General features: G+C 38.8%; 6 protein-coding genes and 1 long non-coding RNA gene across 25 annotated transcripts; 3 read left to right on the top strand and 4 right to left on the bottom strand.

The window, feature by feature from the left end:
- Window positions 1–1,268: 1,268 nt before the first annotated feature.
- Window positions 1,269–44,708, bottom strand: RNF111 (ring finger protein 111). 5 transcript variants are annotated; one of them, XM_048317677.1, is made up of 14 exons: window positions 44,501–44,708; window positions 34,161–35,056; window positions 25,143–25,269; window positions 23,316–23,479; window positions 20,566–20,763; window positions 19,388–19,707; window positions 18,316–18,571; window positions 16,702–17,053; window positions 13,807–13,932; window positions 13,035–13,161; window positions 5,587–5,679; window positions 4,554–4,649; window positions 3,565–3,692; window positions 1,269–3,020 (listed from the first exon to the last, which is right to left on the bottom strand). In XM_048317677.1, the coding sequence occupies exons 2-14, from the start codon at window positions 35,035–35,037 to the stop codon at window positions 2,903–2,905; spliced, it is 2,982 nt and encodes a 993-aa protein (XP_048173634.1). In that variant the 5' UTR covers window positions 35,038–35,056; window positions 44,501–44,708; the 3' UTR covers window positions 1,269–2,902. The 5 variants fall into 5 exon arrangements, with proteins under 5 accessions (XP_048173634.1, XP_048173631.1, XP_048173628.1 ...); XM_048317674.1 differs by lacking the exon at window positions 44,501–44,708 and having other exon boundaries at window positions 3,565–3,668; XM_048317671.1 differs by lacking the exon at window positions 44,501–44,708 and having other exon boundaries at window positions 18,316–18,568.
- LOC125332600 lies at window positions 29,401–44,437 on the top strand. The gene is made up of 3 exons (XR_007206558.1): window positions 29,401–29,649; window positions 40,229–40,368; window positions 40,934–44,437. It is a non-coding gene; the product is annotated as an uncharacterized LOC125332600 (long non-coding RNA).
- An 8,754-nt stretch (window positions 44,709–53,462) lies between the features above and the next one.
- Window positions 53,463–77,057, top strand: SLTM (SAFB like transcription modulator). Of its 8 annotated transcripts, none has more exons than XM_048317922.1 (21): window positions 53,463–53,680; window positions 54,343–54,430; window positions 61,009–61,073; window positions 61,381–61,563; window positions 61,999–62,046; window positions 63,051–63,078; window positions 64,485–64,899; window positions 65,460–65,509; window positions 67,692–67,810; window positions 69,374–69,523; window positions 69,613–69,722; window positions 69,810–69,970; window positions 70,296–70,387; window positions 70,611–70,774; window positions 71,851–72,025; window positions 72,613–72,737; window positions 73,261–73,431; window positions 74,286–74,600; window positions 75,017–75,155; window positions 75,893–76,050; window positions 76,404–77,057. In XM_048317922.1, the coding sequence occupies exons 1-21, from the start codon at window positions 53,489–53,491 to the stop codon at window positions 76,510–76,512; spliced, it is 3,057 nt and encodes a 1,018-aa protein (XP_048173879.1). In that variant the 5' UTR covers window positions 53,463–53,488; the 3' UTR covers window positions 76,513–77,057. The 8 variants fall into 8 exon arrangements, 7 of the variants coding, with proteins under 7 accessions (XP_048173879.1, XP_048173878.1, XP_048173873.1 ...); XM_048317921.1 differs by having other exon boundaries at window positions 64,431–64,899; XM_048317916.1 differs by having other exon boundaries at window positions 64,431–64,899; window positions 75,005–75,155.
- Window positions 77,058–78,582: 1,525 nt separating this feature from the next.
- MINDY2 (MINDY lysine 48 deubiquitinase 2) lies at window positions 78,583–111,395 on the bottom strand. Of its 2 annotated transcripts, XR_007206591.1 has the most exons (10): window positions 110,646–111,395; window positions 103,043–103,100; window positions 100,758–100,822; window positions 98,053–98,211; window positions 97,117–97,219; window positions 96,509–96,651; window positions 88,967–89,140; window positions 87,824–87,997; window positions 85,769–86,429; window positions 78,583–83,843 (listed from the first exon to the last, which is right to left on the bottom strand). XR_007206591.1 is itself a non-coding variant. In XM_048317923.1 (9 exons), the coding sequence occupies exons 1-9, from the start codon at window positions 111,303–111,305 to the stop codon at window positions 86,310–86,312; spliced, it is 1,656 nt and encodes a 551-aa protein (XP_048173880.1). In that variant the 5' UTR covers window positions 111,306–111,395; the 3' UTR covers window positions 78,583–86,309. The 2 variants fall into 2 exon arrangements, 1 of the variants encoding a protein (XP_048173880.1); XM_048317923.1 differs by having other exon boundaries at window positions 78,583–86,429.
- Window positions 111,396–112,845: 1,450 nt separating this feature from the next.
- Window positions 112,846–156,074, top strand: ADAM10 (ADAM metallopeptidase domain 10). Its single transcript, XM_048318123.1, has 16 exons — window positions 112,846–113,152; window positions 121,313–121,463; window positions 133,266–133,384; window positions 134,756–134,914; window positions 142,357–142,460; window positions 143,866–144,015; window positions 145,160–145,252; window positions 145,868–146,051; window positions 147,721–147,884; window positions 148,952–149,135; window positions 150,024–150,174; window positions 150,480–150,663; window positions 151,870–151,978; window positions 152,263–152,483; window positions 153,188–153,314; window positions 153,796–156,074. Exons 1-16 carry the CDS (start codon window positions 113,098–113,100, stop codon window positions 153,888–153,890), a joined length of 2,250 nt encoding a protein of 749 aa, XP_048174080.1. The 5' UTR covers window positions 112,846–113,097; the 3' UTR covers window positions 153,891–156,074.
- Window positions 156,075–159,308: 3,234 nt separating this feature from the next.
- LIPC (lipase C, hepatic type) lies at window positions 159,309–212,135 on the bottom strand. Of its 4 annotated transcripts, XM_048318128.1 has the most exons (10): window positions 211,916–212,003; window positions 198,144–198,275; window positions 174,943–175,130; window positions 173,234–173,413; window positions 169,897–170,014; window positions 168,406–168,639; window positions 166,781–167,023; window positions 163,467–163,587; window positions 162,547–162,765; window positions 159,309–160,457 (listed from the first exon to the last, which is right to left on the bottom strand). In XM_048318128.1, exons 2-10 carry the CDS (start codon window positions 198,175–198,177, stop codon window positions 160,352–160,354), a joined length of 1,443 nt encoding a protein of 480 aa, XP_048174085.1. In that variant the 5' UTR covers window positions 198,178–198,275; window positions 211,916–212,003; the 3' UTR covers window positions 159,309–160,351. The 4 variants fall into 4 exon arrangements, with proteins under 4 accessions (XP_048174085.1, XP_048174084.1, XP_048174083.1 ...); XM_048318127.1 differs by lacking the exon at window positions 198,144–198,275 and having other exon boundaries at window positions 211,916–212,135; XM_048318126.1 differs by lacking the exons at window positions 198,144–198,275; window positions 211,916–212,003 and adding an exon at window positions 189,810–189,951.
- A 46,589-nt stretch (window positions 212,136–258,724) lies between these two features.
- AQP9 (aquaporin 9) lies at window positions 258,725–286,928 on the bottom strand. 4 transcript variants are annotated; one of them, XM_048318141.1, is made up of 7 exons: window positions 286,910–286,928; window positions 285,487–285,615; window positions 274,522–274,648; window positions 270,834–270,971; window positions 269,122–269,240; window positions 267,268–267,485; window positions 258,725–262,273 (listed from the first exon to the last, which is right to left on the bottom strand). In XM_048318141.1, the coding sequence occupies exons 2-7, from the start codon at window positions 285,586–285,588 to the stop codon at window positions 262,111–262,113; spliced, it is 867 nt and encodes a 288-aa protein (XP_048174098.1). In that variant the 5' UTR covers window positions 285,589–285,615; window positions 286,910–286,928; the 3' UTR covers window positions 258,725–262,110. The 4 variants fall into 4 exon arrangements, with proteins under 4 accessions (XP_048174098.1, XP_048174095.1, XP_048174096.1 ...); XM_048318138.1 differs by lacking the exon at window positions 286,910–286,928 and adding an exon at window positions 286,197–286,276; XM_048318139.1 differs by lacking the exon at window positions 286,910–286,928 and adding an exon at window positions 286,040–286,110.
- Between the last annotated feature and the right edge of the window lie 232 nt (window positions 286,929–287,160).

The following is a 287,160-nucleotide window of genomic DNA, read 5'->3' as shown; positions in this document are numbered from 1 at the left end:
TTCAAGAGCAAAACAAGGGAAGGGGAAAAAAATTGCAACGAAAGCAAATTTTGAATGATACCAGTCTAACATTTTATTTATTGCATACAAAAGGATTTCTTTTGACAATGGAATTTTATATGAAAAGTAATTTGATGCATACTATTGAGAATCTTATCTTCAAAGATGCTGCAGAAAACTTAAGGCAATGCATCTAAGCATATAAAGCACAGTAAGAGGTGGAAATGTTCAAAATGAAAAGCCTATTCCTTCTCCTTCCCTTAAACTATGGTTAAGTCACAACCTTCTGGAACAGAAGTTGCAGCTTTTTAGCCCCTGCAATAGCATTAAGATCAGAACACTGTGATTCCTGACAAATACCTACGTGTTCAGCATCACATTACAATGTTATGCATACATTTAAAAACAAGACAGTATCAGTAGCTATTATATAACAAATCAATTCATGGATCACTAAGATACCTCTAGTACCAGGCACTCAAATCAGACCCATAAAATATTTCCTAAAACAAACAAACAAACAAACAAAAAAAAAAACCAAAAAAACCCAAACCAACAAATCAACACAACCCAAACCTGTGCTTCTTTGTCCTGTAAGAAAGCCAAAATAGATTATATCGCATACCCAGGGTCTCAGTTACTTCAGAGACCCTGGATTTTTTGTCCCGTATCTCTCAAGTACCTTCTTGGAAACTTTTAGAAGTGAGTATCATCAGTCTTCAAGCATTAGTGGTCAATTAACTTCCCTTTAACAGTCACTGGAAAACACAAAGTGTTTGTTCAGTCCTTCCAGTTACTTTTATTGATTTCTAGCAATGCAGCTTGAACTTTGCAGCCACTTTCAGTTTCCTACAGCCAAACTGTTCAAGAAGCTTTAGCATAAACCCAAGTCAGATTTTGAAGCAGTCCAATCTCTGCCTCTCTCCCATATCCCCCATTGTACAAGCACAAAGTGAAGTTCAGTTTCAGCAATGCAATTAAGCTCGAAAAGGTCCATTTATCACACATGCTGGAATAAAATTTCTCCCTGTTTAAAGCCTCAGTGCCAGAGGTGTTAAGTTTGTTGCCAGCAATAGACTGTACTCACAAATGCTACTACTAACAGGTAAAAAAATAAAATAAAAGGTAAGCAGCTTTAACCAGAAACAGGCAACAAGTTAGGTAAGGTAATATTTATAAATGGATTTTTTTTTAGTGTAAACATAACAGTTTATCTTTTAGGTTTACTGTAAACCGTTTTACACATAATCTGATCATGAAAGACAAAGACAAGAGAAACTGAAGGTATTTATTATTCAATCCACTTACAAAGCAGGTGGCTTAATGCAAGCTAATAGACATGTTCATATATGATCCCCAAGGAACATCTTTTCCAAAGTGACAGTAATACTGTCTCAATGTTTTTGCACATTTGCATTTTGCAATGTTGAGCACATTTAAATAAACTATAATCTATCATACGTGAAAGAATGTTGATGAGCAACTTGAATCCTGATATAGATTAAAACCTCCTTCAAAGGCAAAATGTTAGTATGTTATAACTTAATTCTATATACTATACTATGCAGCAAATCTTAACTATAGAAAATATTTCAATCAGTGATGGACTGTTGGTAATTTATAAAGAGGGAATCTATGATCAAGGCAAAAACTAGGTAACCACATAATTTGTATCTCAATTTCTACAGGAATTTACAGGCTTTCAACTTACTAATGAAAAATAAAAACAAGAGACAAGTGGATTTAGCTAACTTTATTAACTTTAAATCTAATAAAAGTCCCAAGACAAGCCTGGAATCCTTAAAAAAATCTATGAATTCACGTATATAAACCCAAACAAAAACCCTGCAGCTTTAATTCCTTATTGAATGGTTTTATATTAAGAAAACCACAAACCAACAAAACCCAAACAAACAAACAAAAAAACACAACAAAAAAAAAAACAAACCAACCCTCAATGTGCGCAGATACTTCAACTTAAGTTAGCAGAAGACCAAACAGATTCTAAGCTCTTTTTCCATGTCCCTAATAATTCTTTCAATCTGCAAGTATCTACAATCCAGCTAACTGAAACCAACATTTAGTGTTCACTAAGAGCTGTTTCACAGCAGCATATATTTAAGTTAGGGATTCAAATTTCTAGACATAGAAGAAAATGATAAATACAATCTGAACAGCAGTCTAAATGTTTAATATTGACATTCAAATATATCCGCATTGTGCTGAAATTTTAAAAACAAACACAAGAATCTGATCAGACAAAAACTCTGGTGGTGAGTATGCTATATGTATCAGTCAAACTGAATATAGTTCATATTCTGTTCCCAGTATTAAGGATGTTATTTGACTCATAACTGATCTTGTAAATATACAGCAGCCATTTTTTCCTAATTAAGGAATGTCTCAATACATAATATTATCCTTTTCTAGATGATCTTTATACATTTAAACTAAAATATATATGATCGATTAAATTAAGGAATTTGAGGTTAGTAATGAGTGAAATCATACTTTCAAAGCTTGATACTACGTAAAACAAACCAAAAAAGAGACCACACAATTCTACTTACTAAAGCAGCTAATCTCGCCTGCAAGTTTGGGGTCACAAAGCCCATAATATGTGCAAACAAATGCAATACAAGGAACCATGCAAAAAATACAGTAATGAATTTAAAGAAAAAAATGTAAAACCTAAAAAAAAAAAAATTATAAATACACTGAAACTCAACTGTCTTCTACATACACTGTAGGTCTAGCATTAGTTGTACCATATAGCAGAGCCAGCACTCTGGGTTCAATGCTTCCAAATCTGCGCAGGTAAGTCATGCCATCTTTGGTTGACTGCAGTACCAGGAAGGATGAGAGGGAGCGAGAGGGAGGACAAGAGTTCTGGAAAGCAGTGTCAACTTTCACTAGGCAGCTGAGCCTCAATGTCCACTCTGCAAATGGGGCACTTCTTGTTAGTAATCAACCACTGATCTACACATACTTGGTGGAAAAGGTGCATACATGGAAGGCGCCTGTCATCAGAACAGAAAAACATTAGTGTTAGTAATTTCCATATCAACAAACTCATTGGAAAAAATGGGTGTGGGCTTTGCTACTGAGGTCTGTTTTTTCTGTTTTCCCACAGGTTTATCATAGCCTTTTCCAGTTGAACCTACATTCTGTCTAGTTCCAAAAAGAAATGGATATGGGCAATGAAGTCAAGCACCAACTGGCTTCTGCTGTATTAGACTGATTTAAACCTGCTGGAATTTAAGTAGCATTACTCCAGAAAAACTGGACTAACAGTCCTGATTAATTCAGGGCATCAGCTTGGGCTCATATTGTAACACAAGCAGTCAAACTATGGGAGATTGTAATAAAATAACCTACATTCTACCTACAGACAATACAGACTGAAAAACGTGTATTTTCAACCGCAACTTGTTTTATTGTATTAGTTCAATGACAGTAGTTAATTTCAACTGTTAACCTGGGCAGTGCTGTAAAGCAGTGCACCAGATTCTAGTATCAAAGCCAGAACATTACCATTATATTCTGATATTCAGTGTTGTATACCTGACATCTTCACCTTCCTCCAATATAGACAAACAGATGGTGCACTTTTCCTCTGTGTCTTCTTCTGTTCCTTCCTCCCCATCTTGTTTGCAGTGCAGTTTCCTCTGTGAGAACCAATCAGTTGTTACCTTATTAGTAGAGATGACATTATTGACAAACTGAGTAAAGTCTGGTTTTGATACATATTCATCACATATTTCTTTGAAAACATTTTCTAATATTTATTCAAATGAATTTGAATCAAAATGAATCAAAAACCAGCACTTAGAGCAAAACCCAGGACATTTCAGATTTAACTGTTGTTAATTACAGAAGTCCACTGGGCTATTAATTTCAGAGTGCTGTAACCAGTCCTTTTACTTATTGTCTATGTCTAAATATCTTAATTCCATTCATTAAAAAAAAAAAAAAAAAAAAAAAAAATCAACCTAGTGTCTTGTCACTATTTATCAAGTACGAAATAACAATGTCATGTTGATGGGATTGTGTATGATCATAGACTGAACTCCAACTGAGAGACGACCTCAGTTGTCAAAACTGTGTACCAGATTCAAAACCTCCTAGTATTCCAGCCGTCCCCATGTGTTCAAAGTAAAGGTTAAATTGATATATACCACGCAGGTAAACACTGTGAACTATTTACTGCCAATGTAAAGCCTTAGTTTATGAGTTATCACTGAAGTCTGTTGACAATTTTGCTATTACCAGCAGTTATTTCACTACTCACAAGGCTACTTGTAACTACTGAACAAGTTAATCATATCACACCACTTTTGTTCATCACACAGCTCTTTATCTAAGGAACTAATTTTAAATTTTCCTTGTGAAACAAGTGGCATTGTAAGCTTTGTTTACAATCCTTGAAATTTCAAGATAGAGAAAACATGCCCTCTTTGACACTGACATTTCTGCAGATTTAAGCTAACCATAAACATTATTCTATGTTCAAAGAAATATTACAGGCAGGCCACAATTTGACAAATCCTCACCTTTTTGTATTTATGGGGATATGTGCATCTTTCTATAGTTCCCTGTGTTGCTCCACGATTAACATTGCCTAGTCGTTCCTCCAAGTGAATCAGCTCCTAAAAATCATGAAGGAATAAACAGTGTAAAAGCTATTATTTCAACTACCTTGAGGAAGTATTTATTTTATTCTAACCCATTTTCATTTTTAGAATGACAAACTTATTTCCTGACTTACTCAAATATAGGCAAAGCCAAAAAGAGTATGTTGTGTGGGAAAAGTGATGGGCTTCTGTAGAAAAACCCACACAACACTGTCTGGTATTTTTAGTTCTAGGGAAATACTATTATACTACAATAAAATGAGTGTTTGTCAGCTAGGAATGGCTATCAGTATGTTCACACATACTTCTGTATCTTCTGTGTCTAATGAGGAAAAGACAATTAAAATATGCTATGTAAATATTTGCTTTCTAACAGTCATTAAGGCTTTGAAGAAAAAAAAGAGTTGCTTAAGTTGAAATACAATGACTGATTTATTTTTCTCCAGCAATGAGTTTATTACAACCATGAGATGTCACTGAAGAGGTTTTCAGTGGATAGGGTCATTAACTCTCTGCATCTGATACCTTTTATGTTCTCCTGGTTTTTTTTCCTTCACTCCATTTCAATTCCTGCACTATACAACAGGACAGCACCGTTCACATGGCCAAGTTTCAGCCTCACTTGGAGGATCCTGGCACAGTTACTCAGAGACACCACTACCTTCTGCAAGAATGTTGTATGACTACTCTGTCCTACTGATGGGTGGTATGCACAGCAAGAGGTACTGTCAGTTAATTGCCACCTAACCTGCATTGTCCAGGGCACCTTTTCCTGACCAACTTTTCAATATGCTTTTGTCCCACTCCACAATGGTGAGGGCATTCTGTAAGTAAAGGGTATTTTCTTTATGATTCTTTTCTATCTATACACAGAACTAGCTCTATCATACACCCTCCCCATATTCCCTCATGACACATTTTGACATATATCTAGTTTTATTCTATTACAAACCTCAAAATTGCCCCTGAAAGGGCCTCTGAATGATGTTCCATCCAATCCCGATGAAATGTAACGGATGTGAGGGTAGCCCGCCATGTCTGGTACCTATTCAAACAGCAGATGTTAAGTTAAACCTATTCAGAACAGTTTCAGTATTTTACTGTTCACTTTGAAAAATTTAAGTTCCTTTTGCTTTCATTGAATCACTTATTATTTATACTCCTCAGCCTGAGCATACGATTCCAACTGACAGCACAAGACAAACACCACTCTGACACATCTAAACATAACCAGAAGCAAAACAGAAGTGAGACTAGATCTCTCCTGTAATCTCTCCACATCTGCATTACAATTCCCAAGTCCCAAAATCTCAACCTACATTATATAAACCACCATAAATATCTACCTATTTTTGTAAACAGAACACCTAACAGCTACATACGAAGTTACAAAGAGGACTCGCTATAGATTCTCAAATGTAAGCTTTTGGTACCACAGGAGAAACAAGCCTAAAAAACTCAGTCTGGAAGAAGCAGCCAATATTCTTATCTCACTCAAACAACTGAACATCTTCAGACACACTTCAACTTCAGAGGCAGATAAAAATTAGCACTCAAAACTCGCATCTAAAGTCACAGTTAAACTACATTCAAGCATCCACTAACCTTCTTGCACAGTAAGAGATATAAGCAGTGAACAAAAGACCAGTGTTCAGTGCTATATCCCACAGGCCCTTCATGCACCAGCACTTTCCATAAAGCAAAGCTGAAGGATAGTTAATATAGCAGGGACCACCTCCACAGCAGGGCTGCTGCATTCCTTTTTTACCCCAGCAAGATGAGTGAATAATGATATTGATTTTTTTGTCAGAAATATACCAGTAGCAATTTTTAATGAACAGGTGAAATAAACCCAAAATGATCAGCAGATTCAGTTCACTCAATCCCACAGCACACCGAGAGAAAACTGTAAGCAGCAATCCATTTGGAAATACTTGAATGCTATCAGCTGATAATGCCTCTGCTGCTGTATATGACAGCTCAAAATTCATCTCATGAGGCTGTCCACAGATCAGATATCCCAGATACTATTCATGATGTCAAGTATTCACATGCCACTTTTCTTCTTTCCATCCAACACTTCCAAGTTTAACACATATAAAGGTGTAAAACTCAATGAATGCACTGTGGAAAAGCAGACCTAGACAAAGCTCCCCACATCAAATAAAAGAGCAATAAGCTAGCTACCTTTCTACAGTTTTCAAATCCAGTCTTGTAACTAAAAGCTGACAGGGATAGAAAAGATTTCTCTGCCCTAAATATTTTTTTTCCAGAAAGGCAGAATCTGATTATTTTAAAGCAGTTTACATGGTGCTTGTCAAACGATGATGTAGTGCCAACATCCTCCACAAACACAGCCAGAACACTGGTCTTGAATTTTAACAAACCAGAGTAACAGAAACCAAAGATGCATATTCATGTCCATATCAAAACACTTCATCTAAGTAATATTTGCTGGTATCATAGGTCTTACTGTCTGATAACATAAACCGTGGCTGTAACTAAGGAATTTTGGGGGAGGAGACTAAAAATATGCTGATTTGTAAGAAATCTGTCTCAGATAATCACTGATTTATGATTCATTCTGCATTTAAATGTGTAATTCTACTTCAGCTTTCAATTACCGAAAATGCATTTAAGGAACTAGGTCACTCACTCACATTATGAACATACTTACTGTGACAGGTTTTTACTAGGCATAGACCTGTCTGGCATAATTTGGAAAATTTTATTGTCTATTACAACATTGTGAATTGATGGCCACCACTCAGAGGAAGGAAACTCCTGACAAAAACTAGCCTAAGTCTCAGAAGTGATATTCAGTGCCTGGTCCTTTATTGACCAGAATTTGAAATCAGTCTTCTGGAAAACAATGCATCTGATAGTGCAGATATTACATCATTACAAGAGCTGCAAAGTCACAGATGTATTGCTGTAATTCCATAATTACAGTTCCAATTGCCCCAACAGTCAGTTTATCAACTGCAGTGACACGCACCTGGACAGGTCTTCTATTTGGAAGAAATTCTGCTATTGGAGACTAAGAAACCTACTAAATTTAATTTTAACAGTACAAAACCAAAATTGTTCAGAGTACCTATCACAATTAACTACTGAACTCAAGACAACAAATGTTGTGTGGGAGAATGTGTTTTCATGCTAATAAATGGGCCTTCATATTATCTTGATGGGGATGGCATAACACCTCTGCTAAATTACCTGAACATACATTATATACAGGCTCTTTTATAAAATACCCTCAGAGCACAGCTTACATTTCTGGCTAGGTAAAATGGTACTCTGAAAAAATGTCTCTAAGAAAAAAATCAAAACATTTCTTTTACACCTGCAGAATAAGCAGTCTGCTAACACAGCAAGATTTTAACTAAGTACATTTGCAACTACAAGATGGAGAAAATATTTGCAAGAGAGAACTACCAATAATACCCAACTAAGAACAGTCTTACTAAAATCCCTTTGACAGTTTCAAAGTTTCAAATGCAAAAAGATATCAGCTCTCTTGAAAGAGCTTCACACAAATGAAAGTTTGTTTTCACTAAGCTTTCATGTAAGAAAAAAGGAAAAGGTTAAAGCTAATGAAGAATGTAAGCAGTTAAAGGTAATGCCAGTCTGCACTAAGTGTTTGTATATATTCTTTTGGATACAGACAAATTAAAATATATACTTTAAAGCAATATATTCTGGACATGCAAATTCCAGCACAAGTCTGCCAAGAATTGTAGAAGTATAATTTGTTTCTTGTTTTGCACTTTCTATTGACACTTCCCATAACCACAAAAATCTGCAGCAACTAAAACAATTCAAGGCTAAGTCTGAACCATTTACAACACAAACATTCTCAACAGTTTGAAACACCTAACCTGCAGAGACGACTTTCTTCCTTGCTACTTCTCTCCTTTAAATACCCTCTGTCTTTGCAGGATCTTTCAACTTTTCAGTTGCCAGAGTCAGTGGAGAAATTCCTAAGATACTACTTATCTTGTCCACTCAGCCTTCATGGCTCACATTAAGTATGATCATCATATGTATTAGAACAAATCCCCAGTGTAAGCCTTTTCAGACAACTAACTGCTCAGCTACCATCAATATACAAAAAGTAGTAAAGCTCATCAATTAATGTCTTAATAAGCCAAATTCAAACAAGGAAAAGCTGCAGTCTTCATACAAAAGCAGTGGGTGAAGTAACAAGTACTATCTGCTGCATAGATAAAACCCAGTGGTACCTGTGTCTGAGGGGAACATGAAATGAGCGCTCTTCAACAGCCTGTATTCTACAAAAAAATAACAGTAATTCATGTTTATATTAAGAAAAAAAGAAGAAGCTGCAGGACAAAATTCCATTTTCTTAAAAATGCAATTCTCTTTGATGCAGCTAATCAAGGCTATTTCAAACCTGAAGTTCATCTTGAACTACTATCACTATATCAAATTACAGCCTTAACTGTTCAGGTATTTTACAGAAACTTGTTGGCTTTTGGGGTACAGAACAGTTGCATCTCTTAGAGCTGCAATACCTGCATGACTACACTCTGAGCAATATTATTCTGACCAGCACACAACCACCATAATGTGCTGGGACCTACTGGCCTACACCTCCAAATCCCTACTGATTTTCACAACTAAGTGTAAAGACAGCCTCAAACACACTGAATCAATCCACACGTAAAGGAACAAAACAGTAAGGCTCTGCAACAGAAGAAAAAGGGGGCATAGCATATTGAAAGCTGGATGTGAAACACCTGAGAGAGATTAAGGTACCATAAGAAACTTTAGGTTTGCTTGGGGTTTGTGTGGGGCTTTTGTTGTTTTGTTTGTTGCTTCAGGGGGGTTGTTTGTTTGGGGTTTTGGTTCTTTTAAATATGATCCAAAGATCTCCCTCAGACTGAGAAGCTGCAGGTTCACAGATAAATTAAGGAATCTTCTCAAAGCTTGCATCAACTCTAGAGATATTCATTACACCATACCTAGCAAACTACAAAGTCCAAATAATTCCCCCACCACTACCCTGAAATTCACATTCAACAGGACACTACTCAAAAGGGCAGAAGCAGAGTCAAGAGTCTGAACACCGTACGCCATAATGAATTACAGAAATTGCCATCCTGCCCACCCTGATGTGGTAAACAGTGCCAGAACCCCAAGTCAAAAAGCCTTTCATTAACAGCGGCAAAAGAGCAGCCAAAGGAAGCCAGAGTAAACAGAAATAGAAGTGGCATCTAACAACAAACACTGGTATCAGAGAAGAACAGAGGAACAGATAAAAAGCCTTTGTGTCCTGCATCCTTCTTGTCTAATGTTTCATTAGTTATGCCATGCACTGATCTTCACTTGAGTCTTCCTTAAAATGATCAGTTAGCAGAATGGGTATTTGTCCAGAATGGATTTCATTCAACAGCTCTTTCCTCAGCACACACATGGCCTTAAAACAGTAGCGAACACAAAGTCTAAGCTATGGTCACAAAGTAATTATATTAAATCAAGGAGGGAAGCAGCCTGACCCTTGGATACATAGATATCAAGAAAGCTCTCCCTAACCGCTTTTAATCTAGGACTTCTCCTAAAACACCACTTAAACAGGTAAAAATCTCTTCCAAACTAGTAGAAAAGGAGATTTTTTTTCCCCCAACCCTCTATTTAGACTGTCAAAGCTGCTGAATACCTTCCCCCACATATTTTTATCATTTTGTCTCCCTGATGATTAAAACTGCAGTCTGCATTCCAGCACTGAGTAGATGAAGATTTGGTCATCTACATCTAATTAAAATCAGAAACTGATAGAGTACTAATGTCATTGAAGCCCAAATAATCCATTACGTCCTTTACAGTCTGGTGGTAGTTTGAAGAGGTTTCAGTACTCCACATAAAAAAGGCACACTGCCAATTGTGCTGCAAGCCATTTCAGAAAGCAGATTCAATATTAATGAAATTCTTAGCAGAGTGACTGCATCAGTTACTTTAAAAGACAGCCCCTCTCAAAAAAAAGAGAATAGTTTATGATATCTGCATCAAAGAATATGACTCATGAAACTTCTATTTAGTACCCTCTGTACGTAAAGAAGGAAGCATTTCTTAGGACATTAACGACTTCGCAGAGGGACTCTAATCACAGTTCAGCCCCTCCTCTCCCACCCCTACTCCTAAAGTTACAAAGAAAAAAACAGGTGGCAGATACAAATAATCTGTTGCCTAAAACAGCACTTATGTTTAAAATCCAGTCAAGTTTGTTAGATGAAAAACTTCACTGACTACTTGCTCTCTGTTCAAAATAAGTTTTGCTGACAGATCTGCTGTACTCTCACACACAAGCGAACAAAACCTGTGACTTTCATTATTGCCATAGCAGGGGTAAAGTCATCAAAAGGCATTTGTAATGCTTTGAACTCATTGTATATATAACTTCTAGCAGTGCTCTAACCTGCCTTCATGTTCTTCTAGTGTGTGAATACACTCAAAATTAGTCAAAGACTCTACACAACTTCAAAGCCATAACGCTCAATCTGATCACAGCGGGGTTCAAACCACATCCCAAACACTTGAGGAAGTGCTGCTTAGAGCAGTCTGTTCATGATAAAAAATGCTGTCAGTGCAGTGTGTGCGAAGCCTCAAAACACAAACAACTTCAGTTTCACTCAGCAACTCATTAATTACTGTTATAAGGATCAAATATCCCTACATAAACACTTGCACAAATTTCTGTAGACTTAAAGACCCTTATATCATCTGCCACTTTTACCAATTAGAAACTGTAGTTACCAAGCAGAAGAGCAGAAATCCCTAAAATATTTTATCACACATTCAGGAAATACTTCTGAACGTTCTCTATCATAGTTTTCTTCTCTTCTACTGCTAAAAAGATGAAAAAGAGTGGGGTGCCAACTATCTGCTTATGTATTTTACATTTTAGCTGCAGGAATACCCCAATTAAAATACAATTAGAAGTTTCTCATCACACTGTAATATGAGGATCATCACAACTCCTAAGTTTCTAGAAACTTCATGGTGACAATTGAAGTAAATCCCACAGATGACTTACTAGCCCTGACAGAAAACGAGCTAAAAGAGGCACAGGTTTAACTTGTTGCCTCCTAACACAACTACAGTTCCCTGAACTATTAGGAGGGAAGCTAAAGCAGCTGATGTTATCTGTCACAGTACAACACATGAAATCAATGTGAGAGAGTAAAGCCATCTTTCATCCACTTGAAAAAGCAGACACCTAACTGAAGAATGCAGAAAAACTTAATTTGAAGAGATGACACACAGGAGACAGTTATGCAAGAAGAATCTCATTAGCTACACTAAAATATCAAATTCTACAGACTGCTTTAGAAAGTCTGTGCTAAATATGAAAGCAGCATCCAAGAACAACCAACTCTCATGTATCAGGGAGGTACTTAAGGATTATCATATCTGGTAGTTAAAGAGTGAGGAACACGCAATGCAAGACCAGACTGGAGACAGTTACTAGAGTTTGGTTGTAAATTTACAGTTCAAGCCCCAGATGTCAATTCAGGCTACTAACAGAGAAATTTTGAAAGGATGAGACTTGCAGGGTTTTTTTAAATTATAATTTTAGCATTCATTTATAGATGATCTCACAATTTTGATTAGATTAACTAGCTTTAAGAGGATTAAACATTATTGCTTGACCACACAGAAACACTAAATATACTCAGCTAAACTAAATTTGTTTCTCCGTGAATTTTCATTAAACAAAATTTTAAAAAATTTTAACTAAACCTGTAAGCATTCTTTCAAAAACAATACTTTGTAACAAGAGTAAAGATATGCTGGTTTGTTTTGGTTTTTTCTACTGCATACTACAAAAATGATGTTTAACAGGGGACTATCTTACCCTCACACTTCCTGCAGGTTGTAACACTTCATGCTACAAAATCATATACTTTATCACATAGAATTAGGTTGATGAATAACATATTATTTGAAGACAATTAAATCTCTATCTGGAATTCTAACTGTGTGTATACACACCTTAAAAAGAAAGAATCAGTGCTAATACTCATGCACTGGGTGGAAAGTTAGTACCTTTAATTATCCAAAACTCAATAAAGAATAATCTGAACTTTAAAAATCAGATGCAGAGGGTCAATGCATTGCAATGCAAGTGACAATTTAATTCAAGTATGTTTCATTTTACAAGAGCTGAAGTTAGAAATGTAGACGTCCCTATACTGTTCTCTCACTACACAATGGGCCTGCTCAAGCTCCCTCGCTGGGAGTAACACACAGACAAGACACAGAGAAATATTTTCTTATTCAGTTGAAGCACTTTTGCAGCAATATAGACACATCCCATTTTCCTGACAAACAAAATCATAGTGACCAATGATCATAATTTTCCATAAGCGATCTCCTTACCATTAGAGGAAGAGCCCCTATTTGCAAGTGATGCAGTCGAGGAGGTGCATGGTAGTGGGCCAAGTGAGGATGCAAGGGCCCTGGAGGGTAAGTGGCTGCAGTCACACCAGCTTCAATTCCTAGTTCCCTGTCACATGAATGAAAGTGGCATTACAGTAAAGGAACAGCTTGCCTCCTATGTACAATCCCACTGCTTTGGAGAGCCTACAACACAATACAGCTACAACAGTTTTACGCAAGAATTTTTTTTAACCATATTTAAACTTTGCTAAAGAATCCTCCTGTAAGTAAAAGTTCTTTTTAAAAAAGCTGTGAAGATTTAGTATGAAAAAAATAGAGACAACTCCACATTTATTGTGCCCAGTAATATTATCCACGTGGAGTCTTCTCTGCAGCACATGCTGTGGGAGCCGCAGTTGACATTCATGCACCTCTTCACTAATGGCCAAGAGTATTTTTTTAAATAATAAATATATTGTTGAACTTAAGTGCATGCTTCATAAGTGGGCCTGATGCAATTGTAAATAAGTTCGGACAAAGAGGGGAGAGAACATACTAGCCTGTAACTCCAAACCTTAAAAAACACTAGAAATATATTTAAGATATTGAGTACTCAAAGCAGTATTTCCAAGTCATATCAACATCTACAAACTTTAAACTACAGGTACATACAGCACCTTTTAAAACCACAGCCAGCATTATCAGCACTGATCAGCACATTATGGTCTCCTGTCCTGAGCCCCAAGAGCTCAAACAGTGTCTGATTACTCACCAGGCAGATCTCTCTGGAGCCTGTCGAGGATGGGAAGACATAGTCTGAGGCACATGGATGTGATGCCCATGACCATAATTGGGATGCATTCTGTGAGGATGTGGAGGAGGCCGCTCATGAGCGCGTCTAAACAACAAAGAACAGCCACCATTAATTTCACATACTTTTTAGTATGAAGAAACCAACACCCATAACGAAAATGTTGCAGACTGAGCTACTACAGTGCCTTTAAAATAAGAAGCTCCCCATGCAGTATTTTAATTTCCACTTTAGATATAAGTTACAAACTAATTTTAACACAGATTTTGTATTCAAAGCCAGCTTCAGCTACAGTGATCTGCCCTTCACTTGGCAGACACGACTACAGAGCCTGACAAAGTGTTTAATCCCAACCTCAGCGAGCAGGTAGGAAAGTGAGGGCCACATGACAATCATGTTCAGATTTGGTGCCATTCACAGCTCTGCAATAGATTATTTCTAGTAAAACGATACCAGCAAAAGTAATTAGGGGAAACTTAATACACTAATCAGAGGACATTTTCCTTGAAACATGTTTGCATCACAGCTCAGGTAATAAGAGCACACAGTTTTTCTCCATGCCAGCTGCTGCAGAACAACTATGGATTTGAAAAAAAAACCTTGCTGGCTGATTTCTGTTACTTTACCACAGAAAGAAATTGATTAGGATTTTTCTTTCCATTGCTTTCAATGCAGAAAGGATGGTTTATTATTCAACCTAAAAACTTGGATTTTACCAAAAGCAGGATACATTCTCCAGGTTCAGTACCACCTTAAACTACTTGATGAAGTAGACCAGACATTTTGTAAATTTCCATGTCTAGAGAGGCAAAAATGTACTTAAGAGCAAACTATTCTAATCAAGTAACTATGGGGAAAAAATCTGGAAGAACACATTGAAAAAAAAAAAAAGAAAAAGGAGAGAAAGCGCGGGGAAAGCGCGGGGAAAGCGCGGGGAAAGCGCGGGGAAAGCGCGGGGAAAGCGCGGGGAAAGCGCGGGGAAAGCGCGGGGAAAGCGCGGGGAAAGCGCGGGGAAAGCGCGGGGAAAGCGCGGGGAAAGCGCGGGGAAAGCGCGGGGAAAGCGCGGGGAAAGCGCGGGGAAAGCGCGGGGAAAGCGCCTCATTTTCCCTAAACTGAGTCTTAATCTAAAAGAAACATCTTTAAATTACAGAAATAATTTATAAATGTGAAACTCCTAGGCTGTCCATCCCACAATCTTTATGGGTGGGTAATTAGATAAAAATTAAACAGAAAGCCCATATGCAAATGCAGTTATACAAATGCAGTGCACCTTGATACACTGTGCCTTCTGCACATTTTAGGGACAATTCCACAATCCTAAGGAAGTTACAGCTATTGCACTCACATTTGAGACACAACAGTGAGAAGAGGAGACTAACCAATCTCGACTTGCAATCCTGAAAAGGTCCTATATTGTTGGACAGGAAGTATACAAGGTATTATCCCTTAGGTTATGTGTAGAAATGAAGGATGAAACAACATGTTAAGAACACTTCAAGATTCCAGGACACAGAACTGAAGGAACTGCAAGCCTGCTGGCAGCCTCAAGTCTGTATTCGGTAACAGAGCAATATACACCACTTTCTGGCTGTCAGTATAATCTGATTTACAGGAGGCTGGGCCAAGATAATTTCAAGATTGATTTTGCACATAATTTGAATGAGAATTAGAGAGGGGAAAAAAAAGACCAAGAGCAGAACAATTCTATACAGTTACAAGCCAAACTATAAGAGGAGAAATGTCACTGAGCAAACTGGCACTGTCTGACCCGAGACTGGTGACTTCAGAGAGAATGTCAAGGAAGAACCTATCAACATTTGCCTACAATTTCTATACATAGAAAGGAAATTCACTAAGCTAAGAAATGCCAATATTCACAACTCCAGTCCCCAAACTACTGGAAAACTTCCAGATCTGATAAGATAGCTAGCACTATTATTTTTCCTTAAAATGCTATCTTGCTGTCTCACAGCCACTGGCTTCTCTTATGTGCCATTTGTGGCAGTTACTGCCTATAGATATTTATATAAATAACCTGGAAACTGCCTCAAAAGTTGCAGTTAAAGCAGAATTCTCTTTAAGCATTAACTTCTAAACGAGTTTTAAGTTAGTTATGAGTCAAATTTGTATAACAAAGTTAGGAGCAACAACTAGAGAGCTCATTCTTGGAATTCTCTTAGATATTTAAACACATTACCTCCAGAATTCAAACAAGTTCAGCCACTCTGTGAATACAAAGCTACTACTGACCTGCTATCCATTGATACTAGTATCAACAATCTAGTTAAGCAACAACAGTAGCATGTCTTAGTATCACCAAAGCTACATTTCAACATTGATCACATTCTCAGTCTCCTCTTCGAAAGCAAAAGGCGCAGTAAATACATGTCTCTAATAGGAATTAAACCCGGTAAATGGTCCCTTATGATAATTTATTCATTTCATTTGAAAGTATTAGTTACATAAAAAGAATCTTAACTGCATCAACAAGGCAAAACATGCTGTCAAGGAACATTTGACCAGAGTTTATGATGTACCCTCCAGGCTGTCCAGCTTGAAAAGAATTCCTGCTTAGTATGCAGAGGATGAGTAAAGGGCAAGAGAAACAAGCTCCCCTTATCTTCCATGCTCCATTCACGCCTTACCTGGAGACACTACTGAGAGATATAACAGAGCAGGATCAGTCCTAATGCTCACGTGACTGTGATGATTTGTAAAGACACTTCTTACCATGGTTTAACACTAACAGGTCCTAACCATGCAATTAACAGCTTGAGATTCACATGCAACATTTTACAAACCTGAGAGAAATTAATTATATGTTTAGATATTGTTCTGAGTACATTTGTGACATACGTTGGATGTTGCATCATTCTTCTTCTCTGGACCTCCATCCTCTGGATCACTTCATGAGGATGTAGCCTCTGTGCTGGAGGTGCTGTTGCAGGGATGTGATGGGATATAGGCTGGTGTGTTGCAGGGAGATGCTGTGGTATTGGAGCAGCTGCATTGGCTAAGGGATGAGTTGGTGGTGGAGGTGGAACAGGATGAGAAGACGCATGAGAGGAGATTGAAGGATGAAAGGGATGCACTGGATGAGGGATAACATAATCCACTTGAGGTGGAGGCTGTGGCTGTGGAGGAGGATTTCCATGAGAGTGAGGACATGCAGAAGCTTGATGGTGAAGAGGTCTGGTCAAGGAAGCATCTGCAATGAAAACATCAGGTGCTTTTAATTTGGTCAATTGAAGGTTTTGACTTAAATTTATTTTAAGTATCTTCACACAGGTGTTTCAGTATTATTCCGCCCATTTAAACTGTGGCAACATGGCAATATGTGTTTATGCAATTTTTAAATAAAGTGATTCTAGCAATATATCCTCCAAGAAACCTGTATTTTCTGCAGCCAAAAGCATTCTGTTTTCCAATACTGGCAAAAAACAAAACAAAACAAAAAATCTGTGTGATACACACTGGAAAAGGTGCATGGAAAGGTCTGGGTTGGAAGGGACCTTAAAAATTACCTTGTTCCAACCCCCTGCCATGGACAGGAACACCTTCAACTAGACAAGGCTGCTCCAAGCCATGCCCAGCCTGGCCCTGAACACTTCCAAGGATGGGGCAAACACAGCTTCTCTGGGCAAGCTGTGCCACAGTGTCACCACCCTCACAGGGAGGAATTTCTTCCTTAAACCCAATCTAAACCTACTCTCTTCCAGTTTAAAGCCATTCCCCCTTTTCCTATCACTGCATGCCCTTGTCAAAAGTCCCTCTTCAGCTCTCCCAGAGCCCCTTTAGACCCTGGAAGGTGCTATAAGGTCTCCCCAGAGCCTTCTCTTTGCCAGGCTGAACAACTCCAACTCTTTCAGCCTGTCCCTGCAGCAGAGGTGTTCCAACCCTCTGAGCACTTTCATGGTCCTCCCTACAGACTCACTCCAACAGGCTTGTCCTTCTTGTGCTGAGGAGCCCAAACCTGAAGCAGTATTCCAGGTGGGGTCTCATGAGAGAGGAGTAGAAGGGGAGAATCCCCTTCCAATTTTACTTTATATTTGTTGTTTAATTTTTAAAGTTCAATCCCCTCCCCCCTTTCCGGGTTCACTATTCTATAGAGACAATAAAATCCAAAATAAGAAATCACAATCAAAGAAATTATTCTTCTAAAGCAGATCTCACTCTGAGTATGGGACAAGGGACCACAACCAAGGAAAAGTAAATAAAAAGCCAGTGCTAGAATACAATGGACACAAAAAATATTTTCATAGTAAATACAGTTTTGAACTCTCAATGCTATTATGGTCACTCAGAAGAAAATATTTTAACTTTACCTTGATCCTGTTCAAACCCCCTGCGTAAGATGAGCTGTTTATATTATTTCTTAATCCATGTTTTGCTAGGCCAGTTCTAGGATCAATGCAAACAGGCAGGAGATGTTTCCCACGCTGCCAGGGCAGCTGTGCCAGCAGTACTTACAAGGAGAATGCATGTAATGGCGGCAGGAGGAGAGCGATGCCTGGGGCGGCGGCTGCGGCTGAGGCTGTGCCACGATGCCCGATCCGTACCCGTCTATCGCCAGCGACTGGCTGGGCCCAGCGCCCGCCTGGTGCCCGTAGAGCGTCGTGCGTGACGAAGAGCCAGGGCAGCACGGATCGAAAGCAGATGTTCCATGGAAAGCACCGCTTCCATGACTTCTGATACCACTGCTGCTTAAGTCTACTGGCAATGCCTGCTGCAGAAACAAACCATCTTTTTTCAAGCAACTCTTCAGACACTGAAAGCAAAGTTACGCTCAAATATCACTTTTAAAATAAATAAAAATAAATACTATCACAAGCAACTGGGATCCAAATTTTGAAGTTTTAAGGCTTGACTAAACCATTTTTTAAATATTGTTAACATTGCTTATTCCTAAATTCTTGAATCTGGTGAGAGACTAACGTCATTACAATAGATTCTGTGAAAAATAAACACCCCCCCCCACAACCAAACTAAAAACCCCAACAAAAACCCCTACAACAATAGATAAATAAGATTGAGAGTTCTGCATATTGTAATTTAAGTTACCACAGTACTGTTCTTTCTTATGACTGTATTGTTTTAAATCCGTGATTTAATTACTGAAAAGGTCTTAAAAACCAATGCTTTTAGAGGAGCAACTCTTTTATACTTCTTATATACAGAACATTAGACTTGATATTTTTCTTCCCTCAAAGCAGCTCAACAATTTGCATTGCAAAACTGCTATGATGGGCAGAATATTTCAAGGTAACTATGTTTGGTTTGCTGTGCAGATACTCATCTTGCAGCCATCAAGAGGTCAGCTGTCAATGGTTACTTGTAGGATTGTCTTCCCATAAAATTTCAGGGTTTTGTGTTCATACATATATTATAGTTCAATTTTTCCTTCTAGTTCCCTTCTATAATGTCTGATGCAGAGCAAGAGAGTAATTTATAATTCAGCATCCTATCCTATTCTCTCTTATCTGGAACAACTTGAAATCCCAAGTCACAAGGTGTGATGGTGAGTCACAAGGATTAAACATGCCTGCTCGTGGTAACTGGTGCCAGAACTGCTGCCTGCTCCACATGGGGCAGGCACGGGGGGAGGCCTTTCCACAGGGCAGCTGGAATCACTGAACGAAGGAGATAGCGGGACAGCTGGGTGAGGATTGTGGTGGTGGTGGTGGTGGTGCTGGAAGTGGTGGCCATGCTGCTGAAAGCAGCTTGTATGTGGGTGCCCCAATGCATGATGAGTCTGTGAAGGTCCTCCACAAGGAGAATGCTGGGGGCAGCACGATGGTAGCCTTGGCATGGCCGGAGGGCCAGTTTCCAGTGTCGAATTAGATGCAGCTCTTCTCATTTCATCTTGAAGAGAAAGAAAGTTAATATTGAAGTGAAAGAAACTAGTAAAGGTGTAAAGCAGCATCTTAAATAGAAAGAAACACCCTGTACCTCATGATTAAATATTTAACCAGTTGAAAACCAGATCTAGACTATAACAAAACAAACTAGATACAAAAACTAAGATTTAGCTATACCTGCCAAATGAACCACAACTGAATGGTTCAGGTGGAAGTACTCGTGGCAACCAGTGGAGGACATGAACTGACACTTGCCTTATTCCACAAATTTAACGCATGTCATCAGCAGGGAAAGGAGGGAAGATTGTTCCTGTGGTTAGTGTGCAGGGACCTCAAATTTCTGTGCAACTGTCATCCACTCAGGTTTATTGTCCCTCAACTCATTTGCAGACAGGGCAGCTTTGTTTCAGTGAGGTCATGAGTGCTCCCTGTATATACAGCTCTATACAGGTCTGTATAAATGTGCTCCCAGCAGGTGATCCAGAGCAGGAGATACACTCAAGGAATCTAGATACATCCTTCACTTCCTTACAACACACATTAAAAAAACATCTCTGTAACATACTGCAATGGGAGGCTTAATTACCAGTGAACTACATTCCACCGCCTCAAAAAGCAAGGATGTGGTTTGTTATATATAACCAAATCATTCCAACAGGCAAAAGCAGAGGGCTCCAGCAAATTTCCTGTATCTTTATGGAGAAATCAATTATTTTTTTCACATTCCTGTCCTTTCAGCTTATTACTGTTAGGTTCAGTACTAAAAGTTCACATGGCATTTGATTTAGAGAATGCTGATTAACTTCCTCTACCTCCTTTGTACTCAGAGGCAACACAACAGCTCAAAGTTCTTATTCTGTACCTCCAGCTGAAGTACCAGCAGTGCTGCCACTGGGGAGACTGGGAGTGGTCTCTGGTGCTGCAGAGGGCTGGCTGGTGGAGACGTTTGGAGCTGCATCAGAGGCCTGCTCTGAGGTAGACGTACTGGAGCTGGTAGTGGAAGCAGAACTCACAACCTGCGGCTCCACTCGAGCTGATGTGGTTGGCACAACTGTCGGCTCTAGTGAAATAGAAGAGCTTTCATGTTCTTAAAGCTTTAAAATCTGCTGAGTTTTTTTTTATTGTTGTTGCTGCTTTTGAACTATTTTACAAGACATTCTCAATTCTGGCCTTGCCAGAAGCTAAGAAAGAACACAAAAACCTGACAAGGCTTGTGTGTGGAAAGAAAATTTAAATTATTTTCTCTTTTTTTTTTTCCACATCTACTCAAATTTTAATAATTAACATAAAATCAATTCTCAATCAAATCTGACATTTAAGTTTTATTTACTGGATAATTATCCATATATATATTATCCTTAGAACTTTTTACTGCCTACAAAGAACAGAAAAACTTCTAGATCACTCACCAAGAACAGCATAACATCTGAACTAGCAGTACTACTTTACAAACTTCAATCATTCCAGACGCATAGTACTAAAGGCTTTAGCAAGATAAGCTTGGTTTCTAGTCTCAACACATGTTAAAAGCAGATTACCTTCTCTTAAAGGTAGATACCTGTTCATATTACACAGTGCAAAGCTAACAGTGAGCAATATATCCTGGAAATCCAAAATACTTGATGTGTCTTGTCCTTTACCAAATAATCATAAACAAGTTAAAATTTAAAACTATATTTGGTGGCATAATTAAAATTTAGTTTTGAAAAAGACTTTAAGTTCGAAATGTCTCTTAAGTAATGACCAAGAATATGAGATACCATCAAGGGAAAATTATCAGAAACCACTCAGGTTTTTTTAGTAAAAACGTCTGCATGGAAATCAGGGGGGAAAAAAGGCATCAAAAAACTTCAAATACTTCCCTTACACAAAGTCTCAAAATAAAATATGAGTAGCTTTCAAGATTTCTCTCTATATCTAGTAGGAGTATCAGCAACTCAGCGAGCAAAAGAATAAATATATCTTCTCTTGCAAGTCTTCCAACTCATCATATTAAAAAAACATGACCTGATACCTACATTTAAATTCCTCTCACTTTTAATGTGGCATTCCAATATACTAATTTTATTTATTTTAAGGACATTTTGGGAGACACATATTAATGTTTAAATTCAGAAAACAAGAGCAACTTTGTATAGCCTACAATGAGAAGTGATCAGCCAGTCCCCAGGTCAGTGGCCACACTGAGTTCCCTCAGGCCAAGGTACCCCACCAGCCTGAGACTTTCACCACCAGCCCTACAGACACTTCTGATTCTCCCCTGCCCAAACCAGTGAAAAACAGAGGGCTTGGTCCATCTCAAATTACTAGCTAAGAGAAACTGCATTTCTTAACACACTGCACAGACATGAACCCAGGAAGACAGATGGAGATAGGATCCTTATGCTCAGGGAAGTAGCCAGCCAAGTTTTAAGACCAGTATCTTTGATGAAGTAAGTGAAGTTGGGATAAACTGCACAGCTGCCTTATAACAGTATTAATTCAGAAGTCTGATCATTTTACACTAATTCACGCGTGAAATTTGATGCTTAAACCCCAAAATAATATTCCCTAAATCCTGGAAGATTCATCTTAGACATTTCCTCTAGGAGGCGGGAGAAACAGCTAGTCTTTAACACACACATTACAGAAGTGAATTTTAAAAATAACTTGGTTTCTGAATATAAGACTAAATTCTATAATATGAATTTTAAGACTAAATTAAAGCAATAGAAACCTACACCCCACCCCTTCAACAGTAGAGCTGTTGGGTAAGAGCAGTTCACAGTAAATACATAAAGAAAATAATCTGTACATCAACTCATCCTCTTCCTTAAAAGCCATTAACCAACCAAAACTATTCTCAAGCCTTTACAACTCTCCAACCCACCCCAAAAATCAAGACAACTTGAAGAATAAGATACTGCAACATACTAAGCTTGCAATGCACTCAGGGACAGAACCATAACAGGACAAAACTTCTGCTCACATTACAAATAACATGCACCAAAGAAATCCCCCAAACCACCACCATCTACAAATATAAATGTGCAAAATGTACATGAGCTTCAGTTTTTCCTTCTCTCAATTTTTTGATAATACCTGGAAGTTGCTCTTATGATTTTCAGCAGGAATAGACTTACTAAGTGTCAGTAGTTTTAATGTTAGGAACCAATGAAAGGTTACAGCTTCAGAAACGTAACACATTTTACTAGTTTAGGGTTGGGCTTTTTTCTTTTTTTGAAAGTTATTTTTACTTCAAGGCCTGAAAGAACAGTCACTATTCCAAAGCATAGGCAATGATAGACTTTCCTTTTATAGTGCTGTATTGAAGTAAGGGCATATTTTTCAAGAAGTAGTTCCAACCTGTTCTGTAATTTCTGCCTGGTGAGTCAGCCCTCAGACACACACCCAAGGCAGCTTTGGAAGAAAAACTGTATCTTTAGATCTAAAAAACCCACTGAAAATAGCTAAACTTTTAATTTTGAAAGGAAAGGCACAAGAGGATTTTCTGACAGGCTTGGAAATCAGACATCTTCATAGAAGGGTACCTTATATCTGATGCAATTAACTCCAGTGCCCTTACACTGCCCATCCTGCTCCTGAAGAGATTTCTCTGACAATGCAACTTACCATCTTCATCCACGGTGAGGTCCACGACTTCAGCTGCGTTCTGCCTCAGGGGCTGAATGACTGTGGAGATCCTGCTTCGGGATCGCTGCTCCGGAGGCCGGGCAGCGTGGGAACTGGAGCTCTGGCCCCAGTGTGATCTCGAGTGTCCAAGAGCAGAACGAGACCTTAACAGAAGGTAACACACCTTAGCTACTGGCCCACATCTTGCCATTATTAATTTCCTCTCTGCATGTTTGACAAGCTACTGGGAGTTTTTTTATTATTAGAAAAGCATTTTGTTACATTGAGATACCCTGTGACTCCACTTTCACTAAATGCACTTATGAACACTTTTGCAGCCTTTAGCAGAGAACGTAACAGCAAATGCCCAGCACCGAAAGTTTAAAGATCTTTAAACCATGTCCCATGTGCAAACAGCTACCTTAAAAAAAAAAAATTCACTGTGAAATCCCACAACCAAGCCAAGCAGCAACTATAGCTGAAGTTGTTCTAGCTTTGTAAACAGTAAATGAAGAGTCTCCAAATCCTATACTACTCCTATGCAGTCTGGAACAGCAGGTCTATAAATGATGACAGGACTACAAAGACAAAATCTGTAAACATTATGTACTTTTGCACATTAACTTGCGACAGAGTACTTTCAGAGGATAATTTCTATACTTCAAATTCCTAAAATGTCTTGACAGTACAAAATCTCTTGACTTCTCACTAATATTTTGCTTCCCCTCTTTGGAGAACAAACATAGCTTTTTGTGATACTCTAACTAAAATGAAATGTGGCTTGAGGAGATCCTAAGCCTGTAACCACACCTAAGGAAGGGATGGTTTTATCTCTATATTATAACACTTAGCACCCATTCTGTTCAATTTAGCCATACAAACCCAAACATTCAAGACAATGATCTCTGGAGTGTATATCCTCTTTGGAGGATACAGTCTTTAATTAAGGGAACAATATTTTTACAGTATTGTATTTATCATTTCACTCTCAAAAAACTTTGACTTTCCAGTATTTACATAAATCAAGTGGCTCTTATTTTCCAATTTGGAAAAACAATGTACTCAGACTTCAGAAATTTAGAAGGGGAAAATGTGAAGAAAAAGGAATGACTTCACTAAAAACAAACAAAACCCACTGCACAAATCACCATGGAGCTACTGCTGTTTTGGCTGTAGCATTGCAGAAGGTGAGGGAAGAAAGAATTAATTTTTTCAAGTCTTAAGGCTATTACAGAAAACATGTCTTATTGATGCTAGGAATATACAAAGCTATTTATTTTTTAAAAGCATTTGGCTTTAGATAACTTCAAATTCAAACCTTTCTTCAAGGAACTCCACTTGGATTCTGTAAAATCTGAAAACATGGAACAAAACCTCCAGATATTCATGGAAGAACAGGAAAGCACATACAGCAGCAGCTTCAAAAAAGTAGGCTGCTTTCCTGAGAAATGCTCAGCTAATCCCTAGATAGTCAACTCAGCCTACACATGCTCTCTCTAGGATCTCACTGCATAGCTTTGCTTCCCCCAAATTCTGCACATCAATCACACTAATAGAGCCACCTCAACAACTCCAGATTAGCCGAATTCTCTAGCTTTGGCAAAGCTGTGCTTTGGGGTTTTTGTCCTTACTTTGTTTGGGGGTTTAGGATTGGGGGTTTTTGTTACTGTTCGGGTTTTGTTTTGGTTTTTTTAATCAAAAATGCATACTGTGCATTCTGGTTAGAACTCCAGTGACTTTACCTTATGGGCTTTTAATGGCACAAAGCATTGGAACAAACCTGGAGACAAGCAACACTTTATTATTACAAAGAAATGCAAATCTCACCTGTAGTTTTCACCAACAGTGACAATCTCCACTTCACTATCTGTTGAGGTAACATTTATTTCTTCGTTAGCAGTGACTTGGGGAGTGGAGGACGCTTCAATCACCACAACATCTTCATCGATACTTCCTGATGAGGAAAAAGGAAGAAGAAAGTTTATATACTCCCTTTATCTCAGGAACTGTCACTAAAAGAGACTGTTTTTCATAGACTTAAAATATATGTAGGCAGAGGATTCCATGGTGTGTGTCAAAACCTTAGGTGCAACTGTCAAATACATGACCTAATTATTAAAAGAAGCAATTCTGCTGTAAATACTGAAGCAAAATGAAGTAAGGAGACAGAAGACTGAGTGTGGGGTAGGTATGCAAGCTTGCATTGCAAGCATTGAAAGCAATTACAGTGAATTTTATTATCTGTAACACCAAGAAAATCCAGTCATTTAATATAAAAATACAAAACATTTCCAAGCTAGCAAAGCAGTAGTGGTGTGTTATCACTAATAGCTTTTTTTAAAGTGTTTTTATAGGTATCAATCTCAAGCTAAGCATTGACAACAGAAGAAAAATTAGGCACCAACTAGTTTATACCAACAACAAAATTAATCCCCTGGTGTTTATAAACGTCTTTGTATCTAGATATCTTGTGGCATTCACAATCTGTACTAGACAGAGAAAGATAAAATTAAACTAAGAATGATAAAAAACCTCAACAAAAACCCTACAGAAGAGACAAGTTTTCATAGGAAACAACTTCCACTTCAGGAAGAATGGTTAGAGTTCCAGCCTAACAAGCAGACACATGAAATACTGCTCTAGAGCTGCAACATTGGCAGTGACAAGTCTGAGCTACCTACAATTCTTAAACTGAGCTATGGATTAGTCACTGAGCACAAAAGAACTTCCTAAAAAAAATGAGCTGTATAGCTTAGAAATTGCAAACTACCATTTTGGGTTTTGCAAATTGCTTCAAGGAGTGCTTCAAGAATTTGGTCTCATTCAAGTCAATACTTCCATCCTGTATGGACCGACTATTCTCATCTGCTTTACCCAATTACATGGTGGGAGAAATTATCCTTTTTTATTTTTATCAGTTTTTATGCTCTGAAAAAAACCCCAAACTGCATTACCTATTTTCCAATGGCCTTTGTTTCTGACCATATTTATCCCAGAAAGATTGCTGACTGAAGATGTAAAGAGTGATGCTTCCAAATAGTGGTATGCAAAAAAACTCCAGCAACTGGAAGTAGTGTGGAACAAAATTAATTCTCAGAACTTGCATGGAAATTTTGGGGAAAACTGAAAATACTGCAATGTCTAAAAAACATCATCACATTCCAAAATTGAAAATATTGAAAGGCCAATTACTCAGAGTGAAAAGCAGCAGCTAAATCCATCATCACATCCAGAAGAATGTAAACATTGTGCCTATCATGGGCAAACAAGCAACAGCTTCCTTACACAAAACTATCTTAGCTACTCTCAGACAAAACCACCCAGCCAAGCAGCTGGGGAAAGGTCACTAAGAAAAATCCACAACTTGTCCTTCTATCTTCCAAACCTGCACTTCTCTGAAATATAGTCCACACGTCCTCAGGCTCAGTATTTACTGAAATTTATGACATATGCGAAAGTAGAAAGATTTAGGCTTAAATATGATTTTGTTACTTGAGAAAACAAACAAGTTCTCCTTGAGAACAGAATCATCTGCCATGTGGATCTATACTGAAATTCACAGTGTGCATCTCCTCGGAAATTCTGACACAAACTTAGCTCATGAAAACCAGAGGGAATTCTTAACTGAATATCTACACAATTCAGATACCTTTCTCAAGGTTTGAAAGCTCATTTTACTCAATCCCTTTTTTTTTTAAGCACACCTTTAGTTCAGATGTGATTTTACTGACTATGCAAATCAGACTGTAGAAAACATCAGGACTGGTACTGAATGAACAGGTCTTACAACTTCCAAAATAACAAAGAAAATCTTTAGGAAAACAGTAGAAGTTGCTCCAAGTAGAATATAGCATAGACATGGTTCAGACATATCCAATTTCCTACTGTTCATGCTTCTAAAAACACCTTCCCAAGTCAAAAGCACAAACTGATGAGGTTTTCACCCCATGAAGTACTTTCCTATACAAAGAACCAATGCTTTCTTCAAAATAAAGCATAAAAACAACAACTCTAAACTACATAAGTATTTCTTCAATTGTTTTATATAGTCCAACATGATAAGGTATAATTTACTTTTCTCTTTTAGCACATACCAGTCACTGACCAGTCATCTTCTGTTTGTAAAGAACTTTAAGCAAAATTTAAAGCATTAATACCTTCCTGATCAATGTATCATTCAAATGACTGAAGCTGTAAGAAGCCACCTAAATCTGTATAATGACAGTGTTAACTATACTAACCCTGCAGTTCTTGAAGGGTTACCTCCCATCAAGAAGAGGAGTCTGGACTGTTGACGGCAAAAGAGTTACGCAGATGTAAGAGACGTATTTTGTACTACTTTCAGAATAATACCTATGGCTACAAAACAAACAGAAAATCATCCTCCTGCAGGCATACGTTATTTCTCTCTGTCATCTTCTGAATCACAGAACACAGTAAGCAAATTATAATCTAGCTATTTGTGAGTAAATTAGCCTTTGGGCCACCACTGACTCAGTCTGCATTTTAAGTGAGCTACTTAAAAACAAAACTTCTCCTGAAAATAACAGCAAGAACTTCATTAATTTCCACAGAATTTGGGGTGTTTTTTCCCTTCTCAGAGCCACAAATAATATTTTGTAGTGCATGCAAGACACCAAATTTCAGCTTGCAAGTTTTGCATCTCCCATTCAGAGCTTTCAATAACCATTAGTAATTAAGTTTTGTATGTGACTAATAATCAAAAATGATCAGTAACTTCTTTATGTAAGTTCTCTCCCCTCTTTTAAAAGCCTGTTTTATGATGGAAACTGAATGCTCAGCTGCCCTAGGGGAAGGGATAAACTGCACATGCTTGAATCCAAATCTGAACATGTCTGAAACTATAATCCTCCCTTAAAAATATAAACATACTCTCCTCCAGGCCTTACCTCACAAATACAGTAAATCTGTCATAATAAAGTACTTTATTAAGCAGAATATAACTTTTATAATGAAATAAATACAATACTGGACTCTTAAGTCCAATATTTAGATCAGTAAATGACAGATTTTTCCCTAGAAAGTTGTAAGATTACTTCACAACAGCAATTGCTACGTGCCACTGACGGACCAACTTGCTGAGAAGCAAGCTTTAGAATCAAATACTTTAATAATCAAGAAGTTGTAAGCAAGAGACTAAGCTTTGCACAGTATAGCATGTATAATATATATAATTATACTACTATTTAACTCTAAAAGACCATGGCATAACTCCATGATTAATCAATCATCACCACAAGTACTCCTCCAAGGGCATAAATAACACTGGTATAATAGCCAAACTTATGTTTGGCTGACTGTTGTCATTCCCACAGGGTATTTTCACATCTGTTTTTGCAATTAACATGGAGTTTAACTAGTCTGAATATTACATGGAAGATATTAAAAGCATTTTACTATACACAATTTCAAATGAGACAGTCTGATCAAGTCTTAAGCGAAACCAGAAGAGATTTAAAATAAGTAGTCAAGTTCCAGTGACAGAGATGACTTATTTTGAGTTCCACGCTTTCACTGGATCAGACCAAGAGCCCACCCAGGCACATGTTCTCTCTACCAACTGCAGCAGGTAAAACTATGTAGTCAGAGCAGAAAATTCAGGCTACAAATTTTAACTAAAAGCTCTCACACCACCCAGCACCCACAACAATGTCACAGACGTCAGAGCACACTTTCTTGTCCAGTCATTGCTCATGGACAGCTGTGAATAACTGTGTTGAATCCCTTTTTGAACTTGGGACTATGCACCTCTACAGCCACTTACACTCATGAATTAAAGATAATGACTTGGATAGTAATTCAGCTTGAAACAAATAAAATAATATCCTGCTGGTATTACTGAGTACTGTCTTCTTTACTTCTCAAATGTCTTGAACTAGGTATGGCTGGAGCCCCTGCTCTGACTCCGTTAACACTGTTAGCATAACACCACTGTATGAGGAGCCATCCTCTGTGACTGAGCAGGTCACGTATTTGTTGGCTTTGCCCTCATTCTCAAGCTCTGAAGGTCCTGTGAACCAAGCAGACAGAACAAACACATTTGCCCTTTCCCTCCCTAGATGTCTCAAGATTCCTGGGTGCCAGGACGATCACTCCCTTCCCCTGATGGCCTTGAACGTTCCAGGCAGGCAGCCAAGCAGGTGTTGTTGACAACCCTGCCACAGCACAGGGGAGCCGGACAGCACCCAGAGCACTGGCCAGAAAATCCAGCAGTTACAAGCCCGAAGTGGGAACCTGGACCAGAAATGTGACCTCAACCCCTCACTGGTGGCAAGGGACACCTCTGTCATCATCTGCTTCCTCTGAGGACTGAGTGAGTAACTCATGTTCTTTTATATGGTTTTTGAGTCTAGATTATGATTCTTATATTGAAAAATCAAACCACACATGAAGATTTGACCTGATCTGCAGAACGTCCAGGTAATTAGAAATTTTAACTTAAGTGGTAGTATAAATTTTGTATTATGGTACTTACAGATTGTATTACATTGATTCTGCTTATAGAAATCCTGTGCCATTCTACTCAAAATTATAATATTCTGCTAAGAAAAGAAAGACTTAATTGTAACTATGATTCAGTGCTGTCAACATTCTGGCAAAAATCTGCCTGTTCCCTTAGGGTTGGGTGATGACAGTTTTTCTGTACCTGAGACCACTTGGAATATATGTTCCAATAGCTGGGCATGATGGGAAAAAATTTTCCAAAGCACACAAACTGCTTAGGAGTCTGCATCCTGGTGGAAAAGACAGTCAACCACAGTTTAGGGGATTTTGTCCAACTATGAGCCATGATAATTCAAACCTGTACCAACTGTTCTTAACCTTGCACTAAAATCAGTCCTATGGGCAATGCCACAACAAGCCACTACTACAAGTACCATCTTTTCAGCAAAGAAAGCTGCAGCAGGGAAGTGCCAAAGTGAATTCCACACTAACTTCTATTACTGTAGCTATTTAAAGCCCCAATTCACAGCAGATGAATACAGCAACACTGATTAATGGCCACTGCTCACAAAGCCAGGTGCTTCTTTCCTCACCACTTCTCAGTTCTTCTCCAGTAAGCAGCACGGTAAACAGGATACTTATACGCTTCCTTATCCACTAATGCTGTTGAGATAAAAGCTTGAAATGAGCTGTATCAGTTCCTGTGAGAAAAGGACTGCATGCTGTAGTTTGTATGAGGGATTAAATAGCTGAAAAATAATCAACTCTTAACAACAGGCAGCTCATTTCCACTTAATACCCGTTAATCTTAAACCTGTTAAAATAATCTGAGCATAAAGCGGTATATGCTTAAACATTTTCACCAGCCTCTGGCTTGTAAAATATTCAATGTCTACATTCAATATTTTTTTGGGAGACAGACAACAAATGTTAGAGAATCAAGAGGACAGTAGTGAATAAACACTGTCTTATCATTCTAAGCAGCTTTGAACAAAATTTGGAGCAGTTTCTCATCAGCATTACAGTCTAAGACAAGAAAAACCTGTCTAGTATTAGTTGTTCAAAAATATAAAATAACATGTCAGACCCTGAAGGAATCTTAAGTTATTGGGTGAACAATTTGAACAATTTATGACAATGCAAAACTCTACACAGCTTTTTTTTTCTAACAACACTCTGCCATTTTCCAGAATTCTGCTTTATTGCCAAATCAGAGTATGTAAGGTCAAAAACTTGTGCCAGTTCTAGCTTTTGCTAGATTTCCCTCCCCAGACTGCCTCCAAAAGGCAGCCCCAACCCTTTAGATCCAAGATGAAAATCAAATACCTGTAGAAGCAGAACATTTGCATCACAACATAAGAGATCCAACAACAGTAAAAGCTGAATTTTGCCATGTTTCATAAGCAAAGTCAAAGGAGGATTATTTCTGTTGGTGTGTACACAGGGTTAGAGAAAAGCTTCTGCACTACCTAAACAAAACACAGAATCAAAATTCATGTCTCCCAGCAAAAATGTGGATGCTTGCTGTCATTTTAACTGCAAGCCCAGTATTGCTATTGAAACCAACTGATCAGCATTGCAAATAGAATCTACACCCCCATAAGCACCTGCACCTTCAGCTGTAAGGATCAGCTACACACAGCTGTTTTTACACTTATGCCTCCAACTCCTGTCTCCCCTGAATGAGCTTCAGCTGCCCATCCCAGAAGTAATGAGAACAATGCCTTCTATGGCACACAGTTATTAAAACAAGTGTCATCCAGTCCCCGGTGTCAGGACGTACTTGTTCACGCACTCGCTCTAGAAGTACAGAGTTTCACCAGAAGAATAGCTAAAGCCCTAACAGAAAAGGAGGAAAAGCCCCATATAGTGCTATTCAGTTTTTTGGTAAAGGTTTTGTTAAACAAACAACCACCCCTTTCACATCTCCATTCATAAGATTTTTCCAATTAGCCAAGTTAATTTTATTAATTATAAGAACATACTTACTAAATACTTCTTTGGGTAAAATGGTCTGTTACTTTAATTTCTTGCAACAATCAAAAAGAAATGTTTTCCAGAATAGTCTACACTAATTAGATTTACTGTTTCTTTAAATGCACTGTATCTTTAGATAAACATCAACATTCAAAGCAAAGAAATATTTTCTGCCATATCCTTAATACAAATTGCTATTCGCTAGGCTACAAAACTAATCACATCACTTTGAAGCTTGCTTATTAAAAAATCAGTTATTACCACATCTTTTTTAACTGTGTTTTCTTTTCCAATTACTATTATTCTTCTCCTCCTTTCCTAAGTCTGTTCTCTAGTACTTTTACATGTATGCCCCAGGCTTCATGTTCTTAGCAGAAGATATTGTCCTTCAGCACACTCTAATTTCAACAGACATGTGCCAATGTAGAGCAAAGAAATTTTCCCTAACATGAACAAGCTCCTACGGCGTGACTATCAATACAAGCCTTTCGTCATATAGAAACCCAGTCGTGCTTGCTCACTATACAGACAAGTAGCATTGCTGTTTTTCCAGCTGGCCCCATTTCTGTCCTAATTAACTCAATAACCAGAAATGTCTTATATAACAGCACAAAGCTACAGAAAATGTTAATCACATTTTTATCTTGCTAAAAATAGGACACTTTCACAGAGGATGTCTGCTCAACTTCCCATTATATCTGCAATGTAAACAAAATGCTTAAAAAACTTTACATCAATACATATTTCCACTGGAAAAACCCCCACAGTATTCACACACATTAAGCCAGAATCGCTTTTCAGCTCCCTGCAAGCACTGGTCCTGAAGTACAGGCATGACAGGACACAATCTTTAAAGCGAACCTTCTTTCAGTTACAACTCATGTCAGTATTTTAATCTAAAATTAACTGGTGCAGAACTAATTGATTTTTTTCATTCATGACAAGAAAACAAACAATTTCATTAATTGTGCTTTTTAAGCAGTATAAAAATTAAGCCATTGGGCTTTTCCACATTTGTGTGGAAGGAGAGTTGTTAATGATCCTACATCATTTTACAGTTACACGAAACTCCACCCTGCCTGAAAATTGTAAGAAACCATCAACTTGGAAACAAAGGTGTTAAGACAGTAGTTTCTCAAATTGGTGTTTCATGTAAATGTATGCATATCCCCACACATCTATTATTTACAAATCATATTCTTCAATATGCTTAAACATGCATGTCAAATGTAATTTTTTTAGGCCTAATTAATTTCTATTCCCACAAATATGCATCAAGATAATTAACACTGTGAAATAATTCCTGTTTCAGAGTTATATATGCCCAGCCCTAGCATTGCATAAGTAAGACTTCTGCATTACAGATTTTACTTCTTGGATTTAAACATCACACAAATTATTTCCTGCTACAACAAATAACAAGCAATAATCTAGACTTTAGTAGTACTCTGGTTCTGTTCAAGCATAAATCTTGCCCTAACATGAACATTCACACTTTTTTTTTTTAACCTGTCCTTGTATTTTCAGTCACATTTTCTTAGAGGAATGATCAACAGCCTGAGATATGGTTTTGCTTATTAAAACATATTTGTCACTAGATAAAACACATGGTTGCACAGATTAACACCATGCTGTGTTCTATGTACTTTCCCATGCTCTCTAAAAAGCTGAACTAGAACAGAATGCACAACTACTTTCACTTGGCAAATTTAACATGAAAGGAAATCCAAAAAAATTCATCAATTAACAAAAACCCACAACAAACAAACCAGGAAAAAACACACAAAACAAACCAAACCAAACTAATACATCCTCCAAAGTCTTCCTCCAAACATTCAAGCATTCAGATACCGTGACAAGACATATTAGAGAAATAACTGTGTAGACCAACTGCATTGCACTGAGTTTATCTAGGTAAAACATTCGGCATACATATTTTCTCTTATTATCTCAGTACTAAAGCTACCTTCAACTGACTTATATTTCAGGCTCTTAATAACAATGGACTTTTTTTTCTTTATATTTTTTCTAAATTGTGAAGTGCAGTTAAATATTAGCAGATATTTCTACATTCTGAAATTAGAATTATTACCACAATCAGTTCAAAGCTAAAATTTTTAATACAATTCTACAGCTAAAAAAATAAAAATGGATCAACTCAGCATGCGACTAATCAGACTGAGCAATCTTCCACTATGTTCTTTAGAAACCATTAACTTTTACATTCAAGATTTTAGATTTGCTATAATTCTGCTGTAAGATGTGAATGTACTTTTCCCAAGAATTTATGTTGTACTATTTGTAGTATTAATTTCAACAAACTGCTCCAAAGAACTTATAAAAAAGCCTATTGTATACGATGAAAGACAACTAATACAAAATACCTCAGGAATTCAGTTTTACCTGAAGGAACAGCTGTGCTATTCTGGTGGTTTTCACCAGGGGACACAAACAAGTCTTCCTCCCCTTCAGTAGATGAACTGGAAGAAGATTCAGTACTGAGATCATTCTCACTGGAGCTGCTAGAACTGGGGAGTAAAGCATACTTTCTTCGAGCTAACACTTCCCGCTTTTTCCTCTGCATTAAAATTCGTTCTTTTTGGTTCTGTGTCCGCTGTGATGAACCTGTTTTCACAACTCTCTTCCTATATGGAAGTCTTCTTAAAGAACTATTGTGAAAACAGGGCCTTTTCATCAATAACCCGGGTACAGAGTCTGCCTCAGTCCGAGGCCACTTGTGTGACCTTGCACTGTGAGTTCTACTTGGAGTATTCAACACTGCCTGAGAGTGTCTCACAGGAGCATCTTTTTCTTCATCAGATGTTACTGTGTCAGAGTCTCCAAAATGCAAGCTAGAGGAAGGTGAAGAGATACAGTCACTAAAAGAAGAATCATTGTCTTCACTCTGTGTTTCTAGATGCTGTCTCAATCCCAAGACTCCTTTATTTTCTTTATCAGGACAGTTTTGAGTGTATGAAGGACCAGCCTGCTGGCTCTTGCGTTTTTTTCGCACCACAATACCTTTTTCTTGGTCTGTATGGTTGCCATTCATGTCCTTTTGTTTTTGAGAATCACCACACAAGTGAGAGAACTCATTCCCTACTTTACTGGCAATCATCTCAACTTCTGCAGTGAAGCTTTTGGCTGCCCCAATAGGCTCAGGGTTCAAGAGGATCCCCTTCAGACTCTCCTGTCTCTTTGGTGCATCAGAAGGAACTTCACTCTTCATATCCGCTTTTAGAGTATAAACTATATTACATTCAGGAGTCCATTTAGACATGGAAAGATTTAAGAAAGGCCTAGAAAACAAAACAGATAAGCATCAAGAAAAGAAGCATTAGATTTTTCAAAAGCAAAGCTGAAATAAGAGAAAACCCATTTACTGCTAGGACTAATCCCCCAGTGGAAATAGCAAAACGACAGTAACTGAAATACTATTTCAAAATACTAAGAATACTGCTTGGCAATGTAATTTTTTATGAAGACAGAACTCCTATAATTTGCACTGAAGGGAAGTTCTTATGGTCAGTGAAAACAGTATCACTTTCACAAAGCAAATATTGGTGTATGTCACCCGCAAAACAGATGATGTCTGCTTTACTGATACTTAAGTACGGCAGTTACAGGCTACTGCTTATAGAAGTTAGCTGAATTTTGGCTAAATAGCTCTCATAGCCATCAACGAAAATGCATGCTTAAATAAGACCTGTATCTTCCCCTGCAGCAGAACACCTACAGTAAATACTTCAACACAATACATGGTGTTGTATGGTGTCAATTGAACTATAAAAAAGTCAGTTGCTTAGAACGCATGGTTCTTTTCTGACATGAAGAGGAATGAAACATGAGAGATTCTGAAGGGTTATTATTTTGGGGCAAAGTAATAAAAATCCATTTATTACCTTGAGTCTCTTAAAAGCCACCACACATTAGCAGTACAGTGTACCAAGCTATTTTCAGTCCATGTACTTTTGACTCTTACCCTATGACAGAAACTGAGTATATAATACTCAGTAATATGTTCCCTTACCAGTCAGTACCAGCCAGGTTCCCCTCCCTGACAAAATACACAGCTTCCAATGTACAACATTACCCTCAAAAAAAAAACCTTTGTACTGGAAAACACAGAAAACAGTAACCTCAGTAATAGATCCATGTTCAATCTGCTTCATCTGACATCTCTGCCTTTGGTTTAAATTCCCAAAAGGGAGTGATGAAACAATTTGGTTACAATTGTGAAAACAATTGAAATACTCATTACTGTAACTAATATCAGGGGGTTTTATGCCTCAGCTGAATAAGCTATAGCAGATACTTGACAGCTTACAGCAAGTTGTGCTGAACTACCAAAAGGCTGTTTAAGAAAACATGTGCAACAATGCCCTAAGTGGAACAAGGCAGCCTAAGCAGCACAGCTGGAATATGCATGAAGTCACAAAAATCATCTGAGCTATCTAGAAACAGCACCAACAGCCACTCAGAGGCATCCTGACAGACCTGGGAGATTGGTCTGCATGAACCTCCTGAAGTTCTACAAGGCCAAGTGCAAAGTCCTGCACCTGGGCTGGGGCAATCCCAAGCACAAATATAGGCTGGGCAGAGAGATGAGTGAGAGCAGCTCTCAGGAGAAGGACTTAAGAGGGCGTTAATGGATGAAAAGCATTACATGACCTGACACTGTGTTTGCAGCCCAGAAAATCAATCATATCCTGGATTGGCTCAAAAGAAGCATGGCCAGCAGGTCAAGGGATGGGATTGTCCCTCTATTCCACCTGAACTAACGTGTCCAGTTCTGGGGCTCCCAGCCTAAGAAGAATGTGGAGCTGCTGAAGCAAAACCACAGGAGGGCCATGAAGATGCTCCGAGAGGTGGAGCATCTGTCCTATGAAGACAGACAGAGAGCTGGGGTTGTTCAGCCTGGAGAAGAAAAGGCTCCAAGGAGACATTACAGCATCTTCCAGTACCTAAAGGGGCTTCAAGAGAGCTGGAGAGGGACTTTGACAACGGCATGTAATGACAAGACAAGGGAGAATGGCTTCAAATCAAAAGAGGGCAGGTTTAGATTAGGTATGAGGAAGGAATTCTTCCCTGTGAGAGTGGTGAAACACTGGAACAGGTTGCCCAGAGAAGCTGTGGATGCCCATCCCTGGAGGAGTTCAAGGATAAGGTGGATGGATTCACGGGAAAGTTGGGCTTTAAGCAACGTGGCCTAGTGGAAGGCATCCTTGTCCATGGCAGGGAAGCTGGCAATAGATGACTTATAAGTTTCCTTCCAACCCACACTATTGTGTGATGATTCTATGATCTGTGGCAGGTTAAGCAGCCCTATCTATTCAGGTCCAGAAGCCTCTGTCTGAATGTCAAAACTCTCCAAAATGCTAATGCATTCTTACATGCAGTGCTAATACTTAACGCTCGCATTTATTTTGTCATAGAACATATAAATACAAGATCAAGACTACAGAACAGATTTAATTAAGAATTTTTTAGACTGTTTCACAAACTGATGCTTTCAGGAGCAGTTGTGAGCTAGCTGTTCCTAACAGACCCTAAATAATTATGTATTTCAGTCTGAAGTGGGTATAAACCGTTGCATCCTCCCAGGCAGCCTGTGTTCTCTTCATAGCCATAAGCAACTAACAAGTACTACACTTCATGTGATGCAATTTGGAATAAAAAGTTTGAAAAAGGCATATATGCTGCAGAACTAACATCTAAAGAAGCCATAAGGTCACAGGATCTGTCTGGAGATTAAGAATCTTTTGGATCCTAGAACCCCAGCTGAAAAGCCCTATTTGAATGTTCTCACTGGAAATCCTAGAAACATTTATAACAATTACTGTTAAATACGAGGCCTGTGATAAGAAAGTGTTGCTGTTCTCTATTGGAATTACAGCAGACAGGCATGTCTCACACCAAAGTCAAAAGCTGTATTCATGCAAGTTGGAATAAACCTCCTCTTGCCAGTACAGACAATTGGTTCTTACTTCATCAAAGTACAACTTTTCTTTATAGCAGTAAGTTTTAGTGGAATGCACTATATAAGTGCATAAACAGAAGGCTACCCTTTTCTTTAGGGCTGAAAAAAAGAAGTTGCAAAACTGGAAAAAAACTTAGAACAAACATTAGGAGCGCAAAGAGTCTACATAGCAAAAAAAGACTACTAAAGCTGTGGAGTTCTGCTGTCTACCCTTCTCAGCTCCAGCTCCTACACAGCCCTCACTGGGCTCATCCACACCCTCACACACATGCACCATCTTTCTCTGAAAACATTAAGACCAAGACTTCCATTTTATCAAATTTCCAGTAAGGACAGGAATACAGCATTCAAACCTTCTACAAGCACACAGAGAACAAGCAGTACATAGTCCTTTTTCTGATCCTCTCAAGGTCACTTTTTAGCTCTGTTATTTATGCACCACTGTTTTACAGAAATGTAACACAGTCTTGTCAATCTTCACCCCACTCGAAAAGCAACCTAGACCCTCCACAGTAACCCTTTATTTCATCACAAGTTTTTTTTGAAAATCCATAAAATATTTCAATTTGGGGGGAAAAATATTATTTTATTCAGAAAGCTTAATGTCTTTGAACACAGTCATAACTTGCCAGCATATACTACATATCCAGCCTACACAAAACTGTTTCCCATCCTTTTAATATGATAACTTCAGAATCAAAGAGAATTGGCCCCTTAATTTTTTTAAGAAACAAAAATCTGAACATTTTCTTATTCTTTTGCACAGAAGGCAAAATTTAAGAGGAACTACAAAAATATTATGCAAATAATTAAGACATTAGAATGAGATCATCTGCTGTTAAAACACTTAGAAGATCCTACAATATCTACTTCTAATTAAACGTAGTCCTCAGAACCTTTTTCAAAAAGCAGCAAGATGAAGTAAGCTCAATCAGCATTAGTGTTCCTTTTTCCTAATCGAAGCATTTGCCTATTGACTTAGTTCCCCATGTTTCCTTCCAAAGTTTTGATTTACTATCTTCTTTTAACCCATTAGGACTCAATGAAAAGCTGTTAAGACAGCTACCTGAAAACTGTAAATAGTTATTCTAAGTTCCCCTCTCAGGTGTATGACTATTTAGAATCCTGAAGTACACGTGACTTGCATCCATTCTTCTCACCACTTAAAACCATTGATATTAATCATTCCGAGACATACAACAGGGCAAGAAAATTCATGCAAACTGGGAAGTCCCTGGAAATAGGTAAGTAAAAACAACCTTATAGAGACCTTTACAGCACATTTATGATCGCATATCAAAGCAGAACACATTTGAGTTAGGAGATGGAGCAAAGGATTTTGTCTTTAATAATTAATTTCTTTATAAGCAATCAAACAGTATGTAGCATTAAAGCACTATAAAGCAGTTAAATGCTTCATTATACAACATATAACTCAGTTTTTTGGTATAAACTTGGCTGACGAATACATGTGACCCAATATATCATTACCTTGAAAGTGTATTTTCAGCTGCATTCTGAAATATAGTCAACTCCCTTCGCCACCTAGAAAAAACCTCCTTGCATTTGTCGTCCCCTTGTTCAGTCCTAATTCTTGTTTTCTTTGCATATGGTCACTGAACTCCCAACAAACTTCTAAAACGAATTCCCTTCCCTGATATGCAGCTTGTATCACATATCACTTTTAACATTACTTTTACTCTGACAAGCTAATACTGGTACTGTTAGATTCATGAGAAAACCTTTCTTTCATCTCATTAAAAAGATGTATTCTTATTCTTTCAGCAAGGCTTTTCCATTAGATGTATCAAGAAACAGGAAAATGAAAAAGGTTATAAAATTCATACAATGCCTTCAGCGAAGTGAAAAAACCTAAGTACTGCTACTGTCCAATCTCAAGGGCAGGCAGCCAAGCAAGATCGATTCCTGCATGGCCCTGGCACACTGGAGGCTTACAGAAGACTTAGGAGCCACTTCAGAAGTTGCACCCCCAACTCAATCCCATGGAGATCAAATCTCAGTGCTATCATGCCCTGCTGCTTCAACAAAATAAGGAACTCACTGAGCAGTTTGCAAAAAAAACCCCCAATCATTTTCCTAAAAGAGGCAGTCCTGCCTTATTAATTTCATTTCTATCAAGCAGGACAACCTGTATGCCTGTACAATGCAGAATAAGTGACAAGAAGAAAAACATCTAATACTCAGTTCCACTATCAGGAGAACAAGTGCAATCAGGTTTCAAAACTTTATTGTGTTCTTCTTCACTTTTGCTTGTTCTTCACTTTTTATCCTTCATTACAAAAAGTGGGCTCTTTTAAAGCTTGTTTTAATGACTAAATTTTAGCATCCTATATATTGGTCTTCTAATCTTTGACAGAAAATAAAGCAACTGATAAGTTAAAGATCTACACATTTTATAAAACAGCAACAATCAGAAGGTAATCTGAAATTCTATAGTGTTTGCACTGACATTACGTATCTTTATTCACAGGACAATATGAAATACCACTGCAAAGAACTCTCAATTTCCCTTCTGTGCTTTAATGCAGCCATGGTGATGACTCCATTTTCAATGACAAAATTACTCGAGAATTCTCCAAGCAGAATACTTATCTTCTGCCCTACAGACAGGTACAGTATTTCAGAATAACAGGCATAGTATGAGTTACTAACTGCATGATAATGTTCTAGAAACAGGTTCTTGCTTACAGGCTCCCAAAGCCAGACCACTATGTCCACTCCAGACAGAAGGGTTTGTCTGTGCTTTGCAGAGGTGCTACTGCTACATGAGCCACAGCAATGCAGGGAGGCTTACCCATCCCTTGCAGGGAATTCTAGGAACCATCATTGGCTTGGAAAGTCTACTCTTGAAGTGAGACGACGTTATTTCAAATACAGTACTACCCTTACTAAACTTTGCAAAGCCATCTCAAAATCAGATGACAGTAACTGTACTGTCAAGTACTGTAATGAACAGTATCCAACCTCTGGACCAGCAAAGTCTCCTTAATTTTATCCCCAAAAATAATTCTTCTGGGACCTTCAAGGTTTGCTTCCAGATGCCTAAGTCAAGTCAGTGCCTTACAGCAATTATCTTGTAACAGAAATGTCAGGCCCCCTATAGGACAGCTACAGAATGCCTCTGTTGTGCCACGTTGCCATTCACCTCTGAGACTCAACAGCACTGTACTCCTAGGGAGAGACTACTGAAGTGTCTGTCTGACCTCTTCCAAGAGAATCCAGCACACGACAGCTACAAACAGAAGAGCTCTTCTGCAGGACAGGATCTATGGCCTGGCTCCAGTTGGAACGGACAAAATGCATGGAGCACGTGCAGCTGGAGGCACCTCATGTTAGATGGTGAGCTAAGAGCCATTTTGAAGAGCCCTCTGAGCACAGGTGAGCTGTCCTGCACAGAGCCCTCCCAGCACAGGTGAGCTGTCCCACTGAGTCAGTCCAAGGCCACAAGGCTCCCAAGGAAATCCCAGCCTCAATCAAGCATTACCATGCACACACCCACCTAAACCTGCCTGCCTTTGCATGATGGATGCAAGCAGGTGTATCTGACAAACATGGTGCTCACAAACACATTCTTCAGTCTAGACACTTCTTTGCTCTGTCCTAGGCTCAAATCAGTTAGCCACATTAACACTATGTAAATCATGGGTTTAAGATACTAAGCATTATGATTTGGCAATCAGGAATGTTTTTGCTTCAGTGAACTCCAAGAGAAACATAACAGCAACGAACTTGGGAATAAAAAGCTGTAGCTTTATAAAAGAATGACAAAATGCAATTTTTTATTGGAACTTAAGATCTTAACTAGGAATTTTGCTTCCTGAGACAGCTAGGGAAGTTCTGAGTTACACGGCCACCAAAAATTATTTTAAAAATTGTTTCTTAGTCCGCCTGGCATTTTTGACTTTTGAGGTATGTGTAACTCTTCTTGATGTAGTGTCATTTTGCAAACACTTCTTGATAAGCTTTGAGGAGCAAAGTGAAATATGATCTTTGCCACAACTGCTAGTAACAATCTTTCAAGTGAGAATTGTAAAATTGACCATTAGGACAGTTTTATGCTGTTCTTCAGAACACCTATGAGAAAGTAGGGGATTTTATTGATACTAAGTTGAGTAGATCTGCCAGCTTCAGAGGAAAGGACACTGCAGCAGACTTCTTCACTCTGCACCCAGTAGAGCCAAAGGTAAACATTTTACTTAACAGCAGTCAAATATTAGGACTAAAGTGTATTGGGAAAAAAAAAGACAGAAGCTAATAGCCCTTACTGGCCTCTTGCTAGTAAAGCCATGAACCAGCCTTCTCAGATTTCACTTGGTAAACACTTAATAAGGAAGACATCATTTTAATTTAGAGCAATTCCTTTTCCAAATAGCATAAACTATATAAAACAGCAAAATAATCCTGTTTTATCACCAGATCTGTAGTGATTTGGCTGTTTGCATGTCAATATGGTTGAAAAGAGAGTTATAAATGTGCATATTGAGCATGGGATACATGTACAATGTAAGGATAGGATAATTACTCTAAGTTGTAGTCTCCTAAGTTTTGTCAGTGTAGCAGCTTCCAAAGTTTACAGTGCTCTTATAAGAAACACAAAATGGTATCCACAGCTGAAGTCTTTAACTAGTGAACTTCCTTCGAGGTTAAGTACAGATTAGTGTTTTTCTTGGGGGGGCTCAGGTCAGGCCTAGCAGAGAACCCTAATGGGGCAGAAGGAAAAAAAAAGAAAATGTTTCTTTCACCAACCCAAAATTTTGCTCACAACTCACTTAAAGGAGTTGCACATAGGAAGGTTTGAGGAACTCTTTATACAACATCTGCCTACTGCAAATCCATACCCCTGTACTATCCCCATTGTTTACACATTAATGATATCATCCTATTCCCCATCCCATCATCACTCCCCCCTCAATTTCTCTCTTTATTCAACTGCTTGACATCTAAGCCTCTATAATTCATCTGTTATGGAAGAGGGCACTATCACCTCTATCTTCTCAAAACAATGTCCTCACCATTAGAAGAAATATAAACAACTGAATGAAAGATTGTACATCTTGGGAAAAAAAGCCAGCAACTGCTGTCAGCTAAATGTTACTGCAACACAGCCACCTCCAGCGAAAATCAACTGCTATAACTGATCTGGTTATGTAGGTCAACAAAGTTACTAATTCAAAGATAAAGTGAGTCACAGTCATGTTAACATACACTCTTAATACACTTTACAAAAGCCAATGCTTCACAAAAGACATATTTCTGAAAGGTCAGAATGTTCTCATCCATATTTTGAAAGAACGTGCAAAATATGCATGAATACTATGAGCTGTTGTTCACCCTCAAGCTCCCAATACCAGATACAAACACAGCTGTAGCTGTCAGGGCTTCAACCATCAATAAAAACCACCAGATTTTTAAATATGTGAGACCTCAAGAATTTTAAAAGAGGAAGCTTGGTGGCTTATACACTATTATGTAATTAAAGTGAAACACAAAATGTTCTTACAGCCTTTCCCACCTAATGAATTCCATAGGTGATTCTATACTGTGGATGAGTGCACAAGACAGGTGACCAGATGTTCACTCTATCAAATGAGCCAAGATCACTTCTTTGCCTATCAATCCTTGCACGTCAGAAATAATCATCCTGTCTAACAAGGTTTGTTTCTGTTCCCTCCCTGCCCCAAGACAGTCCTTTTATCCAAAAAAAGTAAGTGCAAAAACACTTAAATTGCTCTGACAACAAGAACTATGGATTTGTGAACAAGAAAAAGTAATTTCTGGTTTTAAGAGGGCAAAGCATTCTAACTACTTAAATATTAGTTTTCCTGAAAAAGGTTTTTACTAAGTATACAGCATTAATATACCTTTGGAATTTTCTAAAAGTTACAACAAAGACAATGTAAGACTTTATTCTGCACCTGAAAACCTAGGTTTCCTTTAATAGTTTATAATACAAATACCATGACAAACCCAGATCTACACAATGAGCAGTCAATTCTTATCTTTTTGGTCAAATCTTTGTTTCTGAAATAACTGCACTAGAATCAAATGATTCTAATTATAGCAAACTCTTACCTCCAGCATTATGTCCTCTCCTGGAGAAGTACTTGGGTATCAGGAATTAAGGGTCTTGTTTAATCAGCTAAAACAACCAGGCCTTGCTTATGATTTAATAAAGTCAGTTCAAGCCATGGAAGAGCTTACTCAAACAACATGAAAATTCCATGAATGCATGCTCAGCCCTAATCACAGAAACACAGACACTTAAAAAAGTACAGACCCTTGACACCTGCCCATTGCAACAGTGACAAGCCTCTGAAGATCCTGGCCTACATTTCTGAAAGAACGCTACTTCCTTGTTTATCAGGCAAAAAACACCTAAAAATGGTGATTTTTTTTTTTTTTTTTAACATGGGTTAAGAGAACACTAACTTCGCAAACAAAACAAATGACGTCATAACAAACCCTATTACGCACAGAAATAGAAACTCATTTCCCTAAGGGGAAAATTTGTGACAAATTTGTGACAAAACCCCAGAGAGTGCTGCGGCTGCCCGCAGTGAAGACACTGCTTTGTGCGTCAATGAGGCGCTGAATAAAAAAGGAAAAATACATTCTGCGTGAAGTTCCCACCCGCCGCACAGCCCCGCCGGTCACCGCTGCCGTCAGGGCGCAGGGCGGGGGAAGAGGGGGAGCCCCCGCCCGCCCCCGGGCCCACCCGCGGGGTCCCCGCCGCCCCCCGTACCTGAGACAGCGAGGCCGCGGGGGAAGGGGCGGGTGCCGCCGGCGCCCTGCGCAGGGCCGAGGGGTAGAGGCGGCCCCGGTGAGCGCCGCAATGACCCCGCGGCGCTGCCCGGCGCGGCTCGAGAGGCCGCAGGGTCCTCGCTGTGCCGGTGCGGCCGCTGCCCCCGGTCCGGTCCCGGTGCGGCCGCTGCGCCGGGCGGGCCCCGCTCTGTTGTGGCGCAGCCCCCGCCGCTCCCTGCCCAGCGCAGCGCGACAGTCGGCGCTGCTTTACAGCCGCCCGCAAAGCGCAGCCGCGCCAGCGCGCGCCCCGCCTCCCGCCGCGCCCCCTGCCGGGCGGCGGCGCAGCCACAGCGCGGACTCATGGCGGGGCTGGTCGGGGTCGGGGCGGGCTCCTGAGGGAACCGGACGGGGTCGGGGCGGGATGGGCTCGCAGGCGGCAAGGTTCTGCCTGCGTTCGCTGCTGCTGTATTTATGCGGTCGTGTGTAAATATCTAAAGCGGGGGTGCCAGCGGATGGACCAGGCTCTGCTCGGTGGTGCCGAGCAATAGGACACAAGGCAGAAACTGATGCACAGAAAGTTCCCCCCGAACTGAGAAACAGCTTCTTCACTGTGCAGTGGGCGAGCACTGGAACAGGCTGCCCAGGTATCCGAGAAATGGATGCAGTCTTGTGCCGTGTCCTCTGAGATGACCCGGCTTGGGCAGGGAGGTCGGAGCAGAGGGGGACCCTCTGTGGTCCCCTCCAACCTGACCCTGTGATGTCCCCTGCTAGGAGCTGGCTGAAAGCATGCGGGTTTTGCCCAGCGCTGTCTCTTCCCTTCATACTGCAGTGTCTCACGGCTGCCTGTCCTGGAGCCAGTGACAGGTGCGGCTGCGAAGAAAGGCCGACAAATCCCAACTCCCCGTCCAGCTCTTTAGAAACAGGAATTTATTTGCCTTTACTGCACGATGCAGTCGCTGACTCGGGATGAGGTGAGCCTTCCCCCTCTACATTACTGATGTCCACACACACTGGGGACCTGTCCCGTACAGTGGCTGTGTGTCACACGGACAGCACAGCAAACTCCTCAGCTTTGGGGAGGCTCTCATATAGCAGCAAGCCTGAGTGTTTGCTAACTTTGCAGCTGCAAAAGGCCAGTGTGTCTCTCTGCCAGAGATGACCTTCCATCAATGTCAGGGCACACATTCCAGTTCCAGATTGAAACACTGGATAGACAAGGGTCGTATACTCTCAGTGACCAACAGCTACACAAACCCAAGGCTTTGGAGCAGAACGGTACAGTCTGGTCTACCAAGAGTTAAAGATCTTACTCAGAACACACTGGCACCACAGTCATCAGTACCCAGCAGTTCCTACGTGTTTCAGAGGAGCTAACCAACCTGCATGCATCATTACAAAAGAAATGGTCGCTGGGAAAAAATGCTTTTTGACACTATTAATTGCATGAGTTTCTGAATGGAATTTCCTTAAAGCAAAAGTGGATAGAACAACATGGAAATTAGACTCTACTTCAATATATGTCCAAAAGTGTACAAAATGCAAAAAGCACTATACAACACAAATTATATGAAAATAAAGATTTTTTCAGCTTTATGTGTGAAGCGAGAACACAGGAAGAACCGAGACCCACATATAGCAAAGGTGGAAAAAAGGATCACAGGTTATCTCATGTGGTTCCCTAAGCAAAGCAGTAATTCATTTCAGTTTGCAATAAAGACAAAAACACAGGTTATCCAGCATTAATTTGCTACCTTTCTCTGTATATTTCTTGTGGTTTGGGGTAGTTTTCATTTTTTCAGTCATGTCACATCCAGCCAATTTCACTAAACAAAGACACTGAGCCACAGATTAAATAACCAGTGAGACTGAGGAGAACATGAAGATAGCAACAGACAGTGCAAAGAAGGTCATATCATTCGATGGAGGTCACTAGTGGCTTGACTGTATAAGCAATTTTAGTATTTTCCATTAAGCACTAGATCCAAAGTTGAAATACTTTACTAAAAATCAGCTGGGGAAAAAATAATCAAGACAATATATGGGAAGACGTGAATGACCCTGAGGACTAATAGAAGCAAAGTGAAAAAACATCAAATATAAAGAATGTGCACTTGAATGTTAATGACCAAAAGTTTGGGGTATTTGTCAGGTAAAAGGCAGTTGGATGAGAACTTCAATTACCAATGTAATTAAGTAAATGACCACCAGTCAACAACATGATGTAGGCATGAAAAAAGCAAACATGTCTGTATAATAATTTACTCTAAATAATTTTGGGAGAGAGAGAGGTTTCAATGCTATTGTAAAAATTATTCCTGATGTAGTCTTACAACTACCTTATGCAGCTTTTTTTTTAATATGTATCCAAGGAAGATGAACTCTAATCTTAGTGGGACACTCAAGAAAACACAGTATAGACAATATGAGAGGAAGCTAATAAAATTTGGCTGGATTACTTTAAGAAATGAGACAGAGGAGCATTGCGAATAAGCTGATCCGAGAATAATACCAACAAAAAACCACACCAACTAGTTATGTATTTACCTATTTATGTAATAATTGGTTTGAACACTCGTGCCAAAGGTGACAGAAAGGTAGCTCTTGGGAGAGAAAATGTACAGTCACTCTATGCTCACCAACTGACATACAAAAGATCATTTTGAAAACAAAAACAAGGGCTTATGGAGTGGCTAAATTTTTCAGTTCATGAATTAAAAAGCAAATGCAGTCCGTTTTGATTTTCTCCCAGTGCAAAGTCACAGTGGCCAAATGATCTGTAAATGTTCTGTGTATGATTCTGCAGACCTTTCTGTAACATAAAGGCAGAATTTCTAGGATCTTTATTGGCTAAGATTTCCTAATACCTATTTCAATATGGACCACCAGCTGACAAGAATCTTGTAATTTGTGGGCCAGCTCGCCCTTAAACAAACTCTCGATAAAAATTATTTTGTCCATTATTGACTGGTTATTAACTTAATTTTTAAAGAAAGGTGATGTAGAAAACACTTCAGTGACCAGAACTATGCACTATTTTAAAAAACCCAACCTTCTATCTATGCTCTTTCATGATTTATTAAAGTTATTTCTGCCATTAGCTTAGTATCTTGCAGAGACAGACAGTTGTCTTGAAAATAGATTATTGATTCCTTGGAACAAACCAAAAGATTCTCCTTCTCACGCTTCTTAGGTACAGAAAACCAAAAGGTTAAATGGAATAATTCTAAATCACTAATGCAAGTTTCAGAATGGCTTTCAGGTAGGTTATGGTGTCATCAAATCATACTGAACTCTTCAACTTCTTTTAACTAGAGCTGAACAAAACCATTTATATGCACACCCCAGGGCCTGGCAGAACTAAAGACATGGAGAAGAAACGATCTTATCCAAGATCAAAACATGCCAGCCAGCAGGAGATTGCACTTTACATTTTTGGCAAAAAGACAAAAAAGCAAACCCCTTATCCTGAGGTTCCTTCAGCAGCTTGGCTTCCTGGCTGGATACAGCTCTATGCAGGGCTGCTGTAGCAGTTTGCTCGCTCACAAATGAAAGCAAGGCACAGCTTTTTCCAGATGCGAGCACCAGCTTCTGGAACACGGTGCCACAGCCCCACTGGGCATGGGGCCAAGGGGCGAGCTGCACACTCTCACAAAGGGCTGTCTTTGCTCTGAGCCCTGCTAGCTGAAGCCTGGTAGCGTCCAGGACAGTATGGAAAGTACCCTCCTCTTAAACTCCTGCCCATAGACAGAAGTGTGGATCTGTCCCAACCACACTGCTGCAGGGGGAGCTGTCCCTTGCAGCCAGGGTATTCATCAGGCCATCCTTGACATTTACATCGGATGTACTTGTGTAGACCTAATGTGGACCATACTTAAGCATATATTTAAATGTTTGCACGTGCTAAGTCAATTTACAATTACTAGTAATAGTAATAAACTGTAAAGCTTCTTGTGGTAGTATGTTGTGAGGATGATACAGAAAACCAGACAACAGAAATATTTCTGTGTTAGATCACAAAAACTGTGGGATTGATATTTGGATGATAAACAGTCACAGCTCCAGTCAGCCCAGATGAAGATCTTACCAGTGAAAATGGGAGACATAGGGAAGAGATAAAAAACCCGGAATGATTTATATATGCTACTAGGAAACAAGAAAAGACTGATCATTTGCAGAATCAAAAATAAAACTTGATGGTTGTCTGTGCTATACATTTTCTGATGGAAATTTTTGAATGTGATTGATCAAAGAGTTTTCAAAAGCTCTGGAAAATAACATGCACCATTCAGGCAATGTATATTTTTAAGATATATGGAAGAACAAAATACCCTGCATTACAGTATAATGTTGATATGGAAATGACCCACCAGTCACTCATTTGATTTCATGTTGTACAGCCTGATAAGGCTCTGTAAGGTTAGAAACAGCACTTTCACAACACATGACTTCAGAAATTATGCAAATCCCTACTAAAGTCTCACAGTATCTTTCTGAGATTATCTGACTGCTTAAGTATTTAAGTTGCCGTATAATTAAGTAGGTGTGGTATATATAATTACTTGGAAATAGCCAGTTTGTTGACAGTGTTTTTAATAGTTCTTTTTCTTATTCAAAAACAAATATGCCACCAAGCTCTTAATAGAAAGATCACGAGATATTCCTATTTATTCTTTTAGTGCTTGTACAATAATGGGGCCAAATATATTTTTGTGTTTTAATGATGAATCAGCAGCTATTTTTAGAGCAATTAGGTTTGAAACAAACAAAAGCATCCTGCATTTAATGATCTGACTCTACACTAAGAAATTCAACAGCCATTTCCTAGCATGTACATATAGTTTCAGTGGTAAAATAAAGAAAAATATTTTCGTTTGATTTACTGTTGGCTTTGTGTTCTTTTCCTTGCTGTTCGGTAGAAGAATTATTACAAGAGCAATTGAGAGATCAGAAATTCATTTCTACAACCTTCCTCTGACTGTGCATCATGCAGTATATCAATAATACATCAAAAAGAAAACTATACATTCAGAGTGGAAAAAGCTATTTTTTATAGCAGTGATACATATTAAATTATCAGTGATTTTTATCCCAAAGTGTATCTATTGTCAGGCATTCACTGAAATGTCTCAAATGGTTACTCTTGCTTTGTCTACAGAGGAGAGAAATAGTGCAGTTTAAAATTGTAGCAACCAGGCAATGTAACATGAGAACTGGGACAAGACCCAGTGTCTTTCAAAGTAAAAAGGATTCTTCCCACTATTTCAGTTAATCCAGCATCAGCCCTCACACTTTTAAAATGGGTTAGATTGAAAAAGGAACTGAGTCACTGCATCATATATTCCTGTAAAAACTAGCTTTTGTGTAGTCAGCCCCCAAAGCAGATCCAAAAATCTGTATTAGAAACTTGGATTTCTGAAGCAAACAAACAAAAGTTTGTTACAGTTGTTGTTAACTAGAGTTAAGAGTGAAAACACAGACTGCAAAAGTCAGTTTTTAAAGAAGCAGCATGTTAAGCAGAGAAGTACATAGAACTTTGCTGATAAAAAACAGAAATGTGTTTCATATGAGACAGGATTCTGTTTAACTGTAGGGATTGTATTGGGAGGTGATCTTCCAGCACCCCAGACCCTTCCCCTTTTCCTAAACCAACATCTCTTTTTTTTAAGAAGGGGATATGGACAAATGGGTGGCTGGGTGAAGAAGAGGACACTGGGACAGCCTGTTGATTCTAGTTGAATGTTCTCGCCAGGCTTCCTTACAAAAGAGAGGCAAGAGCTACTTCTCTATGTTTAATAACACTGAATATCCCTTTAGTTTTACAGAGCTCAAATGCATTAAAACTGCAGTTTCAATGAATTTAAAAATGCATTTACCAACTGCATTAAGCCATTAAAAAGATGAGAAAGCTGGTGTTTGGTCCTGCATTGTGCTTCAGTGTGAGGTTGGGAACAGACTGGTCAGCGAAGTTGGAACTGGGATAATCTACACAGGAAAAAACCACAAAGGTATAGAGCCCGGGGGAAAACGTGACAAATCTAAGGACACTCACAGCTTCCAGCTGTCTCACATACAAAGTAGATGAAAAAAAATTCAGAGGAGCACAGGTCTGTACTTGTTTAAATAGTAATATCTGGACCAAACATTTCTCCTCTTTGGAAGTCTATTATCATTTCCTAACCCAACCTCTCTACAAATTTCAGAACTTAATGGTATAAAACAAGCTTTATTTTGAAAACTAGCGGATGTTCAAGAGACTAGTAAAGGACTGAGTGTTTTTCTTTAAAAAAAAAACCAACCAACCAACCAACAACAAAAAACCAACACAACAATCAAACAAACAGGAAATAAGAATCCAGTCAACTTGATTAAAATTCCTGGATGAATTCAAAAATTAAATTGACATCAAACAAAATTCCTCATATACTTCTATATTGTAATATCTTTGCATAAAGGCTTAGAGACCATGCTTATAAACCTGGAGCTAACACCTGGCTGGGAGATACTTCAAAGAGGAGAAATAAGACCAGAGTTTGAAATCATTGCAACAGGGGGATGATGATTCTACAAACATGAGTGCAAAGTTCTGCCCTTAGCAAGAAATCAGCTGCACAGAGAAGAGTAATTGTTGCAATAAACTTGCAGAAAAGAAACCAGTAGGCAGAGTGGATCACAAGCAGAACAAGTTCATGAGGTCGGAAAAGGCTGAGATCCACTCTGCTGAGATACATAATCAGAAGAGTTGCCACCAAGGTAACTTTGGGAAGCTGTGAAAAGATTGGATGGGAGCTGGAGGGGTACAACAACAAAAGGTCATGTGTTTCAGAACTGATTAAAAGAAAAGAAATAATCCATGCTTTTAATCAAAAACCAAGCCAAAAGAGAAAGACTGAACAAAAATATGGTAACAGTCTTAATTTATGTAAAAGGGTGCTGCAAAAAGAAAGGGAACACTGCCCATATTCACTTGGAATAAATCAGCTAAACTGCAGGAAAAGGTATTTAATCCAGACATTTGAAAAAGGAGAGTTAAGGAGTAGACTAGACTGCCTGAGGAATGAGTGGAATCTGTGTTTAAGGCTTTAAGAACAGGTTATGCAAACATCCTTTGAGGTTGTTTTCATACTAGTTTATTGTGCCTTGAGGCAGGAGGATGACCGAGAATCCAGGTAATGTCACTTTTGGCTCTCTTGGTTGCCTTTTATTTGGGGAGGGGAGGTGTTAAGTGTAAAGCTTTAACATCTATATGACATCAACCAACAACCACTGAAGTTTAGGTATGTCAAGAAATCCCTAAAAACCAGTGCAAGTGCTGTATTTGTTATCCCTCTCATCTTCTTTCCAGAAATTACACACACTAAACTTGCCTTCACTAATACTGGAACCCACACCGTGGGTTTTGTGTGTATTTGTACAACAGTTAACCACAGTAAACCTGACAGCCCTGATTAAAATTTTGCTGCATTGCTGAATTCAAGGTTATAGGAAAATAAAAGAAGTCTTTTTCATACACTCACAAAAATGTTTCTGTAGTCTAAAGTTAAGCTAGAGTTCATCTATTAACTACAAAGTCAATCCTATTATATTTGATGTTAATACAAATGTTGTCACAAAAGACAGCATAATCAAAAATATATATTCTTATTTAAGATTGTTCTTTTTATAAAAATCCTTGTATCTACTGCAACAGCAGCATTACATAGCTAAGACATACATGAAATTATTAGTCCAAAGTGTGCTTTAAGGCTTCTGTGCATGTTTAGCTTTTAAATACATAGATTTTACCTTTTGCTAACTGATAACTCCTTATCAAAGCATTACTTCAGGTAATTTTGAAATGCACTTCCAAGCTCACTTTGAAAAGAAAAAAAGAGAATGGTGTAACAAATCTTTCAGGATTCAGAACTTAATTTGCATGAAAGGTTGTTTAACGAAGACTTGTTAAAAAAAATTAATTTTTTCATTTTTATCTATATGTAATTTCTGAGTGAAGAAACAGAACAAGAGGACTGTTGTGACTTCAATTAATTTACAGGCACTTAAATTTACAGATTCTGCCTCATTTGAAGATTTAGTACAAGCTGTAATATCTACTATTGACAAAATAACTTCAAGCGTTCCTTATAGAAAATGAATGAAATGGAACTAAAAAGTAACGTCTTCCATTACCTGGTACAAATACAGCCTAATAAATCATCAGAAGAGGTACTTTGGTAACAATTTAAAACATTAATATTGTACTTCTGGAATACTTCAAATTAAAAACTGTTACAGAAACAGATCAACTGTTCATTTCCTAAACTCTGACAAGCCAGTGACCAGAGCACGCAAGAATCACAGTAGTAGTTAGGTCGGAAAAGGCGTCTGAGATCATCGAGTCCAACCTATGGCCGAAAACCATGATGCCAACTAGACCACGGCACCAAGTGCCACCTCCAGTCTTTCCTTAAAAACCTTCAGGGACGGTGACTTCACCACCTCCCTGGGCAGTCTGTTCCAGTGTCTAATCACGGTTCCTGTGAAAAAATTCTTCTTAATGTCAAACCTAAACCTCCCCTACTGCAGCTTGAGGCCACGTCCTCTCGTCCTGGCACTGTTCCCTGGGAGAAGAGACCGACCCCCACCTGGCTACACCCTCCTGTCAGAGAGTTGTGGAGAGTGATAAGGTCACCCCTGAGCCTCTTCTCCAGGCTGACCCCTCCCAGCTTCCTCAGCTGCTCTGCACAGGACAGCCGCCCCAGACCCCTCCCCAGCTCCGCTGCCTTTCCCAGCACTCGGGATCTCCCGCGCACGCCAGCGGCGCCGGAACACGGCGGGGCCCGGTCCCCTGACGCGCAAGGCGGGCCCCAGGCAGGGCGGGCCCCAGGCGGGGCGGGCGCTCCAGGCCAGGTGCGCCACTCCGCGCCTGCGCACAGCCGCGCGCCGGCCGCGCTCCATCCGGGCATCGCGCTCATTGTGCGCGCGGCCGCCGCGCTCGCCCGCCCGCTCTAAAATGGCCGCCGCCGCCTCCACTCCCGCTGCCGCTGCTGCGGGGGCTCCCGCGGCTCCCGCCGTGCCCGCGGCGCCGCCCACCGAGAGCAAGAGGATCAGCGACCTGCGCGTCATCGACCTCAAGTCGGAGCTGAAGCGGCGCAACCTGGACATCACCGGCGTGAAGACGGTACTCATCGCCCGGCTCAAGCAGGTGAGCGGCGGGCGCAGGCCCGGCCCACCCTGGTGGCCGCCGCTGCCGCCCGGCTCCGGAGGCAGGGCGCTGGCGGCCCTGCCGCTGTCCCGGTGTGGGGGGCGGGGTCTGTCCCCGCCGTGCCTCCAGTGCCCGGGCGAGGGTCCGCCCCATCGAGTCCCCGGCGCTGTATGGCCCCTCTGGGCCGGGCTGGGCGCGGTGCCCCGGCTGGCGGAGCTCCCCGCCCCGGCTGGCGGAGCTCGCCCCGCGGCCTTGAGGCCCGCCCGCGGCCCCGGGCGCCGGAGCTCGTCGGGCGAGCCCCGGGGCAGGTTGTTGCTGAGGGCTGTCTGTGCTTCCCGTGTCCTGTTTTTGAGCTGCCCTTAATGCCATTATGGACGTCGTTGTGGCCTTCTAGTGTTACGTTTCCAAAGAGAAATGTGCGGATCCTTGATAAGCTGTACTTCCAAAGTGTCATTTTAACAGCTGAAACTCTCAGCCATTGTTATTAGTGTCCCCTTGCTCTTCTCCCGCTTTAAGTGAAAGGTTTAACCCAAAGCGTTTTATAAAATATTTTTGAGATGTTGAAAGAACTGTTTGGCTTACAGACTTCTACTGAAGTCAAACTGCCCAACTTTCCACTGAAAGCCATTAAAAATTGGGATTTTTTTTTTTGTCTCATTTAGGCTATTGAAGAGGAAGGAGGTGATCCAGATAATATTGAAATAAATGTTTCAGCTGACACACCCACCAAGAAACCAACTAAAGGCAAAGGTTAGGATCTGTTGATATATTTTTATTCTTTTGCAGGTTTTTTTTGCATATATCACCTTAAAGAAGGACTGTAGGACTGGGGTCTGTAGTTTGGGTGCAGTTGTGACTTTACTTTTCATAACGTCTGTCATATAAGACATCCTTTGCCTTGCATGTCTGTTTTCAGTCTCTGTATATAGACAATATATGGGAGTGCTGGAGCAATACATGTAGAGAGAGCTACAGATGGATGGAAAATGACTGGCTTAAGAGATGTGCGTTGTGAGGTAGGGGCTGTACTGCTCACAGCTCCTGGAGACCTGTGCTGTGTGTGCTGAGGTGCTGTAGATGAGCTGTGAGGGGTTTGGAGTGTGCTGTGTTCAGAGATGCTGAATGTGGGGTGTTGCAGGTGCAGGGTGGAAGCAGAAGGTACTGTGGGGTGTCTGCCGTGTCCAGAAGGATCTGTGTAACAGCAGAGGTTCTTCAGCTGTGAGCAGGTGCTGGACCCTGCTGGTGATGAGGGCACAGCAATATGTGCTAGGGGGTCACTCTCTGAAGGGGACTGTGTTGTGTGGGCGTATTAGCATGCTCTCTACTGAAGACAGGGTTTAAAAACATGAATTTTCTGAATAGGTGCTGAAGTCTCACCGTGGAATGTCTAATTAAGAGATTTTAGGTTTTCTATTGTGAGACATTAATATTTAGTTTTTGTGCTGATCTGTTTGGCAGTGATTTTTTTTCAGATTTTTCCCCTCCATTTTCTTTTGCCTGAAAATTTAAATACTGTTTTGTGAGTTTGGAGTCTGGGGGATTTTTGTTTGGGATTGTGTTTTCAGTTTTTCTGGGAGCATCCATGATCTATTAGTACTGGGAAAGGACCTGTCTGCTTTATGCACCGTGTTCTTCATTGAACATACACACTAAGAATGCTCACACATGTGCTACAGGGGCATGTTTTGGACATGAACAGTCTTATACCACTGTCACTTGTCATGGGCTAGGATTTGTGGTGAAAGTGATTATTCAGTCAGTCTGGTACTGTGAATGGTGAAATTAGTAAGAAAATCTGTCTGCTTAGAAAGTTTGAATAACTTCTCCGTACTTTTCGCACATTAGAGAAGTGAAAGGAAATAAACTTTCAAATGTGGTTTCATTTTTTTTCTGTCACATTACTTTATTCCCTGCTTCAGAAAGGTAACTGATGATTAAAATAATTACATGGCAGCTAAATAAGGAAACTCTTCCACAATTTTTCATGTAGAGCTCTAAATGGCACTATGTTCTGCTTTGACAAACACTTATCTCCTGTTTTTTATCCTCCTAGTCTCCAAACTAATACCATGCTATGCATAATGTTCTTGAACTGGTTTCTTGGGTAGTTCAGAGGTAGTTTGCCAACCAGTACTGCTGCTGCCTGAGGCAGGGCTTCAGTAGCTCTTCCCTGCCACCTCTCCTGTGCACCAAATCGTCATGCATACACATGACATGTGTGTTCTTGGTAAACCACAAAGGAAAACACAGCATTTGTGAAGTTCTTATCAGCTCACTTTGCAAGCTCAGGAGTTTTTCCTCATTACTTTTTAGATTACAAAAGTCTTATGAGCAAATTTTGTGCCAAAATTGTGGGAAGTTCATTGTGGAATATGAAAAATTCACTGTTTAGTCTAGGGGAAATATTTTTTTATTGTATTGGTTTATTTCTAACTGTATGAAATATATTTTTTGATTTTTAGCTATTCACTGGGAGATGTTTTTCCTCCTTACTGATTTTGCTGAGTGATCCAGGCCTTTGCTAATGCTTGTTTCTACCCCCTCCCCCCCAACTTCAGACTAATAATACTGATGGGTCTTTAATTTTACTGCTGTCCAGCAGTAAAATAATGACATTGCCAGTTTTATAGTATTTTCCCTCTGCTATTATTGCTGTACAAGGGAGGGTAGGAGTATTAGATATTAATTTACAAAGAAAACCCATCTTCAGGAAAGGGCAGGGAGTGGAAGTGATGATTAAACCTCCTCATAGCAGCCAGAGAGAAAGGCCAGTGGGAGGGAAGAAAGGAGGCTGTCCTTGCAAAAAGTCACAAAGTGTGTCAGGTGGCTAGGTCCAGGGTTTAGATCTGAAAGTCTTCTGTAACCAGTTTTACTGGAGCTCTTAGGGTCTGTGGAAAAAGCGTGATGTCTGATTGCCTAGCACTGTCTCTTCCAAAAACCTTGTCTGGAATATTGATACAGGCCAAATTGGAGTGGGAATGGGGTGTGTGTGAGGGGAGGGAATGATACACTTGTCTTTCCTTGCTTTTTTTTTGTGTGTATGCTTACAAAAAGGGAGAAGAATGCGAACAAGATTAAGAGTGGGACTTCATTTCATGCAACTTAAAAAATGCTTTCAGAAGGGTTCTGTAATCCAACAAGAATCCTTGATCAATCCTCATGCAAAGTTAGTAAAAATTTAACACTTTTTCCAGGCGTTACTTTAATTAAATAATTAGGATAAAGAACTGCAGAGTTATACTGGTAAGATCAGTTGGTTTTGCCAATTAAAGTTTGAAAGGAAAAAATGCCAAGTGCTCCTTTAAGTGCCTCAGCTGTGCCTCTCCACTGTAGCCTTTAGTAGCTATGGATGAATTTCTTGTTTTGTAAAAAGATGACAGTTTTTAGAAAAAACTTATCTTTTCAAGCCTAACTGTTCTGCTGCCTAGTCTGGTATCTAGAGGAAGTTACCTTACTGCTAGTATGAAATACTTTTCAAATGTTTGATTTGAATGCTCCTTTGAAGGATCTGCAGTCAAAAATGTTGTTGAATATTAAAATTGGTAATTGAAAGTTACTTTCCTGATGAGTTTTGGATGAAGGAAAAATTTTAGGCTGATAATTTTTAACCTTGCAGAATTCATGTGAGCAAAGATGTTTATTTGCTGCTCTACAAGTTTCTGAGGTCAGTTAGCTACCCCGTTAGTTTATGTCTCAGGTAACAATCTAGTTGGCAACTGAATTTCCAGTTTGACATTACTGTTTCTTGGATCAAAAGCTGACCACTGACGGTGGCTGGCTTGTACTGTTGCCCAGATAATTTTGACTTCTTTATTAAAACCATTCAGTTACTTAAATATAAGAACAAAACAAAGTAAACTAAGTTGTACACTTGGTTTTCACAGACCTTTCTTTCTAAAAACAATGACTAAGAACTGTATCTTGTAGACACAGTAGAAGACTTAAATATTCTTGTACCTCATGATACCATTTCAGAATACAGAAATAGAGAAGGATTATTTACTTTTCTTAATATTGGGGCAAATGAGACATTTCAAATTGCACTAACTCTTAATGCTATAGTTTATTCCATTGTAAAGATTTATCTCCTGTTTATGTCCTATCCCATGTTTTTGATGAATCTTTAGCATTAGGTGTGACAGAACCCTGTTGAGAGTTTCAGCAGAAATACCAGAAGAAATACAAACTCTTAATTCTTCCAAAATTTTCTGATGAGTATGTCACTCTGCTCCTGCCTGACATGCAAATATCTAGTTCAAGAGTTGTCTGGAATACAGTCTTCTATAATTCTGTAAACACTAAGGTAGCCTGAATTTCTCACGTGGAGGACCATGAATAGGTAGGATAACCTTATGCTACTGTAGGGCTTAAATGAAATGAAAGCTAGACTGCATAATGTTAAACCAACATTTTAAAGATGTTCTAATTCTTCTACGTACTTATAAGGAGAATATTTGTTCTCTGTGTAATAGTCTGTTGCAATTTTATGGTGTGTAGCAATTGCTGTTGCCAGCAAAGGGATTGAGCATGGCTTGTAAAGGAGTGCCATCATTCCAAGGTAAACAAGTGTTTGTGTTGTTAGGCACCCAGATCTGTGGTGAATGCTGCATACACACATTTTCAACAGACACTGCTTGGATAAACCTGTACAGAAATTGTATCAGGTGTTGACAACTTGTGTGACTTGAGACCATCTACACCTGTTATCTGCAGAAGGTCCAGCTGTTCTGGCTCTGTTTGTTAACTTACCCTTCAATCACATCAACACTGGTCTTGAATAAGTACAGAGAAACAGTTATTTTTTGCAAGGTATCTGTTGCAATCTGATTTTAGTTATGTGAATTTAAGAGCTAGGTGTGCCTTTCAGTAGCCCATGGTGGATGAGAGTCAGTCAGACAAATGTTGAATTTTTGTGGATGCTGGCTTTTTGGCAAGTTACTGTACCAACATCTGAAAACCATCTGTATCAGAACCTTGAAGTGCCACTTTTGAGCAATGATACTCTAACCAGAGCAAAGCAACCTGAAACACAGAACTTGAGAGGGAGAGCAGACTTATACCACTTTCTGGCTTGAAGCTGAAAAGTGAAGGTCTTGTTATGCCTGGGAATACCTCTGGTACTCAGAGCAAATGGGATTTGCTACAAATACAGCAGACATAGTAAAGAAGGGCTAATGAAATCATTACTCAATATATTAGCAAAGAAAAGATACAACTAGCTTCATTACTGACTGCTGTAACTTGCTCTTGGTGAGGACTGGTCAATAAAATATAGTTCTCTAGCTGCTATTGCGTAATGGTGGGGCTAACTTGAGGTAACTTTGTCATTGGTTTGGTTTTCTTTTCTGTTCCCTATAAGGCCTCGGTTCTAGTTCACCTGCTGTATTTCCTCAGGCAAAATGAATGATTAAATAGCTTTCATGATGGTCTATGCTAGATAGTTGCTAAATGTGTTGAGCATCTACTGTGTGTGCTTGCCTGTCTCTGTGTATGCTTAGCTGGATATAGGATGCAGGAAAAACTTGGTCTTTCAGGTTTAACAAACAAACTGAAATGTGAGGGGGTAAAACAGAAAGCAGTTGATTGTCTGTAGAAATCCTTGTTGTTTCTCACTGCTTTTTATTTATGTTGAAGATACCTGGGGTCTGTAGATTCTATCATAGAATGCTAAAAAGCTAACACAAAATATGAGTTAGTCTTGGTTTCAGGCATCAGCTGTGATGCACATCAGAAACTGTTCTTTCCAATGTAAGTCCTCTTCCTGAGAAGAGCTGGCTTCCCTTAGTATGCCTGTGCAGCTGGCTTTTTGCACCAAAATCTCTCAAACCTATTGCATTACAAGTATAAAATGAGACACTTTGTGTGTTGGTTTGTTTGTTTGTTTTAAGTGAGGTAAAATCAGTGATGCTGACTTTAGATCTAGAAGTTTGAATCTCATGTTTTCAGTCACAGAAATAGCTTCTGCCATGTGCCTTTTCCTGGAGATCAATGTGTGCCTGTACTGAAAACAACAGTGTACTTTTTCTAGGAGTATGGTCAGAGTGCTGCCTTTCAGGGAAATGAGTAAAACCAACTGGAATCCAAGCAAACCCAAAACAAGTGTCTCTTCTTGCCCTGTAGTTGAGTACTTTCCAGCTTTGAAATGCAATTTAAGAACTGTATATGAAAGACCACGGAAATTAATGGCTGAAAAAATTGAGTAGTTCAGCTAGCAGAGATGTCCACACTGTGTCAAACTTTGGCTTATGGTTTTCTTTTCTATTCCTTTGGAATAATTATAGAATTGATTTAGCCATTCATTAGAGGATATGGGGAGGAGGGAAGATTCGATGCCAAAAAATGAAGTATTAAGTGCTAATTATGACTGCCATCTCATTTGCATTTGAATTGGCACAGAGTTTCAGCAGAAGATACAGTAAAGCCGCTTCCTAACAGAACTGCTTTTGTACCTTGTGCTACTGAAAACTGTTGCATAGGCTAATCTTTGATAGACTGAATCAAAGAGAGAGGACGTTCTTCAAAGGGTATGTTTGTGTAGAGATGTTTCTATCTAGTGTTCTTAGGTCTTGTTTTTCAGAAGATTAAGGAAATGCAGTGGGTTCCAAAGGGAACTGTGTCTAGTCGTCATCCCCACAGAGACATCTCTAATAGAGAAGAGTGTGCCTGTGCTGGAAGAACAGAATTCCTCAATGAAACAAGCCCTTAGTACAGTAAAGCATATGTAGAAAGCAGAAGGGCTTCACCTACTCAATTCTTCTGTCTCACTTCATCTTCTAGTGATGAAAAGTACTGAAAAAGGTGGCTTGCAGAGGCTTGTAATTGCCATGCTTGTGGATATTCAAAGCTGCAGCTAAATAAAGCCCTGAGCCCTTCCATCATCTTTGGAACTTGACTGTAGTTTTCAGCAGGAGGTTGGGTGGACTAGGTGATCTTTAGACATTCGTTCTAACCTAATTTCTCAGTGATGTTACTTATTCTATAAAGCAAGACCTTTTCAAAGTCATAATGACTAGGTAATTCTAGAAATGTTTAGTTTATAGTTCAATATTCTCCTGAATTCCATTGTCACTCAAAATAGAAGGATTGGTATTAAAATCTCTAACTTGGATGTAACCACTTGTTTATTCAACAGCACTGATTGTTCATCCTCACTCAGCTGATATTTTATCGCCTTAAAAATTACTCAGTTTTTGGAGGGTTATACTGTAGTGAACAATCCAGCTAAACTGGAACATGTAGAGAGTAATAAACTAAGGCCAAACACATAATCAGTGCTAGAAGTGTGCTCTACATAGCAGGTCTAGTCACAGCATATCCCATGATTTCAGGTAAAAAGCAGGAAGCTGATGAATTGACTGGTGATGCTTCAGTAGAAGAGGATTCCTTTGTCAAGGTAATAAAAGTATGTAAAAACTTTTCCCATTTTGTGTTTAAGGTTAATGTTTGACTTCAGTTAATGAAAAAGTTTCCATTTTGTTTGTGGTAATTTATGTGGAAATTTGGAGCATTGTTTTTACTGTATTCACAGTGTGATGCCTAAGGGTTGTGAAGCAGAGGGATTTTTAAAACATACTATGAGTTTTATTATGTGCGTGAGACACATAATAAATCCAGCAGTGAAACACTGATTCTAGCGGTGATTTTTTCAGAATAAAGCTAGTACTTTCAGTTATACCAAGTATTTGTGTTCACACCAAAAGGAAGGTGAACTGGAGACTCAAGATGCAAGTGATCAAGATGGAAATGATGAATTGAAGGACTTCAAAGAATCTGTTGACGATGAGAACTTGAATTCTAAAGAACTACCATCTGCAGAAAGGAAAAGATACCGTGACCTGGAGCCAGCAGAGACAACAGATGTGGAGAAGGATTCCGAAAGTCAGGTACTTGGCTATATTTTACATGAATTTTTATCAGCAAAATGTACATTTTTCCTAGTGTTTGTTACTAGGAAGTCAGAACTAGTTTTTCAGTTTGTCTTGCTTATCTCTAAAATATAGGGTTTTTTTTTTCTTTTACTCTACTCTTTTCTTTCTATTTGCCTTGGTTTATATTTGAATAGTCCTGAAACAAATGTGGCACTGATTGATAAAATTCTACCTGAGTCCATACAGAGTTAGTTCCTAAGTGGTCCTTTTCCCTTGTACTAGTAGTGAACTTACAGTTCCGTGTTCAGATTATTTACATCAGGAGAACTGCTCGTTGATGTTCACATTGTGTATTCACTTACATGTTTTCTGAGTTAACTGAATCTCTTGACTTCTGAATGTTTGAGTGTCTTATAGTTTGCTAATCAAGTCCCTTTTCTATTTCTATAGGAAAATGCACGTCCAGACATAGAAGATTACACTTTTCCAGCTGTCCATGTGAGTTCTAATTCCATTCTGTTAAGCTGATTTTCATGTATGTTTAGTTGGAAAAGATCACTTTAGACTGGTTTTTCTGTTCCAGTGTGCATGTTAGAGTCAGATGATGTAAGACAATAAAGGTAAACAGTATGGGAAGCTTTCATTCAAATATTTAATACTGCAGATAATTGTGATACCAAGTGAGTTGACCTATTTAAAGACACAATTCCTGTCTACAGTTTGGGAGTGTTCAGTGCATAGACTTCACAAAGACTGTTTCACACTCCCTTAAAAACATATCAGAGGGCTATGTCAGATACTGTTGTAGTATACACAGCCTGTACAGAAGTTCAGAACTTCTGTTTAATGTAGAAGTTTGCCCTTAGAGAATGTCCGGAGTGTGGAACAGGGCGTGGCTGTTTAGAGTTGCTTTTCGGTGTTTTGGTGGTGTCTGGTATTTCTAAGTTCAGAAATTCATTCTGAGTTACATGGAACTGATGTCTGAAAAGTGATGAGTCATACAGCATCTCTTTCTCAGTAAAATTAATGAGAAAGAAGTAAATACCTATTGAAATCAGAGTTTAATTTTTAAGTACTTACCGGAGGGAGGCGACCTAGTTTCTGACTTCTCTCTCGAGCTTTTAAAGCTAGTGACGGGCTGCTTGCATTTCTCTGAAAGCAGCAGTCAGCAGTGTGACATCTGTTCTGAAGGCTTTAGCAAGACGTGGAATAGTTTAGAAATGTCCCATTGAGTTAAGGGTAAGACAGTATCTGCATGTCCCAACCAACTACAAACTGCAAGCGTTGCAGTTAAATACCTAGTTGTTTCATAAAGAAGTTTCATAAAATTTTTTAGTGATTTGACAAGGGAGATGCAAAGGTTTGGTTCCTGGATAATCTTTGGAAACAGTTTTCATTTCAGTATTTGCCTTCATACAGTAGAAATTCTGTGAAAAATACGAACTGTTCTGCTTAAAGTTTCAAAATAGGAGACATTTAGTGTTGACTTCCTTTTCTTGCAGGATGGTGAAGATGAAGAAAATGACAAAGGTATGTCTAAAGTTTAATAGAGTTCAGAGGTCTTACTCTGGTAGAGCAGGCAACTTTATCTTGTGACATTCAGTCTCTACTAATACTAGGCTTATCTCCAGCACTAAGTATCAGTTGTCTCCTCATTGAGCTCAGCACCTGGAATCACTGCAGTCAGTTTATTTCACTCCTAAGAGTTACTTTACTCTTAAGAGTTGATTACAGTACTTATCAGTTACTGTGGTGGATGTATGATACAGTTGTAATACTATGATTCTTAATAAAAACCCATAGTATTCAAGGACTCTGATTTTAATATACGGTAAGTCTTGATGCCAAAGCTTCCAACTTGCACTGCAGTAACTGATGTTTAGTTGAGTGGAATGCTACACACTCACACTGAAGTTGAGCACCCCACAAATGTATGGACCATCATATGCCTGGCTTACTGTCACTTAGAAATACCAGTTGTACACAGGATGGTAAAACAAGTGTTTGAAAACCTGTGGAGTGGCTACCATTTTTTAAGCTGTGCTCATTAGTGAAACTGTAGAAGGAATCTAATGCATTTGGGCAAACAGACTTCCTGGACAGAAGTCTTAAGGATTCTACATTTTTGTGGACTCGAAAGGACATGGAACACCATCAATTTACACAAGATGGAATAAACACATTACTGAAGCTACAGGATAAAGCTACAGACTCCGTGTTTACGAGGGACCCTATGGCGGAAATGTCTCATCTACGCAAATCCAAGAATACGGTTGGAGATGTCTCTGTGGGACTGAGATGGAAAATCTTTCCAGTGGATGAAGACTGAGGACCTTTGTCTACGAACTCTGGATTAAGGCTCACCCATCCATGTTCTGCAGCAGCCTTGTACAAGTCACTTGACTGCCAAGCAACTGCTTGGAAAGGAAAGGAACAGAGAACACCCACGTGGAAGACTGGCTGGAATTCTCCAAGACTGTAATTCTTTCGGATTGCGAAATGTTAGAAGTTCTGGAACCAGGAAGATTCAAAGACAGATTAAATCAAACTGTGAACGTCCAAAGCAACTATTTTCTTCTGGAATGCTAAATCCTAAACTGGAAAATGGATACTTCTTATGAAGAACGGGTATCTCCAGGATGGAACCATATTCTCCTTCCTAATGTTTTGGTATTTGTCTCTAGAAAATGTGTTTTGCCATGAAGAATAAGTGATCCTGGGTAAAGGATTTATATTTGTGTTAATACACCTTGTGTTTTTTTCTAACCTTCCATCAGTGCTAATAACTGGCTTTGTATTTTCTAGGTCCTATTCTAGCTTATGCATATGAAATTGTTTAAACTTCTTGTTTTGCCATATTTATTCCTGTTAAATCCTCTTAGATAAAGCAGGTTCTGGTGATGGTACACAAGAAGTATCTAAACCTCTTCCCTCAGAAGAAAGCCTAGCTGAGGCTGCTCACACGGCTCATGAAGAGATGGAAGCTAACACCTCTGTGAAAGAAGCTGAGGATGATAACATATCGGTTACAATCCAGGCCGAAGATGCCATCACTCTGGATTTTGATGGTGATGACCTCCTAGAAACAGGTAAAAATGTGAAAATTACAGATTCTGAAGCAAGTAAGCCAAAGGATGTGCAGGATACCATTTCACAGAGCCTGGAGAAGGAAAGCAAGGACTATGAGATGACTGAGAACCATAAAGATGGTAAGAAGGAAGACTGCGTGAAGGGTGATCCCGTCAAGAAGGAAGCCAGAGAAGGTTCAAAGAAAGCAGAATCTGGAGACAAAGAAAAGGATACTTTGAAGAAAGGTCCCTCGTCTACTGGGGCCTCTGGTCAAGCAAAGAGGTTTGTTTTTCTATGTCAGTTCTTTACGATACTGAGTACCAGCATTCAATAAGATCACTCTACATTAAGGGGGTAGCAGCAAGAATCTTATAATTAGTATCCTATGCTCCTGCCTATAGGTTTTTTGACCGCCATAAGTTACTTTTTAAAATTCAAGATCTTCGTATAGACACTATGTCCTACTGATTGCATTGTCGAATTGTCAGCATTTATTTATTTTTTTCAAATTGACGATTTTTTTAAATGTCCTTGTGATGATGGTAATGAACAGCTATCAGTTCTAAGAACACAAAGTGAAGTCAAGTCCCCGTCCTGAAATCTGGAGAAGATTGCCATATATCCACTGAATAGAGTTGTCAGAAAATCTAGATCTTCAGGCATCTTGGGGAAAATCAGTGCAAGAATCCATAAGGGAATCATTTGTTCAAATATACAGTCTGGCCCTTTTTCATTTTTATTTTTTGAAATGTTAACTTGTCTGTTAGTGTTAGTAGTATAAAATGCAACACCAAATTCTGTAGTTTCAACTTTCTTCTGATTTTTTTAATTTGCTTCTCTAGCTCTACTAAGGAATCTAAAGAAAGCAAGACCACATCAAAGGATGATAAAGGTAACTATTACAAATTAGTTCAAGACAATACAACCCTAAATGCTTTCCTGATGGAGAAATTGCTTGCGATGTGATAAAATGGCTTATATGATTCAACTCAGCCATCTGTAGTAAATTATGCTAGAGGTACAGTAATCATTTGCTATATGTATGTGTCCATATATTTTGTTTCTCCTTATGCCAGGTTTGTCATAAGATCAAAAATACTTACTGTAAAGACTTGATGAAGATACGTTCTCCTGTTTCAAAAATGTTTTTGGGAGCAAATTCCATTTAACATTTCCCAAGTCTTTGTTTTGATGAGAAGCTATAATTTTCTCAGATAAGCCTGCTGTAATTTACAGCAAAACAAGCAAAAAATAATTGCAAGTACTTAAATGTAATGCCAAGGAATTTTTTTGTCTTGTTTGTAATTCTAGCTCATTTTTAAATAAACAGAACTCTCAACCAAGTATTACAGTGCGATGCCAGCTTGCAAAATTGCGCTTGTGGTTGTTCAATGTATTAAATTTGAACCTATTTTTCTGCCTTGGCGTTTCCATCTGGTTCCATAAAACCCTGTATTGCGATTACAAGTTTGAAGAGTGGAGCTCAAGAGCACATTAATGTCACCGGTTATACTGATGCTTCATGGTTGAACAAATGCATTTGTGTGAGCTCATGTGTCTCTTTATTTTACCTACTCCCTTTCTGCCAAAAACCTTTGTCACAAAATCTCTGGCATAACACTAATGGATGAATGAAACTTTACCTGATAACTCAGTTTGAGAGGAAATTTTTGTGGCAGACATAATTGGGTCTTCTGTAGATGTGTCTTTTCATGGCAGTTACAGCAAATCTGCTTTCAGTTTCATTGTAAGCATGTATCTTCATTTATGTAGTATATGTGATAACTGTAATAGTAACTGTTGTAAGGCTTTCTCTAATATGCACAGCCAAAGCCAGGCCAGTGGCTGTTTAATGATATTTACTGATTTTTCTAAGTGTATCACAGAACCATAGAGCGTTATGGGTTGGAATGGACTTTAAAGATCATCTTGTTCCAATGTCCTGCTGTGGGCAGGGACACCTTCCGCTATTCCAGGTCGCTCTGAGCCACATCCAGCCTGGCCTTGGACACTTCCAGGGATGGGGTACCCACAGCTTCTTTGGGCAACCTGTGCCAGGGCCCACAGGGAGGAATTTCTTCATTATATATCTAATCTAATATCAAGATAACCCTAGTATGACCATAACTGAAATTTGTTACCTTTTTCTGTTGGTTAATCTTGATGCATTGAAGAAACAAAACTATCCTTTTTTTTCTCAAGATGGTTAAATTACCTTTTAAAACTGCACATCACCAGATTTTCCGTCTGTCAAGCCAGAGATCCAGTTCTGGTCTTGCCTGTAGGACTGGCTGCATTTTAACATATTCCAAAGCAGTTCATACATTTAGCAGCAAACAACAACAAGCTGAACTACCTAACTGAAGACTAAAAGATACTGGGAGTGAGATTACATGAGTCTCTTGAGTTGTTGTTGCTGTGTTGTTGCAAAAATACCTAATACATGGGGTGGGGGGAGTATTTAAGGCATATAATGTTTTTCCAGCTTTTATTTAGTATTTTCCTTAGTATGTGGGAAATAATTTTGCTAGGTTGTATCCAGTTCTACATCCAGTAGTATTTTTAAAAATCTGCTCTGGATGAAGCCGATACTTCAAGAAGTTGTGAAAATTGACCACGTGATTCTGGAGGCTGGGATTATCTAAGTCTTCTGTATTTGCCTTGCTGCTGTCTCTGGTAACTTGAGCAGTGTACAGACATCATGATAGAGAACAAATGCTGTACGAAAAATATTTCTTGGATGGAAGCTAATGATAAAAGCCAGATATTGAAGCTAAATGTACATACCCAAATGAAGGGTAAAGCATGCCTTTATTAAAGATTTGTATTATTTTTCTGTCTTTGTCCTTTGGGTACAAGTTAGCCAAGCTGTTGGTCTCAATACATGGTTAAATGAATGAAATCTTGTGGCATATATATTTTTTTTCTATAGAAGTCTTTTCAAGAAAGGTAACCAGATAAACAATTACTTAGAGGTAACATGCTACGTTTCTCTTTTCAGCAACACTTCAGTTAAATATTCATGGTACCTTTGTCTCCTTAATTTTTTGGCTCTTTTGTAAAACTTATTTCAGGAAGCGCGAGCAGTGTTAGTGGTAGCAGTGGAAGTTCAACTAGAAACCTGTGGGTTAGCGGACTGTCTTCCAACACAAAAGCTGCTGACTTGAAAAATCTCTTTGGCAAATATGGAAAGGTATTTCATGGGGTGTGATACCATGTGTGTGGTGTGTGTCTATTCCCCCTCCTCTATTCAGTTACACAAATTGAGTAATACTTGATTTAAATAAAGGTTTTAGAGGAAATGTTTGGCCAGTGCAGTCTAAAACCCCATACTTGCAGCAGTAAGAGTGTATGCTTACAGGAAGAACCATATGTTCATTTTATAAGAAGTTTTTCTTCCTGTGGAGGTAAGATAAGTATAAAAGAAATTTCACAAATACTTGAATATTCTGGTCAGGACTGGCTTTTAAAGTAATGATGGCTGTGTTCCTTTGTAGCAACTGCGTTTAACCATGAGTGCGAGATAAAGTACTAAATGATAAAATCGTAATATAAACAGTCTTTATAGAACATCCTGCTTTGGGAGACTGTTTTTAAAATGTGTTCTGAAGGCTTATGAATAGGAAGAATAGGTAAAAAGATGTGACATTTAATGTATGATCCTTTAGGGACTCTTTCAATGACTTAATGATTTTTTTTTTTTACAGGCTGCTTAATTTAAGTCTGTTTTCCCAGTTTTGGTTAATTTAAACATACAAATTCCATAAAACAATGCGGAAATCTTAAAAGCTAAGCAGTCTTCTAAACCCAGGGTTGTTGTCATTTTCCCAAAGGAGTTGCTGATAACCATGTGAATTTGTAGTGTTTGTGTAAGCCTGTGCAGGTAATGGCATTATTGTATCTTGGGAACTAGTTAGAACCTGAGCACTGTGAATATCAAGTATGTGTATTTATTATTGCATATCTAATTTTTCTAATTAATTTATTAGGCGATTTTATTTAATGCATTCACAAGTGTGGACACCTGAGAGTATATTTTGTTGAAACTTTGGCTGTTTTCTCTGTAAAACTGGTTGGTAGTTATATTTACATGGCTTCCCAGTTTTAAAATTGATTGGGAAATACTTAATGACTGTACCATGACAGTCTGCTAGAAAGATAAAATTGTTGCCTTTAAAGCATGACTATGGCAAAAAGACTGGCTTCAGTGGCTATAGAAATTCTAGCAAGGTGGGGGAACACAAAGCTTAACACCTTCTCAAGAAGCAGATGTCAGAGCTGAATGCTAAAATGGCTTAACTGACACACTTGCTAGATGACTTTGAAGAATTGGCTCCCTTTGTAAGTTACTACATAATATTGCTTATATGTTCCTGCCATTAATTGGCAGCTGCTGACTTTTTGTGGGGGTTCATCTGTCAGAGATGAACCATCAAATTCAGGTCGGTGGTGGTTCTGTGAATGAATTTCGACAATAACTGAAGAGAAGCATTTAGATAATGGGCATGAGGAGGTGACTGGTCAAAGCAGGATGCAAGCATTAATATGCCTTGATGTGCAAGTTGGGATAAAGTTCTCAAAGCTTTTGATAGCTTGGGAGTGTCAGTCAGTCTTTCTAATGGGGCAGGAGTTATGTTGCTGTTGGGGTGAATTTGTTTAGTTTTCTTACATACTAGGGTAAAAATCTTACTGGAATACCATAGCTTCCTTAGTAGAAATGTTTCTCTCAGAACCTAAATTCTTCCTGTTTGCATAGGTACTTGGTGCAAAGGTGGTCACAAATGCACGAAGCCCAGGGGCAAAATGCTACGGCATAGTAACAATGTCCTCTAGCACAGAAGTGGCCAGATGTATTGCACACCTGCACAGAACAGAGCTGCACGGACAGCAAATCTCTGTCGAGAAAGTAGGTTTCATAACATGAAGACTTTTCCCAAAATAGACCATCTTTTACAAGAATCTGTATTAACCTATTTGCTTTTGAAAAAAAAATAGGTGAAGGGTGATCCCTCCAAAAAAGAATTGAAGAAGGAAAGTGATGAGAAATCTAGTTCGGGTAGGAGCATAGGAGATAAGAAGACTGCATCAAGTGACAAAGCCAGCAAGTAAGAAATTTCACATCTTCTGAAATTGTGAAAATCCTCTAAGTTGAATTTTCCTCATTGGATTTATGTGTTCTTTTTCCTAATAAGAACTCCATCAACCAAAAAAGAAGAAAAGAAATCAGAGAAATCTGAAAAAAAAGAAAGTAAAGAAGCCAAGAAAACAGAAGGTAAAGATGAGAAGAGTGATAATGGAACAAGTGGCCCTAATCAAGAATCCACTAAAAAAACTGAAGAAAAGAAAAGAATAAGTATGCCATATAGCCATATTTCCTCCTGTTGAATCTGTGTGTCTGACTTGTCTTGGGGGCATGTTCTTGCTCTTACTGGAAACCAGACAATTAAACACCTGTTCTTTTTTAGACTCCAGTAACACATTTACTACTTCCATACTTTATACTAATACTCAGTTACAGGCATGTGCTGGTATGCTTCTCCTACCAGTACCAGTTCACTTCAGAGATTTAGAATTCACTAAGGAAAATTTATAATAGGCAAATAGAGATAGTTGTGTGTGTGTGTGTTTTTAAACCTCCTTTTATTTTTTTTTTTTTTTTTGTTTCCCCCCTTCACTAGGTGGTAAAAGCCCAGGTCAAGTTGTAGTTTTAGACCAAACAAAAGGAGACCAAGGCCACACTAGGACAGTTAGAAGGGGAAGGTTTGATAAAGTAAGTATCTATAGATTTGATGCAATCCTTACCTTATTTGATCCTACCTTGCAGTTGATATTTGCACTGAAGAGTCAATAAACTATCACAAACTGTTAAGCTTAGATAGAAGCTTTGTATGCTTTGGGATTGCTAAGTCATTAATGATACTTGAACGTAACATCCAGAAATCTCCCTAAATGAATGAGACTTCTGAAATAACCATTGTAATCTCTATCTATAGCCACAGATATTGAGGAACAAAGAACGTATTATTCAAGATAAAGTGAAATTCAGGGAATACAGGGGTAGAAAGGATATCTTGCCTTTTGAAAAGATGAAGGAACAGAGATTGCGAGAACACATGGTTCGGTTGGAAAGAATACGACGAGCTGTTGAACTGCGAAGGTAGTAATTCAACTTCTTGCTAAAGGCTATTTTATACATTAATTGATCAGCTACTATATTTAGAAATCTAATCAGAATGCATTCTGTCAAGCCTCCTAACCAGATGTTAAAGTCTGGTACTTTACCTAACAGTATCTTTATGTGAATTAACAAACTCCAAAATTCTTGTGTTACCTTTTAATAGCTATACATGTACACACACAGCTTAGAGTTTGTTTCAGTGGGGGGTGTATCTCATAAGTGTTACTGCATGCCAGTTTTCTTTTTGAAAAGGTGAGAGGTAGACTAGGAGACAGGGCCCAAAGTAGTGTTTAGGGCTGGTTTGTTTGTTTTTAACCATAACATTGTGTATCTAAATGACAACTCAAGCATAATACAATCTTGACCCTTTAAATAGAAGGACCAAATGGCTAGACTGTTCTGTTCTGCTGTTTTCGTATGGCCAAAAGCTTGCAAAGAGCAGTTAAAATGAGCTGTGTTGTCAGCTGGGTTTCCCTAAACAAAGGGAAATAAATCCTAAACAAAGGAATTCCCAGCAAACATAAACCTTAAAGGAGAAAATGCCTTTTGCACCTCCTCTAGGCTGTACTATGGGAGGTAGAAAGATGAAAGAAAATGAAGCTGTTCATGAGTCTACTAACCTGTGCAACTCAGAGTGGTTATGATCGGCTGTCTTACTTTTTGGACAGAAAACCACAAGTAAATTTTTTGTTAGCTTGAAGAGGACAAGACCTAATATAGCATTTATTTTTTAGATCCAATCATATTCTTGGCTACTGAATACTGTTGTTACTGTGTGCCACATGACAAATGAGAAATCCACATTAAGAATAAAATACATCAAGAAATGATTCTTGAAATAACTTTTCCTATCAGTTGTCTGCTGATGGTTCTGTAGATAAGCTAAAACCATTTCGGCTACTTGGGGCTAAAAGGAGTAGACTTCTGGTGCAAGGACTTCTGTGAAAAGCTTACTCTGAAATAGTTTTTTAATGTCTGTGCCTAAGGTGATGTTAGCTTTGGATGACAACATTTTTTAGATGAATTTCTGCTACCTCTTTTTTTTTTTTCTTCAGGCGAAGAGAAATTGCTGAGCGAGAGCGCCGCGAGCGAGAACGGATACGAATAATGCACGAGCGAGAAGAGTGCCTGCAGAGGGAAAGGGAACGACTTGAAATTGAGAGGCAAAAGCTGGAGAGGGAGAGGATGGAACGGGAGCGTTTGGAGAGAGAGCGTGTTCGGATTGAACAGGTGGGCAGTTGGGCTCTGGACTGTGGAGGAGCTTTTTGGGGGATGGCAGAGTTTGCACTTGTGGGGAATTTTGCTCTTCACCCTTCCACCCAGCCCTTTTTCTTTCATAGAAAACCAGCACGCGTTACATAATCCACAATGTACAACAACAGGAATCTTTATCTTGTTTGCTTGGGAGTAATTTGGTGTAAAATGCTTGCTACTGTAGCAGCTATACAAATCAGTCTCTAAACATGAAGCACAATGGATCATTTTGCCTATACCACTCTTCATAATTGTACTAGATTTTTCCTATAGAATACCACTGCAAACTTCAAGAAGTGTTTCTGGGCAATAAATACAGTAGTAATACAAGAAATTACCCGGACACATTTCTATGTAACAGCCAATAGCATCTCCAGATCTGTTGTCTGCTTTTTTAGAGAAGTAATTCCCTGTGCTCTTTAATCTTGGATGCTACCCAAGGATGAATTTTATCAGATACCCAAAGAACAGGTAGCAAGGATACAGACCTATCCCTTGACATTTTTCTGCTAAAGGTTATCTCTAGTAAAGACCTGTTCTGCTTGTGGTTTCTTTCATGGCAGGAACGTCGAAAAGAAGCGGAGCGAATTGCACGGGAGAGGGAGGAACTTCGGCGGCAACAGCAGCAGCTCCGGTATGAACAGGAAAAGAGGAATTCTTTGAAACGTCCACGGGATGTAGATCACAGGTAATTCTCAAACTGGTTTTTTTTTTTTTTGCAGTGCATAATAAAAAGAAACAGCTACAAGCCTTGTATCAGACTTGAAAATGCATTTGTACCTGAAGCAGGTCTTCACAGAAGAACTGGATTTCTGGTATTTGTTTGGTTTAACAGTTTATTACAAACATGAAACGCTCCTTATCTGTAGGAGGGAGCTTTGAAATTAGAGAAGCATGCCATGAATTAATTCATATTGTGTGAAAAAAACACAATTCAGAGCGTTTGCTGAGAAAAGCTGTTCTGCCTTAATGGTTGAAGCTTCTAGCTTCTACTTTAAGAATTCATATTTCTGCTAAATGGATGGTTAGTTTTGTGTGTTTTCTTAAATGGTTTTGTCCACTACTCTTAAGGAGTCTACCTTTGTCAGTGGCTTTCCAAAGGTCAAATGAACATCTTCTGAAATAGACAACTGACTCTCAACAGTTTTCTGTGTATTAGGCCTTGATTTGGCTTCATATGACTGATGAGGGTTCCTTTGTTTTGGCTAAAGGAGAGATGATCCTTACTGGAGTGAGAGTAAGAAGATGGCTCTTGATACAGATGCACGTTTTGGCCATGGCTCAGATTACAGCCGCCAGCAGAACAGGTTCAATGACTTTGATCACAGAGAACGAGGCCGATATCCAGAAGGTTCTTCTGTTCCATCATCTTCTTTTGATAGGTAAGTTTAGATAATGGAGCAGGTATTAGTCTGCCAGTATCTCTGTGGATTTCACTCTTAACTGTTCAAAACTGAACGTGGTGCTAAAGGCTTTATACAGTTCTGATGTAATAGAATTGGAGTACTGTCCTGACATTTCTTCAGGACTGGCCACTTTTATCATGGAATCTAATTGCTTTTCTCTGAGGGCTTTAAATTAGCTACCTGGTGGCCTTTTTTGTGAGACATTTCAAAAGGATTTTTGCAATTATTCCTTCCTCTTTCACATCTAGTCATGAGTTCTCATGGATTTCCTGTGTCCAACTTGGTAACTTGCCTCCTTAAGAAGCAAGGCTAAAAGCAACTGATTGAAGGAGAGTTAAGAGCATTCCTCAGAATCCATTAACTGTGCAGTAAATGCTGGTTCTAGATGCAACTTCATGGTTCCATTAAACATCTCCAGTAACCACTTATAAAGCTAAGATCACATAATTGTAGCTTCTGGACTTCTACTTTTAGGTTTCAGTGAACTAGAATTGTAAATACAATTCTGACTTGAGAAATCTAGCATTCCCTCTGTTTTGCCCATACTGGGCAAAATGGCAGCCCCATAATTGCTTAAATTACACTGGCCAAAATAGGAACAAATAAGTGCATAAAGAAATGTTTAACTGGCTGTTAGAACTCAAGCTCAAAATTACAATTGTAGAAATAAATACAATTTGGGAAGTATCTTTGATTTCTATTCCACGTATATAGTAACAAACAAGTAATACAAAGATGATATTTTATATCCTCATGCTTGTGCTTACACGTGCAGAGAAAGGTGAAAATGGAAAACAAGCAAATGACTCTTTCCTACTTTAACAACTTAGGCGAGATCGTTTTGTAAATCAAGGGGAGGCAAAAAAGACCCGCCCAACAGCAAGAAGAGAAGAGCCAGGGTTTGAGAGATATCCCAAGAGTTTCAGTGAGTCCAGAAGAAATGAACCACCACAGCCAAGAAGTGAACTCCGGGACACAGACAGACGGGAAGTGCGAGGAGACAGAGATGAAAGGAGAACAGTGATAATTCATGACAGACCAGAAATTCCACACGGCCGACATCCCAGAGAAACTGGTTCCAACCCACCTAGGCAAACAAATTGGAAGAGTGAGGGAAGCATAAGCACAGACAAACGGGATGGCAGGTAAATTTGCTGACTAACCAGTGAAAGTACTGATTCTTGTAGAATTTATCCATAGTAGCAATCCCTCAAGAATTAGTGCGTTAAGAGAGAATAGACCCTCCCCTCCTAAAGAATGGCAACATCACTTTTCAAAAGCATGAGAAGAAATCTGTAGGTTAGCAAATACTAAATTGCATCCAGTACCTAGATGGGATTTAACACAGAGTTAAGGAGGCTTTTGTGTAGAATGCAGATGTAAACGAGTAACATGTGAGCTGTAATTATTTAAAGAGCCACACAGATCTAAAAGAATGTTTCTAAGAAGTCAGATGCAGGTTGCTAGGAACCACAGGAATCTCTGCTGTCTACATGTGCTATGACTTGGTACCAATTCAACTATACTGAAACCAAAATTTTGATGAAAGCAATTTTTACAGAGGCGAGAGGCCAGATCGGTCGGGAAGGGAAGTGTCCGGCCACATGAGGGGAGCACCTCCCGGGAGCCGCAGCAGCGCCTCCAGCTATGGAGGCAGGGAAGGAGAACGGGGCGTGATGGGAGAGAGAGGTGGAGGACAAGTGAGTCACCTTCTTGTGTTTGTGAGCATGAAGGAGAGGCTGGAAAATGCAGACTCATGCTGGAAAAATGACCATACAGCATCATCAAAATGATTCACAAGCATTCTGGCTGTTTTCAAGTCAGTTTTCTTTATGTTTAAGGTTCTTTTTTTAATAACCCAAGAAACTGCAGAAAAATTACCCTATTCTCCTTGTCTGGCATCTTTATGATAGATCAGAAAAATACCTGAGAGAGTAGTCAATTAAGCTTTTGAGAATTTGTCATCACCTTTTCAAGGTCTTAACCATACACTGCCTGCTACTTTCAGTGCAGTTTGTAATTGTAATTTGTAATGTGATACTGAGAGAAAATCCTTTTGCAAGACTTTTCTTTAAAAGACTACAGACTAACTTACTCCTGCTAGTAAATCCTGAAGCATTTAAAAAGTATTAATGTTCTTCTTACTGAGTTTTATGCCAGTGATCATGAGATCAGGGCAGAATTGGGAGTAAAGTATGAGTTCATGGAACTTCACTCCCTCCATACCCACACACTTGCCGTTGCAACAAGTTTCTGTTACCTAGAATTAACAGGAATATTGTAAACATGTGTGAGCAGCCTATGGACTGAAATCTTAAAAGGTGCTGGAGTTAGGTTTATTTTATCAGCTTAAGCTTAATTTTCTTGAAAAGTTTGTTTGCTGTAGATAGAACAGCCCTTTCTTTCTGAGAATGACTGACTGTCGCTTTCTCACCAGCACTATAACGAGGACAGACACGTTGTAGAACGCCACAGTCGTGAAACTGGACCAAGGAAAGAATGGCATGGACCTAGTTCTCAAGGAAGTGGCTATCATGACACAAGGAGAATGGGAGATGGCCGTGGAGGAGGGGGCATGATGGCTCCACATACAAGGTACAGAAACCACTCCTTCCTCTCCATTCCCTACTGAGCCCCGGCAAGCTTTGGTGTCCTTAGGAAGTGCAGCAGTGTCAGTAGCAGCAGGGTGATTCCCTGTGGTTGCTACACACACTCAGCCCCACCTGCCCTGCCAGCACAGGGCTCCCCAGGGGTATTGCTGCTGGCAGCGTGGTCCAGCAGCACAGGAGTCAGGGACTTCTTGCAAAGTCTCTTCCTGCATGTTTTAAAGTCTCTTTTGAGACTTACAGTTTAACAGTTGACTGATAAAAGATGTAAGAACATTATTACCTGTGCACCAGGAGTTTAGATATGTATCATAACACTTTTTTTAAAACTTTTGTTTCCAGTAACTCTTCACCCATTAATAGAGTTGTACAGATCACAGGCAATTCCATGCAGAGGGGAAGTGGCTCAGGATTTAAGCCATTTAAAGGTGGACCTCCACGAAGATTCTAAGATCTACAGCTGCTTGGTTTCAAGATAACTTATTGAAATCTCTTGTAAACTTTCTCTGATTAAGAACAGGAAATCTTATCTGGAAATCCTGGTTAAATTTTTTTAATTTAACATGATTATTTTCCTCTCAATTTTGGAGGCATTTTAATAGTTACGTTGTAATTTTGGATAGTTTTTGTGTATCTTTGATAAGCATTTTCCCTGAGGCACTAGAGCTGTGTAAAAAGAAATTGGAACCAAAATATTTGTTAATCCTGTATAAAAGAATAGTTTGCAGCTGTGTGCTAGTAGTTTGATTTACCAACATTAGCTCTGTGGTGTCATGCTTTAAAGTTAGCTACTTCTCACAACATCCACAATAACCTCCATTTTGAAGGTTGTCCAGGCTATTATCTCTGCTTTCTAATCTGTAGAGAAATAAGATTTGTTCTTTCATTACTGGGTATTATGTAACCTATTTTTGCAGAAGGTACTGTTACATTGAGTGCATTTATGTGTATTCTTGCAAATGTATTCTTTTGAAATAAACCTTCATATTCTGTATAGCTTCTAGTAAGTCTTTAAAGCAGTATTTGGGGCAGGAAGGCAGAATTAAACAGGTATGTTGGTATAGCAAATCAAAACATGAGTGCCATTAGGTTCTAACTAAAACTCCTTTGTCTCCTTCACTGTTACTGAAAACTTAAAAGCACATTTGCTCACAGAAGAAAGATTAGAACTAAAAAGCAGAAGAACGCTCAAGGAAGGCCCAAAGAAATAATTTTAGTTTGCTCTTTGTGTTTAGCAAAACTCTGTGGAACTTTGAAACAGCTGGGTTTTTACACCAGACTACCACACACTCTGCTTACAGGGCTTGGGGACTCCTTCAGCTGCTGACTAATGTGGCCTTGAGCAAAAGGGCTGCATCTTGTTAAGCCTTTTGGTTTGGGTCAGTATGTAAGGGTCTGTGTTCAACCTTTCTGCACCTGGCTGGAATAGAAATGCCAGACAGCCAGGCCAGGACTCATTTATCACCCAGCCAGGGTATGGGTATAGTTACAACACTACTATTCAGCAAGGGAGAAGAGCAAGTAAGCCCCATTTGGAAAAGCTGGGTGGTGGATGGTTACCCAAATGAATAGGGGACTCCTACCAGAACAGAAGAGCTTAGGAAGTAGTCCTTGAATAAGAGCTGAAGTGCTTACTGGTAGACTGCCTGTGATAAAAGGATTCAAGTAACATTTTTTTAAGGCATGAAGCAGTAAGAAGATGCTGATTTCTGCTCACTGTGTGGAAGAACTGCTAAGCACCTGCAGTGTTCCAAGGGAATTAAGAGCAGAGCAGAAAATGAGTTAAGCTAAACTGGTTTCGAGTAGTAGCCTTTCAGGAATGATGGAGAAGTAACGTGGTGGTGTAACAGCATTGTCTCTAATTAATCCTATATGGATATTCACATCTGACAAATATTTAGGTTTAAACAAAAGAAATGCACTGTCTCAGCAAGTGTGTCACTTACCTTGATATATTTAATACATCTTGCTCACTTCTTAAAAGAAAAATTGAAGATCAATTTTACTGAGTTTTGCTGCAGGAGTTTCCAAGAGAAAGTACAAGTTCAAGAGTGTATTTTCAAAAGTACTTGTGCATTTGGCTGCAGCCTGTGCTCTTCATCAGGTGTGACAACACACACAAAACAAGTATTTGCTCTAAGATGAATTTATAGTGGCTAATGGATCAAATGGGCAAGTTGGAAGTTTATAAGCTTAAAAGACAAAGCTATAGAGAGGTATTAAAATAAAACTTGAGGTGTGCCTGGTTTCCTGTAAAAGTCTAGATGGGCATATTCCAACAGTTAAAGCTTAATTAAATTAAAAATGTGATTGATTGTGCAGGTGTCTGTATTTCACTTAAAACACTAAAACAAACTAGGACAATGGGGAAAAAAACTGATTGAAAACTGCTAAGACCTTTGAATTTATCAAATATGTAAGAGCACCAGAAGTCTATCCTTTTCCAGAGTGAGTTTTTGTTGGGTTATTGTTTGTTGGGGTTTTTAAGTATATCATCCAACCTTTATTATTAGGAAAGAACTTAAATATCTAAATGAAATATTTATTTAAGCTTGTTCACTTAAATTTATTTACATACAATGAGTTTCAGAAGACTGTTAACCAAAATAAATCTCAGTTGGGTAAGACCTTGAACTAGAGAGAGGCTGTTAACCAGAGACACTATTTAAAAGGTAACAGAATTTAACAGCTTTGTGGTACACAAACAAACAGGGGTATTAAGATACAGAATTGGATTTCTCTGAAAATTATTTGTGTTCAAAATTATTTTAACAATTTACAAGGAAAATGTTATTTCCTTATAGTCTTTAAAAACACATTAATACAATATAAACAATTAAGGCTTTTAAAATGCAGAACATTCAGTAGTTGAACTTGTAGATGCCATTACAATGTTGGATAATGGTGTAACATGATGAAAAGGATTTCATTCACATACATTGGTACAAATGATACTGCATGACTAGATTTAATTGTCACGCACCTCTAAAATACAACTTAAAGAGATTTAACTTCTCCCCTCTCTTGGTAAATCCACAGTCATTTACATCAGCTTTATTTTGCATTTCCTTTAACATTATATTTAGAGATCAGGTAAACATTGGGTGACTAAAAGACTCACAGCTAAACTGCTGATTTAACACAGGACTTGCACAGTTCTGGTGGCAGCTGAAGACAGTAGTAATCTGGAAGACTTTTGGAACTTTCTTAAGATACAACAGGGTTTTGTGTGTGGGGCTTTTTAAAAACATTTTGTTGTAAAAAGACCCAGTCAAGGTAGTTAAGACAACAAATACTTGACTTAACACTGAAGAACTTGGGGCAACTTCATTCATGAAAGGGTTCATTTTTGTATGTTCTATCAGTAATTTCTTCATTAAGCTTTACATGTATGTGTAAAAGGTGATTATCACAAGTTGTACAAATAATGGCTATGCAGCTGGTGAGCAGATAAAAGGATAATTGAAAATTATTTTTAAAAACTTTGATAAGAACTTGTTTTGCTGAAAGCTGTAATACAAACCAAAACTGTGTAATTTAACATTAAAGCTCTATCAGGTTATTGTGGGGAAACTGCTGGCAGTATTTCTCACTCCCTTATAAAGAAATTGCTGTAAGGAATTAACATAATACTGAGCAAGATGTAACAGACTTAGAATGTATTTCTGTGGCACAGGACAAGTACTTGATACTTCTATAGTTCTAAGTACTGCTACCAAAGTCGTGAGGCTCAACCTGTAAACAGCGACTACATACTGCAAAAACACAGGGACAAAACATTCACATGTGCCATGACCTATCCAGTACAATCTGACAGCAACCTGCATTAATTGGGGGTGGTTTTGCAAGTACAAACTGTATCCAAACCAGAATCCTGCTTATTTCATCAGTCTGTACTGTAAGTCCCTGACCCGTCATACTTTCCAGCACAATGTTACAGCACTAGTGATTTCAAGAGTTACCAAAACAGAGGTGAAGAAACCCTTGCTACAATAGGTTTGTCTCTTGAAGTCACTGTACCTATGGTCACTTTTTTAAGGGGTTCTCCAAAGTTATTTTTGCTTGCCAGTGCCTAAGAGAAAGCATGTAAGAAATCCAGAAATAGAAGCACACTGCTGTAACCCGAGTATATGGAATGCAAACATGTAATTATTGCAACTACTCATGATAAAAAAAAAAATGCAAAAGCTGGATTACAAGGAGTTTAAAAGTCTACAAGCAGGTTCCTTGGTTCACTGTATCTATCTGCAGTGTCTTGAAGACACTACTATGCTTTTCCAAGCAAAAGAAGGATTTTATTTCCACAGCAATACTTTTTTCTACAGTTAATACAATCAGTGGTAGTATCTACCTGTGCAATTGGCGAAAATCCCTGTATTATTACTTACTTACCTCACAGAGAACTTGGTTTCAAACTTTCAGTGTGAAGGGCTTCACTAAAACTGAATTGTAAACAAAACAGTAACTAATATAAACCAGTTTCTGGCTCTGGTTAATCTGCAATAAAAAAGCCCTAAAATTAAGAGATCTATTGATGCCCTGATACCAAAATACTAGAGAGAAAATTATCTGTTTTCATAGTTATTTTGGAGTTCCCTGTAATATGAGATGACCAAACCCAAGGGTGTTCCCATTACTCAGCTGATTTAAGTTTTAAAAATAATTTAAGACACACCGGTGTTTCTTCTAATTGCAACTTTGACCTTTTCCTTGGCATGTGCCAGTAAGCAGGAACAAAAGCCCACACAAAGTTTCTGACAAAAATACAATTATCCCAGCTTTTTTGGAAACACATTCAGAAGAAATCTAAAAATGTTTAACTAGGTCAGGTGAAAATTCTCAAAACTGATTAGTATAAGCTTAACTTTGAAAAGTTACAGCTGAAGTTTTAACTCAGGAAGCCCATCCAAATTTTGCTAAAGGCTTCAACAAGGAGAGAACGTGAACTTCAAGACAGACCAAGTGTCCCATTATTTCATCCAGCTCTGTGCTGGAGAACCTCAGTTTGTCTCAGCTAAAGGCTTTGGCTCCTGAGACACTATTAGATCAATCCCCATACGCTTCACAATAGGTATCACGCTGGATGGGACCTAAACTGAAATTGGTTCAGCACTAAAGGAAGTTCAAGAGAGTAATTTAAAAAAACCAAAACAAAACTTAGCTGAGTTTGTGTCCCTGTTCACCCCCAATATCTCTGTACATTTGGCTGAGTGTTTGACTCCATCAAACAAGCCCATTTCATTCACTTTTGGCCCCAGCAACACTGCCCCAGCACCTGCTGCCCTGAGTGCACAGCTCGGCTGGAGGGCAGCACCTCAGCTTGTGTCTACACTGATTACAGTCAGAGCAGCAGCGGCCTTTGTTTTCAGCAGTGTTACACTATTTGTAAGCACTATTTAGACTGAGCTAGCAAACATCTCAGTAACTTTGAGTGCTGAAACTTCATTGAAATTGTTCCCTAGGATTTCCCAAAAATAACACTATTTTCTTTGCACATTTTTCTAAATGTGTCTAATTCTGTAAAGTAAAGGCAAACATGGGATCTTGGACTTCTAATGATAATTAACAAAGTATTTAAAGGTTTTAACCTTGAAAAACAAGGAATTGCCCATTTCAGCACATGAAGCTTCTCTATGAACACAAATAATCCTACAAACCAGAAAAAGAATGGGGAAGGCAGATTTCAGCAAGTTCTCTAGAGAGAACTCTCCAGCAAAGAGAGCTCAGAGTGATAGGAGCTGACATTGACCAAAACTGAACAGTGGGCAACTGACATTTAGTAAGACTATTTGGAGCTATCAGAGGATCAGCACAGCTAGTCCTGACTTTAAAGCACAGTAAGAGTGAAGAGCAGTGTGTCCAGGGAGAGACACTGCCAACCTGCCAGGAAATGAACCTGCTGGGCATTACCTAGGTGAAAAAATCCGGCCACTGCACGCTGTGCCACAGCTACTTGTGTCCAAAATAACAGCAAAATTAAGGACAAAGCCTTTAACAATCTCAAGAGGTAGCATAGGAACTTTTATGTTCCAGCCTCTCTTTCCTCCTTAGCAATCCCCTGTGGCACTTCCTCCCCATCAAAGCAGATCACAGCCGAGCTTCAATCCATTGCTTTTCTACCGGCCAAGCTGTGAATGAGAGGGAGCTGTACAGAAACACTGTGAACATCAGACAGACTCTGTGTAAATGATGTGGTTTGAGAAGGTGTCACTCACCTGTCCCAATTTTCCCACTTGACAGTAACAGTCTATTGCTAGTTATACTTAATAAAAATGGATGTGAGGAGGTGCACTCATCAAGATGAAATGCCATTTTCAGGCCTTGCATGTGACGTTTGCTATGCCTGGACTGAAAGGTATGAATGTTTGTCAGTGTTGGATTTTTCTTGCTACGAAGGTGTTGTTTGTCATAGCACAGACGGAAAAAAATAGGAGCACTCTACTGCAACCAAACTACAGCTTGTTATTTTTGCTTTTCTGTAATATGCTTTCTAATGAGGATTCTGCACCAATTAACATGCATTTTCTGAGGCACCTGTTTAATGCTGCAACCTTTAAAAATCTACTCTTACATAAAATAACCTCTTAATTCATTATGTTGTATTGAAGGATGTAGTTTGTATAGATTCTGTAATAAGCATCCTAATGCAAAGAGCTGATCCAAGCAATGAGCTGACTTTGTTACAGAACCAGTGTAGCAGGAACAAAGAAAGGTTCAGTTAAAAATATATCAGCTTTACCTTTTACTCAAGTATTTCCTGCTGAATGCACAAGAAAATTCCATTTCAAGAACTCAAAATTGCCTTTTATTACATACTGGAAAATTTTCTCAAGAGCTTGCGTATACAAGTTTGAAGAAACATGACAATAATGTGAAATACCAAGTAAGAGCCTGCCTGGCAATCCAAGGTTCCCAGCAGAGCCTGTGCTTGCCTTGGAGCTCGTGTGCCTTGAGCCACAAGAGCAGCTCTGCAAAGACACTCTGAACACATTATTTCTTATATGAATTACATGGACAGCGGCAAAATGTAGTTTTTGTCTTGTGTTTAAGTGAATTTTCAGGAATGCTAATTTCATTCTCTGGTGTTACAACCCTCCCTTGGATCTGCTTTTCTGGGTTGCAGATTCTATGAGTGTCACAAGAAAAGTGGTGGATTTGAGCATTTACAAAGTGCCTTATAGAAAAACATTTATCTCTACGGCAGTGCTCAGATTTTTGCTAATTTTAAGAATACTTGTATGTAGTTTTTTTTATGTCACAACTATAACGCAACAACAAAAATTCTATGATTCTGTTTTCTGTGCTAGCATTTATCTAGTGGAAAACAAGTTCTACTCTACTTTTCTGGACACTTTCATATATATTATGTAGGTATTTGGAGCATGTGCATGCTAAATTGTATAAACAGATTTAAAGTATAAATCTATACCCTTTTGCCAGAACATGAGCTGGAGAAAAAAAAAGAAAAAAAGGCAAATGAAGTAGATACTGTCTTCCTGGTACTCCAAGACTGTATTGTGCAATATCATTTTCCAAGCTCACTTCATAGAGATAAAAGCAATTCTGTTCAGGTTTTTTGATCCTCAGATACTGTCAGAGATACAAGCTGTGACAGGTGCTTTTGGAATGGTTACTCCCAGTAGGGCATAAATTAAGCTTCCAGATGTATTTCATTTTGGGTGTTAGGAAGCTCAACTGCTTATAACTTTTGCCACTAACAAGTTCAACTCATGCAGCCCTAGATTTCAGGAATTCTTTACCTTTTTTCCAAAGCTTCAAGACCTGTAAAGAAAAAAGGATATTAACAGAGGACTGTTTTCATAGCATGCCTTCCATCTCAAATACCCTGAAACCCTTTACTCCTTCATTGAAAGAAACTGAATTATCTGGGAGTTGCAACTTCATGATGAGCATTGCATTTAACTCTTCTTCTTCTGGGACCAAATGACAATAATTCCTTTAACTACAGTATATTAGGTTTCAGGCACATCTGTCTGAAACTGGCAATGTTACATGAATTCTTCTAATATGAGCAAGTATCTTAGGCAAAGAGATATAGTCCATAGCCACAACACCTCTATTCCTTCCAAAAGGAGTTAAAGTGGCAATACTGTCACTGAAAATAATAACAAACACTTAGCTTGACATATTTATTTTTCAAGGTCAATAAATAAATGTAAATACACAAATTTGGAAAAATCTTAGTAACAGAATGTTTTTAAACAACATTCTGGCTTAAAGTCTCTGTTATGACACTATTGGAATAGTTTCTTATCTACTTAAAGTAGCTAAGTCATTATGTTGGTGATCCTCCATCACATGAATTTGTTTGAAGAAGTTAGGCTGCTGCAAAGGAAAAAAAGACATCAACCTTTGCTCTGATGTAGAAAATTATCTGAACTGCACACATTGAGTATTAAAATTACTTCTCTGGGCATGACTTTTCTAGAGAAGGTATTTTTTAATTTACAGTTTACATATTAGAGACCTCCTACTGTTCATTACTTCATCATTATAAAATGGAAATCGTAACAAAAGTGGAAAAAAACAGAAGAGGAAAAGGCATGGAAGAAAAGTGATATAAATTGGCCCTTTAGTTAGTAAGACATTCTTCCTTTATCTAATTTTCATTCTAGGTTGGTACCAGATGTGTGTGATGACTAGTTGCCATCATTGCAGCAAGTCTGCTTGAAATAATTGTAAAGTGGCTTTTTACTGGTGGACATGCATTAGAACCCACTTTACAGACATTCTCCAAACACCTGGAAGCAGGAATTGTCATATTCCACCTGGTTGCCTTAGCTTGCCCAGGTTATTCTGTGTGAACACTAAGGCTTAGAGCATGGATACAGAGCTTGTCCAGGAGAAGCAGCCTTTTTCAAAAGTATCTACAAATCGCTAAATAGAAATTTTTATCAAAAGGTTATGCAAGAAGGTAACTGCTATTGATTTAATGGAAGTGGAGGAAGATTTGTGGTTCCCTCAAAATTCATCAAGTGTTCTATTTCTGCATTCTATAAATACTACAAGATGCAACATGTTTATTTGGTTCCCATAAATTAGAAAAACCTGGTTTCCAAAAATTCTAAATTAGTGATTTAAAAAACAAAATATTACACCTGACCACCTTTCAAACCATCTCAGAGAGCAGCTTCACTCCTCTCTCACCCTTCAGAAGTGTGCTTTTTTAAGAATACATGATTTATAAAACAAACAAAAAAGTGTGTTTTTAACTAGAGTACACTTGCTTAAATATACAAGTGGACACGTTAACGTCATGTTAAAGTTCAAGGTACTTCTGGATAAAAGGCAGATAGTTAGTTATTTTAACTCTGCATTCTTATATAGAATAATGATTATTATAGACTTTAGTTTCCTCTCATCATTCATCTATCATATGGAGAGGTCAATAAATAAAAGCTTATCTGGTCCAGTTTACCTACAAGAGGAAAAAAATAATACAAGAAAAAGAAGTTATCTATAAAATTACTTGTTTAACCCTGATAACATCTGAGTTGCCATACCCAGTTTGTAGTTGCAAGAAAAGCAAACAATATTCATCTTGCCTTTTAATAAATGCCCCATTTTTTTATGACAAATTTTTTATGCTGCCTATCAAGTCACATATTCTTGGGGCAAGAAAGCTGGCCAGGAGATGCAGTGATAGCAGTAACAAGTATAAATCTGGGTTCAAAAAAAGAACATACCAGATTCAGAAGCAAAGAAATCTGGACACACTGAGGAGGCAGTGCCCAGCTGTTATTTGGGCTCTTGTGTCGTGGAGATTACCCAGCCTAAGATACAGTTTCATACTATGGAAGCAACACAGAACTCCGTTGTGCTTGTGTACAGACTTCAGGAAAAAGCCTTACACAAAATGAATTACCTCCTTTGTTTAGAGTAGAAGATAAAATAGCTTACTAACTGATGTAATGAGTAATGGATGTCACTATGACACAGGACTTGCCATGAGTTGTGTGTTCAGCTACAAGGTGCAGTATTTCTTATGACTAACTCAAAGCACAGCCGCATCCAACTGTGATTTGGAATTCCCTCTTGAGCAGCACGCACTATGACTTTGAAGAAGTCTGTCTGATTGTAACAAAGTCATCCATCCTCTCTTGGAACATGAACAAAATCCATGGGGTAATCAGGCACAGGCGGCATGTAACAGGTTTGTCTTCCATTTTACTCCTTGTTTTTGCTTCTGAGGACATGCACTTGGCTCCAGATGGGATCCATTTTCTGTTACAAGAGAACACAGCTATTCTTCTCTTTCTCCCTCTCCTTCTCTCGAGGCTCTTTGCGTTTGCGTTCGTTACTCCCGGATTGTCTTGCGCTGGCTGGAGAGGCAGCACCTTGTACCTGCTGTGTAGAGAAAATAGCATGGGGAATAAACCCAGCACTACTGCAGATATAGTCTGAACTATTACTGTGTGGTCAATTTCACAAACAAAATGTTTAAGTATGATGCAAACCAGCAGAATTTAGGTAGGGGTTTTTGGTATACCTACTCCCGGACCTCCAAAGAACTGCATATTAACTGAAAATTAAGTCAGCTGAAAACATATTTCAAGTCTCATGTGTCCCTTTTGTTGTGTCCACCTATTCAGATCAGTTGTTTCAATAAAATATGGTTTCAAACATTTTCTGTCACTTCTGTGTTATTGTACTAGAATTTTTTCTTAGTTTCTCTTGTAAGTACATAATCCACATTTCATTATTTGCAGAGTCAAAGTGCTGGTGTGGACAGCGAGATAATGGTAAGGCAGCAGCTTTTTGTGACTAGAAACGCTTTAATAACTTGGCAAGGGGGTTATAAAAGAGACCACATAAGTTTTGTTAATTCATCATCTATTACCACTGTTACCCATTCATAGTTGCAAATGAGCAGGCTCTTAATCCTGTTCAGCAGGTTCTTCAGTTCCTTCTACCTTTGGCAGCCAGTAGTAATGAATCTGTGTTTTAGGAGTAGGTACTGCTGGTTCTATCAAAGCAACAAGCAGTGCAAATAACACAGCTTTTAGCTGTCAAAATTCTTGTTTCATGCTTAACAAACTTATCAGTTAATGGTTCTGAATTGCTTCAGGCCAAAGATAAAGGCTTTATATAGATTATTTCTTACGTATTTGTAAATAAAAGCAGTTCTAAAAGTCATCAGTGGTTAAGAACTCTCTAAATCCAGATCAACTTAAATATTGCCTCTTGCATAGAAGATGTAGTTAAATTGCATTTTAGCATAGACATGTGCATGAATCGGATTTTCAGAGCATTTTGAAAGCTGCTTATTGGTATGGGATGGAAAGGTCTACTGGGAGAAACTGTGAATTGCCTAATTTGGAACAACGGAATAGATTCACATGAGATCACACTCTGAATCACCTAAAAACGTACAGCAACAAACTTCTGCAAGACAAAATAAAGACATAGCTTCAACTACTATCAAAAAGTTCTTATTTGAATGCTCTTTTGCAAGTAATATAAAATACCTGCTAGTACCATCTTTGTAACCTGACAGATTAACTCATCCCATCATTCCAAATTAAGCAGTATAAATGAAACCCTAGTTTAGACAGTTAAGCCTTTTTAAAGTATTTAAATGTTTGCAATTGCCACATCTACATGCATACTCCAACAATTGTGGCATATTCCTAAAGATTCCTATATTCACCGCAGGCTGAAATATGTACAAGCACAGATGTGTCTGTGCAATTATGAACACTTTCTAAAATTTATTATAATCTGTAGTGCTGTTTTCTTACCTGGACCTGAGCAGCTGCTTGTTCTTGTTCCTGATAGTACTGAGAAGCTCTTCTGTCTTCCTCTTCCTGGAGCTTCTTTGCTAGCTCTAGATCACTGATTCCTTCTGGGATCTGTTCCCAGTTAATCTCTTGATTCTGCTGCTCTTGTTGTAGAGACAATGCCATCAGATAATCCTAAACAGTACACCTGTTTATTAATGCTCTTTCACACAGAAAAGAGTCAAATAGTATCAAGTGAATCTTTCAGCATGTGCAGCTACACAGTACCATCACTTTTCTCCCAGCCTTATCTTCAAATGGAGAACAGGAATTTGTTTCAGAACCTGTCCATAACCTCAGCTGCAGAAAGGCTGAGAACAGCTACTTTACATGTCTACTTTCACAATGCCTAAGTTGCAGCACAGAAAACACAAAAACTAATTAAAAATTTTTCTTTCAGGTTTAAATTCCGTTACCTGGACAGCAGCAAATTATCTTTGTCAGATTTTTATTCTGAGAGAGAGATGCAGTGCTTCAACTTATTAATAAGAATCTTACTCATTTTTCCCCAGTATTTAAAAAATATTCATGGTGATTATTATAAACTTGTTCAGAATGTAAGATTTCCAAGGAACGTGGTCTTGCTCTGTGCTTATGCATTAACTGGTACAACTCAGCTCCACCTCAGACATGACTTCTGCAAACTGTGTGTCTCATTAAGAATAACAAACACCCACCATGACACACAGTCTGCTGTGGGGCTTGTCCTACTTTCAGCCAAGAGGGCAGCAGAAGGCAAAGTTCAGCTACGACAATCTTAATGAGCTGAAGAGAGTTTGTCATGTAGGAAGAAATTCCACAGTCTGCTTCTGTTTCCTTATACAAGGCAGAGGTGCCATTTCACCTGAGTGAGGACTGTGCAGAAGTGGACTCTGAGAGATTAAAATCCCATTTTCCAAACTACTCAGTTAGTCTTACTTTTCCTTCCTCAAAACCACATTAATACTTTCAAGTGGCACTTTTGGGAACCCCAATCTAATTATCTAAAGGAGTTTTATAGTCCCACATATGCATGAATATACACACATACACGTCTGTGGAATTATACATAAATGTGACTAAAAATCAGTACTAACTTACAATGGAAAGGCAGAAATCCAGTACCTGATCTATTTGATCCTGCTGCCCTCTGTAGACAGTTTCAGGGTCTGATGGAGGCCGCAGGTGGAATTCAGAGTCACAGAAATTCCCGTCACCATCCACATTGTGTAAGCTTTCCCACACAACCTTCTCTTCTGTAAGAAAGCCCTGGTCTGTCACCAGCAGATAAAGCTGACCCTATACAGAAGAACAAGGAAAACTTGTTAAACTAAAAAAATTACTTTTTACAATCTAAGTAGCAAAAATGATACAAACGTTGCATTCCACTACAACATTCATTTAGAGTTTTTAGCAAGTTTAATAATGAAGTAAATTAGCATACAGCATTAAACCACCAGATACTAGCATTCACTGCTAAATTAACAGCCACACAATTTCTGCATTCCATCTTGCAACTCTTTATTCTTAATGAAAGTTCACATTGACTAGAAATTAATATAAAACATGAATATATATATATGAATGACTATATTGATATATATCAAGCTATATACCTTGATAGCTCTTTGGAAACACAACTAAGAAGTAGACTTAAAAATTCCCAACGAACTCTTTAAATCCCAGAAGCAATCGTATTAAATTCCAAAGGCAAGATACAGAGACAAAGATGATCTTTCCAAACAATCCAAGAGGCATTACCTCAAAATGGCCACATCTCAGACTTCATGTTTCATAATGAGTTTTGATGGAATTTGAGATCTGTGTCAATTGAAAGCTCTAAATTTAAGATTCTTTCTATCACTTATCACCAATAACTGCTTTTGTTGGCATTTTAGTGTTTTTACAATTCCTTAAGGCCAAATTTCTTGATTTCAGAGTCTGAAATTATAAAATGGGCTGGCCTGGAGTTAAGGAGACAATGCTAACAAGTGCAAATACCAAGGTACTGGAAGGATGAAATGTAAGCTTAGGCTGAAGGAGTGGGAGAGGAGCTGAAATCAAAGGGAAATTACCGAAGTAGGCCCTAAGTAAAAGGAGATGGTGCTGCGCATCTGAGGGACAGCAAAGCAGCACAAAATACCCCTATTTAAACTTCCATTTAAATCAATCCATTTATCTCATCCTACCCTTTTTATCATGTTTTTAGAATTATACTCCAAATCAAGAATGTTGTTACTGACCACACAGCACATTAAGACTGAAGCTTCCATTAATATTTACTGAATGATCAGACACTCAATACAAAACTTGTAGCAGTGGTTTAGCTGTAAAAATCAAAGCAGTTTATTGTGACAGACACAAAAATTTGCTATTTGTATTCCAGCAGCACACAAAGGGTTCTCAAAGATTGCTGTACTAAAGTTGTACCAAAGCAAGAGACAGATCCTGTTCTAATGATTTCTAAGGCTAAACAGGCAAGAAATGGAAACATTGTCCGCATTCAACACATACAGAACAAGCTCCCTGACTTCTCTGAAGTCATTAAATGACTGTCTAAGGGAGATGCTGAAATTCCAATCAGATCTTGTCAATCCCACTCTGTTTACAGCCAGCCCTCCTGGGGCTGGGAGGTCACTTGATGTAATCAAGATATTATTTGAAGATTCACATGCAGCAATTATTCCAATATTACCTAATACCATAACATGCACTTATACACAAGGCCAAACAGAATGGACAAAAAGCCCAAACCAAAACCGAACAGGTAACACTACTGTACGTTCAAGCTTTGGAATGGGAGATAACCAGCACAGGGGGGCTAACCAGACATAAATACAAGTGTCAGCAACAAGTCTGATCACATACCATGATCTAAGAAATCATCTTTCCCTTGGAAACCTGCCTAAGAACTGAATGATACTCCTGACACCTAAAAATTACCCAAAGAAAATAATATGAAGTAATTTCACAGTATTTCCAGTTTGCGCAGAATACCTATTTCATAATATTTTGTATATAAAAAGTCTTCAAAAAGATGTAAAAAAAAAAACCACCCAGAATTTTTAGGATAACATGTATTTGAACTTTTAAGTTTTATTTTGAACAGTACATTGACTCAAAACCTAAAAAACAGGGTGGTGTGTGTGCCTCTCAGGTGTTCCTCTATTATGCCATACATTTTTTACAGCCCATAAACTGTGTAGCTTAATAATAATACTGAAATAGGAAAACTAATATTTTCATAATCTCCAAACTATTATAAGCTTTATTTTTCCACACACAAATATTAAGGTATATCATTGCCTTTATGGAATTAGAATCTAGTATCTGTCATCTAAGGATGGATTAAAGCTAACACTTGTTTGAAATAGAAACCTGTTTCAAATCTTAAATAAAATTTATATTCTTACATTGTAAGAATTTCTCAGTTGAACACTGTAAAAATGTCACATTAGAGTAAATAATAAAAAATAAATGTAACACAGCTCCCTAATGAAGCAATAAAATGCATTACTTATCACCACATTACCTAAACACCACCACTGCAATTCCAACGCCAATTGCATAGCTTAAAACATTCTGCTTTACTTGAACAAGCTTAGCAAACCAACAAACACAGGCTCCCTAGTACCTGATAAGAGAGAGAGAGTTCCTGTTTACATTACTGGAGTAAAAGAACAATGGGAAATCACAGCTCAGCGATCCAAAGTCACCTTTCCCTTGTTTTTTACCAAGTTCTCTGATCTCTACATCATATTAGTATAATTAAATTGAATTCTGCAAAAAAAACAAACAAACCAAAACAACCAGGACCCTTCACAATATTGCTAATATTCATGGCACTTTTGTCAGTAATTTCATATATAAAGTAAGAGGTGTTGGCTCTCTTGCTATGAGCTGTAATGTAGCCTCTCATCATGGTTTTGTTCCTTCTACTTGCAACAAGAAAATAGAGGCCCTATCTACAGGCTGGCTTTGTAGGCTCAGTTTTAATACCAGGCATGTTCTCTTCCCTACGCTAAAGGCACCTTCACTGGCACACCCGGATTCCAGCAAGGCGACCCTGTGATCCAAGAAAAGCCTTTTATCCTCTGACCTTTATGCTGCCTCTGAGCTGGAGCTGCACCGAGCAAGGCCACGCCTGGTGCCAGGCAGCGGCCGCCCTTCCCAGGCACTCGCCAGCTCCCGGGCTGGGTCCGGCTGTCAGGGACAGGGACACGAGGGACAGCGACACAGCACCGGCCTGTGCAGCTGGGACCAGGGCACAGCTCAAAAGGCTGAGCAGCACACTGGGCTCGGGTAATGAAGGTAACCAGTGCACACAAAAATGCCTTTCAAATGCCCCTTGCCAAGAACAGTATCACACTTTATAAAATGTTTCTACCTACACAAAAATCTTAACTGGCCATTTCTAAGGTATTACCAGCTTAACTTTTAGACTTGTTTTAAATGTGGAGGTTTTTTTAACAAATACCCAGTCTGATGGGTTAACACTGCCCATATACCAGCACATAACAGACAGCAAAAATATCTACTACTAACTATCGTCAATGGGGAGTAAAACAAAAAAATAAAGAAAGTCTCAAGTGCACAACTACTGTAGACACAGTTTACTTTAACAAAGTTATGAATAATTATTTACCTTAAGAATCACTATCTAGATATTGTAGACTAACGCCCAGATTTTACAGTTTCACATATAAAAACCTTGAAATAAAGCTGAGGATAAAGCAAGATTATTCTCCTGAACAGGGATCTTTCAGTCTTCTGGTTTGCACAAAAAAACCAATCTCTGAAATGCACAGATGTAGGCTACAGGTGATATTTCTAGACCTCCTTTCCTTGGATAATTTCATAATCAGATTAAATTATTAAGATTAATGTTTCTAAACTACTTGTTCTAATGCCAATTACCAAGTTCCCAGCAATTTAGAAAACTGGAGAACAAAACCAAACACCTGTCCAGTAAATTCATACAGTAAAGACAAACATTTTAACCCTTATGTTTTAAATAGTATGTAAATATTCTCTTGGACTTCTGGATCAGATCCCTTCGTTTTTGTGAAGATGTTTTAAGTTGATGAATGAGTGCTCTTTAAATTTTCTCTTAACAGTTAAAACATTCAGATATACTAATATAAAAAAGATTTTTTTAAAAGCAGATACTATTGGATTCAGCGTAACCCTCAGCATAAGAACTGTACACTTACTAAGAAATTGAAAAATAAACATGTTTTTATGCAGCTATATTCATTGTCTCTACTGTGCCAATCTTAAATGCCCAAGGAAAAAGTGCAATTACTGTTATGAAATACACTTTGTATTGGAATAAAAGTATCTGTTGAGTTCTGAAGCAGAAACACAACATTTATGAAGTAGAAAACACACGTACTTAAAAATCCAAAGAGGTGTCTTGATACTTTTCAGTAAAGAACACAGGTTCTATTACAAACAAGTCTGTGGGAAAACGTTCCAACTGAACTAAGATCTTACCAAACTGATCCCCTCTTTACAGTCCTGTTTTTCCTTGATCTAGGGAATTATCATTTGATGTATTTATTATCTGCATAATGAAAAGCAAAGGCAAAAAAATAAAATCGCATTTTTAACTGCTGAAAATTATTACTGTATAATCACATGAGCCAAGACTATGAGTATGCAATCAAAGGGACAGGAAGTAAGAAAAATGACTACTTGGGCAAATGGACAAGGTATTGAAATCCAAGTCCTTTCACTAAAATACCAGCCTTAAAAAACCCACACTGAACTTAAAAGATATCCCCAGTGTACAACTCATTGTATCAGCTGTACATTAAAGGTGCCAAATAAAAGTTGAAGCATTAGCTTAATTAGAATAATAATCGCTAATTACTCAAAGTGTGTTTCTAAAAATATACCAATTTTATTACATGGACATAACTTATTAAGTGTGTAATTCCCTTTTAATTAACTCGGCAGCTGCTTTATTTACAGGTTTCCATGTATTGATTTGGAGGGGAAAGAGGGAAAGGCAGTATCAGAGAAAGACAAAATACTTGCATTGTTCTTGCTCTAGAAGATCTACACCTCCATTTTCCCTGGCATATGTTGTGTCTCCAGTTTTCCCAACTGATGGACTTTTCTCCATAGTCCAGCTACTGCTGACTACTGCTCAAACTGTGAGGAAACTGCATCTGCAGAGTGAGCATTAAACCCAGTAGATGGAAAGTGAAGCAGTTGAAAAAAATCTCAGCTCTGTAGTAACAATGCATTTGGCACTCACAGAGTATCCTGGAGGTCCAAAAATTTCTGGATAGCTGATCTTGGCTAAAAGACCACGTTAAGTCTATCTCTGACTTGATATGAAAGACCCCCTAGTCATACAGCTACTGCAAACAGCCGGGTAGGTTAGAAGCAGACAGAAGAGTTACTGCTGGCCATTAAACACCAATTTTAAAATTCTTTTCTGTCTTTATTAAAACAAGTTTCTTGATATCTCAAATTCTGTCATGTACCACTCACCAGAAATCCAAACCAAAAATGAACACTGCTTACAAGCAATAACTTCAGGAACTAAACCATGTAGATAACATGGAAATTAAACACTAACTACATGGGAGGTCCCCATAGTGACTGTGAAAAACAAGAATAATGGCCTCTATTTCAAAACTCAGCATTTCAGAATTCTAAGACTTCTCAAAAAGCACAAGCTGAAAACCACTGTGACTCAGTAGCAGCAAACCTTAAATATACAAACAAATAACACTCTTCTTCAAATATTTTAACTTTGTATTTCTTAGAACCTGGATTTAGTTCTTACAGGTAAAAGTCAAGATACAGATTTTTACTCACTGCCTTAAACTGTTCTGTATTATTACTGTTGGTTAAGGATATTTAACTGATTGAAACATTGCGTTTTATTTCTATAAGGAAAAAGGATCTCAACTGAGAAATACATGTTTACAAGTACGACGCTGATAAAGCACAGACAAACACACACCAGGTTCTGGCCTTCTATCTAAATACTGGGCTGCAAAAGACTACAAACAGTCTATGTTTTATAAAACTAATCTGTATTTATAATCCACAGGTCAAAGTGATACTCAGTGACTATATTTAACATAAATAATATTTTAGATTTTAGAGGCTTTAATAGTAACACAAAAATGCATTATTTCCAGGAAGATTTATGTATGTTATCTGGAACATCCTTTAAACAAAGTAAAAGAGGTATCCTGCACTTCTAGGTACCATTTGTATGCAGAAAGTACAGCTGTGCTTTTACTTAGTATTTTCTTTTTTGAAACCAAACTGTTTTGAGGTTGGGGTTTGTTCTTCCCTCCCCACTCCATAATGAAAGCATAAAACAATGTACAGGCTTGCTTCACGAGCTACTACCAGCTAATCCAAGAACTAAATTTAGAAAAGCAGAGAGGAGAAAAACTATAAAGTTTTGATTTAAATGAGCTGCATCAGGAAGTGTAATATTTGACCACAAACAGATACATTTCATAGCTTTTGGTTATTTAAATGGAGGAAGGGAGGAGAAAGATCCTTTTACTTGCCCTACTGCTGTAAGAGAGTGGCATTATAGACAGATTTAAAACAGATGTCAGATGTACTCTAATCAGAAAACCAAATGTGTTACCTGCTTGTAGAGTTAATTATTATTTATCAGGACTGTTCAGACCTTTAGCTCAGCTTATGAGTAGTTACTCAAAACTCCAAAAATTAGCATTGACAGTTAATATTAACAGGGGGAGGAAAAAAGGACTAGTAGTGACAAATTAAAGTGTCATTCACATGAGGTATAAAACATTATCATATAATGGCAAAACCAGTGGTTTCTTAATCTTTTTGCATGTTACACACCTCTTTTTTTCTTCTTTTATTACCATTATTCATAAGTACAAGTGTACATGAAATTGAAGTCTTATTAAATAACAGATAACCAAAACAGAATTTTAAGTTCTATACAAAGGTAAAAACTCATACACTACCATCCTAGCAAAAGTAAAGTTGTTTTAGCATGAGGATGCTCCATAAGCCAAGCCAGATTCTCCATTCCATGGAGGAAGGAGTCCCAGCAGCACAAACCAAGCTGACACTTGCTTTTTGTATCCTGGAATACTCCTTTCACAATTGCCACTATTTTGCTTCCCCAGATTCAGATTAAAAAAAAATAAAAAAATAAAAAAAACCCCCCTCTCTTCCCTAACAAAGGGAACCAATTACTGTAGCTCATCTCAACTTCTCCCAGCATTTGGGATTTTGAACACGGACCTATTCATCTACTGGTCCAAATGTAATGCAAACTTTTAGATCCTCAGAAATAAGAAATTAATTAAATGAACCATATCATGGCAACCACAAACTCCAAGAAAATTCAAGCCATGTAAGAAGTGTATGTAACTATACATAACCACAAAGAGTTAACACAGGGAGCAAACTGAACATAAAGGGAAAGGCTACAAGAAGATTTAATGTAGTAATGGATCCCAGTGTCTAAACCACTGTAATCAATATTTCCCAAGTAATATTTGCTACAGACCTTACATTCACTGTAAGCAATATTTACATATAACAACCTGGAATTTAATTCTATTTCAAGACAGTGAAAAACCATGATTTGCTTTGAAAAGAGCACACAAAACCCAACAATAAATACAAAAATGTTGAATGTACCTTGTATTTGGTCATGGTGCTAAAATGGTTGTTCCTGAAGAACACACAAAGCTCTCCCTCCTGGACAGCTGAAGTCAACTCACACAATCCATGGTATGTCAATTGTGTAGCTGTGTTATTTAGAAACTGCTCAGCTACAAACCCTACAAAAGCAACACATACTGTTATGTGTGTCTATTACACATTTGCTAATGTAAGACCTGGTAACAATAGTAGTATTTCTCCTATGTCCCCCCTACATAGATGTCCCCAGATTTCCACAAGTCTTAGGGAACACATTCAGAGAGGGCACAACAAGTTTGAAAGTTCTAAAACCACAGCATTGTAGACAACCCTTCTCATGTTCAGAAACGCTATATCCACTTCTAGCACTACTAATGTTTTATCTTGTTTTAATGGAGTATATAATTCATATTCCAATTACAGGAGATAATACATAGCTAAGTTGAAATCTGAATGCTGCCCAGGGAAAGCACCACACAGACATCAGCACACAGAATGCAGCTCTTCCCACTTTTATCTCTACTCAGCATGACCCACATGGAAAATATGTGACTTAGATTTGGTAGGGCACATACTTTGATAAAACACAGTAAAACATCACCCACCTTCACTAACCAGCTCACTGTTGTCTGACTGCTTACAAGAAATTATCTTCTCCACCAGCTGATTGTAACTGCAGTTACCAACTGCTTTTACTATGTCCGCAACCTGCAGCAGGAAGGAACAACACGGAGAATTTACCTTTGGGAAGAACAGAACACAACTGCAAGCCAGTGGCAATCATGAAGAAGACAATAGGAATTCAATAAAGATAGAGTGTTAACCCCTTAAAAAATCGAGGCCAAAAAGTTTTAGCCCAGAGTGCTACACATTTTGCTACCTCAGACCCTGTTTTAAATCCTTGAGTTAACCCTTCGCATCAAAAGCTAAAGCAGAAGGAGAACAGGGCATGAGTTAGATCAGCTGGGCCAGGGTAAGAGAACAGCAACTCTCACCAGCAAGGCATGAAAAGAAAAACTCTTAGGCATTATTATTCCAGCCAAACTCACCAGTTTCCCCCTAAGTTAACAATATCACTGTATTGTTTATTAAATAATATAATTAAAAATAAATTACATGTTTGCTAAAGATGCAGTTCTCTCCAACCAGTTCCATCCTCCTCATTTCTCAATAGCAGTGACTAATAAATCAGAATTAAAAAAAGGAGGAAAGTAACTTCGTTATTCCTTCCAAGTGTTCTCTAACAAGCTTTCAAAAATGACACCATATCTGGGGCAATTTGCTACTTCCCTGAGAAAAACAATTCTCCTTTACAGAGTCATAGAAGGCTTTTAAAGTAGTTTGACTATAGACCCAGGCTCTGCAAAGTTCCTGCACTAAAAAACACACTGTCAGTATTCACTCCTCAATTTTTCTGACTAGATTTAAAAATTTCATTACCATAATCATTACTGACTTGTTAAAATTCTAGAATATCTCCCCTCCCACCAATAACATTCAGAATAACTTTTTAAAAAAATATTTGAAACAGAGTAAATTACCTGAGGGTCCACTAACCATCCATGGTACAAGGGGATATCAAGAAGATCAAACACTATGCATTCAGGTGTGTATTCAAATACTCGAACACCTGTGAACTTCACATTGACATCCAGACCCGTCTGCAACTTATGTAGAATTGCCATTGCATCACTCATATTCTGACAACAGAAAAGAAAAAAGAACAGATGACCAAATAGAGCTTTGTACACTTGGTAGTTACTCTTGTAACCCCTCATCATTTAGTACTCATCAACTCAACACTTCAAAATAAACAAAAATTAAAAGGGTAAATTACATGAATAACTTCTATGCACATTCACGCTACACATTCTCATTGTGCCAGAAGATATTTGAAAAATAAGAATCTCCCTCCAATGACTTCTATCTTACTGCTTCTTCTTTTACACCCAGTTTTGACTTTTAGGCAGCTCTGATTGCTTTTAGGTCTGTTTCCCAAAGCCACAAGGCAGATGTTTGAAAGAAAACTGAATTATAAGGGAATCTTCAAGGGACTTTTCTTGATGTTTCTTCTCCCCTCTTAAGCCTTCCCTTACAAGTCAGGCTGAAGTACTTGTCACTACATAATGAATGAACAAAATGATCGACACAGACCCACTTGACAATTCTAATTTCAGGGTTCAGTACTAAGAATCAGAGTGTTAATTGTTCACCACCTCTTTTCTTTCATAAAAAAACATTTTCTGTCTTATTTTGGGCATACCTTTAAATGGCCTGTAGATTCTACTGTAGAAACAAGGCATGAAAGTAGCACTTATTATAGTAGTGATCCCAATGGAATCCTAAGGAGAATTATCAAGTTATGAAGTTCCAATCACAGAAAGGAAAGATGAACCAAAGAAAACATGCTTTGTGAGACAGTTATCTTGAACCAACAGATAAAAAAAAAAATTTCTGACATGCAGGAAAAATAATCTTCCACTAAGTGAGAAAAGCCCACAAAGAGTACAATTAGAAAGTCTTTGCAAAATATTCGGGGAAACTGAGGGACTTTTTTGTTTGTTTGGAGGTTTTTGGGGTTTGCAACATTCTGTTGCTTAAGAGGAATTCAGGCTCACAACAATGGGAAAATAGCATGACAAAGACCAGAAATACAGATAGGACAGGAGATGGAGACCACAAAGATTCACAGACTAAAACCACTGACAGCTAAAGACAGTTGCTTCTGTTGTCTTCTGATCAGAATCTGCACTTGAGCATGGCTGCTGTAAATGAGAGTTTTAATGCTTGTAGCCTTTTAACTGCACTGTTCTGTCAAGTTTCCATGACCAGGAAAGTAACAGGTCCCACTACCTTACTACACGTTGCTTCATCCTACTGACAACTTTGCTATGTCACAAGGTTTAGAATTTAGCAAGACTTTGAAGTAATTCTTAAAACTGGCTTCAACTTTTAAGTTTTTATCATTTTAAAAGCAAACCAAACCACCTTAACAAGTGCATGTCATTAGTAGGGACCAGATATCAAACATAAAAACCTGTCTGAGATGTTTTGAAAGAAATTTTGCCATAATCTTACTCGGCTAAATGAATAAGAGGTCCGTAGTAAGCCAGCACTAGCCATCCACAAATTCAGATCATACATCTACAGACAATAGTTGCATTTATTTTGTAATGTTTACTTTGTAAACAAAGCAGGATTACATCAAACAGACCAGAAAACCACAGAAGTTTCTCACTACAATTTCAACATCATCACTTCTACTTTAGCTATTTTGGAACCTTCAAAACAACTTAGAAGATTTCTAGAACAGAAGGCTTCTTTGAAATTACACAGTTAAAAACTTAAGGTATGTGACATTTATGTAGTAAACCCATATATTTGAACATAAGAAAGCTATAGAGGTTGTACTTTCACCAGGCATAATAGTTTTCATCACCCTCCTGTAAGTTGATTATAGCTATAACCTTCTACAGCACAGAACTGTGCAGAAAAAAATAGCCAGTTTTGTTATTACAAAAGTAATTCCTATTATCTGATACAAATCAATCTCAAGTTACTTGATTTGGTTTTCAACACTGAATGAGAGCAAGAAAAAATGACCTAAGAATAAACAGAACTACCTCAAAACCTTATACCTATTAAAAAATTCAAAATCACTTTTCCATGAGTAACCAGACAGAGCTTGGAAAATATATACTAAATCAATATTTTTTAAAATAATAGCATTATCTTTAGTATAGAAAGACTTCTGTGATGACATACAAATAGTGGCTAATGCAAATAATATTGCCTTTCATAACATGGCATCAACCTTTTTTTGTCCATCACAATGAAGAACAAAGATCTCTCTCTCTTACTCAGTTTACATCCTCAGAGAAACTCTGGCAGGCACCACAGAACAGAGCACACTGAAGGACATGTAACAGAAGACTTCAAAAAGCAACCACTCTGTTATATACTTTTATTAGTACCTTTGTGTTACAGTTCCTCAATAAAAGCCAATTACTTCATTACGCTCATAACAGGAAAAAAATAAAAAAGTCTTGTGTTAATAGATACTGAGTTTTTCTTCACTAATAGCACATATATAAAAATGATACTCTACATCAAGCCCAGAAAAAAGCAAACTACAAACAATGGTCTGTATGCTTCTCGTTTTTAACAAGGTGACAAACCCTAGGTGAGGAACGCAGTTTTAGTTTCTTCAGACATAAGCAACTGTATCTTAGGAGCAGTTCCTTACCTGCTCATAATTAAGTCGCTGAATTTCAGATATCTCTTTAGGTTTTGCGTCAAGAATGTAGTCTCCTAAAAGAAAGCAAAAATGAAATTAAATTTATTCCACAATCAAAGCTTCAACATTTCTATGAATACTTCTGACTGAAGCTGACTGATAATAAATACCACAACTCCACAACTGAAGTTTTCTACCAAATTAATGATATCACATTGTTTTCTAAACTGAATTATAATTATGGAGTAAAATATGAATATAAAAAACATAGTTAGATAATATTAAGAAATAAAATTCAGATGGCCAACACTGTTACTAAAATAACATTTCATCATCTCTTGGGGTACCATACCAATCTCTTCATTATTCAAAAACTGACTTCCCTCTGTGCTTCAGCTGAGAAGTATAAAAAGGTCAAACTGTTCACAGTAAGGTATGTAATTCTGTACACAATCAAAAAGGCAACCACTTATCCCAACTGATACTGTAAATGTTTTGCCATGTTTTATACACCAGCAATTCTATAAAACTTGTGCTGGTTTTGCGTGGGGTATAGTTAACTTTCTCCTCAGTGGCTGGTATGGGGCTGTGCTTTGGATTTGTGCTGAACACAGTGGTGGTAATAGAGAGATGTTTTTGTTATTGCTCAGCAGGGCTCACACAGACCCAAGGCCTTTCCCGCTTTTCGCAGGGCCACGCTGGTGAGGGCTGAGGATGCACGGGAGGTTATGAGGAGACAGAGCCAGGACAGGTGACCCCCACTGACCATAGGGATGTTCCAGACCACACGACATCCTGCCCAGTATATAAAGCGGAAGGAAGAAGGAGGAAGGGGGAACACTTGGAGTGATGGTGTTTTTCTTCCCAAGTCACCGCATGTGACAGGGCCCTACCCTCCTGGGGATGGCTGAACACCTGCCCGCCTGCAGGAAGCAGTGAATTAATTCCCTGTTTTGCTCTGCTTTTCCGATTAATCTGTCTTTAACTCACCCCACAGGTTTTCTGCCTTTTACCTTTCCCATTCTCTCCCTGATTTCACTGGTAGGGGAGTGAGCAAGAGGCTGCCTAGGCTTAAACCACAACACTTGTATTCCACCTTTGTCTACAACACAAAGGTAATAAATTAGTTAACAGTTAATCAACATGCTGAGGGTCAAGATTTATAACATCTTTAGAGGCTACTATCCACTTTTGAGATTTTATTTCAATGTTTTTGTACTTATTCCCTAGCTCCATTACTAAACTCAGAAAAGTATCATTATAGGGTTCCTAACTTATACTCTTTTAACTTGAAAGTGGTTGAAGGCTGTTTTGTTGGGGTTTTTTTTCAGCTGTGGAAGAACTGTAACTGCTAATCCTGTTGATTGAATAGGAACCTAAATAATTTGAACGCAATTTTATTATTCAATTTAGTAAGACAATTCCAGAAGCTAATATATGCCCTCAAGAAAGAATTATATAGACAACTGGAATTACGTAGTGACTTCAGATAGGATTATGCCATCAATGCAATTATAAGAAATGTTTAGACATGAAGCAAGATTTACTTTTTTTTAAAAATTATGTAGGTAACTTTTTTATTCAACCACAAGATTCAGCAATTTGCTTCTGAAAAGAGCAAGTTACATTCTTTAAAAGGAAAAAGAAAATACAGTAAGGGTTTCTTCTCCTGCTTAAGAAAAATCAAACCTAGCGTATTAAGTTCAAACATTTTATGTATGTCAGGCTACAAGGGAAAGAAAAGTGGTATATACATCTTAAGCACTATCACAACTGCATTTTTAACACCTGGATCATCGGGGGTACTAAAGTTTGAGCCCTGTCAGATAGAAAGAGCTGCAGTTTTGCTGAACGCGTGAGTATGATACCAGAGTAGTGCCTGCAAATGAAACCCTTATCACTGTGAGGACTACATTAACTTTTCTTCTTATTTTAATTGGGTCATACTTTCAAAGATTAGAGTTACTGCAGACAATTAAAGACAGAGTTGACTTACTAGAGTCTGTCAATTGTAGTAACACAACACTGTAAGAGACATGAATAATTTTAAATCCATCAATGCATTGGTGCACTAAGCCACACCAACTGCATCAACTAGACCAATCATTTTGGAAAGCAGTACAGAAAACTTCTAAAAGCAGTTAAGGAAAAGCATGAGTAACTGAATGCTGTAAGTAGTTTTCTTGGATCAAATAAAAAACTGAATAAAATAGTAAATAAACAAAACAGTTCTATATTACTACACACTATGAAGTGTAACATACAAGTTAAAGCGATTTATTGCAATTACCAACCTAAGTATTCCATCAGCTGTTCAGCTGTTATGATTTCCATCATAGGTGGCAGTTTAATCTGTGAAAGTAAAAGTATATTCTCTTTAGAACGCCAAAACACTACAATTTTAAAAGCATCAACATGGTATTTCTAACAGAAGACTTCTGATTACATTTTCCTCACCAGTTTATAAGGCTATTAGCATACTGGACCTCTACTAAACAGCAGCCACAAGAAGAGATTAAAAAGGCATTTTGGTTTTTAGAGAAACCACATGCACACAGCACTTTCTCCCACGTGGAGGTCTCTGCATAGTGCTCCCTTCCCCTATCAAAACACTTCTCCAGCATCCGCCTCCACTTCACAGGAGCTCACACCACTTGCTGCAATGGCTCAACTACAAGCACCCAAAATTAACAGACTGGGAACTGCTAAGAAAACTCCATCTTCCTCAAGTCTTTGACTACTTACCTTCATTAAAATTCTTAACTGAGTATTAGCTCAATAAGTTCCTGCGTACAGACAAAGTTTTTAAAGGATCTAGTGTCAGTAGCTGCTGGGACAGGGAAGCCAAAGACTTGTGCAGGTACAAGGAAACAACCTCCCAGCCTCTAATCCCACAATCACATTCCAAGGGTTTGGTTTAGCTCCACACAGAGCAGACCAGACACGCAGAACTCTGTGGTGAGGTTTCCATTCCCCTCTTCCCTGATCTATTCCCACCATCACCACTGGCTAAAACCAACCACCTTGGCACCAGCCAGAGCTAAAAGTTCCTGCATCCGCATCTCTTCCAGCATCCTGAGTAAATGTTTTGGTTGAACGCTTCCTTTTACTGCAGGGAGAAATGCAACAGCCAAAGGACATGCTTCTGGCAATCTGAAGAAATACCACAGGCAGATATAGACTTCAGTGCACTCAGTTTTTCTCCGCATAAATGTGAATTTTATTTTTCTAGGGTTTGGGGTTGGTTTGTCTGGGGGTTGATTTTTAACCTCTCTCTTCAGTTTTTAATCTTCTCATCCTATCACTCTCCAACATCTTACCACTGAAAGTCAAGAAACTCTGGTATTTATTATAGTGGGAATTTTTAAATTAAGTTCCTCAATACTGATCACTGCTTTCCTTGACGCATATAAAAAGACATGATGTGAGACTGTTAACTCGTGTTTGAGATTTAATAGGTTCCACCTACTTTTCTGGTTGCAGAGAAGAAGGAAGAAGTAGAAAACCAGGTGACAGAAGAATATACATAAAGCCCTTGATGCAGCACCTCAAACTCAAAAATACAGTATAGCAACACACTATTCACACTGTGATGGAGAGGGTTTTCAATATGAAAACTGAGCTATTTTAATAACTTTGCAGAGAAAATGAGGTGTGATTGGGCTACATGTGTCTTATCAATTTTAATTATATTTGACAAAAGGTAAACGTGTTAAATATATGAATTCACAAGAAGTTTCATTAAATTTGGAAGAAGAAAGAGACCCAAGTTAATACAGCTTTGTTATTTGTACTCTAAGAAATATGTCCATACTTTGGTTGGATATGGCATATGCCACATATGCCAGAGATGGTGGGCATATAAAGAAATTGATAGTAATGGGATCTGGGAAAGGAATTAAAGAAGAAGAAAAATCTGTCATGGAAGCATAGGCACATGTTTTTTTGAAAATATTAAATGAGTAACAACTGATTGTAACTCGCAGAAATTCTTAACTCTTCCCAAAACTAATGCTCAATAGGCTAAATGCTTTCACACTCCTTGATCCCATTCATAACATTCATATTGAGTATTCACATAAATATATTGAGCCATGTAAACAATAGGACAAGTTCAAAAAGCTGCTTCTTAAACTCCCAGTTGGGATTGGCAGCATTCAAGTCTTAGCAACACTAGCTGTGCGCACCCCTGAGCCAGGTCTGGCTCATCACAGCTCCTAAGACATCGAACAGCACCGCCTTCACCAGCCCTGCCTGAAGTGCTGCTGGCACTACAAACAGCACAGATGTGCCAGTATAATATGAAGGAAAATGAGCATTGCTCTCTCAACTGTTAACTGGGCTACTGTGATGATTCTTTCAGGACTGAAGCTAGCTCTTTCTGTTATTTATTTAAACCATTTGTATCAGCTCAGCCAGCATTACTTGGGGGTTTCTGCTCTGCACCACATTTGGAACCTCTAGAAGCATGCCTACACGACAAACAGCAACTCTAAAGCACAATTACATGGCTTGCCTATATTTGAGCTCTATGCACAAATAGCACTACATAATATTTATATCACTGGTTAACAACTGGAACTTCTCCCCACAACTGTAATGCTAACCATTTACTTTTTTACTGCAGAAAAAGCAAACTGGTTTTGCTCATACCTACAGTATCTCTCAGAGCTGGATATTTTAACAAGCTACATCTCAAAATTAACTGCTTGATTTAACACTAAATAAAGTTAATTGGTTACCTCTTGGCGTAATTTTAAGGCTGGCATGTGTAGTGGGACCTTGATCACACCTTTAAAGTAGGCTAATGGGGTTCCAACACAGTTCTAAGTACTTCTGAACAGAGCTGACTTAAGGATATAGAGAGAACATGACATTTCCCAGCTGTTCAGAGCTTCATTGCAAGCACTCAAGTGACAGCAAGCGTACAGTGAAGAAGAAATGGGATAGAAAAATACCTTAAAACTTAAGGGAGAGCAAAAAACCATACAGAACCACAGTCATTATCCAGATAAATCAACAGAAGAAAACAATGTAAGCAACAGTAGTAAAAGCTGCGGTTGTCCACAACAATCTATTATTTTGAGGGACACATTTTCTCAACAGGTTTCAATGTTTAGTTCCTAGATTTTACATCAATTCCACACTTTAGGAAAAATGCATTTCCTCAACTCCCACCCATTTCCTGTACCCCTCTACTGCAGTTTCCTGGTCTTTCGTCCTGATGGCTCTTTCTGACTCTAGCTACATTTTATTTCCTACACTCAGGAGTGGGAAACTTAGCCCTTCTCACACAACTACATCACAACATACAGTTGAGACATATATTAATTAAAAGACAAGAATGGTAAACAAATTTTCATATGGAACAGATTGTTTAATAAAACTTACACAGTTTCTATGAATTAGACTACAAACCGCAAAACTACATAATACTAATTTTCCACCATATTCTTCCACACTACAGAAGGGCTTGAAAAAAATTAAGTTATATAGTCATGCACAGAGGATAACACTTCCAAAAATACTGTGAATATAGAAAGGGCCTAAGAAAATTTCTAATGGCTTATATAATAAGTCTTACATAAGACTTATATTATGGTCTCAAAACATGTTTATCTAAAACATCCAACTCCTCTGAACACAGTGTTCTAGAGAGGTAAGGGTAGCTTCAAGCAGCTTTGACAAAAACCAATTAATATTCTTTGCAAGTAAGTGCTCCCAGCCTTGCAGGAACAGCTTCATGAACCTGTCACATGACAGCCCGACAGCGTGTGCTGCCACTCCATGTCCTCAGCGTCTCCCCCTCAGCCAGGTTTCCCTCAGCCCCTCGGAGTGGCCTTGTTGCTGTGACTGGGCACAGCTCCAGGCCCCCTGATCTGCGGGCTCACCTCATCCCACAGGTGCCGGAGGAAGGGAGGCTGCCAAGGGCCCCGCTGAGCGTGCTCCGAGCGCATCCGAGCAATCTGTGCAAACTCCGGCCATACGGCCGGGCAGCTCAGCAACAGGGACAGTACATCACGTGTGAAGGGCCAGTGCCAGACCTCAGACCAGGCACCACCACTGCAGGCTCTCACTAATGAAGTGGATATCAGCAGGAGTACATTGCGCACAGCTCCTCTGAAACAGGCCAATTTTATGAAAACCTAAACCTAAAAATTTCTAACTAGAATTTTTTACTCTGCCTCTTCCCTGCACATCAGTTTGGATACATCTAAGCAAGAAAATGGTTATATAACATTTATTTATTCACACAGTTCTAAAAGTTACCAAAATTTTAGTAGAACCAGGTGTGTTGGGAACACAGCTCCTTCCATTTGTTGAGAGGATTACGACACAAAAAACTTTCAAATGCACTGTCAAATATGCTACCAGCATTGCTCTCCTACATAAGGACAAGATATCCCATATGCACGCACGTCTCAAGACAATATTAATATTATTTATATTCTAATTGTATAATGTTTTCCCTTTGCTTATTTTATGTTTCAAAATCTTCCCTGGACATTTCAGATATGTCATTTCTGCGCAGCATGTTAAGGTTCACAGAGTTCTACAGCTACAAGACATCACATTCTACCTAAGAAGCAGAGAGCAGAATCACATGGAAACCCCATTAAGCTTTTAGCATCTGATGATTGCCACATCCCTCCCCCCCCAATTACATTTAGTGCAGTGCCAGAAGTTATCAGGAAGTGTTGCATGAACTACATCTAACAAAGATCACAAAAGGCACTTGGAAAAGCCAACTCTGCATTGCTAAGTTTAACCACATAGCGAGCCACAGGCCTGAGCAAAAACTGAGCAATCTCCAGATTTAAATAAGCTGAAAAACAGTGTGCTGCACTACTCGACATCAGAGGACACAACTCACATTTAAAAATATTTGTTTCAATCTCTACTTCTGCTTTCATTTTCATCACACAGGTCTAAGTGGTTACCACACTCTTTTGCACAACAGCTACTTTTCCAAGTTGATATTACAGTGCTTTAGTTTTTCTTCTTAGAAGAACATGACTGTAACACTTCTGTAGCAGAACTCCTCAGCTCTCCCTCCTAGGGCTAAACTGCAAGTTACACTTAGACAAGTTGCAAGACTGCAAAAACACTTCAAAAGAAAAGTAATTTCATAATTTTATTATTTAAAATATAGCTTCTGCAATCTGCCACCTCAAAGTTTTATGTATGCTTTGAAAGTAGTGGATAAAAGAGAGGCAGCAGTTTTATTACAAGCTAAGTTTCAAAACCTGGTATTTTCAAAATGGAATTTGAACAGTCACAGTGCGTGCTCGTATTTCAGGATTTACAAAACTCCTACTGCACTTAGGTCGTCTGAGACCACATCTATCCACAGGATGACGAGAACTCTCAACCTTGTCAGGACAAAGTTCTGAGAAGGAAAGATGATGGCTGATATAGGGAATAGAACCAAAAGAGTAACTGTTTAACTTCTTATTCCCTGTTGTGATTCTATTTTCCCTCCTCATCTCCTTCTTACGCCCTTTTTTCCCCATTACACGTAGCTTCTTTTCACCTAGTATGTATTACGATATTCTCACTCTACTTTTGCCTATTTTCATCTTTTGGTCTGCCTTCTTGTTCGCAAATTATAATTACTTGACCCAGTCTAGGGTTCATTTTGTTTCAGGAGGAGTGAGAAGGTGGATGTCCATCCTCAGCCTCCACATGTAGCACGCTACTCTCAGAGATGTACAGATGAGCTGCTACCCCAACCACTGTCAACGTGGTCCTTAACTATGAACTGGGAAAAAGAAAGGCTAATTTGGAGAGGCAGTAATTAGGAAAATCAATTACAAGCAACTAAGATATATGGCCAAATAACAGGAAAACCCTCAAGCCTATAAATAACAACTTGTGATGACAGTTTCACCAGTTTAGCTGCCTGTCTGCAACTCATGTAAATTCTGTTGAGGTTTTACATAAACAGACAGAACTATAGAAAACTTCCTGTAATCTGAGCAATAAGAAACAGCATGGCACTCCCAAAGGGTATTTTGGTTTTTGCCTATTTATAAAACTGGATATTACCTTAATCCTCACCTATGTAATATTTGATCACAGCAGAATGTCAGTTAAAATTCTGGCTGGAGAGCAGCAGCAGAAGGAAAAGGAAGAATGCTAAGAACAAAACCTCCAAAAACTTTAATTCAAACATCAGGACCAGTGCTGTCCCATTTACATCTTTCATTAAATCAAAGATTAACAAGGAAAATCCTGTAACTAGCAGTTTCTTTTAAAATGCCATCACACAAAATGGTAAGGTATGGTTAAGTTTTTCAAGTCACCCCTAGACGTTGAAGAGGGAGCACAGAAAGCAAGTGTTCAATACTGAAGCCCACGACAACCTTCCCACCCTCTTGAAGGTGGCAGAACCCACACAAAGCAATACCTTAAAGTCACTCACAACTTCCCTATATTGCTTTTACTGATGCTTCAATATCAACATCACTGTAGCCAGAGTCTTCCTCCTGATGTCTGAGTTATTCTGCTCAGAAAAATGTGTAGCAATTGTAACTCATCCAAGAGCAATAATCTTCTGGAGTTACCTGCATCTAAACAAATTTCTTCTCATTAACATATTTCCATTTTGACCTTTTCATAAGTGACCTGTTACACTGCAAACAACCTCTTACTCTTCCAATACCAAATTTCTTCCCCTTGCTACTACAACATAAGAGCTATTCCTGTAAAGCTGTCCTGTTTTAGAACTCCTTTCTATCAGCTCTTCAGTTTTCTGGGGCTGAACTGCCAGCATTTCCCAAGATATGCCCCTCATCCTTGTTTTGCAATGCATACAACCTTATAGCTTTTCTCCAACAGATACTCCTTTCACATATACATGTTAATAACTACATTATGCCTTAGATTTTAATTACTTAAAAGATCGGAAAAAAATTATTTTAAGACTGTGGGAAGTCCACATCCACAATGGCTATGGAGCACAAGAACTTCCACGTCTCAAAGTGGGACTTGATCACTACCTGATTTGCTCATTAATTTAGCTGATTTGCTCATTAATTTAAATACAATCTATACTGCATAACTGTATGAATGTGCCCCTATTACTCAGGCAGTTACTTGTACAAATCTGTATTTTGTACAATTCTGGATTTCGTACAACTCTGCATACACTTTATTATATGAAACTAACCTATTTTCCAAAAATATCATCTATGTGTTCAGCGCTATAAATAGTAATCTTTACTTACTAGAAACCTGTACACATCTGCAAACTATATACTGTTGAGGTTAGTAAACATCATCTAGATATTGTATTTAAGACAATAACAAAGCAAATCCATATATGACAGCAGCACCTAAATATATTGGCAACAGACTGCACGGCAATATTTATTTTCCAAGTTCTGTATGTGCGACATGTGCTTAACAGCAGAAATAAACCTGTGTATGTCTTGAAAGAATCACAGAATGGTTTGGGTTGAAAGAGACCTGAAAGATCATCTAGTTCCAACCCCTCTGCCATGGGCAGGGACACCTTTTACTAGACCACGTTACCCAGAGAGCCATCCAACATGACCTAGGACACTATCAGGGATGGGGCATCCACAGGTTCCCTGGGCAACCTATGCCACTGCCTCACCACCCTCATGGGGAAGAATTTCCTCCTTATATCTAAACTTGCCCTCTGCTAATTTAAAGCCATTCCCCCTTGTCCTGTCGCCACATGCCCTTGTCAGAAGTCCCTCTCCAGCGTTCTCGATAATGTCCTTGTCCTAAACAGCACAAACTTCCCGCGGTGCTCTCACGCCGCGTTGGCTCAGGAGCCCCGAACGCTGCCAGCGCCACATGAGCCGCCCGCGCTGCCCGAGCGGCACCGCCCGCCCGGCCCCGCCATGGCGCCCGCTCGCCCGGTACCTTCCAGGCCAGGAGCAGCACGTTCATGATGGCCAGCAATGGGCAGGGGCCATTCTCGTTCTGGGTGATGACGGGCGTATTCTCCTCCTTCCAGCGGACCCACTTGATGTGATAGACCGACTGCCCCGGGAAGCGCTCCTTGGAGGCGGAGAGAAGCTGGGAGCCCGCCGCCGGCCTGTCCCCTTCGGGCTCCGGGGCCGGGCCCCCCGAGGAGGCCCCCGCCACCACCGCCTCGTCGGCGTCGCTGTTGAGCTCGGAGCTGCTCGGGCAGCAGGAGTGCAGGTTGGAGAAGGACTCCAGCGAGTCCAGGCTGCGGGACTCCTCCCCCGGCGGGCTGGGAGCGCCGCTGCTCCCGGAGCCGGCTCCCGCGGGACCGCTCTCTGAGGCGGGCGCCGCTCCGGGACTCTCCGGCACCGCCAGCCCCTCGCCCTCGGCCGCCGCACCACCCTCCGAGGCCTGGGAGGGGGACGCCGTCTGAGGGGCCGTGGCGGGAGCGGGGGCCGGCGGAGGGGAAGGGCTGCGCCGCCCGCCGCCCTCTTCGGCCTCCCTGCAGCCGCCCTCGCCCGCCGCCGCCTCTCCCAGGCGGAGCTGGCTGGCAGCGCCCCCGCCGCCCGTCTGCAGCGAGCCCGGGGGCGGCGGGGGCTGCGCCAGGCTCTCCATGCCCGGCCCGGCCGCTCCGCTCTCTATTGGCACCGCAGCAGCTGCGCCTCCGCCCGCAGCGCCCGCGACGCCATCACAGCAGCGGCGCCGGCTCCGCCCCGCCGGGGACGTGCGGGCGGGGGGGGAGCGGCCGCGGGTCACGGCGGGGCTCGGGGCGGGGGGGCCCCGGGGCGGGGCGGGCAGCGGGAAGGGGAGGGAAACAGGTGAGTCCGGCTCTCCCAAGGGTGCTCGGTGTTTTTCCTTTCGGTTTGTTAGACAGTCGTAGTATAAAAAATACGGCTGTAGTGAATGTAATAGATAACTTGAACAATTTGATCGAATAAACTAATTAAAAGAGAGGAAATTTAGGTTACGTATTAGGAAGAAGTTCTTTACTGTGAGGGTGGTGAGGCACTGGCACAGGTTTGCACAGAGAGGCTGCAGATGCCCCATCCCTGGAAGCGTTCAATGCCGGGTTGGATAAGGCCTTGAGCAACCTGGTTGAGCGTGAGGCGTCCCTGTCCATAGCAGGGGGTTAGGTTGGAACGAAATGTTCCTTAAGGTCCATTCCAACCCCTTGACATTCTATGATTCTCTAAGAACTAATGTGGGTATATTACTCAGACTTTACCCCAATGAACCTCTCCTCTCCGTACAGAAATCTTCAGCTTTTAATCACAAATTTTAAATAGTCTTGGTATGATAAGGATTTATCCTCTCATTTTATTCTCTAATTTGAACTCTGTAAACATTTGCATCAACTTCTGCAGCCTTACCTGACGTACATTCACTGTAATTTTACTTTCTATGTGCATTTCCATAACACCTTTTCTCAGCTGTATCAGTGTTCAGAGGGAAGGTTTTTTTTGTTCTGACATGGTAATAGGAATGGAAAAGCACAAGTATAATGGGCTGACATTATACTGACAGAAACTTGTCACAAACCCTAATATAAAAAATAAATCTTTGAGATGGTACAGTTGATGAAAGAATTAGCATGTGGACAAACGAGAGGAAACATTTTGTTCAGATGTCTCACGTTTGTATTTCTACGGGAGGAATTTGCTGCATCCTTGAACTGTGAAGGTTGTTCAAGACAGTCTCAGAATGACAAGTCCCTGTTCAGTGGGGACACTGCAACACTTCACAACACGTAGAGCATCGGGAGAAGTCGGTGACCTAAAACAGAACTCTAAAAGTAAGTAAGTTAGTTTGTGCAAGGAAAAAATGTGTATCTGGTAAGAGAATGAAGGAAACCAGAGTAATAATTTAAAAGTAAATTAGTTTTCTACAAGGAAAAAACGTGCATCCAGTAAGGGGATAAAGGACAGCAGCCGGTGAGGCGTGTTCGTAGTTCGGTCCGGTGAAGGCTCCGAAACCCCGTTCTCGGGCGCGCCGGAAGCGGCAGGGAGGCCCCGCCCGGGGCGGCCCCGCCCCTGGGCCCGTCCCCCGCGGCCCCGCCCCTTCCGTGCGGCCCCGCCCCTTGCGCGCGGGAGGGGCGGGGCGTTCGCGCGCTCTGGGCGTGTCCCGCGGCCCCGCCCCGCCGGCAGCGTCTGGCGCGCGCGAGGGCGGAGGGAGCGGCGGTGCGCCGAGTGGAGGCAGCGCTGCTGGGAGAGCCGCTGATCCCGGCCGATCCCAGCCGATCCGCGGCCGTTCTGTGGGCGGGAACAGTCCTCCGGAGCGGCGGGGGACAAAGCGGAGGGAGGCGCCCAACTCGCCCCTCCCCATCCCGCCCGGCGCCGGCTGGGGCGGATGTGCCGTGGGTAGGCGGCGGCGGCGGCGGCGGCGGCGGCGGGGCCTGCGCCCGGCGGAGATGGATCTGGCGGGGACGATAATCCTGCTGTGCTCCTGCGCGGCGGGCGCTGGAGGTGAGGAGCCGCCCGGCCTCGCGGGGCCCTGGTTCGGGGCCGTCTCCATTCCTCTCTCCCTCTTTCTTCCCTCTCTTTCTCCTGTCTCCAGCCCTCGGGGCCGGGGGCGGCGGGCCCCGCTCTCTGGGGCGCTCCGGCGCCAGGGCCGCGGCTGGGCCGCCGCCGGGCTCCCCATTCCGCCCGCCGCTTCAGCCCGCCCGGGCCTCTCCCCCGCCGTCCGCGGCTAGCCTGGCGCCCCCGCCCCTTCCCCGGGACTTTCCTCGCCGAGGACCGGGTCAGTTGCCTTCCCCTCCTCTCTCCCTCGGGTCCTTCTTTTCTCCGCGCTCGGCTGTGTTTTCCCCTCCCGGCTCCGCTTCCGTCCCGCGGGACTTCCCGCCCGGTCCTGGTGGCTGCTTCCCGGCTCCCTTCCCTCGCCCCCACGGCCGCTTCCCTGTCCCCGAAACCAGGAAGCACGGGCAGGCGGAAAGTTCAGCTTAAGGAAATAAAAGACGAGCCCGGGTTCTTCCCTAAGCGTGACCGTGACTTCCAGGAGGGTCTCCCCTCTCCCAGGCCGAGGGAAAACTCCCTTGTGTTTATGGGGACGTGTAACTGTATCGGCTCCCGTTAGGAGTTTGTCGGCATTCGGAACCGGCCAGTTTCTCCACTGCGCCTGGTAGTGCTTAATTGGTCAAGTCGTGGCAGGGAAAATAGTTTCGACTTTGTACAGAAAAAGGGTGTACTTGAGAGGGTGTTTCTAGAGAACTGTGGGTGGAACAGCTGATAAAGACTTCCTCTATTTCATTTGGCACCTCACCGATTTATCTGGGCTCTGCCTCTGTGTGCATCAATATGTAGGTTTATTAACAAAGAAGCTAGCGCTAAATGCTGGTCTTTCACGCATTCTCAAAAAGTAACATCAAACTATGGGAAACTTCAGTAGTTGTACTTGTGGCTAAGCTGTGAGATAAGCGGGGTGATATGCACGGTCAGAAGCCATCCCATTATTTATATGATTAGGAGTGGGATACACAAAGGAATTTAGGTTGTTCTTCGTAAATTCTTGTAAGCTATCAAGATATTTCTGACTTAATTGTTGGCATGCTTTCAAGGCCTCTTTGTTTTCTAAACTGAATGGTGCTGGCACAGAACTAACTCAAAATAATTCATTAACCAGTTGTGAGGGTTGTTTTCACTGTTTAATTCCAGGCAGGGGCAGGCAGTTGTGCCTTAAAAATCGTAGTAAACATGTAAAGTACCGTCCTCTGGATATATAGAAGAAAGTTCATGAAATGTATTTCAGAAATTCATATTAAGGTTTTTTTGAGAGAAGAATGGGCACTTTCAACATTTCTGGGCACTAGGAAGCACACCTCACTAGCAGGTGGCACAAGTACATGTCTTTGGTATGTATCAGTGCAGATATATCTTTAAAGAAAGATTAATAATGCTGGATAGAAATCTAGTGATAATGCCAATACACTTCTCTAAAATATTCAGTGGAACTTTATTGATAAAAGTCTGAATGTAATTATGAAAGATTTGCTATAGTTCTATGGTAAATTAAAAACAGCCTTTCAAGTTTAGGAAGGTCTATTTTACCTGCGTTCACATTTCTAGAGTTTCTTATATACTGTGTTTTTATTTATTGAAAAATAGGGTTCTTCATTGGTGTATTTTTCCTTCTAGACAGGCATTAATATCTGTGTGGAAAGGGCAACTTCGTGATTCTTAAAGAAGTTACTGTGAGAGCAGTGCAAACTGAAAAGAACCCAACAAATTACATTTACGGGCAGTGCATCTCGCGCTCATTAATTTTACAAGATCTTGAAGCTAAGTTATATTTATCTGTAAAGTTGTCTGGTTTTAAGCCACACAGGTATTAAACAGTAATACTTTTGGAAATTTCATTAATCTGCACTTTAGAAATAATTAGGGGTTTGTGTGTTGGGTCTAAGATTGGAGTATTTTTACAGGATACCTGAGTTTGAACTCTTTCAGAATTACACAAGGCTTTGTGCCTGTGTACTGTGCAGGCACTCTACATACTCTCTTGTAATAGTCTTTAGATATAAAGGTACAGATTAACAGAACCAATTGTAATGTTAGCTCACAGCTAAGTATGAATCATAAAATCAACTTTGAAAAAATGGTACAGCATAATTTGGATGGTTAGTGAAATATCTTTGTTTTGTTAAAAATATTATTTTCTGTTGTAGTTTATATTACTCTTAAAATTATGTGAGGGGAATGCAATCAAAAGCAATCAGTAGTGCTGCTGCAGTAGTGAAGTGTACTGCAGTGTCTGTCTTGGGCTGCTTTATAGCTTTTGATATGTTTTGTCTGTATGGTTAAAGCAGACAGGTCATCAGAAGTTTGGCCTAACAGGCCCAGAAACATTCTCGATCAGGTTTTGGTATTAGATCACTTTTAGTGCTCTCTTTTTCTTTCTTTGCTTCCACTGCATAAATATTACCTTCATAAAACCAGTGGTCCAGTAGGTCAGTGTGAATACTGTTTAAATAGTATAAGAAGGAATTTTTATTTTGTTTTGTTTCTGTTAGTATTTGGGGAAAGCTAGAATTTCGTTTCTAGTATATCGTGTCTACTTGAGATAAGATATATGTACCCTGACTTTTAAGAATTCTTTTTTTTAAAAGTGAATCTCAGCATTTTACCCAACACCCCTGGAATTGCTTGGCTTAAGGGATCTATTCACTCTCTGGTGCTGTTATGAATTTTGATGTGTGTGAAGTGGTACTTAGTTTGGGCAATATTATTGGCAGCTTTTCGTAGCTTTGTTGCACATGAGGAAGATGCATGCAGATATATTAATCAGTACTTAATTATCCATTCATAATGATGTTCCTAGAGGAATGGAAATAACTAATTTAACCTCTCTTTCTACCTAACGGTCATTAAAAAAGGGAAAGGGCAATAGCAAACACAAAAGAGAGCTATTGAGACCTCCGAAAAGCTTGGATTTAACAAGAGTGACCATGCTTTGACTAGGCTGATCAAATGCTGAATATCATTGCAAATATATGATAAATAGTTTGTTTTCACTGGTACAACATGCTCTTTTTATGTTGCTAGGACTTCCAAGTTGTTTCTTAGTGTCTTGTGCTGCTGGATATTGAACTACCTATTTCCCAGTGAGCATGGGAGAAATTCTGCTTTTTTTCTGGACACATGGGGGAGTTGTGGGAAGGCATTTATGAGCTATCACCATCTGAGTGATTTAGTTTGTGTTCTTAGTATAAATTGAGAAGAACAGTAGCCTTCATAAATATGGCAGTATTCAGCCTCCAGCATTTATTTGGAGTTTAAAATAAAAACATTATTCATTTTATGTGATTGGATGAGACAGTGTCTAGTCACGACAGCTGTCAGATGGTTGTTTCAGAAATGCTGGTGGTAATTAGAAATAAATGAAATCAGGTGCTTAGGTGGTTACTTTGAAATACTGTTGCCCAAGAGCCTCAGACTGCAGTTTCTTTTTGCTTTTAAAAGATCCAGAGGTTCGTTTTTGCAGTATGCCATGGCCACTCTACTGAGTTACTGCTGTCCGGTGGTCCTGCCCCTGCCATGCACTCCCACCTCTCCTCCTGGCATGAGAAGCCAATCAAAAAAAAAAAAAAATTAATCAGTTCCTGCCAGATGTGTTAACTAAAGTTGCTCTGTTGAGCAAACCCAGGCCTGATGGGGAAGAAGAACTGGGACTTTCACAGGGTGGAGAGGAAGAGGGTCAATAAAAAGCAGACATCTGCTTACACTGGTGTTGCCCACACTGTCTGACAGTGCCCTAAATTGAGGCCTCAGTGAAGTGAAATGATCCTGACTTGACTTCTTGATTACATGTTTTTCTTTCACCAAAAACTCACTTTACCACAAGAGAGAGAATATTTTTTCAGCTGAACCTAGTGCCAATGCAAGGGAAGAATAGAAACAGCGTAGATGTAAAAGAGCAGCAGGGCCTGCCCTTCTGCTGGCAGTTATGAAACAACAGCCTGAATAAATTCTTCAGAGAAGTCCAAGTCAGGAGGTATATGGTAGGATTTCTGGCATGCTAAATCTGAATGCAGTGTACATTCTTCAATGCCCCATGTAAAGGGAGCTTTTTAAAGATAAACTCTATATTGAAAACAACTTGAAGCAAAAGTTGCTTTGATTATCTTAATTAAAATTATAATAATAATTCTCTACAAGATGTTTATCACATGCTGGCATTTTAAATCTGCAAATTAGTGATGACGCTTGCAGTAATAGGAGTTGTCTGGTGAGTTAGCTTGGCTTCTGAACAATTTCTGATACTCTATCAAGTCGTATTCTGTGCTTTTTTCCACCCCACTAACAAACTTGAGTTGTGTTTGAACTATTTGCATTTGTCATGCAAGTCTCAATCTGAGTGGTTTAATGTAAACTTCATCTTCTAGAACAGTGCATGCTTGGTTTATCCTCTTACGGGAAGTTAAATGTTCTCTTTTACAATGATGTGTATAAATTAATAGGTATTTGTATTTACTTGGGTAAACTTTCACTACTGTTTATTACTAGTCATCTTTTTGTGCATGGAGCTAGCTTTTATAAAAATTTCCTCCAGAATCTTCACAGACACTGAGATTAGTCTGGCCAGCCTGTAAATCCCCAGGCTGTCCTCCTTGGAGATGTGGATGACATTTGTCAGCAACTCCCCTCTATAACAGTAACTTTTCAAAAAGTTGAGAGAAGCCTTGAAATGGTGTCAGCCAGCCCCCTCAGCACTCCTGGATGCATCCTATCTGATCCTGTGGATTTCTGTATATCCAGGTGGCTGATGTGTTCCCTAGCTCATTTCATCTTATTTCTGTCCTGCAGACTGGGAAGGGTTTGTCTGGGGGGAGAAACTCTTCATGGTTTTCTCTGGGAAAATAACTGACCAGGGAATCATTTAGCACAGACCACCAGGTGACTGTTATATGCAGATGCTCATGTTGTGCCAGGAAGCTTATAGCTAAAATCATGTGGATGATCCATTTTGCCCTTTGCATAGGCCTGGTTAGGTGAGAATACATGCCTTGAACTCCGTACCTGTCCAGTGGGATTTGTTTGTTCACAGCAACAACTGTAGATACTTTACTTCACAGCTCTCTGGGAATCCTGAAGAGTTGTTGTATATCCACATGCACAAAACATCTTTCACTGGGACTGGCACACATTTTTGCCTAAATGCTCTGCTGGATTCTGTTTAAAGTCCTTCCTTGTGTTTAGATATAAGCCCATGAGAGTAAAGCTTCATTCCTGCAGGGAATTTGTCATAGGAAATGCCACATCTAGTTTAGCAAGTCTTTAGAAGACTATACTGTCAGGTTCAAAAGCTATCCCCTTGTCACTCTCCAATGTCTGTATCCTAAAGGGTTTCGTCTTCTAGCTTAGTGTTTAGGTGAAGCGTAATGTTGTCTTACTCCACCAGATTGCCTGGAAAGGCATCATGCTGTCTTTGTTTTGTTGATGGCAACATGACATGTAATTTGTAGAGCAGTTCCCATGATCTACATTTAGGTGTTCATGGTTCAGTGTTTCTTACTGCAGGCTTCCTGATTGTATCCTTAATTGAAAAGATCTTTGTCATGCGATATCTGTCAAAAAAAAGCCAAACCCCTAGTCTTTCATTTACAGAAGGTAATGGCAGTAGTTTGTAACAGAGGTCGGGATCTGGTGTGTGCTATTATAATGATTTCTTGGGGTGTGCCACTTCCAGATTCTGTGATAGACTTCCTCATTTTTGATGCAGTCTTCTAATTACAGAAACTGGAGCTAGCAGCTGTACCTACCTCATGTACCTTGGTGAAGTTTTCTTTCCAGTGTAATGAACTTCTGCCTCAGAATCCTCTATAGATTCTTGTGTTACCAAGGTTGAGCTATTTATTAAGCTACCTTTGTGAAGAAGATAATTCCTTTTGATAGGTAGCTGGTTTGATTAGAAGGAGATTGTGATCAGTTGCAGACGTTGAATGCTGTAGCAATGCTGATGTTATAGAGGCTTCTGGAAGTGTTCATTTTGAAGCCTTAAGTCCCTTTTTGGAGAAGCCATAATGCTCTAGGTGGTATGCAGCTGCTCTGCTTAAGCAAGAAGAGAGCAGCAGGAGTGTTTGTGTTAAGTGTTTCTATGAGAGTACTTAAAACATAAGGAGTTCTTTAAGTTTTGGAGAAAGGGAAAAAGAAAGTGTGTTGTTTCCCTGTGTGATCACAGCAAGTGTATACATTTTTTTAAGAAGAAAGGTTTTTGCTTAAAACCCTCTCTGTTTTTCCTTAGCAGAGAGAACAGTTATAAAACTTTAAATGTCAGTAGTCTTTTGCTGTCTTGTCACAGTAGTTAGCACTTAAAAACTATTCTTTGTGTCTCAGTCAAATGCTGCCTCTCATCTTTTCACGTGGTCATGAGACCTGGATCCAGTGCCAAGTGTTATTGGGTCTTCAGTAAGTTGTCACACTTCAAAACTTTTTTTCTAGGTGCCTGAAGCTGTTCAAAGTGTATCTTGCAACACTGAGAAGAAAAATGGTCTGCAACAATTTAAGGAGTTCCTTATTAAAAGCTTCCTACCACAGAAAGTTAAATTCTGGAGCACAGGAGTTTACACATTCTGCAGTGTACTAACTCTCTAGTTTTGATCAAGTTCTTAAAGCAAGTTATTAATACTGTATTCTAGATTCAGGTTCATTTAACAATTAAAACTTTTAAGTTTAGCTTATATCAGCTAATTTTGAAGCTTGTTTTCTTTAATATTGATATTTCTGGGTCATGTACATGGAATTGGAAAGCATGTATCTGTAGTCAGGCACATGTATATTATGCATAGTCTCAGGCTAATCTGGTTTGATTTATAGAAGTTTTTGGGTTATAGGAGGTGTTTATGGTTCATTTTGGTGGGATTATGTTGGAAGTGATGAGAGAAACGTCAGACACAGACAACATCCTGCATCCTCAGAACTCTTGCTAGTTACTGAAACTATGCAATGGTCCTGTGTCTGTGTCTTATTTGGGTTAGAATTAATGTAGACTTTCTTGAACCACACATTTTAAACGTTTTCAGACACCTAAGACACTTCCCTTTCTGGAAAGCTGAATGAGAATGGACATGTAAGAGTGAGAGGAAAGTAGAATGAAGTTTTGATACTGGGCTGTATTTGCAGTTAACAACGAAGAGTCAACATTTGCAGAAGCCTACAGTACTGTGGGGAAATTTGAATGTGATTTCTCTTCAGTATAGCATTAATTGAATTTTAAACAGATATGGCAGTATCATCCTGTGCACATGGCTGCTAAATGTAAGCAATGCATTTGAACATATTAATTCACTTAGTCATCTTTTTAGATACCTGAAGAAAAATGTAGTCCCTGAGAACTCACATTTAGGTTGAAGTTAAATTGATTGCGATACTAATTTTTCTTCTTGCAGAATTAAGAGTTCTTCTGGTTTTCTCCACAAGTTGTATTTTGGGATTTTTTTTTTGGTGATTAGTGTCTCTTCCTCCATCAGGATAGGGGGGTCAAAATCTTCCCCATTTTCTGCAATGAACTCATGTTAGTATGAGTCATAAATATTACCCTAGAAGGAATTGTGCAAAATAGACTGAACTAAATCTACATCTCTGGAGATATGTTTTAATAAAACTTTTCCATGTGGTGGAACATTCCATGTGATACAATATGTGTTGCTAGGTGGCACGATTTGCTCTTAATTTCCCATGATATTTCACATGTAGAATACAAACATTCTGAGCAGATACTGTGGTGTTATGACTGCAGTGAAGTTGGAAGCACAATTTCAGGGAACCTGAAGAAAGATATTCAGCTGTTGGACTTCTTATTTTGATTCAGAAGTGCTTTTCTGAAACATCTCTGAAGCCTTCCTGTCTACAGTGATGTAGTTTGCATTGTGGGGTAGTTTTGGAGTAAATGAACTGTACTTCCACTACAAGTGGAAGATGCCTTCCAAGGTCCACCTGATGCACTCGTAGCTGCAGATTGTGTGTTCAGTCTGTGGGACCAGAGTACAATGAATGTGAAGTGTACAAAGGAGGAAAAAAAAAAGTTAAAATGGATATAATGTGGAATTTGGGTCCTTGTCACCAACTGCTTTGCCCCACAGATCTGCCATGCCTGGTAGTGTGGTTATAACCTTACTTGTCTCTGTTTTTCAGGCCAATATGGAAATCCTCTAAATAAGTACATTAGACACTATGAAGGATTGTCCTATGATGTGGATTTGTTACACCAAAAACACCAGCGTGCCAAAAGAGCAGTATCACATGAAGATCAGTTCTTGCGCCTAGATTTTCATGCTCATGGAAGGTTAGTGATATCTTAAAAGATGTTTGTTTTAAATATTTTATTCATATGTGTCTTAGTTGTAGAGAAATGTAAAGGAAGAAATACAGCCACCAAAATAACGTTAGCTAGAATACACTAAATTTCACTGTTTACAGCATCTATGAGGTATTTTCTCACATGTCCAGTTTAAATATGAAATTGTTGCTTGTAAGCACTTATTCAAACATCTGATGGTACCTATTACTACACTTTGAAGCTTAAACAATGGAATCATACTGAGAACAGAATGGTAGTTGATTCTGGGTTTATAATGCAGTTTGGGTTTGTTTGGTTTTTTTCAGAAATTGTGCCAAACTGCCTGAGGAGATTTAATTGAGAAAAAGTAACATTTCAAATGGCATTTGAAGCTACGAAATAGACCAAAAAAATGTTCTGTTTTGCGTGTACTGGTGTTACCTGATTTTTTTGTCCTGTTGTGAAATTTAAAAATTATTTGACATGGGGAAAGATGATTACGTGTTACAAGACATGCTTTGCCTTGCATTTAACATGTAAGATCCAATACAAAAGTTAGATATTCAGTGTGACCAACTGAAGTATAATTTGTAGGTTTTCACTTAGGAAGATCTCATTGCAATTTAGAATTGCCTGCGTTTTGTACAACCCAAGAGAAACAGGAAGAAAGTTAAAATATTTGTGTCCGTATCTTAGTTTCTATCACTCCCTCCTTTGCAGCACCACTCTCTTAATTTATTTTAGGAATGTGTAATGCTCTTGTTTTTCTTGTTATTTCAGTTACAATTTAAGTATTTAGAGCTTGAGAAATAATTATTAGCCATATGTAGAAGGGAAAGAAGTTTAACAGAGAAAATGTAAAACCGAGTCTCCTGAATCTGTCTGGGATATTGTTTTATGAGTAAGTGTTTTGTTTTTGTGCCAGCTTGTCATTTCTTCAGGGAGTGAAGGGTTGTTCCTGGAGGTTTATGATGTAATGACTGGATTTCAGTGCATGCTTCCAGAAGGTTAGCATTAGGGTTGTGTTTCTAAGTGCCATAGAAATGCAACCCAAATCACGAATTTGAAGTCCTGTCCTTAAAACCACGTTTTGAAGTGTGCTTTTTAGTCCAGGGAATTTTATTGTTCTAAGCAGAGTCATATTGCTGCTGTCTTTGCTGTAACTTCACTGGCAGTCTCTAGTCTTCCCTGTTAAATTATTCTAATAAACAAGACTGCAGAGTAAAATGCTTCAGAGGCTCCTCACAGTGTAAACCTCTCTACTTTTAAATCTCCAGCAAGGTAGCAAGACAGTGAAGTTAAGTTTAAGTCTAATGCTGCTACTTCTAAGCTGCAGGCTAGTGGATAATTTAGACTCACTGAAGTGTGTACTGCTGCAGAGAGAAACAGGCCTAACCACATTCCCAGCATCGTCCTTGTCCTAACACTGCTGGTGTTAAAGCCATGCAAGGAGTAGCATCTGGGAACTAATCCATCTAAAAATTATTTGGGAAAAAAAATCAGTATGACTTGAAGGGGTTATAGAAGAAGAATGAGACCTTTCTGGGAGCAGGCCACATTTCAGGCCACTTGAGCAGGTTCATCTTGTCATTGGTAAAGATCCCATAATCATCCTCTGTAAGATAGAGCTGCTAGCTTAGCCTCTGAGTTCTCTTTGTGGTGTGAAGGTGGTTTGAAAATCCTTATCCTGTAAAAATGGTAGTTGCACCTAGGATCATGAGATCTAAAAAAAAAATTCCTCTCTTACTTCACAGAGAAAGACCAGACTTTAGTCAATCAGGTTTAAAAATATTTTGATAACAGCTACTGTTACTCAGGAAGGAAAATGTTGGTGTTTATATGTGGAATTGATCCTCAATTCCTATGGTTTGAGACACAAATCCATCATTAACTGCCTAGGCTGATTGGAAACTGACTGTAAGGTCAAACCAGTCCATAATTTAGGATTTTGGTAGTTTCCTGTGGCACATCTAATGCTTCTTGCCAAAGAGAGGGTAGTTGGCAGGATGTAAATTTAGTCCAAAGTTCCTGTTAATCAGTTTGGATGTGCTGTTATGAAATATTTTCATTTTGTTTTAAATATGAGTTAGGAAGGATCAAGTGAATTGGGTTTTACTTCGCAGAGTCTGTTTATTTGCTTTGAAGGTGTGTAGCAGTTTGAGCAGCTGTATAAATAGGATTGGCTTGTTTCAGCTGGCTTATTGTGAATAACTAAGTGATTTATGTCATTACTGAGAAGGACAAAAGTAAAACCTTTCTATCAAGTATTTGAGTTACTTTGTGTGAAGATAGGAAAATAAAGTTTTTGCAAAACACTTAAACCATTTACATAGAGGCCATGGACTTTTAAAGTGCTGTGGCATTTAAATACAGATGGTGAAACTTAAAGGCATTCAGTCAATATGAGATTTGAGATTCTGAAAACTAACACCTGATCTTTTTTGAATGGTCTTTTAGTAAATGGCTCCTTAGGGTTTGTCCAGGTGTAGTGGTTTATTGGCACACAGCTGTCCAACTTGCATCCCCTTAACTTAATAAGTATAGTAAACAGCTTCTACTTATGAGGACTGAAATTACAGTCTCTTGATTTGGATTCTAATGAAATGGCTGCGTTTTGTAGCCAGGAAACAATGGAAAAGCTGTCCTAATATTTACTACCATTCTCTGCTGGCAGCAGCAAGTGAAGCTGGGCCGCAGTGGTTCTCAGGCTGTATCTCTGTGACCAGTTGGAACTTCTAAACTTAATCTTTTGGTGTATGCCAAAGGAAGCACCTGCTGGTCACGTGGCCAGTCAAGATGAGAGAGTGATTTGGCTGCTTATTTTTCAGTGAGGTTAATTAGTTCTTCTGTTCAGTGTAGAGGCAAATTTGCTGTGAGAAGAAAGAGTGCAGAACTAAGTAGCAGTGGTGAGAGGGAGGATGCAGTACCAGCCTTTTCAATGGCAGTGCTGACATATGCCAGATAAGCATTCATCAAACTTACAGTTCCATTGTCCAGAAAACGGCTGGCAGCTACCAGTATTTTAGGATTGTGTAAGTAGCATCTGTTCTTTTCAGTAGGCTGTTTGGATTTAAGAACTGTATCTCATAGTACCCTTCTGTTGGAAAAGGAAAAAATAAAACCACAATTTAAATATGACATATTTATACCAAGTTAAAGGGACCATTTAACTATGGGCTAATAGCTTAATAATGAAATAGAAACTGAAATGGTGGAATTAAACCCCAAACTACCTTTTTTCACACCAGGCTCAGTAATTTAACAAATGGATGTATAATATGCCATCCTTGAGAAACCTTCTCTGTTTAACTTTCGTCTGAAATTTAGATGCCACACAGTATACTGTTCAGAATAGAAATTTTTCAAAATGTTTGTTGTTTGGTTATATAAAATACAACTTGTTATGGTAAATGCAATGAACTAGACTGAGCCAGCCACACTATTCAATGCTGAAATACTAACTTAGTAGGACAGTTAAAATTGCTGAAACTGAGCTACAAATCCTTATTAATTCTTTTGAATAATAAATCATATATTAGATTAATTGGCATTATTGGTTCCCCAGTGGTGCAAAATGTGCTTATTTGTAAATTGCTTCAAGTTGGAAGGAATCTGAAGGTTTGAAACAATCCTGCCAGTTTATATTGAGTGTTTTAGAGTGAGTTAATTTAAGGTGCCCTTTGAGTCCAGGGAAGGCTCACACAAAGTTAATGAATGCGCAGTGTTAATACCAGGAATTTGGTTAATATAAAGTAGTTTGAGAACCCACCCCACAACCCTTCCCCCCAAAAAACAACCCAAAAAAGCAAAACAGCACAGACACACTTCCCAAAATACATGGATTGATTCAAATAAGAACAATGCCTTTGGCACTGGCTTGAGATACAGTGAAGCATTTTAAATAAAGTAACTTCCTTTTGCATGTCAAGGTAATGTCAGTAGTTTCAAAAAGGAAGTCAGGACGTCACTTAACCTGATGTTGGATTTCAGACACACTTTTCACCTGATCACAAAATGTGTACTTGCACTTGTTCACTTACTGGACAAAACTCTTCCCCTGCAGACAGACTGGAAAGTTTTCTTCACTTTTTCAGTATAAACATTTGCAATATATTAATCATAGAATATCTTGAACTGAATTCCTATCAACTGTAGAATGTCAGAAACATGCTGAATACTTCATAGTGTTTTCGAGGACAGAGATTAAAAAACTTGGACGATGTCTAATGCTCTAACTGTATTTCTTTACCTAGTGACAAAACAATGAATTCCTGAGATGCTCATGCATTCAGAAGGGAAAAAGTATCTCTAAGTATTGTTTAACTCTCTTTTTCAGTCAACTTTTTATTTAATACACTACTAGTAACTTATGCTTTCTAATGCTTTGCTTGATCCTGTTAATGGTCCATCCACACCCACTTTCACTCCTCCTAGATTAGTTGTTGAGTCTTGCTTGGGAAAGGTGCTCGCACAACTTGAGTGAACAGTTGAATGTTCAAGTGGTACTTGAACACGTGATAACACTTGCTTACTATTAAATTAAAGATATGTTGAGAACTTCTGAAAGATGTTTTACAATACAGCTACATTTTTCTGTAGATTTTAACCTAAAATTTTATTTTTTGAAAAATACAGTAAGTTGTTCAGACATGTTTGTGGGAATGTATGGTCTGTACACAGTCCTTATAGGAAAATTGTGGACCAAAAATTTTCAGTTCTTAATTAAGTCTGAGGATTTTTTTTTTTCAATTCTTGGTTCTGTAGTAATCTGTAATCCTTCATATTGCCCTCATTGTTCAGAGCTGGTAAATGTTTGTGTTTAAACAAGATAATTGTTGGCCATACTTGAGTAGGTTATGAAAATAAAGGATACCTGCAGAGAAATAATACTTGATAAGCTGAATTTTAAAAGTGGTGTTCTGAGCATGCTGCCATGCTGAGATGGACTGAAGTAACTGAGCTGGTTAATCCTGGATTGAAGAGGACTTTATATTGTCAACTTAAGGTTTTTATTACACTAGATGTTCTTTTTATGGTATTTAATTTAAGTGCTTTTAAAATTGTGAGTATGGCACAGTGCTCAATCAATGAAAGGGCTCTGTCTTCTATGTACTATGAGCCTGTCAGAACAAAAAGCAGATTCAGTATTGCTGGACTAATCTGAAAACACGTGTTGTGTCTCTTTCAGTTCCATGTGCACTTAAACACACTCCTAAACAGCTCAACTTCTTAAGTAGGTTGGTTTAGTGGTCATCAAATAGAACCTACTGGTTGGCTTTGTGAGACTTAGGAGAATTATTTTCATGAGTTTTACTAAGTGAATTTTTTGCAAGGTTCACTTACTGCAACTCATTTTAGGCTGTCCTGAATTTAAAAAGAAAATATCTTTAGTTCTTACTGTAGTCTTTTTAGTATTATTCACTGTTCTGTGGCAATTCTTCAATCATTACCTCTCTGTTGTACCTTTTAAGTTATATACCTTGGCAGATAACTTGCCAGGCAAGAGGCCTTTGAATCAGGAGTCACTTCCTACACCTATTTTGTCGAAAAAACCCAAAACCAAACCCACCTTATGTTGGTGCTTGTAGGTGAAGCAAGTTTATCTTGCAGAAAGTTGGGAAGCAGAGTCCTAAGTTCTTACACGTTTTTTAATTGAAATGAAGTTAAAAAATTCTAGAGGCTGAATCTGTCAGTTAAATGTCTTGCATTTTATGTGTTTAAATACAGTGAGCTGGATTATGTGTAGCCCTCAGGAAAAAAGGCATTTGATGTTTGACTTGGGTTTGTCTGGGAGACACCTGGTACAGTGGTGTTGGACTGCTGGGACAGCCCAGCTGAGATGCAGCATTTCCACTGTACTGCTGAAATTGGTAATAATGGTTTACAGCTCTACTGCTTGGCCAGCAAGCTTTAGTAGACAGAGCCATACTCTGAAAAAGTCATGTTCTTAAAATGGAAAGCAGTATATTTAAATGTATGTATCTAAGCTATGTGCTCATATTATCAGCTAGTGGATTTCTCTTCTGTGTCTTTACTTGTTGAACTAAGAAGGCTTCTTTCCTAATTGCTTTCATAGTTTGAATTCATGTAGTAACTTTGCTTGTGCTTTTATTCTAGTACATCTTTACCTGTTTTCTGATTTTCGATATCTTGTTTTTGTTAGAAAACAGCATTGCATGTAAATAGTCAACTTCACGTAAATACAAAAGGGAAGGTTATTTTCAAGAAAAAGGAAACCAGGCAGTAGAATCTGTACTGAACTTCCCAAAGAGGTTTTACTGAAAGGGGAATAAAAATGCAAATCTTGGGTAAAGGCTATTCTACTTTTAAAATCTGTACACTGTCCTGTTCAGGACAGAGAGATACTTTCTTAGAGTGTAAATTAGCCAACATGTAGATGCTTGTAATCCTACTTGGATGGTTTCTGTTATCTGAGCTACCTTGTGTTTGCAGCTATGTATATCAAGAGTAATCAGTGGTAAATGCTTTGGAATGAAGGCTGCATCCTCATTGTAGTGTTCTAGAATACCAAGTTTAGCAAGTCTGACTTCTGAAGGTCAGGAAAGACATCTGAATAATCACAAGTATCATCCTAGAGATGTTAATGGAAAATAAACATAAGCTGCAAGCATTCTAGCTGGGATGGCTGAGTATTGAAATGCTGTAGAGATTGGGATTTAAATAAATACTTACCAGGGGATGATTCTGTGTGCATCTAGGTGGATCAAAGAAACAGTGATAAACCTGGAGACCCTATCATGTGCTGCTTCAAAGATAAGTTTTCTTTAGTGTAAGTAGCAGGACCATGGGAATTATCAGTTAAGTGACGAAGTATGTTGTGTGGATTTAATAGTAAGTTAAAACAATAAAAAAAAAAAACTTTAAATGTGATCGTTCTGTAGAATTGTGGGTAGTAGAAATCCAGTGTTAGGTTGTTAAGCTGCCTTCTATTTACTATAGTTCAGAGCTGGAATGAGTGTGACGGTCTTGTGGGAACTGAGTTTAGATTGTGGGATGCCGCATGGAAGCAGTTAGAAAGAACAGCTCAAGTTATTATCCCCTTCCATTTATAGACCCCTCTTCCATTTTTCCAAGAAGAGTCTTTGAGTTCTAAGGTAGGAAAAGTAAGGATAAAAGACTTGCACCTCAAGCAGAACAGTATTTTCTAGGTGCTGACTTGTGAGGAGGTTGATGCAGCCACAGCTGTTGGGTTTTTTCTGGTTCCTACTGGGAAGAAAAGACTGTGAACCTAAATGGACTCACCTTGTACTGAAGTCAGATTCCATACTGCTGTCAACCCATCCCCTTCAGTTTCCTTTTGCCAGCCACTTCTTCCAGCTGTGGAGTAACTCCTCCATCTCCTTTTTTCCCTTTCACTTTTCTACACAACCTCCTCTGGTCACTGAGTCATTCTGTGAGCCTGTCACCAGTTACAGCAATTTGACTGAGGAAAGACAGAAAAGTGAAAGCTCCAAGTGCCCTTTTTGTATACCAGATAACAGCTTTTTCTGTCAGTTCTGTGAAAGTGTGCCGACTTGGTACCAGTGACCCAATATATTGGACATTCCATGCTGGTGAAATCACTGATCTTAGAAGGTAACGCATATTAAAAAGAAATGGAATAATAGATTAGGCATTAACTTTCGCATGTAAGCCTTTACGTGCCTTTTACCAAATGTTGCCAGTATATAAACGTGGCGCTTTTTTTTTCTTTTTTTTTTTTTCTTCCAAGTACTTGCTCTGATTAGGCCATAGGATCAACATAACTTGAGCCCATGGGAAAGTACTGGGTTTTAGCTAAGTACTGGGTGCTCTCAACTATAATTTTTCTTTAATTATGACTGAATTGCTGTGTTACTTACAAATTGGACATAGTCTCCCTGAGCTAAGCTAAAGAGAAATAAAAACCTACCTCTTGGTAGCCTTCAGGGTACCGCTGTTAATATGTAAGATGTAGTTTATTATCAAAGCAGATTGTATAAATACATATATGTATATATGTGTCGGTAATTTATACCAAAATTCTGTCTGCAACCAAATGGGCAGCCATATAGATCTAAGGAGTGTCCTCTTACCAGATCAGTTTTGAGATCTGTGGAAGACAGAAGCAGTAACAAATAAGCAAGGTCAAAACTTGGCCTTAATTGATTTAATTCTATTCTAGATATCACTACTGCTGGGAAATCTCTTCTGCGAGGTAGAAAGTGTGTAAATAACAGGCATTATTTTTCTGAAGTTAGTTAATCTGTTGCCTGGTATGTAGCTAGGCTAGGGAATAGCTTAGTTTGCACTGAGAACTCAGTGCATGCTGTAGAAATGGTAATTGCCAAAAGGCTTATTTGAAGCTTCTTACTTCTTCCATTGTGGCTAGCTTAGAGACCATACTCAGTAATAATATAGACAAATTTATTTAACTTCCCTGGAGTCTCCTGTCCTCAGAAGAATCATGAAGTTACTGGATTTAAGCCACAGTAGAATTTATGTTTGAAGTTTGGTGATCTGTTAAAGTTGTTAATTATTGGAAATAGAGATAATTAAAATGCTTGTTTACTCCTCCACCCTCCCTGGCCCCTTTGCCCCCCACAGTCCCAACTTGTTTCCTTCCTCCTTTGGTGGGGGAGAAGTAAGGGAATATTTGTCAATTTTTCATTATTAAGAAGGTGAGCAGTCCAGACAGATAATCCTGTTGTCATCAAGCATGTTTGAATGACTAAGACCTGTTTAAAAATAGCTGAGTGATGATCAGATTATCTAATAGCTTAACTAAGTTAAGAAATCAAATAGAGAATTGTTAGTGTGAAGCACAGCTGAGGTTTTTTGTATTTGAAATAGTTCTCTAATCCTGCAAACAGAGCTAATTTTATTAAAAGATAGATAATTGGCAACATGGGGTAGAATTTGTAGTGTTTGTTATGCAGCAATGTGGAAAGTAAGAAGAGGGTGAAAATTAAAGGAGAATGAATAGAGGCTTCCTCAATTTTAAACTGGTGAAACTTTTTATTTGGTACATAAAACTTCTAACAGTCCATTTTGAAGTGACATACGGGTAATGTTGACGGAAGGGTATCCCACAGAAGGAACAGCCATTCCCAGCTTCATTGAACTCCACTGAACTTCCCCTTGCCCCCCTAAAAGTGAGTCCTGTAGTGTCGGATGTGTAGGCAAAACTCCAGGCTGGCCCTAAAGCGTGGTTAGATGGTTGCCCCTTAGGGTAGTCCATGACTGCACCACGATTGTCTTGCTGGTTTGTAAGGGTGAGAGCAGCAACTCAAGATAATCTGGATGGCTTCACAATTCATGTATAGGGCTCATCCATCTATGGACTTGGGGTTTTACTAAGCTAAGCTTGGTACATTACCAGCTTTCAGGCTCAAGTCCTGAGTTTTTTCCCCCACTCCGCTGTTATAGATGGGAGTTAATACATCAGAAGCCATGCATTCTCTTACACTGTGTACTTCAAAGCCATAGAAAATTGCTGATGCAGTTGAGTGTTACAGACAATTGCTCCTCAGTTTTATTTGAAACAAACATGAATACAACCAGAAAAATGTAATTTTAAAGAAATGGTGTTTACACTTCGGAAAGAAAAGTGCTATATAGATTGAAGTTTTTTTTCCAAGAACTTACTTTTTCATGAGGAAAAAGCAGTTTTAGCCATGATAGGTGCTCTTGCTGAGATTAGTAGATATTTCAGTTCATAACAGAGACAGAATTACAGACTTCTTATGGTTAGAAGTCTTCTATCAAATACTAGAGAAGGAAGGAGAGATTCTAAAAGGTCCAGAACTTCTTGCCATTTAACTTCAGTTCAGATGCACTGAGAGTCTGATCCATCCTCGAGTGGGACAACTCAGTCACAGAAAAAGCTCAAACTAAAATGCCCTGAGCAGTGTATTACATCCAAAGTGAGCATAACTTTTTCAAGTACCCGAGTGAAGTTTGGCATATTCTTATCAGTGTTGGTCTTAATTTCTTTCTATCTCTTCATTTTTAACTTCTGCCTAGGAGAGCCACATAAAGTGGCTTCAGGTCTCCACACTGCCCACCACCCCACCCTCGAAAAATATATTGGGTAATTTGAAGCATTCTGTCCTACCATGTGTCTCTGGGTTGCTTGTTCATGTTATTTCTTCTTCCTCATGAACCTCTGGGTTACCAAAGGACTGTTGTGGCAGAGGTAGTAAAAAGACAAACTTGAAGAACAATAATTCTTATTTCTTGTCTCTCAGTGATGCCAGTATCCTGGTGCACCTGTAGTGAACTGTTCCTTCCTTTGTAACAGGAGGATCTTCCTCATAAAACACATCTATACTGAAACTGTGAGAGGAATACTGCTGGGCTTGGTGCAAAGCCTGACTCACAGGGAATTGCTGAAGTTTAACCTTCCCCATCTACCAGCCACATCTCAGAATTTCATAACCTTGTAGTAGGTATTTGTGACTGACACACTGCCAGAGGAGAGTAGTTGCTTTGAAGCTTTATTAACACTGTGGCAATAATAATAAATATAGTTTGATTGTGAAATGCTGTTTGCATTACAGAATAGTCAACATGAGTCACTACAGCCCTTCCCAGGTTTTAAGTGTGTAGGCATGGCTTTTTTTTGATCTTGAAGTTTGCATCTTAATGTACCTCTTAATGTTTCAAAATACTTATAACTATGGTGTCATATTTAACATGCAAGTGGAGACTGAAGATACATTTTGTGTTTGCTTCAGCTAATTGGTAGAAAGTAACTAGATTTAATCAACTTGACACTATGGCACTTAATTGCCTGGGTTATTTTGTTGGTAGCATACTTGGATAATAACTTTCACTCTGAAGGTCATCTCTGTTGGTCATGGCTTTTAGATGAAGACTCTTAACTCTGATGTACTCGTCTGAGTTACTTTTTGTGTAAGGAATTGGTGATGTAACTATAATATTCTTTCAATTTCATCATTGTGCAGAAAAACAAAAATACAGAAAGAAAATCAAGACTAAAATTGGAATGGCTGAAGTTTCAACAACTTCATGATCTGTATTTGCACAAATATTTATACAAAATTTAGGAGAATACCAAATGAAATTATGAAGCAAGCTAATGGTTGTCACAGGTATGAATTCGTATAGTGTCAGTTATTTTAAAACACTTCAGTTATGTTGCTTGCTTGAATGAAACTCCTGTTGTCATACGAGCAAGGTGTTTCATAGAAAGATTAGTCATAGGATTTGCATTAAAGTATGTAGTGTTGCAATTTGAACCTAATCATTCAATGAGGAGAGCTGTTTACATAGTTGTTCATGTAATTCTACCAGTTTGAGTATTTTTATTAGATGTTGTTGCCCATCTTATTTTTTGAGTTTCAGTTGAAACACTGATTAGCTCACCTACAGTTACATTTTTTAAATCTTAAGTGTCTTCAATGAAAGTAAAATAAGTGATAGCTGTTTTCATCTGTTCTGCTTCACGGTACTGTGAAGTAAAATAGTTGCATTTTTCCTAACCTGCTCGAGTGTCTTCTGAAGGACTGGGAACAAGTGTATAGTCCAAGTCAGCATTTTAGAATTATGTGTTTAAGTCTCACATGCTTTCTGGCTTAAGTCTTGTAAATTTAGCTACTTAGATCAAAAACATCTAAATAATCTTGGCTTAAAATATCCTTCTAGGCTGTGGTCTAATTCTTGTACAGTAAAAACATTTTCTACAAATAAATTTTGCAAGGTCTGCAAATTGTTTGCACAAAAATGTTGTTTTGAAGTACTTTTTTTAGTGCTCTTGTAGCTGAAGCTCAAAGTCAATTTACCATCTTTTTTTATTCACTTTAGACAATTCAACCTTCGAATGAAGAGAGATACATCTCTTTTTAGTGATGACTTCAAAGTAGAAATATCGAACCAAGTAATTGATTATGATACCTCCCATATTTACACTGGACACATTTATGGTAAGTGTAACACTTTGAAGTGGATGAAAGCAGTTTTAAACAGGAATTTTCCAATAGTACATGGAGAAATTTAATATCTGTATGATTAGATTATGGTTAAACTTTAATAATGCATCTAACATATTTAAACTCCTATCTGTATATATGAGTCACACTTAACAAATGAGTATTTTATCTAATAATTTTCATACCCATAAAACTTGAATTTCAACTCTGTTTATAAACATACTCTTAATGGAAGTCTGATGCATTTAAAAAAAAAAAAGGAAAAAGTTGTATGCATTGGATAAAAAAGAAATTAAGTGCCATTCTTAGTTTAAAGGAAAAAAGGGAATATAGAGTTACCATCATTAAGGGTAATATACCTGATTTCACTAAATATGAAAGATAAAATTGATTAAAAATGAAGAAGAATTACAGAATTAAAAGCAGATGGAAAGAAGAAATGGATTAAAATTTACTCTGCCCCTCTTTCTACTGTTCTGTTTTCCAGAAGATCTTTCTTAGTGATCTTCTGTTTGAAGTCTTGAAGTGAGCATTTTCAACTTTGAAAAGTAATAAACACAGTTAGGGCTTCATGTGCATCTTAGCAGACTTATTTACCAGTTATTTTGAGTAGGTCAGAAGGCTTTTTGATAGTGGGATTCTGAACTTTCCTCAATGGAAGCGTATATAAACATTGTTTTAGCAGAATGGTCTTTCATTCTTTGTGGGAAAGGCTGTTGAGATGCTGCATGTTGTAGCAGTCAGTGATTAAACTTTGACAGTTGTACTTTTCCCTGATCGTGACTGCTTCAAATACAAGTTCACTGTCTGCCAGGTTTAAACCTAGCTACAGTTTTAAGAGGATTATGCTTGAAGAGAAAAATGGATGTCTTGAATATAGGAAAGTCTTTCTTTAAAAGCTTTCAAAGTTCCATATATACTCTGATTTTACTATTTATTTTATATTTCTGATTGTATGAACAGATGTATAAGGACAGGATTTCACAATAGAATTACATGTTGTGTACGTAACAGCTTTAAAATACAGAGTTGAATTCCTTATATGCTTTTTAAACATGTCATTTATGTGCCTGATTGGGAAGCTACTGAACTTGGTGACTGTGATTTTGCTGTAACTGTTTCTCTTACTGATGGATAATCTTAGTCTTAAAAAATCAGACATGTCTTTGTTAGCCAGAATCTTATTACCCAGAATTCATGCAGATTTTTATCAGTTGGGAACTGGTACATGATTAGGATAATTATGCAAGTACCTTGTGTTAGCAGTGAACTTAACACCTTGGGTAGTGTGATGTTTGAAGTTTGCTCAGGGCTGAAAGCTTTTTGAAGGGTATAAAAAAACTAATGCACTTCGTCCCTTAACAGGTGAGCAGGGAAGTTTTACTCATGGGTCTGTTATTGATGGAAAATTTGAAGGATTCATCCAAACTCACAGTGGGACCTTTTATATTGAGCCAGCAGAGAGATACATAAAGGACAGAAACCTACCATTCCACTCTGTCATTTATCATGAAGATGATATCAGTGAGTACTTCCATTTTGTGCTACAGATGAAATATTTTTTTTTATTAAATGTCAAGACCTGTAAGCCATTTGTAAGCATCAAATGAGACTTTGGCTTGTGTATGACACCGTGAATCATGCTGTCCTCAAGTGATTCATATGCAGTTATGGTGTGAGAGGGATTTATAGCAAACCCAAGTGAGTCTTCTTTATTCTGCCATTTTAAGAAATACTTAGCAGTCAGGCTTAAGAGTGCAAGCAGTACGTTTCCTACCCAATGGATACTTTGAAAATACATTCTTAAAATGATCTATACTAATTGCTCTTCCATGTGATCTGGAAAATAAAAGATACTAGAAGTTCAAGTCACTAAATGATTACCTGTATCTCACGAGGGTGACATTTGTGTGAAATAAAAGCTTCCCTTGCGTGTGTCTGTCACATGTGCCTTCAGAGAGCTCTTTAGAAGAGGTGGTAGCACCCAGTATGTCCCATTTTACACAATAGCTGATGGAAGTGTACAGAGAATAGTACTCAAATTTGACAACTATAGCCCCAGAAATCTAGCTTTAGTGGCAAATGCTCAGAAGGATGAAAAAGTACCATGAAATACTTCTACATCTTCAGAACTGATGCACCAGAGTTCACCGACACTCTACCTGCCTATTTATGTATGATCAGTCTTCAGATGTAATACAAATCAGTTTTGTTTGATGCTTAAGTTATACTAAACCTCAAAAGTACTGCAAAAAAGTTTGATTCCAAGTCTAAATTCTTCCAAGTAGATGTTGGCAGAGAGTCAGTTTAACTTTTGGTTATTGAAGCTAATAAACTGTCTTTCCAGCTAACTGCAGGACTCCAATCTTGCTTAAAAATCAATTTAAACCATAACTTCATTTAAAAACATGTCCCATCAGGCCATTGTGCAAACCCTAGAAGACTTGAGTTTGAAATCTCATTTGCAGTTGGATGAGGAGGCTTGGATTAGATCATTAGAAATTACTTGAACCACTCTGATAATGATATATGTATAAATCATTTTCAAAGTATGTCATAATGAGACTGCATTGTGAAAAGCAGTGTCGAAGAATAGGAAGTTAGATGAGGAAAATTTCTCACTGTGATTTGGATTTGTATGTTATAATTTTCTCGGTGCTGTAAGCCACTGAAAGGACAGGGTTATTGCATATTGCTTTCCTTGATTACTTCTCTTGTGTGAATGCAGTGAAGAGAAGTGATCTTTCTCTACTAAAAACTCAGCAAATTTGGGTGGGTTTTTGTTTTACTTTCAATGGCAGTGTGCTGTCTGTGAGTATATTAAAATTGCTGTGAGCTAGCAAATATGTTTGTCCTTCCTGTTATCTCATTCTGTAAATATGATTACTAACCCAAAATCAGATAGAATTTCCATAATGTTAAAGAGCTTGTGAATGAAAGCGTTTACTGGATTTGTGAACAGTATCTGTTTTCTGACTTCTGATCCTGTGAACAGTATCTGTGCGTCAGCGTTTTCGGCCAGCAAACAGGATGGGGAGCCTGGACAGGCATTCCAAGAGCCTTTTATTGTTTTATTCCATTATCAATCTCACATAGAGTTGAGACAGAGGTGGTACGAAGCTCACGCTGTCACAGGCATCCCAAAACTTCCTTGTTACAAAGCATTCTTAAAAGCTTTTTAGCCAATAGCATGCTTCTAAAATTTACAGACAACTATTTTAACCAATCTTCAGTAACGCATCTGTTGTACACAATACTTGCTTGTTATGCCTTACATAATAATGCACAATATTCCATTATTAGGCTTAAACTTATCTATCTTGCTAAGCATATTTTTTGCAACTTCAAAACATATCTCAGCCAAACCTAGAAACTCTAACCATTGTTTTAATGTCCTTGCTTGCTATATAATTGTATCCTCTTCTATCTTCAAGTTTTCGCAGCTAGAGCTGATTCCTAAATTCTTTTGCTTCATTTCTAAAATCTGCTTTTTTCTCACACCTAAAAGCTTTTCCACCTTTTTGTGTTTCCCACGAGTGTGTATTTTCCTGGTGCTCACAAGACCCATACTTGAGAATAACTTTACAGGATTGCATTCCATATTTTTGATTATCAGAGAAGCTGCAGCGTGAGCTTCATTTTCATCCCTGCAGAGCATTGCTGGTCAGTTCACCGGGGGGAAGTCAGTTCAAAGGGGAGAAGGCAGTTTTCCCTGTCAGCTGCAGTGGGAGTATTACTGGCTTTGCTCCTGTAGCAGGAGAGTAGTGGGGGAAAAGTAATAAAAAAGTTACAAAAGTCTGGCATGAAACTCTGAGATACATCTTTCATAACATTGCTGTGAATAATTCACACATACTTTCTGAGTTTTGTGTTGGATCTTACAGGTCTCACTGAACAGTGTGCTTCACAGTAGTGGGAATATTGGACTTCCACTTATGTAGGACTTTGTGTAAATAAGTCACTGTCAGCTTCATAAAGGGTTTTATTAACTAACCCTGTTGTTCAAAAAAGGGGGAGGAGGAAAGGAAGAGATGTAAGGTGGTGATGTGCCCAGTTTTCAAAGGTTGAGACAAGGAAGAAGATTGTCTTGTGTCCCAGTTCCTTGTGCTGTAAATAGTGACTAAAAATATTCTTCACTGTTATCGAATACTGACAGAAATAGAACTGTGCCTTAAAGAAGCAGATAAATTGATTTTATGAGAGTTACTACTGCTGTTTTGTAGGAGTGATCTCTGTTGGAAAAGTAAATGGATTGCTTTGGAAACTGGAAAAAGTAATGATGAAATGGTTTCTTACTAATATCTTATTAAGGTGAATGGGAGCAGGATATGTCGGGGTGTTTTTAATTATTCAGGTGATGGTATTTTGGCTTACATTGTTTTTCCTCTTGAGTCTAGTGCATCAAAACCATCAGTTAGAAACAAAATCATATTATCAGAGGGCATGGTCTAAATCTATTCCAGTGAGCCACATTAAAGCAGCAATACAGTATGGCTTCCAAATCACCAAGTGAGTGAGCATTGCTGCTTGCTCAGCAGGGTTGAAAATAGCCCATCCTGGTGCGAAGTCTGAACAGCACTATTTAAAAATCCATCACTCCTGTTGGTTTCTGCCAGTGCAGTCTGATGTGCATGTGTTCTGATTGTATAGTGTCACTTTAGTCATAGGGATCATAGATGCTGCTAGGATTTCTGTTGTCTGAAATATCTGGAGTATAGAACTACTTCTGTCTCTTTCTGAAGAGTGCTTTTGAAGCTAAATTATTTTTGTCTTTCATGAGACCTATTTTTGCATTGCACTACAGCTCTAAAAAACCCCAACAACTCAAAAAAGCTAAGATTTATAGTAGATTTGTTGTTAATTTGTTGTTACTGCTCTAGTCTAAAGCCAGCCCTTGTGAAATAGTCAAACCACTACTATCTTACATAGGACAAAAGCAACAAAAATAATCACATTTCTAACTCGGGAGAGACTGAGGTAAAAAGTCATCTTTGCCTTAATTTGGGTATTTTTTTGGTCACCCATGTTTTCAGCCTTTTGAAACAATATGCTTTTTAGTGCTTTTCAGAAACCACAATGCAACATATGATTAGCATCTCAATGAGTTCTTTTTCAGTAGTTAAACAAAAGTTGTTTTGTAAATGGGGATTATATTGTCAACTTTATAAGGCAGCTTTTGTCTGTTACAGTGGATCTGGTGACCAGTGGAAGGCAGCCTTCTATTCATGACTTGAAACACAAGTTGAATGATTTTAGTTTCTAAACCAGTCTTGATCAAACTGTTTTATAATTTAGGGCTAGAAAGATGCAAATTGCTGTTTAGTTAAGATATTTAGGAAACATTTCTTTAAGGCTGAGGATTTAATTTGAACTATATTTACTTTATTTAAATAATGTTTGCTTCAAGTGTATCCCTGACTTCATACTGTAAAATACAAAATCAGTATTTCATCAGAACAACAGGAAGATCCTGTTCAGACCTTCAGGAAAATTAACATGGTCACTTCATTCTTTATGGTCTTGGAAGAACTATACAACTAAGAACAGAAAGTGGTGTGGTTTGTAATTTTGCAAAGCCCTATCTGCTAAATGGACTGACCATTGCAGACTGTGTTATTAATGAGAACCTGGTTTCTTTTTCATCACATTGCAATGACAGTTGTCATAGGAGCACAGTGTTACAGAGTGCTGCAAATGAAATCTGTAATAAGGATTTTTTTTTTTTTTTGTATCTGCTTGCATTTGAATTTTATTCTGACAGTATTGCTTTTGCTAGTATTGGGAAAATCTCTGTGGCTGTTAAAGAATTGAGTTTTCCTCATTTGTAATGGAAGTTTGATGTCATCCTTGTCCCAGATGCCTAAATCCAGTAATTATTAAGCAGTTCACCTAAATGCGTAACAGATCATACTATTTACTGATAATTAGAAGAAGAAAAACCAAATGTTCAGGAATGTCTTTGTGGAAGGTAGTACACTTTCTTAAAAGGAAAAAATCCTTATTTTGAGCATCTGGAGTTGTATATATCATTAAAAATCATCTGCTATCTAGTTAGAATAAGACATTGTTGTCAGAAAGCATGAAATGACAAGATTTTGTGGGTGGTTTTTAGATTTATTGTTACTATATTCTAGTCTTTATTATTTTTTAACATTCTGCCGGGATGTACAAAAACCAAAAATGGACAGTACTAGGAAAGAAAAAGTTGGGGGCTTTTTGCCTAATGATTTTTTCTAGTTAGAAGATGGAACCTGCTATTAACCTCTTCTGTAGCTCTCTTGGAAAATAGTCTTTTACTTTCTCTTCAACTCTGCATTCACTGTAAGCAATCAATTTGTGGTGAAGGCATGTTTTTTTCCTTTTCACTTCACAGGGTTGTGCTAGGGATAGGCTAAGAAGCTCTTGATCCCAAAGAGCTGGCAGAAGGCTGCACAGAAAGCTGGCACATCTCAGAACATTGGAAAGCTTCACAAGAACATGCATTAGACTTCTGTCTTGTGGGTCAAAACTGTCCAAGTCATCTGGCACCATGTAGTTCTTGCTTAGCTTCAGAAATTTAAAAATGGAACTGCTGCAGGGAATGATGGAATAGGAAGTCTCAAAAGATGAAGAGGGAATGGTACCTTCACAGTTTGGGGGCAGTTCAGCATTTAGCAAATGAAAATTTCATACGCAGCTTTCCCCGTAAGTTAGAAATGGTTCCAAAGTGAACTATCCTGTATTACCTGTCTCCTGTGATTAGCAGGGAGGTTTCAAATCTGTCCGTGGGGGATTTGTCTTTTCCAGCACATACAAAACCTTGGCAATTGCTATTGCAGACTGTTTTGTGTTCAGTTTTTTGTAATTTTAACTGTCACGGCTTTAAAGTGTTTCTTACTAGATTGCTTTTGAGGTGAGAAATATTGGAATCGCAGGCAGTCAGTATAAAAAATTTGTTAAGGGATTTCCTAACATCTTCAGGAAACAAGATAGAGAGAAAAGACAGATTATTTTGTGTTATACACTGAGAGCATTTATTTCCAGTACTGTTCTGTCAGTTGTCATAATGCTTCGGAGTGGGGCTCCTGCAGGAGTTGCTTTCAGGGTACAGTGGTTTTCTGCAGGGGCAGTGTATGGTGGAAAGGCAGGATGGGCCCTGGGTAACCTGCTGTTGTTGCAGAGATAAAGTCAGTGGTGTGAAGCCAGGTCATAGGTAATGAAAATTTGCATTGGACTAAATACAGTAGAATTTTTTCATACTTGTTTGAGGAAAAAAGGGTGGTGGAGATGGAGAAGGGAAGGATCATATCTACAGTCCTTTGCTTGTAACTCCAATCTAGTGGTATTAAACAGGATCCCGGAAAGTACAAGATGACTTCAACAGAGTAGTGCTTTTTGTTTAATGTTGGTTGTGGCCAAGTCAGTGTTCCACTATTGTGCTGGAGCAAATTGGGTGAGGTGACTTGCACTAAGAGCATATTTTTTCTCTTTTTCTCTCCATTCTTCTGGCACTGTGCCAGGGCTAATTGTGCTGGGAGGAATGTGATGAGACAGCAGTTCAAAAATGGTATTTGGGTGGTGGTAGAAATTGAAATGAGGGAAACTAATATGCCGAAAGTCATGAAATAATCTTACCAGGTAAGCTGTATATTGACATAGTTTCGCAGTATCATGCAGTATGACTGCAGGAAACGGGCACAAGAGTCAAAGATAATTAAAGGCAGCTGTCAGATGAAACCATATCAGAGCCCATACTCCAAGGGAGCACATTTGCTGTGCTCCAGCTGCTGCCAAGCCTTGACTCCACAGCCTAGACTAGAGCTAGTCCAGGACAAAATCACCTGAAATGCATATAATGTGGGCATCAGGTCCTTGGTGCCTAGGCTTTACAAGTCTACTCTTACATGTCTGTTCTATTTACTCTGTGAGTTTGGATCCCCTCACCAAACAAAAATAAAAAACAAACAAACCAAACAACAACTCCCAAAAAACAACAAATCTTGGTAAAGTTTGCACGTTTCTGACAAAAGTGGCACTCTGTTGAGATGCTAAAACTGTGGTTTGCCCTACAGAAACTGACTTGTTAAGTTTTCAAATTTGTGGCTACAATAATCTGTATTCCATTATTTCTTACTTGGGCACCACTTTATGATGGAATCCAGTCTGCAAAGAAATTGAAGGGACAAGTATTCAGTACTTCTCATCTTCAGAGGAAGCTTCTGCAAATACAGGTTACAAATCTGCAATAGGTACTGATAGTAAAACCTTAGCGTGTGTGTCTGAAGCACATGCCCTTATGCAACGAAGTCTGCACTGGCAACTATTGCAACTATTATTGTTGTTGAACAGGTGATTGTAGGATATTCTCACTAGTTTGGATCTCCAGCATGTTTAACTAACATGTAGTGGTTAACTAAACCATGGTTCTATCCATTAGCGTATTCTATCCATTCCCTTCTTACGTATTGGTAGTTAAGTAGCATAATGTGAATACTTCCAAAAAATCTGTGGAAGATGAATAAAATAATAAAATCCTCTAAGAACTTTAGCAAGGTTTCTTAGCTCATTTACCAAGTAGCATAAAAAAACCCTTTCTCTTATCCAAGCAGTCTTTAGTATACTTGATCTTTAATAACTTTCCATTGTGATGTCATTTTTTGAAGGCTGCTTTTAGTTAAAGGAAGTGGGTACAGATGTGTAAATAAAAGCTCTCATTTTTATGTTAGACATTGCTCATTGTATTTTCTTGTGCTGCTTGAGAAAATAATGTTAAGAAGCAAATGTCACTTTTGTTCTGTTTGTAAAACTAAGAATGTCTTAGTAGAAACGTTTAATGAATAAAGGCTGCATAAACCTTAAATCTTCTAATGCTTCCCTCAAACCACATGCACAATATTGGACACAAACTGAATAAATTGCAGTGATGCAGCCGTATTTTGGACTTGTACTTGGAATTTGAAAACTCAACCTGGCCTTCCTCTTTTTAGAATATCCACATAAATATGGACCACAAGGAGGTTGTGCAGATCATTCAGTATTTGAAAGAATGCAGAAGTACCAGATGACTGGTATAGAAGAACCGACGACAGAGGTACAACAAAGGCTAATGGATTATGTTGATTAGTAGTTAGTGTGGTAACTTCCTATTTCTTGTATGTTGTCTCTTTTACTTTTGGTGAAACGTCATCCCTCCACATTGTGAGATACTTAAATTACTGCTGGAGGTTTCCTTTTACATAATTTTTCTAAATTCTTTTTCTCGTTGCTTTTGTAGCGTAGATGTTCTACTTAGAGTCTTAATGAATCCTACGTGATCTCAAATTTTTCAACAATTAGAATTTTAGATGGATGTGGAAATCAAGCTTGAAATGAGGAATATACTTAATTGCAGTTGAGAAGGAAGAGTCTCAAGATCCCTTATCTCCAAGTAATACATTGGTTCTAAAGAGTAATAACTTCTAGATTTTTGGGTTATGTTAATGTAACACACTTGGGATATCTGAGTGATTTCAGTGGAAAGTTGAATGATATTGGTGGGAGGGTCTTCCTAACAACCCTGTAAGCTTGAAGGGGTTGCAGCACATTACAGATTGGCTGCTGTAAGAGGTAAGTGGAAGGAACTTGTGTACCTACGTAGAGTCCCACAGTGGGTTTGCCTTCAGGTTTGCACCACATGTAATGAAGTATTTTTTCCAACAGCAAGTTACTGAGTTTCTCTTAGACTGAGTTCTGAGCTGTTCCAAGTCTTGGCATAATTTTGTGGTGTCTGCTAAATATATATCAAGAAAACTATGCAATATGGCTTGTCAAATAGCATTAGCAACTTAGTTTATTTATGTTGTGACTCCAGAAATTGTCAACATTAATGCACTTTTCAGCATTGGTAACAATAACATGCTTTTCCAAAAATTTGCTTGTAAAACTTCATGGAGAGAGAGAGGGCCATCAACCAGTGAGTACTGTAAGGCCAATGTGCTACCAGATACCGCTTTGACTAACCAGTGTTCCTTTAACTTCATGTTCAGTGTCCCATTTGTTCCATGCTGGAGTGCTTAAACATTTCTGTTTGCTGAGGTAGCTGACTAAGGTAATTACAATTTGAAATAACTGGTGTTAGGGAAGGCACAGTTAAGTCCCACCAGTGCTGATTTTTTTTCCTAATCTACCAACTGTTTGTTCATCTTAGAAAAGGATTATAAAAAAGAAAAATTCCAAAGATCACATGAATGAAAAAAATCTATGTAACATTAACTGCCTTTTGTAATATAAAATGAAATGCAGGGAGAGCTTTTGCTAAGATGACATACAAAGTATTTGAAAACTGAATATAATGTACTTAATTCAAGATTCATCAAACTTCGCAAATTAAAGAAAAAGAATGAAAATCTGTTTGTATTAGTGGAGTATGTTTATGAAAATTCATTGTTGTTTTTAGGTAATCTAGTTCAGCACATAGAGCTACAAAATTAATGTATTTCTTTCCTGTGCATGTGTAGAAGCCTGTTGAAGAGCCTAAGAAGGATGATCCACAGCTTTTGAGAAAAAAGCGTGCCACTCAGGCTGAAAAAAACACGTGTCAGCTGTACATCCAGACTGATCATTTGTTCTACAAGCATTATGGAACCAGGGAAGCTGTGATCGCACAGGTATTTCCAATCCTTTTGTTTTAAATCACCTGCTTTTACTTCGTGTAGTCCTGATAAATTTCATGTAACTTATCTGCATGTATTTTTGCTTATTTACTTTATAATCTCTTGTTTCATTTGTTAAAGTGGTCTTGACATAATTAAAACAGCATTTTTTTATTTTGCTAAAAAAATGCTGTTTCTGTGACAATAGTCCTGGGCACTTGTGCCTCCTTTAATGGCAGCTGTGGTGTGTTTAGCACCTGTGAGCAGGACTTGCAGTCTGACTGTTCTCAATTGTTACTCAGAAAAATATTTCCTGAAGAGTTCTGTCCTGTTTGACAGCCTGCCAAGCCTCTGTTTTAGCACTTGCATAGGCTTCCCTTTGAAATTTTAGCTCAAAACACTGAGCTAATGATGCTGAGATCTATTCCTGTAGTATCTGGTGGAGTGGATGGTTAAAAAAGCAGGGGCAGCTAAAGGCAGATGCTTTTCATTTGTCAATATACTATTAACTGGGAAAAGGATCGATTTGATTTAGTGGTTTTGCTCATAATTTGCTAAAAATAAGCATGTTAATGTACTTCACCTGAAGTCTGAATTTTCACTGCCACTTGCAGATCTGAATTTTACTATTTATTCATCACACTATGTAGGCAATTCGAGTAATATTTTTCAAAGCTCTGAAGTCACCTTCAAAATCAGCTTTTTAGTGTTAGCATTTCTGTGTGCTCTTAGAAAAGGTAAATGATTTGTTTTTCCACATTTGTGTTCTGCCAGAAATGAAAGAATAATTCTTACCAAGTAAATTTTTTTCTCCAAAAAAGAAATACAATGCTTTGAATATGATTTGAACTACAGTGTTGTCTTACCAAAGCAGTGAATAAACAGGTATCACAAACAGGTATCTGAAAGTTGATGGAATTATGTCTTTAAATAAAGGCAAATGGCAAAACCCCTTGGTGGTATCTGGCGTGGTGGTGATGCAGGTGCTGGTAGTGATTTATTTCCATCATGGGCCATCATTTAATTAAAAAGGCTTGTTAGAGTTCCTAGAGCACAAGATGATCTATTGGAACTGTAGGCCTTGCAGCTGTTGCTGTTTAAGATGAGCTATAGTGTAGCACACAGATCTTTGAACTGTAGATACTTTTGTTTTTGACAGATTTCCAGCCATGTTAAAGCGATTGACACAATTTACCAGTCAACAGATTTTTCAGGGATCCGTAACATCAGCTTCATGGTGAAACGAATCAGAGTAAGTTGTGTTGGAAATGTTTTCAGCTTCACTGATGCTGTTTGGAGGCTGTATTCTTCAGATGTCCTGGTCCTGTTCACTTATTGTTTTGTAACAGTTCTTTAGCACAAGTGTCTCTGCAGTAAATGATGCCCTAAACCATTTATTTGGTTTGGTTTTAGTGTTTATTGTCAAAAGCCCACTACTTCTGTTACTAAGCTGTGGTCACTTTTTCTATGGGAATCAACTTACTTTGTTTCAGCACTGTTGTTTTGTGGTGAATAGACTATTGCTACTGTCCAAGAACTTTATTACTAAAATAGAGAATGGCTATCCAGGTTGAGGCTTCCTTGTAAAAGTGATAATTTAGGGGGATAAATAGAAATTTTTGGGTACTGATGGAAAAGACATAGAAGGAAATAAGACAATGGTGATGTACTACACAAATGCAATTCTTCGTTTATTGTTGCACTTTTTTTTCTAAATATTGGGATGGTAGCTTGTCAAGGCATGTAAATTTTAGACATCATCTTTAACTACGTAACATAGCAAGGTACTGACAACAGTAAGCCTCTTAACTGGCATGTGCAAGTGGAAATGAATCCTGTCTTACAGTTTGTTTCAATTTACTTTTAGATTAACACAACCGTAGATGAGAAGGACTCTTCCAATCCCTTTAGGTTTCCTAACATTGGTGTGGAAAAGTTTCTGGAACTGAACTCAGAACAGAATCATGATGATTATTGCTTGGCCTATGTGTTTACAGACCGTGATTTTGATGATGGAGTCCTTGGTCTGGCTTGGGTTGGAGCCCCTTCAGGTAATTCTATATGAGCCTTCAGTGCTATGAGATAAAAGTATCGTACGTAGGCACTACGAGAAAGGTAGACTGTGTCTTTTAAACAGACAGTGAACACACAAAAATCTCCTAGCTTTTAACAATTTTGGTTGGAAGGTTTGATTTTTTTTTTTTTTTTTAGTATATTGTGTCATTTCAATTCATCTTTCTGTACTTCTGATGAGCAGGATATGAACAATAAAGAAAAGCGTATTTATTTTGTTACACAAAGGTGATATTATTTGGATTGCTTTTTATTTATGGTAGGTATGAGTGACCAGTAAAGTGACAGATGAAACAAGTATTTCTGCTCTATATAAAGAGAGCTTACAACTATGCAGTTTAAATTTTGTAGTAGAACTACACTGCAGAACCTTTAGGTTTTCTAGGTAGTATTGAAAGAAATTTTTTTTTAAATCAGTGAGATCTTGTTCTGGGAGATAACAGAATAATTATTGTGTGACTCTTCTTGAACTGATTCTCATTAGTTTCAGTCTAGTTGTGTATTTTGGGTCTAAAGTATGTTCTTCAATGTAAAAAAATCTCAATCTATGAGACTTTGCAAGAGGCTGGATACCTTAGTGAGAACATTATTGAGAGCTTTAACAGAATTTGAGTAATGGTGGAAGAAACATGAAACTGTTCATAAACGGTAAGAGATCAATAGACCCATGACTGCAGTATGTTAAAGGGACCTGTGTGGACTAACCTTAGTGACTATGGAAGAACCATAAGAAAAATAATGCCCAGATGGTGAATAGAAATGAGAAATTTGGTCTGTGATGACTTTTCTAGTGTATACACTGAGCAAGTACAGGATGAATTGGAATGTGCAGTCCCTAAACACTGCTTCCAAAGCTAAATTTAATTGAGAAAAACTATGGTCTGTGAGATTCTCATCCTTAACACACATGCTGACATAGATTAAATGGGATATGTCACTAAATCGAAATTTTACTTCAGAAAGGAAAACTTCTTTAGAGTGATTTTTAGATACCATTTGCATTAGCAATAGAATAGCTGAATTTTAGAACCTTAATAATGCTTCAGTAAAAACTCAAGTTATGGAAAAATTTGGTGAAATTAAAGTCAAAATTTTGGGAATTTACCAAACAGGAAATGTGATGCACTTGATTGCCAACCTTCTAAACATGGATCTCATTAACCAACACATCAGAAGCATTTTCAGCTTTAGTTTGTACTTTTCCTGACAATGATAGATGGGTAACGTTAGGCATTTTATATAAATGCTCTTGCTATGAGAGAGGATCTCTGCATTTACCATGGATTTTTTTACTCAGTGAAATCCAAATGGGATGTAGATTGAGGCTACTTCTATTGGACATTGCACCCTGCTAGTCTTGTACTACATGTGTGATGAAATAAGCACTCATCCGTACAGTGAATGCCCAAAATAGTTCTCAAAAGCTATTCTAAACCAGCTAACTTCTTGTGTGAATGTATCCAATCACTGTTGAGAGCATTAGTGTGAATAAATCAAATCTACTTTCAAGGTTGTGTTGATATTGATTATAGAGAACTCTTAGTCTGTAAACCTGCAGAGGCAAACTGTCTGTTGCTCTGGATGTTGGTAGGTAAGTAACACTTCTTTCCCTAAATGTGTGACTGTTGTACTTTTGTCTGAATGCAGGAAGCTCTGGTGGGATATGTGAAAAAAGCAAATTGTATTCGGATGGTAAGAAGAAGTCTCTGAACACTGGAATCATCACTGTCCAGAACTATGGCTCTCATGTGCCCCCCAAGGTTTCTCACATTACTTTTGCACATGAGGTTGGGCATAACTTTGGTTCCCCTGTAAGTATTACTGGTGATCTGTTAACTCATTCTCAGCCATTTCAAAGGGCGTGATTTACAAATGGAAGTTTTACTTCTTATAAACAAGGAAAGTAGAATCCTGACTCCATGAGCATATGTGCATGTACATTGTATACAAACAAAATGGATGGCAACTGAGCCCTTTTATGATTATTTGACAGCACTGGTGCAATAGTGCATTTTGTGAATTGTTTATTTATATTAGTTCAATCCCTTACAAAGGTGCTCTATTATTGTTCCCTAAATACTTCCCTGTCTTTATGAAGAGTAGAGTCACACGCATCTTGTTAAATGTATTGTACTTCATCCTGGAGAGGAGGAAGAAGCACTGCAAAATTGATTAAGATGACACTTTATTCAACAAATGGCTCATGTTTATGTTAGATTATTTATGTTTAGAAGTTTATCTAAGTGGAGGGAATTAAGATAACAAGAAGAATGTTTTTGAACAGAACTTTACAGAACAGTTATTTAGGGATGCAACTTGTTTGTGGCAAGCTTGAAAGCATGAGGCTTTTTGTTTTGCCAGTGTGGAATGCATTTCATTCCTCATGCTGGATATTGTAGATGTAGTCCCTGGCTGACAGACTCCTGCTCTGTTTTGAAGTTCTCTTTGTACCTCCCTCAAAGAAAACAAGAGGAATGGGCTGTGGTTTCTGTTAACTACTCCTGCTTTTATTCCAGAGACTGCTGATTACCCTTTTGTGATCATAAAGCCACTCTTTTTAGGAGATGGCAGCTTTTCCAAGTCAGTATTCATTCTGGGATATGCACTTTGGGGGTACATTACCAAGCATACAAATATGATGAAACTTAAGAAATTAGATACTTGCTACTGTTGTGTTGGGGAAAAAAAAACAAACAACAACAGAACAAAGAGAACCCAAAATCAAACCTTGAGTTTACATGTAGTTTTTGTATTGAAAGAAATCTGAGAGCATAACATGGTGGTTTATTGTTTTTTTAATTCTGCATTCAGGCTACCAAATCCAGGTTACTTTTGCACCTGCCATGATTGAGATAGTTGTAAAATATTTGTTTTGCAGCATGATTCTGGAATGGAGTGCACTCCTGGAGAGTCCAAAAACTTGGGACAGAAGGAAAATGGCAATTATATCATGTATGCAAGAGCTACGTCTGGGGACAAACTTAACAACAATAAGTTCTCAATCTGTAGTATTCGAAATATCAGCCAAGTTCTAGAGAAAAAGAGAAATAATTGTTTTGTTGGTATGTATTAATCCTCCTGAAAGCAGAATGGCTAAGATATTACTGTAGTACTTAATTTAAAATTTCTTTTATTTATTTTTCTTTATCTTATTTTTTTTAATTTACTGAAAGATTCTGCAAGTAAAGAATTGAATTTGAGATCTCCAGTACTATGTAAAGTTCTGGGCTGCCCAGCACAGAAACAGCAGGACATACTGGAGCAAGTCCAGCAAAGGGCCACAAGGATTATTAAGGGATTGGAGCATCTGACATATGAGGAGAGTCCAAGAGAGCCTGTTTAGTCTGCAGCAGAGAAGGCTGGGGGAGGCTCTTCTCTGTCTTTGTAAATGCCTGGTGGGAGGGAGTAAACGAACAGGGTCAGACTGTTTTCAGTCATGTTCATTGGGACTAGAGGTAAGGAGCACATACTAAACTACCGGGAATCCTATTTAGACATTTAAAACAATTTTGCATTAATTTTTCTTCCTGGAGTCTGATGTGTGAGCTCTCACAAATTTAGTGAGTCTGTGCTCACGTAGGTTTGCACATCTACTCAGGTTTGGATTTTGGAGCAGTTCACCCCAGTACCAGTGCCTTTGCCTTAAGGTCCTCTGGCGGTCAAAGGAGTGCAGGAAAGGATGCAGCTCCTTTGGGGACTGAGCAGAAAGCTTGTTCTTACACTCCCACTCTTATCAGCCAAAACCTTTTACTCAGAGGCTTAAAATTGTATGAATTGTGGGAATGACTAAGCTGGGTGGCAAGCAGTAATGCAAGTTGACTTGAGCTGTAGTCTGAAGTCCAGCTTGACCAGGCTCTTTCAGTTGTGATTAGCTGGATGCTTGTTAAGGTTTGTAAGTATTTGCATATTCTTTGTACTGCTTTGTACATAAATATACTGGCATTTTTCAGAGTCTGGGCAGCCCATCTGTGGTAATGGACTGGTTGAGCAAGGAGAACAGTGTGATTGTGGATACAGTGACCAGTGTAAAGATGAATGCTGTTACGATGCAAACCAACCAGAAGATAAAAAATGCAAGTTAAAACCAGGCAAAAACTGCAGGTATGGTGCATGTTTGTTACACTACACTTTAATTTTGGGCATTTAGTGGGAACTCTGATGGGTATTTCAGAATCTGAATCTGCTTACCTGCATTTTTATGAAAATACTGATTTTGTTTAAAATGCTTTAAAATAAGTGAGAAGTTCATAAGCATAATTTTGGCATGGGAAAAATTATTTTCAAGTCACAGTTTAATTAGCACAAATCAGAAATTTTTTGACTGGTGGAGTAGGTTTCAGGGTGAATAGTTCATTTGGAATGGTTCATGCTTTTTCTTGGCATCCACAATTTGTGTTTCTTTCCAGCCCCAGCCAAGGCCCGTGTTGCACTGCCCAGTGTGATTTCAAATCGAGGACAGATAAGTGTCGGAATGATTCCGACTGTGCTAAGGAAGGAATGTGTAATGGTGTCAGTGCTCTCTGTCCTGTATCTGAACCCAAAGAAAACTTCACAGTGTGCAACAGGAACACCCAAGTTTGCATAAAGGGGGTATGGTTTTTACAGTCTTATGTATCTGCTAATGTTGTTTATTGCAGGGCACTGTATTGTGAATTGATGCGGTTTGTATACTTACTGCAGAGGAGTGCAAGCTCAGTCGTTTTTTCAGTACAGATGTTTGATTTATTAGTGTCAGTCAAAATAACAGTGAAAGTACACCAAGGATTAAGAAGTAGGTAACAAGTCCCAAGGTAGCTATACTGTCTGAGAAAGTTACATTTAAAGTTTTTTGTAAAAATCAGGATTATGAAAGTGTTTTCTTTTCTGGTTCCACCTTTTCATTTTTCTTCAGGCTTGGTGAAGTAATTCTGTTGACTTAGAAAACTGGATAGACTGTCAACAGAGGTTGAATTTCGTTTATTGGCAATACACAGTTCCTCCAAACATGTACATACAGCACTGATGTGAAAGCATATGGAATTAAAATTATTCTGAAATGCCATTAGTTTCCGGGGTTAAAGGAAACATGGCAGTTGCTATGAAATATTGATGGGAAGTCTCTTATAAGCTGATCTGTGTTTACTTGAAAGCTGATCTGTGTTTACTTGAAAGCACACACAAGCAAAAATCATCCTCTTAAAGACCTGTAACTTGTGTTGCTCTAGTCTGTTTTCTACAGTCCAGGTTTTTAATCAAATACTGCTTGTAATATTTTTCAGCTAATTTATAGCCATCTTAAAGATAGAGGAATTGTCTTTGTATAGTTACTGATTTTGAAACAAGGTTATAAATACACTGAACTATGAGTTTGAAGGATCCTCACACAGTGAAATTAAATACAGACTCTTTTCTGCCATTAATTTTTATTATTTTCCTAGAGAATTATTTGTGAATACATGTGTTTGATTTATTTTTCTAACCATGGTTTTGAGTAGTCATGTTTCAGTGTGAACTGTAGTGCTGTGTGTGTTTTGCAGGGTACTCTGAGGCTATAAAAGAAGATACTGTGTTAAAAAATAAAATAGGGTAAATCGCCTTCTAAAAAACAAGAAAATATGCCAAAATATTGAAGTTGAAAAACTCTAATAATTTTTCATTTATAAGCTTTAGAAAAAAATTGAAGCAGTTGGTTTTATTGATAAGCATATTTAGACCTATGATTATGCTTTCAGATATTAATTTTTAATATCTTTCCTAATGTTGGTGTGCTTAAAAGTGAAATTGATTTTTGTGGTGTTGTGCTTTTGTCTCCCACAGCAATGTGCCGGCTCTATCTGTGAGAAGCACGGTTTGGAGGAGTGTACATGTGCTAGTTCAGATGGCAAGGATGATAGAGAACTGTGCCATGTCTGCTGCATGAGAAAAAGTAAGATTTGTCTGAATCATAAGTGTAAATAGAGCAGGAGGGGTCTGAGAAATCATTTGCTCATGGTGTTTGGACTTGAGTTTTTGTTAGCTTGAGAGCTTGAGAGAATTTTTTTCATATGTAGTTTCAGACAGACATTGCATTGTATTTTTTAGGAAATAATGTATTTTGCGTTTTTACAGATTATTAGAAAAGCATTTTGAACAATTGAATACTAGGGTGGGTATTTGTACACAGATGTTGTAATACAATAATGGTTTGATTAATTCGTATTCACTTTTCAGTGGACCCAGCTACTTGTGCAAGCACAGGCTCGAGCCGATGGCAGGAATACTTTCATCTTGAAACCATTACTTTGCAACCTGGATCTCCCTGTAATGATTTCAAAGGCTACTGTGATGTGTTTATGAGGTGTCGGCTAGTAGATGCTGATGGCCCTCTAGCTAGATTAAAGAAAGCCATTTTTAATCCAGAACTATATGAAAATATTGCAGAATGGATTGTGGTAAGTCTATTTTTATATAACAAGTCTAATATGAAATGTTCTTGGTAATCAAGATTCATAGTTAAGTGTTGCTCTATATGCAGAGTGCTTCAGCATTCTTCAAAATATAATTAGCCCTTTTACTAGTTTTTCTGTAAGCACCCTGTGTGCAACAAATAAGTTTGCTAGGTTGAAGGGAATGGAAACAAATAACAAACAAATAAATATTTGTATCTGTTATTACCTCTGTTCATTCACATTTTTAGTTTACTGTTCTTTCATGTTTTAACTCTTCATATTTGAATGCTATGACTTCTTTTAAAGAACTAAATATTTTGGTCTTTAGCATTCATCATTTTTATTGTGCTGGATGACACTTTAATAATAATGTACTGGAAGAAGAGCTAGAGTGAAACACTGGAGAGCTGCATAGGCAATTTTGTGTAAGCTATAGATTGTTTTAGGCTTATCCAGCTCTGTTGGAGTGTATCTTCTGTGAAGTACCCTTCTGATACTGGAAGGGAAGTATTGGGGCTTTTCTGTGGAAGAAGTTTGGGGACAGTCTTTAAACTGTTATGGTCGCATATTCTCAGTGATGTTTCAGAAAAGCTTTTTGATGACTTCTAAAACGCAGTGAAAAGCCATATTCAGTGTCCTCTGTCTCTTGTGCATGTGTGCCAGCCCCCACAAAATCTTGTTGTTGTTGTTGTGGTTTTGTTTTTTAGGCTTATTGGTGGGCAGTGTTGCTTATGGGAATTGCATTAATCATGCTAATGGCTGGCTTCATTAAGATATGCAGTGTTCATACTCCAAGCAGTAATCCAAAGTTGCCTCCTCATAAACCACTTCCAGGTGAGTACTCCAGCTAATTATAGGGAAATGTTTTCTCCTCAGGTGTTTTGTTCTAAAGAGAAATTTCAGGTGTCTCTACCTATAGTTCTTAGTCTGGCACTGGCACTGTGAAACTACAAATGGAATTGATGCCAGTGAAACAATTCATGAAAATCTAATTCTTGCTTTATTTTCCTATAACATAATATGTATATCAAAAGAAAGCTTTGAAGACTTCTTCCAGTGTCAGAGTTGCTTTTATTTCCTATTCCATGCTACACTTTGTAAGAATTGACCTGTTCAAGGAACTACTGTTGAGATCCTGAAATGTATTCTGTATGTCCTCCATGCGGTTACTCATCTAGTTAAAACTTTGCAGGTTTAAATCTGAAGCCTTCCAGAAAAACAGTTGTATTTAATTTGCATGGCCAGGGCAATACTTCTGGAAATAACTTGAGTTTTTACAATTAATTTTAATAATGGCTACTTTTCTTTGAAACAGGCACTTTAAAAAGGAGGAGACCACCACAAACCACTCAGCCCCCACAGCGGCAAAGGCCCCGAGAGAGTTATCAGATGGGACATATGAGACGCTGACTGCAGCTTTTTGCCTTGGTTCTTCCTAGTGCCTACAATGGGAAAACTCACTCCAAAGAAAACCTAATAAGTCATTGTCCCCAGCCTAACTCTCAAAAATTGAAGAGGAAACAAAAAGCATGATATGCCCTCAAAACAAGTGGAAGTGGTTAATTTTTAATGAGAGAATCTTCCAGCTCAAAAAGAAGAGAAATGTTCTTCTTGAATATTTTTAATTTAGTGGCACAAAGTCCTAGCATATCATGATTCTTTCCCCCTTCTGTGCTCTTCATTGCTGCATTTTCTTCACTTGCAGGCAAATATGGCTGTAGTAAAACTTTTACTCAAGAATTGAGAAAAATATATATTTTTCAACTGCCAGACAAGGCTAGGAAGCTAGACCACCTCAGCATTGGAGACATTACTTGTCAATGTATATACATTGTTATATGCAGACATGTATTTCTAACGTACACCCGTACTTGTGTGCAATTGTAAACAAGAGAATTGCAATATGGATGTTTCTTTGTATTATAAAACTTTTCCGCTATTAATGAAGAAATTACTGTTTAATTGACATACTCAGGATAACAGAGGATGATGGTGTGTAGTGGTCAAGGGTCCTGTGATGCTTTACACAGCAATTTTGAATCCAATCACACTTTTTTTATCATTATCAAAGTTGTTTCAAGCACTCATTTCATCTTTATCCAACAGCTGCTAAGACACAGCATACAAGACTGGATGGTCTTAGAGAGATTTAACAGGTGTTCTGCAAACTTTGCAAATGTCAGAATGTTTCAAAAATGTTTTATGTAAGTGTCTTCCTTGTAGCTCAGCATAAATATTTTTAATTTGTCTGATTATTCAGTGAAATAATGAATAGTTTGATCAAATATTTCCATGCTTTATTAGAAAGTTCTGCCTTTATTCAACTTGTTTTAAAAATTGCAACCACTTTATTTGGGCTGTTCAGATGTTCTTACAGTTTGGTAATCAAGTTCATGTTCTAAGGGATGTGGAAAGAAAGAAAAGCTGTAGTTTTTTATTTTCTTTTTTAATTTATCAAGTGTTTGGATAACTTTTCAGCATGATACTGTTGATTGATAACCACTAAAGTAGTGATTTGCCCAGCTATTGTGGCAGCGTTAAAACTGTAGTTAGGACTACCAATTTTCCCACATTTATATCAGTAGTGAAGTTCAACAGCACAATGTCCCATTCCAGAGTTTTTATTACGAATGTAAATAATTGGCATTTTTGAAGATGAAATAAAAGATGTCTTAAGGTGCTTACTGCTATGCAGGAGATGAAAGGGGGCATTACAAAATGTTTAAGCTTGTGATGTATTTATTGCTTGTTTCCCAAAAGCACCAAGCTAATTAGAGATGCAAATGGCTATAATTTTCCTGGCTTTGCTTAGGAGAAAATTTACTAAGGGTTGGACAGATGTCCTTTGTTTGGTTTTTTTTTTTTTTTTTGTTTTGTTTTGTTTTGTTTTTTAAGAGTATAAGGTTTACACAATCATTTTCATAATGTGACGCAAGCCAGCAAGGCCAAAAATGTTACAGAATATAATGGGATCTCTTCCTTGTAAACTTGTACAGTATGTGGTAACTTTTTCAAAATACAGCTTTTTGTACATGGTTTAGAGACAAATTTTGTACATGAAACCCCAGGTCCAATAGACGATATAAATAATTCTAAATGATCTTAACTAGTTAGAAATGTATGTAGTTGCTTTTAAGTAATTTTAAATACATTTGTTTTAAGACTGTGCAAAGATTGGAAGTGGGTTTGCATTTCTAAAATGGTGACTTCTATTCAGCAAGAGTTCTTAGTAACTTCTTGAGTGTGGTAGACTTTGGAACATGTAAATTTTTTGCCTGTAATGTTATCCTGTGGTAGGATTTTGGCAGACAAATGCTGCCCTATTTTATTTTGAGTCTAAGTTAAGTGTTTTTTGAAAACAGAAATGTGCACTGAACTCTCCACTGCAAGTCAAGATGTGGTAAAGCCGAAAGAAAGTTCAAGACAATGAAACAAATACTACTGTCGATTTCATGTCCACTGTGTTTTATACAGTCTCTTTTTTGTTCACTTTGGAAATTTTTACTAAAAAATGCAAAAAATAAAGTATTGTGCAAAGATATGTAAGGTTTTTTGAAACTTGAAATGCATTAATAAATAGACTTGATGAAATCATCTTCTGAAGATCCATTTACTTGTTGAACCCTGAGAGCAAAGAGGAATACACAGATTCCACTTTGCTTAATTTTTGGCTTTTACTGTCATGCCAAAATGTAATTGTACTGTCTCTCTCAAAGTGCCCCTCTCAATTTTAACATCATGCGGTTATGTAAGAAAAAATGTGTTTGTGTAACCTGTTTAGGGAAAGCCATGAAATTAATTTTAAATTACTTATATGGTCACAGGAATAAAACTTTTCTTACCTTCAAAATGAAAACTAGGTGCTAGTGGGATGTTCAAGCCTGGCACCGTAGTTACTGATCGATACCTTTGAAAATATATTTGGAGAGGAATATTGGATTTAATATGCAATACTCTGAATGCATGAGACTTACAGAAGGAGCAAACGCGCTTTTTGCAAGGCATTTTAAAACTGCTAAGCTTGATCTCTGGGTTTTTGTGTGTGTTGCATGCTTGATTTAAGTGATAAGACTGCTTTTAAAAGCCAGGTCCTGCCAGTGACTCTTCCATTCTTAGGGCTGTTTGTTGAGAGTGGCCTGCTCAGACATCCGTTTCCTGAAGTGAGCAGGGTGGACTTTGATGTTATCCAAGCATACGCAGAGTTCCTTCCTCACAATGCCTCCCCCACCACCCCCTGTGACTTTTTATAGAAGTGCTTCTCCCTGTAGCTAAATAGCACTGTCTGTGCAAAGGGCATTAAAGGAAAATCACTTGGAGCAGAGCCCTTCTGCTGATCCTCACCAAAGGTGCCAAATAGAGGTGGTGGTGGTTGTGTTTAAATCTCTCTGTAGGAACACAGCCCAGAGGGGTGGAAATAATGCCTAAGCTGCTCAAATACAAGTTTCACCTATATTTTAAAATACAGGTGAAACAAATCAGTACATAATTTTTTTAGCTAATATTTGACATAATAATCCTTATTTGTACCTATTAATGTATTCATCTTGCATTTCTTAATGTTTTGGGTATTAAATGTGTACATTCACCTCTGGTGTAGAAGCATATATAGCGTAGTCAGAATGGTGTGAGTATGACAAGGGCAGCAAAGTCCTCTTAAGCAATGAAACTATACCATACAGACCGTAAGTCATTGATGTAATTTGAGTTTTAATTAGTGTTCCAATATTTCTTTCAAGAAAAACACAAAAAGGAAGGAACAGGTCTTTATTTCTGAATATTGGAGGTTCATTATTACAGATAGGTGATGAAAAGGACAGCAGCCATTCTGTCATTCTGGGCTGTGCATGCTCTGACAGGAGTAGGCACCTGGTGGCTTCCAAGGTCTCAAGTCAGCTGTATGGAGTGAGAATAATTCCAATGAGCACAAAGTAAGGCACCACTACACTATAGGCACTTGAAATTTAGGTGTGACTTCAATTTTATGTTCAGGCATGGTGACACTCAGAATATATTGCAGCTTGGGCTGTATTTCACTTTTATATCAGAAATTACTGTAATGGCTGTCAAAGCAGAGGGACAGAATTTGGATATTGGATTTGTGAAAATGGCATCAGAAGAAGTATCTTCATATCTGCAAGAGTTCAAATATTGAATATTCTTTTAATTTCCTACTTTTTAAAAGCTTTCAAATTGTCTTATCTGAGGATATACCAGCTTCTCTCAGTTGAACAGGAGAATGTTTTTTCACAAAAACCAGAAAAAAACTGCAGTATCCCCATTTCTTGAGTTTCAGCACACTGTAGACACCTCTGACTCTTCTTCCACCTGCTTTTCCTGAAGTAATGCCTGTTTCTCTTGAAGTTTAGATCCCTTTATCAGCCTTCTTACCAAGTAAGTGATAGTAATTTGCAAGAAATGCCAATTCTTGCAATGAAATGCAATGTTGAAATGTTTCTAAGAGTGTTGTATCTGTACTGGAGGAGAAGTACAGCCCAATTCTTTTTAGCCTTTGTCTCTTGCTCTGTCATCCTTCAGTATCTTCTGAAAAAAGCTTTTTTTGAGGAGTAGGGGGTAGGATTTGGTTCAGGAAGCTTACGAAATTCATAGCTTAGAAAGTTGGTGATAACTGATGTAAATGCAATTTCAGTGACAGTATTTAAATTATTCTCTAAATAGACAAGTATTTTATAAAAAAAGAAAACCCTGAAACAGAAGTAAGTGGCAGGTCTTTAGCTTTTTGCCAAAGCAACAACTGAATTCTAGAAACAATCTGAAGAAATGCCTAATTTTGAGTTAGCCATACATGCTTCCACTGTTTACTCTCATTTTTCATTGTGCTTTGGAAAACTAAAATGGCCACATTGTCATTTGTTCCTTACCTGTTATCGTGCAGGACATGATCCACTGTAACTTCGTGCCCCTAAAAATGCTGTCACTGGGTCTCTCTAGCAATTGAGTCTCTCCAGTGGATTATAGCTACTACAAATGTAAAACAACTAAAAAAAGGCCTTGGTGCATACCTAACTCTCAGATACTTTTGGTTGAAATTGCCTTCTGTGTATGCTCCTGATTTGACTCAGCTATTGTATTTAAGCAATTGATTCTTACACAAACACAGAACATACTACAGAGCTCTCATAAAATAATTATGTTGCAAACTTTAAATATTTGGGATAGCAACCTGAAGCAGGAAATTAATCATTTAAATTGTAATTTTTGACACTGAAGGTAGAAATACTTTTGTGTTTAAAAGACCAGTTTCCTTCTTTGAACAAAATCTTTCAGAGCACAAACCTTTGTTTTCAGTGAGTACCTAAGGATTCTTTTGCATGGAATTTGTATTTAAATATATAAATATTTATCTAATCAAGATGCTACTCCTAGGAGCCATTTTAAATATTGGAACAGCTTCTGGAATGTACACCTCAGGAAGTATAACAATTCTCATTTGAGATTTAAGTATGCTTCAGTTCCCATTGTAGTTTGTGAGCCTTTCTGATTCTGTATTGAATATTCCTGTTTGTTTAAAGGGATGGTAGTTGTTGAAAACAGATTGTGAAAGTTAGAAGTTAATATTCTGAATGGTTGGCAGAGATGCCTGCATTCAACATCTGATTACTGTTCACTGCTTGCAGGATCTGCTCAACTTGTTTGTTTGTTGGGCTGTCTAAATAAATCCTATTTTATTCCTGATAACATCCAGATATTTTGATTCAAAATTCCCTGCAATATCTTGCTATGAAAAAATATGCTTTGCTCCAGGTCTTAGTGCTTTCTTGCACATGTTTTTACCATTTAGAGAATATTGAACACAAATTACATTCAAAATTCAGAGTTCAAGACACTTAATTTTTAATGAATCTTGTGCTTAGCATTAAAGTGACAAATGAATACATATATATTGATTTCTGTTTCAGTATGCACAAACCATAGAATAAAAACAATCTGAGACAGTAATGTTTCTTTTTGTTGTATATTTTCTGACATAGGAAACAATGGAATTGTGTATGTTTGACCTTATAAAGTTTGGTTTTATGCTCTGAAGCTGTTTGAAGATTTCACCATTTTCATTTATTCTGGCAGTTTCAAGTCATGCCAAAATCTGGTATACAGAGGTTTAGAATCTAAAAATCTCAGATCTTACTTGAACAGATAAATATGATTTAAATGCAAAAAATTAACTGAACTTAGTTGTGCTAGAATTTTGTGTAATATATGAAGCATCATTCAAATAATTAAATTGCTAGTAATTTAAATCAGTTTTTTAATTAAAGTAGTTAAATAGCAAAACATTTTCAAAGAGAACAAAGCTTATTACAGAATTGTTAGATGATACTATTATTGGGGTTTTCATATGGTTGTTATGGCTCAAGCATTTTTTATTTTTATATCTATTTGGTAGTATTTTCTTTTATGAACTATTTAACTCCCCCTTCATTAGGAAATAATTTAGGAAAGCTTTAACTGATAGTAGCAGCTATTAATATTTCAAAGTATTTACTGGGAAACGGAGTTTATTTTTTTCCCTTAAATCCAACAAAATTAACTTTTTCAAAGGCTTACAGCAATGATTTTGTTAAATAATATTTTTACTTCTGGCAAGCAGATGTTTTTTTCAGACTTTAACAGTTGAAAATTGACAGTTGCCTTGATGAAGCTGCTTGTTGATAATTTTCAGAGTATGCTCCTAGATGAACAAAGTGTGTATTTCAGCTTACTGTCGGATCACAAAACTTGAATACCTCAATGTATTTTTTCACCATCTCTGAAACTGCTAGGATATTTGATGTAGCTGTGAATTTTTAAAACATTTTACTAGATGTATCATATTTTGAATATTTTGGAGAGGAGTTGTCTTTTTGTGTTCTTGCTCATTTTCTGTTTTGCTTCTGGAAGCGATCTTCACAGCTCACAAATGTCTTCTCTTGGGATGGATGAAGGTGAATGTTGTCAATGTTTTGGGGGCAAAATGTTTTTCTGGAAAGAAAAGACAGCATGTGAGTATGATATTGGTTAGAAAGCATAATGTTAGTCAGAATCTCCCGTTCTTTAGCCAGTTCTTTATCCTGTCTTTTACAGGAAGGTATCTTACTGTTTTTATAGGCTTGTGAGGAAAGAGATGTATCTGCCTGCCAGACCATAGGTACAGAGGAGAAGAGGAGCAGGCAGCTCCTGGGTACTGAGTGCATTGTGCCTCTGTCTCCCTGGTGTCAACTGGGCATGATCTCCACAGTACACCCTCACAGTCACCTGGGCTTTATTGCTGTGGGGCACTGACATTGTTTCAACTCTGTTACCACTACAACTGCACTATTTGGGCTCTGGATCACTGGTATTTAGCTGGGAGGTTGCTAAAAATCAGCTATGTAGGATGCTAACATCAGCAACTACATATGCTACAGAAATATTTGAACCCAAATATGTTGGAATCTGGTATTTTATTGCTCATAATGGTCTGTTCGTTAACTGCTTTTTAAGTTTATGCTGCTATATCTCAAGTGTTTGCCATTAGATAATCTAACAAAGGAGTTTTCATCATGTGTACAAAGATCGCAAACATCAAGAGGTAGAGATGCCTGGAGATAAAATATTGTCAGTTGTTCAAAGCACAAGAGAAGTCAAAATATATTTTGTGTTTACTACCTTTTTTAACTACTGAATTTCCAAAATTTCTAATTCTGCAATACACGATGTTTGGTCTTCTCAGGAAGGCAGACAGACCTTTTTTCTTTGAAGAAAATACTTTTCCTTGAGTGTCCTTTGTTTCTCCTTTTAGAACCACCTAATAATCTTTCATTCCCCCCCTAAACATTAAGGCAGTATTTGAGTGGTATCTGAACATCACTGCCCAGATTGCAAAGAACAAAACCCAGCACATAATCGTGTCCACTAAAAGCTTGGCACAGACTGCTTCCACTTGCAGTAAAAAAAAACTTCTAAGGAACATTAAGTACCTGAAGATACCAATATAATTTTTTGTCAGTATAATAAGTACCCCCCTCACTTAATAATTTCCTAGGTAATGTAAGTAGTACATCAGCAGCAATTGGCTTGGTTACTGGCACAGCTGCACTGGACAAGAGCTTCCTGGTTAGGAAAATGACTTCTCACCTTCATACCTTTTTTGTCAAAGTACAGGAACCTGTACCTAAACATAGCTCCCTAGTTTGCAATGTATGCTTTGCTTTAATTTTCTTTGCCAGCTAGGTCAGTATTGATTTTGGATCGTGGCTTTTAAAATAGCAGATGTTATAGAAACTCATTTTATTTTAATGGCAGGAGCACGTGCCAAATGCCAGGTAAGGAAAATACCTCCAAAATGCATTTTCAGGAGGATTAAACCTAAGAGAATATGATCCTTCCTCTGCCCCTCAGCACACACAGATTGTTTTATGAAATGTCTCTTTAAATTGTCTAATTTCGTTTTTGTGTCAATATTAAGGAGATGCAGCTCTGCCAATAAGAGTTGTTCCACAGGAAGTCTGCACTAGTTGTGGTGGTAAGAAAGGGAGTGTACCAAGAGAAAATTGCCTTCTAAGACTAAACCTCAGTTACAAGGTAAGGTGTGCTTTTCTCATTAACTTTAATTAAACTTCTCAGTTAAAATTTCTCAAAGGATTAAAGCAGTGGGAATCTGGCTGAAATTTCTCTGTATGAGTAGGCAGTTTCAAATGTGTTGTTAGCATTGTGGTATGTAGAGAACAAAGCTGCTCAGACTTGGTGATCCAGTTTCAAAGCAATAAACAGGGGAAAAAACACCAAAAAGAATCAGAGGACTGTGTAGTACAGCACATGATCCTTCTAATGAGTATTTTCAAGAATGGTGATGCTGAGTTTCTCTAGAAAGTAGGTATTGATAGTCAAATAATTAAGATTTGGCATATTTTTTGTAAGTAGGAATCTGAATATTTCATGATGTTAATGTTGGAATCAATATTTATCTTGCATAGTATCTTGTTTCATTGAAATTTATTGGTGTGACTGCTGGGACTTGGATGCTTGTATTTGAACTGGAATAACCTGTGTGCCAAACACCTGTGGTGTTGAGTGTTCTCATTACACTTACTTTTGCTGTGTTTCCCCTGCTTTCACTCTTATTGCCTTCACTATAAGTCCTGGTCGACGGGTGCCTTTTGTCCATGGTATTATGGTTTGAAATGTGTCCCAGATATTTTCCCAAACTGGAGTTCCTTCCCACTTGAACTTGATCATTATTAGGTCACCGATATCAGTGTCCAGGGTGATGAGAAAGGAGTAGGTTTTATTGCCAGTAATACCTTCAACTCTACAGAAAGCAAGATAAGAGTAATGCTGTCTTAATTATCATGAATTAAAGTGAAAAAAATAGGATTTTTTCCCCTTAAAACCAGAGAAAGAGCTATGTTTCCTTCTCCAGGACAAAACATTTATGTCTCGAGGATGTCCTTCCTCCAGGTGCAAAAAAGTGGTGAAATATGACAATGTGCTAGGAAAGAAGCAGAAGTGGGAGAAGCTTGAACAGCTGATGAAGCAGTGGTGGTTTCTGACAGCAAAAGAAGAGGCGTCCCATAATAGCATCTATGTTATGACTTTTTCCTGCTAGAGCAAATGCTGACCCACACTGCTGCCTTTGCTTTCATCAATACAGTTAGTATTCATCATGATAAATACCCCAAATTCTTTATCTCAATTACAGCTGATTTTTTCATTTGTGTTTTAATTGATGACACCTCTCTGTCTTAGCAATGGGATGGACCAAAGTAAGCAGACAGAAAAAATTCCAAATTTACTGTTTGTTTTATAATGATTTTTTTCTGCACAAACTGTATGATCATTATAAGAACTTGGGACTTTCAGGGAGTATGACTGAAGAGAGGACAATTCCCAGTTCATGTTCACTTAGCTGTATAGCTAAATCATTTCACTCAAAGCATGATTATCAATGTGATATGATATTAAAGATTGGCATCTTTAGTCACTTGCACAATGACGTGATACAATACTCACAGTGGGATGTGCAGGTTTTTAGCATCCTTCTTAGTCCCTGCCAGAGACATGGTGAAAGTTGGGTCTATTGGCTTGCCTTGGATTTCATTGATGATGTGGATCTTGAACTGATAGTGATACACTGTAGAAAGGAAGAATTTGCAAAAAGTGACAAAATGAATGGTCAATGCATCAACAGATTTCTTAGGCAAAAGAAGTTTGCCTTTCAGAGCAGAAAGTTGATGGTTATTCCATTTTAGCTTTCAAAGTAATTTGTTGAAATTAAAACATTATCATTTTTTCTGGTTCTTGTTGTGCTGTGTAGTCTGTTAGAGTTTGAGGCCCTGTTGCTTTAAAGGATGGAGAGAAAGGTAATCAGTGTTGAGTTTCTTTTTGGGATAAAACATTCTGCCATGGCAAATATTTCAGCTTTTCTGAAGTTTAATTGTCAGAATTTCTGGCAAGCCTTCTGTCTAGTGACCAGACAAATCCTTGTGAGTGGGCATGACTAGAGATGTACGATACAGATCAAAGACCTTATGCAGTGTGGTCAGGCTGTTTCTCTGATCAACTGGAAAATTGCCCTGCAAAACAGATGACTCACAAACTTTCCTTGACTGCATAATGATACGTTGTGCTTAACACACATCTGTTAACAATGTCATTAATGCTTCAAGGTCTGGTGAGTTTCTAGAACAACACTGTTTAGGAAAGCCTGAACCGAGTATTGTCAGCATGAAAAATGCCTAAGAAGTCATCAGTTTGATATTTTGTAAATATGAAAAAAAAACCCCAGCAACACACATTTAAAGTATGTGCATACAGATACTGTCAGCTACATTTGAATGTCCAAAACTCTTCTATTTGGTCATTCTTCCAGCCACCTTCTAGACAAAACTGATAGATTTATGTGTGAAGGAACATTGTTTCACACTAGTTTTTGAGTAGAACCTCTTTACCCACTTCATTCTTCACTACATACTGCTAACAGGATCATGTTTTCATGTATATGCACAGATAGTTTTGGGGGGTTTTTTTGTGCAGCTCAGAGTGTTCACAATGAAAGGTATTTTCTGGAAAAACAGTATCTTTTTGTCGTTTTATAGTCGTTGTATGTTAGTGAACAATGTATTTTCTTTTGAAAACATGTCACTCAGTAGAAAACAAAATGGCTGATTCTATGCTGCAAACCTGATGAGGACAAAGGCAGAGAGGGTCGTTTACAGATCACTTTTATTATGAATCTTTCTCTGGGTTTTCTGTCTATGTAACAACTGTTCAGTATATGATCAGACACAGCCTAAGCTTTTGCTGTGATTATGGTGCTCACTTCAAGGAAAAAACTCAGGGTCCCATCACAGCTTTATTATAAATATTAACTTCTTTGTAAGAACTGGGGGCTTTGTTTGAGCTGGATCAATGTATGCTCCAGAATGTAATGTCATTAAGTTGAAAATGAAACATCAGATTTTGTGAAGACACAGAGAATTGTGAAGTGTAATGTTGGATTTCTCAAATTTCTTCTGTTTGTGCTTCTCACATGATCTTCAAACATTTTTTTAAAAAGCATTACAAGGATGACTTTGTAAGCCACTTTGTTTGGGAACTTTTGTGAAAGGAGATCATTGTCTGGGATACTTCTATCCACATATGTGCCAAGGATGGTTTTTTATGCAAAACCAGTTCTAAGCATAAAAATTAAACATGTTAATTGAAATCAAAGGCAACAGGACACAGATATTTTACCCCAAACTGAAACTAGCTCCGTGTCCAGAGAAGAATGCAACACAGCGATCACATCCGTGTGCCCAGGAGTGGGAGCAGCAGGCAATGCATCCCCAGAACCTGTCAGCCCCTGATTCTGACAAGGACCTGACCCTGACTGTACTGGAGAAAGATAACATCAGGAACTAGACATAGCCTCTGGAGTTTTAAAATCTCCCTCAAGTTTCTTCCTGTGCCATTTTAAACAGTATTAAGAAGAGATTCAGCAGGTTCAGCTGCTCTGAGTATCAGTCAGGGCTATGCAGATCCCTCTGGAGTCATCACTGAATGTTTCACAGCTGTGCTAGTGGAAGACTTCCAAAATTATTTTAAAAGTACCAGAATTTTTGTTGAGTTTTGGTTTGGTTTTTTTAATCTATGATAATGCAGCTGAGTAACTGGGCACTGTGGGGAGACAAGCCGTATAATGCAAGCAGCCTTTTAAAGCGTTTCTCCTCATCCCTTCAGCGTTCATGCCGGGGTGCACTGTCAATATTCGAAGTGCTCCCCAACCCCAGAGCCCAGGGCGAGGGGCAGGCGGGGACAGACCCCTCCAGCAGGACGGAGGCTCCGGCGCGGCACAGCCCCGGCAGCAGGTGCGGGGGTGCGGGACTCCTTTGGCCGGGGCCAGTGCCGGGGCTGTGCCGGGGACGTGCCGGGAACAGGCAGCGCCTGAGTCTGAGGGGAGCCTCCTCCGTGTGTGCGAGCCCTGCCCGGCCGCCCGCGCCGCTGCTCCCCACACGCCTCATGGCAGCCGGGGAAGGAGGTGGTGAGGAGCAGCGCCGGGCGCCAGGAGCCCCTGCAGGAGCCCCTCGGAAGAGAACTGTCCCGTAAAGTCCTGCTTGTTCTCACTGTAAAATGTACGTAAACCTTGCCACTGGCAAGGGAATGTCTGCTCAACAGCAGCAGTGGGCTCTGGCAACTGAGTGCAATGGAGAGTGGCAGGAAGGCCCTGCGCCCCCTGTCAGGCTGTGGCCCCTATGTCTGGTCATACAGCCAAAAAATCCATGCTGACTCGATAAAGTAATGTAGTAGAGCTAAAGCCTGAGTGCCGGTCTTAATTTTAGTGCTACAGTTCAGCCCTGTAAAAGTCCATGCTATTCTGTTGTCTGTCCATTGTTTGAAAAGTAGTAATTTGTATGTCGTCTCATAGTCTAATTGAAGAAAAAATATGGGCAAATTCGGAACAGGATGTTTCGGAACAGGCCTCCCAGAGTAATTGTGCTGCTTTTTTGGGGTTGGCTGTATGCCTGGATATGTTACAACAAACCTGCACAGTCCGGTTGTAGGAAAATCCTGCAGATCAGGACCCCCTGCATCTGCGAGCCCTCAGCTCCACAGCTAGCCTGGGGCAAGCATGCAGTGTGCTTTTTCCCACAGAAATATGAGAGCCAAGATCTTGATGAAAGGGCATCAAGATGGCCTACTGGGATTCTCAGTTGTCTCAGCAAATTGATTATTCTCACAGATTTTAAAAGCTTTAATGAATGAGTAAAATAGAATCATGAAGCTTAGGCTCAGTCTTCCACTTTGTGATCAATCTGGACACTGTAAAAAGTATTCCCACAAACCTTTGAAGGGCATATGTGCTCTTGTTTTCAGAAAGAGTCGTCTGCTTTTGGGCAGCCTTTCCTCCCTGATGTTGTAGCCCAGGGTGTTGCACCGGTTCTTCCTACAGCTGAGGCACAGTCCTTTGTTGAAAGTGTTGATGTCATTGCACCAGTAAGCTGTGCTTTGCTTGTCCACGTGCAGCAGAGAGTCGATGAATAAATGAACTGACCTCTCATGGGCACATTTCACAGTTTGAGTGATGCCTGAAAAAATGCAACAACAAAATTTTACATGCCCTTGTTTCTTTTTACCATTTCAACTGCAGAGGAGTACCGTAGCCAACTATAAACATATGTCATTGTTTCCCCCCCACACCCCTTTACTACCCTTTGCATTGTGGTTTTGCCTCAGAAATCACACATCATAGGATCATTGAAATATAGAATGGCTGAACTCCATGATAATAAACTTGAATAATTTTCTGCTTAAACTTCTCGAGCCTGACTGTATCGGACTGTAAATATGAACCTTGATTTCATTGTTCTGGCTGCCTTGGTCAATAGAAAATAAATCTGAGTTGATAGGCAGTCTTTCAGATCATGCCACATTAAAGACAGCAGTCTCATTCTGAATTGTTGAACGCTGTTGGATTTTGGATGCTTAGGCAGCAATATCATATTTTGTCCCTATTACACTGACAAACTCTTAGGCTGAATTGAATTTTTCTTGCAGTTACTACTTGGAAAAAAGGAGAAAAATTTTATTAAACACAATAAAAATATTGAATAGGCCTGCTATTATGAGAAGTATCTTTTGTTCTTTAGGTGTCATCAAATTACAAAAATTATTCTGTGCAATCAGGATGTATCACGATGGGCTGTTTTATATGTCCACTGATAAGCTTTTGAGCAGATGCTTGGTTTCACATTTGTCACAATTTATTTTCTAACAAGTAAGGCCCAGATTTAGGCATTGTGCGGTGACAGTTGAGAAATACTTCTGCAATGCCGTGTGCTGGGTGAGCAGGGCTCTTTTGGGGGTTTTCAGTGAGCACTTCTGGTTGTCACTGCACATCAGGACCTTTTTCAGTATGTTGCATCAGTTTCTCTATACGTTTATGTTTAGGTACATTGGAAATAAGCTTCTATAAATAAAAGCTAGCCTGGAACACTGGCCATCAGGTCGTAGAGAGAGTGTGATCTGTTCCTCTGAAGGACATGGAGTTGGGGAAAGGTGAACTATGGAGGTGAGTAGTACAGACCTGTGTTTTATTTGATTTGAAATAATTAATGGCACACTAGAAAAATCTGGCTTAATTAGAATAATTGTGCAGAAAAATTTCTCATCTTCCCTACTGCTGAAACAAATACCATTAAATTATTCAGAGGTGCTTGACAGTAGGATGCTCGTGGCCTCATTTTCAGGAGTGCTGGGCAGCTCAATTCCTTACTGGAGTCAATAAAACCAATATGAACTCAAGACACGTAAAAATCAGATAACTGATCTCTAAACAAGAAAATACCTTGCATATAAGGGGTGATAATAATAATACTTAGATGCTGTTTAAGACCACAGTTATGTAGTTTCTCAGAGAGAGTCAGTACAGCTGCCCCGCTGCCTCCCACTCTGTGCCATTGGTTCTTACCAGTGATCCCAAATTCTGCAATGTGGTTGTACACATGTAGGATGTGACAGCCAGGCTGGAAGGTGCCTCCATTGGGATAAAAGTCAAAATGAGCCACAGGCTGCTTGATGCCGACACTGAGGCCCATGTGCTGTTTAGTGAAGGTATGAATTGCATCTACAAAGTTTGCATCATCTGGAGATAAACGGTCTGTTGGTGACATTCCTTCAAACAAGGGACCAGCGGGGTCAAGGCCTGCAATAAATGCAAATAATCCCATTGTCATATACTGCAGAAGGACTGTTCTGCTGCTGTAAATCTGTGATAAATGTCTGAAAATAGGCAGCACTGGTACTTTACAAGGTCTTTCTCTGATGGAAACAATAAGAATGCTTGTCCTGCAGAGGGTGGTTACACCTAAAGCAAACACGGGCACTGTAACAAACAGTAACTGGGACCTGCACAAGGACATAGGCCCAGAGACAGATGTGTTTGTCAAACTGTGCTTGCTGCCAGTGTCACTTGAGGGACCTTTACGTAATTTTGTTCTTTCAAACTCTAGAGGTCATGTGTTTCAGGCCCTTTGGAAGATACCAGACCCACAGCAAGGCTGACTTTTAACCCACATTTGGGACCTGAAACTTTATAAAGCTCCACTTATTGCTTAAAAGGGCTAGATTTTATTTATAATAATTCTTCAACTTGAAAAATCTTCAAGGGAGATTATTACAGTATTCAGAAAAATAATACTCCACTTAGGGAGTCTTGCTGATTTTTGTTTTCTGGACTTTTTTGCATGGTGCTCTTCTTGGTTGGGAATTGATTTAGGAAGAGAACTTTGTGTTTAGTTTAAAGCTGCATTCAGCTTTGAGGACAAGCTTCCAAACTTGATATTCTTCAGTTGGTATTATGGAATCATATAGTTGCATAGATGTAACCAGACAAGACTAGTAACACAGACCATGAGTAGGGAAGTGCCCCTGAAGGCATATATTTCTTTTTAGCTTTAATAACTTTTATCACTATCATTTTTTTGGAGCTTATTGTTACAAGTCTGAATGACTTTTGCTGAAGGATGCATATAGCTGTTACAATAAATAATGTGTTCTGAGGTTTTTTCTTATCCATTATCAAGGTTTTATGTACTAGTAAGGTTTGAACAAGCAGCACCGGGGACCTGAAGTCCTTCAGTGCTTACACTGGTGTAATATCATGACACATTTGTAAAATCAGCTTCTTGGCATGCAGGCACTGCCACAAGAGCTATGTAAGAGGCTGTGGTATGTGGCAATGAATCCAAGATCAGAATTGTGACTTCAAAGCACAGCCATGCATATTTGCCTCACTCCTAAGTTTTCTAAATCTAATTTCTAAACCAATGAGATGAGACTTCTAAACTGTGCTGAATATTGCTATTCGACAGCTAATTGTCGATACAACATTGATATGTCAAATATCTTCATAACTTGATTCAGTTGGCTGGTTTTTTTCTTAAAGGTATAAGTCTTTTACCTGTAATTCTTCCAATCTTTTTTGTACCACTGATAAAACTTCCAGCAAATCCTGAAACATGAGCTCCTAGGCTGTACCCAATTAGATGAGCATTGCTTCTGGAAAATTGAATGGATTCCTGGAAGATAGTGGCAGCTTGATTTAAATGAAGAAATGTGAAAAGTAAACAGTGAAATATTAATTACAAGCTAGGAATAGTCTGAATTATAACACAAGAAATTTGTATGTTGATGGTGGTCAAATGAGGTGCATGAATCACTGAGTACATTTCTATTGGCTGAGTGTTATTCCTTGCTTCTTTTTCATGCAGCTGGAAAATGCCCCACATTTGGCCACTGCTCCTTATCTTCTGTGCACAGGAAAACCATCCACACAGATAATGAGATTTTTGTTGTTGTTTGTTGCAAGTGATGCAGATGTTTCTGCAGCATTTGGATTTCCTGTGATTATAAAATGGATATCTGTTCTTTAACTTCAGGGTAAAACAATCTTCTATAAAAAGTGCCTTGGGGTTTTTTTGCCTGAGATACCAGCATAAGCCAGACTAAAGGGATCAAAATATTGATCAGACGGTAGACATGTTAAACGATACAGCAGTGAATGATACAGCAGTGATATTTCTTGTACAAAGATGCGTATCTGATTTGTAACAAACCTATTGAAGCAGAATTGCCCTTCTTTCTATCTAATCAATGCTAGGTACATGTTAAGCATTTCACCTGAGCTGCAGGGCTCAAAATTTTTCTGACTTGAAAAGAAAAATGTGGCATATTTCGCTTGCAGGAAAGGCAAGCCTCACTTTTAATTTCTTTGTGGATGTTGCCTGTCCCAGTGGAATGGCTGTGCAGTCTCAACATCCATCTCTTCGGAAGATAAGGTGAAACTTGGCAGACTTCTTTTGAGAGAGACAGCTCTTAGAAATCACAAGATCTGACCAATTTTCTTGTCAGGTGATGCTGAAATGGAGGCTATTGAGGCTGTTACTGATCATGCCCTATTAATTCTTGGACCAAGAGCACTAATATTTACTTATTGTTTTTTAAAATGTTGTGCAGCACTGCAGTTTTTGTTACATCCATGGGGAATCTTTGAAATAATCATCTGCCTGTAAGCAGACAGAAGCACAGGAGAAAGATCATTGTGAGAGTTGGAACAAAGGGGGTTTTGCTTCTCAATACTGGTTGGACACACACAATGGTGTTTTATGGTATATTTAAATTCTGGAACACATCACCGTACAAGAGAAACTACCTACAATACTGGAGCAAGGAGTCATTTATTCAAGCCTTGATTTGTTTGTTGACACTAGAGAAATCACAGAATGTCTTTTTTGTTGACAATGTGATATGTCCTCCTGGGAACTGATCACAGTCCACCATTTGATTCATTCAATAATTAAACAGCTTCAAAAAATTACTTTAGGCTCCAGAAACTTAAACTATATTTAACCAAGAGCTAAGGTTTCTTCTAATGTCGCAATGAAAAATGGTGACTCTGACCTTCCTCTAGCCCTGCCATTCCTGCTTAGACCTTCAATGGTATTTGCTACAAACCTTTCAGCCTTGCAGTACATTTCTCTTCCACCTTAGGCCTCACCATATGTTGGGGTTTTAGTTTAGTCTTAGGTTTTCCTGTTAAAGGAATTTTCTCCCATATGCATGTTGCTAGGGGACAAATAGCTGTACTTAAGAAAGACAAAAAGGGGAGTGGGGCGGGCCTGGCTACTCTTTTGTCTACACCTGGGTGTGGGGACAGTTCGCTCTGAGCGTCCGGAGAGAGAAGCTGCAGAGAAAGGAGCTGCTGCTTCTTTCTTTTTGGCCGTTCTTTCTTCCTGCTGGAAGCAACGCCGGGACCCCAAAAGCCGCTTTCCCTGCCCTGCTGGAGACCGGGCTGTGGCTGCCCTGCTCCGCTGCTGCTTCGAGTTTTCGCTACGCTGTAGCCCTGCTCGCCCTGCCTGCCTGGGCCTCCGTGGTTTTTTCCCATCTGGATACATCTCGTCTGCCACCCGGGATTTGCCGTTCGTCCCTGCCATTCCAGCCTGCTGTTCCTGAGAGCCCGGGATCAGCTGCCCAGGGGTTTGTGAAGCCTTTGTTCCATCCCTTCCCGGGATCCCAGGGCACCAGAGCCGCGGGTTTCCCGAGCTCGCCCCGGAGCGCCCCCTGCAGCCGCGGGGGAACCATCGCACCTGCCCTGCTCACCGGGAGCCGCCAGCGCCCCTGCCGGCTGCGAGCGGAACTGCACCCGAGGGGAAAGGGCCTGACAGCCGAGAAGGCCGGGACTGGGTTTGTGATTGCTGTTACTGCCATAGTTGTTGTTGTTTTGTTTGACTGGTTATATACATATATATATAAAGAACTGTTATTCCTATTTCCCACATCTTCGCCTAAAGGCTCTTGATTTCAAAATATAATAACTTGGAGGGAAAAGGGGTTATATCTGCCACTTCAAGGGGGGCCTCTGCCTTCCTTAGCAGACACCTGTCTTTCAAAACCGAGACACCATATTTAAAGTAATGTATTCAAAATTCATTGTCAGGCATAGAAGTATAATTTCAGTTCAAATTAAGTATCTCAGTATTAGAGATTGATACAGTAAGAGTTGCTTAGAGTTTCTGGTTTGTATGAGTGATTCTCATTCTACTGTTTGCTTTCTGTCTTTTCTTAAATAGTGCTGGAGACCAGTGATACCTTGAAGACTTATCTGCAGCCTTTTCAATCCAGCCATGGCCACTGCTCCCCATGTAGCAAGAGTTTTGATAAATAGTCACTGCATTAGTGTGGCTCTGTACTCACTGCAGCCTCCATGTCATCTGCTTTGTGAAGCATGTCTGTCCTCTTGAAAGGTCTCCCTTTACATTCTGGATCTCTAAGCCATTATTTTATCCTAATCTTTGGGAAATTACAGCAAAAATCAGACATGGTGTCGGGATTGAATTCTGCATTAAAAGTAGAAGTTGGGCACAGATAACATAAGCCCATTTTCCTATACTAATGATTCGCAAATGATGATGTCTGCCTGTTTTTTACATGAGAAACAGTGTCAGCTGTCTACACACATGCTAATGGAAAAGCCGAAGTAGCAGGAAACCATCTCACCTCTAAAGGTATATAAAAATATTTTCATAAACAAGACCACTTGCTTTTTCCTCTTTCATGATGAAAGTTTTATGAAATCATATGGAGGTTTATGGGAGAAAAAATGTGCACTTCATTAAAGAAATGTGAATGACTGAAATGAAAGCATTACCAAGCATAGTATTTCAGAAAGGTTGTGGAAGTATAAGAACAAGTAAATAGGTCTTTTTCAGAGAAACATGTGTTGATCTGGGAGTTCTTACCTCCAGCCATTCCAGGAATTGTGCTATCTCCTGTCCTACATAGCGTGTGTTCCGTACGGCGATGGGATAGTGCTGGTGAGCCAGTATAATCCAGTCTGCAATGATCACGTTCATTTGTTTATCCTGAGACTTCAGAGCTGCTGCCATTTTCCAAATCCAACTTTCTAATATCCCATCCACCTGTTGTAATTGAAGAAAACCCCCAAACGATAAGAAAACCATTGTTACGGGAAAGCAATATTTCTTGTGAAAAGCATAAGGAAACAAAAAAATGTAATATGAACAGGAAGGGATTAATGCTGGTAACTGGATTTTAGGGGCTTTGGCCTGCTTCAGTGATGAGAATCTTCAGGTTTTGGTGGACCAAAAAAATTAAGAGTCAATATAATAAGTGTATAATAGTGTATGTTTTGTAATATGAACTCTTATCAGTGAAAATGATGTCCCCAAAGACTTTAACTCATCTGGAAATAACTGGTAGTACTGGTTAAAAAGAAAGACAGAAATGCCCAAAAAAAGTCTGATAGAGCAGCTATCCCTGTAAGTATAAATTAAAATAATCGGAGAAGGGAAGCTGGAGGATTGCAGACCAGCAGGCATTTGTCATCTCTAGCCATTCCATTCTGAGAGCTTTTTTTGAGCTATTATTTTTTGAATACCTGGTTACAATTTTCTTGCATCAAAGCATGTTTCTGATTCGATGGACTAGAATTATTATTTAATCTATCAGATTTAATTGTTATTCTAGTTGTATGTATTTCCTAAATTGATAAAATATCCTTATCTCTTCTAGTGTAACAGAATTTGGGAGTCTCAGGTCTGGGTTTCCACACACACTCCTCCAAGAGCCCAACACCTCTGCAAATTACATTAATATGAATGACGAACTTCAGTGGCAGCAGCTTCAGGTCTGTGGTTTGAGGAGGTTGTAGGTTTTGAACAGATTTTTCTTTGCGAGGCTTGGCTCTTATTTGCTAAGGGACTTCTGTGCATTACGGGGGGTGTTCACAGCTCCTCTGCATATTTGCAGATGTGCAAGAAAGATCCATTGTGCCACCTTATGTGATTCCATCGGTTCTATGAGAATTCAAGGATCTGTTAAAATTACTTAATTTCTTATCCTGCCTTCTCTTTTGTTTCTTTTTCAACCAAGAAGCTGATGACAAGTCACTCTTAGTATTGGTATGCTTTTGAGAAAGGTTTTTTCATGGTGAATTGGTTTTTTACAGTTTAACTGGAAGGAGTTCAGTGATAATTCATTGATGTTGAAGGCTTCGCTTTCAACTGAAGGGGCTTGTGAAGAAGTTCTTTTTAAAGGTGCATCTCTGAGAAAGATGTGGGGATATTGTGGGCACTTTTCATGAAGTCTGTAAATATCTGGCAGGGAACATATCGGAGAAATGAAACTCTGTATTCAGCTCTCCAGGGCATAGCACATTAATTCAGCTACTTGTTCAAGCTCTGCTAGCTTTAAACCAGGGCTGAATTTAATCCTTGGCACAGGAGTCCCATGTGAAAAATTGCTCATAGACTGTTCCTTCAGAATCTGTCGGGAATATCCACTTTGTATTATTTCTAGCCATGATAGCTACCAGTGAAATCTATCATCTTTGTATCACAACCTTACTTCTGATGTTACTTCTGTAGCATAATGAGAAGGAAATAAAATCAGATTTAATTTGAATTAAAAATAAAATGTGAGTTCATACCGACCAGCCATGGACTATCATCACCAGAGGAAGAGAGGCATTGAAACTGCATTTGTCAAGAGTCTCCAACTGATTAACAAAAATCTGGCAGCTGCTTTCAGTTGTATCTGTATAGAGTCTAAATTTGGTTTCTAAGTTTTGCTGATCTTTCTTTGTCGTAGTGTGTTCACTCTGTGATCCCAGTGCCTCTGAAATGAAATTTGTGACAACAGTCATAATAGGAAGGAATTGAAAACCTGGAGAAGTTAGTAGTGCAAAACAAAAAAAACCCGAGTAAATGAGTAAGCTTGGAACTCTTCCTATGTGTAATTGTTGCCTGCTCCAGGTGGGCCTAAGCTGTACATTTTGGGTCAAAAAGTGATCTCTTTCAAAGTCTGAGATGGTTCAGATGTGCCTCTGAGTCCCTCTATGTGAACAATAGCAGTTACACAGGAATAGTGATCTGATTGCTATGGGCCTTTATAGAATGCATAAGGATTGTAAAACCACAGTACAGGTGTTGTGCCTTCACCATGTAGTGCATGCACAGACAGGCACATTCAGAGGCTCTTAACTCTGCAGAGCATTTCTGCTAATGTGCATTTGCTCGTAATTGCTGAGCAAGCATCATTACACTAAAATAACCATTTTATTGAGGGTTATAACTGCTTAGAGACCTGGGCAACTGCTTAAAACCATTAGACCACATCATAATTTTTTTTTCTCTGAAAAGGAAAGATGAAATGTTGCTCTTTTAGCTGTAATATTTTTGATGATTTTGTTTTTAGGTAAAATAGCTTGGTGCATTTAGGACAGCATTTTCAGAAATGTCTGTTAAGTAAGAAAGTGTGAACTGTGGTTTTATGACATGAGTTTAGAAGGAAAAACATAAATGTAGAGCAGCTGCTGAAAAATAGAGTAAAATAAAGCAGAAGCTTACAAAAAGCCACTTGTGACATGCAAACCTTTCTAGTGAGACTTCAGACTATTTATTTAGCTGAAAAAAACCCATGCAATAAATTATTATTTAAGCTAGAAAAAATGGGTTTTAGTAGAAGAGATGTTAAGGTGTGATGAGCTAGACAAGAGAGAGGTTACAGTTTCTCACATTGGAAACACTCAGAGTGCAGAGATTTTATTAATGGAATTCCTTGGGGACAGTTTTTTGGCTAATCTTGTTTTAGTATTTCCATTAAAGAAGCAGCAGGAAAGGTACAAGACTGACAAAACATGGGAGGCCCTTGCTGATACTGAGAAGACCAAACCATTGAGCGTTAAGAGCTAGATGACACCTTGAAAATACAGCAAGAGAAACAGGTAGAAATCTCCTACTGAAGTGCAAGGTCATACAGTTGATAGGAATTTGTCTATAAATGGGGCTCATAAATTGGAAGTGACACAAAGATAAAAAAACTTGACTGAAGTAATCAATAACAAAACTGACCATGAGTCACTGCTACCATTTGACTGTGAGAAAGGAAAGTATAATTCCAAGATGCATTAGGCTAGATGGTTTTGGTAGGAAGAGAGGATATCAGTTGTAAGTAAAGGCAGTTGTTAACCACATCCAGAATAGTGTGCATAGCTCTTGTTGCCAGGTGCATCTCTGAGAAAGATGTGGGGATATTGTGGGCACTTTTCAAGAAGTCTGTAAATATCTGGCAATGAATATATCAGAGAAATAAAACTGGTAGTTTCATTTCAGATTAAATTGGTGGTTTAGGTGCCCCCAATTCCATCTGCAACAGCTGCTCACCAGCACCACTGAAATGGTCAGGGAGGAAGCTTTTGTTTTAGTTAGACCCAACAAGTCATGAAATACTATTGGAGGTGAAAATCAAATATTTTATTCAATGAGAAGTTAAAATTATCTATGTTGGAACAGATCTGAAATTAGTTAAATTTTAGTTCTTATTTTTCTTGCATGAAAGTTCCTTAATAAAACATTAATATCAGAAAGATTGTATTTTGTCTTCTAAGTCAACTTATTTTTATTCTTTTTCTTTTTTTTTTTTATACATCACAACTCTTATGTCTATAGATGTTTTTAGAAAATACCTAAAATCATAGACTATTCATTTCTGTATTGTATCTGCAAATCTATCCTGGGGTTTTGTGATATTGTTGTCCTAATGAGATTTGGGTAGTTTACAAGGAACTTGTGATACATTTACAATGGAGTCTTTATCCTGCAAACATATTTTGTGACATGAAATCCCTGTGTTTAAATATTTGCAGTAGTAGCATCTTGTGATGCACAATAGAAAGAACCCTAATGTGGAAGTATGCTGGATTTAGATTTTTGCCACAACAGTCTTGTTACAAACATTATTCAAGGTTTAATTTCAGTGTAATGGTAAGACATGATAAAACAGCATATTTAGTTTGTTTAAGTGCATGGCAATTCTGGCAAGAAAACTCCTAAAGTGACCTGCACTGGATGTGCACTGCTTTATATTTGTTGCTAATTATTGTTCATTCAAAGTAACTCCAGGCAATGTTGTTTCATAGCTGGGAAACATTTGTGAAGGAATTTGTTCAGCCTTGTACAAGAGTTGGAATTGAAAAAGCTTCAAAGTTACAGAAGGTTTGGTTGATAAAATTCGTAGCTTCAGTGTCGCACATTTTCCTCTCAGGCCACTTTTAACTCTCATAGGACTAAGTCTGATCATTTCTCTCTTACAATGTCCACTTAAGAGAATTTCTGTTGTATTTTTTTTTTTTCTCTTGCAGAGGACTTAGTTTCTGAAGTAAGTAATATCAGGAAAGGGTGAATCTACATAAAGAACTGAAAATTAGAAAGAGCTTTAATGATGTTGATATTCTCAATGTCTGGTTTATTCAGCCTTTGGTGAGTAGTCTCTACACAAAAATAAGCATTGTGTTCTATTTTTAGCACAAAAAGAAAAACAAAAAAAGAAGTAACTTGTGCCTGTTCCATTGTACACATCCTTTCTTTGTTTAATGCCTTGTTTTCATTTTCTTTTTGCTCTCTCAGTGTTTGTGCAATGTAAGGCGCTTTGTCACTGTACTGTTTGTACATACTACAGAAAACCACTCTGATAAAGAGCTGTTTTCTTTAGACACTGGCTGGAAAGTGCTGCAGCGCTTTAATGGCTGAGCATTGGTTTGCTGGTAAATCTGGTAGAGGGGATTAAAAATACTGCTTGAACAAAAGTTAAAAGTTCCTGTAGGATCTGTTTCCTAGGAACTGCTTTAGTCTGTTAATCTGTGTAGTGACTTGGAGAAGGAAATAGTGTCTGAAGAGCCTGGCTTCCACAACAGACTCTTGCTGAAAATGTTGTACTGGTGACTCAGTGACATGGCTGCAGGGAACTGGGAAGTTTCATAGGTCAGTTTGCAAAAACAACACAATTAAACTGCTAAAGATTTTTTTCATGGTAATTACAGTTAAGCATGCAGAGATCTTTCTGAGCCTCCAAAGAGTTTTGCTTTGGAAAAATACCAGGTGAGCGGGTTGCCAACTTAATATCCTTTTTCTCAGAACATCCCACTCTAACATGAATTCTTTCAGCAAAGCCACACTGATCCATGTACTTCCACAAATTACCTTCCCACCGGGCAGCGCAGTAATCACGAGCAAGAAAAGTTATTGTGAATTCTTGACACCCTGAAGGAGGTTCAGCCCTTTCCTTTTACTTTGTATTAGTGATGTTTCTGTCAGGTGCAGTAAAGACTGAAGGCTGGGTTTGTAAATACTACTTCACTGCAGCATGGCCATTTCTTGTAAAATGCTTTGGAGTTAGTTTTGGGCAGACAAACCATAGCACTTTTAGATTTGACCTGAGATAATAATTTTCTTACTGAAAAGTAAAATGAAGAGAGATTCCCAGTTGAACAAAATAAGCAGGTTAATCCAGAAGACTGACTTGGATTAAATCACCCCAAAAGATAAGAAGGTGTTCCTAACTATAGAATTTTGGAGTCGGTTCTGAAATTTCCAGATGTGATAGTAATGCTTTAAACTTGTTAATGAAAATTCTAGTGGAAACTAGACAAAGGTCTAGGTTCTGTCCAGGGTTTGAAACCGTAAATATCCTATGCTTTTCTGCAGGAGAGGTCCACAATCTAAATACGTTTCTATATTGTGTCTGATTAGGTATAAAAATACAGCTACAAAATATCTGCTTCATAGTACAAAAATTACCTAAATGTGTGACAGTAATGAGGATGGTATGAATGAAGTATGGAAGAACTATCTAATGTGAAGAGAAAAACTGTATTATTTGCCACGTCATACACTTTAAATTCATCTTACAGTATAGCATAAAGATTTTGAGTAAAATTGGCATTTCCAAGTAAGGAAAGCAGCTTAAGAAAAATAATGTTCAGTATCCTTCTTCCTGTCATGGAACCAGCAATGAAGAGGATATTTCAGTGGCACTCACCTAATCCTTAGGCAATTGAAAAATTAATTAAGTAAATCTGAACAGAAGTTAAAACTTGGGCTGCTGGTGTGTTAAGGATACATAAAAATCACACACGTCAGCATGTGAACACATGCCACTATTTCCAGGTCCTGGCTGCCTTGTGACCCGAGCAGCAGCCTCCCTTCGTGTTCAAGAGTGGATTTGTCTGAGCCCTAAAAAACCTCCTGCATCTTTTGGGTGGCTTTTCCTGCTTACATGGAAATGTTTCCAAAAGAGTACTTATGTACTGTGATCATATTTTACTGTCACCAGTATCCAACACATTTCAGAAACAAGTGACACAACTATTCCCCACAACCAGAGAATTCTATTGTGAAACCGAGCAAAGACAGTGATGTGTTAATGATTTTTGTTTGTGCCATGGGAAGTGGAATATATCACAGATCCCCTCATTTCCAATGGCAAGATTCGTTTTTATCACTTAAAAGAAGAGCTAATGTCTCAGCAGTGTTCAAGTCTCTCAATTTAACAAATACTTCTTGTAGAGCTTTTCTTTTTAGTTGATTTTTATTGTTCCTGTCAGTTCAAGGTTTTGGGATGTCATAGACTAACAGTTGATAATTCCATCTCATGTAGTTCTTAGGGGAGAACTCTAAAACACTCATTTTTGGGGGGGGGGAGGGGTGGGAGGAGTGGGGGGGACGGGAGTGTGGGAGAGGGGATCCTAAGCCTTTTTGGTTGCTCCAGAGTCCCAGGCAAGACAAAGCAGTGAAAACTAAGGCATGTTGTGTTTAAATTTTTCATATCCTCATGTAGTTCCTTTGTATTTTCACTCTCCCTAACTTGCTCACCTTGTCAAATGAAAAGTAGGTATCAGTTAGCAAAGAATGAATGAAAAAAAGCAAGAAAAAGCTATGACAATTGGATTAAACATTAGCAGGTCTGTTTAGAAAAAGACCTTTGGAAAAAAGGTTCCCTTTCTCTTCAAGTTTAAATGAATGATGAGATTAGATATGAATAGGTATTGGATGAATAATATTTCTCTATCTGAAAAGTATAATAGTTTTCTGAGCTGTCATTTCTTGTTTCTTTTGTCCAATGTGCATGCAGGCATGCCAAAGGTAAGTTAAACTTACCATGAGTGTAGTTTGTACCCAAACAGCCACAAGGGAGAGTAGAGATGATTACCTAAGTGTTGTTAGCCCTCTGATAACACACTTTTAACCCTCTGTTAAAAGGTTTTCCTCTTGGAAAATCCAAGAGGAGAGCACATAAAATTGCACCTTTCATACTGACTGTCTTCTCTCTGTGTGTCCTGGCTTTCAAACCATCCAGACAGTGCTACTAGCAGTGGGTCTTGAAACTGGAGAAGGATGTGTCTGGAAAGAGGCCAATCCAAAATTCACTGGAGCTGGTACTGAGGTACTGAGCACGATGAAACCAGCAGTGTCCCTTGAGAGCTCAGCTGCTGCCCCAGCAGAACAATGCATCCAAATCTCTCTCCTCACTTGAAAAGTGTGCAGGAGGAGGCACCAGCCACACAACTCACATTGTTTGTGGAGTAACAGACACACTGTCCTCTTAATTGTCTCATCTAAAGCCAAATCCTTCTAAATATGAGCCTTTGCTCATTTGTATAATGCAGAAATGCTAAATTGAGATCAGTGCCCCAGTGCTTTAATCTGACCTAATCTGAATTTTCTTAACCAAAATCCTGGATAATGAAATTATTCTCCTTGAGACATGCAGTTAACCTGTGGAATTCCTCACTGGGTGTGATGTGGGAGTGAAGCATTTATATAAGGCTAGTTGGAAACTGGAAGTGTCTAAGAGAAATTCAGTGAGGATTACTGAGCACATAAGACATCTCTGCTTAGTCAGGAGTTCTGGGAGCTGGAAATGGTTGTTGACTTGGGGGAAGTGCTGTGTGTCTAAACTTTGCCTGCAGAGTGTGCACCTTCTTTTGGCAACCACTCCTGGGGGTTGAACTGGAAGGGCTTGGGTTTCATCACTACAGCCACTCTTATGTTTGATGTACAGCTCTACCTGGCATTACTTTTGACTTAGATTTTGGCAGGTTCTTAAAACAGAAACAACTTGTGAAAAATAACAACTTTTGGAAAATGTGTCCGTTGAAAACTTTTCATTCCTTTTCACATCCAAATTATCAGTGTCAATAGTTGCTGTTCAGAATTATTAATTATCTGGAAATAGTTGTTAGTTGAAAGTAATTAAAAATTAAAATTTTTCTACTTCCAAGAAACCTGTGTCTTAGAGGAAATATTGGGAGAATTTTAAAGGAGATGCTCTTGGGAGCTATATTTTGCTTCAATCACCCTCTCCTCCCTTTCTTCTTGTCTCCTTTTCTCTTGCTTCTCCAATATGTTCCTGGTTTTTTTCCATTGTGTCATTTGATTTTTTTAATAATTATTTTTTTAAATAATATAATTGTTTTGTTTTACTGTTTTGTCTGAAAGCCTTAGTTAAGCCAAAATAACTGAGGGGAAATCCTGTTTTTGCAGCAAATAAGAGCTTTTTGCTTTGACAGTCACTAGGTGTGTTCATCTAAGCAAGAGTTTGATGGTTTCACTGCTGCGGTATTAAAAGGCTTTGATCATTTTAAGTGTATCCTGAATTTCTCCAAACTGATCTTTTACAGTAGATGCCTGTAGATATTTCTTCTAAAACCTCTGCAGTGCACACTGTTACAATAACAAAAGTTATTTCCATGCAATTCTGTCTAGAAATTAGACTTTTTATCAAATATTGAAAGAATTTGTTTTAAAATTAAACTCTTTAAGAGGAATAAGAATTTACTGGGGATGTATTTTAAGTAGATTCTGCGTATAGAACTAATCTTTAGAACTTTTGTTAATGCTGTCATGCAATTTTTGTTGTAAATTTCCTTGTTTTGATGAACTGAGCCCAGGGTATTATAACTGCCATCAGTTGAGCCATAGTTCACAAAGAATTTCTCAAGTAGATTTGTTTAGTACTCTAGTACAACCCTCTCTTTTAGTAAAAGGGGCCATGCAGCAGGGTCCTACAAAGATTTGTCCATTTATGTTCGGGGTGAGCCATTTTTAAAATTGGCAAAGTTGTTGCTCAGCTCTGCAGCCCTTTCCAGGAGTCCTGTGAAAACTATGACAGAAGATACTATTTTGTGGAATACTTGATACTATCTGCATAGTCCAATGCAAACTGTTACTGAAAGTGTTAACAGGATAGTAAACTTTCAATAGGAATTTTATCCCTTTTACCTGTAATGCCGGACACCTTTGCACACTGTGATTCCAATCATAGGGAAAATATGTATAAAATGATAAAAACTGCTTTTTAAAAGACATGATGCTAAGGTCCAGTGAGTTAGATGGCTAGACATGTGATTTGTGTCTCAGTCAAAGCCTTAAATCTCAATTTCAAGTGAAATAAAGCTGCCTCTTGGCAGCACTGCAAGGGCATGCAGTGCTGCAATTTTATCCTGTTACTGCAGTGACAGGGCGAATTCAGTTTCTGGGCCTCTGGCAGTATTTGAAGTTTGGGTGCAGAATTCCAAATTTGAGACCGGGAGAGAAAAAAATACTTGTTTTGTTTCCTGGTAACTTCAAAATTTGTAGGTTTTTAAGGTGTTCCAAGACCAAAACTCTGGAAACCAGTAGCAGTAAATATGTATTAGAGGGCAGCAAAGTAATGCTATGTAATAGTATAATGATATGTTAGAGTATAATTTGGTTCATAATTGTCCATTATAGCTATGTAATTTATATAATTATCTTACGTAGTGTTGTGTAAAGTGCATACACGCAGAGAAACGTGTATATTTATAAAAATATGTATACACAGTTGTTAAATACTATTTATAAATACGATGATGCTTGCATGCACTTGATAAAGCATATGACATTCCCCTCATTATTACAGCATTTAATGTGAATGAAACATTACTTTGGGCATTTGTCTTAGAAGATTCAAGTGTTTAGTATTCAGAGACCATATACATAAAATAACAAGTTTCTAAATATTTGCTGTGTATCTGGGCATTGCTGAGCATTTTTTCCAGGCCCAGAGCATGGTTCCTAATGCAGATGAAGGACATGTGAACCGAACAGCTGCAGTAGGTTGGATAACCTTCAAAATGCTTCAAGGCATAAGTCAACCACTAATTTTCAAGATTTTTTTTTTTCTAGATCATTCAGTATTGATATCTCTCTGACCAGATTTTTAGGGTGTCTCTAGTTAGATCTGTTATTTCAGTTCCTGTAGTCCTAGGAATTTGAATTTTGCAACAGTATGTCACATTGAAGGAAATTTTAATATTAATTTTCGGTTGAATTATTTTTTATTTATATGGGGGTTTTTTAGCAGTTGTAGACTGACATGAACCAAACTGGGAAGATTTAAGTTGATTTCCATATTTTGAACACAAAGAAATTGATGATGAAAATCACTGTGTCCCAAAGTGAACAACAGTATGATTGTTATGTATTTGATTTCTAGGACACCTGAAAACACACAACTAAACTTATTGTGCTAAACCTATTGCAAAGCAATTGGGAAAATAAATGTATGATCTGTAAGTATTATTTGGAAATTTGGAATTCCAGATCCAAAAGGTGTCTCCCAATAGTTTGCACTAAGCAGGAGTGGACAGCAGAATGAACTGAAAGCCAGGGACAAAAGGCTCTGCAGGGGTAAAACAACCCAGGGATCCTTCTATTCATGATGGTTTTGGTCTGTGAACAGAAAATATCAGTCTCCCAGTCAGTCAAACCCTTTTTGTGAATAACATGTTCCTAATGCTAAATACTATAGTAAGAAAAAAACTACTTACTATAGTAAAAAACTTACTATAGTAAGAAAAAATGTAAAAAAATACATTTTCTCCCCCCATTTGCATTGTTTTCCTATTTGGGAAGAGGTTTTATTTTATAACTAGTTTCCATAGTTGGAAATACAAACTTTCTTATTTCATCACCTGCCCTTGCTCATTCTCTTTAGACTTTCCAGCTGTGATCACAAGGTTATGAATATCAGAAGAGAAATCATTCTCTGGAGTTTCTTTGATCTCTGCTTGTGATGTCTTGTTGATGAGAAATTTATCATAAACTAACTGAACTATGAATGAGTTGTTGAAATTTTTCACACATTAGATTTGCTGGTGGATGTTTAATGAAGCAGCCTTGTGTTCTGTCACCAGGAGCTGTTCAACAGGATCCAACAGGGCAGCGTCATGAAAGTGTGCTGAGGCCATGTTTGCTTTGCAAAGCAAAATGGATCTGTTTTAGTGAAAAAACAACAAGCATGGACAATATTAAATTTTACAATAAGCTTGTGCTGTTTTTAAGTTTGAAGTATTAAACCTTTTCAAAAGGAGTGTCCATTTTATTAAGTGGGGTCTCAACTTCCAGGAGTAGAAATCTAGGGATTTTGATTGTGATATTTTCTGGGATTAAAACAGAAAAATTCTCCATAAACTTAAGGGTGAGGATGGAATCATTAAACAATGGATACATGAAATCTGACAGTCTGGAAAACACAAGCAAAGTCAAGAATTCAGGTGCCAGGTGCTGCAAGGGATGATGTTCAGAGTTGATCTCACAACAGCAAAGGTAACAGAAAACCTGCAAATTTCCCTTTGAAGAGATTAATTTAGAATATTGTGAGCAATGTGAAAAAGAAATGGATTTGTTTATGCTGTCTTGTTCTTCCTAAATGCTCATTTTTAGATTGAGCCTATCTATATTCTACTTGTGGTTTAAGATATTAATTTAACAAGACTTTTTGGACTCATGTAAATAATGCATGTAATGTACATATTAGCACAGCGGAGTAATTTCCCTAAATCTAGTAACTGAGAGTTGTTATTTGCGTTGTAGCTGTATGTAGAGGCCTGTTCAGGATAGGAGCCCCATTGTGGCAAATGCTACCAACCATCCAAGATTATGGGATCAGGTTTTTGTTCCCCTGAGACCTGAATCGATTTAGCAGAATTTTTTATGAATTTGGCTTGTGTCCTTTTCATGTCCTTAAGCTTAATTTCTGGGGTCTTTAATTATCTGTCCCTCTAAATCAAGTTTATAGTCTTAACTCTTTAAGTGTATAATCTTACATCTTTAAGATAATCGTATGTGTTCTAGCTGGCATATTTGAGCTAATTTAAAAAACGATGCAAGACTGGATGTACCAAACCCCAATGGGAGCAGGCATACATGACTGAGAGTGGAGGCATTCAGAATCAGACATTATTGTTTCTCAAGGTGCTGGGTGCTGTGGACGCTGAAGCTTTCCAGGGGATGAGGATCCCTGCTGAGGTTTGCTGTGCAGGGATGCTGTGCTGCCTCTTGTAGGGTGTTGTGACACCAAGCCTTGCCAGGCCGTGCACTGTCAGGCTTTGCTCTGTAGGTACATTAGACTCATGAAGATTTTGCTGGTGAGGGAGGAACCCCAGCTCCCAAGGCAGGGCCAAGGCCTGGTCCCAGGAGTTGTACATCCATGGAGGTGGTAACAGAAAATTCAGAGGACCCAATTCCCCATACCTGAGCAGTTCAGCCATGATTCTTGCACTCATTTGTTTCAGTTCGCTCAGCCAACATGTGAAAATGAATTTTTCTTTCTACTGGGTTAGTTTGCTGTTGGCTTAGTGTCTTGGGGTGACCTTATGATGTGTATCCCATATCGCTGCCTATGCCCAGAAATTAATTTTTGTGCCTTTCTATGCCTCTAAACTGAGCCTGAAAGGGGGAAGGAAAAAACTGAGCAAAACTTTCTCAAAGCAGTTTGCAGCTCGTTCAAGGTTACAAAAAGATAGCAGGCTTTTTTTTTCCCTAGCTGGGGCAGGGGAGGGAGGAAGCACCCGGCTTGTTTTTTTCCAGTCAGTTTTTGGCCAGTTTTTTTTCTTCTTGTTCTCCGGAGAGAGACTGAGAGTTGGACTTTGGATTTCCTTCTCTGGAATTCCGGATTTTTCCCTTTTTCTACTGGACTGCTTGATTGCTGTAACATCAGAGCACATCGGGAGGACTTTCCACCGGGCACAGAGGGCCTGGCCCCGGCCCAAGCCCCAGCTCCGAGGAGACCAAAGGGAGGACTCGAACACTTTCCCAGGTTTTTCCTCTACCGCGAAAGATTTTACCATCTAACATTATTTTCCTTCCCATGTGTTTGTTAAATAAATAGTTTTATCTTCTTCACTTTCCTTCGAGGAAAATTTATTTTTTCCCGAACCTGGTGGGGGAGGGGTGGTTGTGCCTTCTCTCAGAGGATATATTTCTAAATTTGCCCAAACTGGAACACTTAGCAAGCTAAAAAGACTCCTGCAGAAACTGCATAAGTCAGCGTAAGGAATAAGAAAAGAGATCACAGAACTGATCAGGCAAATTCTTCCGAAATCTCTGAATATGAAAATCAAATGGAAGCAGGGTGCATCTAAAGACTTAAGCAACAGGTTTGTCACCCAAAGTAGTGATTGTAGAAAAATTTACATTTTAATTTACTCAAGATTGTTCTGTGAAAAATAACACAGCCCACTTAAATCTTTTCTTATTTTTCTATTAGCATAAGAAAAGGTATCTATGAAAGTACCTGGAAGGCTGATTTTATAGTCCCTGTACTCATTTGCCTAGCACAGAGTATGTAGCCTCAGAAGTTAAAAATTCTCCAAATAGTTACAGACCAATTGTATTTGGGCAACAATGTGAAACTTCATAGAAGTGGCTGAGAAAACCTAATGAGATGTTCCTCTGTAGTGCTTGAGAGCACAGCACAGCCAAAAAGCCTTGTGAATGCAGCGTGGGAGAAAGGAGAAGTTTGTTATCGGTCCAGAAATGGCCACCTCACATGCACAAGCCCAGAAGAGCCATCAGTGGCTCAGCGGAACAGCCAGATAGCCAGTTTTGCTGCTTGGTGAACAGCTGCCCTTGCTGAACATGGTAAACCTACAAAAAGCACCAGGGCAATGTCAGTGGCAGATTTTTCCAGCCCTTCTGTGCAAAGTTTGGGTGTGACACATAAAGGTGTCAAATAGCTGCATTAGGGCCCACACTAGAAAAGGACAAGGCTGAACTGTGGGTTTGTTCCTGTAATTCTCTGGGCAGGGACACTCCACAGGGTGCAGCAATAGCTAGGTGCCACTGCAGATCAAAGCATTGTAACTCCAGTTCTCTGGGAATGGGGGGATACAGCAATTACTGGGGGGCTGGAAACCTGAGTGCACAACCATGGAGATTACCTTTCTGCATTGTTCTCTTAACTACTCGAGTTTGTCAAAAGCTGCTTTACCATATTGTGCATAGGTGGTGCACATAACACCATAGCTCATGCTTCTGACTTTGGTTGGCATGTTTTATCTAGAATCTGTCATATTTTATAGGACAAAGAAAGTGGAACTGCTATTCATAGGCAAAGAATTAAAGACACAAGATGGGGGGGAATCTTGTGTAAAACAGTAGTTAAAGGTTCTTCCAGAGGGCTTCTTTCTTTTCAATTCACTTTGAGGTTTGAAAGCATCTTTTTTTTCCCTTTAAAAAAAAACTTTTTTAGCAAGAGAAACAAAACTTTTTGGATGCAGAGTTTCCTTTGTATATAAGAACCTAAATGTGCTTTAGAGTGTATTCAAATCATGGTACAGCAGTGGACTGGCATCGTTTTCTGCATCTGTCTGTACCAGCAAAGAAGTTACCACCTCCAGCTTTTTGCCACCTCCCACCTGCCAGAAATTACCACCCTTACTGTTCTGTTGCCAGTGCTCCAATGTTGCCCATTTGCTGCAAGGAAAATCGGCTAGGTTACCTCACATCACCTGTTTTAACTGTTTACACTGGTCTAATTTATATTGCTTGGAAGAAATTCGGGCATGTTCATGTGAACTGATCTACTACAGGAATTGGATAAAAGTGGTAGCTGTCCGGAAGTGATAAAAGTGGGTGGAGTGCTACAGGCAGTGATCCTTGACTGAAAAAGGATGTTTGTTCATGGCCTGAGACGCATGCAATCATTTGCTAACCTCTGGAAAACTGCCTTACTGGTATTTATTCTTCATTCCTTACACTTTCAAAATGGAGATCAGGTATATTGGTTTGTATGTAATGCTCACTCAGTTCTACTGTGGACATTATAATTTTTTTCACTGTAGTATAAATATACAGAAATTAGCTATAAATAGACAGAACCCATGCATTTTATTGTCGTCTTCTAGCAAGCAGTAGTATCAATTTTTCAAATTTCTGTGGCCAGAAATAATTTCTAATTGTTCACTTTTTTTAAACAACAGAAAGCTCTATAACTATCCCCAAGGCTTTCTTTCATCTCTAAGCCATCATTTGGTTCATCTCTAGTGACCAGCCTGGGAGTACAGTCAGAAGGTTACACAGATAAACAGAATTATTTCCCTCTGCATGTCATGCCTGGAGCACCAAGTAGGTGAATTTATCAGCCTTGTTATTTGGCACTACATTTGAGTTCAACCTAGAATTCTCAGAGCTAAGTTTTTACAAAAAAACAAAGCTATAATAGTCATAGTTTATGTGGCTAAGTCACAGAAGGTGATAACATATTACACACTGCCAGAACATTTTGTTTTCCGTGTCTCCACTCTCCAGTCCATTGCATAATTTCCTTTTCCTTCTGGTCCATCCCTTCAAAGCTGTGATAATATCCAGTAAACATTCATATCAGATCCTAATTTTTAAAAAACACATTGTGTTTAATATTTGCTTTAGAAAATATAGCCTGTTATTGCATTGTGCTGTTTTGTATGGACTGAGCAAATCCACATGCCCAGATAGGCAATTCAGATCTTCCTTGTCATATAGCAAAGCAACCAAACATAGCACATTGACGTGTGTTTTCCCAAGAAAGAAGCTGTGTGTGATGCTGTACATGGGACATTCATCCTGTCACCAGAGCAAGTTTTCTATAGCTGGAGACTCTTCAGTCTCCCTGAATGTCCTCATGACTTGACACTGAAAAACCAAACCAAGCCAAATTCATCATCACCTCTGCTAACTTGGTCAGTGATAAAAACAGTGATCTCGGAGTGGATACTGCTTTTTAGGCTGGAATAATGTGAATGGTTCAGTGCCAGCTGCCAGCACTGCCTTTGTCCACTGCAGAGTCAGCTCCAGCCAAGTTTGTTCTCGTTCATGTCTGCATCTTGGCTGAAGAATGACATTTCTGGTAAAAAATAGGAAGTAAGTTGAGCATCACCAGCATACTAATGAACCCCAAATTTCCTCACGGCTGCTGGTAGACCAATGAATCCTGCTGAATGAACCCCACACAGGGCAATGGTTTTCTTGGGCTTATCAAAGGCTCATTAGTGTAATGAAACCAGCATGGACAGTTGGACACGCAGCTTTTAGTTAAGGAAATGTGCAACAACTGCTTTGTGCCCTTTACTGACAGGGAATAATGATAGCAGAAATATTCTCTGTCACTCATTCACTGTTCTTGTGCTCTTCATATGGCCACGAGGAGAGGAATAAAGTGCATCCATACTGATACCTGGGACAATGTGGGAATTAATGATAACAGAGAGGCAAAGGTCTGTGCGTCCACATTTCCTGGCACAGCACGTCAGACTCTTGTCTGTGCTGCTGAGATTTTCCTCTCTAAGGTGCACATCATGCATCTCAGTTGTAATAACTGTAACTATTTTCTTTCTATTCTGTAATGAGAGAAGAAATGAACACAGAATGATTTTTAGCCAGGCAGTTACGGGTGTCATTTTGTTCTCTTTAAAAGCTAACACAGTATGTTTAATTTGAGAAAATCTGTTGTTCAAGATCAATAAAATGTTAAAAAAAAAAAAGGAAAGAATGTTGCAAGCAATAATTTTTTTACTGCTTGACCAGACACTTGAAAAATTTATTTCTGGCAGGAAAAAAAAGGATATATTTGAACCTAATTAATCAAAGAAATAGATCTTACTAGACTGAAACTACTGGGCAATAGATTTGGAGGATACTGGGGGAAATCTTGGTTAGTGAGTCTTTTTGTACTGAATGAGCATGTGAGTTTGGCCATGTGACACAGCAGACGTGAGACCTAGCTTGGGAAGGTTGCTGCTGTCTTCTCTTTTTTCCAACCTCTGGTTTAGAAATTAAAAAATCCCCAACTTTGTCCTGATAGAGTTTCTGATAGCTATAGCTATGGTAAACAAATTGATAGAATATTTGAATTATTAGATTTATAGAATTATTGATTTTCTATGAATTTTATGTAAATATTTCTCAATAGCAATTGAGAAATTATGTTTATTTTCCTGTGAATGAAAATGCTACTGTATTTCTGCCAAACTGTTAGGGGCGTACTAAATTAGTTATTTCTATAATTATTTATTCCGTAGAGCCTTAATAATTAAAGTGACTTTACCTTAACCTAAAGAAAGAAAGAAAAATAAATAACTTCAATCAACCATCAAGTGTGTGACAAGCCAGTGGAAAGTGGCAGAAGATGTTTTATGATAATTTAATTATAGAAAGGAACCCCCAGCTTATACTGAGCTAATTGATGAAAATAAAGTCAGAGAACTTTAAAGAAAAAAAACCTAAAACATCCCCCCCCCCACAACCCCCCTTGCACACTCCAACCCAATTTTAGTTCAGTGCTATGATTGTTGTCCTGCCTATTTTGAGTATTCCTGGTGCAATCTGGATAATGCAGAGAAAGTGAGAATTTATGATCAAATTCAACGTAGGGCACTATTTGGCTACTGTCGTTGGCAGCAATGGATAACTACCTCTGTTCTGCACTTTCCAGGCATCATGTCTAATATTGCTGATGGTACATTGCTGTGAATGCATTCAGTGATTAAATTGGCGTTTCAGACTTTGCTGTTTGTGAGGTTGGTTTGGGGGTTTGGGTTTTTTTTTGTGGTTGGATTCTCTTGTGGTTTTTTGGAGTTTTTTTAAGTGTATGTCTGATAATAGGTAATCCATATGCAGCTGTGTTGATAGCTGGTGTACATTATTGCTTCCCAGGCCCTGTATCTATCAGCTGGAGATACATCACAAGTTTTCGTGGGGGCTGGCTTGGTTGTTAGAAATGAAAGTGAAGCTATTTGTTGCCTTTCTTATTCATTTTGTTTTGCAGCAGAGTCATGGGTTTTGTTCAGATTTATGGGAGACTGCCTAGACTAAACAACTGCCATTGCAAGCAGCAAAAGTCACACTTTACTCAGTTCATTTTGAATTAGAACCATCTATTACCCCTCTACAGTGATTTTAATAACTCCCATAATTTTCTGCTATAGATTCACATAAAGGGCATGTTACTTTTTAAAAGAGAAATACGTGTTCTTCTACCTGGACCTGACAAATCTATTAGCCAAACCTTCCATTAACAGAAGAAAGAGCTTCCTTTATTTTGCACAGGTCCTTTCCTAACCTTTAAGGTAATTAGCTGTAATTATGCTTCTATGTAATGACAGTGCTGATATTCTAAGTATTCTTAATTTTAACTTTATGCAGCACTTACTCTAATTTTTGTGGTGCTGTACAGGTAGTGCCCTGTATTGTAGCCACTTTTGGGTTACATTTGTTGAAATACAGGGAGAACTATTCCTTAAAATGGATGTTCATTTTGTCCTAAGCATAGTTCTTAGTCTTTCAGCTTTATTGCTTCTTTTATTAGCAGCTTTACAATTTCCCTAATCCTGGACAAGGGCTTTTTGGGAATGGAAGTAGGGATTTTTTTTGGCTTTTATTAACAAACCTAATACTCTTACACAGGTATAAGCTTATTTTTGGGGACAGGCTCTGCTCCATATGCATTTTGTAGCTGCCACCCTATCTGAACAGAACTCTTCAGGACAAGTAGAATGATTCGCTAAAATAAAAGGTTTGCAATTGTTTGTACAACCTCTGTCATAGTGGTTCATTTTACAAAACCGTCCTAGGAGATCCTCAGCCACTCCTGTCAGCTGAACTTTGCTAGGCTTACACACTTAACTGACCTGTAATTTTCACATCAAAATAATTTTATGTGTATTTCCTGGTACATCAGACTGAACTTCAGAACATGCTGGAAGCATCCCAGAAATCACAAGAGAGATCACAAGGTCAGGGCAGTATTTCTCATGGTGCTTCAGTATGTTTGCAGTTCCAACTAGAATCAAGTGGAAATGAAGTAACTAATAATAAATTTGTCAAAAATTCATGACTTTTACATTTAGTTTTAATTGTTCTTTATCTGTTAGAGACTATTCAGTGATTTGCAGAATGGTCTCTGTTTCCTTCACATATGCAGAGTAATTCGCTTATTCCCAATAGAGGTCTCTGAGCTCAGCTTGTCTTGGCAAATTTAGATAATAAAATGTTATTTATCTGAAATATATACCTGAATTATATGTGGAAGAGAAAAGACATGTAATTTAAATATTTCCCTTCAAATTCTAGATAGAATTAAATTATTCCTTATTTTTAGAGGAGAAGTGGAGAATAGAAGGACTATAAACATGCCATGAGAAAATGGACTTCTAGTCCACATTCACTTATCTCTTTTCTCCCTGACATAAAGCTGAAAGAAACAATCCTTGTATGAGGTCAGAAGCTCTGATCACCCATTTATATTTCTGCTATCCTGAAGTCCAGGTGGAAACAGGTACGTAGTTCGTTCATCATCTTTTAAATGCATATTATTATCTACTATAATAAAGAAGAGTCCCCAGGCCAGTCCCTGCTGTGTTTGGAATGGAAGTTGAATGGGGAAAACTATGAAAAGTCTTCATAGATTCCTCATTCTGTTTCTCCAACAGGTTATTAATAAAACCTAAAAACTGTTTGAGTCATAATCTTGCTATAGTTCTGCTTGGATCATATATTCCTGTGGACACAAGGCATGTTCCATGGTGTGTCTGCAGTGCAAAATCATCCCAAAGGGCAGAGATGGCCTAGGGCTAGGTGTGGGGCAGCAGCAGCCACAGCCCAAAGGAGCTTCTAATTCCTTTATTCCTTCAGTCAGATAGCTGCTATGTTCTGTTGGATGTAGTTTGGCAGTAAAACATACAAAGTTTACTGTAGCATTTCAGCCTAGGGTAGAGAGCTGCTCCCTGGCACTGAAGCGCCCTAAACCTCCCAGGCAACAGATTACAGTTGTGTCAGCCTTCTTCATCCTGTCCTTGGCTCTGCAGGATGTGTCAGCAAACAGAGACTTTGGCCAGCGTGCAGAGAACGTGCCCGGACAATCCAGCACACTTTGCATATACAATGGATGTGGTGTAGGTGTGCAAACATACAGATTCCAATACAGCAGCAGTCCTGGGCCTCCTCCTTTCTTCCCACTCCTACAAGGCTTGTGACTTAACTGGTGCTGTGCTTTGCTCTGTGCAGCTTGGAAAGATAACTCTGTCTGGAGGCAGAAATTAAAAGGCAGTGTAGCTTTGAGATATTCATAAGAGCCTTTATGAGTTTAAATCCTGCTGCTGCTGTATTAGTTTGGGACTAGATGTGCCCAGGGCATGTTCTCTGAACATCTTTGTTTGAACAAGAGGCTGTAGTGGTTGTGCATGTGATGCTAGAAGTGAGTATTTAAGAAAGAAGTTGCTGACTCATAGACCTACCAGATAAAAGCAGTATTCAGAGAGGACACAATACCTGACCTTTTGCCAGTTTGAATATGAAGTTAACTTTCAGTAGGATTGTGCAGACTGTATTGAAAAGAAAAGCAGACTATCTTATGGAGAAAGAAACATGAAGTCTGGAGACAGAGACAAACTTTAAGCGACTTAAGGGATCTCTGATAAAACTATTGCTCAACAAATAAGGAGTTTGTTTGGAGGATTCTCTATTTGTATTGTTCTGTTTGTCTTTTAATCTAACTGCAAATTCTAAAAATTGTGAACAAAACATGTTAGTACACGGGGCAGTTTGACACACAGCACAGGAACTGTTAGCTGAGGCCCATAGTCTCGGTGGTGGAGGGGAAAACAACACCTTGGCCAAAGAAGCAAGAGAGCTGGAATCTGAGTCAATGGTAGTGAAAAATGGGAGAATAAACATCTCTTCAAACTCCAAACCTTATGGAGGATGCCTGTAATTTGCCTAGGTGGCTGGGCCTTCCTCTAAAAGCTATCTTGCAACAGATTAATTAAAGCAGACAAGCTTCATAGAATCACAGAATATGCTGAGTTGGAAGGGACCATCAGGATCATTGAGTCCAAGAATCCATGTGCCTGAGAGCATTGTCCAAATGCTTCTTGAACTCAGACAGGCTTGGTTGGTTTTTTTTTTGGTTTTTTTTTTTGCTATGGAGGCAAACCAGTCTCTTTATAACAGCTTCTGATGCTTCAGACAGGCAACCATTATGACAGAATGAAATACTTCTCCGTATTTAATTATCAAGTTTTTAATTTGAATTTATCAGGAGACTGGTTGAATAGAGTCTGCAAAATTGTCAGGCAAAGGAATCTTCTAAAAATAAAATGTTGTTAGCAAGATACTCAGTGTGCATAAGATGAAGGAATTTATAAATAGATTTGGGAAGAATTGAACTAATTATAAAATAAATCAAAGATAGATTTTTAGGGATATGGCCATGTTTCAAAGTTATTTTAAAGGAGCCTAAATCCCCACTGTGGAGATTTTGTCTCAATCTTTCTCTGGCACCAGGTATTCTCCAGCCTCACAATGACAGGCAATGATAGGAGAGAGCCTGTGTGGCAGGAAGCAGACACAGAGCTGTCTGCCAGCAGCAATCAAGTGATCTCATTATTAATGTGCAGCTTTTATCTCCTCCCATCTCCTTTTTGTTGTTGTTGTTTTTTGGTGGTGGTGGTTTTTTTTAAATCAGAAGTGTCATAAGTAGCCTCCCTGGAAAGTAAAGTGCATCCATCAATGGGGGTGGCTCACAGGAATCTGTTGGCTGGTTTGTGGTTCAGAGCAGGAAGGTTTTGCAGTGCAAGCTGCAATGGGAGCCGTGCCTGGTGGAGGGACACTGTGGGAACAAGCAGTAGCAAAGAGATGGAGTCAATGTGAAACCATTCAGTTTTGTGAGATCTCTGCCTCTGAGGTAATGCTACATTTCCTCAAACAAAATTTTACCTTCAAGGAGATGAAGGGGATTCTTTATAAAAATTTTTCCAGACATACCACCATGGGGAAGAATAAGGAAACAAACTGTACAAATTATTGGTTTAGAAAAAAAGGTTTTTCTGTTAATGATAATTTCTCACAAAATCTCACAGTGCTATGTAACTGTAAAGTATTGTATCCAATTACTTGCTGCTTGTTATGTTTCAGATGCAGTGTAAAATTTGTTTAGATATTGTAAACAACGTTGAAAAAAAGAACAAAATGATGTAGATTTGACATATCGGGTTTTTAAAAATAGAAGTCCTGCTCAGCCTGGCTGTTAGCCATTCATCTTAGTAATGAGACCTTTTAAAGTTGCTTTTGAGTGAAAATATATCTGGAAATAAAATTATTATCTGAATTTAATTGTATTATTTCAATTTCCATTCCAAGACCCATGATTTACTAATTCCTCATAATTGGAAACATAAGCCTTATTCTTATGTTCTCAATCCAATTAGATGATTAGAGAAGGTGCCTGGGCAAACAGTTTGTCTATGCCATGAGAGGAGAACTGAGACATAAATGGAAGTACAAGTGAGATGCAGCTATGAAAGGTTTTCGTTCAGCACCAGGATGAGTGAACTCGCTGGGAGTGCACTTTTAAAGCAACCCCCTGATCTCACCATGCTTTGGTTTGTAGTGGGGAGTGATCTGGGCACACAAAGCAGGCTCCTTACAGCATAATCCAACCAAAGCCTGTGCTTTTGGTGTGTAGCTAATATGCTCCAGCTTCCCATGGATCCTCATCCCCAGAATGAGAGTAGAGCCAGTCCAGAGTGATCCCCACCACTCCCCTCCCACAGAGACCTCTATGGGCTCATTTTGGTGTTTAACACCAAATGTCTCACTGCTACCTGCTCTTATTGCACTGTAGGACATCTTGCAGTGACATGATCTAAATGTGATGAATGATATAATTATAATCTATAGCAGGATTAATAGCTACTAGTGAAGAAGAAATAGGAGTTGGAGCAAACACAAAATATTTTAAAGAAGAAAAAATAGATTAAATAAAACACACTTCTGCTGTCTTTCTTATACACCATATTCTTTTAGTATTTAAATTCATACTCTCTTGGAAGCTGAGGGACACCATGGATTACATATGAAATTCTTTGTTCTGTTTTCATATTTGGTCACAATACTGCATTGGAGTGTGCACCAAAGCGGAAAGAAAATGTTCTTTTATTAATTGAATATTGGGGCCTTTTTCTTGCTTATCAGATTTTGAGAACTTATTTTCAGTCTCAAGTGAGATATTTAATAAAAATTAGTTTTAAACCCAGTGAAGAAGTAAAAAAAGAGAAGGAAATAAATCTCTTTCATTGCTTTCAAATTCCCTTGTTGGCATGCCATTTTCTATTACCTTCATTCATATTTTGCTACCGTATTGCAAGCAGCATTGACAGCCTGCCTTTAGTTATTCTTTATTTGCAGTTCTATTTGAGAACATGAATATTTTATCTGACTACTTCACAAGGCAAGAAACTTCTCAGGGAATTGTATCATTTAAGAACTTGGTTGGGATGTCAAGAGCATAGCTTGTTTTCAGGAGCTTAATCTTCATGTACTAATATGTTCAAGAATTGTCTTTCTGCTTTCTTACTATTCAGGACTGGAGATTGTGGGGAATGCCTGTATTTTACAAAACACCTAAATTTAATTTAAATCTCTTGAACGAATCTCTTTTTGTCACCTTCCTCTGATGGGATTATTTCCTTCCTGGGAACAAACTTGATAGAAATGGTGAAGTGACTGAAGTTTAGATTACATGTGATTTTTATGGAATGGTGCAAACTGCCAAAAACCACTGGGCTTGAGCAGATCCAGAAAACCGGAGTGGTCACATAAGGATGATGAATGTAGGCTTTTATGTAAAATTTTATCTGCTGCTCTTGAACACTTTTCTCCTGACTGTGGAAAGATACCTTGTTAAGAAAAGATTGTTGTAATTTATGAAGCATTTTGGTTTTGTATAACTCCTAATAGAGAAACTGAAAGTATCAGAAAGAAATACTATTTTTGGTTCAAAAAGTAAGGAATTGGAACATTTGGGTTTAGTAACAGTGGAAACTGCAAACAATTCTTGCCCTTTAGAATCCTGTTTACCATCTTATTCCATGATGAGTGGATAATGATCAGTGTAATTTCTTTTGTGTGGTGGCTGATATGTAACTGATGCACAGTAGATTACAATGTGTGTCAATGCTGATGAAAAGGGAAAACCAATTTTTCTAACAGAAAATGTCACTAAGAGCAGTTAAGATTGTATTCTGATATAGGAGAGAGATTTTAAAAGCATTATTTTAAACATGGCTACCTCAGCATTGTTTTCCTCCCTTTTGCATAGGTGATAAAGAAGACAAGCTGGTTATATACCTTGAAATTAGAGGTTAAGTGTGAAAAGCAAAGTCTGAAATTCTTTAATTGTTTGTTTTCTATGTACTTCATAATCCCCTGTTTTTTCCTGTAGCCTTTACTATGCTGACCCTCCCAGTTCACCAGGAGATGTACTGGCTGCCTGGAAATGTCAGGCAAACACCAAAGTGTGCCAAAGCAGATTCTTACAGGGTCAAATTCCTCCTCTGAGATAACAGCTGTTGTTCTAAAATATATTTAACGCCTTAAACATTTGAATTGATATATGCTAAAAGGTATGGAAAAAGTTCAAAGATACAACAGCAATACATGGGTCTCTTAACTTAGTGAAAGTGATTTAAAGTGAATAATCCTTAATAGCTGAAATTGTGAGCGAAACACTTACCAGTGCTCATACACAGCTGAGTTTGGTTGCTCATAAATACGCATTGTACATTTGGTTATTTTCAGTTGAAAGTTCTTCAGTGAGCAGGGTGGTACACATGCCTTCTAGTCCTGAGATACCAGAATCACAATCCTTCATGTCACAACAGCAAAAAGAGAGATTTTTGTTTTCAGTTCTCTAATTTTGCATAATTTTTTTGTTGAAGCAAGCTGAAAACCATATATAATGTCTCCTAAAATAAGCACTGCCCTCATTCTTTAAGTGTATTCAGCTCCTGTTTATTTGGTGAAGAGAATCTCTGCATGTATATCCAAGGCATCCCAGGACCCTGTTATGCTATCAGTGCCTGGCAACTTTTACTTAACTTTGTAACCTTATAAATGATTTGTCAATGAGCCAACTGGGTTAGAATTATCACAATGAGTTAGAAAATTCTTCTCTTTTCCTTTCTGAGAGTTAATTATGAGTTAGTAATGCTTGTTTCTGTAGAGAGGTTTGTCTCTGTGAGGGAAAGCGGTCCTGATACATTTGACATTAATTTCTGTCATAGTATTTAAAAGGCTTGATTCTAGTCAGATGTCCAGAGATTTACTTCCAGAATTCCCATTATCCTAATTAGTTTACCAGAATGAAACAACTCAATGCACTTCCAGGCAATTATTTCACCCTTCAGCTGCTGGCATGATACTAAAATAAATAGATCACGTCATTTATGCATTCCCAGAAATACACCTTGTTAGCTGTGCCCTGGAGTCAGGAAATCAAGTGTCTAAATAATGAAAATGCTACAAATGTGCATTGTTGAAAACTGTGAAAAAAGACTGAGACTCTGTTGTCAGCAAGTGTCATGTCTCAGTTTGTGGCACTTCCATTTCAAAAAGTGGAATACACAAATAAAAAAGGAGCGACCTTGATTCATCTTCATAATGTACTATCACTGAGCAAATGCAGGCCAGAATTTTTATGCTATTTGTATATTAGTTTTAGAGGAAATACATTGCTGCCTTCAGTGTGACAAAGCAAATGGTTCAAGAATGGAGCCAGGAGGCTAAAAAGAAGGATTCCAGTCCTCACACTGAATACTCTCATAGTACCTAGAGGCTCAGAGGTTTTTTGGTGTCTAATTTAAAGCAGAGGTAATAATACTGATCATGCTAAAATTGTGACCTTTGATGCTACTGGTGCTTCAGAGTTGGGGAGTTGTTCGTTAAAATATTGAGTGCTACTTTAAGGGTGGTATAAAATCGAAAGGGGCTGGCTGACCACTGCAGCCACAAAGCTGATGTGTTGTGTCACGTGGGACGGACTGATGCATATCCTAGGGCCTTATTCCCAGCTCTGTGAGCTGACACTTGGCTGTATGAAGATGTGTACAGTGGGAGAGTGCATTGCCAAGTGGAGCTGGTGGGGAAACTGCAGCCTCTGTGACAGACACAAACTTGAACACAGCTCAGAGTGACAGAGTCAGGCCCCAGTTTGGGTGAGGTTGTCAGCTTTCAGCTGGTGGGTTGCATGTCCAGCTAATGAAGAGCTGCCACTTGTCTATCTGTACTGAGCTGGGCCTTGGGTTTTTTCTAAAGCAGTGTTTGTTATGTGTTTCTCACTCTCTGCTTTTCACTTTGAAAGGAATGGTAGTTGGAGGCACATCTTGTGTATTGTTTTTTAAGGCTTCCAATTGTTTCCAACTTCTTGCCATAGAGGATAGTAACTTGGTGTTGGAGGTGAATCCTTTATGTTCCCACATAGCAAGTTCTACAACAAATATTTGCTGGTTTTATTTTGGATTATATGTTATTCTTTTGACTCCTGCTACAATTTTGCTTTTCTTTGTAGAAAATTTATCTCTAAAGGTCATACTGTCTGTTATCTCATACACCAAAAATAGCTGATTTTAACACATTTCTTTCTCCCCTCTTTCAAATAAATCCTTCAACTGCTCTGAAGCAGTGCTTTTGACTAATGAGAGCTATTGCCAGGCTTCCCTGTTATGACACTGTTAGAAATGTGCCTAACATACAAAAGTGATGGCTCGCTGGGCTTTCATCACTTCTTACCCACTATCACAATTAGAACCAGTGTTATATTTGGAGCTCAGTGATTCATTTCAGATCTCTCTAATTCTTGAGGGAGGCTGCTTGAGGGCAAAAATTCAGTTTTCATTCAGACTTGTCTTCAAAGTCCTACATAAAACACTAACTTAAAAGAACATCACTGTAACTGAGGTGGGGTATGAATTGTTGGTAACCTGGTAGAAAGGTAAAATATAGCACCACTACATTAAGTAAAACCAGATGCCTTCCTTTTCTGACAAAGAGTCTGTTTAGACATTTGTAGAATTCCTTTGTTTTGGAACAGTTTCATCGTATCTCTGCTTCTGTAGATCATTTGGTACATGGATCAGATACAATTTTATCTAAGGCCTATTCACATGCAATAGAGCAGTCCCGTGTTTCTAAAGAGGAGTGAGTTCTCTGATTCCTCCAAAGATGTTAGCAAATTCTGCACCATATTGAGTGCCCTTTGGCTGCAGGTGAAGAATTCAACAGCTTGTGGGAGTGCTAATTAGTGCTAATAATAACTTCAGTGACCTGCCTTGGCTTTAAAATGCCTGACAGAAATTGCCCTGTCCTTGAAGGATAGAGATTTTGTTTCCGTGTACGTCTGATTAGGGATGCTCATGCCTACATGTTTCTGTGTTTAGTGATCACACACAATTAGCAGGTGGGTGCTTGTGTGTGAATGAAAAATAAGTGGGTGGTGTTGGGGAATCAAGAGGAAAAAAAGGCAAAAAAACCTCCCAAAAATACTATACCAGAATTCCATCATTAAAGGGATTTCTCTTGTAGGCAAAATAGCCTTATTAAATCAAGAATTAGTAATAGGAAAAGCATTAGATTAGGAATTGGATTATTCAAAATTAAACTTTGTCTCTCTAATTTTGGTACTTTTTCCATGGTTACTATGCTGAAATATGTATGGAGGGTCTGAGGAAAATGAAAGCTATAATTTGAGCAAGTACATAAAAAGCTCCAAAGTATGAAATTTTCATTTCATCTGGATAATAGGTTGCTGATGATGCAGAAAACAATTGTGTTTTCAAGGGCATTGCCCTGGACCTTTCTAATACAAATTTTATTTACACTAGCCAGAAAAATGAATTACAATACTTTATGAGCTGGAATGATAAATTAGGGGTTTTTCTGACTTCCCTTTCTTTTGCTAAAGTGATTTTTGACAATCAGTCAAAATAGATGAGAGAAAAGGATCTTTAAAATGCTAATAGAGGCTTAATTGGATGATGGAAACCTTGGTAAGGTAGCAGATTTATTTATTTTTTAAACTGAGGATAAAAATTTAAAGTTTAAAAAAATGTGACTCAGTGTTTAGCTCCTAACTAGACATTTGGCTTCAGTGCTGCCCAAGCAACTCTAAGCAGACTTCTTCCCTATCTTGCTGCCACCCACTCACTTCTGACCTCCTGTAGTCCCATTGTCCCAGCACAACTGGTCACTTAGTTGCAGAGTGAACAAGATCAGGGAGCTTATCCAGATAAAAAGTAGGATGACCAAGAAAAAATAGGATTGTTTTTCAACTGGATCAGTTTCCAAGCTTGATTGGCAAGAGAGACTGTAGAATTATTGTATGACTCCAGGGAACTGTACTGGTACAGTGGAGAGCCTTATGAAGTACATGCAGCAGTGGCCAGAAGCAAGGGCTTCTTAAGTTGTCAATGTCACCAAGTGTGTCATGAACTACAGTCCTTCCCTTTACATTAAGATGTCTGCCATCACTGGACACAGGTGAGGTACAAAGCTCAAAAAAAATCAAGTATTTGAGGCCTTGCTTTTCCCCAGAGCTGCACAGGTGCAGAATGTCTTTTGTCTCATTTTGGTTACACTGTTAAAGAGCATTCTAGAAATCAAAGAGCAAAGAATATTCACATTTGATTGCCTTATTACAGTCAATTAAGCTTACTCAGGATCACAGTTGTGTATTGAGGGACTAACTTGCTGCACAGCAAGAGGGAAAGTATTGGTTAACTGCATTTTCCAACTACCCACACCCTCCCAGAGTGTGCAATATACAATCAATGTAGAAATACCAAGGCGGTATCAGCTCACAGAAAGTCCATGGGGAAAGCTACAACGTTTTAATGAAATGAAGGGGTATCTGAAACAAGCAGTCTTCCATCTGGAAATTCTAGGAATCTGGAGTGTTCTGTACTACAACAGTTAAGTTGTGTGGCTGTGTTTACTTTGAAAAACAGAAATACAGGTAGCCAGTAGCTGAATTGTGACTTAAAGTAGATTACGGACTGTAATCTGTAAAAGATCCTTCAATAACTTGTTAAAGACCCAAGATTCATTTGTTTGGATTGCTCTGGACTTGGTCCAGAATGTCTAAAAGGGAGATCAGAAGCAATGAAGTGCTGGGTTTGCAGGGTGCTAAATGCTGCTCTGACGCCTGTGTTGTGAGACATCCTTCTCAGCTCAGAGTACCCAGTCCCTGAGCAGATGCCTGAGAATTTGGTTCCCTTCTGCACATCAGGATTATCATATTTAAAGTATCCAAAGTGATTTTTTTTTAAAGCCAGTTTAAGAACTAGCATTGATACTTCATAGATTGAAAATAACTAATAATTTAAATATTTTTGGTAGGCCCATAAATATCAGCTCTTTGATGGTATTCAGGGGAGTAACATTTCATTTAAATGAATAGCAAGAGACATCTTAAGGCCAAGCAGTTATCATCAATGGAATTAATTGACTAGCACTTAATGTTTTGTAAAATTGAACATTTTTAATGAATATACACAATCTTCATAATCTAGAATAGAAAGATAGAAAGGGGCATGGGATCATAAGAGAAATCCAAATTCAAAGTGTAAATCCTATGAATTTACTAAAATTCCAGAATCTCAGTGGTGGTTGTGCTAATTTCTGTTACCTAAAATTCCAGATAGAACACATTGTATTCAGCAGCCCTTCCCATTGCCACTTCCTGTGAGCTATGATTTAGGGAGATTAAACAGTAAGCAGCACAAGTGTCTCCTCTGGGAGCTGGATCAAAGACTCTAAGTTTGCTCCAATTCCAAATCTACATTGCTTTCTTTAGGGTGACGCTGACACTACCAAGCCAGAAGGTGCTGAGGGACACATTTCTTGGCTGATGTTTCTTACATAAGTTACAGTTCCTTTAAATTAACATATTAAAGTAAAAGATCTCATTGTGGTCACAGGGCATGTGGAAGGAGACTAAGGCTATTTAATGGCATGCATCAGGATCGTGCTGAACTCCTCTCTCCAGGAAACAGTGTGGAAATTGCTCTTGGGATGGAGGTAGAGTTCTGGCAGAGAGGAAAGGCACTTTAAGTTTTCGGAAAAAGTGAATCCTAAAGGTATCTGTGCACTAAGAAACATGTGGAAACCTCGCAACGCTCTGTGGGACATGCTGTCCTGGTGTAGAATGGAGGCTGAAGTGTAGTAAGCAAAATCTCATGTTTAGCACACCTTCTCTGTGTATTTCACTGTGTTTGAAATGCTGTTACCTTATTGGCTAGAGGAATGCTTTCAGGTTTCTTTTGTCTCTGCCAACCTTGGTGTGCCCCAGAGAGCAGTAAGCACAGGTCAGCTGAAGGCCCGGCTGCTCTCACTGTTCCATTGCAGAGCCCTGCAGTCAACCATGGTGCCTGGGGATAATGAGGCACTCACTGCCCAGTTGGAGTAGAGATGGCTGAATTACTTTGTAGTGGTCAATGAAAACCAGAAGAGTAACTCCAGCACTGCACACTGAAATGTTTAGTGTGGGCACATTTTCAGAGCTTTATTGGGTAAGCTATGGACAAGGATTTCTGATAAAAACACCTCGTTAGTACCTCAGCTTTCATGACTGTTTGATGTCATCTACTAAGAAAACAATGATTTATGATGTTCCTACAAAGAAACTGTCCCCAATTAAAAGAACAAGCTCTAATTTCTATTCCTGGGTAAGCAGAAGGTAAGCATGATGGATAGAGAGCACAGTAGATTTTCAAATGATGTGCCAGCTGGCTTTCTATGTAGTTTCTAGTTCTGCAGAGATCCATTCACTAATGCTTTATGCTGGTAGCTGAATGTTTTATATTTGAATATTCTGAGTTTCCTTCTTTCTTTCTTTTAGGTCTAGACTCTAATTCTACAGTCCACTCTGCTCATTTTTGTACTTACAGAAAACCAGGCCAGAGAATTAACTATAATCTAGTCACAGTTCCCTCCATTTGCTCTGTTTCTTGAAAATATACAAAAACTGCTTTGGAGTTATTTTCAAGTGTCAGAGAAAACTCCATTTGTCTCCTGGTTGCAGTTGGTCCTTAACTTGAAAAGCAGATTTGGAGAATCCTGCACAAGTATAGTCTCTGAAAGTCTTGTTCTTGAGGGTGAACCTCTGCTCTGGGTCATGCTTCATCCAGTTTACTCTCATTTGCATAAACACATTAAATGCAATTAGGGCTGTCAGGTTTCCTTGTAGTTTAGCTAAGCCCTGTGGTATAGGTGGTAATTTATGTGTTGTCATAGACAAGCTATTTTAGTCAGGATCAGTTATGAAATTGTTCAGATATTTGAAAGGTCATAAAGGTGCTGCCTCTAGTGAATCACAGAAGAGGGATATTGAAGCATTAATAGGGACTGGAGTCTAGGACGAGACATTAAAAAGGAGTTCTAGTAGATACTAAGGACTTGATTCAATACCTGTAGAAGGTTTTGGGGCATTTTTACATAATTTAATCCAGTAAGAAAGATGAATAGTTTACAGAACATGTATTTGGCACAATAAACTGGAGGTTAAGCCATTTCCATATGTCCTAAGAGCACTGCTAATTCATATTGTTATTTCTTCCTCACAGTTCAGGCACTGAAAGTAGTGTTCTGCTTCAGTAAATAGTAATCAGTTTCAGAAATGCAGTAGCTTTCAGGTCTTTCTGAAAAAAATGATAAGGGTTTTCAATAGTATCCAGCATTCTTACAAATAATTAAACTTAAAATTTTTTTTGGAAGATTGTAAGCTCTCTGGTGAAAGCATTGCCTGGATAGTACCATTCAAAATATTTTTTTTGTAGTGAATAAAAATTGCCCAAACATTTCTTCCTTAAAAAGAAAATCAGAATTTCTGCCATGTCCCTTCTTTTCCCAGTGTCAGATCCTTAAAAGCAAACCTGGAAGGCATTCGTACCGTCATCCTAAGTCAAAAGTACAAGTGACATAAATATGAAAACTAGCAGTACTATTTCACCACAACAGAAAAAAAAAATCAAATGGAAATATAACAAACCAAAATACTAGCCTCTTTAATCAAAAATATAAGTTCCTAACATCTTTTTTTTTTTGACAGAAAGTCCATAAAATTTAATTATTTGTGTTTTTATAACTCATAGAATTCCAGTCAAAGATAAGTTTTGGACAAGTTTTGGTCTCAAGACATGACAATTACCTGGACAGTATATTAATTATAGAGTGATTTGCCTGGTAAATAAAACAGAAGGTATTTTGATAGTTATATATATATATATGGTTTTTTGATTGGTTTTGTTTGGTTTTGGTTTTTATTAGTACAACTAAGGAACGCATGCACACCACTGCCATTTCAATTTGACAGAACCTCTAATTAGAATGACTTTGGGAAATGCAGGTTGGCAAACATGGAGTTAAACTTTAATTTATGTCCTCCAACATCCCTTATGACCCATTGCTGATGAAAAGGAGAAGAGTGGTGCTTGAAAGAGTAAATAAATTCTTCAGTCCGATACTGCAGATTATTTTGAGCCTGAGATGCATGAAGTAGAGCAGAAGTAATCTAATATAGACAAGATTTTAAAATGAAAAATTTCCTCCCAGTGGTGTTTCTGTATAATGGTTTACAAAGTTAGCATTAAGATATGGGAGAACATGCCAGTGTAGCAGAATTTTAGGGCAGTTTGTCAACTCCAGACACAAAGCAAAATCAAACATATGTGTATGTTCTTATTTTTGTCCTTGGACCTGCTCTGTCATCATCTCCTCCATGGTTCATCTCCTCCCTCTGTAAGCAATATACAAATTTAGAAAATGCTTTTTGGAACAAATATTTCAAAACAGCAGAACTTTAAAGGTTTCTGTCAAAATTTGGGTTTTCAGATTGGACATGCTGCTTTAATTCCAGAGAGCATTATGTATATAAACACCTTGTTTCCCCATATTCAATACTTCTAGATCTCTTTTTTGTCATTTGTTGCACTTGGAGCAACACCAGGAACTCTGGATGCCAAATAGAAGCCCAAATATAAACAGTATTATTGATAAAAGATTCAAATAGATTTTACTGGACTGGGCAAGCAAAGCAGAGAATTTCTGTAATTTTAGCCAACAGCTCCTGTTTGTGCAACCATCTTGTTTTAGAAGCATTTCACCACCAGCAAAAGCTTTTGTTGGCTGATTGTAATGGGTATGTGGAAGGGTGTGCAATCCTATGCAGTTAATGCTTTCTGAGAATATTAGCAACTGTAACAACTTTTTAAAAATTGAAAGGAACAAGAAAGAAAGTTGTTATAGTAATGTAGTTTTAAAACCAGTGTATTTCTCTAAAAGAAAGGCTAAAAAGTGGGAAAGAAGTAATTTTAACTTGGAGCACAGACATTAAACATTTTTTTTTTGCAAGAGTCATAATTCACATTTGGCTTATGGCCAAAGCAGTGAACTTTATCACCCAGTCTTGGCATGTGCAGATAGATGGTCCCTTCTGTCTCTTTTGCCAGTTATTGCTCATGTTGCCAGGAAATCTTAATCATGCTGCTTGGAAGTGGCTGCTGGCCCACCCACCTGCTGCCAGGCTATTCCGCTGTATGAGGAGTCTGACTTAGCTTCAGCAAATGGGCTCTTCACTCTATCTAACATATAGGAAAAAAGGTCACTGTGCTAAGGCCACCCAAGGGGACCATATGGTGTTAGGAGTTACATCACCACTGTTGCACTGCTGTTGATGCAACCCTATTAATAACCCTGAAGCTTCCCATGGACGTGGCATAACTAGGTTTTCTAAAAGGAAATGTGTAATATAAACCTAGAGTGAACCACAAAATAAGAAGAAAAGAAAAATGTTCTCTTTAATAATGAGTAATAGAATTGTTTGTGTTGGAAGGAACCTTAAAGATCATCTAGTTCCAACCCTCCTGCCATGGTCAGGGATGGCCCTCATAGGTCAGGGTGCTCAGGGGCCTGCCCATCCAACCTGGTCTTGAACTCTCGCAGGGATGGGGCATCCTCAACTAGGCAACCTCTTCCAGTGCATCACCACCCTCTGAGTAAAGAATTTATTCCCACTATCTAATGTAAAATTACCCCTTCAGTTTAAAACCACTGCCCCTTGTCCTGTCACTATCTGCCTGTATAAAAAGTCCCTCTTCCTCCATTTTATAAGCCCTTTTAAGGGCTTATACTGGAAGGCTGCAATGAGGTCTCTCTGGAGCCTTCTCCAGGCTAAACAACCCCAACTCTCTCAGCCTGTCTTCATAGGAGAGGTGATCCAGCCCTTTGATCATCTTTGTGGCCTCCTCTGGACCCACTCTAACAGGTCCACGTCTTCCCTGTGCTGAGGATCCCAGAGCTTGATGCAGTTATGTTTTTATTGATACTTATTTTGCATTAAAACTGTGTATATGTATTTAGAAATAACTGTAGCCTTCTCTAGTTTGAGAGGAAAAGGAAGACAATCAGTTAAGAAGTTAGATTGCAGTGCCACATTACCAAGAACAATTCTGTATGTTCAAGTTTCTCTAGTGTCATATGTCAGCACTATTCAGACAGCAATAGTCAGAAGAATGTAATGCTCAAGTCAAATGAATTGCAATCCACTGGTGAATTTAAGCTCCTCATTCAGATGTTCAGTCACTTGCTTTAGCAGAAATATTGAAAGTTGTTTCATGCATGGATAGCTCCTTTGTCAGTCAGGTTCCTGTTATTGTCTCTCTTCATGGGAAAAGCAGAGAGCCTTCTGTTAGTTAAACTATGGTTATATTTTGGACCTTGTAGTGAAAATTTATGTCTGAAATTATGTTCCTAGATTTTTCCAGATGACAAAAGGAAAAATGACTGGTTTCGATTATAGAAATTTTTCTAGCATTCTGAGACTCATGAAAGCAATGCAAATCTTGAACACAGCCAGTCAGAAAATGGCAGCAAATAGTTTTGCAGAACTTTTCCTGATAATATCATAACATAGATCATTAGTGTAACTGGTATCTGAACTTTCAAATTCCAGGACTTCTTGGACCATTATTTTGGTATGTCGTAAAATTTAGCTCCTGCATCCCTCTTTAAGTGATCTAACTAGAAGTGATGTGAATTTAAACTTCAGAGGTGATCAATAAGTCCATTGAAGTAAATAAGAAATATTAATGATTTTTAGACTTGTTTCTATGGGCTAACTTTAGTTCTCTATCTCTACAGTTTAAATGGATTTGGAATCTTCTATGCTTTTTGTGTTTCTAATAGGTTTTCAGCTTCAGGTAGAAATTATTATTTTGTTAGCTTTTTGATCTGATAGGGTATACTCCACACATTGCATTTGGTTGAGGAATTTTATATAGACTTTGATATATATATAGATAGATAGATAGATAGATAGATAGATATATGCTATACCAAATGTTTCTTTTATCTGTAATACATTTGGGGAATAAAGAAAACATAACAGCTATTCAGATTTCTGCATAATCCACTCCTATGGCCTATGTATAATACTAAGGTGATGACAGCCCTGTAGTACGTAAAACACGGCAGAATTGGATGACAGCTAAGATGTTACCTTCTCTTTTGGGCAAAAAAGTGCAGCTCAACTGCCAGCTGTGAGACTGTCGGGTAAGAAGTGCTAGCTCAACACCATGTATTTTCATGTCAACTACTGTATAGCTGTGCTCTGCACAAGGAAGTGGAATAATGGAAAATATTCCCACCTAGTTTTATGTTTACAGGAGAAGAATCAAAATAAATAAGAGCTTATGTTGAAATATTTTTCACATGCTTGTAGAAAGAATCATCTTGGCTCAACTTCAGGGATATTATTTTTAGGTGCTTATTTCTTGTTCTGGGATGCTACTTTTAGATAATGAACCTTTGCCAAAAATGCCAAACTTCTTTCCTGCTGTACAAATGTACAAGAAAACCATGGCATTTCAGAAACCCTCTGTGGTTTTTAAGAATAACCCTGTGTGTGTTTTAAATTTAGTGTTGTCTTTGCTTGGTAATGCACTCCATCTTATTCTACATATTTAAGTGTAAAATAAGAACCTACAATATACATTTTTGTACATAACTTGATCAAAAATACTTACACACACTTATCTAAAGTTTACCTGGTGCAGCCTAATTCCTATAAGTTCTGATTTTGTAATGTGATTTCTTTTACTGTGTAGGTGGATACAATAATATGGAAAAAAAATTGAAGCAGTTGTTTATTTTCTGGGTACAAATGAATGAGTAAGACCTTTACACAGTGATTGTTCTTTTAGAGAATGGCTCTCTCATACGTAATTGCGTGTGCTAGAATTATGTACCAGACACTCATCCCTGAGGAGGCTTTGCTGTTCCTGATAGTTGTGCTGTTCTGTGCTGCAGTTCCTGATAAAGCAAGAACAAACGAGATCCAAGGTAGAAGGATATCCAGGTAAAATAGATACAGTGCTCACTGAAAGCTGTCTCCACTTGACAGCATTACAAGGCCTCTTATGTAGAGCTAAACGCTTTGCTCCCTTCCACAGTGTGAGGTAATGCCTTACTGTCTTTTGCATCTGCCATTGTGGCAAATGAATCTGCCTTACTGAGAAGTGAAATGAGGAAAAGGACTCCCTGAGGTTGCCAGGTGCAGCCAACGCACACAGAACAAGCAGAGCTTTGCTGACAAGTCAAATGGTTACAGAAATAAGGCAAGCTTTTGAGAACTGGAAATCATGTTATCTTCTGGCCGTAGTTGGTGTGGCTGAGGTTGGATTGGAGAAGGATAACAAGGAATACACATTAATGCAAATGGACAGTTGGAATTAGAATTGCACTGATTTAAAGCTGACAAGAGATGAAGGTCTGAGTTCAGCATAATGGAATACCAGGGTCTTTAGCCTTGTAACTACTCCCTGTAGCAGATCTAGTTAGGCTGTGAGTAGCCTCTGGAAGAAAATAAAGTAGATTTTTTTTTATTTTTAGAAATAAACCTTCTCTGCTTCTTGAATTGGTCTCTTGCCTCAACACACTATGAGCTGGGCGTATCTGCTAGTGCAAATATGACATGTGACCTGTTGTTCGTGGCCTGCAATTGAGGTTTTAAACTGCAGAATGAGCAAACAAGTGAAGTCCATGATACAGGAGTCCTAGGTCATGAGAGGAAAGGGGGATGGAGAGAGTGAAGTGACTGACCTTGCTATAAATGGTGCCACAGGTCGTGGGGGTAGGAAAACATGAGCTGCATGAGGCAGGACCTGTGACTGTGAAAGAACAGGAGGACAGTGGCTTCCTCTCTCTGCTTTGTGTATCTATGGGGAACTAAACTTTGACCACACAGTTGAATCTGAATAGATCCAAGCAAAGATGATGTGAGAAGCCTCAAACTAAAGTTAGTGCTCTGATTTTAGGTTCTCTCAAAAATACAAAATTGGTCAATATTTCTAAATAGCTTTTTAAGGTTCAGTGACTGTGAAGGATGTGCAGGCTTTGTCTGGTAAACCAAGACAAGTTATGGCATTAATTGAAATTTCTCATAGTGTTTTAATTCAAGGTTTTTATATTGTTCAAAGTTAAACCCAAGGGGAAATTTAATGTGCAGAATCAAAGAAAGGTGGTTGTGCCTCCTGTAGATTGAAATCATTATGCCTGTTGCATATAAAGCATTTTTATAGGACATGGTTTCTAAAACTGTTAATATAAATTAACATAAATACAAAACACAGCTGCTGTAAGGGGCCATACTTCCGTGAATGAGCATATCTTACTTTATTTCCAGCCAAGGAGAAAATGACATTTATCCCCTCCAGACTTAGAGTATTAAAAATGCAGTTAGAGAAGAAAAACTAATGCTTGCTTTGTATACATCAATAATGAAGTCAAACACGGAATTGTCTTTGTCGCATCTTAGAGGTTTTAAGAAATGCAGTTGTTTGATAATGCTGTCTTACTCAGCAGTCACACAGATACTGACATAATGTGCAGTGTCACAAATGCATAGAAAATTGTTTTAAAACCATGCCAGTGATAAAGATCCTTTGCAGTACTGCTTGACAAAATATACTGCAGATGTATCTCTTTCACTCAAAGATATTCTTCTCTATCACTTGAGATGAAAGGCAGTCTGCATTAGGCAACTCAGAAAATGAAAGCTTAAACACTGTCAGATAGCTGGAAATTTTGATTTATAGTAGGAGACTGAATCTATCTCACAGAATACTTCTAGCCCAAGAATATTATAACATTACCAATTCAGTGAATATTTTCAAATTAATACATTTTAAAAGTAGCTTCATCAGAAGTTTCGTTAAAGGTCAGATTACCTTACTTTTGTAGTCTCAACAGGTAGGGATTTCCACTGGGAAATATTTGTGGTAATTATGAACAACTACATTTTCCAACAAATACAGACAGGTATAAATGCCATATTTTAAGGAACATAGCACCCAAACCCAACATGCTGATGACCAGACAGTCAATACTACTGAATTTTTATAGGATAAACATTTTTTAAAAGTTCATGATCAGTATTTATATTTGATAGTATATTACCTTGTTTCTTTCCTTCATATGTATTTGCTGAGACGATGATACAAGAAAGCAATAAAAATGAAAGACGTTGCAAACTTTTCATTTTTTCTTTCTTTGAGAGTTCTGCTAAAGTCTGCCAAGAGATGGGAACAGGAAAGAATTAGCAATGATTTGCAAAAAATTCTTTGCCCATTAATCATTAACTTTGATTTCTTCTGTCCCCTGCTCCGGTTTTTCCTTTTATGGAAGTGAAATTGGAATTTGCCTGTTTCCAAACTCTTCATTTTTTTTATGCCACTTGTGGCAGAAATAATTTGGAGCTGGATCCTCCTACCTTGCTCAACAGTGCTCAGCTCTGAACACAGACTTGAAGGCATTTGTTCTCTGGAATGCTGCTAAAGGCCAGGGTAACCAGCTTGAATTCAGCTGGTCAATAGCTCGGTCTGAGCACATTGCAAAGTAAGGGCCAGAGCTGAAGGTTATTCTAAATATTTCATTAACATAGACAAATCCCAGCAAGGCAATCATAAAAATTTTATGTATATTAAACGCTTTTCTTACTTCAGTGGTTCAATCTGTACCAGATTTTGGATAATCATAAAGTCTTTCAAATTAAGTGAACAATTTTTAACACATAAGACATTTACTAATACAGCACAATTAACCAACATCTCTCTCCACTTCCAGTAAAAGAATCACAAGAAAGTGTAGGTAGTAACTGTAGGAGTAATTTCAATGGAAAGGTTTCGACTAAATTGGTATGGTTTATACTGGAAATCAGAGCAGGATTTTAATTACAGCACCATGTGTACATGCAACAGCAAGTAGGTACATATTGCAAAGCGTGAGAAGATAAAAAGTACTCTAGGATAGGCAGCAAGGATTACACCCAGCTGGATCTCACACATGAGCAGGACACGATGCTGGCCTCTGTACCGTGGTAGCATCAGTCTGCAGCATCATGGTTTTGCCACGTCAGTAGTGGTGTTGAGACATGCTCTAGCTCATTTTAAAGGAACAAAGTGCCAACGAGGATGTAGCCATGGCAGGACAGGTCTTAGCATGGCTGCAAATCCACCTGCATTCCCACTAGCCACTGGATTGCCAGTTTATGTGGGTTGACGCTGCAAACCTCCATGGCTACCTGTACACCTGAGCTAGTGTCTAATCAGCCAGATAGGTATACTATACCTCACTTATATGCTTTGACACCGTTGTGGAATTTTCCTTAGAAACAGGTCTCTGGCACAGGAAACTTTCTCCCATGTTCTGAATCATTAAGAAGCCTTCATGCACAAGAACGGGTAATAGTGTAAATTCTTTCCTAAACTTAGTTTATCTTGGATTTGCTATTAGTAATAGCAAATGGAGACAATTTTTTAAGAGCTCGAGGTCTGTGGCAAATTAAATGACTGAAACAGAGCTTGTAAACTTGAAAAAGTATATTTTGAGTATTCAGTGAACCCCAGATTCTTTATGAAGCCTCCTAGTTAGTAAATCTAGAATACGTGAAATGATAGCCATACCATCCCAGCCTGAGGAATTTTTAATTTTTCTGTTGTGTTTATATTCAAGAACTATTTTAAACTGTCCCAGATAAAAGAGTTTTCTCTTTTTTAAAGACTAAGTCTCATATGACCAATATGCTATAGCAGGACTGGTATGTTAGAAAAGAAAAAACATATTTTCAGCAGGGAAATTCTGCTGTCTTGCTTGATCCATTGTTTAGGCATGTGAGAGCATGCTTTGTGGAGTGGAGTCCATACTGCTGGATGCTGCATGAAGGCGGGAGAAAAGTGCAGATCACTTTCTTTGCTTGCTCATTCCAAGTAGCTGTGAGTCTAGGATACAGCAGACAGCTGGAAAACCCTCAAGCAATCTCTAAGGTCATACCAGTCACCACAGCAGGCAGTGATCTTGGCACACTAACATCTGAAGCACTGTCAAGACTGATTGATTATTGTGTGTCTGTAAGTATACTGAAAAAGAGGAAATACAGAAAATGTGGTGATTGGATCAAAATTACTCTTGATAAATGACAAATACTGTTCACAGCAGTATTTTCAGTGAGCAAGAAAAGGAGAAAGAAGATGGCCAAGAATTTAGGCTTTGATACTGGACAGGAAATGCTGTGTTTTAGTGAAGTTAACACTGGTGGAAATTACTGATGTGATTTAGCACAGCCTTGCAGTGAGCTTAGAATAATGTTGGCTGAACATTATGTGAAGATGACAGATCTGACTGACAGGTTGAATGGTGACACTAGCCACAGTAATCAAGAAAGTAGAGAGCATTTAGAGGAGAAAGATTGTGAGCTCCACTTTCTGCAGACAAGAAGTGTTCTGGAACAAGGTGATAGATCTGTCAGGGACAGAACTGGCTGTTGGATCTTTGCAAAGAGATTGCCTGAAAATAAAGTCTATAGGAATCAGTGTTTGGATTTACTTCTCACTATGGAACCCATGTAGGAACCAGGATGACATTAAGAGCATCTTATGAAGGATTGCTTAAAGTGGTAAGAGGGAAACTGGGAAAAAAGGTGGAGGAACCTGCCTTCCTTTGGCGGGCGTTACTTCATTTGACAATTCTGCGTCAGTTATTGCTGATATTTATTTATCTTTCCAGTGTTTACAGAATATCAGCACTAATGGTGAGAGCAGTAAGCAGAGTTGTGGGAATAATTGTACAGCATTTGAATGAGAGATTTCACAGTGCATGTTGAGGATGAGTTTATGTAGCACAAAATTGCCTGCTATGGCACATTAGTCTGCAGAGAGCAGATGTGATTGTGTTCCAGAGGAAGGAGCTGCTCCCAATGGCCTCTGCAGCATTGTCACACAATGTGTTTTCAGAGTGTGGCTTTGGGTTTTCTTTTCTTCTCAATTTGATTTACATGAGTAATTCCAATTACCTTTATTATCTGCTGATAAAGAAAAGAATGGGTCTTCTGCAAATGTAATGATCACTAGAGGTAGGAAACTCCGGGTAAATAATTTTCCTGTGAATCCAAATATTGAAATTAATTGAAATTACAATCTTTGCCATTTTCAACATGCTTATCTGGTCACTTGATAACTACTTTGCTTGATCTGCTCTCTCTTAGATGGGTTAATTGCTGTTTTTATTGTTATTGCATATCTAATATTCTATGAATATATAACCTAAATTATTTTAGGAATTACTTACCCTGATGCAAAAAGCGTAACAAGAAAGTATGTTTGGCACATTATGAGAATAGAAAAAGTGGAGCCAGGTATTTACTAGAAGCGACTGTGCAATAGCTACTCAGAGTTACTGGCAGCATGTTGCATCACTTACTAAAATGGCTTTTTTGGAATCTGCATGAGGTGTAGTGAGTGGGAGCTGTAATATTCTGGGTGAAAATCATTGCGGAAAAAAGAGAATCCTCTGGAAAAACGAGGGTGCTCTGGGTCTTCATGTTATTCCACTGGTTGATCAAAATAATGGTGCCTGAGTGAAGCTCAATACCCCTGAGACACTCCCAGTGTTCTGCCCGAGCCGTATGAACTGTAAGGCTGCTCTGCTGCAGTCCTGCACCACTGGCAGTGACAAAATGTACAACACAGATACTAGAAAATCAGGGAACAGACATCTCAGGGACTGTAAAGAAGGCTGGGAGGCTGATGTAGGAAAATGACACTTGGAATATGCAAGCTGCACTGTGTCCTGATGTTGCTTTCAAGAGTGAGTGGATTTATTCTTTAGAATTGCATATGTTTGTTACTCATGCTCTGGGTAAGGAAAGTGGATAATTTGGCATTTGCAAAAATCTTGATTCTTAAAAAATGTCTGAAATTAAGTTGTTCAAATTTAAGGTTTAAATATGGTTATGGTTAAATATGTTAATATTAAAATTTAAAGGATCCATTGTAAAAAAAAGTTTTTCTGTAGATATGATCTCTCTTTTCCATAACACCCAGCATTTGCAATTACTTCATTTTCCGCATTGAAATCACTCATACCTACTGTAGTGATCTGGATTCTAAATTTAGAAATAGATATTCCAAACTGCTCTCTGTGAAACAGACAGGGTACATGTTTTGTGTTGCATGGAGGCTACTGCTTTGCCAACTTTACATGAAATAGAATCTTCTCTTAAACACACAGTGGCCACCCCAAGTTTGTAGCTTGTGTCAATGTGTTTGTATCTAGTTTGCATATACAGTAAGGGGGCTTGATAACCTTCTCTCTTCTGCTGAGCTGCTGCTTGTACAACATATACCCAGGAGGTAGACTCTCAATCAAAATCCCCATCTGCTTCTTGGCTAATGTTCCAGTTACAGTTGGACCTCTTGCACATACTCACATCTAAAATAAGATTGATGGTTTCACTATTGGGAAGCAGCATGTAACTAATGATGCATTGTACCATGCAAGCTTTTGTTTGAATATGTCTTTGTAATCAAGTTAAAGAAAGGAACACAGAGAGAAATCTGTCAGGCATACAGTCCTGCTTTTTTTTCTGAAACCACACTGTTCATCAAGATGCTTTTCAATCACCTGAAGACCAGTAATATTGTAGTACAAGATGTTCTTTCAGGTTTAGAAGAGATTTTATGGGCCAGAACTTCAGCTAGCATAAATTGGCTTCTGTGCAGCTCTAATGATTTTCACCAGCTGAGGATCCACCCTGTGTTCCTATAATAACCCACTAGCATCTGAAAAAAGATTCATGTGATGGTTATGCTAATATGTCTGAGGTTATAGAGCAAGAAAATTTTTATGTGGTTGAATTTTTAATGCAGTTTTTAAATCCAGTTTTTATTCTGCCTGTTTTATCTTGTCTAGGATTTTTTAATATCAAATAACTCTGAAGAGACATTTTTAGATGGACTTTTGTGTGTAGATTCATGGTCTATGTCAAACACACAGCAGCTGCACAGGAATCTGAAACTTCCTTTACAGCAATAGCTATTGAGTCATCAGACTTTTCAGTATTAAATTCAAAACTAAATAATTGATCAGCAAACTTTGTTTTCTGATGTGAAAGAAAACCACTACTTTGCATGAGAATAGTGTTGTGAAATAGGATTTTCTCCTGCATTTCATACTCTGTAGCTCCTGATAAGGTAGTCTACTTCCATGACTCATCACCAAGAATATTATCTGACTTTCCTTGGAAGCACTTTTGGGACTAGGAATGGCATTCTTGCAATTTCAAGTTTTCCCACAAGTTTATCAGATTTTGTATATTTGTGCCTTTTAATAATTTTTGAAATGTGCTGCACTGAGTAATTCTTACTATAAACAGCTGTAAACAAAGAAGAGAACCCAAATACAACTGCCAAGCATAAATATAGTTGTAAAGTAAGTAGGTCATCTGCTTCTACTTCAAATTTTTAAAAAAGGCATTTTTAATGTGTTTAATTCAATACTTGTTTGAGGAGTGCTTTTTCTAACAATGCATTATGTGTTTAATTGCCTTAGAAGAATGCTGTTTCTTGGCTTCTGGGTCTTTCTCACATGTACACTGTGTTCACGTGGGTTATGTCTCTGAAAGCTTGACAAATCAGAAAAGCATGGAATTGATGAACCAAATAATAGGGAAGAACAAATCCCAATACATCTGGACTGCCCATGCCTTTCCATTATGTGTAGAATATTGGGTGTTTGTATATTACCCCTGCCTTAAAACAGGTGAGGAGCTGGCCTACTCACTGCCTGCCATTACAATTAGTTCTGTTCTTCAGCAGACAGGATTAAATTTCTGCATGATTATGCACTACTGGAAAGGGTAGTGAAGCTGCAGGCCTTTTACCCACCTGCATTCTGTCTTATTTTGGATATTTGCTGTTGTCAGTGTCCTGTTTCAGGGACGACCTGTAAAAGTTTGCATTGCATTTATTGCTGTTAAAGCAGCTTTTACACAGAGCTGTAACATGTAGGAAACCTTCCACGAATCAGCACTGGGGTGTCAGTAGCTGTAACTGTGAAGAGCAGATGTGCTTTTGGAAACCTCAGTGTGCCTGCTGAGGGCATTTCCCTTCATTGGTCTGTGTAAGAAACAGCCAAACACGTGCAACAAAGCTCATTGGAAGACTGAGATCCAGCCCAACCTCCTTCCCCCCTGAGGACTGAGCTTTATGGTTTTAAGCAAAACCAACACAAGAGCAATGCCTTTTGAAGCTGCCTTGCTTGTTCACCTCCCTCATATCAAACAGAAGCATATCTGAAACAGATGAATACAGAGGAAAACCAAAAGTGCTCTCTCTCTTGCTTTTGAGCTACTGTACTTAGGAGGGAGAATTTGTAACAACAAATAGAAAGCAGACTTGTTTCAGATATTGATTGATGGCTCTTATGGATAAAGAAGGCAGCAAGGACAAGACAACTAGGGCCTCTTGTAGGTAACATATTTGAGGAGGATACACATGAAAGCACTTAAACAAAAGGCAGAGAACCATGCCAAAGTAAAGAAACTTGAAAGACGCTAAACATTCAAGGGCTGATTGATGATGTCTCTTAGAACTTAACATGCTCACAGGAGCAAAATGTGGATCTCTGTGGAGCTGCTGTCATTAAAACTGAGTTTTCACGAAAACGGAAGAACAAACAGACAAGAAGGCCAAAGGAAGAAGAATAGGATTAATATATACAGAGTAGATGTGGGGGGAGCAGACTGTTTGAAGTGGTTAATTATCGACCCTAAATGTTTAATTTGTTCCAGGGCCTGACACAGCTCTTGCTAGTCCTACAAGAACTTAGATGCTGGGGTGGGTAGACCCTTGGAGCTGGTGTATTGTGGCAGTTCCTACATTACTACAAGATTAGAGGAGATTGTAAGAGAGAAAATTGGCTTAGTTGAGGGATGAAGAAGCCTTAAATATTTTAAGCATCAGTTAGGATGAACATGCATTTAAAATCTTCTCCAAAATTTCTGAAAATCTGGTCTGAAAAACTGCCTAAAAATGTTACAGAGTGGTAAAAGAATTGCTGACTTTTTTCACATAAATAGAAATGAATGTAGCCTACTAGAAAGAATTGAAATAGTTGTTTCTCTGTTAGTTCTGGAACTGCAAATCTTTGATGTCTGGATAAACAATAGGATAATTGATTAAGTACATTGGTATTCCAAAATCCATAACTGTTGAAGTGATTCACAGCAACAAATCAGGCAGTATTGGGTTTGAAGAGACTGTGACCATGAGTTCAAACAATTTCTTGGTAGCGTCCTGTAAATACTGATGTTCCACAACTGAAATGGGAAGAGCTACGTAACACTGCATTTAGCACAGATGTTTCCTGTTATAACAGATTAGTAAAATTTCAGTATTCAGTGGGCCTTTAACACCCACCCTCCATCTGTGGTATTCATTTTTAGCATTGTGGAATAGGCCAAAAAAGCAGGCATGTAATTAAAAAGAAATCCCATCAGGGTGTTTTCTCTAGCTCCACTTTCTTTTTTTTTCCAAGCTGTGTTCCTTCATTTGTGTGTGGAAACATTTCATGGGTGGCAACATGGATAAGACAAAGCTAGTTCTCCATCTGGGAGTCACGCTTATTGCAGCCAAGTGCACTGCAAACAAGCCCTTGAGCGTATGCTGCATCCATAAGTGCTAATTGAGAAAGGCTGATTACGTCAGTTGTGTAAGAATAATATTCTTTGCCAAATGACCAGTTTGTGCTTGTGGCTTTTAAGTAGCTGTGGTTCACCAAAGTGCTTGAGAAGTGCCTTTACTTTGAAGAGGAAGCTAAGCAAAGGGCTGGAGGCAAGGAGTGCTGAGGGACCACATGAGCACTGTGGGAGTAACAAAGTCAATAACCCAGAGAGCTGCCACAGATCCACTCAAATAAAATGATGGTAAAGCTCATCTTTGAGTGACTTGCTTGGGAGACAAAAGAAGAGAAGAACGCAAGCATAAAAGTGACTCTGACCATAACATGCATTGCAAACACATTCAAAATTTACTGTGCAAACCAACTTCTCAAGTTTCTTTAATGTACGTTTATTCCAGGCTGAATGTTCCAAAACCTTAACATATGGTGTGTTATTTGTTGAACAACCTGCAGGGCAGAGCATAGGTGTCAGTCTTGTGAATTTTCAAGTTAACTCATAGATTTGTGGTGATTGGGGAATGGGTAAGGAATCTAAAATGCATTTACTATGGAGAAGAGCAGTGCCGTTGCAAGGGCCTCATCCATGAGATGCAAACCTTGCTAAGTCCACACTGGCTGTGGCACATGGACCTGTACCTCTTTATCTGTGTGTGTTCCTTCACTCTACACTGGCATGAAATCCAGGGCAGCCACCACTGGCCTGCAGTGCCCTCACACCACCCTTAGGAAGAGCACAGAGGCAGGCAGCTGGCCTTTCCATGGAGATTTAATAGTTCTCTGTCCTACTCTGTATTCCTTGCTTTTTTGTGCTCCAATTATAGCTTCAAAATTATTATTAATTTCTTTTTAATTTCCAAATTTCATTTGGCATCTCATACTGAAATTTCCTGCAGAGAAAGGCTTCAAACTATTGGATAGAAATCTTTTTTGTCATATTCCCTCACAGATGGTCCAATCTGCTCTGCAGTTCATGCCTGACAGCTAGTTAATCTGGCAGCACAGGAACACACATTTCAAAATGCAGGTTCTGGTATCAGCCTCAGGCAAGCACCTCAACTCTGTTCTGCACCCTGAAATTGAGGAATTCAGTCTCTGTTCGCCTTAAAAATGTCAAGAGTTGTGTTTTCTAGATATAAGGTGTATTGTAGAAGATAACTCTGAAATTGAGATGCATCTAGAAATGTTTGTGTTGTTGCAGTACACTAACAATGTTTTCATGCTTACACCACTGGCGTAGAGCAACTTCCTAAAGGTGACTGAGAAAAGCAAACCCTTTCATGGTAGGTCTGAATTTGTTACTCATAGACTTTCATCTCCTCGAGAAACAGGAGAAGGAAGTCTAAAGATTGAAAAACGTTGCACTAAACAAAATGTATTCAAAACTTTGACAAAGCATTGGATAAGTGCTTTATGCTATATATTTGTTAGGTAAAATTTTGCACTCCATCTGCCTAAACCATCTTTGTGCAAAATTTATAAAATATTACTGAATTGCATATATATGTTTCTTGTCATGGACTCTGGGAAGTCTTATAAAAAATGGAATAAGAAAGCAGAATATATTGGGGGGGGTGTGTTAGTAGCACATTACAGAAATACACAATTTATTATAAATATAATAATTTCCCTTTGATACAGAAAATCCAACAAAGATGCACCTTTGCTCAGGACCATGGATCTTAGGTCAGAAACATTTTTAGAAAGCAATTTGTAACTAAAAATTTTGGATTTTTTCCTTTATTTAACTACAGGAGCATTTAAATCCTCTTAATTTTTTTAGATGAAGTTATTGTGTTTCTGGCAACAAAAAATGTGTCTTCCAATCTGTTCCAGATTAGTGAAATTACCATGTGAATTTCTACAAAAGTTATTGCACTTTAAATACATCTGTTTTTATTAATGGAAAAGAGATAAAACTGATTGTTCCATTTGCTCTGAAATGACAGCCTGTGAATGGCAGCAAACAAATTTTTAAAAATGCTACCTCTGTTTTTGCCTGTCATTCTATATGGTATTTGTCAAGAGATAATGCAAAAATTCAAATGAGTCATTTCCTCAAACTTTAAGGCTGAGTAGTACATTTAATATCACATTTTCCATTCCTTTTTGCTGCAGAAATACGAAGTCAAGAAATGAGGATGAGATTATATTTTTATAGGTTGTATATAATGTAAATTCCAAAATGGGTGCAGAAATATTCTGTGATTCTTTTTAGCAAAAATAAGTCTGCTTAAAAGCTTTTACAACTGTCCCTCGGGATCCCAGTGAGGTGATGATAATTTTTGTTATGAATTAATCGTAGAAAATTTTACAGTAGCAAAAATTGTGTACATTTAAAGAAATAATGCAACTTTAAGAACAGTTCTGAAATATTTCAACTAGCATAACCTAAGGGCTGGCATTTAAAGAAACTGCATATTCCTGATTTTAATTGTCTTCTAATTCATCTCCTTTGAAAATAATCAATTTCAAATGAAGTAGAGGTTCAGCAGGTGGTTTTTACAAGAATCACTCATTAAGAGGATGTTTAAGGTCATGCATAAACATAGACCATAGAATCTGGGTCTGGGTTGGAAGGGCCCTGAAAGCCCATCTCATTCCACCCCCTGCCATGGGCAGGGACACCTTCTGCCAAACCAGGTTGCTCAGAGCCCCATCTGACCTGGCCTTGAGCACTTCCAGGGATGGGGCAGCTTCCCTGGGCAACCTGTGCCAGTGCCCAACCACCCTCATGGCAAAGAGTTTCTCTCTAAGGTCTAACTTAAATCTCCCCTCTTTCAGTTTGAAGCTATTCCCCTTTGTCCTATCACTCCAGGCCCTTGTCCATGCAAAGTCCCTCTCTAGCTCTTTAGGAGCCCCTTTAAGCACTGGAAGGTGCTCTAGGCTCTCCCTGAAGCCTTTTCTTCTTCAGGCTGAACAGCCCCAGCTCTCCCAGCCTGTCCTCATAGCAGAGGTGCTCCAGCCCTCTGATCATATTTGGGACCATCTTCTGGACTTGCTCCAGCAGGTCCACATCCTTCTTATGCTGGGGGCCCCAGAACTGGGTGCAGCATTCCAGGTCTCTCACAAGAGCAGAGTAGAGAGGGAGAATCCCCTCCCTTGACCTGCTGGTCTCGCTTCTTTTGGTGCAGCCCAGGATATGATTGACTTTCTGGGCTGCAAACACGCATTGCTAGCTCATGTCCAGCCTCTCATCTACCAACAACCCCAAGACCTTCTCCCCAGAGCTGCTCTCACTCCTCTCTCCTCCCAGCCTGTATTTGTGCTTGGGATTGCCCCAGACCAGGTGCAGGACCTTGCACTTGGTCTTGTTGAACTTCGTGAGGTTCACACAGGCCCAGCTCTCAGGCCTGTCAAGGTCCCTCTGGATGCCACTCCTTCCCTCCATTTTTTTCTATTTAGACTTAGGCAGGTTGGCTAAGTCAAAGAACTGGTGTATTTTCCAGTTTATTTTTGCTTTAGCTATAGGTTCTTGATATTCTTTTTCCCTTTCTCAAGGCTTTATTTCATACACCTGTTCCCTTTGAGAAGAACAAAATACATAATGAAATTAAGTTCTTACTTGGAATTACAAGGTAAGTGTATAATTTTTCAGATTTCATAGTGAGGGATATCTGGGCTATATCACTGGCAAATCACTACTGCTGTAGTCTTTAGAGAGCCATTAGTATGGAATTATGACAGCCCAAGGAAGGCAGGTTTGGGCATACCATATTTTGCTTGTATTATATTTTTGAGCCATGTATCCCTGTATTTTGCTGACAGATTGTCAGGAAAGTGATTAGTCTGGATTACGTGGTGATTATTTCATTTTACAAAACAAAAAAAGCAAAAGCAGGCAAAAGGAATTGCTTTTGGCAAAAGATGATCCCATTACTTAGAAGAAAAAATTACTTGATGTTAAATTAAATGCTTACCAAAATGAATACAACAGAATATGACAACAAATAATAGATAATAACTAGTTAATAACTTTGAAATAAGGATTTAGACAATAATTTCTCTTCATTCAGTGCTAAATCAAAGCCATGTAAGCAATGTTGCGTTGAACACTTGGCTTCATAGTCATAGCTACTGATAATGAACTACAGGGCCCAGCTACTACAGATGTGACAATAGCTGGCATTATATAATGTTGGCAGTATCCTAATGCATAAAGTATCCATGTGTACCATAATTTCTGGAAGAAAGTGCTTCCCTGCAAGGCTTCTTATTTTCACTGAGGCCTTTGAATAGGAGTAGTGCTGTGCCATTAAGGAAGTTGATTTGGGATTTTGTCCAGGGAAATTGGGTGCATTGAGACTAGTGGGTGCAGAGAGGGAAACCCCCTGAAAACCTGACTTTTAAAGAGTTGACTGAAGCCAATATGTAGCTGGAGAATTGTGCTGGAATGCCATAGGTGCAGCAGTGCTCCAGTGCTCACGCCTCCTGCAAAGGCAGCTCACAGCACATCTGGTCCCCGACTGCCCCTCAGGACTGCGGAGCTCTGGTCACCTTCTTTCCAAGCAGAAGCAAAATGCCATTATGATCGTCTTCGGCAACAGGCTGGTTTATGAGGAGAAAAACTTTCAGTCCCAGAAGTAAGTAAATAAAATTTCTTAAAAATGTGGGCTGCCAGAAGAGGAACTGCTACAATACATATAAACCATAAATCTGTTAAAGTGCATGTGCTGCAGTGGTTAGTCTGGTACCTTCTGGGAAATAGGTTTCATTTTTCCGTTTCTTTCAAGACTTGTGCTGTTTTGACTGACAGAAGCTCAGATCTATGGAAAATTGAACATTTCAGAAGTATGTTCTTTTCCCTGGGCAGGCACTCTGGTCACCTGCAGGAATACTGATCCTCCTCCTTTGGTGATGACAAATCAGATGGCCTTTAAAAGTATTCCCAATTAATATTTTTATTGCAGACCTACTGGGGAGTTGTTATGGTGTGCTTTCTAGATTACTGTGGTGTCTTTTAACTTCAACTGCTAACTTGAAACCAAAAAGCGTCCTTTGACTATAGTTCTTGGACTTTGTTCAGTCAACCTTTGAAGAAAGAGAATGTGCCTTTTGTATAAATCAGGACCAGACTCAAACACATGGGGAAATTTGCTCGCTGCATTTGAAGTTAAAATTTGACATAACAAAGGATATTACAAGAAACCGTGGTGAAGTTTAAAAAGATCACTACTGAGCTAAAGTTTATTGCCAGTACTGTTCTTGCAGATCAAGGCTATGCTAATGTGGTTAGGGTTACTTTAGTATTTTGCAGCGTCTCATTCCCTTGGTGCATGTTTTAAGCATGCATATCACTCACTTTTATAATAAAGTAACTTGATAAAACCTGCTTTGTGCTGGTGTCCTGAGGTAAATAGTGACAGATATGTTAAGTCTCACATTGTTTGTTCCAGCTTTATTATGTTTGATGAAAAAAATATATATCTTGGTAATATCTCATAACATGCAGTATTTCCTCAGTAACTGGATTGCTGTAAGGAGGGACATTTTTTACCTGAATAGTGAAACTGTATCCTAGTTATTTCTCTGGTATTCTTTGCAAGACACATAGGATGTTGACAACATTAACAACTATTGCACAGTGTGATGGAAAACTTTGAAAAAGACTTTTGTCTTTAGGGATGGATGAGTGGAATCGTTACAGTCTTCCTGAAAGATGTACTGTGCAGCTTTTTATTCTCTGTGCAGGAAGAGGTGTGTGTATGTTCTAAATATAATTATGGGTCAGAGTGTAAATGTTAGGTTGTGTGAAGTCCATGACTGAAAGCAGACCTATCAATTATGTCAGTGGGAGGTTGCTGCCAAGATCAAAAGTAGATTATAGGCCTGGCTAAGGCTGCGCTCACACAGCTTTGCTGGTGCATCAATGCTAATGTGCTGCCCTAGCAAAGAGCATGGTACTCCTGTGGATGCAGTGTATTCTGGTTTGCTGTGAGTGAGAGATGCTCCCTGGAAAAGAAATGTTGTCTGTATAACTGTCTCTCTGCACTCAGCTTTTCCTTATGCAAATAGCCATGTGTCAGTTTTGTCCATGTTCACGTCTGGAGCACTCACAGCTCTGATTTGTGATCAGAGAAGCCTAGCCTTCAGCAGAGGAACCAAGAGGGATAAGCCAAGCCCTTGCCCATAATGAAGGGGTTGACCAATCATAAGATTCTCTGTGTAACATAGGACAGGGATAGAAACAACTATTCACCTGGGACAACCACTTGTAATTCTAGGGCATCCAAATTCCCAGTGCGTCATCAAGTTAAAATTAAAAAGGACACTTTTCTTTACAATCTTTTGTTTTGGTAAGGAAGCAGAAGAAGCAGAAAAATCAACTCCTGGAAGAAACCTAATTTGGTCTAAAACCATTAGATGGAATGTCCTTGATTTTCCTCCAGATAAAACTATTAGTTTTTAAAAATCAAGGCTTGTCAGTGTACAAACTATACTAAAATTACTCCAGTTTCTTCACTTTGCCCCTACTAAGTCATGGGGTTTATAACTAAGGGATTGCAATGCATCGAATGTAAAAATATTGAGACTTGATGAATGCAGAATCTTTGTTGCACAAAGAAGTAGAAAGTATTGATCAAAAAAAATGCTTTGAGGCAAACCAATTACAGACCCATTGACAGCAAAATGACCTGCTCATCCATCTTTCAAATGAAATTTAAAACCTAGCTCCACATTATTTGTGGCCATTTTAAACTCTTGAGCATTTTTACTGAGGTCTGAATGCTGTTAATTTTGGTGTCCTGGCCAAACTCCAAACTGAATAATTATTCTGCTTTTTTCCTAAATTACAGCAGCAGCTTCATTAGGAACAAATGCATTCATAGTTTGCTGACCTAAACTGCTCTTATATTGGTATGCACTATTAACTGTTGCTGCATTTCCAACTGAGGCTGGCTGCATTTCCATAATTAAATGACCTCTGGACAAAGCATGTATATCTTTAGCTTGTTTAAAAGGCTGTAGTGGGACAAAAGGTGCTGTATGTATAAATGCTATCACGGAAATAATTTTAGGCCCAGAACATGCAGGTGTTGAAGTGTGTTCACTGAACAGGGGGAACTATTGGCATTCAGTGATGTAGCTGGATGAAAGACAGAGACTATTTGGGGACAGAGGGTGTTTACTTATGGGTTGGAAAGCTTGTGGCTGCTGATTACCATGAAAAAGGCAGTTTCATTGAGAAGCATTGCAAAATTACAGAACAAAATGGGAAGCAAAGGGAGAGTGGAGACTTACTAAAAAACAGAGGCTTAGTGCTTTCTGGATATGTGTTTCTGGATAATGAGGTTAGCTAGCAAGATGCATGTTGATTTTTTTTCCAGAAGTAAAAGCAGCCTACATTGTTGAGAAGTCCAATAAAATATTCCAGACATTCTATGCATGGTTTCTTAAAGCTCTATATTTTGTTCCAATTGCATTATAGCTTCTTTTAAAAAGGTCCACACTCTGCCTGAAAGGTGAGGAAAACCCTGAAACAGTGTGTAAGATATGAGCAGGAGGTCTTACAGTCTTTATGTTTCCACTGTGCTGTTTAGCTACAGCATCATCCTTCCTTTCCAGTGCTATCATTGTTGTACAGCACCTGAATTAGTTGCCTAAAGTGATTTTAACTACCAATTTAGTGGTAGATGCTCAAGTGCACTGCTGTTCCTAAAAACACCCAGAATAGTCTAAACACAAACAGCTAACTGAAAATGTTTATGGGAGTCTGTTCCAGTTGTGGGAGAGCCACATGGCAAGAAAGCTCTCTAATCCTCAGAATGGTTACAGTGGCAGCAAGGAACAGATTTGAACCCCAAGGTCTTAGCTTTCATTAACCTTTGTCTCTGGGGTGTGAAGTAGAAGCACTGTCTGATCCTTTCATATAGCCTGGAATTGACTACACTGTAGGGCTGGGCAATTTTATTTCTGTAGATGAGTTCAACAAGTACAAAGCAGAACTGTGCTCCCATTCTCCTATGTATAAGCAGGTTCTTTCACTAGTTAGCTGATTCAAAGTCAGGAAAAATCAGAAATTTATTTTCAGCATGAAAGCTATTACTAAAAGATACATTGTCTTAGAATTCAGAGTCTTGGAATAAAGGTGCTATATTTGGTATGGTATATTTGGTGTGCTATATTCAGGTGTTCATGGTAAACTTGAGTATGACTATTCAGTATCTCTTAGTTGTTGCATGACTGGTACCAGAACTCTAAATCGCTACACTTATTCTTTCCTACCAGTGAAACATTTACACCAGAAGTGTTCAGTTCATTAGTTAACTGAAATTACTGTGGTCATGCTTCAATACTTTACTAGGATATATTCTTAGCGCTGTTAGGATGTATTAGTGCTCTTTCTATTTTCTCTCTTATGAACTGTACTGAAAGTACAGTGTTCTTTACAAATAGGAAAGTATCTATTCCCTCCAAAATGTCGACCTTGTCATCAACGAAAAGAACAAAAACCAATTTCTATCATGCACATCATCAATCAAAGCAACTGCTGACTATTGTGGATGGTCTCCTAATCTCTCCCAAATGAAGAGAAAGTGCATTTAGAGAAACTGAAGCATCTTTGAACAGTCTGCTATGAGTCAAATGGGTTTGTTTTGCAACAGATTTTATTTGCTATGAATAATTTGATGAGCTTTATTTAATTGGCAGACACAACAATAACCACTCATATCACATTTCCCATAAGCTCCAAATCATGTTTGAGCCCTTTTGCACAGTTAAATGGTTACTAGTTTTCTTCTTTCAACATCTGTTTTAGTCAACCTTGCCAAGTGTCTATTCATTGCTGTTATAACAAGATGTTAAATATTTAAAATTACAAACCAGCTTTAAAACTGTGCCTGAACATCTTTTATCTCTCATTTTGGATTTTGTAACTTTTTATACCACTTACAAAACTTTAGGAGAAAACACGGGAATGTATGAATAAAAGAAAAAGGGAAACACAGTGAGTACATCATTTACAATTTCAGCAGAATTACAGATTCTCACTTAGATTTCACTAGAATATAGACATCTAAAGCACTTAGGAAACTCAGCATTTTTAAAAATCTAACCAGAAACAAGCCACAGATTTCTCCTGCCTTGCAATAATAGCCCAGTCCACCGATGTTAAATTATATTGGAAAACCTAGTAAAACCCAAGTAAAATTTACATCTGCATATCATTGTTCTGATGTGGTGGATAATGGAAAACAACACTGCAACATTTGAGTCACAGGATGAGTCAGTTCTTTATAACTTGAAGGACCAGCACTGGATAAGAATAACAGATTTCTAAACTTCTCATAAAAACCAATTAGTCTTTTCACTAATATTCTCATTCGTAAGCAACAGGAGATCTTATGTTAATTCTAAGCCTTCATTCTAACGTCTCTGTACAAAAGCAGCTTAGTAAAAAACTTCAGTCTGAACAGAATTCAGACCGCAATGTACTTCTCATTGTATACAAAAAACATGTGCTTACCCAACTTGGCCTTACTTGATGCTATGTCCCAGTTTGGCATAAACTATTTTATAAAATGAAAATTGAAAATAGACGTTAATGAAGATTCCCTCCTTAGAAACAGTGGATAGGCTATATCGCAAGCCAAGAATTCTCAATTTTATATCCTCTTCCACAGAAGGCACAGCTCTGTCACATATTTGAATGGCTGTTTTTTCAAAATTGGCATGTTCTTCAAAATATCGCTAAATAAGGTCATTGTGTACCACATTCTTGTGCCAAAATATACAAAATGTGCTATATAAGTCACATATGTAGTTAGGCATCCAGGACAGGACTCAGAATTGGCTTTTTTTAACTGTAAATAACAAGCCTCTATTATGACCTAAATGCTATTCTCTTGCGGAGACAACCATAACATTTATTTACCCAAACTCAGTAGAACGGCTTCCCTCAAATTATAGCAAACTGTCAGAGACAGAAGAGAAAGACAGAGAAGATTTAGGCCCAGATCACGGGCATTTTAAAATCAAAGGCTGATCTGTCATTCCCAAAGAGAGACCAGTATTTTGCCTGTAATGAGCAGTTTCTCTGAAGCCAGCTTTATGGCCGAATGAAAGAATAAGGAATTTTGTTTGAAGGAGATCAGATTTCCTCCTATGACCAAGGATACATAAGCTGGTTTGTAAATAAAAATATGCAAAATAGTCTTGTACATGCTGGATCTTGTACTAGAAAACAGGTCCATGTAAGTTGAGATGAATTCTGAAGGAAATAGGAGTCAAAATGAAGCCCTAATATGGAGTTTAATTGATGAGATACACAGTAAAATACAAAACTACTGTTCAAGGAAAAGGTTTGTGTGACACCCAGAAGCAGTTACTGCACTTGTTATCTTACCATTAGTTGTGATTAACGTATGTTTATTTAGCAGGATTTCATGAAGGAATACCCTGAAAAGTGGAATTTTGTGGAAGGAAATGATCCTGGGTTTCAGACAGAAGGGTTTTACCTCATTAGTTTGCTTGCTTTCTTTAAGGGTACAGCGTCACAGCTGTGGCTGGTGTGGATGATACAAGTGATGTAATGTCATGCATGTGGAAAGAGAAAGTTAGATGTTACTATGCTTTAGTAGTAACTGCACAGCAGTAGAAAGAGCATGTAATGGATAAAAATCCATCTTTGAACAGGATATTGAGTGGGATTATTAAAAAAATGGCATGTTACCTTAAGGATATGAGAACGAGCTCTTGTTTATCACTAACTACACAGGATTGCAATATTAATTTTAAAGTAATAGCAGTATCAATTTTCAAATTGTTTATGAAACCAAAACTGAAGGTAAAGACATTGCAGAATAATACAACTATGTCCTAGGAGACTTATCTATTTAAGATTACAGAGGAGCTAAAGGATCAGTCAAGCACAATGCAGACAAATTTAATCATCTCAAGTTTACATAAGTATATATTGCATGTGTTAAGAGCATGTTCACAGTAAGACTGAGTTAGACACAGTAAGACTGGTTGCTTTCATCTTGAAAAAAATCACTTGAGCAGCTGTGTCAGTGAATTAGAGAACTGAACCCTGCAGAGGGTTTGAGGGGAAAAGAGGCTTAGCTAAGAGTTTCTGAAGAATATATTTCCTAGCCTAGTGAAATAATATTGAAATTATACTTGTCAAAAGTCAAGGACATTGGCCTTGTTTGCTTTCCCAGGGGAATTTGCCTTTTGGGTTAGATGAGGGAATCCAGGGGTGTTTAACCACAGTTTTGGTGACTCTGCTCCAGTACAAAATGCTCACCTCACTGAACTGCAGGCCTGACTTTCCATGTCTCCTACAATTTCCCTTCTGTTAGGAGCCCAATCTTTGTACGTTTGCAGAGCAGACTGTACTAAATTCTCAACCTCTGAGACACTTCAGACCCACAACTCTAGTAAAGAGAATATTCACAGAAGTGGTGAAGGAAATAAAGGATGGAGAAAACACAATGATAAGAAGAGGCTGAACAGAAATGTTAAACTTTCTTCTGTAGTTTGTGGGGTAAGTACAGGCCACTCCACTCTGTAGACATAGCTCTACCTCTCCAGATATCATGAAGAGGCAGGAAAATCAGGTTTAGAGTTTAATTCACATCCCTGGATTTTACTCCCCCCTACACTGCCCTCGTGTGGTCTTAGTTCCAGCACAAAAACTTTGCTGGAAGCACAAAAGAGTTACACTTGCGGTTTTGGAGAAGTGTGAAGCCAGTCACATCATAATTTGGACGTGATTCAGGATGTTTTAACCAATCCTACTGTTCTGGTCTAAAATCTCATGGTGCAGATGTGAATCTGTTGTTATTTCATTAGAACAATCGTTCTTAATCCAGTTGTCAGCCTCTGTGCTCTAAGGGCACTATGATCTAAATGTCAGTCTCTTACCCTATTTTATTCTCTGGGTTTACATCTGGTTGCTGTTGTGTGGCTTATGTGAAATGAGTGGGTGGTTTCAGACCTGTGCACAGAAGATAGGTGGTGATATAATGAAAATCAGTATCTCCAAGCAAATGGCATGATTAGCACTATCAGATCTCTGGAACAGAGAGGGAAAGGCTTTGAGGGTAGTGGAACTGCACCACTTTCTCTCAGACATGATTCCTGCACCTGAGTCACCAGTTAATGAAGTTAAAACTCCCCCTAACTATAGAATGAGCTGAATGTGTTTCACTGATCTCTGAAGAGTTTTGTCTCTAATGCACGAGTCCTTTCACAGCTCTGAATTGTCTAGAAGCTTAAAGGAAATGTGGCAGAAGGCGACTGTTCATGGTGGCAGTGCCATCCCAGGACCATCCTGTGCTCCCCCTCACCCCAGCAGTGTCTGAGCAAGGTCTGACTGGAGCCTGCTGGAGCTGGCTGGTTGTGGCTCTCTGTAGGATTGCAGGCTGTTTTCCTCTCTCAGAAAGACAGGATTGCCTGGCTCTCATAGTCCCCTCTTCTTTCTGCCTTGTGCTCTTGGCTGGGTTGCACCCAAGTGCTGCTGAAGTAAGAACCATGTTTTCCAGGGATTGAGTGCTCACACTGCCTGCGGTATAGGCAAATGTAACTAATAAAGTCAGTGGCAATGTGCTGTCTCATGCTGAATTGTGGCCTAGATACTTCTACACCAGTGATTTGCTGGGCAGAGTTTCACTTTAGCTGCTGCCTTAACTAATACTAAAATGCAGCATGGAGAGGGCACTCAGCCAGAGCTCTGTGTTCTCTTCCTGGCTTGGCCACACTCATGCTCCTTCTGATTTGCTGTTTGTCACATAGGAATAGTAATACTGAAATTCCCTTGTAAAGTGCTTATATAGCTACAACCACTAGGTAAGAATTAATTATTATTATTATTACTGTAGACTTTGGGAGCCAAATTTTGACCTTTTCTTGCAATCATCAAATTGCCATAAGCCTGTCTGGAGAAATAATTTAACCAGCAGGCTGTAGTAGAGCAAGGGCTGCAAAAAAATGCTCACATCACAGATCTGATTGAAGGCTGTTGTCCTGCTATCAAAAATGGAACAAGAGAGAAGAGATCTAAACACCAGCAGGTCTTAGCAACCATTTCACACAACCCCTTCTAGGGAACTGATGGAAGTTCATTTGTGTGTGATTTGAAGAAAAATCTCAAGAAAAGCAACAGATAAAAGAAACAAGAGTTGTGAAACTGAATATGATGAGGCCTGTTGGCCCCATGACCCTGGCTGTCTCTTTGAATCCTTTTCTGCTTGTTAGTGACTGCCCCTTTCCTTCAGTTCAGGCACTCTTCTGTTTAGGCAAACACAAATAACAGCTATGTACTTTTGTCTAAGATAGACAAAAAAGAAAGCAGAAAGAACAAAAGTAACTTTTCTGTGAGAAACCCCAGTCTGATCTTGAACAGGCTGTAGGAATTCCGAGAACAAAGCAGCTAATGCCTCTGCTACCAGGCAGAGTTCCTACAACTTTACAAGAGGGAAAAAGTGTGGGGACTTTTTGGCAACCCACCCCATGTTCTGACTTCCACATTTAAGAAAAGGCAAAGGGTGCTGGTAGAATATATGAGAGAGCAATACCCTTAGAAATTAGTAACAGAATGTGGAAAAAAGCAGTTTCAGTTCTGAGTCATGATTTCTCACCAGTGCATTCATTACAAATAAAATGCTACCCAACATATCCTGATGGGCCTAATTAATCACTGAGGAAATATTTTAGCAGTCACAAAAAATGAAGGTACAATTATTTGAAGATGATCTGATAATGACTGGTTTGTGGAAAGAAGGTTGGATATTGGCAACTCTTTCCAAAGAGAATTCCAACTGGAAAAAATATGATTTGCAAATAGCCATGATCTGTACATTCCAATTGTATCAGAAAAGAAAGCGTCTGAAATACACGGCTGTGAAAACACATTTTACAGCTCTTCTGATTGTTCTCCCTAATTTTCTGCAAATTTCACGTTGTAACCGGTGTTCCTTATTGTCGGGCCCAGGCCCTTTTCCCACTAGCACTCTTAGGTGCTCCTTATTGTTTCCTTCATGCTAAATTATATGAAGGTTGCCACAGGTTCTTCTAGCATCCTTGATCACCGTGATTATCAATAAATAGGAAAGTGGATTAGCAATGGTTAACTGGATTAACTGGACACAGAAACACATGAAGAGTGCAGGTAGCAGGATAACTTCCCTGCTCGGGGAATCTGTGTGGACACACGCATGAGATTTTGCAGCTAAATTATGCAGTGAATTGTTGTAGAAGGTGCATTTCATTCATTGGCTGTGGAAATAATCTGGTGGCAAAAAGATGAAGAGTCTGCCACGCATTTTGGTGTTGCCTAGAATTTGTAGATATTGTGGGTTGGTTTTGCTTCATATTATAGTTTCTTAGGTGATGTGTGTAAATGCATATGTACCTTTACTCTTTGGAGATGGACTTTTTTTTTGTTTATCTCCTCCTTCCCACTAACCACTGTCAGTGAAAATGATCAATTCTAGTGAAAGAACTCAACTACCATGTATTAATTTTAGATGGCACCACTGTGCCATATTGTGCTAAAGCCTGTCTTCATTTTATCTGGACACTGTTTTTTGCTCTAAGACCCCTGACAGCAAAGCTTTTGACTAAATCCACAACAAAGCTCTGTTTAACACTCAGCAATCTGTTCTCCATTATCCAGTTGGACTACTCCTTTGGGTTGTGCCTGGAAGTTTCATTGCAACTATTTGGACCTAAACTAGAGATCAGAGTGGAGACTTTGAGAAGGAAGATAGAGCAAAGAAAGATTACTACTTTTATTTATAACAGAGGCGTTTTTGTGTGTGCTCCGAAAGGAAAGGGAGCAATTTTAAATCCAGATTTTCAAGGTGAAACTTTTCATATTCTTTCAAATTTGGATCATACTTCAGTGTATTTCTAAGGCAGTCCATCCCCGACTTCTAACAGAATGGCAAATCACTGCACCACATGACTGTGCAGGGGGGGATGCTTTTGTGATGCTTTGTCCCAGTCCTACAACAAGTCAACAAGGCAGGTCACAAACTGACTTGTAGCTGCAGACTTGTCATGATCCCTTTTCCTATCCCCCAAAGCAGACCCTGTTGTGAGGTGGAGCTTCATGCTCCCCAGCATGGGCTTGCAGTGACCTCTTCTCCACCAGTGAGATGATGAACTTGAAGGACAGAAAATGTCCCAATACATTTTACCATTTGGACATGCATCCAATTTGCCTTGATTTCCCTGGTGTGAGTCAGAAATGGCTCAGTTACATCAATGTAGATTGGATAAGCATTACTGGCCTCAGTGGAATGACTGAATTTGGCCCACTGCTTTACAACTGTGCCATTAAAACAGTTCATCTTCTGGCTGCAAGGAATAATATTGAAAAAATAAAGTTTACATATGTTGGGATGTGCTCTGGATAACAAGACAGAATATCAGACTTAATCATGTTTTGTGCTACAGTGCTGACAGCGTACGTGGGGCAGCACTGCAGAAAAAAGCAGCTTCCTCATTATTCTTGGTGTGTTTTGCAGCACACCAAGGCATCTGGGCAAGGAGACTCTCAGAACCATGTCAGAGCTGGAAAAATTGCCTGAAATGATGTGTAAAGATGAGTAAAAAATTATTTCCTTGTTTTAGCTTGAAGAAAAAGTTGTTGGGGTTTTTTCATAAAAGCAGGAAGATAATTTAAAGAGATTTGCATCTAATGTGAACAGTTCCATGTATCTTCAATGAACATAAAAAATACATCAAAATTTATGATGAATGATGGTCCTTGGTCCTGTTCTCATTATACATACATCTGAAGTGGAACCGATGCCATTTATGAAAAATTTAATTAAAATAATGACAAGTATTATTTTTGTAGCATGGAAAACTGTAAACATTAAATGAATAAGGCTGAGAATCATGAAAGCCAATCTTAATTACTAGAAACTAGACCAATCAGCTGAACTGAGGCAAACAGGAAAGTGAACATTTTAGAGAGGAGTTTACAGCTGCTAGGGTGGAACTAACAGAAGAGTTAGTGTAGTCAATACTTTGAAGTGCACAATATTTTGGAATAAATCATTAAAGCAACATAGGATCTCTTCATTCTGCATGTCTTTTGAATATTCTACAGCCCTCAGAACTTCTCCCCATATTTTATGTTTCTATTGTCTGCCAGCCCCAGGGCTTAGCAGTAAATCTCCAAGCCAGCTCTCTTTATAGTGGTGGCTAAGCAGTCATCAGGTAAAAGTATGGAATAGATGCTGCCCCTGGATCAGGGCTGGCATTTCTGTCCTGTTATCCCTTTCCTAGCTATAACTATCAATGTCTGCTTAACAATGAATAAAGATTCCTGCATCTTGCACTCTCCTGGGAGGAACTTCTCTGGCTTGCCACATAGAAACCTTCTTCTGGTTTCCCAGCTGTCCCCTACTTTAAGTTGGGGACTTTTTTTTTCAGCTTCTTCTCTGCTCAGGTTTTTACTCCTGATCATGATGTGTTTAAAGAAAAAAAGCATACTCTTTGTACTATCAGGATAACCAAAGAAGGTGTTAGAGCTTCCTCTTGTAAGATGGACTCAGCTTTCCCTTGATTATTATTTCTAGTTTGATTTCAGCTTTCTTTAATATTGGTACCAAAATTGTGCAAAACTTTCTGTCTGGCTGTAGAGTAGAATGCTTTTCAAACTGGGTCATCCTCTGCAAGGGTGAACTTTTACTCCAAGTTCAAAGTCAAAAGCATCAGAAAGCTGAGAGTTATCACCCTGAGGATAAAATACACAGAGCTTTTAAACCATAAATGCTGTGCATCACAGCATCTCTGTTACTACAGCAGGCCAAAATGACACTGTCTTCTTTGCGAGTGACACTGCCTTTTTCTCTCAGTGTGTTCGTTTCTCTGCTTTTCATTCTCTGGTGCCTCATTTCTGACTCATCGTATGAACTGAGCCAAAGAATGGGAACAGAGAGCTCAGGCTTCGTGTTTTCCTTCCATGCTGTCCCTGCACACTGGGAGATAAGTGTTTCCCAGTTCTCTAAGTCCATAAATTGCAGCAGACTTACAAAACAAGTAAAAATGTGAATTTGGGGGGCTAAAACTCTGAGCCCAAATTAAAAATGTGATACACAAATTTTGACTAATTTATACTCTCTGAATAAAGGGGATGTTTCAATCACGGTTTTTGAAGAATTCGGATTTCAGAATATGGAATAATCATTAAATTGGGTAAAATATTCGCCAGCAGCACCAGTTTTATTTGAAACGGTTTGAAATGAGAACGAAATGGAGAAGTTGTTTGATAAAAGCAATAAAACTCACGGACCAGCCAAAAGAATCTTAGTGAGGTGCCACCTTGTGCCTGCGGAGCGACATGGCCGAACCTGTGCGCAGGGCGGGGCCGGGCCGGGGCCGGACAGGGGCCGGACAGGGGCCCTCATAACAGCAAATGCCGTGAAATCTGGAAGTGAAAAAACCGGAGCAGGACTTTTAAAATCTTTGCTGTTAACTGGCGCCTGTCTCCCTGAACAGTGCGTCCCTGAAAGTGAAGAGAACGATTGTTAAAACAGTTAAACTTAGTCTCTCTCTCTCAGAAGCGGTGCATTTGAAAAGCCTTTGGACGGGACAGTTCTGATTTCATAACTGTCCCACGTGCCCAAATGGCATTTGTTAGCCAGCGAGTTCCACCTTCTAATAGCTGACACGCTGATGCTGTGCAGCCTTTTCACTGTCTCATCACAACGGGACATCTTTCTCCGTGGCTCCCCAGAGCCCCCTAGTAGGAGTGCAAGCAGTGGCTGTGGCTGCACAGAGCTGTCCCTGGTCACACAGGGACTGTGCCCATGGGCACTTTAACGAGTGAGCTGGAGGGGCATCAGCCAGCCCCTCTGGTCACTCAGGGGCACATCGAGTGATCAGCTTTTCTGACGGACACCTGCAACGATTGTGCTGCTTCTGTCATCAGTGCACAGAGCAGTAGGGTGCTGCCAGGAGTGGGAATGTTTCCCATCTTTGTATTCTGCCGAAAAACATTTTCTTCTAGGTTTATTAAAAATTAATTTTTATGGTTTTTGTTTTTAAAACGTTAGCACAGATTTTGCTGCTCTTGGCATTTTCTGCATTTATCAAAGTTTCCATTCTCTTTTTATTTTGTGATTTGTATTTTCTTGAAAATTAATCGTTTTTTTAATGCAATTCCAGCCTCGGGGAATACAAGGAGAGTAGAATTTGGTGACATGAAGTGCTGAATTAGTACAAATTTCAGCAATATCTGAAATGTCTGTACTCTTTAATCTGAATATACAGGATCTTTGTTAGGTTTTATTTCATTCTATATACATTCATCAGCTCAGTTGCTTCAGTAATGGCAACTTACTATTACTAAGTCACATTTGCCAGGAGCATTAACATCTGTATGTTGCCAAGAGCAGTTTTAGACAGAAGATGGATATACCAGAACAGTTAAACAACTAAAAATATTATTATCACTTACAAAATTTGCTGTTCATATATAACATAACTATGTTTGTATTGGAGATAGTTTCCATAAGAAAACATGCATTTTTTTTCCTAGAAAGCAAAATATTATTGAACAACCTTACATACTAAGGATTACATAACAATTTGTGGTGGTTTACGTGGTACATCTCTTCTTTTAAAGTAAGTATTATTCCCATAGTGAATTTCAATGTTAGTAAGGTCTGATAGTTTTAAGGACAGAAAGTAGACTTGTGCCTTTATATGGACAGAGAGCTTATTTCCTCATAAGGATTGATGAGCTTGTGTTTGTACAGAATTAATCAGTAATTAAATTCAGGCTTTGGCTCAGTTTGAAGTGTTTTATGCAACTGTGAATCCATGGCGTTTTAGAAGTAAGAATGTAGCAATCAGAAAAACCCCCCACTTTGCAGAAATGAGAATCCAAATTGTGTGGACTTCTGTTTGCAAGTGTGAGTCCAAGAGAGCTGTTGGTTTTCCACATCCCCAGCCTTCTCCAGCTCCTTCTCTTTCTCTCCCACAGATACTCACCCACTGTCAGATTATAAACGGAAGCAAAGGCTTCATGCCGAGTCTAAGCAAATGCCCCAACCCCAGTTCTTCAAGGAGTTTGGGTCAGGACTCTAATTCTTGGCTGTGGCCCATGGTTTGATATGTTGGAGTGCGAGGTGAATCATTCACTTTTAACCAGTGCTATGAACGCAGAGCAAGGGGATCAGTTTCTAAAGACTACCTATAGAATATGTTATAGTGAGGGCCAGAGAATAATCTAATGCTGGAAAACACAGAGAAATCCCTTTCTAGTTTACCATAAGTCTTTTAAATGTTGCTATAAAGCAGAAATCCAATGACTACTGTGTTAAGGACTCAAAGCATGCTGGCAAATTGCCTGATAGGGCAAATAAGGACATCTCACAATCCAGTCTTCACAATCCTTCTTAAACAAGGGGCAGCAGCAATTTCTTGCATTCTGTCATTAGGCAAATATGCAGTTCTCAGATGTAACAGTACTGGGTATTTTATTGAAACTTTTAGACATCAGCCTGCACTGTCCATATGTTCAGGGTTTTACAAGCTGTTTCCATGACAAAACGAGATTGATTCTGGAGCCAGATAGTTAATTGGTGAAATCCATGTTACTTACCAAAAAATGTAGGCAAAACATTGTTTCCTTCAATACAGTAGACAGATTTCTTCTTATGTTTCCAAACCTTCTTTTCCAGAAACTACTCTCTTTATAAAGCTTTCTCTGAGGAAGATGGTTCCTTCACTATCTTTTTGTTGTTGTTGTTTCTGCATTTTTTTCTTAATTACATTTCATTCATTAGGACAAGAAGATTGGGTTTTTACCATACAGAACTTCTAAATCCAGCCTTTTAAAATGCCTCTTCATTTTTTGCTGTCTTCTGTAAGACTGAAATTCCTAGGTAGTCTATATTTTGCATGAGATACTAATCATGGATCAATAGAAAGAATAATGTCCACTGTCAGTATCATTAATGCACATGTTGGAAAATTGCTATAATCAGGAGAATGTGTTCCTGTTTTTTGTTGTTTGGTGGATTTTTTCTTTTTTCTTTCAGGATGAGTAAGAAGGGAAAAAAATACTTATCCATCCACTGACCAAGAGGTATATTAGAATATGCTTCACAAAGGGATAAGTATCATCCAGGAGTTTTATGGAGGGAAAAGCTGTCTGTAATTAAAGGATCAGGACACTATCTGGCCAAGCTGCAGTTACTCTTCAGAAGCAGAAATTGCTCCATTTATTATTTAGATTGTCACATCTTCATAGATCTACTAAGAGAGATTATATTTTAGATATGCAGATAAAGTCCACACATTTTAAATTATGTTATCTGATGCTGAGAGTCAACATTTGAGTTGTTCCCTTAAGCTGTGGTGTCATCGGCTCACTTATGTGACAGTCAAGCCAGTGGGAGAGAGCAGTGTAGGGGCTCCCAGGGTCCTCCCACACTCTCAGTGCCCCTTGGTGAAGGTAACACGCAGCACTCTCGGGGGTCACCCTGCACATGGGGCTCTGCCTGCACACACACAGCCTTTCTGTGTGAGGGGCTGCTGCACAGAGGAGTCACTTGGCTGCCAGAAGGCCTAGGTGGGCTGTGGCACTGCTGCTATTGGTGTCTGAAACAGCTGAGAGAAAACCTGGATTGCAGCTGCTACAGTCACACTTCTTGTGGGCACTGTGGAGGAACCGAGATGGAGCAGCTGCTGCTTCCCTGCCCTCCCAAGCACCGGTGCTGCATCACAGCCTGCTTTTTAGCAACTGCTGGGAGACAGGGACAGCAGGTCCAGCAAATTATCGTAACTTTAAAGAGCAGAGCTATGTGTGAATAGCCATCTTGTTTCCCATTCAAAAACAGAAAGAAATGAGAATTTCTTAATTGCTGAATATTTGTTGTGAGGCAAATCCAAACAAAAACCACCTCATTACTGATCACAGTGATGAAATTGCTATTGTGAAGAAGTAAATTTTGGATTTTTTAAAACTGAAATAGTCTACTCTCTTTGACTTTCCAGGGCTTTATAACCAGCAGGTGCTGAAGTGGATTTCAGGGAGGTAATTTTTCACTTGTGCTGTTTTCTGTGAAGCCTAGATCAAAGCCTGCTCTGGAAAGTGGAGTAGGCCAAAGCCACAGTGCCAGCTAAGGTCTTTTCTCAACCTCTTGTTACAAAGTGCTCTTTGATCACTTTTTTACCTCATCTTTTCAGTGTGTGAGGCACTGGAACAGCTTTTCCAGAGAAGCTGAGGTGGCTCCATCCCTGGAAGTCTTCAAAGGCAGGTTGGATGGTTGGTCTAGTGGAAGGTGCCCCTGCCCATGGCAGGGTGTTGGAACTGGGAGATCTTTGAGGCTCCTTCCAACCCAAACCATTCTGTGATTCTGTGAAATACAGAACATTATCTCCCATTTTGGTGAGCAGCGTTGTCTCTTGGAGACTGCCTCTTAAGAGTGTCTCTACAAGTTTTGGAGCTATAACTCTGCCCTGCAAAATTTGAAAAAAATAAGTACTATGGTGTTTTTAGTTTTTAAATCAGCACCTGATGCTCCAGATAATCTAGGTTCTGCATAAGTTACCTTTTTTTCAGTAATTAATAATGGACTGTGAGATCTAACCGGCTGTTAGAAATCCATTAATTGAAGTAAAATGGTTACACAGTTGTCCTAAAATTTAGGGGAAAAAGAATGTATTTCAGTTGGCAGAATTTAAAACAATTCTGTAAAAGAAAAAAGGGAAGCAGAGAGTATAGTAATTCCTTTAAACTAACCTCTCCTGGAGAGTTCTTTGCATCACCGTTCAGCTGATTGGAACTGTGTAGGGAGAAAATTTTTATTTAGAAAGGTGCAGCTGCAGGCTCAGTTTATGTGCTGATAGGTGTGTACAGATTTGTTGAAGGCAGCAACCTCTTAGACCACTGTAGCTCATGTTATTTCCCAGTGCCTACAGAAACCCCTCCATCTTCCATCCACTGTGTGCATTAAAGAACAAACAGGGAAAGCAAACAAAAAGTGCCTTTGACTGTTCAAATCCTGGTAGTACTTGTTTGCAATAGATGGCCAGCTCCATGTCTCCTAGGGACAAGTAAGGAGCACCCAGTTCTTCACAAATCTGCTAATGGCTGCACTGATAATCTACAGAAGGCCACACTAGATGAGATTTTCTTGCTCTGTCTTTCTAATTCAAATGGAAAAAAAAAATGTAATGAATATGAATGTTTCTATGTATTTAAATTAGGAGCTTATTGTGTAATCAAATTCAGTTAGGAGGAGAAGACACATGGTAAACAGAATGGTTTTGTCTATAGCACAAAGACTGAATTAGATTTAAAAAAGAAAATCTGGTTGGCAGTTATGTAAGACTATTTTATGATGTTTGTTTGTGACTTGGGAAAAGAGGAGAGTTTGGCAAGGAAATGTTTTGTCCTAAATCTTGGCAAGCATATTCATATGCCAAAAATGCTGTTTTGTCTACTTTTCATTCTTCTGAATTCTGTAGACACCAAAAAATTCTCATATGTGTTTGTGAACATTTATTCTGTTGTGACAATGTAGATTCATCATGCAAATAGGAAATCAGAGGATTACAAATTAGGTATTGCAGCTTTTTCCCATGTACATGTTGGAAACTTAAAGTATTCTCAGTATGGATTCTGAAGAGAAAAATACACAATTCAGTAGAAATGCTGCCTTGATTTTCCATTCAGTAATGTAAGTTTTGCATTAGTGCAACCTTAATGCTTTCTTTGGGCTTGCTCCTGATTTATCATGTTGCAAATGAAAACAGTACCAGGTCTATAGGCTTTTGCAGACTTTCACTGATTTTTGGCAGGTTGCTGACCTAGTTGCAGAGCCATAATCTTAGAATACTAATAAAATGAGCATTATCAAAATTGTCTCAATTCCTTGAAGACATTTTGCATAACTTATTTGGCACCTTGGCTGGTTGGTGCTGTGGGTTACAGTCTGCTGTAGACTAATACAAATGGTCTGCAAAGAGGTGGAAATTAGGTTTTATTAGAAATTTGGAATTGTATTTACTAAAGATAATTTTCTTAACGCCTTTGCAAGTACATCAAGAGCCTGGTAATAATAAGACTAAGCCATACCATGGTCTTCTAGATGGCCATAAGCAGAAGCAGAATTGAAGCAATTTGGTCTCTCCTAGAGCACCTGTAGTAAAAGCTCAGTGAGAACGACTCAGAAGCCAGATCTACATAAACGGTTTTAAACACCTTCCCATACACTGTATGAACAACTGTCTCTGAGAATATAGCATCAAAGTTACTAGGACAGGTATTTTTAAACTATCACTACATATATTACATTTGTGGTTTATGTTCTTACAACATACTCGAAAGTCCAAATTCATATTATAATGGGGGTTGAGAGAAATAACAGGTCCTTCACAATCAGTGCAAAACTTCATTAGAACATTTATGCTTCACATCTTAACGGCATTTGGGAAACGTCAGATGGAGGTTAGATAGTTCACAGAGTCTGAGGTCTAAAGAAGCTGACAAGTATCCTTTGAAGACGGTTTTGGTGCATAACATATCTCAACTAACCAGGCTGAGTGGCACAGTGAGTTTATGGAGTCCTGGTTTCTGCTTCACCATTTGAGTTGCAAGAGCATTTGCAATGTATTTCATACCAATGGGCAGTGAATAATTCTGTCCTCTGCTGTAGAATTCTGTCTCTAGTAGTGATTCTGTAGTGAGGAATGTCCAACCTTTAGTGTCCAACACAGAGCAATGAAAAATATATGCGCAAGTATTTCAACAGCTTGTGCAGCAGCTGCCAAATTATGTGTAGGGAGGTTTATTCTCTTGTCTGTGTATGTGCTAAATACTTACTGGTCCCCACGTTTTAAATATGAAATACTAAAAAATGAAATTTAAAGAAATAAAAGCTCTTAGGAAAAACTTGGTTTTTGTAGCGGGTTGAGTTCGAAACCAGGCGGAAACACCAATTAAGTGTAGTGGTTTTGGTTCAAAATATTCATTACTTACTTATTTTCCTTCTGTGAGATAAGAATTAGGAGAAAAAGCAAAGCAGGCACCAACCTTAAACAGTTGCAGTACAATGAAAGAGTTTTATTTCTAATAGAATTAAAAGTAAAGAGAAAATAACAAAAAAAAAATTAAAGCAATTCCCCCTCCCCCTTTCCAGCACTTCTGTCCTTTTACCCAGCTCGCACAAGGATAACAGAACATGGGATGTTAGTCAGTGTTCCAGTTCTTGAAAAGTCTCTCTCTTATGCTTAAGGAAAAAAGGGTTTTCCTTCAGTTGCACGTGGTTCCCAAACTGCCACTAACAGCAGACCCGCCCGGAAACAAACAATCTGCTGTGTGTAGAACATCTCTCCCATGAAAAATCTCACAGTTCGTTCACACTGCAAAACATGGGCCATCACATGGGGTTATTCATCTTTTTAAGGATAAGTTATTTTGGCCTGCACACAAAGGCTTTTCTTCGCCACAAGTCTCTAACAGCCTCTTACTACTTCTATATAGCCTGGCATAGGCACTCTTCACAATCTTCACAGGCACACGAGGATTCTCCATCCCCCCATGCTCTTCAAATGGATTAAAGAGACAAACAGTTTGTGGTATTAGAGTTTCTTACCACGGCATGCAAGAAGGTTTTTTAAGCTGCACACCAGAATCGCAGCACCGCCCTCTTTTCTCCCGTCGCCATGCTCAGCTCCGTCCCACGGGACTCACTTCTCTTTCTCTCTGACTCTGAAGCCGCCATGTTGAAGAGTGTTCTTGTTCAGGCTTTACGGTGGGGAAAGCCTCGCTCCCTCTGTGCTGCTGGCTGCGTGGTGTCCTCTTCAGTTCAGCACGGAGTGTGCTGGCTGCAGACAGGAGGCTCTGCCGGCTCCCGTTGACTCCGCCGGCTCCACATGGAGAGGAGAGGGACCCGCCTGTCCCCAGAAGCCGCGCTGGATGGGTTTAGCTGTGAGCAGTCCATGGCTGGTTTTAGCTGCCTGCGGCTCTGGGACAGTCCCCCTCAGTGACCCAGGGTCCGTGCCGCAGCGTTGGGAAAGGGGGAAAGGGGAAAGGGGAAAGGGGCAGTGGCCCTGGCCCGGCCCGGCGGGGCCGGGAGGCTCGGAGCCCCCCCCACCTCCCAGCAGGCGAGCTCCGACGAAAAGGGGCAGTCCCGCCTTTCCGTGTGGTTTAACTATGTAAATTGTGAAAAGCGTCATTGGTCTAAACGACTGTCCATCAACTTAGGTTCAACCCAATACAGTTTTGTATAATATATGCCTCATATTTCATTATGCAGGGAGGATACACCTAAAATGTCAAGACAGGACTTAAAAATCATTCTTCACTCCCACACTAGACATTAACTTGGACTCCATGTGAATCCAAGGGCATTCAAATACGTTTTGAAAAACATTGACTGGCCAGCTGTCTATAAATAGCAAAGGAACTGAATACACTTCAGTATAATAAAACTCCTATCAAATATTTGTACTATTCAACTTTAAACTTCAGCAAGTATAGTAGTGGAACCTCTAACAATTATTTTCTACCACATGGACAGGAATTATGAAAATAAGTTGTAGTGTATGGTTTAAATATTGTAGTACCAGTAAATAAGTAATGTAGCAAACAGAAGAAAGTACAACTCAAGAAGCCATACCTTTAAATTGAGTTTATGATGAAATAATTTTGTATCAGAGTAAATTCTCATGCATTTCCAGAGGGGAAAAGAAACAGTTTGCCTGCATCCCAATTCTGTAATGGATTATAAATGGAAAATTCTGAAATTAACATTAAAAATGTAAAGCAATTCATCACTTTATAGAGAATACAGAGTTTCTAATTAGGTCATTTTACTAAACATTGAATGCAGAAATTATTCAACGAGAGTGTTTGCTAATCCCCAAAATGTGCTTGTGTGAGCTATGGTATGTAGGTCTGCCTGTTTCAAAGCCTGTTTCCTGCTGTTATTCCTGCTGAATAATTATTTGGATTTCCTGGTCTGACTTTGGACAAGACTTGCTCCTTGCCTTTGTCTGGAAGTGTCTGGGGTATCACTGGAACAGCCACTGTCCCAGCCCTGCTCTGCTGGCCCCAAGGAGCTGCCATGGGGCCCAGTCCTGTCTGCACTGTGGTTGCTCACAGCTTCCTTCACCAATCATCCCTTCTCTTCCTTCTCTTACTGCTGACTTGAGATTTTCAGAGAAGACTTGGGGAATTTCTAGAAAGCTGCATTAAGAAAAAAAAAAAAGTAAGTGGGGAGAGAAGTACTAGAAAGCATCAAGAACATCCTCAAAAAGCAGCATGTGAATTTCTAGAACACTGTGAAAATTGCATAGGAAAAATTCCCAGAAAACAGACAGAACACTCCTAGAAAGTATCAGGATTTCTAAAATGTAAGGGAAGCCCTAGAAAGTAGTGGGATGATTCCTAGGAAGCAGTAAATGAATGGTTAGAAAGCAGAAGGTGAATTCCTAGAAAGCATTAGGAATATGGATAAAATGGACTGGTGTAATTACTAGAAAGCACTAGGAGAAATCAAGAGAGCTCTTCCAGTGTTAAGGGCTTTCCAGATAGCTGCAGAAGTGCCAGAAAATACCAGCATTGTTTAAAGATCCAGTTATCCTTATAAATCTTCAGAAAAAATACTTCTTATACCTTTAAGCACCACATCTTTTTTGTTTTGAAAACTTGATTCTTCATTCTGGCCTTAAACAGCCTTCCTTTTTATTGTCTTACTGCAAATGTTTTCTCTTTCATCATGGGGAATTGCAACTTCACAGTCAGCAGCTTGTGGTTTTAGATGAAGGAGAAGAAATTGAACTTCAAGAAAAAATAACCTTGCTGTCATCCAGATCTCCTTAATAAATGAAGAACAGGGAAGAAGGGAAAAATACAGGCTCTCAGCAGACTCAGTAAGAGTGTTTTCCATGAGAAGTTACTGGTTCTTAGTGAATTTCATGACTCTATTAAAATATACTCTCCCTTTTTCAGGATAAATACCCTGGCTTGCATGCGAAGTACATGACTAGTCTGATTTAGGAGGGTGCCAGAAGAGTAGTCATGTATAGATACATCTGAAGGGGAAGATAAATCTCCAAAGCAGTGCCTGCCAAGACCTGAATATTTGTATCTGTTTCTATGAAAGTTCATCCCTACCTTTGCTCTCCAAACTCCTGTTGACTGAAATGTTTTTCCCTTTGTTCCTGGGGGATAGCATGACCCAGCAGACTGGGCTCCCTACACCATTTCTGCCAGGCCCTGCTCTCGCTTGTGCTCTTCCAAGCACGAGTTTCACTGGCTCAGTTTACCCCTGTGTCTACTTTCCCTTTGTACCCAGAGCTCCCCAACCACTGTGGAACACTGGGAGATTTGGGAGCAAAAGGCACTGAGTCTCTTGGGGGTAACTAAATAGAAGGATACCTCCTTCAGGAAGAAATCCATTTCAATAGATTTTGTACCTGAGCAGGCCCAGCAGGTTATGCTAGTATGAACATTTTATAAATACATATTTATTGGGGAACCTGATAACCATATTTTCATACCAATGATGGATAAATGCACCATAGGGCTTGACCTGGCTATAAGCTTTTAAAATATTGGCCATATTGAATAGTTACAAGCAGGCATATGAATCTCTTGGGGCATACTCCTTCTAGATAGGAGGTTTTCCATTGTAAATGGTTTAAATGCTTTAAGGCACCACACTTTGAATTTAGCCTCTATTGCAAATGCATCTGGTTAATGTTAAATTAAAACACCCCAGGAAATCTGTACTTTTCACTATATTTGTTATTTATGTAAATTTTTGGACAGCATCCACTGCTCCAAAATCAAGTTAATTAGAAACAGAGTAACAGGCATGAACACAGTCCCAGCAGAACATTCTCTGTCTGATGCCAAACTGGTAATTTTTATTATTTTTCTAAGACATTGTCCAGATTTCCATCCTGTGAAATTTTCAGATGCCAGATGAAGGCACAATCTTTTATACTGAATCTCATCTTTTTTTCTGAAGACTATTCCTATTCAGCAAATACTATGTAAACATTCTAAGTCAGGTTGACATAAAGCTAAATCTGTGCTCTGGTGACTTGGGGCTTTGGCCTGCACTTGCAAGATTTTGGGGAGATTCAGAGTTCATCTAAGGCCACAGATCTATGTTGATTCACTCATCTATGGCCCATGGAATGTGTTTCTCTAAAAGAATGACAACCCACCATGCAGATCTGTGGCCTCCCTGTGATGTTTCACTGATGCTGAATTCTGACAGAAGGCTTTGTAGACTGCTCCCAAGTTTAATAATAGGACTTGTTTGCTGTTACATGAGACCATTTTCCCCACTGCAGATTTGTGTAGCTTTGACAAAACATTTTCCTGCTTGGCTGAAATTTGGCTGAACTTCTTTCAGCAGAATGCAGCCCAACATGTTTGCCCAGAAAACAGCACAGCAGCATCAACAGCAAGCAACCATGGCTAAGGATACAGAGAATTTAGGAACTATTTCTTGACTTTGTTTTTTTCTCCTTTGGGTGAAATTGCTTTTTCTACACTGAAATGTTTTCCCAGCCTAGTTATACTGATTTTAAGTTCAACAAATACAGGTTACCTGCCAGCATAGTGAGGCCAGCTAGGGTTCTAATGTGTGCACACCATAAGCACAAAGGCAACCAGCTCTGTGCGCTCAAACTCTGACAGGTGCTCTGATACTTTTCCTTAAGGCAAGTTCAGGCAGAAGAACAGACCACTGCCAGGAGCTTTTGGAGACTAAGCTCCCCTATGTGTAACATGCCACTCAACTAGCAGAATTGCTTAAGAATCTCAGGATTCACTGAGACAACCAAAAATGAGATCTGAAGTTGGTATTTGCATCATAAAGTTTCCTTTAGTAGACCATGGTGATGACAGCAAGGGAAGAAGTTTGTTCTTTGGCTACAGGTCTCCTGTTGGGGAAGATGAAACAGGAAAGCCTTATAAATATGATTGCCTGACAAAAGATTTTGGGAATATGAAAAATATAAGCGACATCGAAATGAAAGCTGCTTTTAAAATACCAAGTCTTAGTTACTGAACAACTGGAAAACAATGGTATGGCCGACTGAAGGTAATCCCCTCTTGATTGAACAATACCCTCTGCTTGCAGGCAGGTCCAAGGGTCAGAGCAGACCCTACTAGCTCAGCAGAAGGGGTCCAAAGAGTAGTTTTTAGAAGTTAAGATGTAACACTCTATGGTAATATAAGAACTCTTATAGGCTGTATGTAAATGCTATAGGATTTGTATCTTGTATTAGATTGGTTAGTGACAATTAGAATATTCAGTACAGAAGATGATTTATTGTATTGTAACCAGGACTTCTGACACTCTTACTCCACTCTTACTCTCTTACTCCACTCTCAATACTTCTTCTTCACTCTCATTCCTCTCGCTCTCTCTCTCGTTACTTACCCGCTTACTCTCTTGCTCTCTTGGGCCTGCTCAGAGCTGCCAGCTGCAGCTCTGAGCAGTGCCCCTATACCTACACCCTTTGCAATAAACCGCATGTTCCAAGATCTGACTTCAGAGATCTCCCGTCTCCATCCGTCTCTGTCCGTCCCGACCGTCCGACCCCCCCAAAGCTCCCGCAGTCTCCTGTGGCAGTTTGCAGATGTTACTTTGCAGGGAAAGCAGCTTTCATGGCAATGAGGTGTATTTGCAGAGAAGGGCTTTTAGTCTGTGATACTTTGCAGGCCTGAGACCTTCCACATGCTGGAGTCAGGTAATTATTCAGCCCTCAGTTGCTTAATCGAGAATTATAAATAGTAGCAACAAGTAACAGGATTTGTTCTTTGTGATGAGAAAGGAAAAGTTACCTCAGGACAGCCCAGCCCCCTAGCTGGGGCAAAAAGATTGGTGTGGGCAGAGTGCCAGCAGGTGTTCCTTGGCCAATTAACTGCAGGAACAGATGAGGCTCATTAGCCTCAGCTGAAGCCTTGTTGATAAGTCTGTGTAACGCCTGAGACCCAAGTGAGTATCTTCAGCCAGGCATACAAGAAGTGTGGTATTGTCTCTGAAGAATTGCAGCTTTTTTTAGACTGCAAATCCTGCTCAGCTGCCTGAGGACACAGGTATGTGCATTCAGCCAAAGGCTTTAGCACTGCCAATTTTAAGAATTTTTGCTCCAAGTTTTCTTCCTTCCCTTTTGGCCACAGCTGCCTCTTGTTTCCTTTGCCTTTTGGCAAATATGGCTGGTCAGGCTAAAAAAGCAGAAGAGGTCTCCTGATTTCACAAAAAACCTGCTACGTCTGATGGGGGTATCTCCCTTGTGTGTCCCTGGGTTTGTATGGTCTCACGGCTCTTCCAAAATACGTGACAGCTTTTGAACATTTTCTTCAGAAGTGATGGTAGTTTTAGGGATCCGTCTCTTTCCCTCTAGGGTCTGTGGGCTTTACCAGGCACCTGACTCCTTTTTGTGACTTGCCTTCTGCAATATGGGTAATCAAACATTGAAGACACTTCTCTATTTTCTTCTCGGCCTTGCCCTTGGATAACAGGTAGGCCTTTTAAAAAGTACCTGGTGTCCACATTACTTCATTTTTAGTTGTAGCTTGTGATAAAACTTTTCGTTTCATGTAGAACAGACAGTACTTGATTTGTGGCCTTGACTTTGGAAGAATTCAAGAGTAAGCTCTCTGCTACTCTTTAGAAATCAAATTCAAACTAGAAAATTAGATATAAATTTATATCACTTATATTTCAAAACTGAATTGATTAGGTCTTTTGGATTTGAACTCAAAAAGACCTGAAATTTATCATTAATTTATAATCCTGAAAGAACTGGTTGGTTGGGTATTTTCCCCAATGAGATAGTGAATGTGGTATTTGAAAGTGTCTTGGAGGAGGTCAAATATGGCTTACATATATAAGAGGGGTTAAGTAAACTGTGTCAAGATTTTCTGCAACATGTTTCACTGAGACTAAAACGTGTTATCATTTCTTTCTGGGCTAATGTTTATAAAAGGTACAAATTACTTAGGAGTGAGGGCTGTCTGCTGAAGGTTAGCTGTTAAAAATGTTTCCCTCTCTGTTTATAGTTTTCTCAATCTTGGTCGTCAATGGAAATGCTGGCAACTACTTTAAGTACTGCATATTTCCAAAGAGTTTGACTGAAGCACACTCTTCTGATGGATTCTTTGCTGCTGACAGTGTTGACTATTACCATGAGATAAACAGATTAAATATTGACTCCATAATTTTAGTTGCCATGATTATAAGTGGGCAACTACTGAAGTATGCAAGTAATTCATGTAGGTCTAGATCAAAACAATCTAGTATGAAAGGAATGATGAATTATCCTTGAAATGTGTAAATCCCCAAGAAAATGCAGTTATATCCTATGAAGGATGGAGATAGAGAAGGTAAGTGAATGTTTTATGTGTGCCTATGGAGAACCTGATTCAACACTTGCTAAAATCAGTAGGCTTGCTTTCAGTGGTAATAAAGTCCTAGGTTATAGCACTGCATCAATTCCTATAGCAAACATGGGCCTAGTCAATAAATTGCGACTGCAGTTCAAAATCATGACCCTACAGTCAGCCCCAAATGGTTGGGAAGATTTTAAGGAACCTAAATATTCTAACGCATGTCTTGAATTTGGGGATATAATCAGTCAATTTGATATGACTCGAGTTCTACAGCACTGTTTTGATTTTCTTATGTGAACCTCAAACCATGGATGAGTGTATTTTTGATAATTTGCAGGATTTAGAGAATTTTGGAGTATGTTTTCATACTCTTACATGTATTTCAAATCATGAATGTTTGCTTTTAATCACTGTTATTAAAGCTAAGGCAAATTTGTGAGAACAAATGTGATTTGATTTGAGTTTCAAGCCTTTCTCTGAACACGAGGCAAACCAAAACAAACTTTTGGATCACGAATATGCAGGTTGCATTGCACTATTATTTTCAGCTATCCAGGGAACTCATTAGTTTCTCGTTATATCTTTTGTCTAACATAATTTTCTATCAAATAATTAAGAGATGAGCTTGCTATCCTATTTCTCACAAGCATATGCTTAAGTGTATATATAATTCTCTGTTGGTAAAGGGAGATATGGAAACATTGCTCTGATTAAAAATCATGAGCTGATAAAAAAGGAATTAGAGTGACAAGAAACTTGTGGACCCACAAGATCAAATACCACTTTGTAGCAACACTGGGCAATGTGCTAAGGCTATATATTTATATACAGCTTTTGGTATTAGTCTGCACAATTACGCTATCTTTTCTCATAGTATAATAAAGACTTTTGATAATATTTCATTTTCATAGTGCTCCTAAGATGACAAGGATATACAACACATGTCTCAAGTGATCTCTTTTTATTGCCTGGTTTACATAATTTTTCTTCTATTTGGTCTCTGGAAGATATTTTCTGGCCATGTGTTATTGTTTAATTCAGTGACTTTTGTTTGGACTAGCTTTGCAATTCCTGGGCTCCTAAATTTGCTTATTGTAACACCTATATATAAACTTCCTAGAAACCAGAAAATATCAATACATTGACATATTTTAAACTTTGTCCTCCATGATGTAGTGTTCATGTTTCCTTCTACTGTTTTAAAGCTGATACTGAGAAGATACAGAGTTTGCAAGGCTGGTGATGAGGGAATTAATAGGGGAAAAGTATAAAATATCACATCATGTGCTCTAAGTCTATTATCAGAGACTCAAAAGAGGAAAATTTGACCTCATTACAGGTATAGTATTCTCTTTTTGAGGAATTGAACAGGAAGATATCTTGGTTTATTGTGGAGCTTTCTAGTGAACAAAAGAAATGTAATTCTGGATGAAGACCCAGTTTTAAGTCCTGTTTAGTAGATCCCATAGTTCTGGCCTAGCTGTCATTTAAACAGTCATGCTTCCATGTGCTTCACTCATGCCAGCAGCCTGCTTTATACCTGCTGCTTTGTATTTAGTCTGTTCTGAATGCAGGTATACAGAAAAACAGCACTCAGGGTTCATAGGAAAGTGCTTTTTTCCAGAACAAATCTTGAGGACAACAGTTGTGTGTAGGTTTCCATAACTTGGCTACCAAATTCGAAATGTCATTGCAATTTGTCTGTGCCCATTAGAAATCCTGCTGTCTCCAGCATTTTGTAGAGTACTTTTGCAGTATTCTGGATATGTAAATCATTTTAAGGGGCTGTTCTGTTTTTCGTGGGCAAATCTGTCTCTCTAACTTTTTGGCCCTTCAACACTGCAATAGGAAAAAGTATTTACCCCTTAGGAAAATCTCAGATATTGACTAAGGAGTAAACCATTAGATCAGGTCCTGGCTGACATGAGATATTCTGATGTGCTCTTTCAATAATGAGCATTTGCTTTGATGTAAAGATTTTTTTAGTGTTCCCAGGAGGACAAAACAATGAATCGGTTTAACATGAAGTTCCCCAGCCCACTCTGGAGGATTTAGCTCACATTCCAGTATGGGTCACTTTCCATGTTCTGGGTCCTTCCCTGCAGCTCCATTAGCTGGCAGCTGGTGGTGTAGTGGAAGCAGCCTCTTCCCCCACAGCCTCTTGCATAGAAAAGAACAGCTACCTTGGTATCTTTAAAAATACTTCAAAACTGGTGGCACTTCTTTATATAAGTACAGCAAATAACCTCAAAATAGAACTATAGCTGGAATATGAGCTATTCAACATGAATTAATCTGTTTGTTAAAAGTCTAGGGATTTTTGATGGTCTTGTGAGATACACATGACCTTTTCATGATGCTCCCTAGAGATACTAGTCATACCGTCCAAAAGCAGCATGAAGTTTTTCAGTCTTACACAAACAGTGTAATTAAGGCACTTTGAGCCTGGTAATGGGGTATGAACATTGTAGTCCTGCTCAAATGGTCTTTCCATGAATACCACGATTTTCAAATATTGTGATTATTGGTGCAATTAGTGCAAGGGTCGTATCTCTGGATATAACAAAGTTTTGTGCTTTCACTGTAAAATATAAAGAATAATTTTCTTCATTTAGTAAGCTTATGCTACGTGCTTCTCCAGGTAACAAGGAACTGAAACTGTGTTCCTGGAGTATAGTGATCTCAGTTCACTGGAAATCCATCCAGTCACCAAAACCAGCCTTCACTCTCAGAATTAGTTATAAACTCTATTATATTAGCATTCTCAGGGAGATCAAGGACTGCACAAATGGTGGAAGTTATAACATCTCCCCTACAACAGAGGGCTGAATGCAGGGTTAAGGATTATAATGGTGTAGTACAGGAAAGTTGTGGTCATTATCATCCCACTATTGTGGGGCCTCGTCATTGTGCTTAGCCTCACACAAACACGTAGCAAAAAAAGTCATCACTCAGTCCTTACATTCTAATCGTTGTCCTCACCACTTGGGCACAGAGGACCTGAGTGATCCAAGTGTGGCAGTTCCTGTGTGCTTTGCATTTGCTCACTCCATTTCACACTTACTCTGCTGCTGACTACAGAAGCCACATCTCATCAATGGACCTTGCTCTTACAAATTACTTTTTTAAAGGCTGTTAAGATTTTCAAAATGTCCTAATTAAGACACTTAAATAAGCAAGCAGATTGATGAATACATAGTCCATGTATTTCAAGACTGAGACAAACAAAATGTTCAGAATTAATGTGATCTTGCCATACTCATCATACTTACAATGCATATTTTATGTCAAAATAATGTTCCTCTAGCATTTATAGCACTGTGTCACAGTCCTGAAAAAAAAAAATACAGTAAGTAACAGTGATTAAACAACATCCTATCTAAATGGAACTTAAAACCAGGCTTTGATTAAAAAAAAAAAAAAATACTAGTGAGTATGGGGCTATTATCAATACTTGTAAGTGCTGTGGCTTTTGATGCATAACTGACAGAGTGATCTAGATGGTGGTGCAGTGTTGATACTCTGAAAAAAAGTATTCTTTAAAGTGTTGCATTCCACCAGGAACTTCTCTTTGTCAGGTAAATGCTTATGGCAACAGCCTCAACAGCTTATATTCACCTCTTCTGTTTGTGTCCAATACCTATTGGCCAGAGATGCCCAACAGGCAAGTTACATGCCTGAGGTTTCTCCTTATGCTTAAATGCTACGATAGAGTTCTCTTTTTTTTCTGTGTAAGCTTTTATCTGGCTCTCAGAACACCTGGACACCTTTAGCCAGCACCTAACCCCTCCTAGGTATGCTGGTAGTTCTCTTCATTCATACTAGTGAAACTGAGGTAGCCCTAGAGCCTTTGTGCTGGCCACTGCTTTTGATAAAGCTGCCCTACAGAATAAAGGATTGTACTGACAGTGAAAAACTTCCCAAAGTCACTGTAGGAGGAAGGTTTATGGGATGAAGCCCTCCAGAGCTTACTCAGCTGCAATTTTTTTTGTAACACTTGCTCTCCCACAGGCCCACACACCACATGCCTGTGGGGAGTGTCACTGTGTATATGAGGGTAGAGGAGGGGGATGATAATGAAGGAGGATGTGTTTATTGTCAGACCAAATAAAAGCAGAAAGAAAAGGACTGCCTTTGTGTTTATTAAAAAATAAATATTGAAGATATGGAATGGAGGAGAACACCTTCAGGAGTGTCAGTGAAAATAGCGAAGTTCATGGCCAGAGACTGTGATGTTACAAATCTATAAAGGAAAAATAAGTTTGAAAGTAAAATGAGCTAGTTATTTTTGAGTATGATTATCTCAGTCCTGGTAACATTAAAACACCATCAGAGAGACTGAGGTCATAGTTCTTTTACAACTGTTCACTTTTCTAAGCTGTACACATTTGCTATTTGGGCATGAAGTTAAGTTTCTCCATGTGAAGAGAGCTTCTGACATTCCTTGTCCTCCTTGGATAGCTGTATTCTGAAGTTTACTTAATATCTTTTAGGAATATATTTGCTTCTGGCTTTTCTAATTGCTAATGAAATTACCTGAAGCCAGATGTATAAAGAAGAACTCTGTTAAGCCCAAACCCTTTCTGTCCTGAACCTGGAAGGCAAGCTGCTTGTTACTAATTTATGCATCATATCCTGTAATACAGTGTTTCTCAGGGTCAATCTTGTACAACAAATAAAATCCACCAATACCTGAACTATATCTCTTGTTCTAGGATTTCCCTAGGAGGAAATCCAACTCCAGTGTACTGTAGATCTGCCCTAGTGAGATAATTATTGTTCTTCCAGGTTGCTGTAAGCATCTGATTAAAGGCAAGGGAAAAGAGTATATTGCCACGTGAATTTTTGGAAGTCCAGTTTACTAGCAGTATACATTTTGAAATTCCATGGAACCATGGGCATTTTGAAATCTGCCTCAAAATGGATTTTGTCTTCATGTAAATGGAATATTTTGTGTGGGGTCTGATGCTCAGTGGCTGTGAAAGTCTTAAGCAAGACAAGAGAGAAGCCAAGCCACCAAGAGAGAACCAGAGGCTGGCTGCCAGTTGTATTAGAAAAGCAGGTAAAAAACTTGAAAGCAGAAAAGACTATAGGTCCACTTTCAGGCAGGGTAAATATTTTAGGCAGATTTTATTTGTTTTAAAGCTGTATGGTTTGATTTCCTGTGTTGAATTTCAAAGAACCACCTGTGATAGCAAATGAGGCTTAAAATGGCTTCCACTTCAAGGAAGGATTTTGTCTTTTTGTGTCAGAACAGGTTGAAATGTGTGTGTGTTCATATCCATATTTTGTTCAGCCATCATATTTTCTTGGATTAGAAGCCTCTGAGGTGCTAATGGTATTTGCATATATGTTACATTTGCAAATGGCCTGTGACTTTATCTTCGCAGCTATGAATGCTTCAATGTGGTTCTGAATCAAAGTTTTTCTGTTTCACTTTCCTCCTCCAAGACTTGCTGGAGTAGCCTTTGCACTTGCTTTATCCCCTGAGATTCTGTGGAAATCTGGCAGCTGGATTCAAGTTTCTTTTTATTTGTGTTTCTGATAGCTGTTCTACAGTGCAAGCATCTTCAAAAAACATGTTGCTTCTATACCCTGAAAAGCATGAGCACCCAGGGGAATACATGTGTATGAGAGAAAATTCTCTGAACTGGAGCTGAACAGGCTTCCTGCCTTCGGTGGCAGAATGGTTGTGTAGCAGAAGTCTTCTGCAGTGTAGCCATCGGTTGCTAATGTCTTGAATGTCTGAGATGGAAATGAAGATGAAACAGTTCTTGTCTTTATATTGTGCAGTTTTAATGGAGAGGCCCATACTGCCTCTTTTGAGCAGATGCAGCAAGGTTCACAGGACTGGAAATTGCGTAAGTTATTACTGTGCTTTCCCTTATCCCCACTGAGATTTTCATTCTTCCTCCCTCCCCTGCCACCCCCCCTCCCTTAACCCCTCCACCTTGTTTCAATAATTTGAAGCTGTGTTCAAATCATCAAAATTTTTTCTTTTGCTATGAAGAACATCACCACCACAATTTAGTAATTTTATTCTAAAATATAAGTAATTTTGTAAGTCTATTTAAAAGGCATTAACAAAACACCTGACTCTTTAATTTAGCAGTGCTTGTTGCCAAGCATGTGCTGCTGCTTGGGCTTCATATTTGTTATCTGATGCCTCGGTCATGCTACAGAAAGTGTTACATCTGTTCAGTTCTGGCTGAGATTGCTCATTTCCTTCTATTCAGATGCTGACTTTTCAAGTCTGAACATATTGTTTACTTTGCTGCTTTTTCATTCACAGCCGTGTTTATAATGGGAAGGCAGGCAGGTTTCCTGAGAAGAGTTGTGCAGTGAAAAGAAGTACTGTTATTTCTGAGGGTGTGGAAAGAATCTTCACCTGTTAGACTATTACGTGCCTAATGCTGAGGAAATAATAGTATTAATGTGCCCAAACTGGTCCTCATAATGGTACTGAGAATGTCTAGGATGCAAATTCTGACATAATATGTTTTCTGATAGGTGATCAGAAATCATTGCTGATTTAAGCTGCTGGTTATTCATATTCCTTGTCTTAGAGACACCTTTTGAAGGAAGTTGTGGTCAGCAAAGAGAGAAAAATTATATAAATGTGTTGTGTCCAGCTTAGTACTATATGGATTTCTCTAATATTTGATTCAAATATACAAAGAAACACTATATTTAAAATATTTACCTACTACTTCCTCCTCTGAGACTATGCTATTCAACTGTGCAAACAAGCAGAGGCACTAACACTCACAGAACAATAATTAAAAATATTTAACAAGTTGTAAGTACAAAATAGAAGACAAAAATCTAAAATACTGATGGGCACTGCATTTTTTTTGCTGGATAATCTTGTGCTATTTTTAATAGTGGTTTGAAAAAGAAGGCTTTTAAAATTGTGCATGTTTTAAAGAAGCACTCTCTTATGCAATAACAATTGTACTAAGCAGAAAAAGAACAGCTGTTACTGGAAGTTACAGTTAATTGTTGTATTTTCCAGCACAAGGTTGTTTGGTGGGAACAGTGGGGAAAAAATGCAAGCAACTGCCAAAAAACAAGCATGTGAGGTGAAACTTGAATGTGCTCTCATGAGAACTTTCTAAGATTCATAAGTAACTGAGAAAAGCATGCTGTATTTAAATGTCTGGAGATGTATTGTGCTGTATAGAAAGAGAGAGCACAGCACACAGTGTTGGCAGAAGGAAAGGAGAACAGAAAGTCACAAAGACTGATAGGAGGGTAAGGCTTGTCAGGATGGATAGAGGATGAAATGCCTGCTGCCGCTTCATATAGTTTTGTTGGGTTTGTTTGTTTTGTGTTTTGTGGTTCTCAGAGTAAGTTTGAAGCACCTATTCTTTCCCTTGCTCCCATGGAACAGGTTTTCATGTGCTTTTTAAATGAAACAAGCAAAGCATGCCCCTGTTACAAATCTGTAGGGGAGAAGACAGATAAATTAGCTAGGGGCATTTTGTAAGCCCTGCAGGCCAAATCTGATGTGATATATGTATGCCTAAAAGCAATCTCTGAAGAGGGACTTCAGCCAAATATCCCACCTGGGTGCTGGCTATTGCTGGAGCAGTGGGAAGGCTGTGGTAGAAAGTGTCCCTGGGCAGGCTGCAGGCAGGAAGGGGAGAAGGGCCAGGGCAGGAGGCCTGACCCTATGGTTGTGTGGGTGCCTCCTGACCTGGCACTGCCCATTGCTCTGCTCTGGCACTGCTGCTGAGCCACAGAATCTGCCACAGGGGCTGTGCTCTGGGAATCCAGCTTGTTAGTCCATCTGTTCTTCCAGCACAAGGCTGGAAGAAACACTGTAGGTTGTAACAGGCAGCTATTTATTTCTTAAGTCCTTAGGTGCCAGAGGGGAGATTTCTTTTATATATAAAAAAGTAGAACTGGAATGCATTTATTAGGAATTGACTGTTTTTATTTTGAACCAAAATATTTGAACATCCAGATCCACAAACAAAACTCCAAGAAAGTAAAATGTCCGCCATTCTCTGATCACTTATCCTTGCCTGTATTGCCACCCATTGTGAATAATTTCACTGACTTCAATGAAACAACATGCAGTAGCCAACCTTTAACTCAGTGCTATTTGCAGCTTTCCAAATTACTCCAGTACTAAGTTTAGCTCTGAAGAACAAACACATTGCTCCCAAAAAGAACAAACCCCAAATGAAAGTTGAGCAATGCCCTGAAATTAATTCCTTTCAGCATTAAAATCATCAAGGCTGATTACTATTAACTCATTAACCAAAACATCTTTCAGCAAGAAAAACTTGTTTCCAACTCTATTATATTAGTTTAACATAAGTGTGACCACTGAATATCAGTTGGTATTAGAAAATTGCATAGTTCATGCAAAGTCAAAATACTTTTTTGTTTTCTATAAAACAGATAATGTCTGTATAAGTTTATGGAATGAGGTGATTGTTATTGTTCCCATTACATTATGGAGATGCTGGTCATGGTTTTGTAGTAAAGATTCAGCTGAGGTTTGTCCCAAAAGCAGGAATTCATTCCTTGAAATTTAAATTTTCAGATCCGAGATAGGCCTATAACATCTTGTTACTGAATGAAATTCTGGTTTTTGTGACTCCAGGCTTTTGTGACTGTGTCTCCAGAGAATTTACAAAAACATTGAATGATGAATTAAAGTTTAAAAATAAATTCTTAAGGCAAACGCAGAATTGACAACAAGTTGAGAGCATATTTAAGATACTATTTTGCTATCACACTAGTGTGTCGCTGCTTAAGATGTGCGTGTTAATAACTTCAGACAAGTCAATGTCACTCATACAGAAATTCTGTGCATAGGAATGGCATAAGTAGGAGAAACAAGATTTCATGTTGATGTACAGGCAGAACATGTTGTGATCAAAAGGGTTTTGAGAAAATGAACAACTTTATGTACCTTGGCCAATGCACAGGCACACAGCGAGTGTGGGTTGGTCCCTGAGTAGCTTGTATAAATAAACTGTCCTTTTTTCATTCCTGACCTGTAATCTCCTTTTCCATGTGTTTTCCATGGTGGATTAAAGGAAACAACATTGTGATGCATATGGAGTCTACTGACTATGCAAAATTCTAACACAAGTGATAATTTGCCCCTACCATTTTGGATAAGATTGGTTACATCCGGTTAATTAGCTGTTTATTTTTTGCACGGATATTTCATATTACACGTTGGAATCAGTGGAAGAGTAAGTGCCTTTCAGACCTGAGGGCAGCCCTCAGACTGTTTCTACGTCTGTAATCGCTCTCCAGACATAGAAGGTTGGCAGCCACCTGGGAGCGCTCCTGCCCAAGGAACAGGCAAGGGGTGAGAGACAGCGCTCCCTGAAAGGGTTGGGGGCAAACGAAGGGTCAGTCTGCAATTGCATTTACATCTCATCTTGGTTTATGTAGTGCAGCTTATCAATATGCAGGACAGATGATCTAGCTTGTCTCTGCTGCCAACAAAAGATCTAAAATTAGGACTAATTCACATTTTACTCTTGATTCTTCTCTGCTCAGATTGAGAACTGTTTTTATAAGCTCTCCCTTCTTGTTCCTGAGACTCTCCAGCCAGTGATATAAGGATGCAGTCAAATGTGCATGAATATAGCAGAATTTAACCCACGGCAGAGACACAGTGAATCAAATGAGCATTTTGCACAGGGCTGATATGTCTCTGGGCAGCCTGAGTTCATTACAGTTATGTAAGTTTTCTTCAAAACATAATTAAAGTTGGAATTATACTCCCTCAAGTATACTGCAATATCTGAATTTGAGCTGCAGCAAGCAAAGCTTTTCTTGACCTGCTATTTCTGTCCCTTTGCTGCATGAATTTGGCACGGCATCCCAGGGAGCGTGATCAAAACAAGCAGTGACAAAGGCCTGATCTGCCCAAATGCTGCGGCCGGTTCTGACCATGGTATTTTGTAAACCTCTTTTGCAGATATCACCTGGAAGCGCACAGGTTATTAGTGGCAACAGAAAGCATTCCTCACTTCAGGAGTTAAATCAGGAATGTAGTGTGGAATTTGAGAGAGCAGAGTTATAGGAATCCAAAGGGAAGAACTGGTACTCTGAAGTTTAGCCATCCATGAAAGTAGCTCAGGAGCATTGCTGAATTGGATGTCTGTTTATTCATGATCACCACCACCAACCATGGATAGATGTATACATAAGAGAAATAAACTTTGATTTAACTGAATACATTCAATTCACAATGACTAAGCAGAAATAATTTTATTTTCAAGGCTGGATATTTAGGAAGTGGTATATGTCCAACCTCTTCTCTTTAGCGAGAGAGAACCCACACATCAGAACTCTGATCTGGCCTTCCTTGGGGAATTCAGATCTAGGACTAGGTCTGAGACCAGTTTCTAATTTTAATTCCTTCTACCGAACTAAAAATTGCTCCCACAATGCAGATGAAATCCACCTATGCAAATCAGAAGCAGCAGGACACCTTAAAGCTTACACAGACATAGGCTTTGTGCTGGCCTCTGCACAGCATAAGCCTCTTGCTGGGCCATCTCCACAGGAATGAATTGTATCCAGAAAGCACAGCGGAAGAGCTTCAGATTAGTATTCCACATAAGGCTTTTAATACTGGGTAGCATAAAGGTCAAGTAAATAGTCTAAAAATAACTAAACATTAATGCTATGAAGACCCTGTGTAGAAGTTGTCATCTGGTGCTGATCTTACAACAAACAGTTTTTACCTTTTGTGATCATATTCTGAGTTACTAAACCTAATCACTGAGGAGTTGTTTTCTTGCTGTTCAATAGTGGCTCCATAAAATTTAGTGAATGATTTTAAACTGTTTCAATTGGCATTTAGCCAATTTGGGTATTGTTTTAAATGTTTAGACAAGACATTCTTGACAAGGGAGTAATGTTCTTGCATGTTAATTCAGCACCGAACCCATTAACTAGCTATGCATGCACTTTTGTATCAATATCTCAACTGTTTTCAGTTAATTAGGCAACATGATTAATATCATATGACTTGAATTAACAGGTCAGTGCATCATCTCACTACAATTGCATCTAGGAGATAACTCGATCCAAAAGCTATATGAAAATAACAATTTAGCCTTCTCATACTCAAGATAACAATTTTGAATGTGATCAGCCCAATGTTTCCTGGAAAGACTTCAATTTTGAACTTCTATACAGAATTTCTGCTTTGAAAGGTGAATTTGTAATTGAGGCATATGGGTTTCATACAGTGGTCCAAACAACCATTTGCATAAAAACTGCACAACAAAATGAAGAGAAAGTTCTTCACTTCTTACGCCATATTGGTCAATTCATATTTTGCATGTGCTTCATTTTCTTCTCCTGATTGAGGATCCGAGTGATGAATTTCAATAAAAATGACATAGATCATGGCTCCAAGTACACCTCCCAGCAGAGGTGCAACTATAGGAACCCACCACCAATTATTACCAGCTCTGTAAGACAAAAAGAACAAGAATTAGTGTTGTTTGTCATTCTAGTGAACACATACAGTGGTGTGGCACTTGCTGTAGTGTAGACCTTTCTATTTTGTCTCTCATTTCCGTAAATGAGTGACACCCGTGTCTGCCCTACCCAGGCTGGTTCTGATTGAAATGCTAAATAACAAGCACCAGGCATGTTGGTCTGGGTGCTGTACTTGCATTTTAAAAAATAAGGCCTTTTTACTGCATATCTATTTGGGGACAGAGGATGATTTCTCCCTTGTGAAAAGCAGGTTTCATTGACTTACAGTGAAATGAACAGGGAGATATTTATTGCCCAGCAATCTTGACTTGCGCTGTCCCCAGAGGCTTGTGAATAGACTTCCAGGATGTTACAAAAGTGGATTATTTCATCTGCATGGAAATTTGCAAGTTCACACCTGCAATAGTATATACCATCTTCCTCTTGACAAATGTAATAAATTAAACTGGATTTTGAGTAGATTTACCTTAAGCAATGTGATAAAACACAGTGACAGTAAAGTTGATTATCCTTGACTAGAGTGGTCAATATTCAAATTTCATTATATAGTATCTTATCTCTGTGTTTAAAATGTGGTGGCTTTCAGCAAGAGGCAAATAAATTAGAAGTTTTATACACCTAAAACTTAATCTTAGAATTTTTGTATTCACTAAGAAAGTCCAGCATGCTGACTCTACTGAAATGTTTACATTTGCACAATTACTGGGATTTAAATTTAAATATATAGATTTACAGGCATATTTAAAGTAAGAAGTCCACCACTGAACTGTATAAAACAATAAATAACAACCTCTTTATGCAGGAAAAATAGGCTGGTAGAATTGCTCTCCTTTTCCTGGAGGTCCACATTCAGACAGTAAATAACTTGAGTATCCATTTCAGAGCACAGTCTCTTAACTGTACTGATGCATTAAGGTGTTTTGATTTGATAACATGCTGTATTAATTGAATATGTGAGTCTCCAGTGAAAATCCAGCTACCTCAATTTCCTGCATATTGAAAATGGGGATTTTTTTTTTTTTTTTTCCTCCCAAAAATACAAAGGGACAAATTAATCTATGAGAGGAACTTTAGAGGAAGCTGCAGGGGAATTTTAAAAGTGTAAGGAAAATTATTCAGCACTCAGTTGCATAGATTTATGCAGAAGTGAACTTGTGTTTGTCATGATACAAGAATAGAACTGGGAAAATATTGGTGCCCTGTTGATGATACTCCTACTGATTGTTCAGAAATGCCTTGGATATGTATGTTTTACCTTTGGAATTATTTATATTTTGCCCTGAGGATATAAAATCACTCCTGATACTGTTTTACTGAGTTTATAAATCTGTTTGTTGTTGAATCATGGATGGCTGTTGAGCACTTGAATTTCTGGAACAAGCATGGACGAAGGTTTTATTGCATGAATCAGCAGAACAAAAGCTGTATCAAGTACTTGCACGTATTCTTCTGTGTGATGTGTGTATACCTGGGTGTGTAATGAAGGTGTTTCTTCGTGGGTTTCTCTCAGCTTGTTCCAGGAACTGGCATGTGCCCTGTCAGCTCCTGCATGACCTTCTCCAAATCATGGCCTGTAGTTGCAGCAGCTGCTGTCAGCTGTGCTTTGGATACCCTGTGCTGAGGTGCTGGCTGTAAACCCTTTGTAGAGGGTGCTGCCAAAACTGCAGTGAGGTCAGGACACAGCCGAGTTAGGAGTTTCCATGACACTCAGTGCTCTGTCATTGGCACAGGAGCAAGAACTGTCTGTGACAAGCACAGATCTCCAAAGGACCCTTAGCGCCCTTAGCCCTGGCTGTAACCCAGCGCCCAGCTCCGCTGCCAGCTGGGGAGAGCAGCCAGCCCCGCCTCTGCCATCACCAGGTGCTCTGGGCGCTGGGCGGGCGCCGCTTGTGCGGGGAGGAGGCAGCGCACGGGCCTGGCGAGCAGAACTGTGCCTAGCTGCGGAAATTCCCAGGAAACGGTGTCTAAGGTACATGGACTGGGAACTTCGACCCATTTAAACTTGAGATACACCTTTCAGTAGCCAGCTGCTGCGGGAAAGGGAGATACCGCTCTTCGTGAGGTAACCCGGGCTGCAGGGCTGCACTCCAGGAAGAATGCTAACTACTTCTGAGGCCGGTTTGCCATCCGAACCCCTGTGTTGACAAGAGATGCGTCTCCTGACCTTTCCCGAAGTGCAGTTTAGTTTAGCGCTGCCGACTCGTCGCCGGAACCGGCGGCCACGAGGTGTCAGCGTTACCGCGCTGAGCCCGCTCCGCTGCCGCTCGCTCCGCTCCGAGGGGCGAGAGGGCCCGTGGCGGACCGGGGTGAGGTGTTCCGGGGCTACCTTCAAATGCTGGCACAGACTACTGCTCTGAAGAGCCTTATCTCTCTCTCTCTTATTACTGTTCCATGCTCGGTTTTGCTGGCAAAATCCCGTCTGGTGCTTGGACTCAACGCTCTGGTTGTTTTCTCACTACAGACAAAACTTTGCTCCCCAAACTTTTCTTAAGCTTATCAGAATATTAAGCATGTTCTTAAGAAAGACTCCTGGGTTTCTGATGGGAGCCTTTAACCAAAACAAACCATTTGCATGGGCTAGGGAAACCACACCACAGCTTGTCTTCTGGCTAGGTTTTGGGGAGAATGCCCCTTCAGGTGCCTTTGTGCAAAATGTAGTAACAGCAACATTTAGAAAAGCCCTGCTCAAATGCATTCCTATCCTCTGGACAATTCCCAGCAGAAGGGCTTCACTCCAGTCTACTTGTAGTTCCTTGCCTGAGAACATGACAAAACCAGCATTTACTGGACCTGCAAGCACAAGAAGGGCAGAGGGCACTTCTCTGCTGTGATCGAATTATCTCAACGTTTAGAGCATTTGCTTAGGAACAGGGTAGAAGGTCTTGCTATTGTGTATCTATTCCACAGTGAGGCTTTCCCGGTGGTCCCTGGCTGTTCTGTAGACAACATTTGAAGACTCACTGACATGGACAGGGAGTGACTCAGTTCCTTGGGAGATGCTTCCATCCTCCCACCAAAGAACGTTCAGTGACTCCCCAGTCTTTCCTACTGCTTGGTTTGTGCAGCACTCCCCTCGTGTCACTGCGCAGGTTTTGTGCTCAGGTCCCAGTTCCTGGATATGCCTTTACTAGAGAGCTTAAGCACCTGTCTCGAAGTTGTGAATTCCTTTAAATGAAGATATCCAAGGTTTATCTGTCAACTGTTGCTGCACCACTTTAAGTTGCTCAAGCACAGCAGAGCATCAGGCAATTTAGGATCCTAACTACAATCATTCAGGCTTTTCCCATGGCTCTTCCAGCTACCTAGGCTCAAGTTTTTTTTAAGTCTCACCTACCAGCTAACAAGGCTCAAGTTCTTCCTAAATCTCACCTGGATGTGTACAGTAAATAAAGAAGAGCATATTCCTGTTGTATTATTTCCTTGAACTTGGTTATAGCTGTACCCTTTTAACTGAAGGCAGGGAGGAAGACTTCTTCCTCAATTTTTCACATTGTTGTGAGTTTATTCTGGCAAGGATCAGAGATCTTGTATCTTATTTTTTATGTTCACATTTTTAAATTTCATAGCAAGGTCTTTTTCCCTCTTTTATATAAATCCTTAAACTACACTAGGAAAGAATCCATATTGGTATAGTTGTAGAGTTTTCTTGAAGTTTTTTTAATGTAAATGAGTACGACCATACTTTTGGACAGAAGGGGATTTCACAGGTATTCTGTGACTAGATCACAGTACAATCAGGCTTCCAAACTCTTTCAGTAATGTAATAGCCTACTTCATAATTACCAATTAGATATACCATGGCTAATACCACAGTCAACAACTACTTGCAATTACAAATGTATGAGAGAGGAGAATCTTGAGTGTGGGATGTCACTCTGTCTGTCCTTGCTTTTTAAAAAAGTGCAGTCCCATGGTGCAGTGGTAAGAGCTACTGGGGAGGAAAAGTTTGGAGGTAACCAGACCAGTGACCTGACCTCCCACCAGTGGCTCACTAGAGCTGGATTACATTCAGCCTTGGCTCTGGCCTGTGCTGTGGCTGTGTGCCTGTTTCAGCTATGTCATGCCTGGCTTTTTTTTGTATGAGAAAAGCTTTGCTACTGCTTTCCTCAAATAAGGTACATGATTTGTGTAAATAGAAATCATACTGAATAAATAGAGATTATTTGTGCTTCTTGAAGTATCTAAAAATCTGTCTTAACCAGAGCTCTCCAGTGGCCTGTAGTACTACTGGGGATTCCTACTTGTAAATAACTGGGAAAACAAACAATACAAAAATAAACCAAAAGATCTGCTTCCCAATGACATCTTACTCTTCCTTAGATATCCCAGAGTGCCTCTTACCACAGATACGTGTAAGCTGTGGATTTGATGTGCAACTAATTAGCTGTGCATTGGGCCAGCCAAGAGTGTGTGCATGTGCACACAGAGATTGGAGAGGGCTCTGAAATGTGGGAAAATGAAGGGAGCTTTTTCATTCACTCCTTCACTCCAGCCAGGAAGTCAAGCTTTTAGATTGTTGTATATTTCTGCAATAACTCAGAAGTAATAATAGACTAAATCAATCTGACATGTCTCTGTTTTTTACAGCACCCAATAAATACTTCCACCTAATTCTCTCCTGATTTAATTTTTTTTTTTCTGAAAGCTGCAGGACACAAGAAGAGAGCACTCATATTTTCAGTGACCTCTAAGAATCTCTAATATTTTGGGAAAGGTCTGCTTGAAACAATGATTGATATTAGAGATTATGCATGTTTGATTTGCCCTAGGAGCAGGAAATCCTTTTTAAAGCCCAGTTCCTAGAGGATATCTGGCTTAAAGTGCATGAATAGCTGCTTCTGGTATGCAAAGAATTACCTGCATGTATATAAAGTATGATTTGGTACCATGTTGAATCAGGATCTTACTTTACTAGAAAAAATTTTAGCTAGGAGCATTTGACTTCATCTCCAGGCATACTTACGTGAATACTTCCATCCCCCATCCTGCCACAGCTGTGAAGAGCCTTGGGCCAAGGTCCCTGGCTGGGTTCATGGCACAGCCACTGTTCATTCCCAAGGAGCAAGTAAGAACAATTATAAGAAGTCCTACTGCAATTGGCTCCAGGCCCTTGGGTACGCTGTTATTTTTGGTGTCAAAAATAGCAAATATAGCCAGAAGAAGAACAGCTGTTGACATCACCTGGCCAAGGCAAAGAAAAGAATATTGAATAAATATGTGTAGATTCTTTCCAATAATGAAAAGAGGGGCTATGGCAGCTCTGTGGATTGGAGTGGCTTAGAGCTGGTATTTAGTTTTATCCCACTATACAGCATAGCAAAATTTGGAACTCAGTGCCTCTCTACTTCACAGTAATGAGAAGTTTTGATATCTGTGCTGAAAGACAAAGACAAGAAATGTACTGAGAACATTTGAAAAAAAAAATCTGCAACAACCGGGTGTGGAAAGAACAGAGGATTTAAAAGACATCTCCTATGTGAGGTCTAACGCTTGTTTCCACATTTTTTTTCCCTGTCAATTTTACACTTCTATTCACTCATTTTGGTAGTTCTGCTGCTGTAGCAGTGCAATCAGTTTCATTGATATAGAAGTGTTTTATGTGACTGTCGTTTATGCTGATAAATTAGACTAGATATGCATCTCTTTATGCAGGTATTGCATAACATCAGAAGAAGAAGTGAAATCTGCAAAGTCAAAGCTGAGCAGCTAAAATTAGGAAGTACCCAAATTAGGGCTGCATGTATAACTATACCATGAACTCTGTATTGCATATGCTAATTGAGCTGATGAAGGAAATTTTCTTGGAATTACTTCAGTGCAAGTACAGCTCTGCTTAAATCAAATGCTTTGTCAATGTTGATTTTGCTAATAATTAACTTTGTGGGAAAACAGACAAAAGCTTCAGCGATGTCAAAACATTCAATTTTTATACAGATTTGAAGAAGCTTAAGTTTGAGGGGTTTAAAAATTATTTGGTTTTCATCTGCTTTTAAATTTGTTTTAAAACATACATGGGTAAAAAATACCTTAGGGAAAAATCTATTGACTGATCCAAAGATCAGTACTGTCTTTCTTACAAAACTTCAACATGACATTCAGGTTTTTTTGAAGCCAGGTTGCACAATCTTTTACGTAACGAATTCCTGTGTTCAGGCCATCCCTTGTTTTTCATACCTTACTTATGCAGTATTTATTTGATATATTCCTGAAGAAGATGGGTCAGTTGATTAGAAGCAGATAAAAGATATGAAACTTAATTTTTTTGCTGTTGCATAAGTGGAATTAAAGGATACAGATTAGAAATGAAGTTAAGATGTTTTCAGATTCAGTCATTTGAAAAATAAATGCTACACATCTATCTGCAAAAAGAAGGTTAGAGAGGAGGCTTGTGGAAGCAGAAAACTCAGTTGTTCAGGGTGTGTTAAACTGTCTGCTTAAGCATTATTTAAGGAATAATAGGTCCACAAAATGGGCTGGATTTTGATGTAAGTGGACACAACTCTGCTGAGATTTATGGAGAAACATTGATTTATGCTGAGGAAAACCTCTTACATATATTGCTTTAAAGACATGTCGAGTGCAACAATTAAGATGATGTACGTGAAAAGAACAACTTGAAATTATTTTGCTTGTAAAATATAACTAAAAGGTAACCCCCTGCAAACAGCATTGCATTCTCATTGTATTGTACAAGGGGACATCTGGCTGAAATGGTGAGATTTGGCACGCTTGTTAGATCTATGTGGTTTTTTTACTGCTTGGTTTTACAGGGTTTTTTATGTTTAATTTGTAGAATTAAGACAGTAAGTGCACTTACCTGATCTGCAAATCCATTTATGAGGGACAGATAGGGAGCTGGATATGTGGCAAAGATTTGCGCTGTTGCATTAGGTCCTGTGACTTCAAGTTTTCCATCACTATACTCCATAAAGGCATCTATAGAAAACAGCCAGTAACTGCTTGCACTTCTCCATAAACTTTTCTAGGTTTTCTAGGACTAGAACATATATGATAGGTCTGTGCACTTCATGCTCTAAGCTGAAACTGATCTTTAAGGTCCCTTCCAACCCAAACCATTCTGTGATTCTCTGATGTTTTTTTCTGGGAGTGCAGAGAATTTTAGTTGCTTACTTTGATCAGGCTCTCATTTGGGCTGTCAGATAATTTTAACTATTAGGGGAAAAAAAAAAAGGATGAGCTCTTATGTCTGTTTTTCTACTAATGAGTTTTCAGTGAACCTCAAAGAGTACATGACAGTCCTGCAAGGAAATAAAAATTACAGAAGAGGTTTGGAAATTAATTAGAGCAAGAGGAGGATTTGAGCAGAGATAGGGATATGAGAAAATCCTGCACTCCTGAGTATGAGGAAAATGTCCCTAACCTAGACCTAAGCTTCCTACTTTAGCTCCTTACCCTACTGCCGTCCTTTTGGCAGAATACAGTGATTCCCCTCTCAACCCCATGTACATATTGACACACTGCTGCATCCTGGCCACAGCCCTAATTCTGATTGTCAGGCTTGAGGAGGACTTAAATTCAGACAGAAATCCTGTTCCAGAATTCCAGTTTCCAAATTCTAACACTAACATTAAAAAAAGTAAACAACTGCCCCCCCCCCCCCCCCCCCCCCCCCCCCAAAACAAACGAAAAAAAGTACACCAAGGCCAAAACAATTGTCACGGTTCCTAAATATTTTCCTCTTCAGGATTACTCTGGGTACTGAGCACTGAGCTGACATACAAGGGGTGTTTCCATTTTTGTTCTTCCTCTGTTGCACCTAGACCCAGCACTGTCTGCAGACATAATGCCCATAGGAGAGACGTTGGAGGAGACGGGCTGGGCCAGTGGAAGCAGAGTTTTGGAGTTGGGGGTTGAGGTAACTGATCCGACTGAGCGGATTCAGTCAGTGTGTTCCTGGTTTTTCCTTTTGTGGCACGCTGTGTAAAAAACCTCGTGCATCAAGGATAGGGGTAATTTTTTTCTTTTCCCCTATTGAGTATGTGACTTCTTTATCACTGTACCTGGAGTTCATTGTCTTGGAGAGCCACCTCTCTAGGGTGGTCTGAGGTTTGGTCAGGAGGGACTTGATCTCATATCCTGTACCCTCAATGAACGATGTTGGTGATTGCTGCCTACAGGCACTTGTAGCAGGTCTTTAATGTTTCTAATTTGCTTGGAAGATGGATAGCCCTATATCCTGGCTATTAAGTAATTTAAAATCCTTACTGAGAAATACATGATCTCAGAGTATCTGATTTCCCATGAATAATTTTTCTAAATATCAGAACATTTCCTGGAGTATTAAGTGTTTCAGTAAATTTGTAGGGTACCTGGAATGTTCAAGCTATTGTTTTTCCCTTCAAACTCTTTATGCTTCTTCCTTTCTTCTTTATGGCTTTAGCTTCATTCCTGCCATTAGCCCTGTATGAACAAGAGTCCTCTGCCTGCTTGACATTCATTGAAAAATTGGGGCCTTAGAGACTGCCTGACCTCTAGTTTGTCCTGTGAACATGTCTAAGGTGTACTCACTGTAATAAATCCCAAAGACAGCCGCTGCTCCAACGAATGCTCCCAGGAGTTGTGCTAATATGTAAATTGGTAATTTGGTCCATTTTAATCTTCCAGTCACGCACATGGCTAATGAAACAGCTGGGTTTATGTGACCACCTGAAAAATAAATCACAAATTAAGTCATGTGGGTGACTCAGATACATGAGAATAGGTGAAGGATTTGTAAAAATGTGGGCACTTTTGAACACAAGAATAGTACATGCTTTTCTAGATGTTATTTTGCAGTTAAATGCTGACTGCAATTAAACTGAAACAAGTTGAATGAAATCAGAGGAAGGAGGGCAAAAGCCACCAAGATCCATCTTTACTCTTGATGCTTGTGGACTGTGCTATTTATCAGTCTGCTGTCCTGAAGTATGTAACTTACAGACAACTTTTCTAGAAACAGTAAATCTGCCCCATTGGTTGTGATGGGAGGGTCCTTTATTCTGCACATATTCTCTGTCCTTGAGGCCTTTGCCTTTTTATTTTTAGGGGAGGACTGGGGCAGAAGAACATTCCTTTAGTCTCCCAAGCACATATTATGATTAAGGACTGTTACTGGCTTGAGCATGTATCTTGAGACAATTCTAGAGTGCCCTGGATTTAAGTTATGTTTGTATCCCTGTCTTCAACCTGGGGTTACTTTTCATGGAGACAAAAATAAAATAACGTTAGGGCTGTTCAGCTTCACGTTGGCCGTTGGTGAGCTGTGCCTAGATGGGATCTGGGGGCAGTGGTGCATAGTCCTTCACCATGTTTTTATCTACTTCTTGTCCTTCCCAGAAAGGTCCATGATAAGGAAACTGATAGAGTAGCTGTGCTGAAACAAAGTTCAGTTTCCTGTGAAACTTCCTTCCTTTTTATTCAGGAGTAGCTACACCTGAACTCGTGTATGAAAAAGATTTCAGTAACATTGGAATTCTTTGTGACAAGTTTAGTTTCTAAAATACATTTATGTCACATGGTAGTCTCTTCCCTCAACATCTTTTGTCAACAAAAAAGGTGTTGTATGCTCTTGGAAAATTTTATTGTTTACAGATACATGGTTGCTACTTAAGAAATACAAATTGCCAAATAAATGAACAGATGAAAAGGTTCTTCTTTGTAATAAATACCTCAACTCCCAAATTTTGCAAGGACATAGGATCCTTTGCTTATCTTCTAGATAAGGTCTCATTTCAATCTGTATGAATATCAGAAAAAAATAGCCCTTGTCTTTGGTAAAATAACTGAAAGAGCATGTCCTTTATCTGTCAAAGGTTAGTGATGGAGAAAGGGCCTTTATGTACAGTTTCTGTGTTTGTTTGCACTTCAGGTCAGTGAGTCACTATCTTATGAAATCCAGGCACCTTTGATACATAATGAACTGACAAACACAGATAACAAGCTGGATAAAACCTTCTTTGTATCATTTCCAAAACTCTGACCTAGTAGCACCAGTCTTGAATTAAATGTTGAATTCCTCACTGTGTTTCAAATTCTTCAGCACAGAGAAAATAGATAGACAGCACCTAATTTAACATCCCTTCATGTGAATTTTGATTAATTGTTGTCTTGTCTTTTGTTCCTTACTCTGGCTGGAATTAATAATTTTCCTTTCTTTCAACACTTGATTTTGTTTCCCACCTGTATATAGTACAGGATGACTATGATGGTCAGGACGAGTCATAATAATATTATAGATGGCTGATTAACATTGAAATTGGAAAGGAAAAGTCTAATTGAAGGCTCTCCTGCTGACATAGGGGAGTTACAAGATTCTTGGTTCTTGTGCCACTGGTTTAAAAAAAAAGTCCACTTTGGACAGCATGTTCCCCATTCTTTTGTAGTTGCAGTGATCATAGTCATGAGTTTGAAATGCTAAGTTGGATAAAATAGTGGGAAATTATCTAGATATTGAGGAAAACTGGATGGAGGAAAATTAAAAAGAGGAATTTTCCTAAATAAAAAAAGCTCAAATTCACCAAGCATGCAGACTATATATTTTGTTACCATGAATTTGGAATTTCATAAAGAACTGATGCAAAATACAAAACATTTTAGCAGTATTTAAACATGAGACTTTGGCCCAAGAGCCAGAGAAATTGCTAACAAATTCTACATAAGAACTTGTATTCTGAAGTGTCCACTAGTGATCACATGTTGGTTAATAGCAGCCTGTTGAAATATCTGTTCCTGTTCCTTCAAAGAGAAAATGCACTGCATGCAGAATCCCTTGTCATGGGAAAAACACAGGAAGCACGATACTGCAACATCTGCAACTGCTCTGCCCTGCTGGGACTGAACTCTAATTTTCTACATAATGATGAAGATGAATATCCCTTAAAGGTGCAAATGTAGGACAGGTCTTCACAGGTTTGTTTTCATGATACTGCATTAGAAGAGTTTACCTGCCTACATGTAAACCAAGAGCTGTAGTTGTTCAGACAATAGGAATGTGCTGCTGAATTAACTTTGTGTGATATTAAGAAACAGTTCTGGTCTGTGTCAATGACAGTGACAAGACTGCCTGTTTTGTAGAACCTGGAGCACTTTCTAATGTGAAACTTTCTAATAGAAACCTTACAGTGCATGGTGCCTCTGTAAAAGAATTTGTAAATACAAGAGAAATGGCCACAGTAATTTCTGCTTCAGCAACTATTTATAATGCTCTAATTATACCTAAAGAAATTTCTCCAAACCAACTTTACCGTCTTTATGAAGGGTAAGAAATGCCTCTATAAGACCTGGAGTACAAGGACACCATTTGCTTTAAAGGCCCATTTAAACTCTGCATATAACACAAAGTATTGTGTATTTTCATGCACAACGTTGTTACAACCCATCATTTTCAATTTTAAAGGAAGACTTTAAATGTTAAAATCAGTTATACTAATGTTTCCAACCTCAGTTTGGCCAAATTGAACGGTGGAACTAGGAGACAAAGCAGCATGCAGTATGGCACTTGTGGACACTGGTTAGTTAGCTCACCCACCTTAGCCCCAGGACTAAAGAGAGATTCCTGACCAATACATGTTGAGGAAGTGTTACAGCAGAAATAAAGGGGAAAGGACAGTACACTGACAATATCATTGAATGTATCTCTGGTACTGAATCTTTCTGCTGTTTCTGCTTTCTATGATCTGCTGTGTCTGTGAATAATCAAATGGACAGGAGCAGACTTGCTATTGCCTATCATAGGACATGAAGAAATAAATTGCACTCTTTGAGGTGAATCCCATTCATTATACCCATTAGTGGGTCATTCTACTTTCTGTGTAGCTGGCCACCATTTTATCTGGTGACTGCTGAATTGCTCTTCATGGTTATTTCTTTAAACACGGTGCCTGTTCTGCCCAGGATCATCTCTATTGACAGAATTTTCAAAGCAACATCAAGCAGATTTCTGGTTTGCACAGAACACTTACCATGAAAGTCAGAGGTGTGCCAAGGTTTGCACACTGTAGTTGAGATCAGAATTTGGTGGGAGATTTTGTCAAACACAAAGAATAGAAGGAAATAAGAACACACAAGGTTTACTAGCAAAACTCTGGTGCAGACTCTGCTGTAATGGTGCTTACTGTTGCTAGATTCATGATTGTTTATACCATGAAGTGAAAGCCCTTTAACAAAAGAGCCTTAACACAGTAGTAATAAATACTATATAAGAAAAAAAGTCACTTACCAGAAACCCCCCCGGACACGTACACTGCTATGGTGACTGCCATGGCAAATCCCACTGACACTGTCATGGGCCCTCCATGCATTCCCCGGCTGAGGACAGCCTGTCCCACGCACCCACAGCCGAGAGCCTGCAGTTTGAAAGAGAAGTGTAAAGTCACAAGGGTGTCTGTCAAATGTTACTGGTTGTGACTTCGGCTGCTGACCTGTATAGCTGAAAATGTTGAATACTGAAACACTGCTAGAATTTGTTGTTGCCTTTGCTGCAATGCACATTTGCTTTTTATTTTCCTCGTCTCTGTCATGAGCAGGAATGTCTGCTAATGAGGACCTCTCTCCACATAGAAAGCAGTTCTCAGGCGCAATGATGGGATACAGATCAGAACTTGGAGCCAGAACAAGATCTCACAGCCTCCACAACAAAACTCTGCATCTGAAAGTGAAATTAATTCTGTGTGGTAAGTTTTCAGTTCCAGACTGATGTTATAAGCAATAAAAAATTTACTGTAAAAGTTTTGAAAAATAGTTCAAAAAAGCTTTTAATGTTTAATGCTGAAACTCTGGATTTAGACAACTTTCTGGCATTTACAGTGTGTGTTATTGTTATGCTGAATTTATATCATATATTCCTGTAGCAAAATATTTTACTGGCTCTGCAGCCTGAACAAATAACTGGAGATATCTAAATAATATTGAAGAATTCTAAATGTATTTAAACTAGTTCTCTTTTTTTGTTGGTTTCCCTCAGAATGAAGTTCAGGAGCACATTTAAATATTTGCTTAAGATGATGTTTATTCACTTCTAAAACCTCTGCTTAGCTTCAAGCATATGTTTAGGTCCTATTAAAGATGATAGGAAAGATATTCAAAGGGACAAAACCCTTTTAGTTTGAGATAGAATAGCTGTTCCATTTCTGTGTCTTTGAAAGTCTGCTTTTTAAATATATGCCTACCGTGCTCTGCTGAACAAGGACCCAACACTATATGGAAGCTCTCAAATAATATCTATAGTCCGAAAACTTTTGCTTCTCTGCAGCAGTAAGTGATGTGAATCATACCATTTCTAGGATGTGACTAGATTTATCTTGAGCAACCTTAATTACTTACTTTCAGTTGCAAGGCAGTTGAATTCAGAAACTGCAAAGTAATGCGAAAATCTCTCTTGCCTTAAAAATAGACTGTACCAAAAAGATTTGGTGATTGAGGTTTAACAAGCAAGTCCTACTAGAATAGATGCAATTTAAACAGGCAAAATTATACTTTTGTTTCCATTATTTCCCTAAGGGTTTTAGCTAATACCCAAATGTGACAGGAAAGCTCTCAATAAAATTGCACTCTTAACCAGCTTTGTAATGCAGACGGTGTTTCTAAGTGCCCCGAGACTGTGTCATATACCCAGGTGCAGTTCTTGCCTGGAGGTCATAATCATGTAAGCAAACAAAACACTGTCTGGTGCCAGAGTGTTGGAGCTCTGGTTATGTAAGGGTAGGGTGGTGTTAGATAGCTGCAGTTTATTGGCCTGTATAATTAAAAGCTCCAGGACACAGTGCAAGCTACAGTCAGCTGCTGTGCAATGGATGACACGCTTGTGTTAGCCATACTCTCACCTAGCAATGCTCATGGTAAGCACAAATGCACGTACAGCAAACCAAAATAAAACACGCTGGAGTTGTTCACAGCTGAAATTGCGTTGTTTTCTTTAAAACTTCATATGAGACAATTCATAATGTGTTTATATGTTTAATATGGAAAGAATGGGTATGCTGGAATTCATTATGTTTAAGATTAAGAATCTAGAGGAGGTGAATTAGCATACTCTAGTCATCACTTTCCAGATTTCTCAAAGGGAGTATTGCAGAAGCCTGCACCAAGCAAGATTTTGTGGAAGATATGTCTCACATGAGGAGCAAGGTCATTAGGCTGCTCTGGGCCCCTGCACACTGGGGTGCAGGTTGAATTCAGGCAACCAGTTCAATCTACAAGTATAGTGTACACTTGTGTTCTGAAATGGCATAGGCAAAGTTTTGAGATTCAAAGAAAAGGCCATTCTTTTGTAAACATTACCTCTTTCTGTAAGGATGACAAAGAAAGAGAAGAGGATTGGAGGAGATGGTTCCAGAAAAGGATAGGGGATAACAACATCTGTGTATATCAACTACAATTTCACAAGAGAAGCGAAGGAAATAACAAAGGGAGGCTGTGGCCTCCCTTCCTTTATTACCAGAGCTGAGGAGAGTCATACAGAAACAGCTGTGTTGTCCTCTTGCATAGCAGCTCCTGCTCTGCATGTCTTAGGGAAATACACAACTACAGATGCTCCATTTCTGTGCTAAGCAGTCTTAGAAAACTCTACAGAGAAGAAGATGTGCAAGCCAGCTGGAACACAGCTGCACTCAGTGGACCTGCTCGTGTCCAATGACTGAACACTACTGCAGGCACAGTCAGTGTGTGCCCATCCAGGGATGGGAAAACTGGGAACTGAGCCTGCAAATCTGAGCCATGTCACTGTAATACTTCCACCATTTGCTGACCTTTTCAGAAGGAGATAAAAAAGTTGCCTCATATGTACTGTAGCTAGGTTGGCACAACTGGAAACTATCACCTAATCATGTAATTACATGAACAGCAATTTAATACCTTGTAAGTCTTTGCTTGACTGAGTTAAGACATACTAGATCATCAAGCTGTAACTAAATATTCTAGGATTTTAGGCCAAGCTCAGCCATCAGTTGCACCCACAAAACTCATTGATTGAAGCACATGGAGTTAATGGGAGTTTAATTTAGTAGAATATAGCCAGATCTCTTTATCTTATCTTGTCTATCTTATGTTACCAGGTTTTCATCTTAGCAGTTATCTGTAGCCTGATCTGCTTAAAATTACTGGAGTAGTCTCAGCACTGACTTTTTTGTTCATAAAGTCATTAGATTACTGTCCTAAAGAGCATGTTTGGGTGTGGAATAGCTGTCTGAACCTTCTCTGCCAAAAGAACTTGATTCATAGCCCATTAGATCCTTCTCTTTGTCTTGGACAACATGGTTAATGTTAGGAAAGGAAAACACTGGCCTTCAATGAGCATAAGGTCCTATTTCTGCCTGGAAGCTTGCAGGACTTTCTGTATCCCACTCATCAGAGAGACTAAAGATCATTTGCCTCCATCTTACTATTTTCAGGATTTTTCCAAATGCTTGTAATAGCATTTTTCAGTATAAATAGGATTTCTGCAAGATCTGAAACCACAATTTTAGGGAATCTATTTTTCTACATGGCCAGTAAAGCTTTAGACATCTTAAAGCATAATGCTTATATGGAAAAGCCCCCTTCTTATTACACAGTCCTAGAAGTGCTGTGCATTTCTAGGCAGACACTCTGACTGTCACATTAAAGAGGCAGCCAACTTTTTAGCAGTGTGAAGACAATGAGCTGTGCTGCATTATACCCTGTACATCGCTAGCTCCAGCTGTGGTGAGTGACACACCTGCAGTAGGGTTCCACAGGTGCCCCTGCAGGCAGAGTGTGGCCTCAATGGCTGCACAGCTGATGATGCTGTGCATGAGTACAGGAACTCAGTGTGCTGTAAGGAATACAGTTAGCAGTTGCAAAAAAAAAAAAAAAAAAAAAAAAAAAAAAAAAAAAAAAAAAAAAAAAAATTAAAAAATTAAAATATTAATGATTTAAAATAAATATAAATAAATAAAATTAAAATATTATTTAAATCATAAACTGTTCACTTTCAATCATGAAATGCTAGAAAAGTAGTGGTTGCATTTGCCCTTCCCTGCAGGTAGGGACCTCTGCCCATGAAAAGTTTACAGCATTGTTCATGGTGTACTGTAGTCTTGTGCAGTTCCCCTACCCAACACTAAGATTTCCAAATAGGATTAGCTACTTATAAAAGTAGTAAACAAACTTTTCAGTTTGAGGCATACTAAATTGGTGGTGTCTTCCTAAGGGAGTGTGTTTTAGAACTCGCACTCATTTCCACCCCCTTCATTTACAAAGCAAGTCTGACGTCTGCTTAAGAATTTACCTTTTGAATTTCATTATAAGATGTTTTATAATATTAGAAGCTCTTTCCACACAGAGATGTATTTTTGCTGTGTTTCACATAGGATCTTAATTCAGACAGGGTTCCTAAGCATTCTTTCAACTGAGACAGTAATGCTAAAAGCAACAAAAACAGAGATAATGCTAGATCTTCTAAAATTCAGGGCCTTAGCTCTGCAAGAATTTACGTTACAGGCAACTCCTTTCAGGAAAGACCAAGCCTCATCCAATTTCATGTTTAGTATTTGCTATATTTTTTTAAATCAGAGAGTACTTAAGCTTTTAAAGGTGAGATAAAAATACAGCTTACCTGTCAAGTAATTTTTAAATACTTTAAAAGCACATGGCTCTTATTTTATCATACTAAACGTTTTGGTGGGGTGGGGAGGATTTCTGTGCATTACGATTTAATCAAGCTTAGAGCAATAAAAAATCACTACATCCGTTCTCCTGATGATCTCCTGGGAAACAACCAATATCCTCTTGGTTCAGTTGGATTTTTATTTTTTTTCAGACTTGCTATCTAATAAATAAGGGGTGAAAAAAACCCAAACCCTTATCATTTAGTTAATTAAATAGAATAGACATAAGCCTTAAAATTATTGCCATTTTGAAACCATTTTCAAGTGACAGAAAGCATTACTACTTGGAGACATGAATGTAAATTTAATAAAACTTGGGATGAATTGTGTATATAAAGCTTTTAAAACATATAAATATCAAGTTCAAATTGCTTTGTGGGAAAAAATAGTGAAAATATTGAGAGACGGACTATGCTGTGTTATATAAACTGATGCTTTTAAATTTTTATTATTGCTTTTTCATATGCAATAGAAGACAAATAAAAGTTTGAAATCACCTAGAGAGAATGCAAAAGTCTGCATTTTCTCATATTTTATTATGATTAATATTGCACTCTTCATCCTGAAATGCTAAATGCTTTTCTTCCCTGAATTATAGAGGGCAACTGGCTTGAGTCAGTTTCTTCAGTGAAGACTGGTTTTATTTTCTTACTAGGTTTTAGAAATCCAGGAAAAAAAATGAAATGTGATATTCAGACACTTTCAGGAGTGAAACATCGCCTGTTGTATCAGAGCAAGAAAGAAAAGGCCAGGCAAAGGAGCAAAATCTTAACTAGCAGCCTTGAAGGGAAAAAGAACGTATTCGGGTGCAGCTTCCCTTCCACCTTACTCATTTATTCTTGAGCTGAGATATGCTGCTTTGCTTCCTACCCCAACTGAAAAGCTTTAAATCTTTCTAAACTCTAAAATATGTTTAGTCTCTGTAGCAGCTCTCAGACAATTGTAGCATTGAGAAAGTGTGCAAGAGTGGGCATTGCAGATTCCAAGAAAGGAGGTTTTCTGTCCTCTCCTTGGAGTGTAAGGGTTACATGTACCTTTTCTTTTATTCATTCCTTTGGGTACAGAAACGGGGGCCAGATCTTTGCTGTGCCCTTGCGGTTAGAGGTACATGGTTAGGAGTAATTAAAGCCTAAGCAGTTTTCAGTTGAAAAAAAAGAAAGCTGAATGCTTTCAATAGTAAAGAAACCTGTGAGGAATGGGTTGGAGGAACTGAGTCACGTTTGCCTTTAAACCAGACCATGGATTGGAGAGCTCCCTAGAATTCACTTTCAACCAGAATGGTTCATTGAACTGTTGAGATCTCAAAGATATAAACTCACTGCATAGCACAAACTACGTTTATTGTCTTTTATTCTGTTCTCCAACTGTTTATGACAGTTTTTAAAAGTTATTACTTTTATTACCTTTCTTTTATTTGGTGAAACTTTGAAAAAACACCTTGTAAATTTGTGTCTGTAAAACATACAAGTTTTGCACTCACAGTTGAATGCTGGAAAGATGCAAGCCTTTTCAAAGGCTCAGGCAGAGGTGCCTACACTTCAGTTCTATAGGTGTAAACTTTCTGGGGAAAAGGGTATCTACAGAAAAAGGTTCTGAAAAATTAAGTTCAGCTTACTGGAACCTCTTGGTTAAACAATGAGAGCTGAGTTACATGCTGGGGCTGACGTTGCAGAAATGAAGATAATTTTCTTCAAAGCTTTCATGTAACACAACATCTGAGTCACCTAAAAGTTTGAAGTGTCATATACTGGGAAACCTAAGTCTGGATGGAAAACAAAAGATTTCCATGATTTTTCAGAATTATTTGCTGTAATAAATATTTTGGGGTAAAAGAACAACTAGGTAACCTTCCTTTCAAATTTTTCACACTGCTAAATATTCAGCTGAATTAAAGAATGGTTTTTAAAACAGAAGGGCTGTCTAGAAAAAAAGATTGATTTTGATAATAGTAAAATAACACCAGTATGCTAGAACACCTCCTTAACCTCAGCACAACTAGGGGTCTTCATTACCACTTTGTCTTCTGTTTGTAATGCTGATTTAATATAGTTTCAAAAAGAGGAAGAGTTTGCATATCTTCACCAGAATCATTAGCAAAATTTAATGCCATCAAAATATATGTAACTCTAACATTAGATTCCTGAGTGGCGTCTATTATTTATGGGTTGTACTATATTAATTGCTGCTAGAGACCCAAATGTATGGATCTCTGACACATGAGCTACTTTTCGAAGTGCAAACACTGCTAAGGCTCGTGGTATTTGCAGCATTATGTAATATTAAAAAAGCTGAGTGACATATCAAAATACCAATTATAAATAAATTTTAATAACCTCTTACTTAAGAGCTAATTATATAAGATTCTGTACTCCAGGAAATCCATTGCTGATGGCAAACAAGGCCATACCTTAAACAAAACTTGCTGTAATTTCATCCTATATGAAAAAAGTCTTCCTTTCACAAAAATTTAGAGCGTAGAATTTATCTTTGTTTAAAATTTCTAAGTAGTGGTTCTGTGTTAAATGTTAAACACTTATTTAAGGAGCAAAGGATCAAAAGCTATGTTTTCTTTCATGTAGTAGTATCATGTAATGAGAATTCTAATGCATGCTTAGGATAAGGGATATATGTTACCCTACAGTATTGTAATTAACATGCACTGGAATGTTGAGCCACAAAAAAAATAGATATAGAAAAGTTGTTTAAATTTTAATCTTCTGGACTGAACAAATCCATGTAATGTCAGTCTTAAAGATTCTTCTGAGGAGACTCAACTCTGCAACAGAGCAGGAGTGATAACTTGCACAACGAAGTGGTCAGAATATGAAAACAAGACTAAAATATTTTGATGATAAATAGCCTTCCTCATTAGCTGGACTACTTCAGGGGTGTCGTGCATTCAGTTCATGCTTGTGCCCTGTATCCTCTACGCACACACAAACATTTGCTTCAATGGGAGTTGCAAGAGGCTCCCCACCTCCTGCTGGAGACCACGCTCATAGGAGTATGTACATAGGAAAATATCTATCTATATATATACATAAATATTAGGAGCATATATACTCCCTGATTGTATTTATATGCTAAATGGCAGCCTGTGTTTTTTCTCAGCAAGGAAATGTATACTGCTCTGGCCTCAGGAGATTCTGGCTCCTGTGCAGCTCCTTTCTGGGAAACTGTGTTCAGTAAGATGCTCTTGAGAGTGAAAATGAAATACAAACTGTGTTAGGTGAGCAGTAGCTGTTGAAGGAAGCCACATGGCCTATTTGGCATCTCTTTTTGGAACTGTTTCAATTCAGATATACTTAATGGCATAAGTCAGAGTAAATCTCATTTTGGTTGAGAACAATGCAGTCAAGTTCCAAAGAGGAAATCTGGAGAGAAGCATGATTAAAAGCAGAGAGGCAGTTGGACAGGTGAGTTCCAGCCAGACTCACTAAAAAGCCACATAAACCATCATTCCTGGCTCTTTTGTGCTGGCACACAGGTGTTGTCCCCCTGAGTAATTCACAGAAGTCCCAAGAGGAAACGTACTGAACCAGGAAACAGGATGGAGAACAAAAAGCTCCCTAGGGAGCTCTTCCTCAAGGGAGACCTTGGGGTGTGTGACTGAGGCTGGGAAATGTGTGTGTGTGCTGACTCTCAGCCACCATGGTGCAAATGGGCAGGTGTTCTCCCACCTCAGAATGCTTCCAGTCTCCTAGTGTTTCTTACTGAAATTGTGTGCTTTGCTAAGCACAGTGTGGCTCATGTGGGCTGTGTCTCTATTATCAAGTTGTGTAATGTAAGCACCTGAGAACCTGACTGTGGATCTCTCAGGAGGGATTACTTACTTGGAGCATCTCCAGTCTGATCCACTGGACTGAGCATCCATTAATGGTCAGCACACTTCCTGTGATTCTGGAGCTCACCTTCTACTTTATTTTCACCTGGAAAGAATTTTGTCTATGTGCTCTGAGACCATGCTGCAAGGCAGACTGCAGCATGTTAAGTAGGGCTGACCAGGAGATACTATCCAAACTGTGTGCCCAGTGCCTTTCTCAAGGCTTGTTGTCTCAAATCTGTCCAACGTTGCAGGCCGCACCCTTCGCACCCCGAGGTGAAGGCTGGGTTTTTGTCTGATGAGTGATTCTACTTTCTAGATTTCCTGTTTGGAAAGTAATGTTGCAAGGCTGAGAGTTACCAAAGATGGTAGTTTAGGCTCCTATTAGTATGTGGCCTCTGATGTTATTCTCCAGAAAAAATAGAAATAGGTGATGTGGAGGGACAGAATTTCACCCAGCTAACTCCCAGCAGTGGGTCCCAGATTTAGGTGTGGTCAGTTAGCATTGGCTTCCAGACAGAGCCTGTGGGTAATAGAAATGCTGTTTCAGCCTTGCTCTCTGGCACAGGTGCTCTCCACAGGCTCTCAACCCCATCACAGTGACCCAAAATGACTTTCAACAAAGATGTGAATCAGCTGTGCTGTAGGCCGTGAACTCTCCTCTCACTTTGTAACAGCATTAACACATAGTTCTTACACCATCTTATTACATTGCTTCTTTTGCACACATGGTGTCTGTTTTTCAAGGATTTCTGTCCTCTGACTTACCAGGGTGCCCCTTTCATTAGGTCAAATTTAAATTAAGGGTTTAATATTTATCTGTACTTTAAGTACTTGCCAGCTGACAAAGCTTTAAAGCAGTAGCAATAAATAGAATCACAGAATCAACTAGGTTGGAAAAGACCTTTGAGATCATCAAGTCCAACCTATCACCTAACAACACCTCATCAACTAAATCATGGCACTGAGTGCCATGTCCAGTCTTTTTTTAAACCCGTCCAGGGATGGTGACTCTACCACCTCCCTGGGCAGACAATTCCAGTGCCCAATCACTCTTTCAGTGAAGAATTTTTTCCTGGTGTCGAACCTAAACTTCCCCTGGCACAGCTTAAGATAACAGCAGAAAAGGCAGCTTCTTCACAATAAACACTTTGTACTGCTAACTTGTGCAGTCTAAATACACGTTGAGGTATCCAAGCACTGAGAAAGCTGCACTTTAATCCAGGTGAGGCTGTTTCTGCTTTAAACCAAGGTTGAAACTAGAAAGGGTAAGAGAAATGAGAAACTCAGATTATTAACAACAATTTTTTAGCTCCATTTTCTACTACACTCATACAGTGAATATACTAGAAAATGGGATCTGGGTTTGCATTTCCTTCTAGCCTTGTGCAGCAGGACATTAGACTGCAAATGCTACTATCTAATCTGCACTTTGATATGTTTTCTTCTCTTGCTTAATTTTATTAATGGAAAGAGGAGGAGGATCTTGTGGCAAGGACAGGCTACTGGAAGTCAGGTGATGTGGGTTATATTCAGAGTTCTGCCACAAGCTTCCTGTGCAGGCTGCTGTAATCAGGTTTGGTAATATACAAAATGAAGATAATGACATTTCCCCTCCTTACCAGGGTGTTGTGACACTTAATTCATTAGTGTTTGTAAAGTGTTCTGTGCTCCTTGCTTCTAAATGTGCTGCTTACTGTAATAATGTCTTACGGATGGTATTAAATTTGAGAATAATGTTATTTTAGTGCCGGTGCACTTCAGTTGACTGAAGTGTAGTAAAGACCATAATTTCCAGTATTTTATGAGCTACTGGAATTTTTAGATTACTTACTTGAAGTTTAGCTAATATACTTACAGTTATAAAACCTACTATGTCAGTACTGTGCCTGCTTCTTTTTTTGTCCTTTTCACTATGATGAAATATTTAGCAATAAGCAAGACTGCATTGTCCAGACAAAGAGGAGAAAGAAAGAAAGAGTTTGGCATAAATATTCTAGCTGCTTGACTTCTAGCTCTGCTACTCAGCCTGCTCTCTCCCTTGGTGAGTCACACTCCCAGTGCAAAATGCACAGAAAAACTGAGCAAGTAATTAAGTTTAAAAAAAAAAAAATCTGGGGCTATAAAAATGGGATATTTAGGTATTTATCCAAATTGTAGCAGTACTATAGGACCAAGCAATATATGTGTAATTTATATAGTACAGTTAAAAACAGAACAAAAATTTGTTAACTTACAAAATCTCTGAAGGTTTGGCAATGCAACTCCCAATAAATTCACTACAAATCACACAGCTAAATTCTTATATTGCACAGGAAAACAACTCAGCTAAAATTTTCTAAATGTGCAGTACAATATGTTTGTTAATGTAAACAGAATTTGTGCATAAAATAAACTGCTGAGTTTTTAAAAAACAGGAGAGTATTAACAGCATTCATTGTTCGTATCTGAATTTTTCAGAACGTGCTCATTCACTGAAATTCCATCCCTAGATGAAATCTAATGCTGATCAGACAACTGTAATACATAAGAGTATCTGTTTTTTATAGGCAGTGATAATTACATGAGGTGAAAAAAGGAATTACAAACTTACCGTCCTAGGAGCAATTCATTCAAGCTGTGCATGGTCAGGCTGTAACCTTGCTGCTGGCACAGTACAAGAAAAACGTACATGTCCCCTTACAAGCACTGTCCAACATTAGATTAGTGGGAAGAAAGGAAAGCAGCTGACACTTACTATCAGTATAAAAGTTCCCAGGAACTCTGAAAGGGCTTCTTTAATCAGGCTGTTCTTCAAGGCAAATTTCTCCTTTAAACTCCTTTTGCTTTTCTGGCTCATTTTGGCTTCCTCTATTGCTCTGGTGCCCTAGTTACAAATACACACAAATTTGTTCTGTATTCGTCCCCGCTTCAGCTGAACTTTGACACTTTTACTTAAACATTGAAATACGAGATTTCATCTTGTACAGCCAGTGAAATCATCTGACTGCAGGCACTGACAGAACCAACTCAACATGCCCTAACAATTCATCATGGGTTTGTCATTCTATGCCTTCTCTGTGTACACTTCTATTTATACTGGTTAGATAATACCAGTAAGTTCACAATCAGTTTTCTTCTTTTTTCTTACAGAATGGATTAATCATTACCTTTCCTATATTGCTTTTTTTTTTTTTTAATCCTGGTAAGAATGAATAAAATTTTGTTTCTATCATCCTGATGAAAAAGAAAGGCAAAAAGATAAACCACAAAATAAGGAAACAAAATATAATTGCAAATTTCTCTCTGACCTGGATTGGGATTTAAACCATGCTGCTATTGGCTGTCAAAGAGTTTTTCAAGGGGAGGTTGTAAAGAGAGTGAATGCTTGGGAGAATGCTGTGCTGTACCCTGCACACAAGAGCCCTTAACTTCTGAGACATTTCAGTGGCTAATGAGGAATCTTACCTTGGTGGTGTGTGTTGAATTTTGCATATTCACTCACAGTACTCTTTTTGGACTAAATGCCTTGCTCTCTAGTGAACTTCCCTGTTTATAAAAGAGCAACGAGGCAGAATAAATTAGGAACATTTAATGAATTCTGTTTCAGTCCAGTGGCTCCCTACAAGGCAGTACAGGGAAGTGAGGCACTGAGTGACTGTATATCTCCTATATATCTAGCTTAAAAAGGTGCATGGGTGCTATAATATGGAACATTAAAATATTATTTTCCATGGTCTTAAGACTTGAATTTGCTGAATATCTCAAAGAACTGGGTCTCCTAGAGAAAAATATTACACCTTTATCTCTTCAGCATCTTGAACAGTTTTATCAGATGTGATACAGGCTTGACAGTAACTGGTTGATTTACAAGTATTTTCTGGTGTTTGACTTGACACCAGCATGTCAGCCCAGTTCTGGTACATTATTTTGGTATGTATTGTAGCTGCTCAGTGCCTTGGTCTTTATCTGTCCTAAAAAGGGCAGAACCTTACGGGGTTAGGGAAATGTGCCACTTCTGTTATCCTGTCAGTGCTGTTCCTTGCCTCCAGCTAGGACCCAATGTGTGCTCCCTGCAGCAGTAGTCACCTTACCACCACCAGCTTCATCCCTTAATCACCCAGTTCTCCCCCACTACCCAATTTTAATCCTTAACTGCTTTTCTGTGTCCTTTTACTCACCTTTCTCTACCTCTGCATCCAAACAGCACTGTGCCCTTAGGTGGCCTGTGGAGCACAATGGAGCTGATAGAGCAGGAGATGGCAGCATCTGTGCTGGTGCTGCCTGAGCCACGAGCACCTGTGCAGAGATGGTGACACTGCTGCAGGACAGCTCCAGGTCCTGCTCTACAGGTCCTGCCTGTGGCATGGACAGCTGGGCCTGCCTCTGGGGAGCCCCTGAAAATAGCCTGTGTAGGGCAGCTTGAAAACCT

This window comes from Corvus hawaiiensis, chromosome 13 (genome assembly GCF_020740725.1).
Source record: "Corvus hawaiiensis isolate bCorHaw1 chromosome 13, bCorHaw1.pri.cur, whole genome shotgun sequence".
NCBI classification, from domain to species: Eukaryota; Metazoa; Chordata; class Aves; order Passeriformes; family Corvidae; genus Corvus; species Corvus hawaiiensis.
The sequence above is the reverse complement of the archived record's forward strand: the minus strand, read 5'-3'. Positions and strand labels throughout refer to the sequence as shown.

Coding starts and splice junctions, on each gene's coding strand:
- RNF111 (XM_048317677.1), bottom strand. CDS start 35,037: ATGTCTAAATGGACTCCTGAATGTAATATAGTTTATACTCTAAAAGCG. Junction 20,764..23,315: donor CCTCACCGTGGATGAAGATG/GTAAGTTGCATT, acceptor CTATTTCACTAG/AGCCGACAGTTGTGCCAACC. Junction 17,054..18,315: donor CCATTACATGCATTCTCCTT/GTAAGTACTGCT, acceptor TTTTCATTGCAG/ATGCTTCCTTGACCAGACCT.
- SLTM (XM_048317915.1), top strand. CDS start 53,489: ATGGCCGCCGCCGCCTCCACTCCCGCTGCCGCTGCTGCGGGGGCTCCC. Junction 54,431..61,008: donor GAAACCAACTAAAGGCAAAG/GTTAGGATCTGT, acceptor CCATGATTTCAG/GTAAAAAGCAGGAAGCTGAT. Junction 63,079..64,430: donor AGATGAAGAAAATGACAAAG/GTATGTCTAAAG, acceptor AAATCCTCTTAG/ATAAAGCAGGTTCTGGTGAT.
- MINDY2 (XM_048317923.1), bottom strand. CDS start 111,305: ATGGAGAGCCTGGCGCAGCCCCCGCCGCCCCCGGGCTCGCTGCAGACG. Junction 97,220..98,052: donor GATGGTTAGTGGACCCTCAG/GTAATTTACTCT, acceptor TTCCTGCTGCAG/GTTGCGGACATAGTAAAAGC. Junction 89,141..96,508: donor GCACCATGACCAAATACAAG/GTACATTCAACA, acceptor TCTTCTGTATAG/GGTCAGCTTTATCTGCTGGT.
- ADAM10 (XM_048318123.1), top strand. CDS start 113,098: ATGGATCTGGCGGGGACGATAATCCTGCTGTGCTCCTGCGCGGCGGGC. Junction 144,016..145,159: donor GGGAAGCTGTGATCGCACAG/GTATTTCCAATC, acceptor TGTTTTTGACAG/ATTTCCAGCCATGTTAAAGC. Junction 150,664..151,869: donor CCCAAGTTTGCATAAAGGGG/GTATGGTTTTTA, acceptor TGTCTCCCACAG/CAATGTGCCGGCTCTATCTG.
- LIPC (XM_048318126.1), bottom strand. CDS start 189,936: ATGCATGATGTGCACCTTAGAGAGGAAAATCTCAGCAGCACAGACAAG. Junction 168,640..169,896: donor AAAGATTGGAAGAATTACAG/GTAAAAGACTTA, acceptor CATTTATTGCAG/GCCTTGACCCCGCTGGTCCC. Junction 160,458..162,546: donor GCAGGGGAAACACAGCAAAA/GTAAGTGTAATG, acceptor TTTTCTTTCCAG/AAAAACATTTTGCCCCCAAA.
- AQP9 (XM_048318138.1), bottom strand. CDS start 286,223: ATGCAAAATTCAACACACACCACCAAG. Junction 267,486..269,121: donor TAAATGGATTTGCAGATCAG/GTAAGTGCACTT, acceptor TGCCTTGGCCAG/GTGATGTCAACAGCTGTTCT. Junction 262,274..267,267: donor TGGGGGATGGAAGTATTCAC/GTAAGTATGCCT, acceptor TTTGTCTTACAG/AGCTGGTAATAATTGGTGGT.